Raw genomic sequence first — 271,340 nt, 5'->3', positions numbered from 1 at the left:
AAACTCAGCTAATCTGCTTCATCAGGACTGTGTGTGTGTGTGTGTGTGTGTGTGTGGTTTGATTAGATTTGATTGACAGTGAACAAATACCCAAATGTCATCAGATTTTGATTCAAATGTTTTACTAAATGCTAAATGCTGATTGGTGCAGAGTCCCATCCTTGTCAGAACCAGCAAGAGGAACACAGAAAAAAAGCACAACTCTTTTATGGCGCATTCATGCCACCTAGGAATAACAGGGACCGCCCTCGTGATTACTGGACGGAGACCAGTGAAGGATATTAGAAGCACTTTTCCAGTGATGGCTGAGCGTTACTGCGCAGTCTCCAACTGAGAGAGACGACGTAAATGTGATGTGAGGAATCTGTCTGAAAGTTTTAAGTCTTCTGGTAGCTGTGCCAAGAGAAATCTCAATCATTCCCAATCTTACAGAGACAGAGAGTGTAGGTATATGTAAGGAGATAACATGGGCACAGGCTAATTATTGCTAACTAAAATGCTAGTTAACATTAGTAATTCAACTTAAACAGCTAATGTAAGTCGAAACTGCCTGCAAGCTTCTCCTGTACTATACGGTAATTTCTCTACTGTGCGACAGTAAGTCACTTGGTTATGACACAATCTTTAGCCTATTTTTACAAAAATGCCTGCTATGGAGCCATAACGTGAGATACAAGATAATGGAGCCTTTTATACATTGTCGTGTTTCTTTAGAAATAAACAATGGACAAATAGAGTCTTTAAACGCTTCAGATGTAAAGTTATTCTCTGTCAAAGTGACGCCAAAATGAATGGCAGTCAATGGAATGCTAACGGGAGGTGATGGCTTGTTAGCATCAAAATGGCGCCATAGGAGCTACGTGTTCCGGGCATGGATGTATTAATGGTGCGTTCTTTTTATCTTGTAATCGCGACTAGTAGCTCGAGTGTGACGTCACATCCGTGTCGAAAAACAAGAAACGAACTCAGGGTCCTCTGTGTTCAGACGACTTGACGAGTCGTATATACGACCCCGGGGGCGTTCTTTTTGCAACTTCCGGTTCGTAACTCCGAAAAATGACTCGTAGATCGACTTCGGTGGACAAAAAGAACGCACCATAAGAGAGGCTTACCCCCTTGGTCGGGATGCGTGTTCTTCTTCTTATGTTATATTGGCGTTTGGCATAACAACTTGTTGCATGACTGCCACCAACGGTCGGCCGTAGCCTAGAGCATCAGGTGTGTGAAAACATGGAGGCCACAATAACAAAAGATTTGCTGCTGTTTTCTTATGCGAGCATCCAAACAGCACATCGCCAGGTGTTTGTGTTATCTGCAGGACAACGAACGGGAAAGGACACGGATAAGGTGTTGTTTTTTTATACATAGGCCTATTTATGAATAATTTGAAACATGTTATGTCTGTGTATGTTTCTTGGCAGAGGCGTTTGATCACAATAAACAGTTTATTGTCATTGAAATATTTTCAGTGAACCAAAGTCTACAAGCCTACATCAAACGTCAGTTGTCAACAACGCGTCACCAACTGGGAAACTCGCAAAACTAGCAAAATCTAGCCCGAGTTTCCCCACCTCTGATTCGATATCCATGAACGCACGGTTATTTTCTGGTGTCTGGTGATGTCATATTTCCCTGCTGATGACTCTGTGAAGCCCAGGAGGACATTAACCTTTAACTTATCAAAAGTAAAAGTGCTTAAAAATTTAAACAGGATTTTTGTTACTAATAATGTTTTAATACGCAAGAAGCATATTACTGTAGTTGGTGAGAGCCGTTTGAACTTTGTACTTTATATACTGTTGGGTAGTAACATTTAAAACAATGAATTATGGATGTAAAATCTTTCTATACAAAGTAAATAGTAACTACATATAACTCAAAGAAAACACTAAATACTCTAAAGTATCAAAACTGTATCAGAATTATACTTGGGTACAATAAGTACAGAATAAATGTACTTGAATTCTATCACCGCCTGTAGAATCTTAATATCTTAAATGTGCTCTAAGCGATGTCACAGGTTTTTTTAGGCTAAATTTTTTGTTACATACAGCAAACATCTCCTCACTATCTGCTAGCTGCCTGTCCCCTGAACACACTGTAAAAAAACGCGGTCTCTGTAGACAGCCCAGGCTCCACAAACGGCAACAAAAACAAACTGCGCCAACCTGCACCACCAAACATAACAAACGGTATTCCAGCGTTCCAGCCAATAACCGACAAGAAGGATTTGGGGGGTTAGTGCGCGGAAGCAGGGAAGGGAGGGGGATGGGACGGGAAGAGGAGGAGGGAAGGGTGAGCTAGCCTCGTTTTGTTTGACAATACTTCGAACGTCAACAAGAAGTGACGTCACCCAACATCACTTAGAGCACCTTTAAAGCCAAGCAGTTGAAAACATCCTAAAATAAAGAAGAACAAGGGTCAATAAAACCTGGGTTTCATTATTTCTGTTAGACTTATCTGCCGAGATGATGGAGAGATAAACACTGTTGGTCTTTATGTTTTATGTCTTTATTTATATAAATAAAGACTTTATGGACAAAAGTTGTAAGAAATAATTTGATGTGGCTGTCAAAACAACTGCGACGCAGATCTCTGTGGCTGAGCTGGCAGAAGTGATATATGAGTTTTGACGCAGCTGTGTCGTGAAGACAGGCAGTCTGTGATTACAACAATGAACAAAGACATGAGTCATACTCAATTACACATTGTCTCCTTAACAGAAAAGTAAAGAGTCATCACACACACACACACACACACACACACAGTTGTCAGTACCAGATATCAGAAAACATGAACTAAAACGAGTTTTAGAGATTTAGACTTTTTTCAAGAAGACTAAAATGGAGGCAGGAATAATAAAATACTGTTTGGTGTAATGGTAAATCAAAATAAGTAACAATCAGTCAGCTAATATGCGTTTTGTATATGCGTGCGACTGTTGACAACATATGAAGGTGCTGGTTTAGCTATTGAATCAGCAGTGATAAGAAAAGGCTGAATTACAGTTATCAAGTCAAAGCCACTTCATCTTATGTACACAGTCACACTGGAAGGCTTAAACAAACATAATCATTTACAAATTACATCAATCATATCACACCACACACATAAATAGGTCCGGTTTACATATAAAAATGTCTTCATACGGTAGTAAAAAAAACTTTTAAAAAGGACAGTGGCAGTTCAATACCTTTAACTTAAAGGTTTACAGAAAACAAACATTTCATAAGGTTTTAGTCAATTGCAGAAAGTAGTTACTTTGTGCAAACTCTAACATGTTAATATGTAGTAGACGATAAAAAGCTCCACTGATATACAAGGTGGAGAAAACATAACGTTACTGCTTCATGAATAAAGAAGTAACTAAATCACCACTGCCAATGTGTGGGTCACATTGGATCAGTATGCAGTATTAGTGCATAGCCTTATTAGTTTACTACTTTGTCAGTGTAGCTTTCTGTGTTTGGCATATACTGTATGTATATGCCAAACATGCCATATTCATGTCATGAATTTCAAAAGGATTCCCATTGACCTATCAAATACATTTGTGATTGGCACTCCTGCATTTTTAGCACACATTATTCAATATTTCAAAAGCTCTGTTTCCATCTTTTGTTGCTTTAAAAATGCCTAAAATATACAGTAATAAAAATGAAACTGATGAAGCTGAAAAATGTTGTTACATGGCATTGAACCAAACATTTGGATTAAGATTAAGTTACTTAAAGAAATGTGAATAGACTTTGTTAGCCACATGGGGCCTGTAGAAGATGTAAACACACTTGTATAAACAAAATTTAAAAAAACAAACAGTTATCACTTTATAAAGTTGTAATGGCGAACATTTTAGCAAACACTTTAGATATGCAGCAGATACAGAGCAACATTAGTATTCATTTGGAGTTGTGTTTGTGTGCACCTGATGAATATTAGTCCAATATTCACTCTCCTTTTAGCTTCGTTTAGCTGTTTTAGCTCTGTTGTAGTTTCTTGAAACAACTCCTGAGGGAAATATCTGGCTTTTTATGGCTGCTAAACACTACATTAGCCACCAGCTAGTTGCTAACTGTGTCAGTCTGCTGTTTGGTGCTGAAAAGGTAGAGTACAGTGGCTTTTTAAGAGCTTTTAATATTATTATATACTAAAAAACAGATGCCTGCTGATGCTGTAAACAGGGTTGAGAGCGGTGAAAGTGAATCAAAACAGTAAATGCGCAGCGTGCAAACCTCAAACGATGAGTTCAAAAACACTACGCGGCTCTGTAGAGTTGAGCAAAACTGCAGAGTCACTACAATTGACACCTTTCGCCTTACTGATCCATTGTCAATATACCCAGACCAGGTCAAACCTAGCATGTGACTCGATCATGTAACGGCCAATGTGGTAAATTGCGGCCAAAGTGTTATACAGATAGTCAGTGGTAGTGTCTATAATGTGAATCCTGGCTATTAAATGTTAATCTGCAAATGTCTGTAGTGCCGCAGTAATATTTGTTCTTAAAGTGACTGAAGTAGCATATCATATGATATGGTTAAGCTACGTTTGAGTCAATAATTGAGAAGTTTGCGCCTATTCGCAACGGCCAATGTGGAACTCCAACACTCGACCGATCGATAATGCAACTTCATCACTCACTCAGTACGTCAGTGACAAACTATTGCGTTTATAAAGCTGGCCTAACTTTGGCTTAATGCAGCTTTAGGAGTCCTTTTCCAGGAGGTGCTTACATTATTTTGTCACATACACATCATATCAACATTTGATAATGTTGGCTACTACTACGAGCTTTAGTTAACATTTAAAATCTCTTTGCAAATGCCGTCTGAATTAGTTAGCTTTAGTCCCTGAATATGTTGCTGAATGTCACAGTGTGTGTATTGTCATTCAGCTGAAGCTACAGTATGTTCTTTACAATAATGCTGTTGTCATATACCTCCTTTACTACAACTGTGCTTATTTAAAGCAGATATCTCATCAAGTGGAAATGAATGCACTCTTTGTACTGGAAGCGTAAAGCGTATAGGGATGAGGGGAGACGAAGAGTGTCCTGCTGGGAGGGACAGTCCAGGACATTGACCCAGTCACCATTAGTTCAGTGTTAGTCCAGCTGATGACAGTTCAACAGTAATGACTTCATCATTCATTGAACATCATCGTAGCAGGCAGGAACCCTAGTGACAGTCGCCATAGAAAAAGTGTGTCTGTTGTCCATTTCTGTGCTGATTCAGCTTTCCTTCACGGTCAGTTGCATATGTTTGATGTTGCATATAGTCATTTCTATCATCTTTCATCAGCTGACGTGCGGCTCCTCCATGCTCAGTCTGTGGGGCTTTCAGTCCATCAGACGATGAGGGAGTCCCGGCTGAGAAGAGTGCTCTGGTGAGGATAAAAAAAAAGTTTAAGTGATGAACACAATAGTAGCTTACACTAAAATACTCACATACGTTTAAAGTAGAATGCGGGAGTAAAGGATAGTGAACATTAGCCAAACAGGGTTATTATGGTGAACCTGGGACAAACTGCATTTCAACCTTTTTTCAAATTATTTAAAGATTTGATCGAAGCTCCTGAGAGCTGGTTCTGTCGAATGAATTTATCTTGTACAAGAATTCTTTGACGTTGAATACCTTTTTGACCCAGGTTTATCGGGGAGGAGACAACCAGTTATGATTGTTATGGAGAGTAGTTGGATACAGAGAGTATTCTACCTAGTTTTCATTGTAGTAGCATCTGAACCTGACCTGTCAAAGGTACAACAACAACAACAGCCTTAGAGCTGGGACCCCGTGTGGGGAAGACAACATAATGATAGGAGTTTAAAATATATAATCTTTTCTGCATATAGTTCCTAAACCCTCATAAAATTCTACCCCTGACACTGGGTCTTTTTTCCCAAAAGAACTATCGTACAGGAACTTAATGTTCGGACGAAACGCAGATTTTGGCCCCTGTGGAAACTAGAGGTGTGAATCTTCACTGATCTCCCGATTTGATTACGATAATAATGTCAGCGATTCAATTCGATATCTTGATGCATCACGATGTGTCAAGCAATTTTTCTATTAAAGCCATGTAGGATATTTAATTCATAGCTTTTCAAGCTTCAAAAACAAAACATTCTGCAGTGCTCTAATACTAAATAAATTGGATACATAAAACTACAGCACTGAGCACATGGCACTTCCTGAATGTCCAAAACATAACAGAATATGTAAACAGAAATGTTGTTAGGCCTACATTAAATTGTAAACTGAAATAATCGATTATGGCTCAGCCGATTACCGATGCAGCATCGTCCATGTCCACAATTCGATGCATCGATTATTTGACTAATTTCAACACCTCTAGTGGAAACGCCCTAGTAAACTCCCTTCAAAGCAGTGAAATCCAACATTGAGTGTTAAACACTTTGCTGTTAGCCTAGTGTTAAACTTTTTTTTTGTATCAATTACACATCAATAACTCGTTTTCAATTAACTAGAAAATATGCTACATGAGTTCTACTCGCTGCTGTTGATCTGCAGATTAGCGTTACGGGCACACGATGCTACCAATAGTTGATAGGCTTAGATGTTACTCACCACTTTGCGGGTCTTGTCTCTGGGCTCCTCTCTGCGACCGGCCAGGGAATGGCCAGGAGGTTGAGAGCCGCTAGTGTTTGCTGGGAGCGGCCGTGGAGATGGCCTGTCCGTCCTGCTTCGCTCTGTGTCTGAGCAGGGAGGAAGTGAATCCGCCTCAGGCCTGTTGCTGGGCGACCGGCTGCAGTGCCGACTCGATTCCCCGCTGCTTTTTTTCGAGCTGCCCTTAGAGGTTGTGTCTGAATCGCCCTCCCCCCGGGCCCCACTCTTCCCCTGGCTGACCCCTCGTAACTTGGCCTTGCGCTCCAGCAGGCTGGTCAGGAACGTGCCGTCGTAGTCCTTCTCTTGAGAAGAAGTCGACGGCGGACTGACCCTGGGGGGAGGTGGGGCAGGTCGCTCGCCGTCCCAAGTGCCCCTTCTCTTTTCGGGTGACTGAAGCGGGCCCATGTAATGTCCGTTATTCTTGTTTCTTCTGAGACGATCTTCGCGGTCGCTGTTGTCGCCGAGCTCATTTTCGTCATTGTGATAATGCTGAGGTGGACCATTGCGGTATGAAGGATACCGACTGAACTCCAGACGCTCCATCTCGTAGTCTCCCCTGTCCTCTTCCCTTTTCTCTTCCCCTCTGTCTCCTCTCTGCTTGTAAGAAGCAGCAAACTCCTCCAGCTCTTCTAGTGAGCCGGTTCGTCCGGCAGTGCGGTACGTCTTTCTCCGCAGATGTTCTGAACGAGGGTTCCACCTGCGGAACGCAACACAATGCCAAGAGGAGACAGACAGGGAGAGGGAGGGAGGGGACAAGGGAACAGGATGCAACAGAGAAGGTCAGGAGGATTGTGAGTATTGTGTATATTTATATATGCAGATATACAGAATCTGTTTGCATTCACAAGTCGCTGAGTTTACATGTGCTTAAGTAAATGAGTTACTGGCTTTCTCCAGTAAGCTGATTGGTCAAGGCGCTGACACACCAACACGATTATGGACCGTCGGACAGTCTGGCGAGGTCGGTGACTCGAGTCTGTTTGGTGTGTTCCGTGCAGTCGTCAGTCGGAGGAGCTGTCGGCGTTCATTTGGGCCGATTAGATTTGTTGAATCGGACTCAATGACCAATCTGATTGGTGGAGTGCTAACCCGGAAATGACGAGCGGGATGAGCGAGACGAACGCCTCTCAAAATCTGACAAAATTTTTTTAAACTGACCTTTGTCGATCTGAAATGAAGACAGATTCAGCAACTGTATGGCCTATTTCTCCCTTGAAAATGTTTTCAGAAACACGTTTCGGTGAACTATTTTCGTAAAATACGAGATCGTATTCCAAACGAGCCGCCATTATGGTCAGTTTGTTTTGAAATTCGGGAGAAGCCAGACCCATGTGACACGTTCGTCCAATCAGCTGCCGGTTTAAATATTTTGAGCGACAATACAGATTAGCGCCACCTGATGTTATGGAGACGTATTACGTCTCGCACATGCGCAGAACGTACGGGGAGGCAGTCAGTCCGACTGCCTTTTCTGCCGATGGTAGGCCGTCTTCTATAGCAGTTAAATTAGTAAGCCATGCTTCTAAAATAAAGTAAGAACCCAGGTCACATTAGTGCATGTAAACGCAAACAGACAGAGAGTACCTTTTGTGGTTGTCCTCGTCGCTGTGATTCTGCTGCCGTTGATTTCGGCCGGACCTGCGCAACTGGGACGAGGACGGAGGGTCATCGCTGTACCGCCGCGGAGGAAGGGGCTCATCCTGGCAGCGGCGAGGCTCTGAGTCGCGGTCATCGTGGTATCGTTGGGGTGAAGGGGGATTGTCACGGTAACGCTGCGGCTCTGGGCTGCGGTTGTCACGGTAGCGTTGGGGCTCAGGCTGAGGGTCATGGTCAGGGATGGCGGGCAGAGCTTTCCTCTGGACATTTCGGTATGTTTGGCGGAAGCTGGTTTCTCCCTCGTGGAGGGAGCTCAGCTCGGACAGGCTACAGGCTGGACAGGTCAAAATGAAGGAATGGATAAATGAATGAATGAATGAAAGAATGAATAAACTGAACATTTCTCTTTAAAATGCTCATATTATGCTTTTTGGCTTTTTCCCCTTTCCGTTATTGTGTTATATATATTTTTTTGTGCATGTTATAGGTTTACGAAGTGAAAAAGCCCAAAGTCGACCCCAAAGGGACTTACCATCTCCTACAGAAAACAGTGTTCACAAACTGCTCCAAACAGCTCTATTGTCGTCCAGCCTTTACTTCCGTAACGAACGTGCGTCACTTTGTAACACCCGTTATAATGCTCGCCTAGCTGGTAGCGGGGCACGCCCTACTCTGCTTTTAGTAGTCCTTACCTAGCTACTGCACATGTGCGACTCCCAACAAAGATGAGGAAATAGAAGTGCAATGCCTCACTCTGTAGCTAAAACAGAGAGCTCAACACACAGGGTGAAAAGAGGAGCTGTAGCAATGTGCAGTACAACAAAAATATGGTGTTTTTTGAAAATTAAACCATGTAAACCTATTCTGGTATAACCTCTAAATACAATTATGAACCTGAAGATGAGCATAATATGAGCACTTTAAGGTAGCAGAGTATTTAAGAGAAACAGTTATAAGAAAGACTGCAGAAGAAGAAAGTCAGAGTCGATGTCTGTAAGCAATTACATTAATTGTTGGAGAGAGAATCGTAAAAACACATTCTTTCAGGTGAGTAGGCATGCACAGCTGCTACTATGCACATCTGAACTACAGGGAATTCAATACGCAGAATGCTTGTGCAGAGAGGCAAGCCAAGACACACTCAAAAGGATAAAAAGCCCGAATAGAAACTACCAACAGTATAGATAGTGCGGCATGCATTGTCTGTTGAGGGCATCAACATGCAATAGAAGATGTGGACAGCATTTTCAGAGAGTAAACCCACAGGATGAGTTTATGGAGCTTACACTGGTGGCTGATTGACCTGGCAGGGTTGAAGTGAGCCAGTTGTTTCTCTACAAACTGGAGCACCCTGAGAGAGTCCTGATCCTGAGATGAAGGAGCGCGGTAGGGAACCCCTACAGCATGCATTGGCACTGTGGATACACACTTGACCCATCAGCATGGAAACGTTTTGTCTTTGTGTGTTTGCTCATTGTGGATCGAGGACCATTAGTAGTGCATTTTCTCATTTTCTATTTTCACTACCTTATTGTGTTACTATTGTTTCTTGCCAAAATTGCAGAATTAAATAGTTGCGCTTGCATTCACGTGAGAACACACACATCAATTTACAGCATTCCCAAAATAAAATAACCGACAGAAACAATTACATTTCTCACAGAACTTTTTTGAATGTTGTACTTAAATATCTGACACAAAGGCACGATTTTCAAAAGAAGCTTATCTTGTAGATTATTCAACGCCCAGCAAATGCAATATTAAAAAATTTAAAAATATTTTTTGCAAAAGCAGAATAAACTCTGGGGATGAGTATATATATATATATATATATATATAAAAACACAACAACAACACTGATATGGTCAGTAATTCTAAAAACACAGATTCACTTGCTTGAAAAAGAGTAAGACCTCACCTGCTGTGAGTATGCTGCCATCTGAAGGGGGGAGGGAAGACATCTTGTCCACCAGAGATGGGGGTGCGATGGGAACCATCGTCGGAACACCAGTGACAAAGTATGGAGGGTAGGCAGGTGTCTGAGGGGTGGAGGTGCCCGTCTTTATACCCTTACCTGCCTCATAAACTACAAAAGCAACACACAATCCAATTCCAACTTTCCAGAAAAACACATTTTCAATAGTCAGTCAGTGTTCTGAGCAATAACTTTTGTTGCGTGTGTGTGTGTGTGTGTGTGTGTGTGTGTGTGTGTTCATACTCACGGTGTCTCGGGCAGCAGCATGTGTCGGGACAGCACCAGCAGCTGATGTAGCAGCAGCAGGAGTGAGGACAACACTGACACCAACAAACCCCGACCAACAGCAGGAATAAGACACTGCCCAGTGCCACCGCCGACACAAACACCCACTCTGAAAGTACACACAGCACCAAATCCTGCATTTAGATAAGTACCAACGCATAAATGATTAAGTTAGAGAGAAACCGTTTGATTTGATCAGATCACTGTGTACTCTACTATACTAAAATGGTTGTTTTCTCATCAAACAATGGTGCAGCAGAACCAGAGATATCGTCTTTTTGTCTTGCTTGGCTTCTACATGACCCACGATGCAACTCTACCGCTGACAGTTTGGTCAGAGATTTATGTGTCATGCTAATAGCAGCCAATGTAGCCTCGAGCTGAACTGAAGAAACGGCTACAGAGGACGGGTAAGGTCACTTCTTTCTAACTCCACTCGTAGTCTTCAGCTGACTCAAGTGACATCACTTGAGGCAATTTATCAGATTTCACACAGCTCCCTCTGGAGCAACAAAAGGCTTTACTACTTTTTCACATATGCAGTAGTACTCCTCAAGAACTCTAAATGGTTTATAATCAGTGGTTTCACTTTAAATCTGTATTTTAGAAGTATTTTACCGCTTTCCCTCTGTACAGTATGCCTCCATGTGTACACTGACTGTAACCCAATACTGTAAACTATTTTAACCTTATTTTGAGAATGTCCCATGTTTAAATTTAATGTAAACTTAAAAATGCCAAAATGTATACTAAAATTGTTGGATTTTTGAGTACCCTGTTGATGAACTCAATGGCCCCAAAATACATTGTTGAACACAAATGAAGAACCAATTCATAGTTACAAAAATGGGCATAAAGGTAGTAGTAGTTGCAAATAATTAGTCAATAAAAAAATTATATATACACTAGGGATTAGTTAATTGATTAAAAAGTGACTTAATTAAAATTTAGACAACCAATGAACTGTTGAAGGGCTGTGGATTTGTAGAATATAAGAGCAACTGGTAATTAGGAAGTAAAAATGTTTGATTGAATGTTTTGATTTTCCTTTTGTTGTGAGAACCTTAAATGTATTTAATGTCAACAGAAACATGTATTCTTAAGCAACCTTTTTACAATCTCTCAAACTTCACTATTTAGCATGGGAGCTACACACTATTTAACATGTCATTACGTGTTACATTAAGTTTATACCAAGAGAGAAATCCCCAAACCCCCGGCTGACAGTGTGACCAGTTTATTAATAACTGTAATAACCAGAGATGATAACCAAGACATTAACCAAGATTGTATCCAAATAAAAAGAAGAAATATTTGAACATATGTTTTCATGCGTGCATGTAATCTGCTTGAAGCACTGATTAAATGGTTTAATTTCTTCCTTAATGTGATGTATTGGATGTTGGGATGGGACATACCACAGTGAGAAATGATTCCTGTAGAACTATGAAACATCAGCTAAGAGAGAGAAGGCTGAATTGTTAAAAAAAACATGTCTTCTATCGACTTTTTAATTTTAATCTTTTAGTTTTCCAGAGAGTGAATGTTTTTCTTGGGACGTAACAAATCCGAACAAATTCAATCTTAACCAGAATGAGTCAGAACTAAAGAAATAAGATGGTTTAACACTGAGTATTTGTGCTCAAGTGAGTGATACAGCAAGTACAACAGATAAACAACATGTATCTGTCTACAGGGACAAAGCAAAGCAAAGCAAAGGCAAGGAGAGGGCAGATAAGGAAATCTTAACAATGTAAAACCAAGGACGGTGTCTCTCTAAAAACACACACAGGAAACCAGACTTTGCTACAGGAAGGAAATGGACAGTTTACGCTGCTCTGTACGACACACACACACACACACACACACACACACACACACACACACACACACACACACACACACACACACACACACACACACACACACACACACACACACACACACACACACACACACAGGTTTGTAGCACTATCTTTGTGGGGACCCATCATTGACATAATGCATTCCCTAGCCCCTTACTCTAACCTTAACCATCACAACTAAATGCCTAACTTTAACCCTTACACTAACCAACCATAACCATAACCTAATTTTATCCCTAATCCTAAAACCAAGTCTTAACCCTCAAACAGCCCTTTAAAGTTGTGAGATCCAGTATTTTGGCCCCACAAAGCTGTCAGGACCTCACAAGTATACTGGACTCCCGGTTTTTGGACCCCACGAATATAGTTATACAAGAACACACACACACACACACACACACACACACACACACACACGACTGAAGCTAACACAGTGCATTTTAGACATTTCAGAGCACAGTGGGAGTTGATGTGGATAACAACACATACTAATAACACCAGAGATAAGCCTGCAGTAACCATACTAGCTGAGTGATTCATACCATGTCATTTTGGGAGCTACATCCACAGAATTCATCTATTCATTCATCACCTCCCCACAAACCCTGTGATAATTAACTGTGTATTACAGGAATTTGATGTGACATAAACAAACTCACTCCCTCTGGATCACTGTGTTTTTTTACTGGGTAGTGTCCAAATGATGAGGGACGACATGCTAACCACAACCATAAATAACTGTAATGACCATAATAGCTGGGTTTTTTTTTCAGCACAGCTCATCGTAGTGGGAGTGAGATCTTATCTAAAGGGCTGTGGGATAAAAACGCCTCTCAACCGGTTGCATTATTTACTCATCCCATCTCAAGGAATTCTCCCTGCCACCTTCCAAATGGTTCCCACATCCATTGTTAGAGCGGTGAGTAGGGTTAGTATGAATGGAAGGAACCAGGTGAGGGGGAGGTCACATTATGCCCCTACCTGGCATAATCTTCATATCAAAGTCTGGCAGGAGATCTTCAGGCACACCTGAGAAACCTGCAGAGAGACAGAGCAGAGGTGACAACAAGGCGCGGAGAAGAGGAGAGGAGAGGGAATGGGGTTGATATAAAGGATTGATTCAAAGAAAGTTGTTGCAGCGGCAGCAGCAGCAGCATGCATGATGAGAGAAGCAGGACAGAACAGACAGAGAGCGATACAGGGAAAAAAAAAAAAAGAGTGCCAGCTCAACAGCAGCATGCACCAAAGGACAATCTGGTCTTGTTCCTAAAAGTCTCCATATCACAGCAACTGATAAGCAGGTTGATCATCTGATTGCTGATATCAAAAGCTGTGAGGTCATCGGTCTGGTAAGAAGACAGACTGGAACGTGGATCATTCTCATGACATACAGTATAGGCAGAAGCTGTGAGTAATGTCACATGCAAAAATCACAGGTAGGAACATTCTTCACGTCCAGAGCCAGGAAAACAGACTGCAGAGAAACATTTTGTTTCTGAAACAGTTTATTTGTCTTTGTCTCTCTGTTATCTATCCAGTGAAGAGAGTAAGTGGCCCAGGGATGAGCCCTGGAGCTCCATAAGTCCATTACTTCTCTTGATAATAAGCTCTCTCCAATTTAACAAAAATCATCCTGCTGAATAATTCAGGAAAAGTTGCTGTAGACACCTGAAGTTGCACGCCACCTCCGTGTAGTTAAATGTGTTCTTTCCTCATGCTGAAACACGTTCCTGCGCTTTTCCGTCGATATTCTGAAATTATACATGTTGCTACTCTTTACAGAAACGTCGGTGGAGGGAAAGATAGATTACTTCCACACATACATATGTTTCAGGGAAAGAAAGGAGAAACGTGAACACCAGATATAAAACCCAAGTCCTTAAAAACCATCACCACCTGTCAATTGTTGATCCTGGTATTTTGCTAGTGTTATGTCTTTCTCTTAAAAATGTTCTATTTAAAAACAGCTCTAAGGGACTCCACACAAGGTCAGCAGATGTCTGAATGAAACATTTACATGATAGATGCAGTAAGGGGGGGGCGAGTGTAACAAGTGTGTTTTGTTTGGGTTGAAGCTTTGTGAAAAGTGAAAAAGCCAGTATAGGTGAGTGTGATGTGAGCTGAGCAGATGCTGGGGTTTTACTGTTGATAGTGTGATTATGGCAGAGAGGAGGAGTGTTGAGCACCCGAAAGAAGGACTGGAGAAACATATCTTGGCCTGACTCCGGCTGACATACCTCACTTTGTATCTTTCTGGAAGGCTAAACGTGTTCTTTGCTGAATTTGAAAACAGAAAGAACCCTGTTAAGTTCATCGAGAAGCCGCTGAATCACCACATTAATTCAAAAACAACTAGGTGCTGGAATTTGCATTGTGTGCATTTAAGGCTCCTCTAATTTTGTTAAATTTGTTGTTGTTATGAAGCTCAGCGCAGATTCTTTCAGGAAGACTTCTAATTACTGCAATCACCGCTATCTCTCCCTAAATCTTTTCAGCTGTTAAGAGGTGTTCACTCTTCAGTAAACCAATCAGAATTGGCCACAAATTCATGATCCAATCCCAGCGTGACATCCTGCTTGAAATGTCTCTCTCCTTGCTATCAGCTGGCTTCTCAGGCAAACGTGCAACCCTCCTCCTCCCCCCCTTCCACCTCCGGGCGTTATCATCCACTTCAACCTGAGTCCCTTTCCGGCGGACGGGTCCTTTCGTTCGGCCTCCTGGTTCCCTCTCCGCCATCACCAGTGTTTAAGCTCCATCGGGGGGGGAGAATATGTTTCTCTACCCCTTTAAATATTTTAATAATGGAGTCTAATCCCCAAAGACTTTGTACATTTCATGTACATTTCATATTATGCCTATCTACAATAAATATTTGCATATCTGCAACAAAGTCTCTCCTGATTGAAATGTGTTTTTTCTCCATTCTGCTCAAACAAGTAAGGCAGCTTACTTGCGGAGTTCCCACTCACACGTGAATTTGCCTGCAGGCCGGTGATTCACCGGAGATTTACTTTCAAATATTTTGGGTTTGCTGGTTTTTCTCTATATGGTTACACAGGCGGGTGGTATTTGTACACTGCCACGCATACTCCTGCTATGGAAATTAATTGTAAAGAGACGGTCAGCCTATATGTTGGTAGTGCTCTACAGAGAGGGCGTATACTCAAAAAATAAAACACACACACACACAGATTAAAACCATACCAAGGGAGAACAGAGGGAAGCAGAATTCTTCAGCTGAACTGAATTCTCAGTCGACCAGTCGAGTGTTTCACATGGTGTCATCACCCCTCCATCTTTTGTATCATTGTGCTCTGCTGTCCCTCCTACACATCATTAAATCTTCCCTCCCTTCTTTGCTGTGAAGTCATTTACACAAAAAGACAAACCCCCCCCAGCCTCATCCATTCACAGAGGCCCTAACTGTTGTTATGGAAACACAAGTGCCTCACATGCCATATTAGCTACACGCAGACCAGAAAATACAACTTTTTTCACTGTTGTAGATTTAGGGTCTCTTATACCAGGTTACAGACTGCAAAGGGCAACTCATGCAGGAAAATCATGCCATCTTCTGCCATCATCATTTGCCTGTAGCATTATATATATATACACACACACATATACTGCATATTATCGTACCAGGGCCGTACCCACATTTAACCGGATTCAGTATTCACTCAAGTCTTTGCAAACTGTAAAAGCGTATTGCCCATTAATTCTGTGTGTATGTGCGTGTCTTTTGTGCATACGCATAAGTCTCTGAGTGCCAGCCAAACAAAAGTTCAGCCTCAGAGTGAATTAGAGCACCAAGAGCCACAGAGCTTCTCAGCAGTTGCTATGGTAACATTTGTAACTGATCACGGACAAGTACACTGTCACTGTAAAGACACAACACACTGCAGATAATTAAACAACATGGGACACGCAGATTCTAAGCGCACACACACACGCACGCTCACACACACACACACACACACACACTTAAGTGGCATTTCATTTCTGCAGCAACTAAGTTTCAAAACCTTGTAGTAATAGAGCTACAGTATGAGTTAATGCAGTTGCTTTGGTTACAGATTAGGCAAAACTGGAGAAGTGCCACTGCTAGTTGTAAATCAGCTCATTAATGAGCTTGTATTGTGCTGCCTGTATAGGTCAGCTTATACAGTAAAGGCCGTGTTATGTAACAGCAGCTCGTAGAAAAATTCTATTTATTTTTGTGTCTACGAGTACCGTAATTACATATGACTGCTCAGAGATACTGCAGCGTGTGGTCTGCCAGTCTAATCACATCTAAGAAACAAGGTGATGGGACACTAGAATAGAAAATAGAATCTATGACTCAATAAGCCATTGTTTCAAAGGGTAGACCATGTAAGTTTGCAGGTTTAAAGTTCCACAATGATGAACACATTGTTGAATTTGAAAGCCGTTGAACTTTAATGGATGTCAATGAGACATACAGTAGAGGCGATATTCACAGAGAAGGTTGTGTGTGATCAAGCTTAGGCTTATATTTTTAATTTCAAAACTAGAATCCTTTACAATAGACATGTTAGGAAAGTAATGGCAGCTTACCAAGAACCAGCAGCTCCACAGAGGCTTCGTTCTGTCCTTCTAAATCATCAGCTATAACCACTTTACAGATGTAAACTCCACTGTCTCCCCATTGGACCTCTCCTATGCGCAGGTCTGCCTCTGCATGAGAAAAAGGGAAGAGGTTAAAAATGACAAAATACTCCTAAATCATTTAAAAACATTTTAAATGTCTGAGCATCTTTGGCAAAAAAAAAATAAAAACAAAAAAAATGTCTTTGAGGATGAACTAAGTTTACTCATATTCAGATTGTAACAACTTTTAAAAGTTGAAAATGTAACATGCATAGGTTAACTAAAAGATTTGAAAGTATTTAGATTAAATAGGAAAACCCTGTTTAAACATGTAGGCTATGCATTTGTGAAGCACAATGCCTCACTGTCCTTTGTTAGGTCCTAAGTACGTCTTACGCGTAATGTATGTTTAATGTTAAATTTATTTTAAATGTAAAATAACATTTGTACCCATTGATTTTCCTCTGTTATCCTAAAAATAATAATGCCTCACTGTTTCAAGCTGCTGGGGGTGAAAATAAATGAAGGTCATCATGATTTCAATTAATTAATTATTATGCTGCCAGCACAGCCGCCACTCTTCTGGGAAGATTTTCCACAAGGTTTTGGAACCTGGCCGCAGGGATTTATTCCCTTTCAGGAACTAGAACACTTGTGAGGTCCAACTCTGACATTGGGCGATAAGGTCCCCGGAGTTTCTATTCATTACATTACATTACATGTCATTTAGCTGACGCTTTTATCCAAAGCGACTTACAATTGCTATATACTGTATGTCAGAGCTTGCACGCCTCTGGATCAACTAGTGGTTAAGTGTCTTGCTCAGGGACACATTGGTTGATGTAACGCAGTGGGAATCGAATCCTGGTCTCCCACACCAAAGGCATGTGTCATATCCACTGCGCCATATCCACTGATCCATCACCACCCATCCTATTCCTCCCAAAGGTGTTAGATGGGAGTGAGGATAGGGATCTGTGTAGACCAGTCAAGTTCTTCCACCACAAACTCAGAAAAACTAAGGAGGCTAAGGTCCTTCAAGGAGGATGTTTTATGAGTCTGTGGTGGCTAGGGCTCTCCTGTATGCTGTTGCATGCTGGGGCAGCAGGCGGAGAGTGGCTGACACCAACAGACTCAACAAACTAATACAGAAGGCCAGTGATGTTGTTGGTATGGACCTAATCTGACTTGTAACATAATCTCACTTACTTCTACTTAATGTTTTTATTTATGTCTGTAAATCCTTAACATTTTTTAAGTTTTTATTTATGTCTTATTGTAGATATGTTACTGTATACACTTATTGACTTGCTTTTTTCTTACTCTTATTTTACCTTAAATGTGACTGTGAGCAACTGGAACTATATAATTTCCCTGAGGGATCAATAAAATATTCTGATTGTGATTCTGAAAATGTATTATGTACATGTATGATAGCTCAAGATAATGCATATAGCATTTATATATTTAAAAAAAAATGTTTTTCTAATCATGGAAGCAAAGATTCCAACAAAGTGCTATTTCATAAGACTGAATAGGCCATAAAAACAATTCCAATATAGTTTGGCCCAAGAATCCAACACACAAGACAATACTGGGCCATACTGACTTATTGTAAGGGGGTCAGACATGTAAATACAGCACACAGGAAACAGGGTTGAATAATTCACTTCCTTTTCCTGTCAGCCAAGGGAGGGGGAGGGGAGACAGGCTGACCAGACCACACCAGTGTGACCGGTCTCTCCTTTAACACAGTAACACCTCCACTCATTCAACATACAATGTTAAAGTGTTTATTTCACACACTGCAACCACATGCAAGGCAGATGGACTGCCACCTTTTAAAAGGACCAGAAGTGCAGGTCAGTGTGTTGGTTTGTCTGTGTTAGCCATGTGATTAACAGAACAGCCCCTGTCCAGTGCATGCTGGGACAGACTCCAGCCTTGCTGTGACCCTGAATAGGATTACATGAGTCTGGATCACTGGGCGTCTCTAAAGGCAACATTGTTAAACTTTTTACTTTTCTGTCCATTTACAACATTGCTGCGCTGACCTGTTTCAGGACAGGAGGCGGAGTGGGACAGAAAAAGAGAAATGACAAAGTGAAGGAAAAAAAAGCCCTACACTGAGAGAAATGAGTGTGTGGATGGTGGGATGTGGAGAGATCTAGAGAGTGAAAATAAAAGTGGGACATTGATGTACATCAGAGGGACGGAGTGAGAGGTCAGGATGAATGAGAGCACAGCATGAAAACCATTTCTTTTGTCTGTGTTTCTGGCTGGTGAAGAGAAGGTCGATTCTTCAACCAGAGTTAGAGCTCAATAAATCTGAGGCCTGCAAACAGGGCTACCTCTCTGTCTTCACCAAGCGCACGCACGCACGCACGCACGCACGCACGCACGCACGCACGCACGCACACACACAGATGACATAATGGTTAATTTGTTGTAAACTAGTGCACTATTTTTTTAAACCACTGCCTTTAATAGCATGAGACATTTGCTTTCAGTTACTTGAGCTAATAGTCAGATTATTTTACATCATCAATGCTTAAAACTCATGCACAATCATGCATGACTGCAGGAAACACCCACTAATATTCAGAACATTGTTATTCCTGAGGCTGCATGAGAGGTGGGGCTCTGGTAACTACATGGAAACAGACCAAATTATGCCTGTTTCTTGTAAAGTAGCATTACAGAAGGCTGTAGCCTTGCGCTGAAGTCCTGTGGGAATTCAGTTGTAGCAGGAAAAGGTAAACAGCAGTGTGCAGATCGGAGCGTAGTGTGTGAAGAGTGAAGAGCGGAGGTGTTCACAAGGGAAGAAGCTTGGGGTAACGTAACTATGGAGCTAGAGCTAGCCTTCAGTAACGCTATTATACTGTACAAGAAACAGGCATCATTTGGTCTGTTTCCATGTAGTTACCAGAGCCCCTAGTACCTATTTTTGAGGGGGGAATAAACTTCAAAATTTCGCTGCGAAAGCATGAACTGTCCTCTGGAGGACCTCCACCAGACCAGCGGGCGCCTGTGGATTGTTGTCGGCGCGGCAGGCGAGGGAGGCGGGGAGGAAGTAGAAGCTGGATGCCGGTCAGGGCTGCTAGCCTGGCTATGGGAACTACCACACAATTCGCCACTGCAGAGACTCATATTCACCAACAACAGCACACAAAATGGATATATATGCTACAAATACACATGGAACTGCTGCGTGATGATTATTACCGGAGCTTGGCTGAACACACTCATCCCAGACGGCAGCTAGCAGCTAAGAGGTTAGGTGAATTTAAACAATAGCTAAGTTGCTAAATGCATCTTGTTGTCATGTAAGGGCCCTGTTCATGTTGCATAGACATTTTAATTGCATTTTCTGTCTGTTAAGAGGCACAAAGGTACTCTTTATCTTAGTAAAGAGTGGGAGCTCTCAGCATTAGCTGCAGCAGCTCCGTGTTGCTAGCTCCGATTCGGCTCGTTTTTTTTTGCTATCGGCAGTACTCATATACATATAGCAATCAAGATTAACGGAAAACTTGCCCGGAGTTCTCCTTTGACTCAATATCTTGATCAAAGAAATTGTAAGCATTTACCAATGTGCTCTAAGCAATGTCACGCGTTTTTTAGGCTACAACATTTTTTGTCATATACAGCAACATGTTCTCGCTATATGCTAGCTGCCTGACCCCTGAACACACTGTCAAAAAAACACAGTCTCAGTAGACAGCCCAGGCTCCACAAACGGCAACAAAAACAAACTGGCCAACCTGCACCACGAAACTTAACAGAGTTCCATCCAATAACCGACAAGAAGGATTTGGGGGTGGGGGTTGTGGGATTAGTGCATTCATGAAGCACGGAAGGAAGGAGGGAGGGGCGAGCTAGCCTCCGTTTTGTTTGACAATACTTCGAACGTCAACAAGAAAAGACGTCACCCAAAATCGCTTAGAGCACCTTTAATATATTCATGGCCATGTGGGGGATAGGGCTGCACAATTAATCGCAATTGTATCGAAATCGCAATATGGACTAGTGCAATATCCAAATCGCATAGGGGCGCAATATTTGTTAATGGCAAAATATGTGTCAAACCATTCTGAATGAAGTATTGTGGTGCTGCAGAGATGTCCCGGCCTACAAATCGTATCCTACACACTAAAGAAAAAAATCTTTGTTTGGTACAGATCCTCGCAAAAAAAAAAAAAAAAAAAAAAAATCACACTATAATCATTTTAATTTCTTATTAAACTTTAACTTCTTTATTTTTCAATGAAAATGAGAATGATACAAAAACGATAATTCCCTCCAATATCGTGAATCATATGGCAATCGCAATATGTGTCAAAATAATCGCAATTTGATATTTTCATCATATCATGCAGCCCTAGAGGAGGAGCGCCCCTATCTGCTGACCCAGGAAACAGAGTGCTGCCAATACTTTCTGAAGCCAATAATGATATTGTCATAGGACAGTTTGAAAAATGTGAATTCTGCATTTGAAAAATAAACTTGTTATTGCTAACTGGTAGGCAAAACATGTAATGGTGACACCGTTTTTAAAATGACTTCAAACATATTATCAGGTGTTTTTTTTCAGTGTTACATATCAGCCAACATATGTGTCAATACCAGTATATCTGAGATGGTACAATGTCAGAAAATCTTATATATAAAACATATTTACAAACTTCAGTTTTATAATCTACAGTACATTCTTAAATTATGTCTGAATGCGTAACTCCATTTTATGATTATCGAGATAAATTTGGCAATGCCTTTACTGTGCAATGAGCATTTGGGCATTTTCTACTTCTAACACGTTCCAGGCTTCACACACGCGGTTGATTAGTGATTTCTGACTGGATGGATGGTGAGTTTTGCCTTCTTTTTTCTCTGAGGATCAAACTCCCCTTCTCTAACATCTAACACCTAGCTATTGTCTTTTCATGCCAAACTGTAGAACTAGAAAACAACTGTTAGTAGTGGGTATGTACTTGTTATTTTTGTGTTATGTAACCTGATTGTTCTGAAAAAGTTTAAAAGGTTTCAGTAAAGCTGCCTCCGTCTCTCACCCTTCTCTACATGTGTGCAGAATCTCTGACTTCACGTTGGGCATTTAATCAGGAATCTGTGTGAAGGATGGGCCAATGCTCTGATATATGGCTTTTGATCAAACTTGCCAGGCTTGGCTGTAGAAGAAATAAGAACATTAGTTTGGATCAATATGTTACAAAATAACCAGAAAGGCTGCCATTTTCTTTAAAGTAAACTGGACACTAAAAAAAACCAGAACCAAAAAAATGCTTTGAGTTGCTTCCATAGTGCTGCTCTACTGTATATGGGTCAAAGACATGGCATGTCAATTATGGTGTCCAAAGCATATTCATAATGCAAAAGAAAAATATACATTTTAAAAAACTACATTATACTACTCAACTCTCCCCTCTTTACTCACTTTTATAGGTATTTATTGCAAACAAATAAAATTCAAAGAGCGATTGAGCTCAGAAGTACAAAACTGTCCCTCCTGGGTAACATCCGGGCTTAAAATCTAAGTATAAAAATGTGACAAAAATGTCAAAAATAATAGGCGCATTATCTACTTTGGCATAATTGTGTTGATGTTTGCAGTGATACCTACAAATATAGTAACAATCCTACCCATATTTAAAATGTTACTCAAGAAATACTTTTGTCTTTACTTTTGGATTTCCCTAATGTCCTGGGTAACAGACCTTAAAAATCCATAAATTACCCATAATGCAATTGCATAGTCATGAAATTACATCATAAAGGAGATTTGAGGACCCCAAAACATCTGGAGTTTAGGAATTCTCTCTTAAAAAAGTTTTTATTTTGCTTTTTTAGGTCACTGGTGCACTATGTCCAAAAGTTATGTGTCCTTCTGGATAACGCTAATAAACATATTTGATGTTTTGATATTTAAAAAATGCCTATTTAATGTGAAATATGTCATTAATGTTTTAAAGGCTAAGATATATTTTAGCTGAGTATGCAATGTTTGACAGAGTTTTGGTGGGAAAATCATGTTTCTGTCCTTCCTGGATAACGAAGATCTTCTGTTACCCAGTGTCAGGGAATGACCAGGAGACCGACTGCAGTAGTGAAGCAGATCTTTATTAACTATGATCCAACAGAGAGCAGGAAGCACCAGGCAGGAATCCGGTAGCTGAGTAGGCAGGTTTAGAGCAGCAGCAGACAACAGGATACAAGGTACTGGTAAGCTAACTTGGATAGACTAGGCATAACGTGTGTGAGTCAGAGCGTCAAGCAGAAACGAGACTAGACAAGGTGTATGTGTGTCTGTGTTGCTTATGTAGGTGGTTGATGATTAGCTGCAGGTGGTGAACTGAGGATGTGGCTTGATGAGGTGCAGGTGTGTGTAATTAGGACTGAGGGGACTGGGAGCGTCTGATCTGCGTGAGTGACGAGGAGTATGAATCAGTGGGAGGAGTGTGTGCTGGAGAGTGAGAGAGAGAGGAGTGAGTGCTGGTGACGGTGGGACCCTGACACCCAGGACATGTCCTCTGTTATCCAGATTGGACATGTTAATGAAACTAGTTTTTTATTAGTATTTATCACTTTTCAAGCATAGTGTTGATAATGTTAGATTATATGAATACAATAATATGTATTTCTTTAATCTTTTATGCCATTTTTGCATTATGTCATTCCTTGCTAACGGTATGTCATCCTGAGTAACAATGACACAGTCAAGTAATTTAACACAGATTTTCATGGTATTTCACAGTCATGTTTTCCTTTTTGTTGAGTATACAATAAAAATCTGATAACCTTTATTGTAAAGCATTTTAAGAAATCTTTCATAATTTTTCTGTTTTTGGCATGGAATATTGTTTGACCAAAATCCAACGACGAGCCCATTTAATTATAAATACCCAAATATATCATATAAATTGTGTTACAAATGTAGTTTCTTTGAACAGTGCATGTTTGGTTAGCTGTAACTATGGATATGCCTAAACATTTATATGCTAAAAAGGTAGACATTTAAATATTTTTTTAAATCCATTCCCGTTACCCAGGAAGGACATTTTTCATGGAATAAATCACAATTCATCACAAAAAAATTAAACTGCATTTCTAAATTAAATTCCTGTTGTTGAGATGTATATAGAACACTCCAATAAAAATAGAAAGTGCTTCAGTTGGCATTTTTTGACACTTTCATTTATTTTCAAATTTGAAATCCTTATTTGTCTTTGACCCATATTTATATTTTTTATGTCTTTAATAACTTGTGTCTTTGCTGTTTTTATCTATTGTGTATTTTACTACATTATTCTGCTCTTATGAAGCACATTGTGATACACTGAATGAAAAACTGATCATATCTGTCTGGCTGTTTAAGCCATCACATGTCTACAGTATTTAGCTTCAATAATTCTCCACCACAACTTTTAAACTGCAAGCAGATGAACTGAAAATCAATCTAAAGCTGGGGAGGTAAAATTCATCCTATAGCACAAATAATGTGACAGCTGAACACAGCTGAATAACAAAAACAAAGAAAGACTTAAGATCGTTTTCAGCATGGGCATCAGAGAAACTAGGGCTGGGCGATATGGAGAAAATCAGATATCACAATATTTTTGACCAAATACCTCAATATCGATATTGCAGTGATATTCTAGGGTTGACAATTGGTGCTTTAACAAAATATCTTCACACTTAGATTTTTTTTTTAGATTTTATGATTTAATGTGGACATAGTGTCTAAGTGGGGAAAAGGCAAATAACAGAACAGCTAGAACAGTCTGGTAAGTTCAGAAAAGTATATCACTTTTCAAAAAGTAATGTTCCTGGTTTTTGAAAACCAGGAAAAGACAAAACTTATGTCCTATTACGATATCACAATATCCAAAATCTAAGACGATTTCTATTCTCATATCACGATATCGATATAATATCGATATATTGCCCAGCCCTAAGAGAAACTGAACCAGAGGTGCAAGCAGCACTACATAAGACTTACTGTTGATGATGGAGATGTCTCTGCTCTTGTAGTACTCTGACAGTGTGATTGAGGAACCAGACATGGAGGCCACAGTTCGGACCGTCCGGCTGCTGTCAGAGCAGTCAAGGTAGCTCGCTGTCATCCCCGTCTCATACCCTCCACCGGCTCCTCTGGTTCCACCCGTTAGCCCACCTCCTCCCTGGCCTCCGCTCATGCTGTCTGGGAAGTTGAACGAATCCCGCGTGCGGTCCTGACAGTACGACTTGTAGACCCATTGCACCACGGGGACCTGGGTGGACACGCTGTTGTACTGACACGGCAGAACCACCGACTGGAACAGCACAGCATACCTCTTCTCATCTCTCACAAACACATGAACCCCCGAGCAGCGGGGAAGGAGGACATCTGTGGGAGAGTAAGGAGGTAATGAAGGATCAATCAAGTGTGAAGGAAGAAAGGGTTATAACAAGTATGTCTGGATAATCATTGCATTCATTATGTTCTATCTGCGTCAATAATCACTCTCCTTCGCAGAGTCATGAGCCAGATCTGAATATACAGACATCTTAGATGTCTATTGCAAAAAAGTCCATAAATCTGATTAGATATACTAAAAAAAACAATAAAAAAAAACATTTCTTATAACTCCAGAACTTGCCTGTGAATTATCACATTTTTAAGTTTTTTTTCAGTATCAATGTACTCCAGTAATAGTTGTCTGCACATCCACGGCGTATCCAACATACTTGTAATGGTGTCAATTTGTGGGGCTTATACAAACACAACACAGATCTGGCAGCCACACCAGATTTGAATAATAACTGGGTATGTGTAATAAAGGGGATTTAAGGACTACCACAGCAGACAGCAACACACAATGATTCAGATGCTGAGTCGAGGTTTAAGGAGAGACCTATTCCTGTTGGCTCACCCTAAAAATACCTGACAAATCACACACTACCGTCATTGCGTCACGGAAAGCTTGCCCTCTCTTTTCGTAAACGAGATTCAGTAGAGTAGAAGTATGTCAGGATAAACACTACCTAGAAATACTTGCATGTTATTATTTTACTTTTGGTGGGAATGAAATTAATCGTCGTGCAGTTTGGCATGATAAGTGTAAGAAAACAAGGCTGTGTGTTGTTGAGACTGTTTGAGTCGCATCTGCTCGGTGAAATCTGACCGTGAGCTGAGTTGACTCTGGGTCACATGATGACCAGGAGCTCAAAGCTCGGCGGTTCAACAGCAACACCCGCTAGAGAGATGACCATGTGAGAAAAACACAGACCCAGCCAGAAAACATCTGTGCATGCTGCTACTGCTGCTGCTGCTGCTGCTGTGTGCGTGTGTGTGTGTGTGTGTGTGTGTGTGTGTGTGTGTGTGTGTGTGTGTGTGTGTGTGTGTGTGTGTGTGTGTGTGTGTGTGTGTGTGTGTGTGTGTGTGTGTGTGTGTGTGTGTGTGTGTTTCTCAGGCTAAGCAGTGGGAGGTGTGACTGAACTGGACCACTGAACAGGGATGAGGTGATGGATTAGAGGGGGGCCGGCCTGTTGAAAGAGTTTTGTTTTCTTTCTGTTACTAAGAGTGAACCTAGCCAAACACCCACGCCTCGTTCCAAAGAACTGATACATTTCATCAAACATACTAACAAGCTACATTAAGCACAGGGATATGTTTACCAAGAGTATTAGTTCTTGGCTGTTTACAGACCTTGACAAGGATGTACCAGGGTTCATATGCATTTGTAATACTTTTCCATGACTTTTTCATGACTTTTCCATGTCTTTTTGGCAAATTTCCATTACTATGTAGGCTATTCCTGAAAATGTCAGTTGACATTAGACAATAAGAATAAAAATCAGTGTTAAAGTTTACCCTCAAAGGTTTAACAATAAAATGAATAACAATTTATGTGTTAGTGGGATACGTAATATCACGCCCCGAATAGAACGTTGAGGTTAAGACGACATGAAATACATTTATTAATCACATATTATTATACTGTGATAAAAATAAATTCCATGACTTTTCCAAAACTTTCTGTGTCTTTTTATGTTTGCAAAACCTTTCCAGGCCTGGAATTTGCATTTTTCAAATTCCATAACTTTTCCAGTTTTTTTCAAAACGTATGAACCCTGATGTACATGCTGACAATTTTTCTAATAAAAAAAACATCCAAGGCCTAAACGTAGTTACTAACTGGTGCTGAAACAATTTGTCAGTTGATCAACAGAATGTTAATCAACAACAACCTCTTTGAACAACCAATTGATTGATTGTTAAAGTAATTTATCAAGCAAAAATGCCAAACATTAGCTGGTTCTACCTTATCAGATGTAAGGATACGCTACTTTCCTCGGTTTTCTTTAGTTGTTTATTTGACTTTTGCTCTTGGTCAGACAAAACCAGCAATTTGAAGGGCTTTTTTTCAATATTTTAGATTTTAGATAATTTAGATAATTTATTGATTATTATTAGAAATTATATTGTACACCCTAATTCAATAATGAAAATAGTCATTAGTTGTAGCCAGGCAGCCCTATAACTAACGGAATTACTGGTACAGTTGAACCCAAACTGTAAGATCAAAAACCAAACATTTCTGAACTCTCTTTACACGTAACCTCCATGTGATCATAAACAAAGCAATCCATGTCATAACTAAACATGATGAACGCACAGTTCAACTGATAAAACATCAAAACAGTGAATCAGATGGACCATGAATGTCCCCCTCAAGTTGTTAGCTGATTCAGTAGGCTACTGTGAGGTCAGCTTACAATGTGTAAATTTCAAAAATCAAACTAAACTGTCAAATGTGATGGTTTTCGTTTTAAACCTTTGGACACTATTGTTCACATTCATTTCATCAAGTATGTATTCTGTAAGTGTGCCATTAAAGGCTTCTGTGAGTCATCTGAAGCCAATTTGGTTTTAAAGTTTGGCTGGAGTGGTGTACGTTTTTTTTTTGGGGGGTGAGCAATTCAGACCAAGACGAATCAAGCTGTCTTAAAACACAAATTCCTCAGGGAGAATATTTCTCTGACTTCTGAGAACTAGAACAAAAAAAAGCCAGGAGGTTGGTCTTCCTGGGATCACAGGCGGAGGGCGATCCAGGCTTTATTAGTTTTCTGAGGAAGCCACCTCTAGAGCAGAAAATGAAAGTAGCAGGAGGAGAAGGGCAAAGACAGTTACTGTTAAAATATTGGACACAGGAGCCTTTTGAGTGTAGTATTATCGTATTATCGTATTTGTCTGCTTTAACGTGGGGAGAATCATTTCCTAAATCCTTTACAGATAAAAATCTGTATGCATGCTGTTTCACTTTTTTGTCATTACATTGGCTTTTGCTTTGAATAGAGATAGACATGTTATCTGCCTTTAATAAAGCATTTTTGTTCAATCCTCTCGTTGCTCCTTGCCGCTTTGATATTGGCAAATGAGCTGCTTTCTTCTGTTGGAAAAGTTTAGACCCACAATTGCTGCCTGCGGTCATATTTTATATTGTTTCTTCATTAGCTTTAGGCTATTTGATTATAGTAATAATAAGCTGGGGCCAGTAAATGCTAGCCATTTTTGCATTAAAAATACTTAAATTAATTATCATAAACAAAAGTGTCGCAGATTCCTTGTTTGTTGATCAAACTAATTGATTATTCAAAGAAATCACACATTCATTGATTCACACTGTTTTGTGGTAATGTACAGTGGTACAATGTATACTGGTGTGTGTGTGTGTGTGTGTATATATATATATATATATATATATATATATATATATATATATATATATATATATATATATATATATAATTATTTTTTTTAGGTATTCTGTAAAACTAACTAAATAAAGTGGTAAACTGTCATTTCTGTCAGAAGTTAGCTAGACCTCCTAATCCACAACCCCTAAAGCCTCTGGTCGGATCATTCACACATGACTCGACTGCAGCACTGCTGGCATACCAGACCACCACAGAGCACCAAGTACTTTAATACTTTTCTGTGTAAAATATTGAAGCTTTGGCAGAATAGAAAGGACCTTAATGTGCTAAGGAAGAATAACTAACGCTCGGTTTATATAACTTCATAAAGTTTGAATCCAAATGCTCAATTCAACTGTAAAAGGTTTAATCATTAAAATGTTAGCTTAGTTAAAGGGACGATAGCATTAATGTTAACGTTACTTACAAACTTAAATCTGAGTTAAACAACCCATGGTTACACCACATAGTTGACTCCATCTGTTCCCCTGTTCATCTTACCTGTCAAACAAACGATTAAAATCCACCATTTCGGCAGCAAAAGCATTTTCCAAGTCCTGCAGGTGAAGTTCATAAAAGTTTTCTGATGAACGTCTAACGTTACTTGTTTTCCCTTTAGTCTCATCCCTGGACGATGTTCCAGGCTCACACACGGACAGTTACTAACTGAAAGATAACGGGACCAGCGTCAAGCTTGTCAAAATAAAACTCAGGATTTCCGGCAAAGGCTTTCAGAATAAAAGCTTTGTTGACACAAGCATTAAATGAGAACATTTGTGTGTGAAGTTATGTATTCAAGTAACGAAGTGTAGGTTTTGATATAGCCCTACTAATATAATTTTACCTATACACACAAGTCAAAATGTTACTGTTAGTGCAACAAAACATGCAAATAGTAATAAACAAAAACAATAAAAAATGAAATAAAAAACAAATAATAGTGAGAATAATAACAATAAATAAAATAGGCCACCTGCGAAATTATTTTAATTTTGTTTAAGTTTTTTTAGCGTTACACTATCATTGCACTCGCCAGGAGGTGCAGACTGACATATCTGTGTGACACAATAGCCTACTGGAAGCCACATAGAGGAAGACTCAGTGATAGTCTAGTTGGAATATCCCGGTGCTGCTGTACTAAATGCTTGCAGCATATGTTTTGATAAGGCTTGCCGATTAAATAAGTGGGGAAGTGTACGTTTTCTCAGTCTGAATGGGGAAACAAATGCATTGCAAGTTACTTTTTAGTAGCCTACTGTATTCATCTGATGGCTGTGAATACTAGGCTACTTAAGCTATAGCGCGCTTTGGAGGAAGGTCTGGCAAAGCGAGACTACTTAGGCTATAATGTGACGAATGTAGCATGTATGCCTATGACTAAAGTAAAATGTCAAACCTTCGCCATCACAGAAAATAAAGCACAGGTGGTATCGTCCTATCGTTCTTTATGTTTAAAAATGTTACAATTTTATTTTGAGGTCTGAAATGATCCCATGTTAGACAATGTAACTGCATTGTGTAACTTCACGCAGCAGGGAGGCGCAGAAACACTTTTTCCAGACAATGGATGGTGGCGGTGATGGAGGGAAGGACCTTTTTAACGACTAAATTTATGACGAAAATAATCCAACAAATGACAATAATTAATACTGGTACCAATAGTAAAAATGTATTTCTTTACCCCTCATGTATCAATTTCATGTGTTTATATGAGAACAGCGGTTTTGCAGGTGTAATGTTGCCATCTAGTGTTCAGAATTCAATTTGCAAAAAGCTGTTTTGTTAATTTTATTTCAGCTTTATTTTTACAGTATATTTCATGATATAGAATGCATGTTTCACAACACAAATCCCAATGTAACCCTGGTAACATTACCATTGCGGAGATAAAATAATACCATTTGTAATGTACATTGTCTAATTTAATTGCATTTTATCATAAATCTCTTTATAAAATAATTCAAGATAAAACTGAGATTATTTACATTCCAAATTTAGACATTTATTTATTCATTTAAAAATAGATCCGTGGTGAAATTATTAATCCCAACAATCAGAAGAAAAACAAATGCACCAAATAGGACATTAAAACTGGTTAAATATCCATTTCTATAAAAGGATAGACATTACCTAACTCAAACAGAAATAATCCTATTAAGCGTAAAAAAAAAAAAAAAAAAAAAAAAAAAAGACAAAAAATGAAAGCCCTTTTAAGTGTGGAGGTAGCTTCCTAAAAAACCCAACTACCACTAGATACACCCAACAGCAGAGTAACTCAAATCAAAACAGACTTGCATTCTTATGTAACAAAGCAAACATTGTGAGTTTTAAAAAAAGGTAAAATACCACCTAATTTCTGTATCACACAGCTCTCTAAAACAAACTAATCTTTCCTCAAAATGGTTCAACCTCTCGGACGGACTATGCTTCCCCTTAATTCTAGTATATTTGTGGTGTTTCAGCCAATTATTTCAAAACAAGAGCCATGGAGGCAAAAATGTTTGAGCCAACCAGGCCACACCTTGAGTGCGATTTATCTGGCTGCTATTGGAGTAAAGTCAATGGAGAAGACAGAAGATGGCCGATACAGGTTGGAGGCTTTAGTCGTCGTAGTTCCTCCTCGGTGGCTTATTGGCTGGCACAGCTGGTCTGTCACGATTGCGCTCATCATAGCGGTCGTCATCATTAATACGACGGTCTCTGCGGTCATTGTAGCGGCGATCGTCGTCATAGCGCTCATTGCGGTCACTGTACCTTTCACGGCGGTCATCGTAGTCGCTGCGGCGGTCGTCGTAGTCGCTGCGGCGGTCGTCGTAGTCGCTGCGGCGGTCGTCGTAGTCGCTGCGGCGGTCGTCGTAGTCGCTGCGGCGGTCGTCAAGATCCTTGCGGTTCTTGTAGTCGCGTTCACTTAGTTCAACAGGGTTCCTCACACTGGAGTCAGAGCCCCGGGCGTCCTCCTGCCCATCGGCACTGGGACTCACACCGTTTCTAACCGGCTCTTTGAAAGTTGCCCTCTCCTCCTCCTCGTCCTCACGAACTCTGGAAAGTAAACATAACAGTCGTGCTTGTTGTTTTTGTGTGAAGGGTTTTCATTTGATTGGGTTTCCTTGGCAGAGTTCACCTGGAACAAAGCTTCCACCATTGTTGCCTAGAAACCGCCTCAGCTGTGTTGTTTTGGTTGGTAATCTTCCCAATTCTTGCTAAAGAAACGTGGCAACAGGCGACGTTTGTCTACAGCTGTGATATTTTACACTCTGCACTCCATCAATGCATGTAATCCTGTCAACAAATATGACTCTGTGACATAAATGGGATAATTGGGACATGTTCACATCACAAATGCTCAGGCTGCTTGTGTGAAGAGCGCAAACTGTTGCATTTTTTTTTTTACTGGAGATACAAAAAAATCTTTGACTCAGTAAAAAAAAAAAAAAGTGTGTTCATGTATAATGTTGACTTGCAGCTACTTTGTTTGCTCATAATTTCTGTTGATAGGCCTATAGGATTTTTGGAGGCGTTTATCTTAGTGATTAACAAATTTGACTGTGCCTATGAAGGCAGTAGGTCTATTTGACTTCTTCAATTTTACTGCAACAATAAAAGATTTTCTTGTAAATAAAATGTGCAGTATAAATAACATTTTGGCATTTAATATTTGGTATCTTGATTGACAGGTTATTGTTGATTTCTGTGTCTATATGTTCAAACACCTGCCTCGATCGGTTCGTAATTAGTTTACGTTGTGGGACATTGGTGTTTTAAAAGGTTTAAGTATGAAGAAAAACTGATCCAGGCAACGTTACCAGCATCTCACATGTTCTGTGAGGTAAAAATGTTTTGGTCACATCATGTCTGGTGACTTTGACTAGAGCATAGATAACAGCTTCAGTCCCTCCCGCGTAAACTTCAACAGGTCTGTCTGACGGCAAGGTAAAGCAGTGACAATATTCCAAATATAGCGTACACACATTCATTTTTTTAGGTGAACCATTAAGAGGCTTAAATACGTCGCTGCTGCCATCATCCACAGCCAGACATTGCTTAGCTTCCGTGCTTGACCTCCTGTCTGCTTTTCTACTGTAGGCATGCCGACCGCCATCTACTGTAATACACTAACTATGGATAAGTACCTCATAACCCACTTCAAAAAATCTGAGCTATCCTTTAAGCATTGTAAATGGGCCATATCAGATGTTCACATCACAGCATCTTGTTCATCAGTCAGCGCGAGTGTGTCTTTAAGGGATTAAAGACACACTCAAGAAATTTTTTTTACCCCATGGCGTATTCCTCGTCCTTTTTCTTCTTCCGACAGCAGCAGCAGTAGATGACGATGATGAGCACAATCAACGCAGCGATTACTCCACCAATGATTCCTGCAGTGGAGGCAATGTTCATGGAAGCTAGAAGGAAGACAAGTTGATAGAAGAGGAAGAAGAAAAGGATGCATATTATAATGCAGTGTTGTAAAGATGTGTTTGGTGGGAATACTAAGTTCCCAGACAGTTATGGAAAAGCTGCTTAAAGAAGGTTTCTCTCACGCGGCATTACTGCGAGGGTGAGGTTGTAGGAAGCAGAGCCGATCTTGTTTGTTGAGGTGCAGATGAAGAATCCTGATGTATCTTTGGAGATATTGTATAGAGACAGGATGCCTCCCTCTGAAAGACAGAGAGGCAGTCATACACACATCTCTTCTATAAGGAGGTCATTATTTTATATAGGACTACAAATTCTTGAGCTACTGCTCATAAAAAAATAAATAAATCCAAGAACGCTCAATCAATAATCAGTACTGTTTGCATTTTTCTTTTGATATCCAGCACCACTATGCAGTGTCACACCAACCCTTATTACAGTTTAAAAATTGTTTCAAACAACACTTTAGCACCCCAGGAAACTGTGGTTCCTGAAAGTATCATTGTATTTTAGCTTATCACAGATATTTGGTTATCGGCCTAGATGTTGGCTAATAAACAACTTGCAATACAGAAATGCCATATACAGTATATGTTTGAGGTCATTTCAAAAATAGTGTTCCCATTTTCATGAAATGTTTTTGTCCACAAGAGAGGACTGAGATGATTGTTTGACAGTAGTCACATTTCTTTAATAACCAAATCCAAGGGTTAGGGACTGCTAGGTGTTCTACTGTAAATCCCCAAATTTGCTTCCAACTCTTTGTTGGTGTTCAGAAAATCAACAGTGAACTGTGTCGACACTCAAAACATCATCACCATTTTAAATGTCTTGATTTGTGAGCGCTACACACCACCATGTGGTTCACCTTTGAACATCAAGCTGAGATTTGACTTAGAAGTCCGCGTGACAGAAGTTAAACTTACAGCTAGTATACCATGGTCGGTCTTTTGCAGAGGTAGGCTAAGTAAACCTTCATAGATTAAAAGTTGACCAATTTATTCTCCAGGATCGATAGTCCTGACAAAAAAAACGATACATACGGGCAGTGGCTCTGGGGGGTAGAGCACGAGGGTTGTTCATCGCATCTAGAGTTTGCCACGTATAAATGGGTGGCGGAGAGCCTTCTGCTGACAAACAGGTCAGGTTGATGTTCTGGCCATACTCGGCCTTTCCCTGGATCGTACAGATGGGCGTAGTTGGAGCCACTAGAAAGAAAACAAGGTGTAATTTGTCCTTAAAAATTACAATAAAACATGTCTAATGTAACTCAGTCAATCTAGATATTATAAAAAGTATAAATGCCTAAAGAATACAACACATACAAAATTTTCTTTTTAGAATGTCAATATAGAGAATGAGTGTTGTAACATGTCTATGCCACCTGGTAACAGTAGAGGCAAAATGGTTAAAACAGGAAGAGACCTTCCACATGCCTTTTTTTGCACTTCATTGCTAAAAGCATGATGTATTGCAATAGCTTACATTAGAAAACATTTAAATGCTTAACACAGTGGTTCCCAACAGGGGGGGCGGCAAGGTTCACAGCTTTTCTTAGACATGAGTAGGGGTGGCGCCAAGGAAAAAAGGTTGGGAACCACTGGCTTAACATGATACAAACAGAGCTGTACACAGGAAAATTCTTACAGTAGGCCTATATACACTACCTGCTATTATGCTGAATGGAAAGCCAGAATCATGGAACACACAACTCTTTCCACCCACTTTTAAACTATTAAATAGAATATTTTTTTTAAAACAAATTAAATGTTACCTAGAACCACCAGACGTGTAGTGGCGGTTGGTGTGCCCTTAAGGTCACTTGGAATCCGGGCATGGCACTTAAACAACCTGTTGTCATCTAGTGTGGTGGAGGATAGTTTCAGGTTGGCATTTGCCGTGGCAGCATCTACATCCAGGGACACCCGGCCTTCATACAGCGTACCAATGTCAGTACTTTGATCAGTAGAATAATAAGTGAGGACATCATCCTGTTACCGAACGAGAGCATCAGTTAAACATTAGAAACCGAAGATAAAGTTCTCCTAGCTGATAGATAATAGAGAATCACACAAACACATTGTAGTACTTTGGTCTGACCTCTTGAGCGCCTGGTGTGTCAGCCACAGCAGACCATGTGACGATGACTTGTTTGGGGGTACCAGTACCTTGGAATTTAATGCTGCAGGGCAGTGTGACACTCTTACCCCTGGCAACCTCATATACCACTTGCGGGATGGTCACAAGGATGGCACCAACACCTGACAGCACTGTCACAGTTTGAAAGAGAATAATAAAAGTAATGTTAATCTGACTGCATGACAACCTGTGTGTAAAATGTGCCTTTACTGTGAAGGATTCACCAGCTCGACACACACACACACACACACACACACACACACACACACACACACACACACACACACACACACACACACACACACACACACACACACACACACACACACACACACACACACACACACACACACACACACACACACACACACACACACACACACACACACACACACACACACACACACACACACCTTGTGCCACTTTCTACTTCACTACATTTCAGAGAGAAATATTGTACTTTTTACTCCACTTCATTCAGGGGCAGGGCACATAATTCTGGGCCCTGTAGAAAGGAATTCTCCATGGGCCCCTCCCTGAATCCACAGCTATGCATTCTAGCATCTTTTGGGCCCTCCTCACATGGGGGCCCTGGGTACTCAGTCCCATTTCCACTCCCAGTCCGACATCCCTGACTGCATGCATCTCACAGCTTTAGTTACTTTAAAATGCAAGTCAAATGTCTGCACACAAAGCACATGTTGCTTCTAAAATACAATGTTTAATTATAAGTTGAACTACCCAACAGTACAATTGAGCTGAATGATTGGCAGGTTACCCAGGAACGGTTTGGATTGTTTCTAAAATGTGAAGATATTTCTGCATTGAGTAGCCTACTTCTACTATATGTAACCTACATTTTCCCTGATGATACATACTTTTAATTGAAGGGGTGATAGAATGCAAAACCGATTTTACCTTGTCTTAGTTGAATAACGACAGTTTAGAGGGTAAATAGTACATACATAGAACCTCAAAATCCCATTGACACCTCTTTCCTCTGCAGATCTCAATTTGAAACTGCCTCTGAAAATGGGCGAATCTCAACCTCATTTGGCTCTAGTGTCAATCTTTGTCACGCCCAAACATTAACATAGGCTACACAACTGACCTGAGGTCAGGTAGTCTTCTGAATAGGTCACGCAGATCTCAGAAATTGTATACATTGTTCATCTGCTATTTTACCACTAAATTCACTTCTGAGACTTTTTTTTATGCGAGAAATCAAATATGTAGTGGTCAAATATGGACCGTTTTAAAATAAGGTGTTAATACAAAGTACCTATAAAAACAAGATTAATGGATTATACAATACAAATACAATTCCACTAAATTGTGAAAGGAATGTATTGTTGGAGTTTACAAGAATACAACATTAATAATTCCAGACAATGATTTATTTCAGTGGACACCTCTGACTACACCCATATTTAAAATCAAGCAATTCAACAGTATACATTTATAGATTTTATGAAGTAAAAGTCCCACATTCTAGGGTAAAATGATGTCAAATCTGAAATTTAAGGTGCTATAAAAGACTTTGCTCCATAGTTCCAGGCAATAACTGATATATTTGAGTACAGGGAATCACTTACTACACCCATACTGAAAATCAAACAATTTTACTGTTTAAATATCTAATGACTAAAGTATGGGACTTTGCTTCCAAAAATCTCCATATTTATACAGTAAAATTGTTTGATTTTCATTTTGAGTAAGTGATGCCGTGTACACAAATATCATCATTGCCTGGAACTATGGACCAAAGTCTTTCTACTGCACTTCCTGTTTCATAGGTTTAGTCATTTAAAAGCAGAAGTATGGGACTTTGCTTCAAAAATATCTCCATATTTATACAGTAAAATATTTGGATTTTCAGTATGGGTGTAGTAAATGATGCCATGTACTCAAATATATCAGTCATTGCCTGAAACTATGGAGCAAAGTCTTTTTAAAGCTCCTCCAGTTTCAGATTTCAAGTCATTTTACCGTAGAAATTAGGGGTGGGAATCACCAGAGGGCTCACGATACGATATCATCACGATACGATATTATTGCGATTCTAAACATACTGCAATATTTGGCGATATATTGCAATGTATTACCTTTTTTCCCCAACTTCAAAATTTTTCCCAATTTCAAATTATGTCCCCAAAGGAAAATGTTGTCAACATCTGTTTTATCTAAAAAGATACTTTTCTCTGTTTGTTCATCTCACTTCAATTTTATTGCTGCAAAATGGGATTGTCAAGCAGATAGACTGACCAAAACATTTATCATAAAAGATCGATACTTGGCGTCTGTGTATCAAAACGGTATTGCCACGAAAAATATCGTGATACTAGGCTACTGTATCGATTTTTTCCCCCCACCCCTAGTAGTAGTAGAAATGTGGGACTTTACCGCAGTCGACTGCGGTCAAGCCAGCCGAGATTTGACTTGTCTGTGCTGATCAGCACAGACAACTCAAATCTGCTATGCTTAGAACGGAAACAATTAATCGTCGGGGTTTGATGGTGTCAGTGTTGTCCTCACTCCTGCTGTTGCCCAAGACACCGTGAGTATGAACACACACAAATGACACATTTATCATCGTTATTGGTAGAAAAGAATTGTGGCCCACCTTCATTCTGATTCTGAGCAGAGGTCTAATCAGCCAGAATAACTCCAAACACCTGTGTGGGTGATCAGAGCCTTCTACGGAAATAAACGGATTATCGTTGGATATCTTTACATTTTGTACCGTCTGTCGAACAAAGCAAGACATTTTAAGATGTCACATTGAGCTTTGGAAGCATGTAGTGGCCATTTTTATAGACCAAATGCTTTAAATAATCAAGACAATAAGTGAAAATAATAGTTAATTGAAACCCTACTTGTGTTATTGTAAGCCTTTTATGATGATATAACCCTCAATTTTAAAGCAAGTCTCATTTGCTTATTTTAGAAACCAAACCATTAGATAGGGTTGCGTAAAGGAAAACAATAAAAGGTCGAGTCAAAAGCAATTTCGCTGATGTTGATTTCAAGAGATTCCATGGCTTCTAAATTCTAGTTTGCTTAAATTCTTTTGAATAAAGGGTAACTTTTCCATTAACCTGCATAAACAAGTTGTCTAGGCCTGTTCAGTTTCGGTCTGGTAGGCTACCTGATGTGTAAACGGGTGTGGCACTTAAGGTGCAAAAAGAAAGAAGCGAATGTCATTTCTCGCAGGAATAGGTCTACTCACCCAGAGACAGCACAGTCAAGGTAGCAATCCTCCTCTCCATGGTCAACACTTGTATTTCCTTAAACTAAATCACTGACTCTTCTGTGTCTGAGTTTTCTTTCAGATGAAACAGGGAACCAGCCGCCTGGTGCGAGTTTGCGCCGAAACCCTAGCGACTTGTAAATTGCGACCGATGGGTGGCCCGCCGAGTCTGGATGACTGACAGCGCTCCCAGCCAATCACTGCAGCTCCTGCGGTTCCCAAAAACATTCTTCATCCGCCCACCTGGCGTGTGACAGCTTGTCCTCTTTCCTGAGTTTTAAGTTTTTTACAGATCCTCCTTGCCTGAGACATTGGAACGCTGTTTCCAAATCTAACAAAAATGTGTCACAATCTGACATTTTAATTTCGAGCTCTATAGTTCAGATCGTCACCAAACCATAACAGAAGTGCCATTTAGTGTATATTCTCATTATGTATTATCTTTTTACAATACGCTTAATGTTGCAAAAGAGAGGGTGTTTAGGGATTGAAAAAACCAAACAGTTGACAGTGTGTGAATGGTGCAGCAAAAAAAAAAAAGGATCTGTGCTGTTGGAACAAGTGAACCGTTTAGTCCTGTCAGACTGGTTTGACGAGGAGTGGAGTTACCACCTAGAGGCAAACACACACACACACACACACACACACACACACACACACAAACAAAACAGAAAGAGAGAAACAACAGAGCTTAGGTTTCAGGAACTAAGCATCCTTCAAGATTAGTGTTTAAAATATTTAATTTTGATTATGACACTGCCATAACTTTGAACCTTATGGTTTGTGTTGTGTTCTACTACAGCACTGCTCAGTGGAGGTGAATGACTGTACATCTTTCTGCACACAAATGGGACAAGCCTAAAATTACATGCCCCCTAACTTTAATAACTTTCAAAATAAAAAAATAAAATTAAAAATATGCCCTCTGTCAGGGGTAGAATGTAGCAGAAATTCCAGCAACTCCTGGTGAATAAAGGAATAGTTTGACATTTGACAATACGCTTATTAAATTGGTTTTCTGGTGGGGAGTTAGATGAGAAGATCAATGCCAGGTTAGCTTAGCTTAGCACAAAGACTGGAAACATGGGGAAACAGCTTGCCTGGTTCTGTCCAAAGGTAAAATTCTAAACTTAAAGATGCCATAGGTAGGATTGTGAAGATCCAGGGCTTAGCCCAAAGATTTGAACATCGACAACTTCTCAGTCCATCCCCCCCTTTCCGCTAAAGCCCAAACTGGTCTCTAAGCCCCTCCCCCCACAAGGGAGAATGAATGTGTGTGCATTCATTCCCTGGCCCTGATTGGTGCATCTGAACAGGGAGCTTTGGATTTTTGCAAATCACATGTAGTTCTACTGGAACATAGGGTCAGTTTCAGCAAATATGACAGACAATTAGTTTTATAAGGCTTACCTACTGCCCCTTTAACACATTATCTCATTTGTTCAATCATACAAAATATAAATTTGGTTACCAGGACCATCTCATAACTCTATTATTAAAAGATGCAAAAATTAAACGCTGACACACTGACCACGCCCTAGTTGTCTCCATGGAAATTTTTCAGACATTCAGATTAACTAAAGATGTTTTGCATGATAGTTTGTGTATTTGTCTGCCCTATTACTAAAGATGGGAAGTAACTAAGTACAAATGCTTCGTTAGCCTCCTGTACTCATGTAGATTGCAGATATTTTTACTTTACTATTTATTTTGTGCCGACTTTTTACTTTTACTCCTTACATTTTTAACACAAATATTGGCTTTCTACTTCCTTACATTTTACAAAATTGGCTCGTTACTTTAGTTTCAAATAATTTCAGTGGAGTTACTGTCAAGGTTGGGGACAGAAGAACTCAGAAGAAAAAAACTAAAGGTACATACGTAACAGTAGGCCTACCAAAGATAGTGTGACTAGTCCTGCCTCCCTCCAGCATCATGTGGCAAGTTTTCTTCATTACATTGGATGTTTGCATCATCTCTAAATACAAAGGAATGTGGTGTTTCCATTGCTTTCACCTCCATTAGTTTCTGAAAAACAGTAAGAACACAGTTTTACTTTTGTAAAGATATAGTGTTTTTCACTTTTTTATAGCTGTGTATGTAACCTCAGATATCTTACCTGGACATGTTGGTATCTTTGCTTTTTTACCTGTTTCTTTCAAACGGTACCGTGTATAACTGTTTCATTCTTATTTGGTGTTTATATACAAAAAAAGGCTTTCTGAGCTTCCTCTGTATAAATACCATATATGTTCACTAACTAGTCTAAAACAAGACACCTGCTTAGACTTTCAGCTAAAATTGCAATCAGCAGTGTTTGATAGGCACCAGACTGAAATCTATTCTGTTTTGAATGTGTGGTTAACAGTTATGACAGCAGTGTTAGCATTTGAACAATGTGCTGTAAATCTACAGTGTTGTGCACGTTGTGGTTAACGTCATGGGATACGTGTGTAGAGTTTTGAAAACTGTGTTCAAGCAATGAAAAATGAACTAGAGTTTGGTCCACATGAACTCCTGCTGTGCGGACTGTAGTTAGAGTTTTGCACATGTGAAAAAACATTAACATTAACTAATGTTAAGGGGAAGATTAAAAAAGAGAAACTGGATCTGTGAATTCTCACATAATCACAATTGAATTAATATCTTGCTACTCAGTCAGAATCTTATTAACCTGGAGTCCCAGTCTCTGTCACAATAATCCTATATGTGATGGTTTAGGCCTATTGGCAGATATCCATTTAAAATGTAAGCAATGGCATATATATAATGAGCCTTTTTTCCATGTCCACTGAAGTTTCTCAGCTTGCACTCTAGTAACATTTGTTCAGAGTATTTTTAACACAAGTATCTGTACTTCTACTTGAGTATGGGAAGTGAGTAATTTTGCCATCTCTGCATATTAAAGGGGTAGTTCAGAAGTTTGGACATAGGACCTCATTTCCAAGTTAGCCAGTGTGTTATTTATCAATGGAGACCATTTGTTTGCCCATGCAAAGTTCTGGTAAAAGTTTGTGGTTTGACTTCCTGTAACAGTTTCAGTATAGAAACAAAAAAAAAAAAAAAAAATGTTTGCAGATTGCAGAGGTAAAAGCTAATTTACGACACAAAGTGTGATATTAAATATGACTAACTTTTTCAAATTAGCTTCTTTTTTTGTAACTTGCTGCCTCGATGGTCTGTTAAATTAATATAAAATATATAGATAAGAAATTATTGTATATCCTGCAGAATAATGTGCAACTTTGTGCAAGTGGTTCAATGTGGGGTGCCTGGGTAGCTCTCCAGGTAGAGCGTGCGCCTATATAGAGAGGCTTAGTCCTTGACGCAGCGGTCATGGGTTCAATTCCGATCTACGGCCCTTTGCTGCATGTTGTTCCCCCTCTCTCTCCCCTTTCATGTCTAAAGCTGTCCTATCTAATAAAGGCATGAAATTTCACCAAAAATCTTTAAAAAAAGAGGTTCAATATGGCATTTTGTGACACACCACATTACAGTCAGGGCACTGTCACAAAAGATAGTTGAACTGTGAACATCTGCTGAAAGATCAGGCAGCAAGTGTCTGATCATAGTGAGAGCGTCCTTTAATCTTTTGCTTGATATTTACATGACATTTTGTGTTTCAAGGGTAACCTTTCCTTAATAAATAATGATGAGTTGTGCTTTTTCTACCCATGCACAGGTGTATGTGTGTATATATACAGTATTGTTGTAAATATATATATATATATATATATATATATATATATATATATTGTTGTAAATATGTTGTGTGTATACACTTTGTATTTTACCCAGCCCACCTTTTCACCTCCAGGTTTCTTTTTCTGTTTCTCATCCCCTCCTTCTCCACTACGTACTGTTACACTTAAACCAATTTTTGTCTCTTGTGCTCCTGGCAGTCTTATCTTGCCTCTACATAATGACTCCGGACCCCACAACACCTTTTATTTCTTATCTCATACAATTCAAGCATGTAAAATGGCCTGGCATCTCTTGACAAAGCACAGAGATAAACAGGGATTAAGGATGTTCTCTCACTGTGGCATATTACACCCTGCTGGATACTGGTCATCATTGTTTCTCTGGTTGTATCTGTTTTGTATCTTTGTTGAAGTAAATTGGATAACCTGTAAGGAGTCTTTCATGGATCATTTCTCGGCTTGAGTGCCTGCTGATGGCCTGTCAGCCCTTTTCTGTATCTGGTACCTGTGAAGAGTTGTATTATCCTGAGGCAGCTGAGGATCCATTGAGACATCACTTTCTACAGGAACCCGCTGGGTAATTGCAGGATGTGGCCCAAGCAGGAGGTCAGGTAAATTCAACCAGTCAGCCTGTGAAAACACCACATCTCATAGAGCTTACAGGAGCACAGCATGACTCGCTATCTGGTTAATGCTTTTAATCATTTTTGGACTACATGGGTCATAGTTTTAAATTACTGGATCTGAACTGAGCACAGATTCTTAGCATGCAGTTTTAAAAGATGTAAGAGCACAATCAGCACTGGCCAAGGGACAAAGGCCTCATCAAATAGGTTAAACCAGCAGTCGCCCAAAACCTTTAAGGAATCTAAATGATTAATTTGGCTAACTTAATTTACAGCAAAGCTGTGGTGGCTCTGTGGATGGCAGTGCCAGTAGATCGATCCACCACTTTGCTCCAGACCAAAATATTTCAACATCTACTGGATGGATTGGCACAAAATATTCTACAGACATTTATGATCCCCAGAGGATAAAGCCTAATGACTTTAACCTTTGACTTTGGATGGATGCTTCACACATTCACGTCCCCCTCAGGATGAATTTTAATAACTTTGGTGATCCCTTAACTTGTAATCTCATCTTCTGATCAAAATTATAAATTGTCCAAGATTTTGCTTCACCGTGCCTGCATTTCCATCAGCCTCAGCTGTACTTTGTGTTTAGTGCTAATTTGCAAATGTTAGCATGCTAAACTAAGATGCTCAGCACACTTAACATTACCTGTTAAACATCAACACTGTGAGCATGTTAGCATACTAACAATTCAGCATTCAGCTCAAAGCACCGCCGTACCTCAGCTTACAGAGCATGGCTTGGCATGGCTATAGGCTCTTAGTATTGTCTCGAAATCAATTTTGGTAACAGCAGTCAATTTGATGAATACATTTTCTAAACCCCTCTATCCTGTTAAGGGTGGCAGTGGGCTGCAGTCTATTGCAACCCACATTGGGTGAGAGGCGAGGTATGCTCTGATCAAGTTGTCAGTCTGTAATAAAGCTTCAATTCTTTTCAATTAAAAAAATATTTATCCCTACCAGGATCAAATCTACCAGCTTACAATATTAATCTGCATGTAGCCGACTCTGCCCGTGCTGCTAGCCCGTGCAGTGGTTGAAACGGGGGCAGCAGCAACAAGAACAACAACATCCACTGTGTAGCCTATTGAGGAAGTTAATCAGCTGATTGATGTGCAATAGTGGAGGTAAAAGCCTGTGTCACGCTATTTCAGTTCGAAGGGTAATGGGCAATGGGGAAATAAAAAAAAAGACAATGTTGTGCACATCCATGTAGTTGCTGGTGCAGGACAAAAAAGTAAATGTTCAAATAAGGTAAAGTTAAATCAGGCAAACAACGTTTCGGCCCTCACACCTGAGGAAGGCCACATTTTGGGCCGAAAACAAAACATTGTGTGCCTGATTCTGCACTATTAAATATTTTTTCAGAGCATTTAACTGTCTTTACCTTATTTGAACAATGGGGAAATACCAACCCTGACGTCATCACACTCATTCCGCCAAATGGTGACAGAGTGACACCACACAAAACAGTGGATATAAATAAAGAAGCTATACAGAAGGATAGCAGAGTAAATAAAACAGATGGAATAATGATTACTTTTGACAGCAGGTAAAGCATAACAATGTTCTGATTCACTCTGTGTGTGTTTTGATAGACTCAATATGCTCATCAATTTTCTCACGTAAGAAGTCTTTCTTTTTCACTCCAACAATCTCCAGACATATTTTCACAGCACTTTCTCCCAACGTTTCTGTCTTTCAGGGCCATGCTGTGCATCCAACATAAAAGCTAAGAGGTCAAATGACTCAACAACAGATAAACCACTAACAATAACTTCACTGCAATTACATTTTAGAAGTGCACTCCCGCGCTTGGCAATCATCTCTGTGTTTACATGCCATGGTAACTGATTGTCAAACAATGTTTGAATGTCAACTCTCTTAACGTCAATGACATTGTCTTAGTCAAATATCATATGAATGGGAACATTTTTGGTTTTAGATACATTAAATTCCAAGATTATAAGATATAGCACTGCCATGATCCTGTTCTTGACCCTGACAAAAAATGCACTTTAGGAGCTTGGTGGGGATTTGAGACAGTGGCCCTGTAATTCAAAATTACCTTATTTGCATGTAATTCCCTATCATTCTGCCCTTATTTCCTCTCGGCTCTCTACTAACATATTTAAGGGGAACCAGAGGACATGGAAGAGCCAAAGAAAGGCAAAGGCACATGAAAATATCAAAAAATTAGAGACCATGTCCTAAGTATGACAGAGGCTGGTCAGAGCTACGGCATATTTTCATTTTTCTTGCACATATTGTACAGTAGTGCCTGATAAATTTGCTGTTGTATAACTTGTTTTCTGTACAAGCTTTCTTTATGTATTTGCGTTTGGCTGGTGTGTACATACAATGATAAATTAATGTTTTGTTGAAAGTATAGTGTGTACCATGTCTGATATAAATACTATTCAGCTGCCTAAATATAATATTACATAGTGGGTAACTATCACTTTTTCAGAGTACGTATGTCTTTGCATGTTGATTGTCTTGGTCCAAGCAATGATAAAGGAACCTTTTGATTTCATGACCACGATTTATTCATTGATGGATTTATTTACATTTGAAAAATGAGTTAATTCTTTTTGATTGACTTTTTGCAGATCACATAATGTGTTGTGCTGAATGTACCATGAACGTGATGTGAGGATTGTAGGCTACTTAATACTAGATTGTACTAGTACTTTGACAATTACACCCCACTATAGCGGACCCCCACTTTCAAACGCAGAGGATTGGACGTACACTCAAATCTAAAGTTGGACATAAAATTGTCAACACTGCATTTTTTTCTGAAACCCCAAAGAACCTGTCTGTAGGCTGTATCAGAGTTTGAAACATCTCTTGAGCGGTCAGTTGATGTAACGATGGAAGAGATTGACCATCTGTACCCAAACGCGTCGCGCAGCGTCACTGCTCTCCAAGGCACGGCACGGACGATGTGGTTCACCGGCGTGGTCATCGCTTCAATTTACGGTGTAATAAGCGTTTTGGGGCTAATCGGCAACATCACGCTCATCAAGACGTTTTGCTCTGCCAAATCCATCCGCAATGTGCCCAATCTCTTCATGTCGAGTCTTGCGCTCGGGGATGTTTTACTGCTGGTGACCTGCGCTCCGGTGGATGCCAGCCGCTATCTGTCAAAGGAGTGGCTCTTCGGGAGAGTGGGCTGTAAAGTCATCCCCTTCATTCAGCTCACCTCGGTTGGGGTGTCTGTGTTCACTCTCACGGCCCTTTCTGCTGACAGGTAGGCTACGGTTTCTAAATATCTTTTTTATTTTATAATCACTTTAAAACGGCCACACGGCAGCCAAATTATGCAAATGCCCTCTTGTTTTTGTCGTTACAGGCCATATGTACAAACTAAATGTTTTATTATTATAATAAAAATCAAATATATAACCGTGTATTGATGTGGAGAGTATTGCGCACAACAGAGCTGCTTCTGTTTAAGGCTGCTGACCAGTGTACCAACCCGCGTATACGGTAGCCTAATCAATTGCTAAAGAAATCAATATACTGCTGCCAATTTTGTGATTTCAAACGTTTGAAAAGATGACTTTTGCTTGTTTTTGCTTGTGTCTTCTTATCTTAATCTCAGCAAGAATAACTGTACTTCCCAAAATATTGAACTATTCCTTTAATGTTCAGTTTACTCGTCAACTTATGAAACCCTGAGTTCAGGTGCCAATAACTCACCAACCAACAAATAAGAAACTAAAACACAGGAAATACAGTCACTTGATGCAAATCCCATTTCTTTGCATTTCACATTGCAGCCCTTTGTCATATTTTGGAATTATAGTGGGTTGCAGTATTTGTTGGATGGTTTGCGATCAGACATTTCTCCAAAATTAACCCCATAGGAGTAACGAGTGCTGAGGTCACAGAATGGACTAATTTTACTATAAATGCAAACAACAGCTCTCTTTATCCTTATGTGCCATAATGAATCCCTGGCCCTCATTTTCAGTTACAGGTTGGAATAAGAACTCATTAAAAACAAATGAGTGATCATGAGCAAACACTTGCTTTTAAGGTTAGTCGTTACAGACACTCATCCAAAGAAAGAAATCTTGCTATTGTCATATGTTTGCCACAGTATTTGTCACCTAAAAGTAGCTAAATTTTGTAAAATAAAAAATAATGAGAGCAGGTACAAAGGAAATCAGATACAGGGCTCAGCGGGTTTAACTTCACATTCGGTTGGACAAGCTCCTCTGTGTATCGTTGGTGTTCAATAATTCTAATTGTATGCTGCAGCAACAGGGAGATGCTGGACATGGCTGCTAGAGAGGTGAGCGTTGATGTGTCTTCACACTCACATTTAATTAAACCCCTGTGTCTGTCAGTTCTGCTCCCGCTCCAAACTTTCCCCATTCCGACAAAGTACAGTGAATTGACTGTGCTTTCTCATTTGGCAGCACACTGCGCAGTATCATGGATATGGTTCATATTTTGTACATACCTAATCTTTGTTTGGGGAGTTTTGGGATACCTGACATGAATTAATTGATGGTTATTACATATATTTTGTGTGTAAAACCACAGGAAGTTACTGTAGATTGACTGATTTGGCCTGCTTATTACCACGGTCAGCACACATTTAAATTGGGTGTGACTTACACTTTCCGACCATGTCATCATCTTTGATATCCATCGCAGATAAACGTCTATAGATTTGCAAAGAGGAGCATGATCAGGGGCGTAGCACAAGACCCTGGGCCCTATGCATAGGCAGTCCTGATGGGCCCCTATGTTCCTCCCCCCCTCACAAAAAATACACAATACACAATACACATGAATCTCTAGGCCTAGATGTTTACAGGGTAATAACTATTAACTGTAATGCTTAGAGTATAGCCTGGTAACACACATTTCAAACCTCCTTTCTTAACATTCTCTAGCCTACTTTACTGTGGTTACTACTACATTTTGTTTGTTTTCTCTGTACCTTTACTTACCAGCCTGCGTACTATGGTGACTATGGGGGTTCTTGTGCTACGTGTTAAGTGTTAAAAGGGGACCAATGTATATGGTACTTTTTTAACATTTGCTGCCCACTAAGGGGTGTAAGAGTCAATGGGGCTTCTCACAGTAAGATGCATAACCTACTGATAATCAATCATCTATCTATCTATCTATCAGGTACAGGGCCATCGTGAAGCCTCTGGACATACAAACATCAAGCACCACTACCAGCATTGTCCTGCGGGCGGCGCTCATCTGGCTCTTCTCCCTGATCCTGGCTATCCCCGAGGCTGTATTCTCTGACCTCCATACCTTCAACGTTACCTCCACTAATGAGAGCTTTGTCACCTGCGCCCCTTATCCCACATCTGGGGAACTGCACCCTAAGATCCACTCAATGGCCTCCTTCCTCATTTTCTACGTCATTCCACTGCTGGTCATATCCGTGTACTACACCTTCATCGCCCGCAGCCTGATGAGGAGCGCCTCAAACCTGCCTGTGGAGGGGAACGTGCATGCAAGACGACAGGCCAGTGTTCAAGCTAAAGTCAAATTATCAGGGCCCTAGCCAGATTTGGGACATACTCAGATCATGAGGTCATTGTTTTATTGCTACATTTACTTAAAGTTACTATATGTAACTTTTTAAGGTTTCTGAAACTGTGTACTTTTTCATCTAATGATCATAAATGACCTGTAACAGCAAACAAGACTAACATTGAAAAGAACGCTATTTCTATATAGTTTTAGTAAAGCCTTTGCCCGGGTCCAATTTTTCCCACAAAGTCACATTACGATTTACGGCAGGTAGATGGTGCTACACACATTCTGATGTCTCCCAGATGCATTATTATGGATCCCACGTAACTTCCAGGCAAGTCCCGCCCTATGAAACAGCTCAATTGGTTGGGGTTATTCATTGACCTCGAGTAAGGTTAGGATAGCCTAACCTTACTCGTTGGTTGCTACAACAAACTGTTAATGCTTTGGCTTGTGACACAGTGACAGTGATACCCGGTTTAGCTCACGATACATCCAGGCTAAGTTACCGTATGCAACACTGGAAATGCAAGAATGCATCTGTAAAGTATTCTCTTATTGTAAATGAAGGATTTTCTGTCTGAGCAAAACATTAATCGCAAACTATATGACCTCCCGGTAACGCTAATTCATTAATCTACAGTGGTCAGTAAAGCACTGTAAAGAAAAGACTTTTACGACAGCGGGTGTGGTAAAAACACTACCGCTTTTGTCCAAAGCGGCTGCTAGAATCAACACTAACTGAAAGTTACAAATAGCCACTTTAAGTTAAATATTTGAATACATCTTCTACTGTACCATTGGCAAAAATAAACTGAAATATTTTTTTTTAAATGTGTATCAAACACTAATATTTATATAATGGTTTTGAAAAAACATTTTCTACACCCAACAGGTTGAATCAAGGAAGCGATTGGCCAAAACAGTGCTGGTGTTTGTTGGTCTCTTTGCGGTATGCTGGCTTCCCTGTCACGTCATCTACTTATACCGCTCCTATCACTACTCACAGGTACACAAACACTTCTCCAAATTTCCAATATGTTTATTTATTTCCATCTGTAACACACAATTACTATCTGTATTCGTTTATTTCACAAAAAATATTTGTTTTTTAATCTTTATTCATAGTTATATAGTACTGGAAGTGGGCTGTGCTACACTGTACTGGAATTTGTTTGACAAAACAGGTTACTGTATATAATTGTTTTCCGCTGCCATTTGTATTTCTTTTATGTATATGGGTAAGTTTGGCTGCCTAAAATATAAAAACAACAACATTTGTAACATATTTTAACCATGTAACCAAATTAATTTAACAATTACAATTATTAGTTAATAGTCAAGTTGGAAATGGATAGTCCAATGGGAGGCTTTATTAGGGAGAAATACATAATTTCACTCGGCCATATTGCATGATTTTTTCTTTAAAAACTTGATGTAGTGTGTTCGTGTAATGGAAGCAAGGCTACATGAGTTTAAAGTTGGTTTTGAGTGTCTGATACAAAATTTGAGAGCCAGTGACAAAAAAACAACCATAATAGCTCATTGGGACAGAAATTCAGATTCTGTTTGTATCTGTTCAGAGCGCATAGCCAAATGATTAATTTGTATTTGATTACATCCCTGCTATAGTATAGGCACACCTCTAATGTCTGTATGTCCATCTTATAAACCATTTTTCCCAAACCTGTCTCTCCCCCTCCAGGTGGACACTTCCCTTGTTCACTTTGTGTGCAGCGTCGTAGCTCGTATCCTGGCCTTCACCAACTCCTGTCTCAACCCCTTCGCCCTTTACCTGTTGAGCGAGAACTTCCAGAAGCAGTTCAACCAGCAGCTGAGTTGTTGCTGTCGTGTGATCCTCAAATGCTCAACGCAGAGCCCGACTCATTTTAACACGCATGTGACGTCTGTCCGCAGCACACATCACTCTATGGCGAGTCTAAGCATTATCAATGGCAGACGGATCTATCAGGAGGATTGTGTGTAAACTTATTTATATAATTTAATAGTGGTTTGTAAAATATCTTAAGTAATATTTGATTATTTATTTTACAAGCTGTGTGAACATTATTTAAAAAAAAAACTCAGTGCATCCTTTGTTGTTTTTGCTTTTGAGTCAGTGACTCGTACTTCATGTTTCCACAAAACATTTTATTCATAGGAGCCTTGCATAAAGATATACTGTATAGTTGAATGATTGTACCTGAAGGAGTACTCCATCATTTGAATATTGCAATTCTATGAATTCTTCTTGTCTCGTCCCTACGACTTTAGGCAAACTAAATATTTTTCCCTTCGAAACCTAATTGAGAATGCAGTTTTGTTGTATGGGAATGTAATTTTTAAGGGACATGGTGGACTTTTCCTATAATGCAATATGACAGAATCTCTTTGCTATACCCTCTGTACCTGGTAAATGACCACGCCTTTCAATCTCAACACCTCCAGTTTGTATCACAGGCTGTTATAACTGTTAAGTCTCTACGCCCAAGCTGAGATAAACCTGACGACATCATCAGTGGTATTTTGTTAGACTTGGTAAAGCTCCTTCAGAGCCACAGAAGACATTAACTATTTTCACAAGCTGAGTTGTACTCCCCAGGATGACTTAACAGAACACCATGAGTCAAATTTGTGAACAATTATCATCATCTCTAATGAAGCTCCATGTACAGTATTTACAGAAGTGAAAAGACACATTTTGCAACAACAAATTAGAAAGCAGTATATGTCTTTAGAAATGGCAGAATAAGTCGAATGACCCCTTTAGTACCAAAGTACCTTTAATTAATTAAAATAACCTGAATCACAATCAGTGGCACTTTTTATTATAATAAATAAGATTCTTTTGCTAAAATCTTGCCAAAAGATAAATGTCAGCTCAGTGTGCTCTATCTAGTATGTGGTATCTTTTTATATTCTGGGATATTATTTTACAGTATTATGCCTGCACCCTGTTGCTGTATTTTATATTTCTAAATGTCTTATGCTGTGATAATAACTGTGAAATCGTAAGTGTACCTTCCGAGATGTATTTTAAATGTTAGTCACAAATGTTTATTGAGCTGTAACTCGAGGTGAACACGGTGTGAAAATTAACAGTGAATGTAAATGCATGTGTTAGAAATCCCATTTGGTATTGGATTACGCTATGTGTGTTTACATTTTTGTGGTTGTGTGTGTTAACGCAATTTACACTCAGTTCTTAAGGAAATTAAATTGACAGACGGTCTGTGTTTAGCTTAAAAATATTGGTACTGTGCATTTCTCTTTCCAGTGGAAGAAAATAATATAAATCAATACAAATTGGAGTCATATTAGTATGCACTTTGTCTCTTTCTACATATTGAAAGTGGATCCACATGTGCGTCTTTGTAATTTGGTTATGTTTAGTCCTGTTGACTGTGTATACACCACATAGTTTTTGCACCACTGTGTTCACTGGACGTGATTATTCTGCACTGTCACATGCTAAATTTACAGTCACCATGTCACAGTGCAATGTCCTAATTTGGTGTTTCACAGAGGCAGAGGATCATGCCCAGGTTGTGATGAGTGGGTGTATAATTCAGTCTGGATAGCGTTTGTTTGATTGTGGTTTAAGCGCCTTGCCAAATTTCTGTCCTGCATGGTCTCAACCATCTACAGTACTTACATGTCATCTTTATAGTCAGGTTCATTCAGTGGGAATTCTGGAATGCAAATATGGATTAGTTATTATATGTTTAATTTAAGGAATGAAAGAAACTCAAAGCAATACAAATAAAAGCACATTAGCACATGTTTAAAAATCAATTTCAAAGAGTCTTACAGGAATTCTGCAGAGAAATGCAAATGTCACTTCTTAATCCTTTAAAAGTCTGCAGGAGAATGCAGGACCTTTTAGGAATTCTGCAAGGCCACCTGTCATACTTGCATCTACAGCAAATATGTCTAATTAGTATAATAACGTAATCAGCCAAGTTGATTAATTGTTTAAAGTTTACCCTCCAGACATGTTTTAAGACATACAAATCTACTCTGCTTTGAATAATATTTTGTGTTTGATACATAAATAGTGTTAGGACCACCTTGTGCCAAACTGTGCACATTCTTCAAAGTGAAGGGCAAACATCCAAGGGAAGGAGAGGGACTTCACAATATATCTTTGATTAGTATTAGATTATATTTTTATTTTAAAGTTCAATGTATTGTGCAGGCAGTAATTTAAGAAAGGGGCTGTACTCAACATTCCAAACATTGATATAGCAGCAATAAACATATTTGCTGTGTAAAGATATGGTGGAGTAATGGCATCTTGAACAGAGAATAAAGTCACAATCCCTCTGTGTGAGGTGTAATCCGAGTTCTCAGTTTTTTGTATTGATAGGCGGTCCGCTGCATGTTAGTGCAAGTGGCCGTGAAAAAAAGGTACTTCATGTATTGGGCAACGGTCTGTGAGAGCTGTGTGGAGGCAATTCCAGCCCGCTGTTTTATTATTATTATTTAGGTTTTAGAGTAAAGTGCCTTTAAAGTCCCAACATTTAAAATTACAAGATAATTACAAAACTACATTAAAATTAAATGTTGTGTAATGTAATAACAAAACAAAATCCAAATCCCAATAGTTCTAAATCAATTTGTTAATATTTCTAATTCATGTTTTTTAAGTCACACATAAAAGAGTAATAATAGATGTCCTCTTCAAGATTTTTTCTGTCTCAATAGTTTCATTATAACAAAAACCCAAAACAGATTTAAAAAAAGGTGCAGTTTACATTCATCATTCATTTTGTTTCTAAGTGTAGCTTTAAAACATTATTAGATCAAATAAAAACATATCACCATATTTTTAAAGCAATAAAACAGCAAATCTGTTATTTACGTATGCGTGACTACATATGTTTTTCTTTTCTCGCTCTCCTTTTTTAATAAATCACTACAGGGATATGAAGCCTATTGTAAGGTGAGATTCGCTCTTATTGATGATGTGAATCTCCTTTAGATGCTTCAGTCCCATCCTTGAAACACCCTCAAAAGTTTTCCTCTTAAGCATCTTTGTATGGAAAGGGCCTTCAGGCGGAAAGAAATTAAAAGACACTTCCAGCCCTCCCGAACTTCTCTGTTATTCTAAAGGTCAGTGTTGTGTGTAGGTGTTTTATCTGGTCACTTAGCAGTGTATTGATCCATATGAAGTTGCTGCTCATCATGTTCAACCAAAGTGTCAGAACTGTCAAAGGACGTCAGAGGACTGAAATGTCATCATGTTAATTCCACAGTTGATGTCAATGTTGCCCCCATTCCTCATGCAGAATCTATAATTGGTGCACCACGCACCTAAATAACAGAAGAGGTCGATTTCCAATGACTCTCAAAATGACATATATAAGCGTTTTATATAACACTGTGATACTATAGACATAGTATAGTCATGTGATGGATGTATAATAATAACGTAATAATATATAATAATAATAATAATAATAATAATAATAATAATAATAATAATAATAATAATACGTGATACGGTCGCACAGTGGCCATTTTGTGGTGTAACACGGGACCACAATGGCAGTTTTCATCACGTGACATCTATTTAAGCTCACACTTTTAAGCATGTAGTTAACGTTGTGAAACGGAACTAGTTAACTTTAGGCAACAAGAATACTTAGTTAGGAAAAATATTGTCTATAACTAAAGATAGTGCATTTCACGGTACTCCAAACGGTACACTTCCAGTCTCCTAAGTGGGCGCGGCATTGTTTGTAGTGTCATGAACATCATGTGCAATAAATAATGCTAATTTAATTTTTTATTGCAATACCGTGAGTGGCCACTGAAAAATAATGGCTGCAAGGCTGAGTGCGATTCCTGGGGACCTGGTTCTAAACCGTCTCTGGTTAGGTTTATTAAAACATCAGGGATTGGCATGTAATTAATCATGTAAAACTACTAAAATGAGGATGTATCATGACATCACAGACGTCATTGCAACTCAGACTAAGGTCCGTAAAACTCAGTTAATAAAAAATAAAGTCACAGTTAACTTCTGGTTTCCCATGGGACACGAACCCCAGAGTAATGGCCCTGTGTTTGTTACTACAACCACGAGAGGTCGCCGCTTAACAACAAACATAAATATGAGTCATGAGCAGCTTGCACAATCGCCCTATACGGCTGTTTTCTGGATGAGGACGGTCATAATTGGGGCCTATTTATAGCACCTTGTTTCGTAACACAGGCAATAACAAAGCAAGTCATATTTCTTTGCATCAGACTTTTACAATTGCAAGTTAATTTTGTCTGGTGACAAACAAATAAAAATTTAGAGCAACAGATAAAACAACAGATAATAAATAAATAAATATATATATACACATATACATACAGTACAGGCCAAGTTTGGACACACCTTCTCATTCAATGCGTTTCTTTATTTTCATGACTATTTACATTGTAGATTCTCACTAAAGGCATCAAAACTATTAATGGAATTATGTACTTAACAAAAAAGTGTGAAATAACAGAAAACATGTCTATATTTTAGATTCCTCAAAGTAGCCACCCTTTGCTTTTGAGATAACTCTGCAAACCCTTGGTGTTCTCTCAATGAGCTTCATGAGGTAGTCACCTGGAATGGTTTTCACTTCACAGGTGTGCCTTGTCAGGGTTAATTAGTGGAATTTTTCCCTTATTAATAAAAAAGCAAAGGGTGGCTACTTTGAAGAATCTAAAATATAAGACATGTTTTCAGTTATTTCACACTTTTTTGTTAAGTACATAATTCCATATGTGTTCATTCATAGTTTTGATGCCTTCAGTGAGAATCTACAATGTAAATAGTCATGAAAATAAAAAGGAAACACATTAAATGAGAAAGTGTGTCCAAACTTTTGGCCTGTACTGTGTATATATATATATATATATATATATATATATATATATATACACTATTATGTGGTATAGTTGCAAAGTAGCAAACATGAGATGGTCACATTAAGGATAAAGACTGTTGAAAAAGACGTCCGTCCGAGACGTCTCGTCATGGTTGAAAAATAGTTCCAAAATGAAAGTTGAACCGACGTCTTTGACGTCACTTGGCTGTGAATTCCACGTCTTTTCTGGCCGTGAATTCCACGTCTTTTCTGCGCGTCCCTGGACGCCAGAATTAGTCTTCTTCTGGATGTTTATAAGGTGTGTTTCTGCATAAATGTAGGCTATAAGCCTACATATTAAACAATCATACACCCATTGTGTTAAATCGTGAACGGCGATCTTGACGTTTACACATCTAAACTTGACAAAGGTTCTAAAAAGGTCCAAAATCGGTCCAGTCATACCTGAACGTCTATAACACGTTATAATCACGTGTAGATCAAACAACACTTTACTTATACATTTAAGTTCTTAATATAATTAATTGCATCTGAATATAGGGTTAAGGTTTGTTGCATGTAATTATGCATAATTTATGTATGTGTAACAAGGACACTGTAAAAAAATATCTCCCTTTGTGTAGCAACTTTTTGCAACATCATTTACACCAGGAAAGTTATTTGTTATAACCCCACACTCTTCCTGGAGCATGTTTCAAGTGTTCCACCATAGCCGCATCAATATCTGATTCAGTTGAATTTGGGCTCCACCTCTTCACAGCATCTGAGGGAAGAGAATATTACAATAATAAACAACACAAACAGTAGGAAAAAAATTACATTGAATTATTGTCTAAATGTTTTTATGGTCCTATAACTAAATTAAAAAAATTAAATGAAACAAGATTTTGCACCAGTTTCATGAATGAAACTGAGTTAGAAAAAGCTAAAATCAATATATATATATATATCCCTAACCCATTCTATGAAAAAAAATGTAGGATTACTTCACCTTAGAAAAAATAACCAAATAAGGTAAAAAAAAAATCACAATTAACAGTACAGTGCAGCGTAGCAATTGCATGCAATGTTAAAACATACACTTTCACACCTTTGACTGTAACATTAAACATACTTTATACTATGGTATACCGTTGTATAAGTTCAAATTAACTTTTAGCCTACTAACGTTTGCTATCTAGCTAATTTTAGCCAAACTCAGTACATTTCAGTTGACAATGTGGGCATCATTTCTTTCGGTTCATTCATGTCAAACAAGTAAAACTCAAGCACGTTAATCTAATAATACAAAATGTACTTACCCAACAGTAGATTTTTAATAATATTATCGATACAACTCAATTCCCCCTCTCCTCGTGGTTGTTCAACGTTCAAGTTACTGGCTCCGGAGTCTATGGGGAGAACGCGTTAACATATCGCGAGATAATCTATCCTATCGCGGGATGTTGTAATATCGCGAGATATTTTGTTACTACATCTTGGCAGCAGTTTCCCTGTCAATGGCAATTACATTTTATATATGTCAATGATTACATTCAACTCCGACATAAATGGTGACCGGATATATTTATGTTTTACATGTATGCATACATTCATTTAAAAACAAAAAACAAAGAATACATCAGGTACAACAGGTTGAAATAAAATGCAGTGGCTTTGCAATCACTTAACCACACTGGGCACTGTGTAATTATAATTTATTTAAACAACATAAAGTAAATGTAGTTTGTATACAAATCGTGTTTCTTTTTCTGTTTTGCTTGACTAGACGTGTAAAAGACGTCAGTGGACGACTATCCACAGCCTTGACTATAGACGTGTAAAGGACGTCAGTGGACGTCTTCACAACCTTTTAAAAACTTGCCGAATTAAATTAATTATTGCATTATTATCCATGCAAGGGTTTAGTGCAGCTTTATCACAATTGATTTCATAGAGGGGCATGATCATAGACAGTATATAATGGACCAATAGACCCCGTTGCTCTGGACGGAGACCAGTGAAGGCTATTAGAAGCACTTTTCCGGTGATGGCCAGCTTTACTGCGCAGCCTCCAACTGAGAGAATGTGACGTGAGCAACGTGTCTGAAAGTTGTAAGTCTTCTGGTAGCTGTGCCAAGAGAAATCTCAATCATTCCCAATCTTACAGATACGGAGACTGTAGGTGTATGTAAGGAGATAACATGGGCACAGGCTAATTATTGATCACTAACATGCTAATTAACATTAGTAATTAAACCTAAACATCTCATGTAAGTCGAAACTGCCTGTGAGCTTCTCCTGTACTATACGGTAATTCATCTACTATGCGACAGTAAGTCACTTGTTTATGACACAATCGTTAGCCTATTTTTACAAAAACGTCTGCTACGGAGCCATAACGTGAGGTACAAGGTAATGGAGCCTTTTATACATTGTCGTGTTTCTTTGGAACTAAACAACGGACAAATAGAGTCTTTAAACGCTTCAGATGTAAAGTTATTCGCAGTCAAGTGACGTAAAAAAAAAATGGCGGTCAGCGGAATGCTAACAGGAGGTGATGGCCAGTTAGCAACAAAATGGCGCCATGATGGCTCGAGTTCTGAAGCGAAGCTTACCCCCTTGGGCATGATGGACCATAAATGCACGTGTAAAGGACGTCACTTAGTGGACGTCCACTTACAACTGATTCACAACATGGTACAGTGGGGGAAATAAGTATTTGACCCCTTGCTGATTTTGCAGGTTTGCCCACTTACAAAGAATGCAAAAATCTACAATTTTAATCATATGTACATTCTAACAGTGAAAGACAGAATCCCAAAGAAAATTCCACAAAATCACATCATATGAATTTATTAAAATTGATAACCATCTGATGAGGAAAAACAAGTATTTGACCCCCTGGACAAACAGCAAGTATTCTGGCTCCTACAAGCCAGTTAGTCTTTCTTTAAGACACAGCCCCAATCCGAACCAATTATCTACATCAAATACACCTGCCTCACCTCATTACCTGTATAAAAGACACCTGTCAACACCCAAACAACCAGCATCCAACATCACCACCATGGGCAAGACCAAAGAGCTTTCTACGGACATCAGGGACAAGATTGTTGATCTGCACAAGGCTGGGATGGGCTACAAGAGAATCGGAAAGCAACTTTCCGAGAGAAAAGATCAACTGTCGGTGCAGTTATCAGGAAATGGAAGAAGCACCACACCACCGCCAACCTCCCTCGGTCTGGGCCTCCACACAAGATCTTGCCTCGTGGGGTGTCCCTGATCATGCGAACGGTGAGGAATCATCCCAAAACCACAAGGGGGGAACTGATGAATCAACTGAAGGCAGCTGGGACCACAGTTACAAAAGAAACGCTTGGTAACACACTACGTCGTCATGGATTGAAATCCTGCAGCGCACGCAAGGTCCCCCTGCTCAAGAAGAAACATGTACAGGCCCGCATGAAGTTCGCCATTCACCACCTGGACGACTCAGAGAGGCCTGGAAGAAGGTGATGTGGTCAGATGAGACCAAAATAGAACTTTTTGGCCTCAACTCAACTCGTCGTGTTTGGAGGGCAAAGAACACCGAGTACAACCCAAAGAACACCATCCCCACCGTCAAGCATGGTGGTGGCAACATCATGCTTTGGGGGTGCTTTTCAGCCAAGGGGACGGGACAACTCCATCGTATTGAGGGGAGGATGGACGGGGCCATGTATCGTGGAATTCTGGACCGACATCTCCTTCCCTCAGTGAGAGAGCTGAAGATGGGTCGAGGATGGGTGTTTCAGCACGACAACGACCCTAAGCACATCGCCAAAGCAACAAAAGAGTGGCTGAAGAAGAAGCACATCAAGGTTCTGGAGTGGCCTAGCCAGTCTCCAGACCTGAACCGATTGAAAATCTTTGGAGGGAGCTTAAAATTGAGTTGCCAGGCGACAACCTCGGAACCTGAATGATTTGGAGGCTGTCTGCAGGGAGGAGTGGGCCAACATCCCTGCCGAAATGTGCACAAACCTTGTCACCAACTATAAAAACCGTTTGACATCTGTGCTGGCCAATAATGGCTTTTCTACAAAATATTAACATGCTGTTTGTCCAGGGGGTCAAATACTTGTTTTTCCTCATCAGATGGTTATCAATTTTAATAAATTCATATGATGTGATTTTCTGGAATTTTCTTTGGGATTCTGTCTTTCACTGTTAGAATGTACATATGATTAAAAATGTAGATTTTTGCATTCTTTGTAAGTGGGCAAACCTGCAAAATCAGCAAGGGGTCAAATACTTATTTCCCCCACTGTATATGTTGAAGTACACGTAGCTAAAAGTAAAAATAACAATTATACATGCAACCCCACAGAACTGTTGACATGTACAAATGTATCTGAATGCATTTTTAGGAAATGTTCTGTGTAACATCTTTTTACCGATTTATGCCGTCCTACCGCAACTATTTTTGGCCAGGGACACAACGTTGCCGTCGGACCAATGTTTGCTGGGTTTTTACCAATTTATGCCGTCCTACCGTGACTATTTTTGGCCAGGGACACAACGTTGCTGTTGGACCAATGTTTGCTGGGTATGCTCTCCCTGTAAAATCAACTTTCAGGGCGAGATTAAGGCTGACCGTAGGGAAGTTGTGGACGCTAAAGACAGACCAGTCTGTTTTTATTGTAAAAACAATATTTTTTATCTTTTATATATCTTTTTATATATGTTGCATCCTCCATTCCCTTTTGAGCCTTTGTTTGTTCCTTTTAATGGAGGCCGTAACAGTGACCTACAGTAGTAATCTTTTCTACAATTTGCCAATCTGCCGACTTAATAGGTCTTTTGCTTTTGGTTGAAATTGAGATTTGAATTGCTTGCTCTTCCAGCATTTTCTTTAATGGGTTTCCTGTGTAAAATGTGTATAAGTACTATTTCATGATGAAGCAATCATTTTCTTTTCACCCCTTGTGCTGCATTGGGGTAGTTACATACCAAAGAAGACTGCAAGTTAATAAACATAGATGTAAACAATACAGGAGTTTTAAAAATGTCTGCAAATGTTTTATGGGAAATGAAATGATTTCAACATGATTGTTAGACCTCAAGGACACACAGAATGTGTTTTCGTGAGTCAATGTAAAAATAACGGTTTACAAAAATTGCATTAAGTAGGGACGTTAATCTTTGGCGTTTGGGAAACAAATGGATAAATATGCATAACATTTTTATGCAAGTACACAAACAATTCAGCAAGGGGGAGACAAAACTCTTTGTAACTTCAGGCCTGTTTAGTATTTTGTGTCATCACATAATCCGGTATATGCAGCGCTAAAATACTATTAACAGTTTTTGTATGAAATTTGGTATTATATTTTATTTATTGTGGGCAGGGCAGGATCAGTGGATGAGTGAAATATGTTATCCATGTAATGCCAAGTGGTGTCATTTCTGGATGACACTTTCATTCTGAGTTTGGTAACAGCTTGTATGGCTCCTAAAGCCAGGGTGGGACTGTCACAGAGCAGCACGGATACTGTTTAATGGTAGAGTAAGCACTCACAGGAAAGCTTGTCACAGTCACAAACACCTTTATTAACGTGTCCACCAGAGTGCTGAGACACAAGGACATTAAAGTGCTCATATTATGGTCATTTTCAGGTTCATAATTGTATTTAGAGGTTATGGGTTTAATTTTCCAAAAACACTATATATTTGTTGTACTGCACATTGCTACAGCTCCTCTTTTCACCCTGTGTGTTGAGCTCTCTGTTTTAGCTACAGAGTGAGACATCACACTTCTGTACCATCTTTGTTGAGAGTCGCACATGCGCAGTAGCTAAGTCAGCACTGCTAATCAGTCAGTTGCAGAGTTTGAGGGCGTGCCACGCTAGCATAGGCGAGCATTATAACGTGTTACAAAGTGACGCACGTTTGTCATGGAAGTGAGTCATGGAAGGCTGGACTACAATAGAGCTGTTTGTGAACAGTGTTTTCTGTTGGAGATGGTAAGTCCCTTTGGGGTGGACTTTGGGCTTTTTCACTTTGTAAACCTATAACATGCACATAAAAGATATATAACACAAAGGAAAGGGGAAAAAGCCAAAAACCATAATATGAGCACTTTAAAGCATTTTGGTATCTAGTCATTTTATGATGGGTGCAAAATCAATTCTGATGCTAACGAAAGGAGGGAGGACAAATACTGTACGATTTAATGTTTGCATTTTCAGAAGCACTGCCGGACGAGGAAATAGGAATACAACACTGGACATCAATACATTCACCAAGCAACAACTGTAAATGAGGCACATTGTACAAATGACGCACCGGTTTTATGAGAAGCAGTACTTACAGTCCATTCCATCTTCAATAAAGCTGATGCAGGTCTTCAAGCACTATTGCAACAGATGGAGTTTCCCCTGGAAGCTCAAATACTCAACACATTTCAAATACAAGACTTAAGGAGAGATAGATAGCTTCTCTGCCACCATCTGGCTAACAAAGAAAATGTCAGATATTGAATAGAAAGCAATGCAGCAGATCTCATCAGCAAACAGCTGCTTGTACAGTGTCTAGAGTAGAGTTTTATTGTCTTACATTATTTAATAAAAGTTGATTTAATGAGGCTTTTTGACAATGATCAACAGGGGGAAATTATTTGTCTTACTGAAAACCAATTACTACAAAGTGATTTAAATTACAGGTGTATTTATACTATATTCTCTTGAAAGCCCTTGACTACTCACAGGTGATCTTAATTTAATTATGTGACTTATTAAACAAATTGACTGCAGCAGTGAGGATTTAGTGTCCTAAATCTTAGGTTTTACCTTTAAAATGAATTGAATCACTTTGTAGAAATCCGTTTTTACTTTACTTTCTATCTTTTTCGGTTGAATCAAAATCACAAAAAACACATGAAAGCCACTGTAATTCAATGTTGTAAAGAGAAAAAAACTTCTAAAGAGTGAATATTTTTTTAATAGACTGTATGAAGATAAAATCCAAGGAACAAGATTTTCAGGTTACAATACCCTTATCGTCCTCATGAAGTAACACTTATTAAAGGCAGGGTTGGTAATGTTGAAAAAAAAATGATTTGATACTATAAATAAAATTGAATTGAATTGAAATTGAAAAGCTAGCAAGATTTGAAAGTAGCATCTCCTCAGGGCTCCGCCTAGCCCATAGACAGTATATAATGGACCAACAGATCCCGTTGCTCTGGACGGAGACCAGTGAAGGCTATTAGAAGCACTTTTCCGGTGATGGCCAGCTTTACTGCGCAGCCTCCAACTGAGAGAGAGCAACGTGTCTGAAAGTTGAAAGTCTTCTGGTAGCTGTGCCAAGAGAAATCTCAATCATTCCCAATCTTACAGAGAAGGAGAGTGTAGGTATATGTAAGGAGATAACATGGACGCTAATTATTGCTAACTAAAATGCTAGTTAACATTAGTAATTAATCCTAAACAGCTCATGTAAATCGAAACTGCCTGCAAGCTTATCCTGTACTATATGGTAATTCCTCTACTATGTGACACAATCGTTGGCCTATTTTTACAAAAACATCTGTTATGGAGCCATAACGTGAGGTACAAGTTAATGGAGCCTTTTATACATTGTCGTGTTTCTTTAGAACTAAACAATGGACAAATAGAGTCTTTAAATGCTTCAGATGTAAAGTTATTCGCTGTCAAGTGGCACCAAAATGAATGCTAGTCAGTGTAATGCTAACGGGAGGTGATGGCAAGGTAGCAACAAAATGGCGCCATAGATGCACAGATGCACAAGCACTGCTACGTCGCCGCTTCAGAGCAGAGCGGAGAAAGGACGGCAATTTTACTTCATGTCTCAAACCCCGGTAAGCAAACGCCTTACATTATCATACTGAATGTTTAAAACAAACCTGACTACTGTTAGCAATGCGGCGACAACGTGCATTGAGCTCCGGCTCGTACGTGAGAGGGGTAGAGTACGCGCAGCGGCGCAAGGAGGCATTTCATTAGTTCTTTCCAAGCGGAACGCGAGGCAGTTCTGTAACAGAATTCAGCAGCCGCGGTGCCCATGAAGTGTGCAACAAGTTTTAAAACTTTTCCAAAGTTGTGTTTTGCACCCTTTAAGGCAAATTTCTTTTGAATAACAGCAGCCAATGATTAAATGGAGATTAACATGTAGTGGAATATTCCATCAGAAATTAAGCAATAATCCATAAATTAATCACAGATTAAAATTATAAAAATAATCTTTTAATATAAACTACATATTTGGTGTACAATGAACAATGTACAAATCATAAACTTTACATATTGATTGAAACATAAGGTAAGCATGTTAAAAAGAAATCTGTTAACATGGTCATGTGAGTTAATATCATATTAATTAGTTAAAGTGATCGCCATAAATAGGACTGTAAATAAATTATGAGCCTTTTTTCTCTGCCTCCAAACATCCTTGGCAAGCAGGTTGTCGTCAGTTATTTCCTCAGAGTCCTAGTTGGGCCATTTGCATCTGTGAATAAAAGTAAAAGGTATCATTTAGAAATATAAAATATGCATGATAGAGCTCAGAAAGCCTGGATTAACCTGAACTCTGCAGGAGTTTTAGAAACTGATTACTTTGTTTATTCATCCTGCATGTCTGAGTAGTTGCTGGAAATACACTTTCATTTACCTTAAACTGGATCCTTTTATGTTTTATACTCACTTTTTTCATACTGTTTAGATATTTCAATTCCATGCCAAATAACTTTATTTAGCATCTTTCAAACATAAAATGCAGCTCAAAGTGCTACAGTATGGCATTAAAAACAAAACAATAGAAAAAAGGCAACATACAAAAGATAAATGAGTTCATACAAATAAAATAAAAGACACAATCAAACAAAAAGGCAGGGAAATAAATAAAATGACAGTAGAAAAATAATACTAATCAAAGTAATAGATAGAAGTAATCAATGAAACATTCAAATATTAAAATATACACAATGATTATCAGACACACTGATATACATTACTAGATCAGTGACAGTGATTCCTCTGGAAATAACTAGATCCAGAGTGTTACGGCAGTTATGGGTGGGGCCAGAAACATGATGATTAAGTTACAGTATGTCCAAGATATTCAGGGATTTTGAGGCTTTATAATACGATAAATTATTTATGTGGATATTAAAATCACCATTTATAATTATTCTATCAGACTTGGTGACAAAAGTTCTGAAAACTCACAAAAATAACCTGTCCATAGTATAGGAGTGTGGTATACTTAAGTATGAGTACCACTGGCTCAGCCTTTTAAAGTAAACACAATGTACTCAAATGTGGAGAAATCACCAAAACTTACCCTATTGCCACTAAATGTGTTTGAGAAAGTAGTGGCAATTCCACACCCTCTTTTATTCTGCCTGAGTGAAAAAAACTGGAGTTGAGTGGGCAGGTTTCAATAAGGACAGCAGCACCATCCGAGCCGAGCCATGTCCTTACAAGAAATAAGAAGTCTTATTGCTTATCAGAGATCAAATCATTGATTGTAAAGGACTTTCTGAAGAGTGATCCTACATTGAGTAAGGCCATGTTAGTTACAGATAGAACTGATCAGATTTAAAGGAACACGCCGACTTATTGTGAATTTAGCTTATTCACCGTAACCCCCAGAGTTAGACAAGTCGATACATATCCTTCTCATCTCCGTGCGTGCTGTAATGCTGTCTGACGGCTCTAGCGGCATCAGGCCAGCACAGAACATGCAGGTGAATGGTTCCAGCAATCCTACTGCTCCGAATAAGTGACAAAATAACGCCAACATGTTCCTATTTACATGTTGTGATTTTTAGAGTCACAGGGTGTACAAAAAACAACGTAACATGAGACACAGCCGTCTTCTAACTGTAAACAAACCGGGAACTATATTCTCAGGTGGAAGAATATAGTACTTGGGCGGAGTGATATGCTCGCAGCAAGCCTGTCTGAGAATATAGTTCCCGGTTTGTTTACTGTTAGAAAACGGCTGTGTCTCATGTTACGTTGTTTTTGTACACGCCAGACTATACAAATCACAACACGTAAATAGGAACATGTTGGTGTTATTTTGTCACTTTTGTCACAATTCGGAGCAGTAGGCTAGTTGGAACCAGTTACCTGCAGGATCTGTGCTAGGCTAAGCTAATGCTGGAACCGTCAGGCAGCGTTACAGCACGCACGGAGATGAGAAGGGTATGTATTGACTTGTCTAACTCTGGGGGTTACGGTGAATAAGCTAAATTCCCAATAAGTCGGCGTGTTCCTTTAAATTCAGTGAGGTACATCTGTATTATCAATTGGATTTCTGAGATTATTCTGTTTAGAAACATTGTCCTATGCTTTGATCTTTGACTAATAATTGGATTATGGGCATTGAGAGTATATAGGCACAAGGTTGAGCTAGTGATTTTATGTCTGGATGGGATGATGGCAGTGGTGTCTGCTGGCAAGAGACCAGAAGTGGTCGGTCAAGCCTCGGTTGTCAGAAGTAGGGTATAGTTTTGTATGTCTAGTATAACTTTTGAGGACAGACTAGCGCAGGGGGTCTTCAGTGTTTTTAAAGCCAAGGACCCCTTAACTGAAAGAGAGATGGAGCAGGGACCCCCCTACTACATACATTGTATAACATGAAGTTGCATAATAAGCTGGGCCTACAATAATGTGTAGGGCGGCCTTAAGCCTTCATACATACCTTTTTTGCATAGAATACTAAGCTACTAAAATAGCCTAATAATTGTTTTCATGATTTTATAATCACGTTTTAATGTTAAACATACATGTGGAACAGTGAATCTTTAGGATTAACTCTATCTGTGGATGGCTTTAGTGACTACCTTACCTACAGGCCAGTGAGCAGTGTGGATTTATATTTGGTAATATTATGTTTGATTCATGTTAAGACTTTTAAATTTTTGAAAAAGATTATGTGCCCCCCTGCATTGACTCTGAGGACCCCCTAGGGGTCCCGGACCCCTTGTTGAAGATCCCTAGAGTAGAGCATTTAAAGAAAGTGTCCCCAGTAAAGAAACAGAAAATTATATGAAAGCCTCCCTCTGGTCTACCTGCAGGAGGCTTGATCAAAACGTTGATGCCTGTGGGCACAGATGGAGGAATTGAGTTGACAGCGTTGGATCGGTCTTGGTTCCAGCATTGGCCCAGGTCTCGGAAGACAGTCACAGCGCTCGACGTCTATCTCACAGTCGGGCATCCATGAACTAAGTGGAAACTCTAAGCAGGAGGTAATAATGTTCAAAGACATTATAAGTACAATACCTTGTTAGCTGAATCTTCGTATTAAATCAGTTTGGTCATACTTTCATAATGAACTTACTTTAATGTTCATGCCAAATCATAAACTAATGTGAAAAACATTTTCTAGATATGATATACCTGGGTTTGGAGTACAATAGGGTTAGTATTGGGCTTGTTTTTGAGTTTACTGCTAACGTCGGCATGCTAACGAAGACTAGACTTAAAGGACAACTAAAGGATTATTGGAATTCTATTTGTTTTATTCATAAACCAGAAGTAATTAGGACACATTGTTAAGAAACTACGAATGTCTGTTCACAATGTGGTGCCAATCCATCCAGCAGTTGTTACGATACACACACACACACACACACACACACACACACACACACACACACACACACACACACACACACACACACACACACACACACACACACACACACACACACACACACACACACACACACACACACACACACACACACACACACACACACACCTGGTGTACTGGAAGGGTAAGGTATGCATCGGTCAGTTGAACAATCCCAAATGAACCCACTGGCACAAAGTCTTTTGGAGTCCTGTGCCTCTGACAGCTGGCCCATCGGAGAGCAGCTGCCAATGAACCAGATGGGTTAGAAGAAGAAAAAAAAAAAATCCTCATACCAAATTCAGTTGAGAAATAAGACTCACCCACTGCTCCTGTGAGGCTGAGCATTACGTCGTATTATGGCGGGCTCCATGCACCTGCACTCTGTATGATTAGCTACTTTTATTAGCACTGGCTCTGGTACAAAGTTAAATGGAATGACACTAAGGACCTGGAAACACACACACACACACACACACACACACACACACACACACACACACACACACACACACACACACACACACACACACAGACAGACACACACACACACACACACACACACACATTATGTTTTGACCAGTGAGAACTGTGGTTGCAATAGACCCTTAAAAATGTGTTAAATAAAAAGGTCTAATGGATATCCGCCAATCATCACAGGTTTGGTCACTCACAGTTTTATTCACATATACTGTCGTCGTGTTTCTGCAGGTGACACCCTCTTGATTGCAGCAGCCACTACACCTGTTCAGTAGGAAAACAAATTAGCATATGGGCAAAGGGATGTGTATGGAAAAAATGACTTACAGTACATTGTTGTAGTTGACTGAGGAGTTGGGGCTTTTAATGTTTATGGGATTTTTTTTATCTGTGAAATGTAAAAGATCATATGGTCAGAAGTCAAATTGAATATATATGGATACAGAAATAAAGCACCTCTGCAGACCTGTAGAAGTCAAATATGGACATTGTTTTAACATTTGATTCCATGTCAGCATCTATTCAATAAAACTAAAAACGTGTTGATGTAATGTGAATGACTGCTGAGAAGTTTCGTCAGCTTGGATGCAGGGACGGTGCAGCTCACAGCATTGAGCTTGATGTTAAAGTTCTGGATCTGGTTTAATGTCAAACAAACCTGTGGATGGAGACACAAGGTGGCTTGAAGAACATTGAGGGGTCGGTGCCCAGCTCCTTGGCCACGTCGACACACGTTTCCCTTGGCATGCACTGAGTCCGCTGCCATTCTTCATCTATGGCTAAATGGGAGACACACAATGTTTAGAACCACATCAGCACACATACACAGACTTGCCCGTAACATGTAGTATACGTTTTATCTGACCTTTAAGAATCTCCAGGCTGTAAGATTCGGCAGCGTAGCGTGTAGAGCGGTGCGAGCCAACTGAAGGTGGAGAAGAGAGGGTCTCTGGCTGCTGCAGTCTCAGACGACACTTCCACAACTTCCAATCAGGAAAGTCTGCGAGCATCAGCAGCTCATCTAAGCTGGAGGCTGACCGCACCTTCCTCTCCCACTGCTTCATTACCTGCAGGGATCCCAGTCATCCTTTAATGCAGGGGTGGCCAACCAGTTCAGCATTAAGAGCCACAGAAAAACACGTACCATAGCAAAAAGCCACACAACACATGCAGGTCCACATTACAACAGGTTTTTTTTCTTACTTAGATTGTCTCAGTGGGAAACCTGACAGTCTTTGTTATCCACAATCCTTTTTAGATTTTGATGTAAGTTGTGGCCACTCGAAGCGACTTCGACTTTTCACTCACTTGTCACTAGAGGGGCTTTCAAACAATCTGATTCAGCCGTGAAAGGGTTAATGAGGAAGGTGATCTTTCCTCAAGTTGCAGGATCTGTCCATAAAAAACTATTTTAAAATAATTGGCAAATGTATTGGCAGATGCATTCAAATGCTTCTTTTTTTAAACTTATGTGAAATGTTTCAAAAAGTAAATAAAAATCCACCAATAAAACAGCCCCCAGCCACACAGTAAGAGCCTCAAAGGAGCAAGCAAAGAGCCGCATAAGCCTCAAGAGCCACAGGTTTGCCACCCCTGCTTTAATGTTTCACATTAACATAAAAAAAAAACTGGGATGTTAAAATTTCATCTGTAGCGGTCCCAGTATTTGTTTGTTGTGTACTGAAGTATATGAAGCACATCACATGACATGGTTAAGTTATATTTGAGGACTGCTTTAATGTAAAGGAGACCTTTTATATACTGTTATCAGGTTCAGACTTGTATGTTTCTACTACAGGTTTACATGATTTAATGTTAAAAAAAACAACAACCACTTAATTCTTTTAATACTGCCCATGGCTGCTGCACTCTGTTTGAGACGCTCTGTTGGAACACGTGTCTCTTTAAGCCCTCCTCTCGAAAAAGTCCAGTCTGATAGGTCAGCTGTTCCAGGTCTCCGGAGTCTCCGCATCTGTGCCCATTCTTATAAAATTACATCCATAATCTGTGCTCAGCTCTTGCGGTTTATACCTAAAATGCACCAATAAAGGCTTCCAAACCAAAAACTACACAATGACATGTTCCAGCAGAAATGTGATTAACAACATCTGCAACCAAGATTACAGGTGATTTCAGACACCCTTGGTAAATATCTCATGCTAAGCATTAGTATATTACTGTAGCATTCTGGTGTTTGCATTTAGCTCAAAACTCTACTGTGCCTAGGTACAGCCTTACAGAGACTGCAGACTCATTAGTTGTATAAAGAAAGAAATGATTAAATATGGATTTAAAATTGAATTTAGTCAAATTAAATGCATTTATAGATACATTACTCTATGTGCATTATTTTCTGCTAAAGTGCCTTACACTGGGGCTGAGTTGATATGTTTGCTGGAGTTTTTACTTGGAGCACTCGGCTTGATGTCACACACATTAGTCAGAGTGTGATTATCAACAGCTGCTGCAGAAAATGTGTGTGTCTGCTCCGGTCTGCCTCTGAACGCTACTCATTCTCAAGTCTCATAACCGCTACCAAAGAGTATACATTCATATTCACTGGAATGATGATATGCAGCTGGATATAAACCCGGGACATCTGACAAAAATGGGCCTCAGCCAACCAAACCACTATCATGCACTTTGAGAGGAGGCAGCATTGGTGGGAGAAAACCATAAAACCACCTGTCAGGCTACATGAAAAGTGCAAAGTTTCCATGATGACATAAAGCAGAACAAAATGGAAGCTGAACAAATCAGATAAGTAAGGTTTAGATAAGATGTGTTATGAAAAACAGCATCCATTACTTAAGTTTATTGTTATCTTTTACTTTTTGTTTTAACTTAGCATTTGAACAGACTTTACATATGGATGAATGTGATCTTTCTGATGAGGAGAGGGGAGAGAAGAGGCTAATTTTTTAGGCGGGAAAGCCAAGCCTGATACCGGATGGTTGGTCTACAAACGTCACAGAGACAGTCATGGGATATTGCACTTGTCTACACACAAGTCTATTTGCTTCATTTCCTCTGGACAACTGTAACAATCTGTGTCCTCTGATGTGTTCAATGTGTTGCAGAACAGAGGGTGGGGCAGGTTGGCTGGCTAACTGCTTCCACTCAGAAACAACAACAGAAAATAGGGAGGTTTCCCCTCTGCAATTTCGACCAGGGGATAGACCCACTAATGAGAAACAGAGAGGGAGAGCGCCTGAGAGAGAGGGATGACAAGAATTGAAAGGGAGGTAAAGATGGGGGGAATTTGAATAGAGAGCGAGTGGGAATACAAGACAATGAAAATGAATGGAAATGAATGACAGCTAGATAAAAGAAAATTAAGAGTGAAGTGGTTCAATAACCCCTGTGACGCAGATACAATTATGGCGTGCATTTCCTCTTTAAACCACAAGCAAGCGCACACATTTTGGTTTCGTGGACAGAACACGGTGAGCACATGTGAGCGTACTGCACTGGCAGCAACTGGTCAAGTGTGAGGTTTATGAGAGAATGAGTGAAAGGAGGAAAGAGGCTACACAACACTGCACAAGCGAGTGAAATCAACCCCTGAATGCATCAAGAATATAAAAGCAAGGATGTGTTTTGAATTACAGTATGTTCTCCGGACAAAGTTAGATTATGAATTGAAGTTGTTTGTAGTACAAAGGGGAACAAAATCTGTCGTTATACATCATCTACAAACATCAGTGAATTGCAAGAAGCCTCTTACGTTGCTGCTTTGATGCATATAACATGCACTTGAAGACACAAGGCTTCACGCCACACTTACCCTGCTTCCTCCCTCTCTGTGCATGCTGTGGCCCACGTTTATCCAACTCAGCTCCACCACCAGAGTCACCAAGCAGGAGATTCTGCACAGAGTCCGTTTCATCTTCATCATTATGCCTTGGCTATGCTTGCGGTCTCTCAGAAGCAGTCAGCAGTATGAACGTATCTCCTTTTCCTTCTGGCAGAAAGCACTTAGAGCTGGCTGCCTCTCCGACTCGGTTTCCCAGAACAGCTGAGTCCCTCAGACCACACACACTCCTCTCAGTGCAGGTATGTGCAACACAAACTCTTGATCCTCCAGCTGCACAGTAAAGAGTGTGAGTGTGTGTGTGTGTGTGTATAAGCCAGATGTAACCTGTCACAGCAACCCAGATGCCCACGAGCCAAATGAAGAAGGTTAAAGATGCTTTAAAACAGACACCTCTTACAGCAGAAGCTTTGATGCAGAACCGGAGGTGTCCCGTTAAGTAACGAAGCTACTAGGAGTCAGAAGCTGAAAGTTACCTCAGAAAAAGTCAAGATTCCCTTGAGGACTTATCAGCACATTCTCTTACGTCAGAATGGATTGAAGGCCTGTGGAATATTGCAGCTAGATGATCTGAACAAATTACTCAGTTTCTTCTTTATATACCCACCTCCTTAAAAAAATGCTGCTGCCTGCTTCCCTTAATTTTAGTGGTGACAATATCTGTATGTTAAACTTCCCTTCGGTCAGTCCTCAGTTCTCCAGATCCTACTGTGGTTTGTCCGTGTAAAAAGGCCCTGAGGTGCAAAAGCAGCCACACAATTCCTTCCACTAAGATGTGGGCTAAATCTGAAGAAGCTATGACAAACTAGTATGTCTGACTGGCTTCTGCCTTTATGTCTCTCCCACTAGTCTTGCTGCCTCAAAGCACGCCTTTTTAGTTGCTTTTTTGTTCCAGTCTTTTTTTTTTTTTTAAATGTCAATTTCTTAAGTGATCACATCCAGTTGCCAAACTGCACACAGCCAAAAAGCATTAACATGTGTTTTAAATGTGCTCCAGACTTCCGTAACATGTGAGCGGAAATCAGATGCCAGCACCACCCCTGTCCCACCAACACCCCACCCACTCGCCCATTCAGGCCTGTTTGACTCAGGGTGTAATCTGCCAGGAGCGATGCTTATAATAATTATGAAACATGCAAAAAAAAAAAAAGTGGTCTGTGCAAGTTTTGGGAGCAGGATAAATTATGTTAATGTGGTGCATAAGTGTGTCATCAAACATTAAAACGTTTTGTAAAACCTTTATACTTAATAGTTTATAATAACAACGCAAGAATGTCCTAACAGCTCTGCTACTGTGTTATTTCAAACAGCAGAAGGAAAATGTAAAAGCTTAAATTTAACAAGGTGAGTGGAGAGCAGTTAGAAACACTTTTTCCCTAAAATCTATATTTTACAAGGTAGAAGGGGTTAACTACTACTGGGCAAACAACGGGACATGTAACAAGTTAACATAGGTGCTGGAAAGTAGTTACTGTGCGATAGACAAGTACGGAACATTTCATGGGGGGAAAAATACCCATGTTTCAAAACAGCAAAACAAATATCTCTTTAAATATGCTTCTATAGCATTAAACAACTAAGGCTAACATTTCTACCAAGGTGTAGTGTTCAGAAAGAGTTGCTGATTTTTGATTTCCAGTTTTTTGCCCTTTCAAAGCCATTTCTGCCAGTCTGGTAGTCCCTGATAGCCTGTCCGATCTCTTCCTCTGTGGTCATTACAAACGGACCTGAAGGGCACACACAACATTGGAAAGTATTACATTACAGTTCTTGATTAAGTTTGCGACTTCTTAAACCCATCTAAGCATTTCTTATGTGCAGTGACTTGTTTTGTATTCATCTCGGAGGGAATAACACCAATGACGTACCGTGCTGTACCACAGGCTCTTTGATTGGTTTTCCAGCGATCAGCACAAAATGGGAAACTTCAGAGCCCTGAGGAGGAAATACGAAGCAGTGCTTTCATCTTTGTCTGTATGTGAAGTGGTCGGACTTTCATTTGTAATTTCAAAATTACTGGTTCCCAACCTAGGGATCGGGACCCCCCCGTTAGGTCCCAAGATAAATCGGTGGGGTCAAAGAAGAATCACATATTAAACAATCTGAGAAGGAAATCCTTAAAACAAAGAGGTCTGGATCAAATCAGTGTTGCATAAAAACCAGCTGAATTAAAAGTTGAATAAATCGGATTAATTTGGGAACGTCAAACAAACAAGAGTGCTCTGACTATTAAGATTTAACCCTTGTGTTGACTTAGGGTCAAATTGACCCGTTTTCAATTTTTGTTTTATATCAGAATATATGGGACATAGAAATAAGCGCTGAAAATGTAAAGAAGAAAAATTTTACAATTTAAAATGTTGGAAAAAGCAAAAACAAACTGTGAAAAAAAGGCGTCAAAAACGTCTTGTTTTTTTTCCAAGGTTGACAGGAAGACAACACAAGGGTTAAGTTAGAAAGATTTTTTCAGAAAGTTATACCAAATGTGAAGTGGAAGAAAAGATAGACAGGTAATGCTCATCAAACAAAATTAGTGAAAGCCCAGGCTGTGTTTCCCAACTCCATGACACTGAGAAGTCCATGACTAAAAACAAAGATCCTCCTTTAAAAGATAATGTACGGTTCTGAATGTTGGCCAGAAACCAAAGCTGATATGAAAAGGATCAAGGGAATCCACAGTGGCTACCTGAGAAGGACATATGGCTTCTTTAAAATCTTGGAACAGAGGAGGGAACCTCAGCATGTTGCAAAGAATAAGAAACAATAGAGGAAACTCATTGTGTTCCACATGGGAAGAAGAGTAAGTAACTCATCAAACAAACTGATCAGTAAAATACTAAATTTGAAGAACGGCGTGAAATATTTTGACATTATGGAAACTGCTCTTGATCCAAAGAACTTAAGTTCCTCACCTCGTTTTTAACTTTGACGCAGTCTCCATCTCCAAACACCACAGTGTGATGAGGCTCCACCTTCTGCTGCTCCTCATCTGGGCCTTGAAAATTAGAAAAAGTTCAGTATTGTCCTTCAAGCAAAGCTGGAACCCTTCACGTCCCATGATTTTCTAACGATACAGGGATGTCTTTTTTCATCTTTCCTTCATAGTGACATTAAAGATGCCGTAGGTAGGATTGCGAAGATCCAGGACTTAGCCAAAAGATTTGAAGATCGACAATTTCTCAAACCCTCCCCCCTTTCTGCTAAAGCCCCAAACGCTCTCCTAAGCCCCTCCCCCCACAAGGGAGAATGAATGCGTGCGCATGAGCAGTAATTGACACACAGTAAGACACTCTCCCTGGCCTTGATTGGTGCATCTGAACAGGGAGCTGTGCATTTTTGCAAATTGCACTACAGGCTGTAGGTGGTGCCAGAGAAGCTGGATTTTTTTTAATTACCTGCTTCATGTAGTTCTACTGGAACATAGGGTCAGTTTCAGCAAAAATGACAGAAAGTTAGTTTTATAAGTAGGGTTGGGTACCGAAACTCGGTGCCAATAGGGAACCGGTGCCGACGTAAACGGTAGTAACGAGACCAAATAAGAACGAAAGTTTCGGTGCCTGACTTTACACTACACCTGACAGCATGTAACGTTAGCCTACCTTTAGCTAGCAGCTGGATTAATCACGGTTAAAATGCTGACAGCTAACGTTAAACAGTGTAAAGTGTGACTGTATTTCACTGTGGAGGACTTCAACAGTGGGATGTAACAGTCTGCTCTGCAGCGCAGCAGCTGCCGTTGTCGCAATTCATAGATATACAGTATGTTTATATGTTCGGAATTAAACAACACAGACGGTGCGTTCACTTGCAGCTGCCATTGTCGGAATTAAACAACACAGATTCACTTAAAACTGGTAGCCTCGTGGTGCATTGACAGTAATTGTAAAATACCCTTTTCCCATCTGGGGTTCAACAGCAATTTACTGGTAAAATAAGTTATTGTTATAGTTATTACGTTATTATGAAATCTTTAATTTTGACCATGGCCTTAGCAATAAACAAGTCACTGACTGTTGTTTACTACCCTTTTTTTTTTTTTTTTTTTTTTTTTTACTTTATTGCAAAGTACCGGTTCAGGCACCGGCACCGTTTTAAAAGTATCGATTTAGCACCGGAATCGAAAAAAAACCAAACGAGACCCAACCTTATTTATAAGGCTTATTTACTGCATCTTTAAAGAAGAAAGTGTAAACCCACCACTTCAATTCAATCATGCGTGATTACTGCACATTATTACTGTTAATTCTAATGACAGTGAAATGTTTAGCTGGGACAGTTTTTCACATTCAATTCTAAGTCATGTTGGGAAAAAGACACAAAATAAATTAGGAGGATTAATGACGTGTGTGGTCTCTGAGCTCTTTTTGAAGTATTTCTGAAAACTATCTATGTTAATCTTATGTATAACTGAATCTATGACTTCTGGGAGTAGTAGTGCCTCATTGGGGAAAACAAAAAAAACTTTAGTCTTGATGGTAAATTAAGAGGAACATGAGGTTAACCTGTTGTGCATCATAGTAATAGTTTTTTACAAATTATTTTAGGTTACCACAAGTGCGGCATAACACTGCGAATTAAAGAGAAATACAGGCACCTGCATGTTTCAGACATTTTGACCGGTTTACTGTACTTACACACTGACACTAAACGCTAAGAGAGCCAGACACTTCACTTGCGGTCGATGCATTCATCGAAGCCAGCTGGTCCTGATTGGGCCAGACTCCATGTAGAGTTGGAGACTAGAGATTCAAATAACTTCTTTAATCTTTGCAGCCAATTTCATCCTCTCGTGTCATCAAAACATCTGCCAGCATTTACAACCAGTCTGAGAGATCCTGCAGTGTAACAATGTAGAGTAATCAAATCACATTGGAATGTGATGAAATTAAATATTTAAAAAGGGGAATTTGGACTGAAAACAACAGGTTTCAACAAACCAAGAAAGCCTCTGAAAATGAGTTCACTGTCTGAAAGGGTTTGTTCTCATGCAATGGGAATTCCCTGATCACACAAGTTTGTCCATTAAACAGGAAATACAGCATTTCACAGTATAATGTCAAGCAACACTGTTACAACAGGGCAACGTGTGGGCTAGGGGGTTGATATGGAGCCAAACTCTAAGATGGTCATATTTTATACACAGTTGCACAATGAGGTTGGTTCTTTGTTGCGACTGGATTGAGATCACACACATATTTGTAACGTAGATTTGGCAGCAGGAAGGTAAGTTAGGTTGTGATTAAACACACTGAAGCGCGCACATATCCAACTAAAGAATGTTAATATCACCCCGTTTATTAGCGATTTATCCTTCTCCTTATATACTCAGCAAAAAAAGAAACGTCCTCTCACTTTCAACTGCTTTTATTTTCAGCCAACTTAACATGCGTAAAACTTTGTATGACCATAACAAAATTCAACTACTAAGAACTAAACTGAACAACGTTTCACAGACATGTGACTAACAGAAATGGAAAAATGTGTCCCTGAACAAAGGATGGTCAAAATCAAAAGTTGCAGAACGTTACAGGGAAGACATCCTCCTCCCTCATGTTCCTGCAGGCTCATCCTGACACGACCCTCCAGCATGATAATGCCACCAGCCATTTCCTGAGCCCGGATCTCAATCCCATTGAGCACGTCTGGGACCTGTTGGATCGGAGGGTAAGGGTGAGAACCATGCCCCTCAGAAATGTTCAGGAACTTGCAGGTGCCTTGGTGGAAGAGTGGGGTAACATCTCACAACAAGAACTGGCAAACCTGGTGCAGTCCACGAGGAGGAGATGCACTGCAGTACTTAATGCAGCTGGTGGCCACACCAGATTCTGACTGTGACTTTTGATTTTGACCATCCTTTGTTCAGGGACACGTTTTTCCATTTCTGTTAGTCACATGTCTGTGAAACATTCTTCAGTTTAGTTCTTAGTAGTTGAATTTTTTTTATGTTCATACAAAGTTTTACGCATGTTAAGTTGGCTGAAAATAAAAGCAGTGTGAAAGTGAGAGGACATTTCTTTTTTTGCTGAGTTTATTTAACTGAAGTGTTGGACAACATGAGACAGGTAATGTACTATATGTATTCATAGGGGAAATAAAGTTCAAATAAAGAGTGTACAGTGGGTCTTTCTTTTAGTAAAACATTAACCAGACAAAACTCACCAACATGAATGGATCCTGAGAGTGTGTAGATGAATGTAGTCCATCCTGTCAAACACAGAAATATTATTTATTAGGTATTTGTGTAAATAGTGTAGTTGGTGAACCATTTCTCTGCTCTTAAACCAGGAATAAATAAATGTTGGCCACTTGCGGACGGCAGAAACAAGTTGTGAACACAATAACTGATAGCATCACCTTATTTACACACCCAGTAGTTACGGAGAAACATTACCATAGCTCTGTGGTACCGTCCACCAGACATGAAAGTGGTATCAATCTAACTCATCTAATTGAGTCCAATTTATACTTTTTGCATCTGGGTGGCCACAAGTGTGCATGATGTAAATGTTGTCATCTGCCCAAAATGTATGTCTCTGCAAACCGTACACAGCAACAAACGCACAAACATGTCCCTGTTTGCAAACACCCAATGTAGTATGAAACAGAATATTGGTGTGTGGTCATCATTTTAAACATTTGAACAAGATGAGAACAGTCTCTTGTTCTCTCTCTGATAAAATTCTGTACACATTTCTCTTAGTGCAAACCATAGTGTGAACCTTATACTGACCTAGATCCTTCTGAATGGAACCTGTTAAATGCACAATACAGTACTCTTACTATTAATAGTGTTGCAAAATATGATTGCACTGTGTCTCTAAATTTTATGAACACCGGCACTGTGACAATTACAGGATAATGGTAAATACTGAAATGTAAGCACACGTTAGAATGAGGGTAGCTATCTTAAAGGTACATTGTGGAGTTTTTGGTAAGTAACACCAAATGTAAACTTAACTGAAACTTTGTTTACAAGAAGAAAAGTGCACTTTTTGCTAACATTTGCTAACTTTAGCCACCAAAAGCTATTGCTCATACCAGACAAAGCAAGGCTGTAGCAGCAAAACCCCCGAGTATGTTGAATTTAACAAGGGTTTGCTTTATTAATTATAAATTAAACGTTTCATTTGCAAAGAGAAGATAGTGTGATTTCTATTTAGTCTTGCTTTAATTCATAATTTCTTTTGTTTTGTTTTGTTACGTTCCCAAGATTCAGTCAGTTTCGTTTCCTGCCACAAGAGGACAGGGACGTCTTATGGCATGGACACTTCAGAGTACATCTGTGTACTTCCTGGAAGTACACAGAAAAAAATGAGAAGGGATGGCTGAAGAGCAGACTAATGGAACTAGGATATACCTTTGTGTAAGCATCCTTACAGACCATTAACAGGCACTTTTGCTATTAAAAAAACAATTACAGACACACTATGGTGCATCTAGAAAAGCTGTTCTCCTACCTGAGGGGACTGGCTGCACATGCAGGGCGCCTGTCTGCAGCCTGAAGTCCAGGTACAAGGTCGGTGTCCTTGTGTAGACTTTAGACTATAGGGAAAAAAAAGACACACAGCACACACGCATGCACGCCCGCACACACACACACACACACACACACACACACACACACACACACAGGATAAAAAAGAAAACACATTAATGCAAACTTTGAAATAGTGACAATTGTGTACAACTTCAGGACCATCTGCACTGCCGTTCCCTGCAAATGGGTTGTGAACAATAAATGATAGCTGCATTGTTTTGTTGCTACCCACATCGTCTTGACCACCTACTAATAATCTCATGGTTTGTCAGATATTCAAAGTCAGAACTTATTAGAAGTTCCATGGTATACACTTCTTGCACTAAACAGCTTAGTGTATCATTGTTTGTGCGTTTTTATTTATATATTTATTTTATATCATGACCGATGATGATGATGACAAAAAAGAAACGCTCAGCAATGTGGCTTTGCAAATAGGAAACGTGCGTGAGAAAGTGAGCAAAGTTAAGGAAATGAAAGCACCTATGCTTTTCTTTTGAGTTCTTAGTTCTTGTTTTGTGCAGCAACTATTATTGTCTAATGTCAACTATTATTATTTGTTAAAACAATACATACAGGGAGGGCATTATTTTCAGGACTTATCTGCACAACTGTAGGACAAGTAACTTGAAATGTAATCAATTAGCCACATTAGTTACATATTGAAAAGTAATTACACTTTACTACTATACTAATTACTTACCAGCAAAAGTAACAAGTTACATTACTTTTGCATTCCTTGGGTTAATGGCCCAGCTCTGTTTTGTGTGACTTTACATAACTTCAAAGCTTCACATGTAGAAATAGAAAACAAGACATTGTGGTAATCCTTTGAACAACTCATTACTAATCACACAGCTGTGGCGACAGATTACTAGTAATCACATTTTAACTTAAAGCTCAACGCTATGTCAAGTTTCTTTGTTCTGATTGGTTTCCAGTTCTATCCAATTGCATCCAGCATTTTGGTCTATGGTTGTTGATAATGCCCCTTGGCTATCAAAAATGAACTGAGTGGTTTGAGACCAATTATGTCAATGTCAGGCTACATAAAATCAGGGTTAAATTGAGTTTAAACCATTATCAATAAGAAACCCAAATTATGAGCCTTATACAGAATGAAAATGCAGTAGAAGAATCCAAATTAAAAGTTTTGTTGTTTTTACTTTTAGAGGAGGAGGAGGCTACTTGAGTTCAATGACCCAGAGGTTTAAATGCCAGACCACAACTTGGGAGTGTCTCATCATGCCCTGCAGTAACTCCGCGCACGCACGCACGTCAATACTTGTCAGTTTTTTAAGCATCCAGAAATTGAGCAATCACCATGAGATCAACAGCTAGCAGGATGGTAAACATACAGTTTCAAAGTGATCTTCGGTCTGTGGCTTGATTTAATGATGCTACAGTGACATCACAACCTTGTGGGTGAATTATGAACACACACACACACACACACACACACACACACACACACACACACACACACACACACACACACACACACACACACACACACACACACACACACACACACACACACACACACACACACACACACACACACACACACACACACACACACACACACACACACACACACACACACACACACACCTTTGCTCCTAAAGCTTCTCCAGATATCACAGCAACTGTAACTCCTCCCTGGCTGGGTTTGGGGATCTCTGAGCCTTTAAGCTCCTGGTACGCCGGTTCCACCATCTTGTCTTGTCTCGGCAGGTTCACCCACAGCTGTAAGCCCACCACGGGCTCCTCTGACACAGGCATCTCAGCATGGACCACCCCCTGTCCTGCAGTCATCCACTGGTGGACAATGAGACATATTTCAATTATACCAAAGACACAATCACAAATGGCCCACATGTGCTGAGGTTGTTAACACTATTTGTTGAGTCCATAACACTGTATTTGTTTTTTGTATTAAATAAACAGAGGTGGGGAGGGATTTGTTAACCACTCATGTGGCGCCGCACGAGGAATGGCACTGTGGATCAGCTGGCATGGTCCAGATTGTAGCTTTATATTTTGTGTACACTTATGTGATAAATAAATAAATAATTAAATGAATAATGAAATATAACTACAGTTGGCTGCTGAACAGCACCCTTTTCAATGCAAGCAGCTGCCACATCCTTCTTACCACACTTGTTTGCCTATTTGTATCTTACAGGTTTAATCTTCAGACAGAATCATTATGTGTTGTATGTTAAATGTAAAGCTGTATTCTTCAACACTGAGATTACAGTCTAGAAGCAGTTACATGCACCGCACGTCAGCAGAACACTTGAAAATGAATAAACTGCAGGTCAGTTTTCAGAAGATGGTGAAATAAATGCAAACCACTTAATCATCCTTTGAAAAATGTCCAGCAGTAGTATACCGCAGGGACGATTTGTAGGGCTGCTATAATGCAAAAACAAGAGAGATAAAAGATGATTTTCAGAAAAATATAGACACGTTTTGATAGGCTTCTGAATATAATAATATAATAAATACGTTCTAAAACGTAGAGCTGGTTTCAGGTAGTGATTCGAAAACAAACTGGATGAATGAAATTAAGTTTAGTTGAACAGCTTCTGCTTCATCTTTAGTTGAGCTGGAAATTTCCGCTCTCAAGCTAAGGTTTAATGAAACTGGCTGCTGATCACTCATCCGTGACTGTTCATCATGCTGCTTCTTTTATTGTTGTGTGCTGGGAGGATATCTAGAAACCAAGGAAATAGAGGCAGTACAGATCTGTGTGGTGTTTGAAATTAGATTAATCAGTGGTTCAAATAAAATCTTAAACATCTCATGGTGTCCTGATAAAAGATGGACATTGTGTATTAAAATATGAAGATATGCATTCATTTCAAACTTTGAGACAGCTTGTTATATAAGTATGCTTATACCAAGTGCATTATGGGTAACTTTTTAAGCAACAGTTGTTTCTTTCAGCTACGTTTCTTTGCACAGAAAATCTGTCATTTTAAAATATTGATGTAAAACAAATGTAGTAAGTCAGATTTGTTTCTTTTCTAAAGTGGATGTATACAGATCTGGAAATAAGTCAAACATTAGCTAAAAATTATTCTTGAACATTTTCATTGCCATCTTCACTGCTTCCTTAACTGCTTTAATCTGAGACAGTGCGTGAGCTTTCCCTGAAGGAGAGGCAGGCGGCTTTTTGAGCATCTGCAGCTCTAACGTGACGTCCAAGCCTACAGAGGGTGCACATGGTGGGTTACAGCAAATTCAGCTGAACTGACTGAACCTCTGCTGCAGTTAGAAGCTCTGAGTCAGCAGCCTGTGTGTGTGTGTGTGTGTGTTGTGTGTCTTTACTACTTTAAAAACACAGGAAACAACCCACAGGGCATGATATCCAATTAGTGTGAGTGCAAAACATTATAATGCATATGCAAGGCCTTAAGCCTCGTTCTGCTCTTATAGTTTCATTTACGTCAATAAAAAGTGAACTGAAAGCTTCTGATTCAAGGTCATGACCGGCTTCAAATCTACCACATTTACTATTGGAGCATTAGACTGACAGATCACAGAGAAGATAGATTCCACTCTCATGTCTATGCGGTAAATATGAAGCTCCAGTCAGCAACTGGTTAGCTTAGCTTAGCATAAAGACTGGAAACAGGGAGAAACGTATAGCTCACCAATTAATATGTTATATCTCCAAACCAAAGTATGACCCGTTGTGGTTTTATGGGCCGGAATATTTTTTTTTTTGCCGTGCACAGTCAACCTCCAGGAGTCTTGTCGTCACCAAGACGTTGCTTGGCAATTTAGCGCCCTACTGTCATGAGAAGAGAATCTACAGCCAGCAGGAGGTTATCTTAGCATTAGCTTAGCTTAGTATTAAGGTCGGAAACACAGGGACAGCTAGCCTGGCTCTGTTGAAAAGGCATATAACCACATGTCAAATGGCAAATTGTTGTTTTTATACTCTACTTACCATTTTTGTACAAATTAAACAAACAAGACATCATTCGTAAGTTGTAGAGGTGCTGGTGCGCAGATTTTGTTACCTTTGGACAGAGTCAGGTTAGCCGGTTGCCCCTGTTTCCAGTCTTTGAGCTAAGCTAAGATAACCGACCATCCATCCATCTTCAACCGCTTATCCGGGGTCGGGTCGCAGGGGCAGCAGCTCCAGCAGGGGACCCCAAACTTCCCTAGCTAGCTAACTGTTTGTAGCTTTACATTTAATGTACAAACAAGAGAGCGGTTTCAATATTTTCATCTAACTCTAAGCAAATATGCATCACTCAACCCAAAATGTCGAACTATTCCTTTAAAAAGTTTTCAAAAAAGAAAGTTTTGCAGTACTTGCAGATCTCCAGCTTTCAGTCGTCCTGAATGGCCACAGAAGTCTTCATGGGCCGTGACGCCTTCTAAAACATATGTAACCTGTTTGAGGAAAGATGCAAACATATCATTAGGAGCCTCATATTACCTCATACTAATGAATCAAAAAGAAATAATGTAAAGAATGTGGGCATTTTTTACATTTATTTAATTTTATTTAACCCTTAGATGCTTATTTGACACAAAGTAATGACCTTTCTTTGCATTAAGTGAGTTATATAGTTCCAGGTTTCACTAACTCAGGCCAGGAGCTTATAAACGAGTGCTGCTTTGACACTAAAAGCACCTGTGCTCAGACTGGACAGGAAGAGAAGTAGGCTACTGAGCGATGGGTCACCGGTTCAAAGCGGAACATCTGTGTATGGGAGGAAATCTCCTACCCCTGCAGTGAGCTGCCTGTGATCTGTCGCCACAGCTGTGTGATTTCAAAAGTCATGCGAGTGTGAGCAAACACACCTGTTGAAAGGCATGCTGGGTGTAGCCTAGGCCTGGCCATCCGCACCGGGAGATTTAAGTTGCATCTGCCAACTCAAATATACTTGGAAGAATGTCTGGCCATCTAAGGACATATGTGGGTTTTTTAAAGTTTGATACAACCTGCCACATTACTGCTAATGCATAGTACAAAGTTTAACCGTAATTACAAATTCCTTGTTTAATTATTTATTTATTAGCGCTGCCACCTCTTAGTTGATTAGTCGACTAATCGGTCGTTTTGGTCTTAGTCGACTAAGATTTTTTATGCTTATTCATGCTTAATTACTCATTTCCAAGAAACTTATGAGCACATTTATGGTAAACACAAGATGTAAATTGGTGCTTTTGCAGGATTAATTGTGGAGAAACTCAGTTTTACAGATGGTTAATTAACTACATTTATATTGTGCTTTTCTAGTCTTAACCACCTCTCAAAGCGCACAGCTCTGTCAATTAAATCAACTAATCGATTAGTCGACAATATTGTACAAGTGTTAGTCGACTAACAATTTCTTTAGTTGAGGAAAGCCCTATTTATTTATTTATTTATTTATTTATAGCAGCTTTAAAGTAAAGATGATCTTAATAAATAAGTTACAACCAGCTTTCAAACATTGTGTATATTGCAAGGGTGTGAAAAATCTAGCTGCAGCTGTATCGGCACACATATTTAGAAGCTGTTTATTTGATGAAAAGGTTCTTTCCATTATCATTCTTGTCGTCAGTTACATCTCTGTCAATTAAATAATTAATTACTCATTTTCAGTACTACACTAAAGTCAAATATGAAATAAAGATAGCAAACAAACGACAAACTGCAGGGAAGGAAAGGAGGGAAATTGGAAGCTGTGGGTTCTGAACTGCATTACTAGGTTTTAAATATGTAATTAAACACTGAAGCCATGCCTACTTTATTAAATTGTCATGAAACGTAGAGAAAGCTGTGGCAATAATAGCAGAGAGTTGTAGAAGAGATTTTGTGTTGGTATATGAGGAGCATTTTTTGCTATTGCATGAGTATTGGACCTCTCAGTTCTCAGAAAACAGGGACAGACAACTTTGGTGGAGACAGAATACATTCATTTCAAATACCAAGAAGATTAAAACCCCACAAAACCAAGGACGGTTCAACAAAAACACATCAAAGAAAATTCCTCTCTTTCAAAATAGGGAAATTTTGTTGTTGTCATATTAAACTTTTTCAACCGAAAGCTTTCTGGGCTTAATATAAGCTCAGGCGGACTTAACAGAACCAGTAGATGTTATATCTCTGAAATCTCTGGCTTGTGTGTTTTTTTAATCTATAAACCTAAATCAACATTTGTGGAAGGCAAAGTAGTACAGTAACTTTCTGGGCACTGGCCAGCTGTCGCCACCTTGTGGTCAAAGTAGGAAGTTCAGCCCTCAGTGAGCCTGTTGATCCTGGGCATTGTCCTGGGCTTCTACTATTTCAACCAGTAATAATACTAAAATAAAAATATTATAATGTTATAACATTATAATATATAATAGAGGCCGCCAATTTATTGTTAACTACTTTTTTGAATGTTTTCTTCCCCCAAAATAAAAAAATGTCTAAAATTATACAGTCCATTAACATGACACCAAAAAGTATTAGCAAAGATTTAAATCGGCATATTCGTGAAAAAACAACAACTTCATTGATGATAAGCCTACAGGAAAGGTATCCACTATGGTAGCCATCCACAGATACAGTTAAGCTTCTGGATTCACTGTGCCTTCCACATGATGATATATGAATATGTAAATAGAAGCTTAGTAATGTAGGGCACCATAAAAAGGAATGTGTATAGGTTTTAGGCCACCCTACATGTTATTGTAGGCCCAGTTTATTATGCAACTAAATTTTATACAATATAAATGTAGTAGGGGGGTCCCTGCTCGTCTCTATTTCAGGTTAGGGGTCCTTGGCCTAAAAACGGTTGAGCATACGACACCCGCTATCCTTGGACCCTCGATTCAGAAGGAAAAACTCCCCAAAAAACCTCTTTAACAGGGAAAAAAATGGATTATAAACGAATTACAATTAATCAATTATTATATTTTTTTCTGTAAATAGATTAATTGACTAATTGTTTCATCTGTAGTTAAACATTTTGTATTTATACTAATTTAAATTGATCTTGTACATTTCTGGATCATTTAAAATTGAATGTGGTATTTCGTAAAAGGTGTTTGTAATGATGATGTTGTTTATATGCTAAATACCGCTACATACTGATACGTACGTGCGTATACTTTACAGGGCTAATCAGTGGACTGTATGTAAGGACACCAGAAACAACCTCAGACACCCTGAAGAAGGCCAGACAGCTGAAATTGTTTGGCAGGGTGAAAACAAACTTGTCCTGGAGGAAAGAGGAACATTTGCTATAAGGCAACAAAAAATAATTTGTGTTCCTCCCATGTTGCTGGCTTCAACCCTTTGCATTTAACTTTCTCTAGCTCCTATTTGGTGCCACACTAAATAGTTTGGAAAGGCTAAAATGAAAGTCAAATATTCTTACTGTCTCAAATCCCCGGTGAGGATGGTCTGGAAAACCTGCTGGCTTGCTCACTCTGAACTCATCCAACATCAGGAAAGGATCCAGGTTTCTTAGCTGGGAAATGTACAGTGTTAAATTACAGTGGCGGTGGTTATGTTGAGTTCTTAGTAAGTAGGTTTGACAGTCAAACAACATTAACACGTTGAGAAACTTACCTCTTTTCTACCGATGCTCCTGCGGACACGAGCACCGACTCCCTCCGACTGTTCCACACTCAGAACTGTCTTTTCCACCCTCCTCACAATCATTGTGCCGGGAAAGGATTCACTAGTCACTGCAAAAACTTTAAATATACTTTAATGTCAATAAAAGAACAATGGTTTGTTTTCAGGCAACATATCCAGTGTTCTTTTTTTCAAATCAAATGTCTTTAAAACAGCTTGAACACTAGAGGAAATGTCATGTCTTTTGATATTAATGATTCTGACAAGTTTGTCATACATAGCAGAATTAATACAGGTGATCCACTATGGGTCATATATAGGCTACATCACATTAAATGTCCTTCTCACTCACCGACTCTTATTCAGTGCAACCTACAGGTTCCCAGCATGCAGTGGGTAAAAGGCAGAGAAAGATTCACATGTGCCCAGTTACATAAAACTTCTCTTTATTATTTCCTAAATATCTCAAATCGAAGTAGGCTACACGTTATTGGTTTCAAAAGCAAAATTGTATCTTTATTGCAATTCAAACTGCCACAGTTGTTTTAACCGTTTCTTTATAAAAGTAGCCTATATCTTGTAAAAGATTGATAAAAAAAAAAAAAAGAAAAGAAAATGACAAAAACTGGACTAAGGAAGAGAAACCTGTTGGAAGCAAGGCCGGATTTACCACCGGGCCGATTGGGCCGGTGCCCGGGGTCCTCCGACCTCTAGGGGGCCTCCAAGACCCCACTAACTGTGTGGCCTCATCCTTTTTTTTTTTTCATTTATTTAAAATTAAATTAAATTAAAATTAATTAATCAGTGTGTGTTTGTGTGTATGTGTGTTAACAATAATTTAGTTGCACACAAAAATGTATTATGATCAGTTTTTTGCTGTCGGCTGTCTGATTACTACGAGTCAGGTTACCGCGGAAACGGTTGATAGCGGCAAGCCAGGCGGTGGAGGATAGAGTGAAAGAGAGGATAGGACATCAACAAAACAAACAACATGGATAAAAAACGGTGGAGCCACAAAACGGAAAGCTAAAAGGGAGAAGGTAGCAGAGAGGATTTAATTAGGAGTAATATTCCAACCATCTCAACTTTTTTCGTAAGTCGGCTCGACGCTAATAAAGAACCTGGCGACGCCTGCGGTGATGCTAGCGATGAGGAGTTTAGCATCATAACATCCAGCCTGGCTATTTCAGATGAACAATTAGAACAACATCAGCACCCTGAGCATCAGCAGCGGGACATGACAGAGAACCACAGCCCGGCTGGAGTGACAGATGGATGTGTGAGGAGGGTGACAGAGGAGGGTGACAGAGTGCAGTTATAGATGGTGAAGCATCCTGATGGTGTAGATGTGTGAGGAGGGAGACAGAGTGCAGTTATAGATGGTGAAGCAAAAGTTGTGCAATGTTTTGAAGAGGAATTTGGGACCGATGATGATCGTGTCAATTTGTCACAGTTAAGTTTGAGAAAGTTGGTTTGCATCCATGATTTAATTTCACTGAGGCCAATGGTCAAAGTGGAGTGAGTTGCCGTGGTGATGGATTTGGTGGAGATGTAGAGCTGAACATCAGCAATGGCGTTATTGTCAGGTGTCATTACATGTCAGGAAATTATGACAGAATAAAACAGTTGCCATACATTAAGTTGTGCAACTTAAATTTGAGAACTACATTTCACGCTGAGAGTGAGCTGTATAGGCCTATACGTATATAAGTTATACTCAACCTATTTTCATTCATATATTTGATTACAATGTGACAAACACAGCTCTGTTACCATTAGGCTAGCAGATTGTTGACCATCTGTTTCTCCATGAAGGGGAGAGACAGTGAGAGAGAGAGTAAAACAGGTGCTCAACAATCAGCTGTTTTTCCAAAGTCAGCTCTTTAGATCAAATTGTGGTCACCACTACGTTTTTTTCTTGCCTTTGTTTTTGGTGTGATTTACTAGTGTTGGGTTGGCTCAGTGGAAGAGACGAGTAGACTGGATGTTTTCTGTTGAGATTAGCATTGATGTTGTGCTATTGTGGGAAGCTAGACTGTACAGACATGACTGTAGTTATTCTTAGTTATGTTATTAGGCTGTATTTTCATTTTCATTTCATTTTCATTGTTGTAGTTTCCATTTTGTCCTTTGTTTTATAGAGTCACAATTAACATCACAAGAAATGGAGTTGGACAGCTTACTTTCACTGTTTATAAAAGTGTAGATGCTGTGTGAGTTTGGGCCACGAGTTCTGAGAGGGGGGGCCTCCAAGATTTTGTGCCCAGGGGCCTCTGCTTTCTGGTTGGAAGGATAGTCCCAACATCAAATAATGCAAAGTAACATTATGATGATAAAATAACCGAAAAAGGTCACGCAATCAGTGGTTTCTCGGTATCAAAATACTCTTCCTGATAAATCAGCTGAGCGGATCAGCTGCTCGTCAGCTGATGTCAGGGCTGCTCATGACGGCTTTCTCGATATTCATTTAAAAAAAAAAGACTTGTTCATATCCGTCCCAAACGCTCCCCGCTCTGTGTGCAGGAATCCATCTGTTCACTTCACCTCGATCTGGCCTCTGATATCAGATCATACAGTCGTCTAGGCTACCTCCTCATTATGTTGTGGAGTGTGTAGCCTAGCCTACTATGTCCACACTATTCAAAATGAAGGCTTTAGGTACACTCCTGCACGGGGACAATTTAATATCTGCCTGTTTTATTAGGCTATGTTTTCATTGTGATAGCTGCAGCCTGACACGAACACTTTATCACGTTTTAACATCCCCGCCAACGTTGAACATTGTAAAACACACTCACCTACCTGAAAGTATTTAAGAGAACAAGTCCCGATACTGTTCTGGTTGTTTTGACTGTTTTAATACCGATATCTGAAAGACTTTCGTTCTCAAGCGTATGGTTTGTTGTTGTGACTACAGCCCTCTTCACCACACGTAGCCTAGCTACAATGCGGAAGTCAGTTAGGAGGCGTGGCTAAAGATATTTCCACAGTGTGAGCGACAGGTGAGTAGCTGGAAATAATTGAGCATGCGTACAAATATGTTTTTACAAGTTAAGTTTCCCATCCCCCAAATGATACATTTGCGGGTACTTGTGGACCAACTCATCTCTGACAGATTGGTGAGGGGAGTGATAGTATTAGACTTAGACTTCTCTTTATTGATCCCTTTGGGATTACTCCCGCAAGGAAATTAGATTTCCAGCAGCAGATTTTAGCATCTTACAAAACACTCTTTAAATAGAAAAAAATACAGTATAAGAATAACAATAAACTTTTATCTAAATATTTTTACAAAAATAAACAAACAGTAAAACAACAATAAAACTACAGATAAATAAAGATAGATATATAGGACTGTGTATGGTCATGTAATATTGATTTATTTAAAATGTATTATTATTATTATTGTGAAATTAGTGTTCATAAACGAGTATGGTCTTTCAACAAGTGTCATGTGGTGCCACCCCCCTCCTCCCCCCCACTGGTTGTGAATGGTTGGTGGCCCAAGTGCCCTTATGGATAATCTGGGCATGGTTTTAAGGATAATATTCATATAATAATATTAACTCTCGAGTATACACTTTTTTAATGCCATACAATATTTGCTTACATGATATAAACACTGATATCCAAGTGTTATGTAATTTCATATTTGTGAATATAGACCTACCTTAATAAAAACGACTGATTGGGATGAACATGTGTTTATTTAAAATACAATTGCTGTTACCCTCCAAAAAAGTGAGTTTTACAGGTTTCACTGCAGTTATTTAAGTGCAATCCATTTCATCAAGGCCACATAGTACAACAAGAATATTAGACTGCTCACACACGTGCATCTCAGTTCTTCGGGCTATATTGTAAAGTTAAAGCCATAAAAGGCCTTGCATCTGTTTAATATATTCTTCAGTTTTAGATTTCTCCCCACTCAGTTCAGAAGCCTCTGCATTGTCCTGTTGCTGACGCCGTATGATGTCTTTGGCGATTCGCATGCTGGCAGCCTGTCCGCCGGCCAGGTTGACTGCATGAGGTCCAACCTGTGTGTGGGGAAAATAATGGTACAGATTGTTGTTGAGACCTATATTTTTGTAACCTAAATACCCCAAATAATACCTACCTGAAGAGCAGTGTACTGCCCCATCAGGTAGAGCGGGCACCCTTCTGCCCACTGTAAGCTTTCTGATATGCACGGCCAACCGTCTATCACCTTCATGGAGGGACAAGCCGGACACATTTTATGCACATATTATCTATTAGTGTCGCCTTTTTCAGGTTACATCATGAAAAATTAATACATTTGCATATCCAACCCACCTGAATGGGGAATTCCTTCATCACCTCAGAAAGCAACGGGTCCTGTTTGACATCAAGTTTGCAGCCGGTGGCGAGCCAGATCATATCTCCAGTCCAGTGGTCCCCTGTGCTGAGGGAGAGACTCCACGCCTGGCCCCTGTAGCACCAGCTTGCCTCACTCACCTGGACAGTTGCATGCATTCAGATAAAAAAAACAAAAAACATTCACGTACCTCACCACATCTCATCTCAATCACTAAACCCTCAACCTTACACCCTGTGGGATGCACATGCGCCATTACCTGACAGTATGTCTTCACGTCCACCTGTCCAGTCAGGATGAAAGGCTGTAAGTGGATGTAGGCCTCCGGGGTGACGGCACCTCCTTTCCTCGCCTGGCGAATCATAGCCAGTCGTTTGTGGAGACTCCGTTCATTATAGAACTGCCGCAGGTAAGCTTGGCCATCCATCTTGATGCCGTGCTCCACGTGGGAGTAACGACCCACCAGGCTCTCCACGTCGCCCACATCAAACTGCTTTAACTGCAGAAGAAACCACGAGGACTGATTGTTTGGTTGGAGGCAGACAGACAGGTATGTCGACAGTCATGGTTGGTCTACATGCAGTTTCACACTGTCACTAGACCTGGAGGTGCTTCCTCATGACCCATGTCACCTGGCTGGCACCTTGCTGCAGGGCAATTGAGACCACATGAGCGCTGGTCAGACCTCCACCAACTACCATTACTCTCTGCCCTGTTTCACACACTACACACAATTCTACACACACATACGCATACAGTACAGTACTTGTAAAAGAACGTTTTGCAGTGAGGATGGGGGTCAAATAGCCTCTGAAGTCTGCAGAAGCACGGAAGGTGAAAGCAAAGTATTATTGAATATTCTGACAAAAACACTGGCAACGGCACATGACATTTTATACCAATTATCCTCCTGGACAAATGCTTAAACATTGTTTTCCTGCAAAGCTTTTCTGTATTATTGAGATATTACATAAGCCTTATAGGAAATCTGACTCACCTTGAGTGGGAAAAGTCTCTTTCTGTCGCTGATTATCTGTGTCTTTGAGTTTTTGCTGAGCAGTTGGGAGGTTGTGCATGAGGTGCACTGTGTGTTGCAAACGCTCCTCTGGGTAACGCTCTGCAATGCTTTTCACCCACTGAGGGATGTTTGCCATCTGGGCACGGGTTGGACCTGTCGCCATAATGACCTGGCAGGCTTTTAGGATGACGCCATCTTGAAGTTGGACTTGAAAATACTTCACTTTCTTCCTTTCAGTCCCTCTCATGGCCTCACCCTCTTTTATCCAGTCAGCCTCTTCTTTCACCTCTCCCTTGTCCTCAATCACAGGCGTGATGTGCTCCACTGTTCCCTTCACCAGCACCTTGTCCAAGTTGCATCTCTTGACCTGCTTGTTCAGAATCATTAAATCAGGAAATAGCAATGCTCAGAATGAGGTGCTCGTGCTGCTTGAAGGACAATGTTGGCATTAGTTCATGTTTTCCAGTTTAGACCGAAACCAACAATGTGTTTGTCCATCCCTCAATACTTTCCCTGCCCTGTGTGCGGTACTGAGCCAATATCCCCTTCGTTTCTACTGAATACATAAATCTTTACAAAAGAGTCACAGATATATAGTTTTTTTATGTCATTTTGGAGGCAATATAAAGCCATTGTTTAATATATTGTTTAATACAAGCATGTAATTATATGTTCTTTCTATATTTTTAAATATTCAACTCCAAAGTTAGTTAAACTACAACATGGGTTATTTAGATGCAGATTTGCATGCTTTTGGGTACCTCTTTATTCAGTTAAGTAACATTGTAACATCAGTGTAACATTAAACATACAATGCGGAACAGACACACCCATACACACACTTATATACGGTGTCCTACCTGATCTTTAAAGAAATCCACACTAAGTTTGGTTCCTGGCAGACTGAAGGATAAACTCTTCTTGAGTGTTGAGGTGATGTTGAGACGTTTTTTCTCCTTCCTGCCGAGCCTCGTGTCATTGAAAAAAGCATTTTTGTCCAGAATATAAACCTGGTCTGGAAGACTGTAAAGCTCCGCTGAACGACCAGACTTTAAAACAAACTCCTGCAGCGCTTTCTGACAAAGAAAACACACACGCACGTGCTTATTTACGATCACATTGTAAAAGCACTTCCCTTGCTTCTACTTCAGGAGAGGAAATTGTGTGTGTTTACCTTATTGAGAGGGTCTGTGTGCACCAGTGTGTGTGAGCGCAGATGAGGGATGTTCAGAGCTGTGAACTGGCTCTCCCACAGAGTGGTCCACTCACCATAGGAATCTACCACTCGGAGATTCAGCAGTGGGCAATTGATCCTCTCTGATATCGTTGACTTTGCTAGTCGATCCTCCAGTGTCAGGCCTGCAGAGACTACACACAAACCACATAAAAACTGACCTGTAAGGCCACATACTGTAGGGAGCAACAAAGGTTTGTTTGCGGTTTGTCATATGTCAAAATGAAGAAGTAGGCTACTAACAAGACAAGGGCCATTTAGTTTGTGTTTCATTCGGTTTTATTGTTAGCTTGGTTCCTGGTTTCAGAGCTCTAGTTCACCGCCTCCATCTCAGACTGCAATTCAAATTTAATGAATGAAAGAAGTATATATAAATAGAATTTACACTTTATTAATCCTGCAAGGGAAATTACAATGTTTCATTCAGTCTAACTATACCTAATGCTAATGCTAAGCATTTCATACAAAATCAAAATTAGGCCTACATTAGAAATTTATAAGAAAATTAAATTATTATTATTAGTATTAAGGCATTAAAAAAGTGGTGAAAAAAACCCAACCCTCTCAAAAGTTAAAACTCAAGTTAACTTTATACGCAACCCGACGTGGACGTACCGGAGATCAGACAAAACACAATGAAGACGCAAATGGGCCATTTACAGTAGGTATGTGACGCTAATCGCCGCAACGACTGATTTTGTGTGAATGCAGCTTAAGACTTATTAAGTTAAAATGATTTGAGACAAAGTCTAAATAATGAGAAAGACTTACTAAGTTATCAATTTTGTGACTAAATCATAATTTTAATTATAATTTATATTATTCAGCATCCTTTTACACACACACACACACACACACACACACACACACACACACACACACACACACACACACAAGCAGCAGCAGATTGTAGGATATAACGTAACAAAGAGACAACATTGCTCATTACTAATAAAATACAATAAATTAATAGTTCTGCAGACCAAATACAGAAATAAAAAGGCAGCAGACCTGTATTGCTACTATTTATTTAATATATGTTTAGCCACTGGGACAAAGCTGTTTCTGTATTGCTTAGTTGTACTTTCTACCTGATGGTAGGAGCTGAAATTCACTATGTAAAATGTGGAAGTGGTCTTTCAAAATAGTAAAGCTATCCTTTGTAACTGTTTAGAATACAGGGATTCTGGGTTGAGCGGTGGCTTTCCCATCAGCTTACTGGACCACTTCACAATTTGATTCAGACGGTTCCTATTTTTAAGATTTTTAAGTTCCCAAACCATAACACCTGGCAAAAACACAAAACTGATTCAATAAAAGCATGATGAAATAGGCTCATCAAGGTTCTGTCAATGTGGAGGGTGGACAGTTTTTTCAGGCAAAACAATCGCTGGTTTCCCTTTTTATACACAGCGTCACAGTTTGCCTCAAAAGTCAGTTTGCTGTCAATGATCGTTCCAAAATATTAGTAGGCTTGAATTTTGAGTTGAGTTGTGAGAAACTAATAAGAAACGATGACTTACTACTTCAAGATATGAAATATATGAGATAATAATTGACTTCAATTGACTCGGTTTATGAGATAATAACTAGAAATTATGACTTTTTTTATAGGAGATACTAATTTAAAAATAGGGCTTCACCTAACGATTGTTTTCATTATCGATTAATCTGTCAATTACATAATTAATAGTTTGGCCAATAAAGACGTGTCAAAAAACACAAACAAATATTTATCAGAATCTTCCAGAACCCAAATTAACATCTTCGAAAAAGCTTGTTTTGTCCGATCAACAATCTAAAACCCCAAAATACTGTAAATTTACTGTAACGTCATTGTAGCTTTGCCATTTTAGCCTTTGGAAGCTCCTCCCTCAGTCTGTCAGGTCTGCTGAATCTCTGGACAGTTTTTTTTTTTTAACATTCTTTATTTAAAATTATGCATATAAAAACAAAGCAAAACAATACTTTTAGGACAAAATAATCTCTGGACTGTTTTAAACGTTTTTTAAAAACCCACCTTTAGACATTATCCTTTGTGTGAAGGGTTACTTACTTAGAGAAGAGCAGTGAATCCTCACAATTTAGAAACTATGTTTGACAATTTTTGTCACAATGTATGATAATCAGTCAAAATGATCAAATTGTATCTCATAATTATGATTTAGTGAATAAAATCAAGCACACGGTACCAGCTGTCGCCCTCCTCTTCTTGCCACTGCGGCGTTTGTTGTTGGATGTTTCTGGGTTTGTCTGAGGCCTTGGAGGGTCCGAGAGGGAGCGGGGCAAGTCATGTCCGGGTTCTGAATTTGGATCAGGGTCAGGGTTTGATAGCAAGCTAGCTAGGGTCAAGGCATGAGGGCCAGCCCCTATTATTAACACATCCAGTATCACCATCTGAAACACACACACACACAAAGACAATTCTGACAGGACAGTGTTGTGTAGAAACAGTTAGAAACCAGCATGGGAAACTTAGTAGTACTTTCAAAGCCTGTTTACTTACTTAAACTGTAACATGTCACTCTCACTAAATGGTGGTTTACTTTTATAGATCAGCAGATAGTTAAAAGATGGTTTACAATGACAAGAGCTTGCATCTGATCTTGGCCAGCTGTCATTTTGCCAGATTTTGTGCCATCTGCAGGGATTCGAACTGGCTACTAGTTCGCTTCTCTAATTTCTGGGCTCCTCTCTATAAGTTGTTCCTAAGACTCAAAACTATAGATTTCAATTTCAAACAACACAGTGTGACCAAGCTCCATCTGATAAGTTGAACTGACTTGAACTTTTAACTGTTTATCATCCAATGCCCACACCAGTGTTAAAACAAGTGGACTGCACAGCAGAGGTCAACATTACTCAACACCTTCTTCAGCTGCTACAATGATTAATTTTTTTCTCAGCAGTCAGACACACACATCATGCAGAATATACAGTACAGTGGATGTTCAGTGCATTACAGTACCTGGTTGAGTTTGGATTGTCAACTTGTGCCAGTTTCTGAGACGGTGGAAATAGTGCTGCAGTGCAGTCGTAGACCTGAAAGTTTACGACCTGAAGGTTTGCGACAGTGGCGTGTGCTTCTCATGTAACTCAATCCACCTCAGCGTCTACAGATTTAGCTGACTTCACTGGCTCGACAGGGAACGCTGGAAATAGCTTCAGTGTGTGTGTGTGTGTGTGTGTGTGTGTGTGTGTGCTTGTATAAGTTTAGTAAAACAACTGGTCCCAATATGAAAACATGAATTGTTGCAGCACATAGACTACTGTAACAAAACCTATTTTCTTTCTCTTGTTTTCCTTTATTTAACCAGGTAAAAGTCTCATTGAGATAAAAAAAAATATCTTAAAAAACAACACAAACAACGAGGCAACTGTGATATGCTAGAAAGGAGTTGAAATAACGTCTAGTTAACGGAAAAGTTTGACATTTTGGGCAATACTCGTTTGAACTCTTTCTACTTTCTCTTTTTTTCTCAGTTTTTTTCTGAGAATTTGATGAGAAGATCAATAACACTCTCATACAGTATCCGTCCTGCAGCTACATCTACCAACTTACCATGACAACAACCAACAACAACAACAACCAAGACTCAGTCAAGCCAAGAAATAGTCCAGCTCATAACCCCCCCGAAAAAACAATTCAGTTTTTGTATGCATTAAACAAACAAAGTATACATGTTCATTAGTTAGCTGGTAGAGGTCATCAGAGGTGCTGAAAGCCAGATTTGTGTTATCTTTGGGCAGACCCAGGCTAGTTGTCTCCCCCTGTTTACAGTCTTAGTGCTAAGCTAAGCTAACTAGCTGCTGGCTGGAGCTCTCCTGGCTGTGTAATGTGTCAATGTTTCAGTGGGAGGAGGCAGCACAATTTTCTTTTTACAAATGTGATTTGTGACTTGTTTTGTTTGTATCGTGCACATGCAAGCATGCAGAAAAAAATCTCCACTGAGATGGACAATAAAGTAAATCAAATCGAATTTAACGCATGCAGCGTGATTCACATACTGATGCATTGCTGTAGGTTATACAGTATATAATTAGTTACAATTAGCACAACCTGAAACATCTACAGCAGTAAAATGCAACATACACATTAATGCAGCAGGAATATTAATCTGTAAACATAATATATAATATAAAACACTGACAGGGAACATTTTACTCCACAGTGAGTACTTTTACTTTTGATAGTTGCGGACATATTTTTATTTAAGTAAGGTTTTGAAAGCAGGACTTTTACCTGTAGTGGAGTATTTTCACATTGTGGTATTAGAACTTTTACTTCCACCACTAAGTGTAAAAACAAAAGCTGTACAAGCATTTTTTGTTTGGTATATTTACCTTTTAAAATATAAATAAAATACCACCCTGACAAAATGTGACAGTGACCATTATGAAGAGCAGTTAATTATCACTTCCGTTTCTAGTCGGATAGTTCATTATTGAACCACACATGGTACACATTTGTATCCACTGCGGAGCAATTGACTGTTACAGAGGAAGTCATTTTCTTCCATTAGTTCCCATGTCAAATGTGACAGGCTGTAAAACAGCTGGTTGCCATTTCCTTTTCTCTCTGTTTAGGGTTTTATGTTTGACAGTTACTGTATTATAGCTGTAAGGGTATTGTTATTGTTAACAAATTAAGGAAGTAAACATCCATAATGATGAAATAAAATGTGTGAACTCAGGAACTTTCACATCTCTCTCCTCAAGTTCTGTTTTCTAAATAAATCCTACCCAGTGTCCCCTTTTGCATTTAAGATTTACTAATCTTCATTCACTTCCTCTTCTGACATCAGTTCCACATCCACTGCTGTGTCATTTGACATTCAGTCCCACTTCCCCTTGTGATCATGCAAAAGCTGAAGCACAAACCCACTGAAGATTATTAAAGACCGGCACTGCCACTGATTGTCAGTCTTTGGCATTATCAGCATCAGACACTGTTAGCACCATGGATCTGAAGGTGGGTTACAAAATCTTTAAACATTTAACACCGCTAATATGTGAGATACATTTTTAAAAGACACAATTATGTATATTGGTTGATGTTAAGTCTGTTTATTTATTCCTAAACATCAGGACTCTCTGGTTAAGGGAAGCGTGTTGATCGTCCACCAGCTCCATGAAGGAAAGCACCAGTATGATGTGAAAAATGTGATGAAGTACAAACGAGGGGGTGGAGGAAAAGCATTTGTCAGGTATAAATCAGACAGTGTTTAGCAGAAGAAAAAAAAAGAAATACACACGTTTAATGGGAAATAGCCAAAACTGTTCCAACTTTGGCAGAAAACTATGTATTAACATAGGACCCCATTATTCATATTAAGAAACTGATAGAGAAAATAAGTTTTCAGGGGCTTTATTTAACGTAACTTTCTAACTATTTTAATGTATTTCTCACTTTCTAAGAGGTCATTAATTCAGCAGTTTTAAAGATGTAAAAAAAAAAATAATAATATCCAGATGCTCTGCAGCTCTCTTCTAGAAGTAGGCAAACTGTACATTATGTTGGTTTTCCTGACTTTTAATGAAACTGGATTGACGAAAGACAAGTCTTAGAAAATAATATATGGGACGTAGAGTGGTAGTAGCATGTTCAGTAGCAACAGTTTGTTTATTTTTCATGCTAAAATTGGAAACAAACAAAACAAAACCTTTTTGACAGCAAACACAGAAAAGCCTGTTTTACTACATGAGGAGACACCAGTCAAATGGATGGATTTTCCCCATTATTGGCTCGTTACACATTTTGGTATCATTAATATAGTCATTAGTTATAGTTATAGTCATAAACCCTTAATGGAGTATATGCCTTATATACGTTTCTGTTTTTTCTCAGGAGAGGAGACAAACTGATGCAGATAAACGGCATGGACCTGCAGGATCTCACACCTGAGGAGTTGGCACAATTGTTAGCTAAAGATAATCCAATGCTGGTGAGTTCATGGGCTTCCAGTCTTGCACCAAACGCCTTCAAGAGAGAGTTTCTATTTCAGACTCTATTCTATTTCAGTCTTTCAGTCGGAGAAGGCTGAAATTGTTGCATTAAATAATTCTGTTGTTGCTCATTATTTTAAAGGGAACATATCATAAAAAATACATTTGGGTAGCTGGAGTGCAAACCAACTCACACACTGTGAAATAAGACAACCCAGTCAGTTTTTTTTTTTGTTCAGAAAACAAGGGATTCAACAAGCCATTCAGATTTTGCGCCCCTTCATCACATCAGAGGTGTCAAAAGTATTCACATTCATTACTCAAGTAGAAGTACAGATACTAGGGTTTGAAAAGACTTTTGTAGAAGTTGAAGTATCAACTCAAGCTTTTTACTTAAGTAAAAGTGTAAAAGTACTGGTTTCAAAACTACTTAAAGTATAAAAGTAAAAGTAATGTAAGGCAGAGATCTTCAACCAGGGGTCCTCAGAGTCATTGCAGGGGGGCCTCCAAATTATTGTACATTTTGAGTCTTTAAAAAAAATAAAAATAAAATGCCTTAACATAATTCCAACATATTATTAGCAAATATAAATTCCCACTGATTATATGCTTACTGGCCTATAGGTAAGGTAGTCACTAAGATATCAGCCCACAGATACAGTTAATCCTAGATTTACTATGCCACATACAGTATGTCACATACAGTATGTAACATTAAAATATGATTTGTAAAATCATGCCAACAATTCATATTTTAATAGCTTATGAAAAAAGGTATGTAAGAAGGCTTTAGGTTACCCTAACAGTTATTGTAGGCCCAGTTTAATATGCAACATAATTTCATACAATATGTAGGGGGTCCCTGCTACATCTCACTTTAAGTTAAGGGGTCCTTGGATTAAAAAACGTTCAAGACCCCTGATGTAAGGGGGGGAAATGCCATTAAGGACAACAGCTTAACTCTAAAACGCGGGGACAAAATCATATGACTATAATAATGTTACAGTATATTAAAATCATACCTGCAAACTCAGAAGGGCTGAAAAAGGTGACACGTAGGCTACATCTCTTCTATGTTTTTCAGATAACGGCAGCTACAGTCTGGTGTCAGACTCCTCTCCAATGAAATATAGACACACTTTTACACCGTTTAGCGCTCAGCATTTTATCATGTTTACTCCATCTTCTAGCTAACGCTAGGCTAACCTGCTTCCAACTCTAGTGTTGACTAGCGTCCCGTGCGGCGATGTTCAGTTCCCTCTAATGTCCATTTTCGGAGCATCGCACAGGCACCTAAGGCACCGAAATCCGTGTTGCTATTCGGTCCGGTAGATAACGGTCGTTAAGGCACCGGTGGCGTATTAGCACCGGGTCTGTGCAGGTGTTATGGATCGCGTACAAACCAATAGGGTGTCGGAATAGCTATGTTTATACTTCTCATCCAACCACAATCAAATTCACTCTCTCCGGATGGAGCGATTTGGATAGTTTTTTTTGTGTGTGTTTTTTTGAACGATGACTGACGAGCTGGAATGAAAACAAGCCGAACTGAAATATGAGTAACGAGGCTATTTTTAAAATGTAAGGAGTAGAAAGTACAGATAATTGCTTGAAAATGTAAGGAGTAGAAGTAAAAAGTATGCTGTAAAATAATTACTCCAGTAAAGTATAGATACCCAAAATTTCTACTTAAGTAAGGTAACGAAGTATTTGTACCTCGTTACTTGACACCTCTGCATCACATGCTGGCTCATTAGAATACCGCCCCCAATCTGCATATCTCTTCTTGAGTATTTTGATTTGATTGAAAACTACCTTTGCAAAGGTGCGTTTTTCTCACAAGACAATCAGAGCAGACTGGGCTTTTCAGGAGGGGGGCTAAAATAAGAGAGGGTGGATACAAGTAAGACAACATGAGAAAAATAATGTTTGTTCTAACAGAAACCCAAAATACAAGTATGAACCTGAAAATGGGCATGATGTGTCTCCTTTAACCGAATAATCCACCGTGCCAAACTGTCCTATTGTTATATATTATAAGCCATTTTCTCCAATATACATGTTTGGCTGTCAGAATACATATAAAAAAAAATCCACTTTGAGTCTTTAAACAATAGTTTTTGTTTTATCCTGCTAGTAATTCGGATGGATGAAAATAAAACTAGGTGTACTTTGCTGGCAGGACATTAACTGTTGTTTAAATTACACCAAAGACTTGACCTGTAAAACTATTTTTTATATAACATCACATTGGAGGAAGGAAGGTCAGTCAATTTTCTGTAGAAAAATTACTCAGGGTCTTTTGAATGAACAAAGATTTATTATTGCACCATCCGGTCTCCCTGAAGATTCTTTGAATCGACAATTCTAAGAAAATCCACAAGACACTGTTCCATTTCAGGAAGGACACACACATTGCAACTTTGACACTAGCTGGATGTTTAGGTGTTTTGAGGTGGAATTCTCACACAACCAACAACAGACACATGTTCAATACTCAATCTGACCCCACATTTTTTTTTATTCCCCCTCTTTAGACGGTGCACAAGGCCAGCAGGATGAAGGAGCACACTGAGCAGTCCTTCCCAGCTGAGGACACTTTACATCCCTTCTCCAAAGAATCCACAATACTCAGCTTCAGCATGGAGATGAGGAGGGAGACAGAATTGGAGAATGAAGTGGGTCAGGAGGGAGAAGTAAAGGAGGACGTGGGTATAGAGGAGGACATTTGCCAAGCGGAAAATGAGGTGAATAGGGAGAGGGGGGACCTGCTCATTGTTTCCATGAAGAAAACCAGCATCTCTGTGGTGACAGGGAGGGGCTGCGACAGTGGGAGCCCCTGTAAGGGATGTTGTGGGACAGGATGTACCTTAAATGATGTTGTCTTGGTGGCTGAATCCAGCAAGGTGGTGCTTGGTAAGTAAGTTTGGTTTTACTCTCCAAACTTCTGTTTTAATTGTGTAATTTATTCTGCATTCTCATATATATTTATACAGATAGTCTTACTGAGATATCTTTTTTAAGAAAAAAAACCAAAACATAATACAGTCCAGTGACAACCATGGATCTCCAAATACTCTCATTTGAAATTTAGAAAAACTGAAGCATTTTCTGAATGGGTTTAGTGCTACTTCTTAAAAAAACTATACATTAATAAAGCCAGCATTGTAACAGTGCTGAAAACAGCACTCTTTCTTATCTTGCAAAAAGTTGAACCTTGGTAGTACATGTCTTAGAAGGATCAAGAAAACATGCATTATGTATTAAAATTAGATTAGAGAGCAGAGATATAGATCACTATGTGTAGTACATCTCCATTCTTTTTGTAAAACCTATAAAATAGCAAGGAATCTATCATGCTTGTCCTGTTTCTTTATTACAAACAGGGTATTAATTATAAACTACATGCTGTTTGTGTGATTGTTCCTTGTCACTTTCAGTTCCAAGAGGAGGTGACAGTATCAAACAGCAAAAGTCGCTGCAGAGTCCAATCCAACATTTGGTCTCTCACTATTACCTGAGAGGTCTCTGTTCGCAAAGCACCGTCTATGCTTCACCCAACCCAGGTTTGTCATTCAGAGCAGCACGCAGCGACGTTCATTTACAGCAATCACAGATGAGTTTTGGCTTTTAGTTTTCAATTGATTTGTGAAATTGTTTGTTTTCATTTATTTTGTGTTCAGAGGAGATGACCATCTACATGTACAAGACGAACACTTCCTTTAGAGGAATGCCAGTGGTCCTAAACTTTAGCAACTCCAACTGCTTCCTCAGGTGCTGCAAGGAAGGGGAGAGGGTGTTCCTACAAGTGGAGGTAATAACTGTTACTGAGTGAGTCAGTTCATGTACACATAGTCAAAGAATGACCTGCTCCCACCTCTGAAACATATGCAGTGGATGCACGGCGGTTTAAGCTAAATGCTAACATCAGCAGTTAGCATGCTAACTTGCTCAGAGTGGCAATGCTAACATGCTGATGTTTACCAGGTATACTGTTTAAAGTGCCCATATTATGAAAAAAACACTTTCTGGAATTTGGGATGTTATGTTGTGTCTCTGGTGCTTCCACACACATACAAACTTTGAAAAAAATCCATCCATGCTGTTTTGAGTGAGATACGGTTTCTGAATGTGTCCTGCCTTCAGTCTCCGAGTTGTTCACGTGACGTCACAGTCCGAAATGAGCTGGCTAACCACAACCGTTAGCTCGTAGTGTTAGCGTTAGCATGCTATTGCTAGCGTTAACATGCTAACGCTAGCATGCTACATCGTTCTCAATAGCAAAGCACTGCTACAACACACACAAGTTCACCATAATCTACAAAAGAACTACTTACATGTGCGCCCTCATTTAGAAGTCTCCCAGCTAATCCTGCCTTGTAATTGACCGAAGTTGGAGAAACAGGTTCTCTTTTACTGTCTCTAGAGTTAGCTAGCTGACATGATCTACATCTGAGCTACTGCACATGTGCGAGTGCAATCAAAGATAGTACAGAAGAAGAAGATGAAAAGAGGTCTCACTCTGTAGCTAAAACAGAAACCAGGTGAAAAGAGGATCTGCAGCAGTGAGAGAGAGCTCACTGAACAAAAATATGGGTTTTTTTGAAAATTAAACCATGTAAACCTATTCTGGTACAACCTTAAAATACAGTTATGAACCTGAAAATGAGCATAATATGGGCACTTTAATATATTCACCATCTTAGCTTAGTGTGTTACCATGCTAACATTTGCTAATTATTTGCTAATAAGCTAATTAGTTCTGCAGGTATTTGGCATAGACTGTATATTAAGAGGTATTTATGGACAAATTAAATTTTTGACCTGATTATGGCGCTAGAGATTGTTAATTCATTGGGAGTTTAATAAGTTGATTATGATAATTGTTATACTCGCATGCAAAGTAATCATCAGTCACTGCCAGGATGTTGAACAGCCACCTGTTCTCTCTGTGATGGATATCCACGTTTGTTGTTGTAGTCATGCGAGAAGCAGAGGCTGAAGACGATCTCCATGAGTGACGAAAGCACCCTTTCCTTCGTCTTCTACATGAAGGCCGACCGGACGAGACTGCGGAAGTTTGAGTCAGCGCTGCACGGCGGCTGGTTCATCCAAATAGACAACCGTTTCGAGTCAGTGGATATGGCAACCCTGGATGGGGGGACGGGAGATGAATCGTTCCTCTTCCTCATTCAGACGTGATGGCTGGTCAGTTTCATCAGGCGTATTCTCAGTTCTCAGTCAAGTTTACCTTTTAAAATGACCTGTGGATTTCTATTGTGATTTAATATTAAACAAAAGAAAAACTTTTGTGTGACCCACCTGGTCCAGTGACAGAGACCCACGTCACTGTGTCTAATTCTGCTATTGCAGAAGTGCGTAGATATGTATCATACAACCATATCTAATTAGAAATATGTTTTGGGTGTGTGTATAATAAGATTTGTTGTTTATGAATGACTATTTTGTGTTCAGGGGATGTAACTTTCATTAAAAAAAGCATATACTCAAAATAAGGGTGATGTTATAATACATTTATTTAAATAATGTTCTAATATAGATTATAAAGAGATATTGTGAGCAAAATTACACATAGTATAAACTATAAACATGAGTTCCACGTATTTCCACAAGCATTAATCGAGTTCTGAATGACTAGTTATAATGTTATATGTAGGCTACTGTATACATGTGTACTGTATACCGATAAAGTTTGGAAAATCCCTTTGATTACATTTCCCAGACTTGCTTGGAATTATATCATATTATAATGTCAACACATATAGATGTATGTACTGTATATTAAATGTATTACGCTTCTTTTAGCATATGGTGATCTTTGGAATGCATTGGTGGTAAACTGTGTATTTTGTGTATTTTACAGTTAGTAAAAGTGTGAAATCCATTATCACATCATTTTGAAAATTCAACATTTAACTAATATACATGAGGCATACAGTATATTTAAAATAAACTTGTCAATATGCAGTAATTGAGTACTTTCTTTTGCATGATTTCATTTTTATATGCACCTGTTTGCCATAATAACATTTAGTTTTATATTTTAAAACAAGCAAAAGTATCAAATAGTATTACACAAATGTCTGTCCAGCAAAGCCTTTTATAGAACATTACATATTAAAAAGTAATATGGACAAACAATTATTTTTCTTTTAATCAACTATCCTGAATTTGAGCTGCATAATACAATTTAGTTTTGGAATTATATGAATATAACAAAACACTATCTGAAAGCAACATTGGGCAAAGGCTGCACCTTCTGAAAGAACCTGCGCTGCCTGTGTTATTAAAACATTTTTTGTACGTAAAATAATATTTTGACTGTACTCATTTTACACTAACTGTGCTACTTCTGACATACTGATTTTGTACTAACGATGTATAAGAAGTACAACTTAAAATACTATTGACTACACTTAAGTGTAACTGAAACAGTACTTTTTTACCACGTTATGATAATTGTATTTGCATATACTTTTTTGTACTTTTTTGTTTTGTTTGTTTTGTTTTCTGTTACATATTTGAACTATAACTTGAATTTACTTAAATGAATATTTCAGGTATCACGTTTAAATTTGAAATTATGTTATAGTTAAAATTTACATTTGCAGTTTATTAAACCCTCCTGTTATCCTTGGGGTCAATTTGACCACATTCAATGTTTAACATCTCTAAAAAAGTGCTTGACATCATTTTTTTTGCTTCATATTGAATGACTTTTCCTAATTTAATGGGGACAACTGGGTAAACATAAAATTAACATGATGATATATTTTCATATCATGTCCTTTTCTGCATTTTGTACGCATCGGTGTTCCTTGGGGTCAATTTGACACCAGGCTGTTTTAGCTGTAAAAAACATAGAAAATATGAACATTTTACACAAATTTGCTGAGATTGTTTTGGCTGATATTGAGGTCATTTTCTCATGCAGGTTGTTGCAATTTCACAATCTTAAATTCCCCTCCCCCCACCCCACACATGCACACACGCACCCACCCTCTGTGAGGGAGGAAAAATATTGTTCCCGCACTCTGACAGAGGGAAAATATTGTTCCTGCACTCTGATGGAGGGAAGATATTGTTCCCGCACTCTGAGGGAGGGTAAATATGGTTCTCGCAGGGATGGTTTGTATCACATGATACACAGGGGAGAGGCAAACATATAAAAGCTCACACGCAGGCACCGCTGCCTTCTAAACCATTTCTCTTGGTGCGCGATGTGCTCTCTCTGTACACTCACTTTCATTTGAAAATGGCCTGCAATAAAAGGTTTTCTGTCAGCAAAGTTTTGTCACAGCTCTTTGACACTGAAAGTGACATAGAGGAGAATGTGTCAGAGACTGAGGATAATGTTGAGGAGGACCCTGATTATGAGGCATCCTCCTCTGAAGACAATGAGACTCTTGGGGTTGACCCTTCTGTTGTCTCTCAACCACCAGCAGACAAGTTACCTTCCAAAAACGGGAAATTATTATTGTCCCTCTCCCCACTTGAACGACAGGGTAGACTTAGTGCTGCTATGTGATAAAAATGATTCCAGGCCCCACCAGATATGATTTCAGCCATGTCCACGTCATATTACATGACACCATCAGTTGAAAAAGATATACTTGAGATGACAAATTTAGAGGGAAGTCGTGTGTATGTAGACAGTTGGACAGATGTGGATGTGACAGACCTCCATGCCTCCATTGGGTTGCTCATTTTGGCAGGAGTATACAAGTCAAAAAGTGAAGCAACAGCAAGCCTTTGGAATGCTGTCAACATTTTCTAGTTGCCAGTTTAGACTATCAACATAAACATTTGGTAAAAGTTTTTGAATTACCAACATTTTCTGGAGGTTTAAAATCCTGGGGTCAAATTGACCCCAAGGATAACAGATGTTAGTAAATTTGAGGATAACAGGAGGGTTAATGTATATTGATATTTGTTCACAACATACAAGGTAAACATTAAAACAAAAACATACTTACATACTTAATTACAACTTAATGGCATCTAAAATAGCACAGTAAATGGAACTCAAGTGTATAAGTTGTACTACTTATATATTGTTAATACACTAAGTATAATATTAGTGTCTAAAAATAGCACACTTTTGAGTACATTCAAATGGAATTATATTAAGTATACTACAATTAACTGAAATTATGTATACTTTTATATACTTTAAATAACTCTATAAACTAAAACTTTCACACATAAACACATTATGCAATTATTGGATGTTTGACAAGAGGCAAGCATAGAGGACACCTTCTCTCTTCTTCAGTGGACTCAGAATCCAGTTTGTTCATCGTCACTGACCTCAAAGGCTTTGTTAGTTTTTCCATCGATGTTTGTATCGTACGGATTCTCCATGCTGCCTTTCTTTGCAGATTTCCTACAAACAAACATGAAACACAACATGTCTCACAGTTATGGAAGCCAATTTCTCCAACACGGTAGAAATAGGTCACACTCTCAAGTCCAAAAACACTCACTTCTTGCGCTCTTTGACACCAGAGATGACAAGGTAGACGCCTGCTAGCACCACGACTCCCATGACAACCCCAAACACCACCAGCCACACCGTCACCGGCTGCTCCACGGGAGGGGCCAGTGTTGCTGGGATACCCACAAACTCCAACGTCTTGTCATCCAATTTGAAGGCCTGGTTGATTCGGCCTCGACTTAACCTGGGATCAATATCGAAATGGATTTATTATTGTTCACACCTATTTACTGTCTCTATAGGGAAAGGTCACACAGAGTTGATTATAACAATTATAACAGGAAGCAATTTAAATGGAATTCTTATGTTAGAAATTATATAAAGGCTAGACTACAGCTCTGTGAGGCTTTCAATGGGACCTATTGTGCTCATTGTCGGGTTTATAATTGTATTTTAGGTTTCTACTAGAACATGTTTACATGCTTTAATGTAAAGAAAAAATATTCACTTTATTTTTCTCATACTGCCCATGGCTGCCGCACCTCTGTCTTAGAATCTCTGTTGTAGCCCCTGTCTATTAACAGTAAGCCCACCTCCCAAAAAAGCACAGCCTGCTCTGATTGAGAGCTACTTGTAGCAGTGTATGTAATGTAAACACTACAGTAATGTGCCTGTAGCAAATGACCATATAAAGAAATCTGACACGGTTGACGTGAGTTTGAGCTGAGAGTAGAAAAAACTGTTGAAAGCGGAGAGTACAGAACAGTGTGAAATCTGAGGTTTTTGCTCACAGGGATTACTTTTACAAATGTTCATCTCATTAAGCCAAAGTAGTGAAAAGACACACCAACATCACAATTCCCAGAAACGTCATTTAAAATCATTCAAAATAAATTGTATTAGCTCAACTAGTAGAGCTCCTCAGTCGGTGACACATTTACGGTAACACAAAACCTGTATATTGCACTTAGTGTTTTAGAAATATACTCTATGTAATCAAAATACCCATGTGTGTTGATTAAATAAAGCTAGTGCCTCACCGTATGGCAGCCTCCACATCATCCTTTGGGATATATACGGTTGGATTTGCTGGGTTGGTGGCCACAATGTAGAAGGAGATTCTGGGAGTCTCTTCATACACAAGGACGTCCTCTGATCTGCAGGTACAAACCAAGAAAAGCTCTCAAACAAATGTAAAAAAAGATATTAAGAAGGAAAACAAAGCTCCATATTTTGTGGTCCCAATGGTGATACTGACGTGAACTGAAGGGTCTTGTTCTTTTGGCTGTAGTACTGCCTCAAAGCGTACGCAATGTTGGCTTTGAACAGGTACAGCTCATTGGCATCCCAGGAATACTGAAACACATTAATATTGGCCATGATGATAATCAAACAGACTGAAGTTCACTTTAAAGGTGGAAAATTAACTTTACGTTTAGTCAGATATTATAACTCTAATACTGTAATAACTTCTAATAATAATAATAATACATTTATTTTATATAGCACTTTAAAAGGTAGCGAAAAAAACACAATAACAATAACTGGGGCCCGTTTCAGGAAGGAGGTTTAAAAAAATCTGAGTCTAACCCTGAACTCTGAACTCTGAGTTGATTTACCCGGAGATGGGGAACTCAGAGTTTTCGGTTTCAGAACAGCTGAGTTGGTTCAATGAACTCAGAGTAGGTTGACTCAAAGTTAAGCGCGTGCACCACCACAATGAAAAGGAATGATGCTACGACTCACCATGGCGATAACCACAGACAAATCTGTCGGCACACTTTACCCCTCTGAAATTGGAACTACTCATGCACACATACAGCAAGTTTGAACATATACACACATATATATATATATGTATATATTTTAAAAGCAACACGGCTGCTGCTGCAAAATAGCAAATTGAAATTGAAATAGAAAATTGCTGCTGGAGTCAATGTGTAAACTCTAATATAGTGTATTAATTTCATATTTAATCATAGGTAGCCTATAATATTACTGGTGAACACTGGAATGGTATTACACCCTATAATTTCATTTAGGTGCAATCCTGTGGGCGAAAAAATAACCTACTACTAATCCCATTCTGAGGTTGCTGCACCATGTCATTAACAGAATTCTAATTTATAATAATTTATTTCTTTTTAAAGGCTCTCACTGGTTTGTGTCCAGGGAACACTAAAAAAACGTTTAAAAAACGTTTCAGAGCAAGGCACCCTTTTTGCCATTTGCAAAAAACATAATGCAACACATAGAATCTGCTGTGATGTAAAAGCATGTCCACGATGGGTGACGTTAGTGATATGAGGACGGATAAGGTATCTACATATCTGATCAACTGTGGAGAAAAACGATACCTGTCAAATAGGTAGGCTAGTATCTGGAAATGAAAATGCATCTATAGTCGGGGCCTCAATATCATCTCCCGACGTATGTTTAACTCCCTGTGAAGTAATACAGCTTCTTCATCAACGGGATCGTCGACAAAAGGATATGCTATGTTCAAGAAAAACATTTTTTATAGTCTGCCTAACAGTTAATAAACCAACACATTTTTGTATTCATGCAGAGGACAACACTGCTCTAAAATGTACCTGATACAGACTGAATGAATGAATGAATGAATGAATGAATGAATGAATGAATGAATGAGGAAATGAAAGAGCGCTGCATTAGAGGTAAGAGACTGAAAGAAACTCAAGGTTTATTGAAGAAAACCTGCTCCCGACCAGGTTAGGTTCACTGACTCTGAGGTTAAGGATACCTCTCTTTCTGAAATGGGCTGGAGTAACCCCTCCTTCTCAGTTTTAAATAACCTCCCTTTCTGAAATGGAAACCCAGAGTTTCCCTCATCTCAGGTTTAACAAACTCAGAGTTTTCACTAAACCTGCTTTCTGAAACAGGCCCCAGATCGGTAACAGGATCAGTTTAACAACAACAACAACAACAATGATAATGATTAATATAACTCACAGCGTTATCGCCCATGGCAGCCTTCAAACTTATCCTTACTTTAATGGCATACGATGAATCTGTAAAATAAAAAAAAATTAGTATAGTTTGATGAATTAGGATTTTTTTTTTTAAACACATTTCTCCCTTCTTATTCTCAATATTTCATCAAATCTTCACAAAACATGGCATATAACACATTTGGCTGACCGTGAACACAAGCCATGCATTTGTCTTTGGTTATCACCATAAACTGTATATTAACGGACAGATCATGTGTGACGTCATCCATTGGTTTGTGGAGATCTGCTATGAGTCGTCGAGTTTGCCGTTACGGGCGCAGCCATCCTGGTTGCGGACGATTTTAGACAAGAGGGAGGAGCCACGTTACGTTACACACTTTCACTGTCAATCACATCATAGCTACGCCCTAAAACATCCCCTGCTTTATCGGCAATTTTAAAATCAACGAGACCATAATTAAAAAAAATGAACATCATTCTGTGTTGCGGAAGACTTAAAACTAGCGATTGAGACCATAAACTCATTATGAAAATGTTTACTGAGGTAATAAATCAAGTGAGAAGTGGGTCACTTTCTCATAGACTTCTACAGAAACCGACCTCCTTTTTGCAACCGCACGTGTCACCCATTGACATATAATGGACCAATAGACCCCGTTGCTCTGGACGGAGACCAGTGAAGGCTATTAGAAGCACTTTTCCGGTGATCTCTTGCTTTACTGCGCAGCCTCCAACTGACAGAGACAACGTAAATGTGACGTGAGCAACGTGTCTGAAAGTTGTAAGTCTTCTGGTAGCTGTGCCAAGAGAAATCTCAATCATTCCCAGTCTTACAGAGACGGAGAGTGTAGGTATATGTAAGGAGATAACATAAGCACAGGCTAATTATTGCTAACTAACATGCTAGTTAACATTAGTAATTAAAACTAAACAGCTAATGTAGCTTCTCCTGTACTATACGGTAATTCCTCTACTGTGCGACAGTAAGTCACTTGGTTATGACACAATCGTTAGCCTATTTTTATAAAAGCGTCTGCTACGGAGCTATAACGTGAGCTACAAGGTAATGGAGCCTCTTATACATTGTCGTGTTTCTTTAGAAATAAACAACGGACAAATATAGTCTTTAAACGCTTCAGATGTAAAGTTATTCGCTGTCAAGTGACGTAAAAAAAAATGGCGGTCAGTGGAATGCTAACAGGAGGTGATCGCTTTGTAGCAACAAAATGGCGCCATCGGAGGTTTGAGTTCTGAAGCGAAGCTTACCCCCTTGGTGTCGCCCCCCTGCTGGAATTCAGGTAGAATACAGGTTTAAGGCACTTCCGCATTTGCAGCACTTCGCCGAACCGGATGCTTTGTCCATTAATATTAACAGCCTATGGATATCACCAATCTTTTGTCTAGAATTGGTTCACAAAATGTTGTTAATGTTATTGCCATAACATCATCCAATAGCAACCAATTTCTGGATAACCCGTACCGTCAGGGACAGTGAACAGATCTCTGCAATTTAATGCAATAGAAGGAGCAATAGTAAAATTATCAATTGAATATGTTTTAGTTCTTTCAAATGTTGTAAGCCTGTGCCTCCTGGACATGAGTTTTATAAAGCACTTTTGGGGCTTATAAAATTTACAAATCATGGTGTACAGCACATGTGTCAAACTCAAGGCCCGCGGGCCAAATCCGGCTAATTCTAATCCGGCCCGCATATCAATCTAGGTTCCCAATATATTTTGGCCCACCTAGAAAACAAATTTGCTGACTTTGAGACTCAGAAATTCCCACAGAATCAGAGAGTTTGCATATTTAGGCTGTGAAACAGGTTGTTGTGAGTCAGCTGTGTGGTAGCCTACTTAGAAAATGTAATCATTGTTTTGCTTGATTTGCTAAATTCTAGGATGGCTTTGGAACATTTCTGCTCACTTTTTTAGGGCTTTATGTGGACCAAATTGTAAGTGAGATGACTATATGAGACATGCAATAATTGAGTCAAAGATATTTTACTTTTTCGATGAAATAAAAGCATGTCAATAAACTATACATGTCTGGCCCTTGATGTGTTTCTCTTTTTCCACTGTGGCCCTTAGTGAAATTGAGTTTGACACCCCTGGTGTACAGAATAAAATTTCAAGAAAATTGCAATCACACTAATCTTCAGGAAATACACATTCTAGTAAGTAAGGTCTGTGGTTTGGTCATGCACATATTTGTCATGAAAACAGCAGTGACTTAAAACTGTGTTTTTTCTACTTCCTTAAAAATGTCCTCAGGGATTTTTCCCTTTTGTAAACTAGCAAGCAAATGTTTCACCAGACATAACATCAAATTCTTTGTTGTCACAATTTATTAAGTAATGATTAGAGAGTTGTTTGTCCACTCATACGGTTTATATGGCTCTGGCACAGCTTTTCAATTGTTTAATTAACTGTTTGGTGTTACTACATGAACACAATATGGCAGTATGAACCCAGACAGCATCCACCCAGATTAGTTTGCTGTGCAGGAAACAAAGCAAAACTCACTTACTGACAGATTAAACGTTCTTTGAACGTACAAAAACCAAAGTGTAAAAAAAACACATTGTGGTTTTAGGTAATGTGCTGGACTATGGTTGCCTGGCAACTTTGTGGAGACGACAAGACGTTGGTGAATTACTGGGCAAGACATAGTCCGGTATATAACCTCCCACGAAACCACAATGTGTGCTGGTACAGAGCCAGGCTAGCTGTTTCCCCCTGTTCCCAGTCTCTAATAAGTGCTGGCAGTAGCATCATATTTACCATCACTCTCAGAAAGGAAATAACATAATACCCAAAATGGCGATAATAATTAGAAAATGATATTTTAGTGGTAATGCTCTTCAATATGAGTACCTTTTGTACTTACATGGATCTATTCCTGTCTTCCAGCCTACAGTCCTGTTGTGTTTCTTGTTCTCGGCCTTCAGCCAGTCATGGAGTGGTTGGAAATAGTCCAACAGGGGGCGGGCTTCCATCTTAAAATCACCGGATATCGTATGCAAAGCCCTGGTCCAGGACTTGGACCTGCCAAGCTCTAACATATTCCTAACAGAAAACATTGATGATGAGGATGAGGATGAGGATGAGGATGAGGATGAGGATGAGGATGAGGATGAGGATGGTGGTGATGATGATGATGATGATGATGATGATGATGATTATGATGATGATAATGCATTTATACATGTGTACCACAATATTGTAATATAGAATGTGCTATAGCAAAACAGGAATGAGACATTATTTCCCTTTTGAGTTCAAATGGTTAGATGGGTTATCCAAAGAGAAAATATATAAGTCGTTCATAGAGATAACCAAAACAACTGCGTCTGATTCTGTGACAGCCTTTAAAGAGGAACAGAAAGTCGTCCGTACCTTAGTTTGGTTCCTGCTACTGTAGAATTGGTAATGTCACATGTAGATAAGGCACCAGGATGATTAGCTGCATCACAGAGAGCTTTTTGGAACTGAAACTGGTAGATGGTTCTCGTGAAGTACCTGTTCTTACAACCAGCGACAAACATAGACACATTGGTGATGGCTTATAGCAAAGCTGGGGCTATCTTTAATCATCTGTCTTTAATCACCTCTCTCACAGCTTTACTACTCAGCTACTCCATCTTCCTTGCAAGGGTGTGTGATTCTTAATGTCGGCCTTATGCAGCCAACAGGCACAACCAAGAGTAAAGCTCAAATACATCCAAAGCATCACCACGTCTTTTTTCTTAGTCAAAGACGTAAATGTTTTAGCGCTTCTTGTTCACTCCCTGCCCTCTAGCTTTGGTTGCTTGTGCAGTGTGAGCTGGCAGGTCATGAATACTCTAAAAATGAAATGTCATTGTCATGTGTACATGTAATTACATGGTTTAATCTGTTTAACGTGGTGTTTGACATGTTAACAACAGGCAGGTTTCACTGTAGCTCTCTTTTGGGCAGAATAAATCACTATAATAGAAAACTAGCATGCAAAAAACATTTATTTTAACAGATGAATGTGAAAAGTGAAAAGAAAACAGTGAGTGGAGTAGTTCATCAGAAAATAGCAAAACATTAAAAAAATGTTTAATTGAAATATGTTAAAAAAAAGTTTGATTAACCATGACAGAACTAAAAACATACAGTAACCCTCTTGGCAAAACTGATTTTGAGAAAATACAGGTGTTATGCTGATGTTATGCTTTTATTTGCTTGAAGTGCAGCTTTACAGCAGGAGTGTTACCTGATGAAAGAATAGTCTCCAGATACATGGAACAGAGCAGGCGGGTCACAGTAGGTCTCGTCTCTCGGCACTGGCTCCACCACCCCCACCAGCTCCCTCCTGTTATGGCAACAGAGAGTCAGCACTGATGCACGCCGATGCTGAACCACAAAGACTTGCAGTAAAGCAGCCACTGAGGTAACGCAACATGAAAAGCAACGATACTTGGCCTGCAGTATGTCCACTTTTGATGTGACTTGTTTACAGTGATATTGGACAGTATATATTTTTTTACAGACTGCATAAATTACATTGATTATTAACAGAAGCTTCATATAGGTATCTGCTTACTTCATCTCCCACCAGCGCTTCATCCAATTATCCTTGGTGATGTTCCCTGCAAACACCTGCCACCTCCATTCCTCCAGCATGTAGGTGAACGGCAGCGTAGCCACGATGGTGAGCGCTTGTTTCATCAGGAAGTTAATCTCTGTTTCTGCAAGGCAAAAAAAAAAACAGAAAATAGTTTATGCTATCAAAAGTTACAAGTTTCAGGTGGCTGCCTGTTACTGGTCTAAACATCGTTTTTAGAAAGGTTTAGAAAGGACGATGAAACACAACACAATTTCTACAGATTAATATTGTTGTTTTTCGGGACACTTCAGCAGAACCCAGAAGTGTTTAGCACTCTGTGTTTGATATGCTATTCATAACACCTATATCAGACGACGTAGATGACAGTTTGTATAACAGCAAGCTGAAGGCCCAAGGTCATGTTATGCTTGGTTATGTGGTTTCACCCGAGTAATCAGGTGAATTCAGCTGTGATGGGTCTGTCTTGTTGCTCCAACAGTGCTGAAGATATTTTTAACGTACATGCCGTTCGAGGGCAAGCAACCCAGAGACACATTACTCATACCTGCACTGGTTTGTTCAGAACTTTATATATATATATATACACACACACATATACATATATATATACACAGTACAGGCCAAAAGTTTGGACACTTTTTATTTTCATGACTTTTTACATTGTAGATTCTCACTGAAGGCATCAAAACTATGAATGAACACATATGGAATTATGTACTTAACAAAAAAGTGTGAAATAACTGAAAACATGTCTTATATTTTAGATTCTTTAAAGTAGCCACTCTTTGCTTTTTTATTAATAAGGGAAAAAATTCCACTAATTAACCCTGACAAAGCACACCTGTGAAGTGAAAACCATTTCAGGTGACTACCTCATGAAGCTCATTGAGAGAACACCAAGGGTTTGAAGTGCTATCAAAAAAAGTAAAGGGTGGCTACTTTGAGGAATCTAAAATATAAGACATGTTTTCAGTTATTTCACACTTTTTTGTTAAGTACATAATTCCATAGGTGTTCATTCATAGTTTTGATGCCTTCAGTGAGAATCTACAATATAAATAGTCATGAAAATAAAGAAACACATTGAATGAAAAGGTGTGTCCAAACTTTTGGCCTGTACTGTATATATATATATATATATATATATATATATATATATATATATATATATATGTGTGTGTCCAGTTTGGTGATTTATATTGGTTTAGGCCAGGCAAATAAAATTGCATTGTCTTAAATGGGTTAAGAGAAAATGTATCAAAAGTTAAACCTGCAATAACCATTGGCCATTTGGGGGCAGTGTTAGCTTGGCACTGACATATTATCTAAGTTTATACTGTATGGCAAATGTAGTTGCTAGCAAACAGCTGGCTTATTTACACATCCAGCAGATGTGGAGAAACCTAAGCAGACATTTGAAGTCAAGTCTGGCAACTTGATGAATGGAAGCCCAATATCCACTCGCGCATAAGCAATCTTTGCTCCTGTATCTACGTCAATAAGCAGGCTGTGGAAATATATGAACTCATTGTATGACTCTCTTAATAAATAATATCTGCTTTGTCCTTGTGACAACGGCAGCTAAAATGAGCTGTTATTCTGTCTTGTTTAAGCAACAAGGAAAAACAGCTGCATACAAACAAAATACAAGGTGCACTGAGCTGCTGTAACATTTATCTGATCCACAGTCATCAGTTCAACCACGGAAACATCTGTGTGGGTGAGGGAGCGGCGTAAATGAGAGCCTGTGGAGACAATTAAACTTTTGTCTCTGCTTATAGTTCATTAATATGATTCATTGATGTATTTGTATTGGGTTATGGATAGCTGTAAGCTAAATCTAGTTAGACTGTTATTGTAACTGAACTGCATAAATGCACAGCTTATTCTTCCTCTTCTTCATTTTTGGAAGTTACCAAACAGCTTCAGGTGCATTAGCACTTCCTTTTGGACTGTAGGAGGGCCGACCTTGAATTACATGTAGACGCATGAACAGCATGTGTAAATCAAAGTGTCTTAAATCTCATCTGAATTTTATCCATATACGACACACTCAAAATGACAAAAGTAAATGGGGCCACGGTCATTTCATCCATTGTAAATATAAAACTATTGATTATAGCATGTTTAAAGTTTGGGAGAGACAATATTTCTTTGGTTTAATAATTGTCAGTGTTATCTACATCAATAGTACCCCTATCATAATTGAAGTCAGGAGCCAGGAGATTGAGGCTCTGCAGGTGTTTGGGCGTTGCGGCAGAGAGGGACATGATTTCTCCGACAGCCTCGTGGAAACCCTCGTTGGCTCCGTCCCTCAGGAGGTAGGACAGGTTACGGTAAGCCATCTGGTACTGATTGTGACCCATCTCATGGTGCACTGTGAGGAAGTCGTCCATGTTGACCTTAGTGCACATTTTGATCCTGGAGACATCACAGGAGAAGTGTTAATGTCAGCAAGTATATTGTGTGATGCAGACATAGCATGATACCATATCAGAAATATTATACCAATAAAAATGCGCAATAACATGTTTCTGATGAGTCAGATATAAACACTTGAGTCCAATGCGTGAATGCGAAAGTCTAATGAATACAGTTTAATTGAGCCAAATTGGCATTGGTGAGCCATGAAGCCTGCCTTTTGGAAAGAGTTAAGTTTTGCATTTGGAAAAACTTTGTTGCTATAAATGGTCAAACCTCTAAAACCTCTTAAGCAACTACGTGGTTTAATATTTTACAAAATAAAGACTTGTGTTATCTTTATCAGCTGGAAAGAATGACTCAGAGATTAATCAACATCATTGTTCCATCAAGTTCATAATTATGACTCTCATGTACTGATCTACAGTAAGATTTCTCAGAACACTGCACAAAACCCCTTCTAAATTGTTTTTTAAAAGAGCTGCATATGCGAGTTGAGTCACCTGTCCCAAATGTAGGCTTTTTAAATACCAATATATACAGTGTATGCTCTTAATTAATAGCTCTGTACATATTAGAGGTTGGTTGAAGCTGCTCATTCATAAGCTTTTTGGAGATCACTGTATTCTGTTTAAGAGTCAGCAACTATCAGAGGAACATGGATAGATTTAGCAGTTTTTCTGATACTTGTTTCAGTGTGGCTGCATATGTTTGCACGTGTAAATATGTGCATGTCTGTTGATATATCATACCTAAAGTCCTCTCTGTTTCCCATGTCCCAGGCTGTGGGGTGACAGACCACCTTGCGTCCATCATCAGGCTTCACCAGCATGGAGTTATTCCAGAAGTTTGGGAACATCTCGTACAGGCCCACAGACATGAAGAACTTCTCTGCTTCTTTGAAAAGCCTTTCCTCACTCCAGCCCTGGAATTCAAATTGACATGGAATAGACAGTTTCAGTTGCAATAGAGGATTTTATTATCTTGGTTGTTTAATTTCGTTACCACTGAATGCATTATGTTTCAAAACTTGTTTTTAATACCACAAAATAAATTTCAACAAAATTGTACTGCACCTGGTCCACCATAGCATTGCTGACATCAATATCTTCTTTATTAGGGTAAGGGATTGATAGAGGATAAAGGTTGGTCCAGAATCTTCCCCACATGTCACCTGAACAATCAACACTAAAGGTAATTACTTTCTACTCCACGTACTCCAAGTACACAGAGATGTTCTTTCAGAGGCTGCACCAATTTGTTTCAGCTAAACACCGCTTATACATTTAAATTACATCTGTTGCATTTCTTTTTCCGTATTCTTGTATTGTTACATTTAAACAATCAAACAAATCCCTACATTTTTTTTTTCTGAAGGTCAGATTTATGTCTTTTTCAATATCTCAACAACACAAGCAATTTAAAGCTTCAAAATACATTATGTAAAACTCATTTTGCAAGCAGTCACTCTGCCTTTTCCATCCTCTTCAATCAAATATAAACAAAGTGGCAGTGGTAGTCACACCTAGACAACAGATGAAGCCGTACACAAGTCATGGACTGGGACTTAAAAATTACATGAAGGTGTATTCTTTAAATTGTGACATTTAATGTAAGATCATTCTGTAATTTTGGCTGATATTATTCTATATTTGCATACCTGAGTTACAGTACAGATTTGCTGTTACATGTTGGAGTTTACAATTTGCTCTACTGCTGAATAACGGACTCCTTTTATATAATTTTCCTTGTATGCTTGTTTTGTTTTTTGGCAAAGAAAGACAAATCATACCCAGGAGGTGGGCTGGCAGAGGCCCTTCTGAATCAATGTGTCCTGGGTAGACTTCCATAAGCCTGGCTCTTACATAGGCATGCAGCTCCTTGTATAAGGGCAGGATCTGTGAAAAAATAAATAAAATAATGTTAATTTCTTTGCAAAATCAATAACAAACTGTACATTCCTACCCTCGGGTAATGTAGACGTTCGGAATCACAAGACATACGATCCATTAATATTAGACGTGCCTCCTTGTATATAGAGCGGACATCTTCCATCAGCTCATCTCTGGTGTACTTGTACTGAACTTCATCCTCAATGGTCTCATAGTTATATCTCCAGTAAGCTCCATAGTCTTCAAAACCTGTAGGAGTGTGTGTCAGAGAGGAACAGATCGAGAGAGATAGAAAGCAGACACATTTCAGTTTAGAAAAAATTTCACGACCACAGGCTTTTTTTCTTTTTTGAATTTAGCTGACTCTGTTTGGCATGGTGAAGTAAGCCATGGTGCTGCTTGAGTTACACGAGTTGCTCGGCCAAACTCAGCTGTTTAACTGTGTTACAAGAAAATCGTCACGTATGATCACTGAACACCATCAGCTCTGTGTTCGTCCTATCCACATCCTATCCTCAGCATCAGCTTATGTCGGTGCAGTTCCTTGATAAGTTTATAGTCTTCTAGTCAAAGTATTTCCACTGTGTAGTAATTATTTAAGCTACATTAAGTTTCCACCCAGAATTAACAAGAACATGTCATTCACATATTAAAAACATTATACATCCTGGGGCGTCCTGGTAGCTCACCTGGTTGAGCGTGCGACCCGTGTACTAAGGCTCAGTCCTTACTGCAGCGGCCCGGGTTCAAGTCCGAACCGCAGCCCTTTTCTGCACGTCGTTCCCCTGTCTCTCTACCCTCTTTCCTGTCTTAATCTGTCCTATCAATAAAGGCCAAAAAGCTCACAAAATAATCTATAATCTACAAAATAAAACATTATACATCCTCACAAGTAAACATTTACATCTAGTTGAATATTTTCTTTGAGATGTATCACCGTTTAGTTTGGCAGCTTCATTCTTCAGATCCACATAGTCTTCGTACAGAGGCCTCATCCTCTTCCCCACCACTCTCCTCCAGCCCTCCCACACATGCAGACGCTCAGAGTAGTCTGTGCTGTTGGCCATTACATGTTCCAGGCCTGTAAACAGAAGAGCATGCAAGTCAGTGACAGAGTATATTGATCAAATGAATAAATGTTTTACTTTGTATCTAATCTGAAAAAAAAGTTTGCACTAAAACAAGTATGATGTGGGATATCAGAACTGTACTGTACTGTACTATTTTATTATAATTGATACTTCTATTCCACTACATTTTGGGGGGAAAGAGTGTACATTTTATTCTACTACATTTATCACACAGCTATATGCTGAATGTTAAGCACATGAACAGTTTATAAAATATGCTTCCCAACAGTTTTTACTGTTCTTGAAATGAGCTCCACCTTGACATCAGTAAAATGTTGCTCATATCAATGATAGTATTCCAATAATATATATGATAAATATAACACGTTGAATGAAGCCATTTGGCAGTATATTTTGGTACCAATACTTTTACTTAAGCAATATTTTGCATGCAGGACTTTTACTTGTAATGGAGTATTTTTCTATTGTGGTATTTAATGCAGGAATGAATGCATCATCAGAACTTCCTCCACCACTGTTTGATACTGGTCTGTAAAGGTACCTAAATAACATTTTAAAAATACTCTATTACAAGTAAGATCATCAAAATTCCTCCTGAAGTAAATGTACAAAAGGTGAAAATCTGAAAAATGTAATGAAAGTATCAAAAGTAAAAGTATTTGTTCTACAGAAATATGGCCTGTGCCTGATATATTACTACATATTACAGTATTAGATTGTTAATACTGATGTATGTACCATGTAGTTTCCTCTTGGTCGATGTGCACCTAGTTCTAATACAAATCTAAATTACTTTTTTGGACTTGTCTGTAGTCTTTGCTGGTTTTGTGAAATATTTGATAATATAACCTCCTTGGCCTCAAACAGTTAATTGAACTTAAACCATCAGAAAAGTTTAAAATGGAAATCTGGTATTTCGTTGGCGGAACTGCTAACAACGCACAGACATCAGAACTGTGACAAGGAGTCCTAACCAGACACTGATTCTGCGTAACGGGTCAAAAGCCAAAAAGACTGGGATACAGTTAGTTAATCTTTAACAACTGCATTTTCTAAGCTAGGTGCATGGTTTTTTTAAATTCAAAATCTTAAACTGAAAGTCACTAGTAACTATAGCTGTCAGATAAATATACTGTAATAGAGTGAAAAGTACAATAGTTCACTCTAAAATGTAGAAGTTTAAAGTAGCATCATACGGAAACCCTCAAGTAAAGTACCTCAAAAATTCATTTGGGTAAGTGCAACCTTCCACCACTGGAAACATGCAGGTGTGATCCTGTTTTTAAATGTATTTGTGGTTCAAAATGAAAGCACTAAACAGTATAAAAACAACACAGTTAACCACAATGGATTACAGTATCTTGGTAAAATCTCTGTTAAAAAAACGTAAAACTTATTTTCTCAGTGACTGTGTTCATTATAAACGGATTTTTCTGACTTTGGCTGACAGTAGCAGGCAGCCACGTCGCCATAACCTTTAACAACAGAGTCGTACCTGGCTCCAAAGTCTGGCAGTTGAAGGGGTCGTCGTTGAGACACACTGTCGCTGTGCTGTAGATTGTACTCATCTCACTCATGACCTTACTGAGCTGAACAAGTTAATACATTTAAAAAAAGAAAACACAAGGATAAAATGTTAAGGTTGATGAAGCACTTTGAAAGCTTTCTAGAAGATGTGTCTTTGGGGCTTTTACAAGCAAAGAACATATTTTAAGACCTATCTAATCACATATAACAGAATGAAATATAACAATTGTCTTACATGTGCAGCTTTATCCGGGGATAGGGCACCAGAGCCTTTGTCTTGTAGCAAAATGAGCTGTAATTTGATTTCTGGATCCTTGATCTGGTTGATGGGGAATTTCAACGACTCTTCTGACATCTGGGTGTAAAATTTGCCCCAAATTTCCCCCTGTTGTGTCTGGGGAGGATGTAAACAGACACATCAAAATACCGTCTGGAGCAATCTAGAGCACCTATGATCTGTATTTTAAAGGTCTCCAAAAGCTTACCAGTTTATCGGAGTTCTCCTTTGAGATGTCGGTGTTGTAGGCCCATGATGCCAGCGAGTACTGGTACATACGCCGAGTGGCCTCCTCATCAAACTTCTGCAGGAACTCATTCGCCTTGTTCTCCACATCTGACTGAGCAGAAACAGCGCAGGACACAGCCAGCAACGCTACAAGAACCCGAGCAGACATCTTGGCTACTTCAGCTCCATCCACACACACAAACTAACTCTGAGAAGGAGGGACACTGTACTCTCTTATACAGTTTCAATCACCTTCTGTGCTGCCTTGACCTTTGGACAGCAGAGCCATAACTTAGGGTGTATCTGAGTTTTCATTTACAGATAGGATGTTTCAGAGGAACAGTGAATGTCACTGCACGAGTCTGTGTTATATTTGATACATTATCAGTTACAAAATAGACACATCTTTATATATTTATATTTGTGTAGTAAGAAAATATTTTCATGATAACATACATCTAAATCTCTTGGCATAAAATGAAAAGCCTGTTACGAGCAATGTCTACATAACCATCAATAAAAAAAATATGATATATATACATATATATATATATATATATATATATATATATATATATATGTATATATATGTATATATATAGAACTACAATAATAAATGATAAGCAAACCGTGAAATAAATTGTTTCCATTGACTGTTCCTTTGGAATAAAAGACAATAACTTATTTTTAATGTCATGGCTTTTTCTCACCTGATACATTTTGTTGTAATTGTTTAATTATTTGATGCTGTTTAATCTTTTGGAATGTTTTGACTTTGTTTTCCTTGTTTTTTTTAAAGATTCAATATAAATAAATGTACTATTATCACTATCATTATGAAAATGTGAAAAAAAAGTGTTTGCTCATGTGCACTTGGGTAAGGGTTCCTCTTTTTTTAGTGTCTTTCTTAAACAAACATGACTTTGAAGGGAAACGTCAAGATAACAGGAAACAACAGCATTATATGAGCCTCCAACCTTCTTATCTGGTGGTGGATTTCCCAGCACCAGATAAAATGCAAGTCATGCACTGTTAGGCCTTAAATGCTGATAAGAAATCATCAGCCACGGGGGCAAGGTTTTTTATTTTTATTTATTAACAACACCAACATATTATTTAATACTTTCTTTCTCTGCTACAAATCAATCAATAACATACTAAGACATAAATGAAATAAAGACATTCAAATTAATCAGAATTGTTTTTGTATCCAAAGAATCTCTCAGTCTGGCCTCAGGCTACCATTTTATTTCTAAGCTTGACACTTATTGCTCAGATTCTGGCTTGTTTTTGTATGTATCCATTTATTTATTTTGGAGTGCCATTATCCTGATTGATCATGTTTCTATCAGAGCAGCAGATACACTCAAAGGCAGTGGACCTGTTTTACATCCCTGGGAACATCCACTTGGTGCAACATCGCCATCCTGTGGACATAGTCTGTATCATCATGTTCATTTACAGTTTTTCAAAATCGCTATGACCATTTTTTCAATACTTTTAACAACTTTCCTAAACTCTTAACGCACCAACACACCTACAACACACGATTGGCAAAACAGTTAATTTCATGCTCAAAATCATACTTTGTAAACTAAACTCCAACACCGATTTTCAAAATACAATAATTCACTATCACAATACACTATGTCTTCCAAAACCATGCAATCATGTCTCAAAATCAAATAATTCTTCCAAAACACTAACACATGTTCTCTCCCAACAGGAACATTTAGTCAATCATAGAACAATGTCATACAAAACACTAACATCCCATGGAATTACAGAAACTGCATTATTTTATATCTGTCAGGTCTTCCCTTATACAACAGACAATAGTGATTGTATTGATCATACATTGTGTTTCGCACTGCAGTTTCTCTTGAAGCCTCAACATTTTTTTTGTTGGGTTTAGTAAATACATGCATTTTTTTTTAAAGATTATTTTTTGGGCTTTTCCGCCTTTACGGAATTTGACAGGACAGGTAGTTGAGAAAGGGGAGAGATCGTTTACTGTAGTTTCTTTTGCTGCAGAAATTCAATACAAAAAAATGAATGACCCATCTCAGAGTAGCTTTATAGAATGTACGGTTTAGGAAAAAAAGAGACAGAATTGTCCTGGTACTCCTCTTCCTCTCCCTCATGAAGGCATTTTTCTTATTTTCTGTGTTCATCTACAGTATATTGTTTAAGTAGGTCCTCTTTTACTGTACTACCATATGATCATGCGATTGAAAGAATCTCAACACCTGAGTGTGTTTCCTAGAAGGGAATCAGCTGTGATCGATCTATTTACATAACTTCAATCAGCTGTTTCTCAATAAATGCATGTATAAAACACAATCAATTTATAATATGATCAGCTGTTCACTTTGACTTTAGCCTATAAGTTAGGTTTAGAACATGATGTTATCTGTTCTGAGATATACAGTGTGAAAGCATTTGTAAATTTGGCAGTAAAGATCCATTGTTTAATAAAAAAAACGGTTTAATAAAAAAAAAAAAACATATTTTTGTTGTAGTGCACATTGCTGCAGCTCCTCTTTTCACCCTATGTGTTGAGCTCTCTGTTTTAGCTATAGAGTGAGGCATCTCACTTCTGTTCCATCTTTGTTGGGAGTCGCACATGCGCAGTCGCTAGGTAAGGACTACTAGCCAGTCAGAAGCAGTTTATGAGGGAGTGCCACGCTAGCAGCTAGGCGAGCATTATAACGTGTTACAAAGTGACCCACTTTCGTCTCTGAAGTAAAGGCTGGACTACATCAGAGCTGTTTGGAGCAGTTTGTGAACAGTGTTTTCTGTTGGAGATGGTAAGTCACTTTGGGGTGGACTTTGGGCTTTTTCACTTTGTAAACCTATAACATGCACACAAAATTATATATAACACAATAAAGGAAAGGGGAAAAGCCAAAAAGCATAATATGAGCACTTTAAAGTATAAGCAGCATTTTAATATTGTAGCTGTTCTACATAGAGCAAATTCTAACAATGTATTAGACTGTGGAAGTTTTATCAATAATAAATATTGCATCACATTTTAGAAAGTGATCATACATTTTGTATATAAAATGTATATTTTGTATCAAAATGTTGCACAGACATCGGTCAACCCACAAAGGTGTTTTGACTTATGTTGTTGGGGGTTTGGTGTATTTATAGTTCTTTTTCACAGCAGACACTTGTCACTTGTTAGTAAAAGCACAGGTGCCACTAATAACATGGCTCGGTTCTATTCAAGTGTCCCAGTAAATCGTGACAGTGTGACAGTGTGACAGTGTGACGGTGAGTCAGCATGCACGATACCAGGACCCTGAAACTGAGGCAGCTAAATGGAATTATTCATTTTTTGATTCACACTGGTGCTTTTCCTACTCTGAGATGTCAAAAATACCTATAAGGGTGGGAACGCCTACACAACCTGGTTCATCACTCTACTACTAGAGGTCTAATCAGCGAGAGTGATTAAAAACACATATATGTGGCCGTGCGGCGCCTTTAGTTTGCAGATGTAAGCAATTACAATAATTAGATCTGGAGGAAGTAGCCTCATTAGATCTAAAATGCTTAATTTATAGAATTTAAAGCAATGGTCACCATGTGTCATATTCCAAATAAAGCAGACAAATGGTGGATATGTTCAAGTTGAGAAAAATGTAAAGGCATGAAGAATTTCACACTGTCTATTCAAACAACCAACATTATTGTTTGTTTCCCATTAACATCAGTGTCCCTTAGCTCGTTATCAATAATTACTGTATGGTTTATTGTTTGCTGGGATGCAAACGTTGACCATTTTACAATTTGTAGTCCCACTTTTGGCAGCTCGGAGTGAAGCGCATGACAGGTTACTGTCAATCTGTGCTGCCTCAAATTTGCTGCAACAGCAAGTTTACTGCGGGCATGTCTATATACAGACTGAGCCAGAGGCTATAGGATAATCACTGTGAATGAAAGACAACAGCCAGGCTTAGCAACCTGGAAACTCACAATCAGCAAAAAAAAATCTGTTCACTGGACATTGTTCAGCTAACGTTACAGTATAGGCTCCTGCTGTAGGTGAACTTATCTGAAAGTTTAAAGTCTAGAGCAGCAGGATAAACACTGGTCAGGGAAGTGTGCACTAGATTGCATTCCACTGGTTTATGTGTTGCACTATTAGTAGGCTATGTTTAAAAAAATATGATTTTATTTTATTTTATTAATTGTGTATTTTATTTTTTTTGCTGAGTGATTGCATATTTTGTGGTTTATTTTAATATAAATGTAGCCTGGTTGACACCAGACCCTTCTCAGTTGTAACTGATACCCTGTTTACACGTACATGGCTATTTTGAAAAATGGACACATTTCCCTTCGTATGTGCCCTTCGTCTATACGCAAACGGAGAATTCGGCTCTGAAAACGATTCTTTCTCAAACCTCCGGCCAGAGTGGAGATTTTGGAAAACTTTGTTTGCACGTTTGCATGTAAACTGAAACAAACAGAGGTTTAGGCAGCCGAGAGAGAGAAAGAGGAAGTGATTTGTTGCTGTTGTTGCTATTTTCGGGATTCTGATTGGCCAACGTGGGCTTGAGCTTCTCGTTACACTGCCACCTACAGGTTTGGCGTGCTCTTGACGGCATCGACGGCATATATACACGGGTACATGTAAACGAACACTTTTCTGAAAACTGACAGCTGTGCACAATGTTATTTTTGAAAACAGAGAAGTTGAAATGTCCGTTTATGAAAATAGCCAGCCACGTGTAAACGTAGCATGAGAGTGGGTCTGGGAAAGCTTCATCCACAGCCCATTTCCAAAGGGGCGTCACCAACGGACGCCGCTCAAATGCCTCTGGGCGCAATTGGATAGTCCTTCAACCAATCAGACCAACGATCCGGGTGACATAGCAGCGACAGCGGCATCAACGGTGGCCGTCATGTCCAATGTAAACAAAAAGCTGCTTGCCGTCGCTGCGCTATCGTCATCGTGTAAAGCCCGCCTCAACGGTTGGGATTGGTGCCTCGATCTTGGCCAGACTCACTTGCAGAGCAAATCTCAAATTTGCCGGAAGTTCGTCAGGGTTTTCCCAGGTTATTATAAATGACTTTTTATTAAATAAATATATTTGGGAGCAATTTAGAGTGTCCAATTAGCCTAAAGTGCTTTTTTTGTTTGGATTGTGGGCAAAACCCTGGGCACCAGGAGAAAAGCTATACAGAAATATGACTGAACTTTAATTGTTTGTTTGATTGTATTTAAAGCTATAGTGCGTAGTTTCTGTTTGAGGAATTCTTAGTAATGACAACAACACTGTTGGCGCGTCCACATGATACAAGCCTTCCGTGATCGCGCACAGCCCCCGCACTCCTCCTCCACGCAGTAGCTAGTAGCCAAGGAGGACACGGAGGATTAATAAAACATGATGGACTCTTCAGAATAGGTAATTATCTTCACTCGAGTTTCTGCGCGGGAAAGTTGCCTGACGACACAATCTTCTGAACACAGCCATACTGAGAAATACAGAGAGAGTTGTGTGGAGCTGATAGTCTTAATTAGCTTTGTAGCAACTCATTTGGCAATGGCTTGAATGTAATGGACATTCAATAATTTCAAAAAAGTTACGCACTAAAGCTTTAATTGATTGAAGTAGATCACGTGTCAAACTCAAGGCCCGCGGACCAAATCCGGCCCATTGCAGATTTATGAATAGAGCAGAATATGGCAGATTTGCAGACTCTGAGATCAGAAATCAGAAATTCCCCCAGAAGCAGAGAGAGAGTTTTCATATTCAGGCTGAGAAAAAGGCTGTTTTGCTTGATTTGCTAAATACTCTGATGGCTAAGGAACTCTTTTGATGACTTTTGTAGGGCTTCATGTCAACAAAAATGCGACAAAAAGTGCACAAAAATGTCGGAAAAAGCAACAAATTTATAAAAAGGTGACAAATGTCTGAACAAAAACAACAAAAAATGAGGAAAAAAGCTACCAAAATGTAGTAACAAAAAGCTGTAGTCTGGCCCTTGGTGGGATTCTCTTTTTCCAGTGTGGCCCTCTGGGAAAATGAGTTTGACACCCCTGAAGTAGATCATTTAGAGTTTCCAATAACTTAAAGTGCATATCTTTGGATTTTAGATTGTGGGAGGGAACGTGAGGACCAGGATTCTTCGTCTTCTTATTATCCGTCTTCTCTTTCTTTTCTTTCTCAGCCTTCTCCTCCTTTGCTTTGTTTTTCATTTCTGCCTCCTCTTGTCCTGTCTCTTTCATCTCTTCCTATTTTGCTTTCTTATTCATCTCCTTATACATTTTGCTTTTCATTTTCCAGCTTTCCAGCTCTGTTGTTTCTTGGCCAGCTCCTTGTTCTTGTTCTTCATCTGTTTTTCTTTTGTCTCCATCTGTTTTTCTTCCGTCTACCATCTCTGCTCTTTCTCGGACAGATCTTTCCTTAACTTCTCCTCCAGAACGTTGTATATATCGCCTGCCAAGCTTTCTGACTCTGGATGAATACAGCTTCTTTCCTCAAGAGCTCTGAGACTTCTGTGTTCTCTTTGTCCAACAATGTTGCCATGATTCCTAACTCCTGGCCGTTCATGGACGCTGGACGCACCTGCACTGAAAGACATTTGAGACGTTTTTTGAGCCGACTTATTTCTAGTTGGGTTACCTTTCTAGGGGCGATAGATGTCCTGCCGAGCACCATGAGGGGCATTCTGACGAGGTGGTGGACGGCCCTGAGGACCTCCAACAAATCTTCTCCCATTTCTTGGGTTGTTTCATCTATCCATGGCACTGTATAGCAGACCTTGGTTGTCTGTACTAAAGACTGAGACTGACATTGACTTAGGTTTTGAGATGTCGCTGTTCATAATGATGAGTTGGTTTATCAAAGATGCTAGCAAAAGCAACACAGTACATAAAATAGGCACAGCAGAAATGTCAGAATAGGTTGAAACGTTACAGTTACGGCTGAAAATTACAACAAAAATGTGAAAAAATTTGCTGATTTCACATATCTCCGCAATTCAAATCAACGGGCAGTTGTCTATCCGACAAAGTCATTCACAGACACAGAAATGTACAGTATTTCATCCTACATAGTGACATTACAAACTGTATATTTGAGGTTAAATTGGTCTCACCTCTTATGAACAAACTGTTACAAAACTACAAATCCAATGGGGTCTTTAAAAAAACAAACAGAATGGGATAATTTTCTAGAGTGGACTTTTTAAAGATGTTATTGGTTCAAAAATCATTTTTAAAAGCAGTTCTCATAAAATTATGAAAAGTCATCAAGTATTAAGGTGAATAAATAATGTTAAGTATGTTTTTTTTGATTAAATGCTGATAACAAGTTAATTAGGTTAACTAGGTTTTGTCATATAGGCCTAGTGGACATTTCATTATTAATTACCTTCATTTCATACATTGAAGTTGAGCTTGGTTGTCTGCTCTTATGAGCAAATTATATCCATAGATCAACTATTGTGTACAGTTCTGAACCCTCATCGATCCACGTTGTCATCATGTACAAAGGTTTGATAATGAAAAAGATAATGAACATTTGTCTTATACATTAAGTCCAGTGTTACCGGATCACCCACAGGATAAAATAGCAGAGTCTGAATTAACTCAGATCTTCTTATAAAATTCTGCTCTGTCAGTGTGTCCTGTCACGATGAGAAGCTTGTAGATTTTGATTTGATTTTGATTTTGATTTTCCTGACCGCTCCCTGTCCACACACATCCACATCTCCGGGTTTTACCTCAGTCTTCTCTATCATCCTCTCAGCCTGCACGCGGTTCAGGCCACAGAGACAGGCTGCATCAATTCTCGGAAAAGTAACCGCAATAAGACCGGAACAGCGAGGACAGACCTCAAAAAATAAAAGCTTAAGGTGTGCAGACTGAGAATGAAACAATATTTGTGTACTAAAAAGACGGGTCTTTATCAAGATATTCTGTATTTTGTTGTTTTATGTTTCATCAACGCCTATGTTTTTGTTTTTATTTTCTATCAACTTTTCAGCCCTCCCCAGTCTCCTCCATCATTGTTTATAATTCTACTTGACTCGTGTTCTTATTTTGAAAGTTTTAAACGGTGTTTCCTTTTCAATCTGGCTGGTTTGACGCTGCACGTAGGCAACCCATGATTGCAGACTCAACACGCATCCTCACACCACTGACCTGGGCTTAGCCGTGTCCTGCATGTGTGTGCATGTGTGTGTGTGCGTGCGTGAGCGGGAGTGTGAGTGATCCCCAGAAACCAGCAGCAGGATGGAGGATCTCAAGGAGAATCTGGGAACTTTGGATTGACGCCCGGGGATAACGCACGGTTGGCCTGAACCTCGTCGGGTTTCTCTTGGATTTATATATTTGGATGTTGTCTGTTTCCCCCTTTTCCCTTTTTCTTCTAGGCACTGGGGATTTACACTTGGCTTATTATTTTTGGCGTGCAAAATGCCATTCGCCAAAAGGATTGTGGAGCCGCAGCTTCTGTGCAGGCACCAGATCCCCAACGATGAAGCTCTGCTTTTCGAGGACCTGTGTGCCATCAGTAACGTGGTTCTGTCCCGGACCTTGCGACAGCTGTCCGACCTGGCCCGGCACGCCTGCTCCTTATTTCAGGAGCTGGAAAACGACATCATTAGCACCAACCAGCGGGTCTGGGTCCTCCAGAACAAAATAGGCCAGATACAGCAGACTGCCAGTGCCCTAGACCCTAAAAAGGAGGCAGTGCGTAAGTAGATCACCAAGTATAGGCTATTTGAAGAAAAAGAAAAAAATCAGCTCATGATTTACACCTAAACAATGTGTGATTTTATTCATTCATATCTTACATGTGTGCCTTCATGCTTCGAAGGGCGCCCACCTCAAAATATTTTTACCCAGCTGCACGCACGCCCGCCGCGGCCGCGCTCTCATCCCCCCACATTGAAATGTGTCACACGGTTGCGTTTGCACATTTGACCATCCAGTAAGATCGAGATGCATTTTCACAGTGTAGGATGTGTTGACCGCTCATTCATTTGGCGGTCCAGACGCGGATTCGTGTGTTCGTCGACGATGAGGGGATTGGTGTGTGTGTGTGTGTGTGTGTGTGTGTGTGTGTGTGTGTGTGTGTGTGTGTGTGTGTGTGTGTGTGTGTGTGTCTGTTCACAGGCAAGCAGCGCGGAACGGAGCGGAGGGGCGTGTGTTGCCGCTGCATTGGCTCAGCATCGCAGTCTCGTTACTGCGGGTTGCGCACACCTGAAGCATGTTCTGGCGGTGTTTTGGGGGACAAAAAATGCCTCGTTCAGTCAAGATGTAAATACATGAAGTTCAGAGTCTAGAATCTGTTATAAGGGTTTTGAGGTGTGTGTGTGTGTGTGTGTGTGTGTGTGTGTGTGTGTGTGTGTGTGTGTGTGTGTGTGTGTGTGTGTGTGTGTGTTGGGGTTTTCAGAGGCGACTCCCCGCGCGCTAAACCCACCCTTTCCACATGCAGGCACCAACACGGCATCAATAATGAACCCAGATGTCCATGTTACAGGGTAAACATGAACTGTTCATGACTAGATATTCAGGTTTTCAGCTGTTGATGGATCACATATAGCCTTAAAAAAGCCTGATTGGCATCAATGAGAGACTCTGCAATTCAATGTAACAGCGTGTTCTGTACAGCAGCTTATTTATGTCCTCTGCAGTCCCTTCAGTAAGCTATAAGGCTTTTGATTTTAGACGATCTGTTCATTGGTTTGACTCCAATCCTGTGCAGTGGGATTCATCACTGTAGGTTATCATAATCTGGGACAACCAAAGAGCATTTTGGGGCCTAAAGCTACTGTAGGCTCATGAACTCCCTCTTTAGATTTACCCCCCCTTCCACCAACTCTTAACACACACACACACACACACACACACACACACACACACACACACACACACACATCAGAGCATATGTGTCAGTGAGTATGTCTTTATTACATAAAACAGTCTTATTGTGTTGATCTGTTTACTGTTGTTTGACATTTGAATTTCTATGCTGAAGTTCTTGTACTGTACAACGCTACCAAAAGTCTCAAACACACAACACTACACTCACATCTCTCTATTCTAAACTCCTTAAACCTGCTAGCAACGCTAAACTCAGAAACCTGTCTGTCTGTTTCACCTGTTGTGCTCTGAAATATTGATTTGTTGAGTGGATTGTGCTTCTGTATCCCTGCAGCCAGCCAAGACATACACGATAAGTATTACTTAGCACATGCTTTTCCAAGAGTTTTGTGACTCTCAAATCCAAGAATGCCACGCAGCTCATGCAATCAATTTAGAGTCCTTTTGATTGAGCGCTTTACTCTAGACCAGTGGTTCTCAAACTGTGAGTTAGGACCCTTACAAGAGCGTGTGAGATCATTTTAGTGGGTTTCCCAGATAGGAAATTAGAAAATAAAATACATTTCTTATACATAAAATTATGTCTATTCTTCAGAATTTTTCTCTACTTGTTACTTCTTTTTTTGTGAAATGCTGCAGTGTTTCCCCTTCAGGCCTCTAAATATTATTCCTTTGGCACAATCAAAGTTTAAAAAAATTACCCTTTACACTACAATTTTGGGCTGTCCTAGACAAAAGTTGACAAACCTTGAGAGACCTTTGTCAGTCAAAAAAGTGGTCTTAGATCATACCGTTATTCACAGCCACTATTGGCCAATTTAAAGCTTTGTTGACTCAAAAGCTAACCCAAAACCCGGGCAGTGTCAGAAATTAGAACTCACAATGTGACCGCTGCTATGAAAGATATTTACAAACACACCAATCAGAATAAAGCTTAAAATTATGCAGAACACACTGGCGAACTAGAATAATGCTACTGCTGAACATTTAGCATAAACTCCCTTTGAAAAACAGCAATTATGGAATATGTTGCCCTCTTCTGCCTTACTGCAACTGGCTTAACAATCTCCCCCCTCTACCTCTTTGGAGTTTTTGATGCATAGAGGTGCCAGCGCTATATGGCATTCTTTTTTCTTCTATTCCATCCTTCCATAACACAATCCAACATTTCTCCAAATTGTAAAGTCTTACACAGATTGTGACCGAGACTTTATTCAATTCATCTCACACAGTGTGATAGCCTATCCTGAACACAGTCTACACCTTCATAGAGATGCTGCCATTGTTTAGATGTGTCGTGTTTTACAGTGAATCTTGACACTTCAACATGGCAAGTTGGCAAGTCAACATATCGGATCTTTATTCATCCTTCATCTCTATTTTGGTCATTAGATATTTCATTCAACATATTTTGGAGTAAAAATGAGATAACTGAGAAAATACTCTTTGACTGTCTGTTTACAGGCAGAGTTTGAGTCCTCTGTAGATCAATGCTCATACTTGGATGTCCACCAAAGTTTTGCTATTTTTATTCCATTTTCAAAAAGGGCTATTATCTTCCCTCTTCCTCTCAAATGGCAGCAATAACCCAGAGGAGCTGAATATCTTTGCGTGTACACAATGATATTGAATGTCAGTGACAACAGAGTTTCCTCACTTCATTGTAGAGTGTACAAAGATTCAAGGCAGTCAATATGTTGCTAACTTGGAATGATCCTGATCGTGGCAGTGTTCAGATCGTGTTAAGACAGTTTGTGTCTGTCACATTCATGGAAAACAATGTGTTGTGTAGGACATATACTGTATGAATGTATCAAAAGTGGTTTAAACAGTCTAGTAGTCCTCTTTTGACAACTATCAAAAAGTCAACTATAGTACAACTTTCTGCTTTTTTTTCATGATTTGTTTTAAACATTTCCTGCTCTGTAATTTTACTATGTCTGTTTTGAATGACAATGAATGAAATACTGATATAAGTCCCAAACTGTATTTCAGCCGTGCAGAGAAATACAGTATATATAATTATCATTTATTTTAGGACATTTTGGACCTAATACTTAGGGGTAAACCAAACAACTAGGCAGTTAATGGAGAGTCGGGTGATGTCATTCTTATCTGTGATGAAACCATGCACACACCAGTCCAACTGAGACAAGGGTAAAATGTGATTTAGTTTAGGTGTTAACCATCCAAATTAGATACTATGACTGAGGTCTCTCTTCATTAAACGTTGCACCTGAAGACCCTAAAAAGACCACAGCCGACCACTGGCATGTACATACGCTGGTGTACTTCAAACATACTGTATATGGCAGAGATATGAACAAAAACAAATTATACAACCCATTTCATAAAAATTGAAACTATGTCTATGGATAAATACGGCTGGGTCATGTATCATGCGTATAAATACAATATAATGTCTGAAGAGAAAGCAGCCAAACACAGTAAAAACATACTGTACATGGAGACACACAGGAACTGGATTATGTTATTGCAGTTGCGACGACCCTGCTGTGTCACAGAATTTTGTCAAGTGAAAGAATCAGTCTGAGAAAAATAAGGGCTGGTTGTAAAGGGAAACTCTTCCATCTTTTGTGCCCTGAATTGAGCCCTCCTTCCTGGCTGTATGCTCACCTACAACGACTAAAAAAAAGTAGCTTCAAATCTTTAATGCTCCACAAATCTAGATGTTTTACATTAACAATGAATCAAATGACTATGTGTAATTTGAGGGGGGTCGCTCGCAGCTTACATAAACCCACAGATAATTATCAGCCCAGCTCTAAGCAGCTTTTTTAGCCTCTTTTAGCTCACTGTTTCAATTCTACTGTCTGAAGAAATGACTGTATGGTTAAGTCTTACTGCTGTCAATCAATTTCCAGCAGCAGCAGCAAAATGCTCTGATAAATCCCCTCTGTATACAAGTTGTTGGTCAAACGTGACTCATATGGGGCCAATAAAACCAACAGCTGTTTGTTTTGTGTGCGTCCTCCAGACAGCGGTCAAAACTTTTAATCTTACTGCTGGTCTTGGTATCATGAAAGAGGATGTAAGGTTTCAAACAGCCCTTAAGGTGTGTTCAGACTGAACAGGAAAGCATATTTTAGCCTTGTGCTACTCACCCAAGTCCACGTTTATTTGTTCCAAACAGCCAATATACAGATTGTACAGACATTAGCCAGCAACTTCTGATATGCTGCAGTCACTGGACCCAGCTGTTAGTCAGATCCAAAAAGCCATCTTCTCCTTAAAACCAGAGAGACTTGTTTGATATTTCTTTATGTGTTACTGTAAGTACACAAGTCACAGATGTGATCCTCATGACTTTACCTCTAGCGCCACCATAAGGGGGACATTACTGTTTTTTATTCATACATTCATGTCCCCCAGAGGTAGTCTGGCTATCACCAGACCAAGCTCAATCTTTAAGATTGAACATTAGTCTGGGGAGTCTGCTATGTATTTTCTACTGCACAAGAGGCGTGATCAACGGGCATAGTTCAAATAACTCTGTACGCAATTGGATAGTCCTTCAACCAATCAGCGCGACCAATGGTGACACGACTGCAACAACGGGGTTTGAGCTGAGCTCCATTCTTTTGGCCACCAGCAGGGCTAGCTGGTAAATTAGACTTTTACCGAAGCCGGTCGGTAGTAAGGCAAACACATCCTTCTTTTGTAGGAATTGTTCCAGGGCAAGTTTCTGTTCTGTTTTCAGCAAAAAACTTGCCTTTGAAATCTTTTAAAACAGCAGCGACAGCAGTATTAACGGGTTGCTGCCATGGATGTATTAAGTTGCTGCGCTTCGGTGGCCGCCATGTTGAATATAAACAAAAAGCTGCTTGCCGTCGCTTCTCTATCGTCAACGCGTTAAATCCGCCAATAGTGTGGGTAATAGGTGGGCAAGCCAGTTTGTGATTGGTCCCCGCAGATTTGTAATGGAAGCAGGATAGATAAACGTACAGGTTTCCACCCTGAGTTGCAGGGGGAAATCAAATCGCCGGCAGATCGGGCTGGGTATACCCAGCCTACCCCAGAATTGTACAAACTTTTGAACCGCACCTAGCATCATTATCAGGTCAAATTTTCAAAACTAATTTGGCAGTGTTTAAATTAGCAAATGGTATTTCACACCTATCGTTCATTTGCTCTGGTCCAAATCAGTTAATGAGTTTTGTAAACATGGAGCATTTTCCCCTTGATTCGTTTTCGTTTCACCCACAGACACATCCAACCGTACCAAAATGCAACACTACCAGCGCTTATTGGTCTGATGTGTCTGGGGCGGGAGCAAGAAAGTAAATACAGGAAGAAGATCCTGTATTCTGGACTAGTGCATATTTCTTGCATCTCCATGGTCAAACCAGTTCATTTTATTTAACTCAATGACAGAAGGTTTTTACGTAGCAACCATTAGTTTTAGTAAGTGGTTATTTATTGTTATCATTAATGATGAATGTGAACATATTGGTCTGTAGCAAATATATTGTACTGGCAACACTGTTTTTTTCCTAGTATGCTATTAAAGCAAATTTTACTTTGAATTTGAGAGAGTATGGCCCGTGGCAGCGGGGGGGACTGCTCCATCTTGCTAGTCTGCATAGTAACAGGAGAGAAAGAGTGAAGCCTGCTTTAACCTTTCAGCTGAGTCAATCTCTCTCTCTCTCTTTCTCTCTCTCTCTTGCTGGTCATACCATTTTACTATGTCTTGTAGTAAAACTAGCATCAGTTCTGTCGCACCGATCATATTGTTGAAACAGTTTGTTATGGACAAAATGAGAAGGATAGAGAGAGAGACCTAACAACACCGTGTGTGAGCTTTAGTGGTCTGGAAGTAAATGTGTTTAGTTTCTGTCTCTCACTCGCAGACACACACAAAAATCTCTACAGTAAAAGCAGAGATAGAGACATATTTATCCACATCATATTGTGCAACTGGCCGACAGCCTTAATCTGTTCAGTGTGTGTTTTTGTGTGTGGTTTAGGGATCTGATTTCAACCACACGAGGCAGGTTAGAATACACTCTGCTCTGTCCAGGCACGCCTTGTCTGTCTCAAACCTAACCACACAACACGCACATGCACACGCACACGCACACACACACACACACACACACACACACACACACACACACACACACACACACACACACACACAAGGAGCATCAATTCAGATGTTTTCCAAATCCAATACTGTATGTGTGATAATTTATGTGCTCTTCTGTCTCTCTCACGGAGGTTTTCTTTAGTGTCTCTTTCACCATCTGTGTGTCCCTCCATCTTTGCATATCTGTGTCCATTCTCCTCCTCCTCCTCTCCATCCATACCTCTTCCCTCACTGCCCTACTTTCCCTGTCATCATCAGCATGGAGAGACTTCTGCCTCTTGACAGCATATTTAATGTTTAATGCACTTTGATTTCCACCCAGACACATACAAGCCTGAGAGGAGAGGAGAGGAGAGGAGAGGAGAGGAGAGGAGAGGAGAGGAGAGGAGAGGAGAGGAGAGGAGAGGGGAGGAGAGGAGAGGAGAGAGTTTAATAACGGAGTGAAAAGGTGAGAGAAAAGATAAAGACAGAAAGTACAGCTAAGCCTATGGATTTGTACAGAGACCTAACTATTGGACAAATTGAAATGTTGACCTGATGGTGGCGCTAGAAAAACTACAGGTTACAAATTACAAACTACAGGGTATGGACAGCCACAGACTGCGGATGTATAATCTCCCACTTACTTGAAAGAAAATTGCTCGTCCAGTGAATGAGCCAAAAATGTTTTCCCATTTACAGATTTTCTTCCATGTTGACTTCACATGCACATGAGTGTTTCTCTCCATGGCCCTGCCCAATGGGCCCATAGACTTCACATTGGGATGATTTCATGCACACAAAAAAAGATGTATGTGCCCTGAAATTATTTTTACAAATATAATGTCCTCAAGGTTTAGTACAGACATCTCTTTTATAATGTTGGCCAAATGCTTTTTTGGAGGATGGGTATTTTTTTGTTATACCGTGTGTGAACAATAGGACAAATTGGCAGCAAGGCTGAGTGACGGTACTCTATCCAACTTTCTTAATACATCCATACCACAGACACACAAAAAATGTTTATAGAGGATACAAGCCCTTAGGAACAGCATTTATCTGTGGATCAACTTTGATAAAGTGGCCAACTTCTAAACTGCAGGGTCATGTGATGTGCACATTCAAAACATGCTCTTGAAGTGTTCACAATTAGAACCATTAAGCCAAATATATATCTAAAAGAGACCATTCATTCATGTGGGCAGTCAGCCAATCAGTGCCAACGAAAAACACTGATCTGTGTGTGAGTGTGTGCAATGGGTTAGCAGCTAAATGAACAGGCCACTTCATTTAATGTTTAATGTATTCATGGGAGAATTCAAGTGAAAATGGCTCATCCTCCGGTGAGAATGAATGTCCTCAATTCATCCTCATGTCCTCATTAGTTTTGATAATTTTGTGTACAAGGAGAAATATTAAGACAAAACACCCACACTGACATTTCCATCATCAATGTGACGATAGAAGTTCAGTAAAGAGGGTGAAGGCAGAAGTGGAAAGGCTCAGGGAAAAGAAGACTTTAATCATAGATCATATTTTAAATTATTACATTTTGATCAAGAACAATAGAGTTGAGTCTTTCTCCTGTATTGCGTCTCTTTTTGTTTTGTTGTTTGTGTATGACAGAGTAAAAAAGAAAGTAAGAGATCCACACAAACTACCACAACTAAATCAAAACATATGGTCAGCATATGTCCACTTACGTTAACTGCAGAAACATGTGGGCATGACATGTGGGGAGGTCAGCAGAGAGGGTTTGCGATGGCATTGCGTGCGCATGGATGTAAACTTACACTGTAACACACTTTGTTATTATTATGTGCACAAGAAAACTGAGCACCCAGCTGCAGCTCTGCTTGACACACACACACACACACACACACACACACCATTGACATGCTTTCAGATCAGTCTGCCTTCCCACACCAGCAGTTAAAAGCTCACACACCTTACACAAACATAAACACATAAAAATACACACACACACACACACACACGCACATGCACACGCACACGCACACACACACACACACAAAGACACACACACACACACACACACACACACACAAAACCCCGCTGAACTCTTCTTTCTGTCTCTCATGTTATCATTTGAAATTCCGCTTTAAGTGCCCCTGTCTCTGTTGCTGTTGCAGCCTGCAATAAAACATGCATGCACAACCTCTTGGTCTCAACATCACAGCACTCGGCTGGCTGGATGGATTGCTGGCAAGCTCGCTTTTTGGAGACGATTCCTCGTCTGTGCTAAACTGGCCTCTGGCTTTTTCATGTTGTTGTAGTTCTGCTATAGCAGAGCAGTTATGCCAAAAAATAAACAAAACTTGAATAATACAAACTGTTTCTTTGGCTAAAATAATCAAGGAGAGAATATTGGCTTTATAAAGCACTGATAGCTGTAACGTGTGTGGTAAAATACACATGTAAACATAGGTAGTAACAAAAAAATGTGTCTCTGTATTCATGTTCTACAGTGTGAATACTTTTTAATGCAGGTTAATATTGAGTAATAATAGTTCTATTTTAATGAAACAAGTTCATGGCCCTTTAAGACAGATTGTCGATTTTATGGTGCTTAAGGATCATGTTAAGGTAGTGAGTTGCTTTTACAGAGTGCAGTTTTTCACTGTGTTTTGGACTTTAAGAATATACAGAAAAAGGGCAGCATTGGAATATGTTTTCATTTTTATCAAGTTTATTTTGTATGAGTGACAACTACATGCTTTCCTCTACATGAGGAGTTGTGTGTACATAGGATAAGAAACACAAGTCAACTTGTTTACGTTTACTTTTTGTCAAGTTTACACCTAACGAGTTCCTTTAAGCTTTACTCTTTACTTTGGTGAGATGGAGACATGTTGCAAATTCAAACATGACTTTGTAATAGAGCACCTGATATAACATACAGGGACTTTCAGGGGAACTGAAAACACAACACTTCATTGCATGATTATGTTAAGTATTAGCCTAAATCACATAATCAATATAGATAGTGATGACAAATGTTCTTTAAAATGACAGAATCCAAGATTACAAACAACCTGTGTACACAACAGATACACAACAAATAGTGACAACCTTGTTGCATTAAAGTTCTGTCTCCTAGTTAAACTTGACACTGTAGCTCAGTGTGATGTGTGTCCTTTGTGTGTGTGTGTGTGTGGCTGTGGCTGTGTGTGTATCCAACATGTCTGTCCATGCATAAATGCCTTTCTGATGTGTGTGTGCAAACATTTGTGTGTCAGCCTCTTGTGACATGCTAAACTGAACTGTCCTGAACTGCTGTCATCTGTGTCTGGAGACCCCATCATCATCACCATTCCCCCAAAAACTTTTGACAGATGGCTGGGGACCAAAAAAATGCACATACTCAGCAATCTCTCTGGGTCAGTGTTTGTTTTGTGTTTTTGTGTGTGTGTGTGTGTGTGTGTGTGTGTGTGTGTGTGTGTGACGCGTGCGTGTGTGTGTGTATGTGTGTCTGTCAGTGTCTGCACACTGAGTGGACATCTCTGTTATGTAGTGACTTCAGCATATAGCAGTGTGTTTAGTGCTGTAATTCCATGAGCACCACTGAGTAACCTTTTTCCTTTTCTGAAGCAAAGAAGCTATCAGACTGGTAAAGCTGTTACATTAACAGATTCGCTAATTGTTTGCAACAACAAGTGACAGTGGACAGGAAACATGTAGGATGTAGTGTGTAAACAATGTAAATAGGTCCTTTAAAGGTCCCATGGCATGAAAATGTCACTTTATGAGGTTTTTAATATGCGTTCCCCCAGCCTGCCTATGGTCCCCCAGTGGCTAGAAATGGCGATAGGTGTAAACAGAGCCCTGGGTATCCTGCTCTGCCTTTGGAATCTTGCTCCTTACGAGGTCATAAGGAGCAAGGTTACCTCCCCTTTCTCTGCTTTGCCCGCCCAGAGAATTTGGCTCACCCATGAGAGAGAGAGAGAGAGAGAGAGAGACATCATGGCATTCAAACAAGCAAAGTGGCAGTTGGTCAAGGCCACACTCTCCACCCCCTCTCTCCTCCTCAATAGCTACGGACACAGAAATGGCACATACTAAGGAAAGCTCATTGTGGGACTGGCTCTAGTGGCTTTAATTCTGCACCAAGGATGAATTTCGGCAAAGAGACTTCAGATACAGTATTAGGGGACCACTAAGGTCTATAAAAGAGCATCCAAAGAGCAGCATGTCATGGGACCTTTAATGGCTGCACACTTTTTTTCCATGTTGGCAAACTTAAGTTGCCAATTTGAAGTATAGCTTAACGAGAACTGTAGCAAGGCTACAGCAGTAGTAGTAGTAGTAGAGCTGACAGCAGAAAATTAATCTGCAACTATTTTGGTAATCAAATATTTATTTTAAGTCAGTTTTATCATTGTAAACGGAACATCTTTTGGGTTTTGGACTGATTGAAGACCTTGGTCTCTATGAACATGTGCTGGGAATTTGCTGACATTTTATACGTTAAAATCAAGAGTTACACATGTACCTACGGTTCTATGAATTATAGGTGACTGTCAGATATTATATCTAGGCTTTAAAAGAAGGAGACAAATAGAGAAACAGTGGAGGTGGGGTTGTCAGCAACCATTGGGTACTGGGGTTCAGGATGCTGAGAGCGTGTTCGACCTAAAACGGGATGTTATGTTCCTTTTTAACTCTTAATAAATAAGGATTACAAACCTATTTAGACGGACTGTGTGTACACAAAGTAACAGTTTGTTGTTGGTTTGGCTTTAAACTCTAACTCCATACAGCAGAAAGATGATACATCATGTTTGAATTGAGGTTTATTTACAGTATTTCTAAGGGCCAAACAGTTACGTTTGAAATAAGTGTGAGTAACTGTTTCTACTGTATACAGTAGAAACAGTTACTCACACTTATTTCTCTCTATCCCTCATTCCTTCACTCACTCAGTGGTTTCCTATCAGCATTACAAGAAAGTCCCACGCAGGGGCTCTTGCAGACGGATGTTTTTGTACTACGCAGGGGTGCTGTTGGCAAAGAGTAGTTATGTTAACACAGACAGAGATGAGAGAGAGATGCAGAAGAGACTGAAGAAAATAAGAATGGGTGGGAAAGTGGAGTTAATGATGAGTGCACACAAAACAACATAAGGCGCACTCATTTCACAAAGCGCACTCATTTCACAAAGATTTATGATCAGAATCTTTTTGTCACTTTTAACCACTCCTTTAATTTAAGCCTGATTATCTTTGTTTCTTTATGCCAGATTAGTCACATTCACATATAGTGGAACCTGCAGGTTTTGGAGACATGGTTCTGGCTCACTTAGTTTAGCAGGGTTGTTAATACTACCCTATAATTGCTGGAAAGACCAGGACTGTCAGTTGTTGTAGCCTGGTATTAGCAGATGACAAAAATAGGATGGGAAGCCAATTATATTAACAATGTTGTGACCATGTGCTTGAGCAGGGTTCAGAATATGGACAGCAGAGATTATGAGTATCTACTGGGCATGGACAGTTGAGATGACCTTGATGGACTTAGTAAACTATCAGCACAAGATTGAAACAGATACTCCATCTGTCAAAAGAAAAAAGCTTAGGAGATGTTGTCTGCTGCTTGGTTTAAGGACTGAGCTTAAGGAGTCTTAAGGAGTTCCTAAGAAACAGATTGTCTTTGTAAGAACCTTAGAATGCTGTTAAGAAGAACCAACCTAATTGGACTACTAGCAAAAAGTCAACATGCTCACCATACTGTGTAGGCATGTGTGTGTATGTGTGTGTGTTTTTGTGTGTGTGTGTGTGTGTGTGTGTGTGTGTGTGTGTGTGTGTGTGTGAGAAAGAGTACTGCAGTACAGTTTTTCAACCACATTAAACTGTGAACACACATTATAGATTAAACCACATTTTTAACACATTTCTTTCCAAATTTGCAACAAATCTGTCCTTGTTAAAAAAACTTGCTATTGGTTGAAATCCACAGCTGATACAGTGTATTAAGGCGAGGTAAATTAATCCAATTTCACAGCGGGCTGGTGAGAGGTGAGGACAGCAAAGCCAAGGCTGCACTAATTAGCCATATATCTGTCACTACCAATTGTATCAGGGAGCCTACCAAAGCCAACCACTTTCTTCTGCATCAAACACATGCATATGAATATATGTACACACACACACACACACACAGACACACAACTGGTTTTTCTTCACAAACAGGCACTCCCTTTTTTTTAGGAACCTCTGATATCAGGATTTCCATACTTTAGCCACACAAACGGTGCACAGTGAGGAGTGACACTGTGAGCATAATAGTGTGAGTATGTATTGTATGTAGGCTTTGCATGTGAGTTCTATGAACTGTGTCCGGCTTGATGAGTGTGCTAATGTACCTCTGGATGACAGGCCAGAGACGTGTTATCTAAACGCTGCAGGCAACCACAGCTGTTAGGAGAGGAGAGGAGAGGAGAGTATATAAGAGGGAAAAATGATAGACTGAAAGAAATTGTTGAGCTGTACAGTAACAAGACGATTAGTCTACAGACATGCTAGCAGCTCTGTGAGGTTGTATTTGGGCACAGTGGTGCTTTGAGCTTAATGCTAGCAGGTATACTGTTTACCATGTTCACCATCTTAGTTTAGTAGGCTAACATTTGCTAATTAGCACTAAACACACAAAGTACAGCTGAGGGAATGGTACTAATTTGCAGCTATGAAAAGTTAAGAAATCACCAAAAGTTCATCAACCAATCAAGAGACAGAGTTTGTGGTGTAGCCACGGGTATGCCAGGGTGTGTACGAAACCATAAAATCGAGTGCAGAATGAATTTTTAGTTATAGACTTACCAAAATGTTACTAAGGCTATTATGGTTTATTATAATTGTTAATTCAGTGCGTGAGGGGGAGAGAGAAAGTTAAGGAACACATCCACAGTGCCTAGAGCACCTTGGACAACGCCTAGGTACAAGCTGATAAATCTGAACAAAACTGTCATCACAAAACAAAGCATTATTTATTTACATTTATTAATCAGAATATTCACAATAACCACTCAAAATCAGCAGGGCAAGCATAGAAACAGCCGGTCACGTCTGTTTGCAGCTCTATCTCTCTCTCTCTCCCTTTCTCTCTCTCCTTCACGGGATGCGTGAAGGCGTTCAGGGTGCTCCTGCAAAACCGTAAGGGGCATTGTGCGGAAAATCGCGAGGCACATGAGCGGAAGCCAAGCAACACAAAAGCAGCAAGCAAAAATCTTCATTGTCATTGAAAACAATTAGGCTTACAAAAATGCTGTTTGTAGATTGCCCCGTTTCAGTACTACGGACAGCTCCACTCCTACACAAGCACCACCTAATTTAGCCATAGCCTACTGAATGACTTTATGTTACAGTTATCATATGCCAAAAAATGTATACACAAAAAAGCTTGAAATCACTTGCCAGCATACAGTACATCTACCAGTTTATGTTAAGTTGTAACGTTAGAAATAATAGGTTGTGGCACACCCAGTTTTTCTGATGCACACCCAGAGTTTATTTTCTGGCTACACTAATAGTGAGACTGAATGCTTACATCCGAGGTGAGGAGAGGAGGGAAAAAGAGTTGTTTATCCAATATTACACAGTATTAATACTCCAGATACAACATGTGTAAAATAATTACAGTATCCTGACAGATTCTACTCCCATTCTATGATCTAGTAATTATCACCACACAGTCGAATAATTACAGTAGCAAGAAATTACAATTAACCAATTGTGTGACTTACTGGGGACTCCCAAGCACTATTATACTATAGTGTGTGTGTGTGTGTGTGTGTGTGTGTGTGTGTGTGTGTGTGTGTGTGTGTGTGTGTGTGTGTGTGTGTGTGTGTGTGTGTGTGTGTGTGTGTTTTACCCAGCAGATTACTCCACTGAGGCCAACTCCCTACAGATGACATGTGATAGCAGATTAATAGCCTAACATATTAAAATAACAATCCCTATTATTTCCCCTGTATCAGTGTTTAATCAGTTAATATCTCACAGCTGAGGACTTCTTTACCACTCAGCGCTCCTCTGCGTCACCTACAGCATAATCTAAAATTAATCACAGTAAATTGGCATATGGTTAATTTTTTTATGTACAGTTGTTTTCCAGTTAAGGGCATTATGTGAGAGGTGCTGTAAAACCTTAATTATTAAGGCAAGTTCATTTGGATAGCACACTTCATACATTTGTAAGACTAGAAATGTTCATCATCCTAATTAAAAAGGCTGTTTGACATATTTATTTAAAAAAAAAATGACAGATTTAACCTAAGTGTCCATGTCAGGGCAAACCAGACCTTTAATCCATGCGTGTTAAAGTGAAGCAGAGCCATATGGTTCTGCAGTGCATCAGAAGCACTGATCCTGAGGATGATACGGCCCCAGCTGAACCTTTGTGCGGTGCATTTACACCATCTGATGTTTATCGTTGCAGCGTGGTCACAGCCCTGATAGCACTGATCCCACACAATCACATCCCTCATTATCACATTTGGTAACCGGCTTATGCATGTTAATGTAGCTTTGGCATTTTGGTGTCTGCAACGTGCACCGTACTGAGGGAAATTTGAAAACCTTTCGGTATCAAGAAAACAAAAACGATGTCTAAACAAGGTTAGCTCATCTAATCTCCCTTCTGCTGTCTGGAGTCTTGTGTTTCACAAGGTGATAGCTCTCACAAGTGGAGGCCAGATGCTTTTTTCTCTGCACACAGATGTATAACAGATACAAATACAGTATACACTATAGGCATGCAGGTACACCCAATCACTTGTCAACACACTCAGACAAAAACACACAAATGCACAAATCCATGACCAACACATGGACGTCCCACAGAAACTAGCCCTCCTCTCATCCTCGGGATAAAAGGGGAGATAATGCATTATACATCTTCTCCTCTCTTCAACTGCTCATTATAGTGCACTCAGAACCTCTGCCTAAAAACAGGTCACTTCTAATGAGACAAAGCTTGCTACATAACCCCATTGTTTTTACTCAAGTGTAACTCTGAAATAATTTTCTGGATGTGTTATCGCCTTCTTGTCTCATCTTATACAGATGTTGATGATGTTCACTCACATTGACCGAGTGGTTTATTGCAGTTGTTTGCAGCGCATCTTGTTCCCATGAATTTTCCTTCTGTAGTTTCTGTAGCTTTGATAAAAACTTGATTGAGACTTTTACTTGTAACAGAATATGTCCACACTGTAGTATTGCTACTTTTACTTAAAGTGCTCATATTATGCTCATTTTCAAGTTCATAATTGTATTTAGAGGTTGTACCAGAATGGCTTTATGTGGTTTCATTTTCAGAAAACACCATATTTTTGCTGTACTGCACATTGCTGCAGCTCCTCTTTTCACCCTGTGTGTTGAGCTCTCTGTTTTAGCTACAGAGTGAGACATCTCACTACATTCCATCTTTGTTGGGAGTTGCACATGCGCAGTACATATAGGTCAGCACTGCTAGCCAGTCAGAAGCAGAGTATGAGGGCGTGCCATGCTAGGAGCTAGGCGAGCATTATAACATGTGTTACAAAGTGACGCACGTTCATCACGGAAGTAAAGGCTGGACTACAATAGAGCTGTTTGGAGCAGTTTGTGAACAGTGTTTTCTGTTGGAGATGGTAAGTCCCTTTGGGGTGGACGTTGGGCTTTTTCACTTTGTAAACCTATAACATGCACAAAAAGATATATAACACAATAAAGGAAAGGGGAAAAGCCAAAAAGCATAATATGAGCACTTAAGTAAAGTAAAATATCCAAGTTCTTTTTCCATCGTTGTTTTTACAAAAAGTCACCCAAAATCCCCCTCATTGATTATCCTTGTCATCATGGAGGATGTCCCTACAAAATCTTTTCACGATTCATGGTAACAGGCAGTTATTGTTAATTACTGTGATGAGTAAGTAAGTCTGTATAAAAATTCAATAAAAATATTTGAAAATAAACAGGGAGTTATTAGCAGACATCTTGATCCATTGCGCTTCAGTTATACATGTGGTTTTCATTATTCCTAATCATATTGTCCCTTCAAAGACGATGACGAAATCATGCCAACGTGGTCAAGGGGTCAACTCATGTCATGGTTGATAAATGGAGCTAAGGTGCAGAGAGAGTCTGACTATTGGCACATCTGTCAACTGTCAGTCTCCACTGTTGATTGGTATGTTTGATGGTTTCGAAGATTATGTTTGACATCAACTTTTGCAACTTGTAGACTGTTAGAACGACACAGTTAATACACGTCTCTTATGATAGTCCACTGCATTATACAGCTGCTAGCGTGACACATTTCAAGGTTGAAATAGGAAGTGGCTTAAGAAATGCAAACATATACTGAAAATTCATTTTTCTGGGCATGTTAAAATTGAAAACTGCAGTATTTCTATTGATTATAACTCTTTATCATGACTTGCTTTTCTTTACTCTCATGTTATTCCATAGTAGGCCCTCATTTATGCAGTTTAGTAAAAGAAGCATCTTGGCTGTCCGTGCGTTGCACTAAAATCATAGACTCCATTTGGTTGGACTACCCTGAGTATGTTTTTAAAGCCACGGTCATATGCAAGCAGGGCCGTGGAATCAAAGCCTTTGAAAAGATTTAGACAGTAAATACCTTGCTTAACTCCACAGTAAACAGATAGATTGAATAGGGCTCACACTGATCTCATTATGGTGTGTTCTTTTGTAGGAGAAGCAGGATTGAGAGCTTGAGTTCAGAGCTCATTAATAGAGCTGCATGAAAGCCTACTGCGGGAGGTCGTACATTTTTCCTTTTTCTTTACCATTTGAGTCATAGCACAACATAGTTTTTATTGAAACTAGTGGTCATTTCCCTTTGATAGTATTTATGTTTGTTGTAACTCAGGTCTTAGAAGGTGCAGAGGTGTATGGTATTATTTGCACACTACCAGCTGTTGAGGCCTATTCAATAAATGGCACTGTCTGTGAATGACGCGGACCATTTAAACATCTTAAGTTTCTGTTTTAAGGGAATATATTCAAATATCATTCTTAAGCACACAAACAGTTTATTCAATGCACCCTTTTTATTTGTGATAACTATAAAATCCAGCAGTGCTGTACAAACTTTTCTTTTTCAATTCTTGCAACAATGAAGTTCAATTCCAGTTTATGCCTGTTAGAGAAATAAGCACTGCATTTAATATCTATGGAGCACGTAGTAATGGTTATATAACCTGTAACATCACAACTTTGACCCTTACCTTCATGTGTTAGTTTCTGATCTCAAAAAATCAAAATGTAAATGCATGCAAGAGCCATTTGAAATCAAGACACGTTTGCAATCTGGAGGTGGTTTGAGATACATTCTGGCTGATGTTAAAAGAGTGTAAATGCATCCGTCTCTCCAAGATGCATAAGTAATCTTTAACTCCTCCCACAGTGTAACTACGTCAGTAAGCAGTCTGTGGAAATACCCACTCGCTGTCTGATCCTTTTGACAAGCTAAAGTTACACCAGAGTTGCACTTAAATTGTCTCAAAGCAGATAAAGAGGGTTAGAAATTAAGGGGTTTCACAGTGAAAACACAGGATGAACAAATAATTAAACGTATGCAGTAAAGGGGTATATTCTCACTTTTTCTAACTTTTGAACTCCTAAAGGTTATGCTGACCTCAGCTGCCCTTGTGCCTGATGCTTTTTTATGCCTTTATCGCTATTGTTACCTTAGTCAAACCGTACATTTTCAAGTAATTGACTTGAATATTTTTTAGATTGAGAAGAAGTTTATTCTTGCCCTTGGAATCAGTAGTTTATTAAACAAGCTCACCACAAGGTCCATTTAGTAGCTGTTCTGGAAATTGTATCACATGATGTTGCTCAGCAGATGGAGTATATGTAGGTGTAAAAAAGTGACTATATGTAACTTTTTAATGTTTCTGAAGCTCTGTCATTTTCCACACAATGATCTTAAATGACCTGCAAGCAAACAAGACTAACATTGAAAAGAACTACTTTTATATAGTTTTCAGTAAAGCCTCTGCTCGGGTCCAATTTTTCCCGCAAAGTCACATGATTTACAGTAGGTAGACAGCGCTACAGTAACACATTCTGATGGGTCACAGATTTCTTTGTAACACCGGAAAAGCCTGTGTTATTCTTTCTTTATATAGGCCTTATTGTATTTTAATGTTATTTTGGAAGTTATCTGTTGTAGTTATGGCTGATACTGGGGCAGGACCATCACAGGAAAAAATAAATTAAACAAAGTACTAAAAGCTAAAAGGTTAAGGGAAAGTGACAACGGGTAAAAAAGCGAGTCAAATTCGGTCGGGCTTTTAACAGATGGAGAAAATTATGGGATTGACAAAGGTTCAAAACCCACCCAGAAATGGCCCTCGGGTATGTAATGTGACAATGCGTGATGTTGTTGTACGTCAGAAGCCTACATTAAATCCCACCCCCATTCCATTTAGCTTGGACGGTTTATTCCTTTCAGTCCGTGTTTGTGTTGGCCTACTATTTTCTTTTCCCTTGTAACGTTACTTGTGTAAAGTGTCTGTGGCTTTCATGAAATGCGCTGTATGAATCTAAGTTGTTATTACGTTGGTTGCTACAACAAACTCTTAATGCTTTGGCTCATGACACAGTGACAGTGATGACATTACCCGGAATAGCTCACGATACATACAGGCTAAGTTACGACATGCAAACACTGGAAATGCAACAATGCAATGCAATTTGTAACCTATTCTTTTATTGTAAAGGAATGATTTTCTGTCTGAGCAAAACGCATCGCAACTATATAACTTCCCCGTAATGCTTACTTGATTATACAGTGGACAAATAGTACCATAAAAAAATAGACCTTTACGCTAGAATCAACACTAACTGAAAGATACATATGGCCACTTTAAATTTCAGGATTTGTTTTTGCATTTTATGGATATATCCTCTCTGTTGCCTAAAACTTTAAGACCAAAAGTTGAATGATTCTTTAGTTGAAACTGAAGTTCATTCTTGACCTAGGAAGCAATTCTTCCTTGCCAAAACCTGGCACCATTACCCACAAGAAATATATCAGACTTCACGCAGCTCCCTCTTGAGCCACAAAAGCCTTTATGCAACTTTTATCACATATGCAGTAATACTTCCCAAGACCTGTGACTAGTGTAAAATCATTCCAGTTCCCCTAGTTCAAGCCAACATGGACAAGAAATCATCAGAAAAACTGAAATCTACAATTCAATGACAACTGGGCTGCTGAGGATCAAAACTACTAAATGGTCCTTGTAGTGAGATTTCTTTGTCAAACACTTGAAGACTTTCAGAGCTGTCGTTACCCTTCGCAGACTGATACACACACACACACACACACACACACACACACTTTACTCCACTGAAATTTACTTGAACTCTGAGGGGATTAAATGCAAGTGAAATCCCCTGGTGGGGTTTAAAAGTGGGCTTTAAAGTCTGTGACTCTTTCAAAGCTGTCAGAAAGCCCTCACAGGGGTTGTGGTGTCATTTTTATGATACAAAACCTTTCAAAATTTCATTCAGTAGAATTTGAAATGGATGAGACATTGATGGCACATTCAAAAGGTGAAGATTACAGTTTTTTTCCAACTGCTTACACACATTTTCAACAAAACTATGTCTCCTTTTTTCAAAACTCTACACACAATTCCCAAAACTGCACACACAAAATGCAAAATGCCTCCCATCTCCTTCAAAATTAAACACTGCATTCAAAATGCCATAAACACATCTCAAAATGAAGCATTTGCATTGGTAACACTGTACTTGAAGGTATCTACATAAGAGTGACATGACATGACAGTATCATGAACAAATGACACAGTCATGACACATGAACCTTAACCCTAACTTGTCATGACAAAAACCGAATGACACAAAAGAAGTGTTATGTCATAAACATTTATGACTTGTTTATAATGTTTATGACACGTTCATGACAGTGTCATGTCACTCTTATGTGGAAGTAAAGTTTAACCTTTGCATCAAATGGCAAACACTTTTTTCATAATAGTATATTTTTGGATATACCATGTACACACTGTTGTTCTAAATCTAAAGCTCTTTTGTCTTTCATAGACTTATATCTACATTTACAATGTTCTAGAGTGAAAGTAATCTGCTGAGAGGGGTTGAAAAGTGCACTGTAAAAAACAATGTAATGTTACAATAAAACAGAAAATATTTATTGGGGAAAACATTGCGTTTGTAAGAGTAGCACAGTGTTGTACATACAGTAGCATGAAACAAGAAAGCAAAACTACAAACATATGTAAACCAAAGGTATCATTTTAATGTGTGTGTGTGTGTGTGTGTGTGTGTTCTCGTTTAACTACATTCGTAGGGTCCAAAAACCGGGAATACACTATACTTGTGGGGTCCCGACAGCTTTGTGGGGCCAAGATGCTGGACCCTCCAAGGTTAAAGGGCTGTTTGAGGTTTAAGACTTGGTTTTAGGATTAGGGATAGAATTAGGTTATGGTTAGGGTGAGGGTAAGGGTTAAGGTTAGGCAGTTAGTTGTGATGGTTAAGGTTAGGGTAAGAGGCAAGGGAATGCATTATGTCAATGAAGGGTTCTCACAAAGATAGTGAAACGCATGTATGTGTGTGTGTGTGTGTGTGTGTGTGTGTGTGTGTGTGTGTGTGTGTGTGTGTGTGTGTGTGTGTGTGTGTGTGTGTGTGTGTGTGTGTGTGTGCGTGTGTGTAAGTGTATCATTTTGATTGGTTGTGTTTGGAAAAGGAAAGCAAGTTAGGTTAGATGTTAGATGTTTGTGTTAGTTAGTGTTAGGTAAAGAATTGTGTGTAGTGTTTTGAAAAAATGTGTTTTATGCAATTGAAAACTGAGTGAAAGGCTGATAAATAGCTTATGGTTCTGGAGATTTGGTGTGTAGTTTTGCACTTTGAGTGAGAGGTTTCAAAAATCGTGTGACATGAAAAGATTTTGTGTATAAGCAGTTGGAAAAAACTGTAATATGCTTTTTGTTAAATGCACCAAACACTATATTATCCACTGTTCCATGTGCTTGCTCAACTTCTTCTGTTTCTCTTGTCTTATAGTTTACTAGCCAGCCAGCTAAGTTTGCTAAAAAAGCTAGTTAACTCTGTGGCTAGCAACAGTGTCGGAAAAGACATGTGCTAATGCTGTTACTATGTCTCTGTAACCCACTTAACTGGACCTTAATCTTGACTGACACATCAACAAACATATAATGCATTATCACAGCTAGTTGCTTGGAGAACAGCTAATATAAGCTTAACAATGTTAAGGACAAATAGATATATTAAAGGGTTGGTTCACCACAATATACTGTATTTTTACATTTTGTGGTGAAGGGAAGTAGTGTGTGTGTGTGTGTGTGTGTGTGTGTGTGTGTGTGTGTGTGTGTGTGTGTGATACAGAGTATGTTATGTGTGTGAGGGGGCAGCGTGTAAAAGCAGAGCAATAAGGCCAGGGTTCTTCGAGGAGACTCACTCTCACTGTCACATCGATCAGACTACAGCATCACACACACTCATGCAAGGCTGTTAATTTAATAGATTGTTTTCAGAATAGTTCAACATTTTTGGAAATACATTTGCAGAGAGTTAGATGAGAAGGCCAAAGCCATTGGTATCAAGCTTCTCATCTAACTCTCAGCAAGAAAGGAAATTAGCGTATTTTCCAAAATGACAAACTATTCCTTCAAGACTAAATCATTTGGCCAACCTTGTTCCTCTTCCCACTGAAGCCCTTAAAGCCTGAAACGTCTGCTGCAGCTTGCAACTCTTAATAATAGACCAAGTAAGAAATTCAGAAATAACAGCATCAAAGTTAAAGATTCACACAGGTACACAGGCTTATGCAAAAAAAAAAGCTGCTGAAGTGCAGATGCTATTTTTAATGCAAAGACAATATGGGTACAGAATATATAATGGTTATTTTCTTTGTTCTGCATCAGCTCCTGGGAGGAGATTTAAAAAGGGGGCAGGGTAGATGTAAAATAAAGGTGGCTGGAATTTTCAGTTGAAAGGAAATGTGTTATCTTTCAAACATGTGCATACAATTTATAAATAATCAAAAAACTTAACATACACATTCATTTTATAAGCACTGACACACACACACACACACACACACACACACACACAGGGTGTGCCCAGCATCAGCGAGAATACGCTCTGCCTGCTCTTTTCCTCCTGGTACCCTTATTGGTTCCTGCCCAATCCGACCATCCTATCACATCAGGCAGAGCAAGTCTGTGCATAGACTTGCAAATAAACTGCAGTTTTACAATAACACCACCACCATTATTTTTGTTTCTTTCAATGTTCGTATCTCACTCTGTTACCTTCCAAAGAGTGATGAATATATATATATATATATATATATATATATATATATATATATATATATATATTCATCGTATATATAGCCTACCTTACATAGAGCACATTCTATATTATATTTTTACATTATTCTATTTATGTGGCTTTGCAAAATGCATCTGTAAAAACTGTTGTTGTTTTCCTGAGCCTGTCATTTAGTAGAGTAGAGGCTTATAAAGCTGTAGTGAATTATTAAGCAGGGTGAATTATGGGGCTAGAGCGAGTAAGCGAGAGAGGGAGACAGAAAGAGAGAGAGAGAGAGGTCTGGACAAAAATAGGTCAACCTAGCAGTCGCAACCCAGGGAAGTAGAAATGATTCCCTCTCTGAGGAGGAGCTTGGTTTGCGTGTGTGTGTGTGTGTGTGTGTGTGTGTGTGTGTGTGTGTCAGGGGAGGCTGCGTATTTGTCAGTAGCTCACTGTGTAATGCTAATTCATATCCTACAACAAGCAATAAGAAGAAAGGATCCCCCTTAAGCCATGAATGAGAGCTAAATGTCAATACAAAAGTAGATCTTGTCCGAAAAATAAATATACTCTAAAGACATCAGCACACACAAATAATTTGAGGTGCGACACAGTTTGCATTAATATAGTAATGATTATTTTTTGTTAGTTTTTACAACTTTTACTAACCCCAAGTGGTGGAAAGTAACCAAGTACATTTATTCAAGTACTTTACTTAAGTAGAAATTTGAAGTACTTGCATTTGACTTAAGTATTTCTATTTTATACTAATTTAAGTATAAGTATATTTACTTAACTACATTTCAGCTGGAATTATTGTACTTATTTAACTCCACTACATTTATTTGACAGCTATAGTTACTATTCAGATCCAAATTTTACATTTTAAAAAATATGAACATCTTAAAATAAAACACATCTTTAAAGATTAAACCACCGGTTGCCAGTCTTTGTGACTTGTGACCCCTCTCAAAAATTCAGTATCTAGTTGGAGGCTACTTTCACAGTTCAGATATCTGTGAGTTGTTAGCAGTTCCACCAAAGCGACATTTCCCTTCTAAACTTCTCAGATGGTTTAATTTAAATAATTGTTAAAGGCCAAAAGAAGTTAAAGGGTTATTAGTTAATAGGGGAACTATTATATAGCATTTTCAGGATAATACTTGCATTTGGTGTTTGTACTAGAACATGTTTACACGCTTTAATGATAAAAAAAAACTTTATTTTTCTCATACTGCCCATGGCAACTGCACCTGTATTCACCCTCTGTATGAGATGCTCTATAGGAGCGCCTGTCTCTTTAAGCCCCCCCTCCCGACAAAGCCCAGTCTTCTCTGATTGGCCAGTGTATTTCCTGGAATCTGCGCTCTGCAGCCACCACTGTTGTTTCACTAGCTAGTAAGTTACTGGAGCTACTGCAACAGAGTATATAGCAGTATAAAATCATCAATAAAGGCCCATACCAAATACTACACAACCGGACATGACCCGAAATTGGGGAGAAATTACCAGCATTGGCCGCCAAGATTAGAGCCATCTTGCGTTAGCATGCAGCTACTTAATATTTAGCAATAGGCTAACGTTAGATTGTAATGGAACAAAGCAGCACTTTCTACCGTCAAAAATTGCATATAATGGCTTCTGAACCAAACACTACCCAATCGGACATGTTTCAGCAGTAGTGTGACCCAGAGAGAATTTAACAAATTGGCAGCCAAGATGACACTGTTTACTGCCGCTAGCATGTAGCTACTATAGTTAGCAGTGGACACTAATAGAATGTATCAGTCACAGGGGCTTTTTTCTATGGAACAAGCACTTTTACTTTGGAAATATATTTTAACTGTATCCATAACTTTATAAGATAATAAGAACCATAAAGAGCACTGCAAAGAGAAGTCAAATAAGAGTTTAAACATTCTGTTACCTCTGCTGCTAACAGCAGCTAACATTCATGTTGAACTTTAAGTGTTCATGTTTGAACCTGTTGATGAATTTAACAATGTAAAAATAAATGTATCTCTTTTGAATCCATACAGAACCGCAGTGCAAAATACTTAATGGCAGTTTTAGAAAGTATTTTCCCTGAAGCAACAGTTTATGCCGTTAATGTAGGATTTTGTGACATTCATCACATCAAGATAAGAAGGAAGAGTACAAGGAAGGAAACAGAAAGAAAGAGAGAGGGTGTATGACATATGAGGGTGTCTTAAGCACGTGGCGAACGGGTTGTAGTATGGTTAAACGTTTTAGGTTGTTTTAAACTTTTTAGATACTATATATATATATATATATATATATATATATATATATATAAGCATATCAAATATCATTGTATGCAGTAGCATTAGGGGCCTAGCCCTAACCATTGAAAACAGTCCCAGACTCAAAGTACACAAACATATGTGGCCATACTTTTGGATATAGATACACTTTTTATTATAAAAAAAAAGAAATATATATATATATATATATATATATATATATATATATATATATATATATATATATATATATATATAATGATCATAACAAAGGGATATAACATTTATATAAAATAGAACTTAACAGTTACATGGATAGATAAAATGTGAAATTGTACAATTCTTTTAAATACTCAAAAATATTAGAGTTTGGTTGGTAGATCAAAAATGTATCAGGTGGGTGGGGTTGTGCTGCAGAAATTTAGACTCATGACCTCAGTTATCCTGGCTACGGCCCTGCTCATCCATGTACCAGTATTTAATAAAAATACATACATTTCTTGAAAACAACGTACGTACATTGCATTATTTTCCAAATCCAGTCAGACTGCTCAATTCAGGTCTCTGATTTATCGTCTATGTATAATCTTCTGCGGGCTCTTATGGCTGCTGTTTACATCATAATCCTGCTTGTGCTATACTGCAGCACAGACAGAAGCAGTTCAACGAGAGTTGAGAAGCAGACAGCAGTGTTTTTTTTGTTTCATACTGTGATTTTAGTCTTTTTTTTTTTTTAATCATGAATTGTAATATTGGCTGCAGAGGAAGAATCACAATATTTTATGAGCCATCCGTCCTGTTGGGAACAGTTCCACCAGTTGTTACCAAACAGCTAAGGGTGTTAGCACCGAGCAGAGCAGAGTGTCACCCCACCCTGTGTGAGACCGAGTGTGTGTGGAGGGATGAATTCTGTGTGTTTGCATGTGTATTTGTAATAATACACTTTTGTGTGTCTGTGGCTATGGGTGTGTGTACCTATGCGATGATGTGATCTGTTTTCTGTGTGTGTGTGTGTGTGTGTGTGTTTGTGTGTGTGTGTGTGTATAAGGGGGTGAGGAGGTTTATATGTAGGTCTGTAAAAGTGAGAGAGAGAAGCATGACCTACATTTGGCAAAGCTCATCGTATAAGCATGAAACTGCCTAACATCACCCCAGAGCTCCTCAGCACAGAGCCACACGATTGGCTGCTTTCAGCTTCAGCCTGACAACAGCACTGGCATCACCCAGGGGGAGGGGGGGGGGGAGAGAGAGAGAGAGAGAGAGAGAGAGAGAGAGAGAGAGAGAGAGAGAGAGAGAGAGAGAGAGAGAGAGGAGGAAGGAGGCACATACATTAAATCCAAAAAAAAAGATGCAAATAGATGATTGGATGGAAAAGAGAAAAGAGACAGAGAGTGTGAGAGTGAAGTAAAGGATCCAATTAGAGACAGTGATGCTGAGTGTGTGTGTGTGTGTGTGTGTGTGTGTGTGTGTGTGTGCGTGTGTGTGTGTGTGTGTATATATACTTGTATTACTCACATTTTGGGGTCAAAAATAGGTTTTACTCAATCACGTATGTTTTGTCGCCACCCGTTTGGGGGACAAGAAGGGGGTTAAGACTTGTTTTTGTATCTAGGGATGGCAATGTCAGTCGGTCGGCCTGTCTGTCTGTCTGTCTGTCTGTCTGTCGGTTGTCTGTTGGGCCACCACTTTGGTCCAGACTGAAATATCTCAACAACTATTTGAAGGATTGCCATGGCATTTTGAACAGACATTTATGCTCCCTAGAGGATGAATCTTAATGACTTTGGTAATCCTTTGACTTTTCCACTAGCGCTACACTGAGGTTCAAATTTGTGGTTTTGAGTGAAATGTTGTGAAACTGTTATAAGGATGCCATGAAATTTGGTGCACACATCCATGCTCCCCTGGAGGATGAATTTTACTTACTGGTGAACCCTTCACTTTTTATCTAGCTCAGTGTGTTCAGATCTTTATGACCAAACACTGCAAAAATAATGACAGTCCTATCAGCCTCAGCTGTACTTTGTGTTTATTGCTGAATAGCAAATGTTAGCATGCTAACACGCTAAACTAAGACGGTGAACATGGTAACCATTATACCTGCTAAACATCAGCATGTTAGCATTGTCACTGTAAGCTTGCTAGCATGGCTGTTTGGTTAAGGTTAGGTTTTGGTTCATGTTAGGCTAAAGGCTAAGGGTGTGCATGAAGTTTCCAGGAATCCCCCTAAGTGACAAAAACAAGTTTCTGTGTGCACATGCTATATTTGTGTTTGTGCAAAGATGCTGACTTTGGTGTCTTTGGTCATGTGAGCTGTCACAATAGAGTGGGGATTTGTAGCACGGCACATCTAGAGCTGACACACACACACACACACACACACACACACACACACACACACACACACACACACACACACACACACACACACACACACACACACACACACTCCCTCTTCTGCTCTCTCTCTCTCTCTCTCTCTCTCTCTCTCTCTCTCTCTCCCTGAGATCCCCAGGCACAAGGCATTATGGGAATCACTCTGGCATGGCTCTCGCTCTCACAGCTTTAATCTTTTAGTTGTTTCCATAGAAACGACTTTGTTCACTCAGTTGATAACTGTTGGATGGTTTCTAAAGCTATAGAAGAATGTCCTTACCCAACATAAACCTCCCCCACAACCTGATAACAGTCAGTATGTCTTAGTCACTGTAGACTCATTTATTCGATAATTATAAATAATAAAACGTCAGTATTGATGATGCCAGGCACGAAGGGCCACAAGACAACTGCATCCAGTTGATTTTTTTTTATTCCTGGATTGAGAATGATCTACCGTTCACTACAAATCACATTATTGTGTCACCACCACAGCAAAATGGTACCTAAGTCACAGAAGACATGCTTCTAGGAGGCAAGGCAGGTCAGCTTTGTTAGGTGATGTGTTTAGTGAACTCACAGCCCAGAATGGGTCATTTCAAGTTGAGGTTAGCAGTAGCAGACCGCCTTCTGTTGTCAGGTACAGCATGTTGGTGTTTCCTCAGTTGCCTCAGAAGCCCTTACCCCTCCCTTCTCTCCCTGTTTCTCTCTCTCTCTCTCGCTCTTTATATAAATAAATAAATATCTCAGGCTCTCAGATGTGACATGTACACACACACACACACACACACACACACACACACACACACACACACACACACACACACACGTGCTTTTAATTTGAAAGGCTGGATTAAAAAATAAACAAATAGTCTCACAAACAGATGTGCATGTACCTGTACACCCACAATCACACTATGACCAGCGGTAGGAGTCTTCCTCAACACATACACAGCAGGAGATAGCCTGCTCCCTGCATGTGCCGGTTTCCATGGAGACACACAGTTAAAAATAACATGGGCGATGGCTTGTCTCGTGCCATTCCACCAACATGCATGAAGCATTTACACACACACACACACACACACACACACACACACACACACACACACACACACACACACACACACACACACACACACATACACACACTTACAGACACACACTCGCACACAGACACACATACTCTGCCATCATCATTGCTGGCATGATAGTGGCGTTTATTCCTGCCTTCCTGCCGCTGGTCTAAACAGAGATGATGTCAGAGGTTATGTTATGAGATGAAAACAAGACGCCTTCTGTAGTGTTGTATAGTAAACTCCTAATGACTACTTCAAGTTGAGCTAGTTGAGAACTATGCTGTTTGTGGGCTTTAAGGATAACACTGGCAATGTTATGTATTTTTCTTATTGAAAGCAAAGACCAAAACCAACAATGTGTAATGCAAGGTTCAGACTACACAGTATTTTTGTCTGTTCAAATAGTCACTGGGTCAGATTAGGCGATTATAGAGTCCTACATTCTTGCTTTGACTTGGCCACATGACAGACTATAAATTGGCCTCTGACCAATCTTAGCTTACGATCTTTCACAACCTGCAAAAACTCTTCACTCACTAGTCTTTTTGTCGGAATGTCATGAGGCGTCCTAAATGCGGTGTCAGAAGTTGTCTACCATGACTCACTGCTCAGGGTTATTTATTTGGACAACAATGGAGCTCTACAGCACATGGATAAACTATCAGACTTTGGCTATAAATACAATACTTGTTAGTAGGATCAATTCATTGTTGGTTTTGGTCTTTTCATGGTTTTAATGACAAAATAGGAAACATGTAGAATATCACCTGACTAATCCTTTAACCGAAGCTCTGCAGGTCAAAGTCTGTTATCTGGGATGAAGATAATTCTACTTGTCTGAAGACAATGTTGGGCAGGAAAAGAAAACCTATTGCGACCATGCAATTACTACGCCTCACTTGTCAGATTTTGTATGTCCTTACAATTATTCAATAGTTTTTTGCTTCTTGACCTCCTCAAATAAAAATAAAAAAAGGAAAGATCGCATGGTTGATCTGTTCCCCACTCTGCCCCATGAAGGCTGTAACACAGGTATTGCGCCATTATGAGGTTTTGAGAAAATGAATCTCTGATTCAGAGTAGTGTCCCGTATCAAACTTGAAAAAGAAACAGAAAGCTGAGTAATTAATTCATACTTTAGTAGGCTAACCACGATGACGGGAGGTAGTTTTGAAGATGATACGGCAGAAGGGGATTTTGAAGATCTGGTGCGAGAATCCGATGCTCGTGGCTACCTGTACGAGCTGCAATACAGAGGCGGCCGGAGCAGCTGCTGCAGTAGAATATGAAATGTTTGTCTGGCAAAGACTTTTTCAGCAGCAACCTTGTAATTATGTGCATTCAAACTACCGCACACGTGTACCACCAGGATACATTGGTACAGATCGGAGAATATGCAGGAAAGTTTATTACAGACGGAATACTCGACACACTACGCGACGCAGACCAGAACCTTAGCCTGCGGTGTGGGAGAAGGGGAAGGAGACATTGAAAGCGGTGTGCGAGAAAGCGGAAACGCAGAACGAGGGCAGGAGTTCGAGCTAGGTGGAAAGCTAATGCTAGCTGGCTACCTGTCCCATCCATCCTGCTTGCAAATGTCCGCTCATTAGACAACAAACTGGACTACATCCAACGAAACTCCCAACGCAAGTTCGGAGACTGCTGTGTTTTTGTAGTGTACCGGACTCCACTATCCATCTACCAGGCCTGGTAGCCTTCTCAGCAGATAGAGATGCTGCTCTGTTGCCGGGTAAGACTCGTGGAGGTGGGCTGTGTTAACACGACTAGACTGGTGCAGAAATGGGGTGCTTGTATCCAACGACTGCTCACCGCTGGTGGAGTTTGTGACTGTTAAATGCCGACCATTCTACATTTCCACGCAAATTCACGGCTGTGTTTATACTCTGTGTTTACTTCCCACCAAGCGCTAATGCTACCAATACGTGAGCTGAATTTTACGGAGCTATCAGTGAGCTCCAGTGAGTTGTCTGTTGTCTGTCCTGTCCCTTGTCTGTCTTAAATTTAATTAGTAATTGCACTTTATGTATAGTCTATAATGTGTGTGCACTAAAAGTTTCATATGTCATTTTTATGTAATGTTGTTTTTATATAATGTTTTTATAGCAGGTTGTTTTTATACATTTTAAATGTGTAACACCACTTGAGCCACAGTGAAATGTTTTGTTTCACTATATTCAGTGTATATGGTTGAAATTACAATAAAACCCACTTGACTTGACTGCCCTCTGTAACCGTTAGGCATGGCTTGGGAGTGGCCTCGTTGGGAAGCGAAGCAAGTGCATTCTGGGAGTTGTTGTCTTTCATCCACATGAGCCAAAAATACATTTTCTGGCTTTTCTCGGTCTAGAAGACACCAACTTCTAAGAAAATGTCACATTTCTACTACATAAATTACCCAATTTAAATACATATTCATCTTTCCGGCGCTGAAATATCCCTTTAACCCAAACCCAAAGACCCCTTGCAACACCTCTGGTACCTCAGGCACTGTTTGACACCGTGTGTGTGAGTGTTTGTGTGTCTGTGGGGTGTGGGTGTGCTTAAATTCATGGGGCCCCTGTGTGGGCTGAGGGAATTTAATAGAAATGAGGGAACATAGGGCTGAGGGAACACAGGACACAGGACCTAATTTGGGGGAAACCCTTGAGTGAACATAGGGCCTTAATATGGATGGGGGAACATTTCATGAGGGAACATAGGGCTGAGGGAATTTAATAGAAATGAGGGAACATAGAGAGCCGAAGTCACGCCTTTCTGCTTCCGGTCCATGGGACCTATCTTTCGAAAAAATATGAACGGTAGTGAATGGGGAGAGGCAAATTATTTTTTGATCCCGTTTGAAATGAGCCATGGATAGGGCTGGGCGATATGGTTGAAAACTGTATCACGATATAAGTTTTTCATATCGGTCGATATCGATAATTATTGATATTTTTTATGACCTATTTAAAATAAGGACCAGGAGAAAAATATATTAAATTTAAACATTTTTATTTTAAACTTAACCCTGCTCTGATTATAATCCCCTCAGTTATAAAAGCAGAAATGTCAACACAATCATGGAAAACACTCAAATAATTCAAATGTAAACAGGTCTAAAATTACAATGAACACTTAACAATTATCTCTTAACATTAAGGTGCAAAATTAAAGAATAAGTAAGAAATGCTTAATAAAGTGTCATAAAATAGTGCAAAGTAAATATAAGAAACCTGAGAAACTATTTTCTGCAGGTTTAGTGCTAGGTTGGTAACCAGGCTTCTGGACAGTGCTCAGCATGTCTGCCTCCGTTATTTCTTTGTAGCGTTTAGTAAGGCGCTGACTCTCCATGGTGGTCTGCTGCTTGTGCCGTGTTGCAGCTGCAGATGTTGTTGGACGTTGATGGCGAATACGGCTGTGCTCCAAAGTGTGAGCGCGGCTAAAGTGGTAAAACAAGTTTGTGGTCGTACCAGTGTTGGTGGGGACGACGGTCTGACGACATTGGTCTGACTACGGTCAGACTTATAAAATCCCCAAAACTGCCATACTGACTTTTCCTGTTTTATACTGTCTATGGTTTTATCAACGATTTCCTCGCTCGCTGCGGCACTCACTTTCCACTCCACGCCGGTTCTGTTATTGAAGAACACGAGACAGCGATGTGGCGCAACCAAACTTGATACTGTTACATGATTGGCTGTTAGAGTGTCACTCCCCACGTTGCTAGGTTGCCAGAGAGTGAGGGCCTTTGTTCATGCAACCAAACTTGATTCACAACCTCTGGTTTCTTTAGATGAAGAAAAACAAGTTATCGAACGTTTTATCAACCGCATTTTCTATTGATATTGATTATGTGTCTATCGCGATACATATCGTTATCGTTTTATCGCCCAGCCCTAGCCATGGATTACAAATATGATGTTTGTCAGTTTAAAAGATAATTTTCACACAATTTACGTCACCTAGCTTGATGCTCAACTTGCTCACTAGCTAGCTAGCTTAGCTCTGTTCCACCTGATGTGTTTTATCCAGTAAAGTGTTTTCAGCAGATAAGCAAAAGAACAAGCGAGATCCGCTGCTGATTTGAGTAACGTCACATCCCCGGTACGATACACACAGGCATCGTAGCTTCAGCTAGACGTCATCTGTGCGACTATGAAGTGTGTAGTCTTTCTAATTACGTATTTTCACAGTCTTATACTTCAACAGTTTAAGAATAAACTGCGACTTTCTTGACTCTATCTATTAAACTAATGAACATCATATGTGTAATTCATGGCTCAATTCAGATGGGATCAAAAAATAATTTGTCTTTCCCCATTCCCCCGTTCATATTTTTTCCAAGTTAAGGTCCCATGGCGGTCAACCGGAAGGGGAGGGACTTTGCCTCTCTATAGAGCTGAGGGAACACAGGACAAAAGGTCTAGTTTTGGGGAAACCCTTAAGGGAACATAGGGCTGACCGCATATCAGGCAAATTTGTCTGCATGTTTTCAAACTAATACAATGTTCAGAAAAAAGATAAAGGAATTACTACTGACCAATTAAAATAGAATATAATTTTTTTTCAGGCTACTCTATTATTCTCTCCATGTTTCCTTCCCTGATTACTGCCTCTTTAGGAACAATGCTGCAATATTGATGAGAAAATAGAGAAGCATCACAAACGTTTGAGCAAGGAGAGGCCCTACAACAACATGAAATAATAAAACATTGATCTCCTGCTGCTGCTTTTCTCCACTGACAGAAATGTAATGTTGGATTTTGATTTGTTCTGTTAATGTTTTTATAAGACTGGAGGCAGGGGGGAGAGCCTGTCTCAGTCCAAAGTTAAACAAATGAGATACAACGTATTGATTAGTGAGCTTTAAAAATATGTTAGTACATGACACAAGAGACATGAGAGTGATCTTATCTCTCTAACTAGCCTAAGTAAAGAAAGCATGTTAGTGCATTTATAAAAATGTGAAACTATTTCTTTAACAGAAAATAGAGAATGGATGATTTCCAGCCACTACATTCCACAGAGTAATGACCTTATTTTCTCCATTAAGATGTTTACAACAGTATGCACACATTCGGTTGGCTTGTTTTTCAGTTGGATCATCACTTCTTTCAGTCTTAATATATAGACACAATGTGATGAACATATGGCAGCAATCACAAATCCACCGAGCACTTTCAGTACACACACACACACACATTCAGCATCGTCTCTGACTTTGTGTATTGCTCATGCTGCGCCACTGAGGGGCAGCACAGGAGCACTACATATTTTACCATACACTGAGACGTGGTGGGTGCTATAAGAAAGACTTTTGTATTTATTGTCAGACGTTGTGACTCACCTCTGCTAGCCATTGCAGAAATGCTTTAAACCATTATAAAAACAAACAGTCTCTCTCTCTCTCTCTCTCTCTCTCACACACACACACACACACACACACACACACTTGTTATTAACATGAATGTTGTGCCAGTCAGAGGGACAGAACAGAGGGATTGAGGAGGGAGGCTGAACAATAGAGCAGGTGTGCAGCTGGGAAAGAGGGATGGGAGAAGGGAATGGGGGTAGTATGATTTATTCATTTAGTGTGAAAGGGGGACACAGACACAAATCTAGAGACAAATCTAGAGAAAAACAGAGGGGGCAGGAATAGAGGTATTTTATACAAATCTAAAAAAGTATTGAGCGGGATTCCTTCATAAAAACAAGTCTGTAAAAATGTGTTTTAAGTGACTTAAAAGATGATACTGATTGAGTGATTCGGCCTAAGCTCCCCAGGCAGGACAAGCCATTATCGAAGAGGCTACGATGCAGCACATATGCGGTTGAAAGGTCTGTGATCCGGCCAGGCGCGTAGTCCACTTTACTCACTGGCCCGTCCAGCCAAGTTTGACCAAAATGAATTTTGTTATGAAAAATATTGAAATGTATGTTAAAAAAAGGAATAGTAACAGAACTAGTTGTGTGTCTTTAATGTATCTTCTCTTCTGATTAAAACGAAACTGTTTAAACCAAAGAATAAGGATCAAACACTTAGGAAGCCTTTGGAATGTAGTTGGTTGCTATGGTAACAACAGGCAGACTCTCTGGGCTGCCTTCAGCAGCTAATGTTAGCTAGCTGGCTTTTTAGACAATGCACCATGGATGTGTTAAGCAATGTACTGTTAAAAGTTACCGCAACAACAATGGCTTCTCTTTAAAGTGGTATGGACAGTTTTCTTGGATGGAATCCAGTGTAAATATGGACAAGCTTTTCTGCAGCATGTGCAGCCATTTCCCCAGCGGAGCTGACAGCCCATCAGCGAGAGAGGAGTGCTGGCCCTCACAGAGGTAACATTAAGTAAAAGGTGTTTCATGCTTCTTGCGTTATTATTTAAAGTGCTCATTTTATGCTTTTTTTGCTTTTTCCCTTTCCTTTATTGTGTTATTTATCTTTTTGGTGCATGTAATAGGTTTACAAAGTGAAACATCCACCCCAAAGGGACTTACCATCTCCAACAGAAAACTCCAAACAGCTCTATTGTAGTCCAGTCTTTACTTCCGTGACTAACGTGCGTCACTTTGTAACACACGCTATAATGCTAGCCTAGCTGCTAGCATGGCACGCCCTCATGCTCTGCAACTGACTAGCTAGCAGTACTTACTGGGCATGTGCGACTCCCAACAAAGATGGAACAGAAGTGTGATGTCTCACTCTGTAGCTAAAACAGAGAGCTCAACACACGGTACAACAAAAATATGGGGTTTTCTGAAAATTAAACCATGTAAACCTATTCTGGTACAATCTCAAAATATAATTATGAACCTGAAAATGAGCATAATATGAGCACTTTAAGTAATAGCCTTCCTATTTAGTAAGAAATCGTGAACACTGATGATGGCTTCTAGCTAAATTGCGTTTGTGTTTTGCCCACATTAAATAAGAAGATAACTTATCTGTGAGTAACGTAGTTATTAGTTTTCTTTGATCCTGTCACTGCCGTGGACTCAATACACTGTCTAAGATTTGGCGCTTTGCTGGCCACGTTTCATTATATCGTTCATAATTCAAACAATGCTTTGCTGGAAGTTTTCATTCTTTGATTTTCTTTTACTGCTGGTAGCGCATTTGCTGCTCTTGATATGACCAAAGTCCTGAAGCACCAATGCTGTTGTGAATGCACAAAGGATATGTTACATGTGCCATTTCTGTCTGATGTAGGCTATTCTATGTCATGCAGTATGTAAACGCCTTCTCTGCTGTTTGGGTTCACGTTTAGTTGCCAGTTCTGCCAGTGAAAATATATTTTAGCCTGAATAGGTTAAAATTGACAGGTTTTTGTCTATATTGTTGTGTACAAACCTTTTAGACTGAGCTTTGTTGGTTGAGCATGTTGTAGACAGTACTGCTATTGCCGTTGTAATGCAGTATGTTGGAAGGTAAAATTGTTGCTGTTTTTTTCAGTTTGTCCTTTTTGCTACTTCTACATCTTTTTGAAAATGGCCCAATCACTTTTGTACAATACTATTTCTGCCTACGCCGCTGGATCCAACCCTGAGGTTTCATAGATCACTCAATACCACGACTGACCCCAGGGACGACAAGCTGTTTAAGGCCTCCCACAAGTCTGGTTTAGAGAAACTGCTGCAAATAAGCCAGAAGGAACGTCTGTACATTGACATGTAATAATCACAGCGAGTTCTCCTCCGTTTGTCCTGATGTTTAACACTGCAGTGAAACGCGTGTAGACACGTGGTGGGTTTGCGTGTGCGTGTGCGTGCAGATATTTTCGATGTGTCTGTGTCGTTCCCGGCCACAGCGGGAGGCTAAAAGCTCCTCGAGCAGATTGCCGGCTACGCCAGCTCTACTCCAAAATCAGTGAACTGCCAGAGCTCCAGATTACAGCAGATTACCGGGCAGGGTGCTCGTACACTCTCTCTCTCTATGTGTGTGTGTGTGTGTGTGTGTGAGAGATGCTGTATATTTTGCAACCGCATGGGGATGTTGACGCCTCATAAACAGTGTAGACGACATTTTCTTGATGAGGAAACTGCATGATAGAGAATAATTTGCTTCCAGCTTTTCAAATTATCCAAAATGTCCAATTTCTGCGTCATTGTTTGAAGGTTTGACTATTTGACTGTAAAAATATAACATAAAGTCAGGTGTTCTCACACTCGCACACAGTCGAAGTGTATGTGTCACACAGTCATCATTCTTTGGTGGCAGCAATAGAAGGATTGAACATGTGATACATATTCCCAGCATGTGGTGGATTAATACATTAATACTTTGTGGCTGAACCCCTCCTGCCCTCCCTTAACATATTACTGCATCATAAAGAGATTATGGTCAGGGACAGGCCACGCCGTGGCAGGATTCTACCATCTGACACCCGCGGACGGGGGTGACTCATAGACACAACAGAGACAGGACAGAGAAGTGTTTGACTTTGTGATGAAGCATAGGTGCATCATACCTTGTTTGATGTAGCTCTTGGCCTGGCAAAAGTTAAACATTCACATGACATATTGAAAAAGGAGAAACATTTGTGTTGAGTGACATGTTGGGTCAGCTGAAGGGAGGAGAAAGCAGGGACAGCAGGTGGGTGGGTGAGGAGGTGTAGGGGGAGGGTCTGTGTCTGCAGATGTTGCTTGTCTGGATGTTTGAGATGCACAGAAATGTTTCGAAAGGTCTGCAGGAGTAAATAAGGGGGCGTTATTGAGAGACCGATGACAAGGGGTCTGCAGGAGAAAGGGAGGAGCGACAGGGAAAGACAACAAGGAGGAAAAGAAGAAGAGAGAGTAGACAGCTGCTGACCATGGCTTTGGCTTGTCTGGGTCTAGGCTGCGCCCCTGTGAGATCCAAAGGTACCGTCTGGAGCATCAGTGTATTCCTTAAAACCTGTCATTACCTGTTTAGCTCCTGTTATCATTGTTTATACTGTGAAATTACTTTTAATCAAGATAGGAATGTGATGATAGTGTCACTCTGGTGATGGCACTCCTGTGGCAATGTTATGGGTTATGTTATGTCTGGGTCTGCCGAGGTTTCTTCCTAAAAGGGAGTTTTTTCTTGCCACTGTCGCAATAGCCACTGCTAATGCTTGCTCTTGAGGGAATTACTGTAATTGTTGGGGTTTTGGAATTTATAGAGTGTGGTCTAGACCTACTCTGTCTGTAAAGTGTCTCGAGATAACTTTTGTTATGATTTGATACTATAAATAAAATTGAATTGAATTGAATTGAATTATAAGCTCACTGTCGTCTACCAACAACAATAGTTATTATTCTGTCTGTGTTATGCTGTGCTTAACTTAGTCACCCTAACCCAACAGTCAATGCATTTTCAAAGATGCTATTTTAGCTAATTAATCACCTTTACGTCACTTTCTGTACACACTGCAGTGTTGTGGGCATGAGGTTGTTTAATTATCAACTTAAATTATGTGTGATGAAGAAAAGTCCCAATACCATGTCAGGCTAAATTTCTTTTTTCTTCTAGAATATTTTCATTGATGGAACGGTGTATTCATAAAAAAAAAGTCTTGAGATGTAATATTTCACTAATAGTTTGAATACTTCATTTCACAGTGTACACATCTAGAGCTAAAATGATTAGTCAATGAATCACTTAATGTATGCATAGAAAGTTAATCTGCAAAAATTGACTAGCTACAACACCCTTGAGAATATTTCCCGGTTTTCTTAGTCTTCAGTGAAGAGTTAACATGGTGATGCATTATAAACACAAGAAGACACTGTTAGACAGTGTGGAATAAGATCCTTTTAACAACCTTAAATCTGCTTACGGGGGAAAATGTAAGTTAAACGGTTAAAGTGCATGCGGATGTTGAGCTTTGATTACGTATTTTGTTGAATTCCACTATGCTCAGCCAGTGGGAAGTTAATGTAAAACTATTATTCCTGAAAATGTAAGTGCTGTTCGTGCAAAAGTTGCAACAGTTTGAACAATGTTTCTGCTAGATTGAACTGCTTATATCAATCTTGAAAATGAATATTATTAGTGTTGATGAGATGAGGTGGTGCGTGGTTTGACTGCTGAGCCGTTAAAGGCAGTGCACAGTTTTTCCTCTGCAGAACTGACCAGCTAGTGTTCCTTATATAACAGCTGTCTACTATGACAAGATTCTGCAGCTACTGCCATAGGGAGTGTGCTGCCTGACCCAGATACACCCTAATACATTCTCCACTAATGACTTACATTCACTCACGTCTGGACCAGAGAAAGACACACAGAGAGAGAGACACAGAGAGAGACACACACAGAGAGAGACAGAGAGAGAGAGACACAGAGAGAGAGAGAGACACACACACACAGAGAGACACAGAGAGAGAGACAGAGAGAGAGAGAGAGACACACACACACACACACACACACACACACACACACACACACACACACACACACAAAGAGAGAGAGGGATACAGAGAGAGGGACACAGAGAGAGAGACAGAGAGAGAGAGAAAGAGACACACAGAGAGTAAGAGTGAGGGATACACAATCATATAGCTGTGCCAGAAAGAGAAAGAGCAATATTAAAGCAGTGACATGTGGAGAGTCAGTGTTCTCATTGCAAATGTGATAGATGACTGTGCCTGGTTGTGATAGTTTTTTTTTTTTATAGTTTGTTGGCACTGTTTTTTATACTACAGTGTGTCCTCTGTGCATAACAAAAGAGCTGGAGCGGTTTACTGGCTTGCTGTGTTCCGAAACTGACCCTCATACCATAATTTTATTTTAGAATAGCTCTTGTTCTCTGTCTCCTTGTTTATTTCTCTTCTTCTTCCCCTACACGTTGGTGTACCTCAGAAACCATAAAAGCCTACATCAGCCAAGGATTCCAGATAAAACTCATGCATCACTCAGGTAATAAAAATCAGACCCATTAGCCAGATGAGGCTGGAGTTGGGCCATTTTACATTTTAGCCAATAACTCACCAACTGTACATCACACGCTTAAAACGTTTGCGTGGACACTGACAGTTGTTAGTTGAGATGGCTCTCCTTACACCACACCACATACAAGTTCACAAATTTTCGGCCAATGTGGCTTTCTTGATTTTGCAGTGCTTCAGCAGAAAAATACTTAGTAACTTCTTGTTAGTTTGTAAGTTTATATGAAGTCCCTTTGTTGCAAATAAGATTTAGCTATATGTTTTCCCATACTATGATATGTTATCAGTGAATTTCCTAGGTCAGGTTGATTAACATAAACGCCTGTCCACTATCACCAAACCGAATTTCAGCGGCTCATAAAGGCAGGAGTATATGGTAAACACATAGCACTGGAGGACCAGGTTTACACCTGAAGTCTTGGGCTGATGTAGGCTGAGAATCAGCTTCTGTTAGCAGCAAATACGGGAAAAATGTGTACAATTTCAGATTGTCTCTCCTGGAAGACACCCATAGTGTTGCACACAGTTGTTCATATGAAATAATTGTGTATCGTTTGGGTATTCAGTGTTTCCCACAGATTAGGAAGCAACTTGTGGCGGTGGGTGGGTGTCGCCCCGTGTCGGGTCGGGGGGGCAGTTCTCTAAACCAGACTTGTGGGAGGCCTTAAACAACTTGTCGTCCCTGGGGTCAGTCGTGGTATTGAGTGATCTATGAAACCTCAGGGTTGGATCCAGCGGCGTAGGCAGAAATAGTATTTTGGGCGGGCCAGTACAAAAGTGATTGGACCATTTTCATGGTTGGATGTCCTCATCTCCTACTTCAATGCCTAACGAATCTATGTCTTTCTCTCCCCTGTCTTTCACTGGTTGAAGCCTGAAAATACTGTAAAACAAATTAATAACAGAACTAATTACACTGGTCGGACTGTTCAGCTCTGTTCAGGCTGATACCTCCGGTTCAGGCTGGTCCTCATCCTCAACACAGGCCTTTTTTTTGATTGAAGCAGCAAACATTCAGTGTAAGAGTAAAAAATGACATAACATTATTTATAATACGTTTATTTGATTCACAGCTGCTACATATAGTGTTTGACCTCGACAACCCAACTGCATTTTACCGCAAATTTGCCACTAGTTAACTTTCTAAATCGGGCACAATTGCTTGTTTGCTAAGAGTCAGGTCGGTGATTGCGAATGTGTGATTGTGTAAAGGTGTTCACGAGATAGATACCAACCTTTCATGAACTTGTGAATTTCGCCAGCCGTCTTCTCTCCTTGATGGAGACAGACGCTGTGTGCACAGTGGGATCGATGGTGTTTTAAGCTTCCAACGTCGCCTTACAGGCACTAACCCTCAACGTAACCGTAAACATAACCATTGCCACGGTGCCTGGAAGGTGACGTTGGGGGCTTTAAATAAACCAACACCGCACGGTGGGAGGAGTTGTACGTGTGTATGTGAGCAAGAAACAAGTGACAGAGAGACGGAGGCGAGCAGGGAAAGAAAATGCAGAAGAACGTATTTTAAATAGCGTTTAAAAAAATTATAATAATAACGAAACACAATGTGCGATATTGCGTTGATAGTGAGGCAGACCGCCACACAATAGCCTATGTGTGGGAAACACTGGTATTTTACAATTACTTTGAATGCACCACGAGGCTTACTAGTTTCAAGTGAATGCACCACATCTGTGTTGTTTTTCCGACAACGGCAACTGCACACTGCTTAACGTCCTGCTGTTGGAATCCTCTACAGTAAAATACAGACACCCTTTACACCGTTTGGCTGTCAGCATTTTAACCGTGTTTAATCCAGCTGCTGGCTAACAGTAGGCTAACGTTACCTGCTGTCAGGTGTAGTGTTAACTAGGGTCACGTGCAGCGATGCTCCTGTTGCATGCACGAAATGAGGCACCGAAATCTGCATTGCAATTCGGTCCGGTATATACCGGTCGTTTAGGCACCGGTGCTGTATTAGCACCGGTTTTCGGTACCCAACCCTAGTAAAAAAGGAAAGAGATCTTAAGAGAGAAGTTCAAACGCCGCCTACTTTCTCACGTCCACACACCTGGTAAATCATGGTGTGTAGTTGGCATGAATGTTGAACGTTGAAGTGTGGATGGTGGGGGTTTAAAACACTGTTTACCAACCAGCAAACATTTCAGTTGGAGCACATTAGCGCCTTTAGATTCCTCACCATGAGTATCTGCCTTTATACCATGGTCTGGGTGAATACTCAATTCTGATTGGCTGCAGGGTGTCCATTAAAAATGTTATAGGACACCTACTAAAGGAGTTCTGGTGAAACTGACTGTTAACCATTCTAAATGAATGCGCTACATTAAAGGAAAAAGAACATGTGATTTATTTCCAACGCTGTGTGGTGCTTCAGTGCCTCGTCCTCTGAACACCACATGATGCCGCTAACACACAAGCTGCAAGAAATGCTTCTTGCACCTCTGAACTGACTTTGTTTCACAGCGAATAACGTTAGGTCACATCCTGATCACTGTTCAGATTGCTACTTCAGGCTGCGGCCGACAGTATACTGCAATGTATATTGTTCATGAAAATCTTTATATTGTTTTGGAGACAATGTCATGGCTGAAGAGCTAGCTTGTCTTGCTGTTAACCATACTGTCAAATTATATTTATTGATTGCCAACTGTACACAATTTGATGGACTTTGAATCTTGCTAGCGTAGCGTTAGCTTTCTGGTTCGTAGCTGTCTGAGCTAAAGGTTTCTATGAGCTGAGCAGACTATATAAATATCTCCTGTTGCTAAGGGTGGCAAGTCGTATCTAAGGTACGTCCTATTTACTGGAGCAGTAAACAACGTTGCATTGCATAAGAACCTTATGGGATTGTTCCAGGTATTAGTCAAACCCTCAGGCGTAACCAGGGAAACACAGTTATTGTTAGGAAAAACTTCTGATTTTGATTGTACGAATTCAAATATAAATTAATTATTTAAAAAATGTTATATGACAAGTGACCATGGTATAAGCGGGTTAGGGTTAGTTCAACTTTGACTTACTTAAACTTTGATGTTGATTCACAGGTGGCACTACAACATAGTAGATTCTAGCTTGTTGATATATAATAAAACTGTTTAATTTCCTCATCCATCCCTTTGTTTCTCACCATCTCTCCTCTCATCCATATTGTTCAACAATTCTGTTGCTATCTCTTTTCTCTCTCTTGATCTATGTACAACTATTTATCATAACATTTAATTTGACCCTCTTAGACATCTTTTTGTTTTGCTAAAGATGGAGACAGAATTCTATCATTCCTAGTGTAGTATGTGAAGCTTAATAGTGCCTTTCTCTTAATAGATCCTTTATCTAACATTTCTTAGCACAAAATACAAATTGTATCAAAGTTCATACAGAACGTAACCATACATTTGCATTGCTTCGGTTTAATCTTTGAAACACTAGAGTGTCGGCCCCTGTAAACTGCTGCATTACTCTCTTTTGTGTATTGCACTGCATTTCTTTGTTACATAGTGTTTTCTACCTTCTTTTTTTGCTGTACCTCCTCTCCTCCCCTCTCTCGGTGCTGTTGGCATGCAAGTCCTGATGATGACACTGCAAGTTGCTGACACTGCACCTGCAGATTTCAGGATGAGGGGAAGCAGAGATGGAGGGATACAGTAAGGAGGAGAGTGATGATGGGTGAAAGACAGAAAGAGAGCGAGACAGACAGAGTGTCCGTTAGAGGAGTGTGTACGTGTGCTCACTGATGTCTTGTCCTGGACAGTAGCGATGGGTAACTCCCAGCAAAAGCTTCATTACAATCGAATGCAGATGAGAAGGAAAAGATGCAGGACAGCAAGAGCGAGGCGGGACAATGCAGGTACGAAAAAGAGGTGAAACTCTAGAAGATGCTGAATACAAACATTTAGATTTTGTCACATGCTGCTGAGCATTATATTTTGGGATATGATTTGTGTTCCTTTTGGATTCTCTGTATAATTAACTTTGAACTGAGGACTGCATTGTTTATGTTTTAGTATTTTTAGAGCTTTGTGAGTTGCTGCCAGAGGAAAGGCTTGCAAGGTACTGGACCGAGTGGTCAAGAGGGGAAACATCCTGTGTGGAACAGTCAGATGTTTTTTTTGTTTTTTTTACATTTGTTTAGCGAAGTTGATGCTGCAGCCTGGCAACAGACTGTAAAGCTACATCTTATGGAACTTTGTATTCTACCATATCTCTAAGTCTTACCTCCACTCAAAAACATTGCTACTTCACTTGGATGTTTTTTTTTTAATCTCACTGTGCAAAATGATGTAGGTGCAGAGTTTGACACGAGAAGTGTGTTTTCACATCAATCTGCTGAAGGAGGAAAGTTTCTTTGTGCTGCTCACCTTAAATCTGAAATCATGATTTTTTGACGTCACAACTCTTTTGGAGGCAACTTAAACATGTCTAGAGAGGATCTTGAAGTAAATAATCTTTTTTGATGACACAGAATGAAGCAGCAGGGAACATTTGGAATAATGCAGTTTTAGCACTACAAGTTGATGATAATGGTGAGGATTCTACAGTTAAGATGAATGTTTTTACCCAAGTTTAACTTTTTGTTTTTTAGGTTATCAGTTCTTCCGCTCCTGGATTATTTTAAGAGAGCTCATGCTTTAATATCTAAATTTGTTTGGGCCGGACAACAAGGGAGGATTAGTTTGACCACTTTACAACGGCCTAAATTAGATGCTGGTTTGGCTCTACCTAATTTGAAGCTTTATTTTTGGGCCTTTCAGCTTAGCTCTTTTCGGGTATGGTTTCATCATCATTCTGAAATACCACGGAAACAAATTAAAGCCTGCAGTGTAGCTACATGCAGGCTTCAGGATCTGGCATTAGGGGGCTCAGCGCTGAGATCCTCCGCAGACCATTTACGTACAGTCGCCCAGGCTGCAGTTACGTAAATAAACATGTAATCACAAAAATTATAATAATGAGGAGTTAGCAGCAGCAAGACAGTAAGAAAACAAGAGTATAAAAGAGGAAGTAAAGAAAGGGACGATAAGAAGAAAGATCAGGGAAACAAGTGGGCTGGTAGGTAGTATAGCCCAGTGGCGGATCTAGAAAATTTTACATGGGGGGGGGCAAAGGGGTAGCGAGAGATCTTGGTAGGGTGGCAGGGGAAGACGGTACATGGGAACCCCCATACGTAAACTGCTATGCCCTAAACTGCTACAACTATTATTTCTAGTCATAGTTCCATTATCTTTTTTGTTACTATAATTACCATTATTATGAATCATAATTCTTTATATCTGTATATCTGTATCCATCTGTATCTAACCGGCAGCGGCCACCAAGACCCTGGATCTGTCTGATGTTTCTGCCCAAAAGGAAGTTTTTCCTCGCCACTGTTGCACCAAATGCTTGCTCTTTGGAGAATTGTTGGGTCTTTGTAACTTAAAGAGTGTGGTCTAGACCTACTCTATCTGTAAAATGTCTTGAGAAGAGTGAACTGTTGTATATGTAAATATTTACATATCTAACCCTATAACATATACAACAGAAATGGAAATAGCCAAAAACTGAAAAGACGTCATGTCACGACATGTTATGTTACTGTACTGCATATATATATATATATATATATATATATATATATATATTATATTTAAGGAGAATATAAACCAACCATATGGTCCAGGGGTAACTGCAGCCTCCTCTTCCTCTCTGTCATCTTCATCTGCCTCCTCCTGATCACTCTCTGCCTCTGTCCCTCTCTCTGAACCTGTAGCCTCCTCTTCATCCCTCACAGTCAATTCTTCCTTTCCCTCTTCTCTTTCACTCATTTCTGCATCTCCTTCTGTGGTCTTCTCCTGCTCTGACCTGCCTGGTCTCTCCAGTTTCCTGTCTTCTCCTTCTTCATTTCCCTCCATCTCTTCCTCCTGTGCACATCTTAGAATTGTCTTGGCTGGCAATATCCCCACTTTTAGGCTTCAGCTAATATCTCCAGCTACTCTGGCCTGCAAAAGTCAAGATGTGAAAAGCTCTTGTTATTCTTGTATTACATTAGACTGTAGGGCCCTGTAGCTAATAAGTAGCCTAAAAAACATAAAATCAGAAGAGATTTATTACATGCACACATCAGTTATGTTTAGACTAGCCTTCTTAATCCCGTTGTATTTGTTGTTTTCCCAGTTTGACAGTAAAGGATGTTGCCTGGTTTAATTTGTGCAGCCATACTGCCATGATATGTGAAAGGAAGTGGATTTTGTAGTACTCCTTAACTAATCATATACAAATGATAAGTCTCAGCAAGTACTGTGTAGTGTGTTTTAACGTAACGCCACCGAAACGGCGACCCTCTGTAAACGTTATGAATTCAAACATTCCAGTTTGTAATATTTTGTATTATGTTCTTCTTGTCTTTACTGAAATCAAACTAATCAAACAGCAGAATGCGCTTACAAACCAGGAGGGAGCAATTTGACTTTTGGCAAACGTAATGGACGCGCTGTTGTTGATGCTGACTCGCCTTTAGCAGACATTACATTTATTACAAATTTTACTTTACATGAAACGTGTGTTTTAACTTGGGGAAACTGACTTCACCTTCAGAGGCTCGGGGGGGCAGCTCGGTCGCTGCGGTCTTTGCCGGGATGCAGGGTCACCACACCGCAGCAGACTCACTGTGTGTGCGAATGTGCAGAATGTGTGAACGCCGCTTTGCACGTTTGATGCAGGGACGTAGCTAAGTATTTGAGGGCAGGGGGCTAAGATTACATCTACAATTATTATTTATTATGAATTAATATAAATTAATTGTTTGTTTCAATGTTTTTACAAGCAAAGTTTTTTGAACACCAAAGTTAGGGGGTAGCTGGGGGGGGCAAGGCCCTACAGTGGGGGATCAGCTGCCCCCCCTTACCCCCCTGTAGATCCGCCCCTGGTATAGCCACAGTATCAAATCCACTAATTTAACAACCATGAACAGACTAGCTCTATGCAACCAACACAAGGATCTCACCGAATTTTCTTAAACTTCCCAGAATTTCAAAGCAAAATAATTCCCAAATTGACATACGCCGTTTCTAGGGCTGGGACAATATGCTTTGTCCCGATTTTCCTTCACTTTACATGGGTGCCAATTTGATTAGTATTGCGATTTTCATTTATTGCGATTCTAGAAGTATTGCGATGCAATAGTATTGAGTATTGTGATTTTCTTTTTCTTCTTTAACAAAAACAAAAGTTGAAAAATACACTTCTAGAGACAATATATTATGAGATATTTCTAAAAACTAATTGTTTTCTAACATTTATTTCATTTGTAAAGAAGTAACATACATGTATTTTCTGTATTTTCTGCTTTCAGCCTAAAATATTTAGATGAATGATTGTTAAAAATTCTAAAGAAAAATAATCTATTTAAAAAATCATCTAAGAAAAACAATCTATTTAAAAAAATCATATGATTTTTCACCCTTAGCCATTATGGTGAAATCCATCTTAAATGTATTTCAATTGTCTTTAGATTTCAGATACTGTTCAGATACTACAATTCATACAATTACATCAGCCAACTGTGTTTGTAAAGATGCAGTCTTTGAAGTTGTGTTTTATAATCATTAAAGACACAAGGTTTGGTGAGCAAAACAGACAATAACTTTATCTGTATGTGACAATCACAGAACGCTGTGTAATTGTTTATCTAATGTCAATAAGCTGGCCCTTTGTGCTTCTTTAACCGTGTAGTTTAAATCAGCCGGATGCTGCTGATGTGAGCTCGCTGATTTAATTGCAATGTGAGCCTTGATGAGCAATGAAAGGTTGCCTGGCTACTGATGTACAGTGTGGCTTTCAAGGGCACAATTGCATTATGCATGCTGAGGTAAAAGAGGGGAAACAGATTTAATAATAAAAGCTAAAGGTGCTATAAGAGCAGATAAGAGCAATGGATAATCTCACTCCTCTCTCTCCTCATCTGTAAATCAACCGTTTTAATCTTTGGAAATGAAAGTTAGAGACTCTCAGGTGTACATCATTCATGACAGTAGGGCTTTTTGTGTTTTCTGATATTAAATTGTTGTGGCAATCAACATGGATGACTGTAAGAAATGTACAGTGGCATGCTGGTGTATGCAGAGTTGCAGTGAGTGGTGTTTAGCTGCCATCTACTGGCGTGTTTCGGCCTTGTCTCATGTTTGAATTTAAAATATAGAAAGAGGATTGTGATACAGTATGTCATCAAAATTTCTAAATATTTTTTTGTGTAACAACTTATAATATCATTGTCCTTATTTCCCTTTGTTTTGTGTATTTTCATGTGTTTACTGGCTTTTGTGTGAGGCCTCTGCCTGTAGGTAGTACATTGTAAAACCTGGCCTGGATCAGAGCTTATTCAGTGTTTCCTTTATTGTTGTTTTCTTTCAGATGCTGGTGGAACAGACATGATGTTGGCATACAAATTAAAGCAACGTGAACTCATATAGCCTAATTGTCTAAACTCAAGGCCCTGTCACATAGAGGGGTCCTAAAAATATATAGTTTTGAGACCGTTAATAGTTTATTTGATAATGTAATTGTATTCTGCACATTCCTAAATACATGTGTTTAAAATCTAAATACCTCAGACTAATTGAAATTCATCTTACCTGGCAACAGGTAGTGTTCCAACAAAGAAGTACAGGTTGGTTTGTGGGACTGTAGACAACCTTTTAGTTTTTGCAATTGTAGTCTGCTGTGTGCTCCATACTTGTAGAGTTCTTGAGGGTAACAGACTAGTTATAGGATGCAAAGAGAGCAGGAATATTAGGGGTTCAGCTCAGGCCCACAGCTCATTTCTCCCCCAGGCCTGCTAGTTGGTCATATGGCCATGGGTGTATAAGGTTAAGAGATACGTTATAATGTTTCTATGATTGGATAAAATCACACAAAGGTGAAACACTGCCTAAAAAAACAGAACCAACCAGACCAGTTGAGATTTATTTTTTTATACGAGTCATCATAGAAATTCCCTTTAAAATGTTCTGTCTGTGTCCTCTCTCAGCGGTGTCAAACCTGGATATAGAGAGCAAGCTGTCGCTTCACTATCAGGCTCCATGGCACCAGCAACACAACGTATTTCATCCTTGTACCCGACCACCATGCCTGGAGGAGCTGCACAGAAGCGCTCAGCTCAGTCTCAGAGCCCTGCACAGAGGTGAGAGAGGCTGATCCGGTCCGCACAGATGCATTATGTTGTGTACAAATTACACGGATTGTGAGTTCTCATGTTTGTGCGTTTGGTTTTCACAGACGAACAACAGCACCACCGGTCCACGAGTCGGGAGAGAAACAGGGTGACCATCTCTATCTCAGTGGCGCCCCCTATGCCCACCTTCCCCTCACCACACAGCATCCGCCGACAACAGAGAAGTCGCCTGGCACGAGCAGTAAGGGTGACACATATCTCACAATCAAACAATAAGAGGGAGGTTATCCAGAAATTGTTTACTTTAAAAGGTGCCCTGCCACACATACAATTACTTGCATTTTTTGAAATATGTCAGGTCCATGTGTGTTTGTGTTATGTTGTAAATGTGAAAATGAACTGCTACCTCCTTTGGCAGCTCTAGCCACTGAAAAGAAATAAGCAGAGAAATCAGACCAATTACAAAAGCTGGTCAGTCTGACATCATATTGCCTGAGCTCATTGCTATAAAATTAGCTCGCCCAGTTGGGCTGGGTAAAGGATTCTGACAGCCAGCCTCTCATTGGCTAGTTGTTAGCCAATCAGATTAAAACAGCTTAGCTTGTTGAATATTGATGAGAACTGACAGAAATCCAGCTGAGTCTTCCTGTAGGCTTTTTATACCAAACTAGAATGGCTTGAAACATGGTAACCAAGGCATTTGTTCCACAAAAAATGTTACAGAGTCCATGGTAGAACTTCAGACATTACCACAAAGTAATGAAATATGTGTGGCAGGGCACCTTTAAATGGCAGTAACTATATTATGCGATTGTATTTTTTAATCAAGCAGTTCAGGCGTTTCACTCACTAAGAATTTACATAGTTGAATCAGAATTGTCATGTCTTGCCTATCGTCGAATCATGTGAAGGGGTTCGGTCACGGATCATGGAAAGTGAAATTTAAATCTGTCACGGGTGTTGGATTTATTCACGCACTTTAAAAAGATTTATTAAAAGTTTCTTTCTTTTAACATTTTTATTTACAGCAATATGTTGATATGTATATCATAATAGGGTGTATATTAACTTATTGGTAGTTCTATGTAAAATTTAGTCATTCAGCACCCCCATATAGCCAAAATGGCATGATCCTTGTTTCATAGCTATATAGATAAAATTATCCATAATACATTTTAGTTCTATGTTACGAACTGTCATAGTGGAAATGGCGGAGATTCGGACAGAGAATGGCTGAAACTTCAACGAGCGCCCGCGAGCAATTTAATGTGGTCAAGCGAGCTAGAGAGTGACTTAAAAGAGCAAGTGGCTTAACAGCAAAGCTGTGAATCAGAGAAATAAAACGTTTTGGTCGTTTCATCACTAGAAATGCAACTGTAGCATGCATCACACTATCACTAACGTTATCCACATTCATATTTAGACGCAACAAATGACATATCCAGCTACAAAAAAGCCTCAAGTCGAAAGTTAGAACAGAAGAACGAGTCGTTCCTATGAAGATGATACATCGTCTCGTTTTGTCCCATTGGTGTAAACTGGCAGGTTTCAGAACATTTTCAAACAAGTAAACAAAATGAACCACTTAACAACTGGACAGTTTGTCTTGTACATTTTGAGTGAGGTATGGAATAGTGAAGAGGAAATTAAGTGGAAAATGTCCCTTTTTCTTATATTATTTGTGCTTATTAACACCTTATTAAATATGTGTTACAATAAACTGACACAATATCTCATTCTGATGTTGCCATGCAGCAAGAGAGAGCAGAGAGGGAGCGCGAGTTAGACTATCAACCCAGGAAGGTAAAACAGAAATGTGTCTGTGTTCATGTCTGTTAATGTCTAACACGTAGACGCCTGCTATAAGATTTGTGTGTATGCACCTGTGTACAGCCACTGCTGTGTGTCTGGCGTTTCATGTAACATGCACAGCACTAAATTTGATTCCAGTATAAAAATGTTTTTCTCTGTTATTATGTGATTGTATTGGTACCAGTTTACCATAGCATATATATGTTGGTATACATTATAGGTAAGTTATGTTTGGAACTTTTTTTTAAATACACTAATTTAACCTTCATTTCTTTCTGTCTGAATCTGTTGAAGGAGAGGACAGTGAGAGAAACAGAGATCCAGACCATACAGAGAAAAGTAAGGAAATTATCTGACACAGTAAGAAAACATTTCTAATTGTATTAGTGAAGGACTTCACCGATTTGACCTGCACTCAGCAATAATTGTTTGTATAAATGTGTGTGTGTGTGTGTGTGTGTGTGTGTGTGTGTGTGTGTGTGTGTGTGTGTGTGTGTGTTCCTGCTGCGACAGGAGAGGCCAGGGAGGGAAGCAGATATTCAGACGATCCAAAGAAAGGTAAGAGAGAGGTTTATCAATCAACTACACCAGACTTATACTGCCTTTAATTATTTCAGGTTTTTCTTAATGTCGACAGGATACACAGGATTTTAACCAAATGGAGATTATTTTAAGTTAGCAAGAGGAAACTGGAAAAACTGTCTGTCGCATTCATCCTTCACCTTTTGACATTCCTTTAAATCTTATAATTTATAATGATTTAATCTTTTGGATTACTCATGTCATCTGTTCTTTTGTTTTCCTTTTGTCTTTTCTTTACTTTGTGTTCATAGTTTGAGTGCTTTTACTCACTTCCCCCTTTTGAAGGTTGCATCTTTATTCCATGGAATAGAAAGGTATCAAGCATTTGTGTTGTTTTAACTTTCCGTTTATCGTTAATCACATTTTGTTATTTCTTGATAGCTTCACTCTGCACTACATTTGGTATTGTTTTTGCCATTAATAGGGGTATGACGAGACACTCAGCTCACGAGATGAGACAGTACACAATATTAGGTTCACAAGAACGAGATTTTAACACTATTTTTAAAAAGACTTCAATGTTGAAATATGACTGGAAAATAGTATTTTATTTAATCGAAAGTCACAAAATGAAAAACAAGCAATGTTAAAGGTTCAACTCGTCACAGCCATTTGATATCTTCTGCTGTTATAGGAATGGTAAACTAGTGGCTATTTCATGCCACGCATCACCATTGTAAACAATTATTTTTAGTTTATCCAACTACATAACTTATGTATCAAACTTTTGGACTTTATCAGTACCTAACAAGTATATAATGTTGCTCCTGTCCATCTATTCCCTTCAGGCTACTTCAACAGGAGAAGGTGAAGGTGGTGAGGTCCTGGTAGGCCACAGACCCAAGGCCTCAGCCCCCAATGCCCCTTCGACCCAGGATAAACAGACAAACTGGTCCAAGCAAAACCTCCCACCATCAGATCAGAAGTCAACTGCCGATTCTCACTCCATCTCCTCCTGCATCATCCCCATCAACGTCACAGGTAAGACAAGGAAGAACAATAGGAAAATCAAGAGTAAGGTTGGACCTAGTGAGGATCAATCAGGGACTTTTTTTATTGTGAGGCAACAGTGCTCAATCAGGAATCAAACCCAGACTGCCTGCATGACCAGGAATCCAATTGAATATATTACATTTTATTTTTTTTATATGGCTTATGGCTTCTGTGTTGTTATTGCAGGAGTTGGGTTTGACAGGGAAGCAAGTGCTCGTTGCTCTCTAGTCCATTCCCAGTCGGTTCTTCAGAGGAGAAGGAAGCTGAGGAGGAGGAAGACTATCACAGGAATACCCAAAAGAGTACAACAGGACATGGGTATGTTATAGAGCACACCTAGAAATTTTAAGGTTATTATACTGTATTGGTCTTAATCTTGTAGGTGTGGCAAATTGCTATTGGTTTTAACAATATTTTTTCCAATTGAATTGCTGAGATCTGGGAATGAAGTGACCTTGCTAATACAGCCATGAGTTCATGAGAGCAAGCTAAAGGAGCAGCAACAACCACATGCAAACAAAATACTAGGCAGTCTATTAAAACTGTTACCCAAACTGTACTAGCTACTTGTGAGCTACTACATGGTTTAGCTTTGACCTATTATCTGTAGTTATGCATGCATGCAGTTTCATAATGCCTGGACATTTTAGATGCTCTTACCTTTGTTTTTGCATCCAAATAATGTGGTTTTCAGAAAGTGACATAGCTGGGGATTTGTTTACAATCTAAACATGAATAACGGAGGTCCTCATTCTCAGCAATAAAGCTAGCCTGTAAAATGTTACCATTACCTCTAGGACAAACACTCAACATGCTTTGTCTCTTTACTTTCAGACTCCGATGAATCACCCGTAGCAAGAGAGCGCACTGTGATTGTCCATGCCAACTCGCACCAACTTTCTCTCTGTCAGGAAGACCTCTTAATCAGCGGTCACCTCCATCACACTCGCGACTCTGGCTGCCAGACAGATGATTTCCTTATACCATGTAAGTTTCTGAGAATGGACAAGTATCTTTAGATCTTTATTTTGGTTTCCATATTTGTGCTACGGACTAGGTTGAGGAGTTTGCTGAAATCATTCCTGCTATAAATTATATTACAAAATGCTTGACTTTGAGTTATAGCTGTGATGATAACTCAGCTCAGATAGCAGCCATTGCTACATTTGAACTGGACAACCATCTGAAGGCTGCAAAATATCAGACTAGTATACTTTCATCTTCAAACTAGATCCATCAAACTAGAATTCAAATTACGTAGGACTATGGTAACTTGGAATGGTTTGGTCAACATTCATGACATTAAGAAATTTCTCCCTCTGTTCCGCTCTCTCTCTTCTGTCTTTTCCTCGTCAGGTACAGCTGCTCCCTCCAGAAGGCGCATCAGAGCCCAACGTGGCCATCAGGGAATCCCTGCCTCTCTTTCCCATTCAACAGGCAACATTTCTTCCCTGGGTGACCAGTCAGATTCCACATACACCAGTGCTGCAGGCCATGGTGGGCGCTTGCGTTCTCGTAGCCTTCCTCGAGAGGGTGGACGTCTGATGGACAGTGACGAGGATGACGATGACAATTATGATGATGACGATGAAGATGAGGATTTGTCACCATATGAAGCAGAGGACTTTATTCCACCTGGCCCTAGTCCAAGAATGAAGATGATGATGATGAAGGATGAAGAAGAGAGCACAGATGACCAGGCAGCCCCTGAGCCACTGCAACTTGGAAGCCTAAAAAGGTTGCAGCGATCTGGGGATAGAGACAGAGGAGGTGGAGGAGGGAACCCAGAGCACAGCTGGATGGAGAGGGGTCGTTCTCGCATGCCCCGCAAGGCTGATATGGGCAGCTGTGAGATCTCATCGAGTTCAGATACTTTCAGCAGCCCTATTCACTCTGTTTCTACAACAGGAGTCCTAGGCAGCCATGTGGACCACAAGGAGGACCACCAGTCGTCAAGTGGGAACTGGAGTGGTTCCAGCTCCACCTGCCCCTCTCAGACATCTGAAACCATCCCCCCGCCTTCTTCTCCACCACTGACAGGCTCATCCCACTGCGACTCGGAGCTGTCACTCAACACTGTGCCCAATGCCATTGATGAGGGATTCTCTCTGGATCCCTCATACCACTCAGACCTTAGACCTCAGGGCCAGGGCCACAGGTCAAGCTCGTTCACATCCTCAGCAACAGACCAGCTGGACGATGCAGGGGTCAGTACGGCCAGTGAGGGGGAGTGGACATACCCTCCAGATCAAGACCAGACTGATCCAGATCAAGACCCTGACCAAACCCAAAATCTAAACCAGAGCCATGGGTTAGCTCAGGAGTACAACTCCAAACAAGGTCTACAAGACCAACCGTGTTTCGGTGACAAGACCAGCAACACTGAAAAAGAGTCTAGCTCTTATTACCTATCTAATACAGGGGTTTCAGAGGGTTTCTATTCATCTTCTCTGCATTTTGGAGAGTGTAATCAGAGTTACAGAGGATACATGTATAACTATGCAGACCCAGGGCATGACTATGGCCAATCCAACACTGTGGCAGCACCACTATCACATGGAGTTTACTCCCAGCCCTCAGCTGACTTCAGAGCAGGTACTATGACCCTGGGAAGGACCTGTCGTCCGCTAAGGAAACCAAAAGTCAAACCTCCACCACCCAAACGGACCTCCTCACTGAAAAACACCTGTAGTGGAGTTGATGTTGGAACAGACACACAGGCAGATCAGGATAAACCAAAGATGGTTAGTGAACAAGAGCTTACCTTGTCTTCCACAGATATGAAGCTGGAACTGGAGCTAGAGCTTGGAGGTGCTCCAGAACCACTACAGACATCCTGTCTAGTGGCAGAACCATTGGGAACTTGGGGAAGGGGACTGGGTGAAACCGTGGACATAGTAGAGCCCATGTCCTTCAGCTCTGCAGATACACACTCATTTAAGGATGAGGGCGCTGTGCAATCTGACTATGCAGACCTGTGGCTTCACAACACTGACCTTAAGTCCAACAATGGTGAGTACATGTCCATGTCCAACTCAAGCACAGCTACAGGCACTACCGTCATGGAGTGTATCAAGTCACCAGACAGCTCTTCCTCCTCCTCAGAAACACAAAACCAGGCCCTTGTCCAGGCTTCAGAGACCAGGGCAACTAGTCCACCTCTCCCACCTGGAGACTTCAAACTTGGGTCACCTGAAAAGCTGGCTGGCCTGGCCTCCCCATCAAGTGGCTATTCCAGCCAATCAGAGACTCCAACATCAACCTTGCCCTCATCTTCGGCAGCGTTCTTCCCAGGACCACTGTCTCCCTCAACTGGCAAGAGAAAGCCCAAAGTGCCCGAGAGGAAGTCTTCTCTCTCTTCCTTGCAGCACTTCCCTAGAGATGGAGCTTCCATTTCCGCTGGCTATAAAAGAGACCCAGACTTCCCACCTCCACCTTCTCAACTTGATCTCAATGTTCTTCATGGTAGTTATGTCAGACACACGCTATCCCACCGAACACACCACATGCACACGCTCCACCACAGCAAACACAGAGTTGCAAATGTTTTAGCCACTGGAACAAAGTTGTTGGCCCCTGAAGCATCAAATGCCAACCCACCTCCAAGCTCAAACTCTGCTCTAACAATTCCCAGCTCCAATCTATTGGTGATAACTCCATCTGCTCTTCGTTCAGTGCAGCTCCATCCTATTAGCCAATCTACAGACAGTGCTACCACTGCAGACCAGGAAACAGCAAGTTGTGGAGAGACCGCTACAAGACCCAAATGTCCTCCTAGTGGTTCTACTCTGGCTCCACCACCTATTAACACAAGGCCTCTCCCTCCTCGCAGACCACCTCCAAGACCCCCAGTTCATGACCACACCTCCTCCCCTGAACACTTGCCACCACCTCCCCCTGGCCGCCATCCTGATGGGCCTCCATCCTATGAAAGCCTGCTACTCAGACAGGATCGCTATGGACTTGGAACTTTCTGGGCTATGACAGCTTTTAGGACCCGAGTGGACCAATCATCAGAACTCTTAGAGGACAGCTCACCCCTGCATCGGCCCGTGCCACGTGCCCCCCACCCTTCGCCTGTGGATCTGCACACACATATCCACTCGCACACAGAGTTCAGAGGGCTCACACATTCTGCTCATGCCCACCCTGAGTTTAGGGTTTTGGGGGAGCGCTCGTTCTCCCAGGATGATGATGATGATGATGATGATGAAGACGATGAGGAGGAAGAGGAAGAGCAGTTGAAAGAGCCACAGAGGGCTGCATGTTCCAGAGGAGGCATGCGATCGGACCACCCTCCTCCTCCAGCGTATGAATTTGCTGCGGGATCCCACTCAGACTCAGGGCCCTGGGCTAGTCCAGTCAAAGTGCCTGGTACCACAATGGAGACATCGCATCCTTACCTAATCAGCGATGCAAGGAGAGGAGGATATGAAGAGCAGGAAGAAGAGGAGGAAGTGACATCAGGTGCTACCAGAAGTGCCCATCAGCAGCAGCCACAGGAGAGCAAAGATGACTCCACCACTCCCGACACTGAGGATTACTTCAGTAAAGGTAAGCTAAATTCTTCTGGCAGATGAGTACAATTTTGTAAAGATCACAGAAAACACTGAAACATTCCACTATTAATTTATGTAAAAAAGAACCAACAGCTGCTACAACAGCTGATTAATCATGTAGTAGCCTGTAATATAAACAGACAGAAGGGTTAAAAGGATGGTTATTTCACCAATTGTATACTAAATGATCAGACAACCAGATGACATGTGATAGGGATGTTTTGTGCTGCAGATTCCACGCCCAGTGACAATTCGCTCTCCCCTCTGATGGATGACACCAAAGTGGATGATGACATTATTATCACATCACCCAACAAGACCCGTACAACTGAGGACCTGTTTGCCATGATACACAGGTGCTGTAAATTTTGCATTGGTGGTCAATCTATTTGACTCCCTGTTAACAGTGTATATACTGCATGAACTGTATATTTATTTGTCATGTGATTTTGTCTATCCTTGTTAAGCCACTGTCTAAATCTTAATTAGGACTGTCCTGTGATTTCCTCATTCAGATCCAAGAGAAAGGTCCTGGGCCGTAAAGATTCAGGAGACTTAAACGCAAAGTCTCGTCTCTGCCCTGCAGCACCAGTGACCCCTGTCTCCACTGTTATTATCCCGCCAGCTCCTCCTCTCAACATCCCAGCCACCTTAGCCACTGCTGCCGGGTCACAACGAGCCCCTGTGCCAATCTACCGCAGCGCCAAGAAATCCAGTACGTCCAACGAGGAGTTTAAACTCCTGTTGCTGAAGAAAGGTAGCAGGTCTGATTCCAGCTACCGCATGTCAGCTACAGAGATTCTGAAGAGCCCTATCACCCCTAAAACCCCAGGGGACCCCCTTCAGGAAGGGGCCATTAGACAGGCTGAGGAGCTATCCTCTACACTCCAAGATCCCCACATTTCTGGCCTGGACCCAATCCAGATACCAGGCCTTTTCCCGAGAGCCAACTCTGAGAGTTTCACCCCCAAAACCATGCCTATGTCAGCTGCGTCTCGACAGGGACGTTCTCGGATCCCCCCTGTAGCCAACAGCAGTCGCTACAGTACACGCAGCCGCCTCTATACAGCCCCCATGCAAGCCATTTCTGAAGGGGAGACAGAGAACTCAGATGGGAGCCCCCATGATGATAGATCATCATAAAACCACCTGATGAGAGATAGCTGTGTCATACATTTGAAATGGTCTCTTCTACTTTTCTAATCGTGGATAGGTGTGCCATCAAGGCCAATAGTGTAGTTCTTGTGACATACAAAATCTGACTGTTGCTAAAATGCACCCAGTTTTGGATCTACTATTCTATTTAAGGGTGTCAGATAGTGTTGTGAGATACTGAATGATAAAGGGATTGTGAAAACATTGAGGATATACCTAAATACTGTATTATCAAAAGAATAGCTCACTCATAGTTAAAAGAGCCAGACTTAAGACCTATTTTGATCAATATGTCTTTTTTTAAATTAAAAATAAAAAAAGGCCCAAATGTTTGGTAAATTATGATAAGAAAATACATTTTGTGGAGTATAGCGTGTGCATGAACGAGTCATGCAACATCCAATGATATTTATACTTCTTGTGTTTGAATGGTGTGGGTGTGTGTGTGTGTGTCGCTGAGGAATTGATTTCTTATTAAAACAAAAAATTCTTATGAAATTTAATATTCTTTCAACTTTTGGTGCCCAAAGCATTGGCCAGACTTCCCAGAGTCCATCCTCAATATTCCTGCCAACATGCAAGGCTTGTTTCCTTGTGGAAGTTACTAACAACACAGCACCAATTTATCTACTATATTTCCATTTGCAGACCTGGCATAGAGAGTATTACACACAGAGCCAATCATATATTTCTTCACATTAATTATATCCAAAAAGATAACATGATGCATGTATTTTTGTAAAAATGCGCCTCAGAACATGATGAAGTTTCACCATGTTGCATGACCCTATATGGAAACATCCCCTGGATCCTGGTTTCTGTCGACATGTCTGTGGTTCCTTTGTATCATAAGAATATTTAATCTTTCACTGTGAAAGGTTTTAGTGACATTTGTATTACATTGCCAGTGATCTAAATTGATTTGTCTCGGATTTGAGTGTCTAACAAGAAGGAGCAAGGGCTTGCACCTAGATGGGGCCCATTTGTTAAAGATACAGGCTAATTTTGGACAATCGCACAGTGGCCTTTCTCTACTAGAGGTGGTTATAAGCAAGGCATTTATAAGAAACTGCACATATACATGGACCTGCACCATGTTCGCAAGAATTCAATCACATAGTTACTTAAACCCAACCTTGAAATCTAGTATGTTTAGACTGATTACAGCTTTTCCAGTGGCTGGCCAGTCTTGCTGTGCTGACTTGAAGTGGAAAAGGTGCATTTCAAAGCAGTTTTAAAGATACCATTAAGTGCAGACGGTAAAAATGCTTTAGAAGGTCCTCAATCGGTTTGACTAGAGGTGAATTTGGAAAGCTTTCCAAGAACCAACCTCACTTTTGCACTTCATGATTCTTCAAGAATATTCCTTGAAAAGAAAATATATCTTATAATGAAATTGCATATGTATATTTGTACTGAATATTAAAAAGTAATATCTATATAAAACAACAAGCAGACATTTTATAGGGAATCAACCTGAGTGTAGCATAGAAGAACAGGTCTCACTGACAACATCACACATCAATCTTAACAATGTACACTGTTCTCCTCTCCTTGTTGCCTCTCCTTCATTTGCACTGACCCAGTAGCATTAGACAGGTGAAAGCTCAACCCAGTGGCTGCTGTACACAATTTTGTCTTACCCTCCAATCTTCATATCACAAAATCTGAAAGATAGGTGACAAGAAGGGCAAAGGACTACATACTGTACAACCAATCTTAAAAGCAATGCATCCATTGCATTGCTGCAGCCTTTTTCTAACCAACAATGGGTTTGGAGTTAAAAAATCTTTCGCAACTTTCCAATAAATGTTACACATGTAGAGCATCCAGTGTGTTACAAAAGCAAACTATCATCAGTGGAAAGTCTGACTCTCACCTGCCTCTCACAGCAAACACAACACATACTTCTTACATTCAGATACCGTACTTCAGTAGAAACCATTCACTGTATTCTGTGAATACCTCAGCAAGCATATTACTGTTTTATTGTAAATGCTACAGATAGATAGATAGATAGATAGATAGATAGATAGATAGATAGACAGATAGATAGATATACACTCAGCGAATCTGAATTGCAGAACTGACACTGTGTAAGATGGAGAGGATAAAAAGCTGTGAAATGATTACTAGAATTTTACATTCATCATACCCATATTGCTGAAGCGCACTTGTTCCTGTTCATTGTTTTATTTGTTGTGTTTTCTATCGCATGCAATAAGTAAAGATAAAAAAAGAAGAAAAGGACACAACCATATCATTATTTTTATCTGAGAGATGTCTCCTTACCACGAGAAAAGATTTTGTATTTTCCGTTCAAATGTTAAAGTTCAATAATGTGTTCGATAGATGTACAAACTGTCTGGCTAATTCTGTTCTGTATAGTCGTGATCACAAACAGGGGTTTATCTTGTACTGTATATCTACTCACTGGACAATCATACGTATAAGAGACTGTAAAGAAAATGACAGAATCTGTCTGGATGGAGAATATGAACACTTTTGGCACTGAGTTGCTGGAGTTGTGGAAGTTGGGAGTGAGAAATATTTCCCAGGAGAAAGTGCATATCTGGAAAAGCCGCTTTGGATAAAAATGTACAAATAAAAATCATAGAAATGGAACAACCATTTATAAACCCAAAAACTAATTTAATTAGATCAAAAAATGTGTCTTTACTTTTGACTCATTGCTGAATTTTTTGATTCCAACAAAACATTTTTACTGATAGTTAAAATAAACATCAGTAAGCTTGATATAGTATTACATCAAAAATGCAATGTGACTGCAATGCTATTTAAAAGTTTAAAAAGAAAAATACTCAAAAGTATTTGACAATTTGTTAAGTGTGATTTTTCCGTACTGTACCTGGCACCGATGCTATAGAGGTATTTTAAGCCTGTTTACTTTATTTGTAAAAGCAGTGGATAGATGATTGACTGACACAATTTGATTAGAAAGACAAACTGTGAGGTTGCCATGCAGACTCTTGTTCATTTAGCCGTCTCAAACCTCAGTCCTCAATAGCCTGGGAACAAAACAAGAATCTATAACTTTTATAGATTCTTGGTCCCAACTTGTTTTCAAATGTCTGCACGCATTTTTGCCCTAACGGGAAGTGTGACAACAACCATTGGATGTTTTTTTTTTTCCTTAAAAAGGTGTACAGTATGGAATAACACTAAACAGAAATAGAAATATTTGACAGAGAACTGAAAAAAATACGTTGAAGACACAGTGTAACTATCTATTTAAAAGAGGCTTCGTGTTTAAAACTAGCTAGGACTTAACAGATTTAAAATCACTTTTGTATTTTTGTATAAACCTGTAAATAAGTTTTTAAAGAAAAAAAAATGTTTCAAATTCTTTCTTTTGTAAAATAAATCAATAAAATAAAAATAAAAACGTTTTTTTTTCTAAGTTTACATGATTATTTCCAAGCCTTTGTATATTTTGGAGCTGTGCAACACCTTCAGTCTTGTATTTATTTTTTTGGGAGGGGGGGGTTACAACATTGTGAAAATTCCATTATTCTATATCTAATTCATTTTAACAGCTCATCAGGCTGCTTAGTAACTGTGCATAGAAAAAAAAAGCCAATAAATGTGATTGCGTTAAAACGGAAGGCCTTTTGTGTGACACTTCATTTCCTCCCCATCAGAACAAAGTGCACTCTGAGAATCTCTCCACTAGATGGCAGAGGTTTAATGTTGTCTAGTTTGAGTCTCAACTGCAGTATTTCTCCTTAAACTGAAGCTATTGGTCAGATTCTGTATATAAAGGATCCATAATTTGAAAAAAAATCCAACTCAGATTCATTCTGGTTGAATTGACAGTATTTGCCAATGGAAAAAAAAACAATGCTTTCCCAAAAAGAAAAGAAAAAAGAATTAAGGTTGTGTCATAATTATGACTTCTAAACAAGGCAGCTTGAGTCAAGAGTTGACTCAAGCTGCCTTGTTAAGAAGACTGTCAGACTAAATGAAGAGCTGAGACTGGACTTGACACTTGACTGTCCTGAGACTTAAAGGTACAATATGTAACATTTCTGCTTTAAAATGTCTAAAAATGACCATACCTATGTTATATATTTTTATGAGTTGTGTTCTTACACTATCCTAAATGTTTCCACCAAATGTCAAACCCAGAGAAATCTTTTATTTTATTTTCAGACACGGCACGTTTCCTTTAGTCGCCCGTCAGTGGCGTCATATAACCTTTTACCCACCAGTTACTCTAACTTCCGTCAGAACACTGGCACCAAGATGATACGTTCAGGAGTAATTGTAAATCATACAATGTCACAGAAAAAAAATACTTGTAACCGTAATACTGCTTTTTTTTGCCATACAGCATCATTTTGTGATTAATTATATCCCACTTTTTTATCACAGTAATACAACAGAGACCTTATCTATTTTGAAAGTTCAATATCGATACCAGCTTGACGTTACTACAATGTGCTAACGTTGATGCTAAAGCTTTGTGGGTAAAATTGAGGTTACAACATCGTTCAACACGCTAATAGTTATTTTTAGTATGACTGTTTCGACCACAGCTAACAGGACTGAGCTAACCCACGAATAACTTCACTAGTAACGTTAACGTTAGCTGTATAGATAGACGATTAATCTAATGCTAATTTAGCCAAAGTAGACAGCCCCGGGACATAAAGCTAGCTAGTTACCGTTAGCCCCCAGTCAGCTATCAGCCAGCTACTTCCATTACAGCAACCCCCGGCCAGAACTTATCTCCAGTGCCTGGTGCTTACGACGCTAACAGCAGTTTAATTAAACGTCGGGAAACAGACTATCAGACCCAGCACCGAGTCACAACAGCGGCCATCCATAGCAATAGCTAGCTACATCTCCGTAGCGCTACAGGTGTATGTGTATTTCTCCCCCCTTCGCGTTTAGCTGTCTTTACGGTTAGCTAAATTAACCCAAAAAAAGTTGGGTTAAGCACCAAAACGAAAAGTTAAGATTACTGAAAAGTGAAGGGGAGATAATTCCGGGCAGCTGGGAGATGTTCTGCTGCTGCACAACAGGCATTGAACGTCCTGGCTTGCTATCGCGGAGATTTCTCCGACAATCCCCACCCACACCCGTCTCTCAGCCTCGTTTAGTAGCTTGCTAGTGTTACAACAAACCCCGTCCGCCCCAGTGTTGAAACCATCCAAAAGGTGACATTGATATGTGAAATATTTTGTGTTTTAGCTGCTGGCTACTGTTAGCTTGCTGGCTCACTAGCTAACTGGTCAGCTACAAATAAAAATCTAATCAAGAAAAACGTAATTATGTTGGGGAAACTGCAGCTATTTTAATAGAATAACATGAATAAACGTAACGTGAATAAACTTGAATGGGTAACCTCATCCGTGAACTGATGCATTCTGATTCTAACCGGCAGCGAAGGTGTTTAACACTAAAAATTCCCATAATTCCACGCAACTTCACAACTTCATCAAAAGTCCAGTTTTACCGTCCATTGTTTTGGTTGAGAGACCCCTAGCGGCAAAAAGTTACATATTGTACGTTTAACTTACTGACACATGACTTTAAAATGACCGGAGAGCAAAAAGAAAAATCAGATCTCAAGTTTTGAAAAAAAAAAAAAAACAATATTCTATTTGGCAGGCTTTGGACAACCACACATTGTTTGCATTAAACTGACTTGGTCTCAGTCTCAAATGCGAAAAACTCAGCTTTGAAAGGTAAGCCTTAAACTTGTCCTTAAAAGGGACCCGAGACCTGAGTTGAGATAAGACTTAACCTTGCCCCAAACGCTTCAAAACTGTACTTTGACAAACACAAATCTTACCTCAAGGTCCATTTCCTAGCTAGTTTTTGTAACTGCATCTTGCGCTCTTCCTTTGCTAACTGATCTCGTTGACGTTATTAAGCCAACTCCCCCCAGGAAAATTATAGTTGTTTTTAAGAAAATAGAAAGAGAGGAAAACATAAATAAATAGTTAATCTACTGTTGAAGTTAAAAAGTTAAAACCCGGCTTATGTTTTGAAAACACTGTACTTGCTAGATCTAATCAAATAACTACACTGATTAGCATTGGTCTGGCTCACACCGTCTGTAGCTTCTAAAGAATTGATTAGGTCATTGCTGATTTAGCATAAATGTAAAAGCGCTAGAAAGACTTATTGTTTAAACAACTTTGAGAGCCATTGCCAGTTGACCCAGACGTGATTAAGACAAAGAACGAGTATTGCTGTAGTTTGGAAACAATTGACACCGTCTCAGTAAGATCCTGTGACCGGGTGTAGCCTCAGGAACATACAACTTTTCTTTTGAGAGACATCTGACTAATAGGGGAAGATTTCATTTGAGAAACCACCCAGATGTAGGGGAATAAATGTATGATCCGGGGAATGTCTCAGTACTGTTCTTCTGTAACTCCGCAAGGAGAAGCATGAGATCAGTCCGCTGTCAGCTGCAGTGTAACATTTGTGTTTTGACTGTTGTTTTCATCGTGATGTTTTATTAAACCTTTTAGTTAACTTTCAATTCGACCTCAGCCTCTCCTCCTTCCTCCAGAAATCAGAACAAACACGTATTTTAGATATTCTTAACACTACACACACCTGTGCATACTTAGCTATATCGTAACCATTAGCAGCTGTCTCCTAGCAACACAAGTCATCAGCTGACTAGCTAGCTAGCTAGTTTAACATGATTTAACCTGGATTTAACTGCCCATAGATAACTAGCTACCTATCTAACAAACTTAGATAACTAACTTGTGTCCATGTTTAAGAGTTGTTGTGTGTAAGTTAGACCAGAGACTATTTTTGGTTAGACTTACTCTGGTAGTAGCCTACAACTTGAGGATGAGGACCGATGTCTTCTCACCGCTCTCTCCGTTTATTTATGTGAGCAGTGAGCACGCCGAAACGCTAGCCTTTAGCCCATGCGTTAGCCTCATAATGCCATAGATAAAAGATTGCCTAAAACTCCAGGTGCCCCTCTTTAACAAACTCGACTGTAACATCAACTAATGACATACGTTCAGTGAGCAGATTGTCATAATTAACTTAACAACATTAAGATATTATCAGAATGATATGATACCAGCAGTGATCAAAAGTAACTAAGTACATTTACTCAAGTACTGTGCTTAAGAGTATTTCCATTTTCTGCTCCTGTATGCTTTTACATTATTTGATAACTTGCGAATTCAAATTAACAACAATATATAAGTATACAAAGAAGTTAGCCTGACTCAGCCAGCTGCCATATTGGTTCTGAGTTTACACTTAATTTAAACCAGACAGGACCAATCAGACTAACATCTCAACGAAAGATACTCATTCACAGGGACTTAGTCCACAAAGTCATCATTACATATATTTTCATTTAATTTGCTCTCTTAGAGCTCTATATATTACCGGAAATAAAAAAGTTATTGAGGTTGTCCCAGAGCCTCATGGCAAGGAGATGGTTTCCTTAAAGCTACACATACTATGTGTTTAATGTTGTTTATCACATAAATAATTGTAAGCATGTGGTGCAGTAATTGTGCTTAACCAGGAAACAACATATACCATTCCTAAAGAGTCTGCAACATGAATCATAATTACCCTGTTTATTCTGAGCGCTGCTGATGAGCTATTTGAACTGTGATTCCTATTGGACTGTCACTTTCCTTAAGTAAGACATCTTTGGTCCTTTTGACACACACACACACACACACACACACACACACACACACACACACACACACACACACACACACACAAAGGAAATTGACCTCTGCCAGTGCTCTTTAATGTTTTTTCTTTTGCATGTATGTATTATTTCTTTTATCCCTTATTCCCCTTTTTCTCTTCTTGTCCCCAATCTTTTCACTGTGGGAATCAATTCAACTGACAAGGCCAGAAGTTCACAACCTAGGGGCCTGGGACCCCCTGAGGGGCTACAAGAAAAAAACAGGGAGGCTCTTGAGATGATTCCCAAGATAAGAGAGCAAAACAAATACTTTTATACTACAAAAAAATGATATTACTATTTTTCAGATGTTCTAAATTTTGGAACTCCTGATTACTGGCTACTGTTTTCCTATTTAGGCCTCTAAAATACAACAAGTAATGAAAACCTCTTTGGTCAATTTGGTCATAACTCATAAACATATGCAAGTAATGATGATGGGTTGCAAGTAGACATTCTCAAAAGTCTAAAAGGTTGAGAACCACTGGACTAGGCTATTAAATAAAAAAACATGTGTTAGTAGCTACCATGGTGGCCTTGTGCTGGGGTCTCAATAATTTAGATGATGTAAACAAATGTTTAATGTGTGAATGCATATCAAACATAATCAACAAACATTTTTTGTTGAACTTACAGTAAAAAGTTGTGTATATATACATATGAAAGGCTACGGAGTGATAGATGACAAGGCATAAAAACATACATAGTTATTGTGCAGTCCCTTTATGTCATAGTAATGGACACAACATGCTAATGATGTAAAACATCTTCTACAAAACAACTCTAAAACCTGAGTTTTACATTAAAGCAAGATGGTTTCAAGTATCAACTTGTTACCACTACAGGAGAGCAACAGTGAGAATGCAGCTACAACACACATGATTTAGTTAGAAAATGCTTCTGAAATGTTCAGAAAATTAGTATTTCTGCCATCAAAAAACAGATAAAACTTTGAGACATGTAAATAATTACTCAGACACAGAATTGTCCTGTAGGTAGTTATTTCATGATGCACACAAAAACTATTTCAGGCAGAAAAAAACTTTGATTACACTTACGCTCAGGTTCATACACTTTGTTACAGTACAAAATGATATATAAAAAAAACCTTTTGGCTTGACTTTATACAAAACAGTTTCCCCATCATGTACTCTCTCAGGAGCACTTTAACGTTCTGTACAACACTCAAACTAGACAGTCAATGGCCTTGTCAGCATTTATTCCAGTCATTTTAAGTGTATATCTCGTGTGTGTGTGTGTGTGTGTGTGTGTTTGATAGTGTGACTGTCAAAGCATAATACAATCATGTAAAATGTTTTAAAAGTGTTTGAGGACAGGAATCATTCATGCAATGATTGACTTCAGTAAACAAAATGATTTCTCCAACATCTTGGAATGAAACTCTATCTGTTAATAATAATGCTCACAACGTCATACATTCAATGCCTTGCATAAACTAAATGTAACAGCCTGTAACAGACGCAGTCATTCACAAAACTTTATTGCATTGTTAGAAATGATGCAGCGAGAGACGTTCACTGCCAGTACCTGAACTAACTTTTCCAATCTGGAGAGGAGAGTGTCCATCCTGAAATTCTAACCAAAAAACTCTAACAGCCGGATATCCAAAGAGATAAAGCTGCAAATCCTACAGAATGGCTGGTAAATAAAAAGATTGATAAATTATGGCCTCCAGTTGTTCATAATGAAGCAAAAACACACTAACATAAACAAATGCTGAGATATCTGATACCAATTACACTAATGCAAATAATGAATGTACTATGTATCTGTTTGAATGTAAAAGTAAATTGTGATCTGTGATTTCACATCAGAGTCATAGCCAGGAGTTTAGCAATACTGAGGCCATAAGTCCCCTGATGTACACCACACCACCCTCAAAATAATTTGACTGGAAATGAAAAATCTCAAATGTGTTTCATTACATGGATATTCTGGTTAGTCAGTTAACTGTTAATTTTGTTTCACAGCATGATGGTCTAAATGTTGTTTCAAAACCTAAAAAATATTGATTTATTTATTTGTTGGCCAAAAAGTAGTCAGATTTAAACTGCTTTATTAAAAAAAATACTGGGATCAGTTCATAAAATGACCATTGTGTGTAAGTTTGTACTTGCAAGCTCCCTGCAACCTCCAACTACACACACAGAAAAAGAATGCAGAGGGCTTGACCTCAGTGTCCTCAATGCTAGCTATGACCCTGGTTCAGGTGGCTTTACACTGCACTACATCCCTGTAGAAAAGTACGTGTATGTGTATGTGTGTGTGTGTGTGTGTGTGTGTGTGTGTGTGTGTTAAGTTGCCAGTGAGAAAAGAGAGTGCCTTCATCCTCTATTGTTTGGTCTGTTTCAGCTTCTCAATGTGATGACAGAGTTTGAGCGCCGGGCCCAGCTTCAGTCCCATGTACTTCATAATGACATCACTGCGCAGCAGCATCAGAGCTTTGCCATCAATCTCCTGCGGAGAGAGGAGCACGCTGTCAGCAGGGGTGCATTGAAAACGCAAACGCGTCCTCTCAGAACAATTCCATCAAAATGACGATGACTTGATTAAGGCATCGAATGGTGGAAATTCCAGTTAGATATGCTTTGAGCATGGAGACTAAAACCTCAGTTTTTTTGTTTTGTTTAATATTTAAACGGGACAGAAGACAGCTCATACAATTAAAAATACTCACATGTTTCCTGAACAGTTCGACGTGCGGGCCGAGAGTTTGGGGGTCAGCCTCTAGGACAAACCGCATGACATCATCAACTGACCAGGTGGAGGCGTCGTTCCCTGAACCCTCCTTGTCCTGTTTCATGTGGTCTGGGCCTGTTGTTGAGCTAGCTGCTGTAAAGTGTGAGTGCGAGCCAAAAAAAGGAAAACCAAATCAAACCTTTATCAAATAATATACCTTCTGCCTATAATTTTATTTAGGGTGAGGCTATTTGCAACCCTGGTATAATTAGCAGTGTATGCTATTCGTACCCTGGTGCAATTAGAAATGAATGCTATTTTTACCCCGCCGGTGCACACAGCAATGTGTTCTATTAATACCCCGTCTGGTACAAATATCAATGTATGCTATTTGCACCCCTGTGCATTTACAGTACCTTGGCATATATTTACACACAGTTATCCATACTACTCATGTATTACACCTTTTTGGAATATTATCGCCCTGACATTCTTACCCTAACCATAACCAATCCCACTCCTCTTGCCTAAACCTAACCAACCCAACCAGAGCAGGCATATTCATGAGTCTTCCCCTACCACCCTGCAAAAATTGTTTTGCGTTTGCGGACCCTGACTCGCGCAATTGCATGCAAATTATCCAATCCAAAATGAAAAAAATAAGATCTCCACACTGGGGAATCGAACTCCAGACTACCAGACCAAGGCTCAACATTCTAACCACTCACCTAGCAGTGTACAACTGTTTACCACTTGGTGTCTTCAAGCCTCGGTTGCTAGGTAACCATACTGTATACAAAAAATAGGTACTAACTAACAAACTAATGGTTGTATCCATTTTCCGCTAGAAATTCAATTTAGAGACAAAACTTTCCTAATATGCCAGTTTCTGCAGTCATGGAAGATTGTTATGTCACAGGGGTGTGAATAGCTCAGCTGTGTGACCAGGGGTGCAAATAGATACTCCGTTTTATCAGTGTTATGGTCAGACGCTAATGACGCTTTGAATTCTATAAAAATGTCAGCCAAATTAAAATGAATGGAGGGGAAATCTCATGTTAATTAAGAAAAGCTTTTGCTGCTGAAACACGGTCAACTGGAGGGAGATGGACTGTTAGGGGACAGAATCACGATCCTCTTCTTGAATGTCCATAGTTCTGGGCAGAGGGGCATTGTTTAAAATAGTACAATCTTGGGATACAAACTTAAGAATATTTGCCAGTGTAAAATTATTTTATAGTTAATCAATAAAATGTCAAGAATTAGATCTGTGTGTGTGTGTGTGTGTGTGTGTATTTAACCTTACCCTCCACTCGTCTGGGTGGACACATCTGGCCAAGTTCGGTTGGGTTGGAGCTGACCCGTCTTAGGGGTGGCGGCGTGTGTGTGTGTCCAGGGTAATATGGCCGCTCCTTCTTTGTTGCTCTGTAGTCCGATGCGGTGTGAGGGGGGCGGGTGCTGGGAGCGGGATCCTTTGTGGAATCGTCATTGGACAGGCTGTTCTCAGGTTGGGACAGTGGTTCTGTTTTAAGGAAGGGTGAGAGAGATAGCGTTAGTGCCGTGTGAAAATAGAAAACCCAAAGATGTTGAACTGTACTGGACTATGCACAAAGCCATAACGTGACTGACTTATGTAGGAAGACTCAGGGGGAGATTTACTCTGAAGGAAATGTCTGATGTTCATGAATGATGGAGGTAAAAGGCTTCAAGTAAAAAGCACTTTGAGCACATACCTCTGGTTAGGTCGCACAATTCTTGTTATCTTATTAACAGGAAATGTTTACTCTTTTATCTGTATTAAGACCTAAATCAAAATACACCAGTTCATGAGCAAGTAGGGGAAAATCCCCCCCCCATCTAGCAATTCAAAAAAAAACAACAACATTTAATTCTTAAATTCATTAATCAATTTAGATCGGCACAAAAAGAACTACTTTATCCTGGGAACATGATCTAACTTTCTACCAACTTCTGTCTTTGACATAAACTTTCATGAGAGCTTTCTTTGTTAAATGCTATATATATATATTTATTTATCTTTTGTGCTTTTCAGACTGATAAAAGAACATCAATATAAAACAGGCTAGAGGAACAGAGGTGGGACAAAAGTTAAGCCTTCAAAGTTTTAAAATAGTTCATATGTTACAACCTCAGTGACAATTTATTGTTTTTTTGGTCGCCAGTGAGCTCATTTAAGTTAAGTTTTCTGCTCATAGTAAGTGAGCCAACAGCTAAACCCTCTAACCATCCCCTTTTTTAATATATTTGCTCTTCACATCCTACCGTTGCAGTAACTCCATCCACACAATTGCCCACCTGACTTGGTCCTGTTGTAGAAGCGCGAGTTGTTGCTGAAGGGGCTAAAGGGCTGCGAGCTGAAGAGACTGTCACTCTCCAGATGTTGGCACATGTTCTCCAGAAACCGCAGCACCGAAGATGTACTGGAGGCGGAGGGCAGCTTCACGTAGCGGATACCATGCTCTGACCGCACTTGGGGGGGGGCACAACACAAACAGCTGTTAGTCTGTGTGCTGTATGTGGAGTACGCACGCACGCACGCAGATTGGAAAAGTTATTTCAGGTACTGGCAGTGAAAGTCTCTCGCTGCTCGCTGCATCATTTCTAATAAAGTTTTGTGAATGACTGCGTCTGTTACAGGCTGTTACATTTAGTTTAGGCAAGGCATTGAATGTATGACGTTGTGAGCATTATTATTAACAGATAGAGTTTCATTCCAAGATGTTGGAGAAATCATTTTGTTTCCTGAAGTCAATCATTGCATGAATGATTCCTGTCCTCAAACACTTTTAAAACATTTATTTTTACAAAGATAATAAATTAACTCTTATTTTAGTCTTATTTTGGAAGAAAACCCTAAAAATCTGTGACTAAAGAGACACACACACACACACACACACACACACACACACACACACACACACACACACACACACACACACACACACACACACACACTATGTATTCACAGCTTTGGAAAAACAGCAGATGGTTTAGGGTTACCACCCTCCCTTTATAAGCACAAACCCATCTTTTTTACCCCATCACTGCACTGCACACACCCCCTCCCACCCAAGCCAAGCCTGCACAAATCCACAAATTAAACCCCTCCTGCCCCCCAAGGGAGACCCAATCCCAGCATCCCAAACCAGGTTAGACGCACATGTCATTTCTGATTACCGACACAGTGCTCACATCAGCTGCTGCCACAGGCACTGTCTTTTACTCCTCCTCTCCTCTCCTCTCCTCTACTCTCCACACACACACACACACACACACACACACACACACACTGAACTGAAGTGTAATTGACAATTCAGACTATTTCTTGGCCAGGACCAGTTGCCAGGAAACCAACAGAGGCTTCAGGAAGTTTCGGCTCACTGACAAGAACTAGTCAGACACTTAACCCACTGTAATACGGCAAATTGTCATTTTAACGCTTATTATAAGAATAAAAGAAACAAGATGTAACATGTGGATTGATGAGCTGAAGAGGTGCTGGTAGGTGGATTTTGTTACCTCTGGACAGAGCAGGACAAGCTGTTTCCCCCTGTTTCCAAGCTTGCTATGCTAAGCTAAGCTAAGCTAAGCTAAGCTAACTGGCTGCTGGCTATAGCTTCATATTTACCATGCAGGCATGAGTGGATGATGAGCGGTATCAACCTTCTCGTATAACTCTTGGCAAGAAAGCAAATATGTACATTTCCCAAAACAGTATGTATGCGCTCTAACTTCCACAGTTTCGTCGATGGACAAATCAACAGTTAATAAACATTTTTTGCGAAAACTTTCAATTTGCTTCGAGCTTCTCAAATGTGAAGATTTGCTACTTTTATCTGTTTTTATATCATTTCATATTGTTAGTTTTGCACTGTTTGTTGGACAAAACAAGCAATTTAAAGACGTTACCACTGTTTGCTAACAGTTTCTTTCAGAGGGTATATCCTGTGATATTTATATATGATACATTTATTTATATGTGATATTCACTGCATTTACCTCTGATGACCTCTCCTCCTGTGTGGGACTGGCTCTGTAGGAATGACAGCATCACAGAGGGCTGATACGTGCAGTCCACGCAGGCCTGAACAGCCTGCTGAAGCACTGCGTTTACTGGAGCTGGACCAAAGTGGTCCGGGAGCTGCTGCACTAGTTTTCTGTCCAGATGCGGGCCATAGTTACCGTGCTTGTTCACATAGACACACACTGGAATGACAAAGAGAGGGTTAACATTGGTTAAACCAACTTGCATTCTTTCCATTCTGTTATTTGTCGCTTAAACTGACCATAAAAATCTGAGTACACATTCAGACTTCAGACTCAGTTGTATCCATTTACCAATTTACCTGTGCAAACTACATTTGAGCTGTTGCTATGGTTGTTGTCTGCTGAGACGTGTCCGGAGCTCAGTCTGGTCTCTGGAGGTGGAACTGTAACTGCTGGTGCACCCTGGGATTGCACCAGCCGAGGCTTCTTCTGGGGCAAAAAACAAACACACCCTTTCTAATTAACTCTGTAACCTACAAAGGCTGTTAGTTAATGATTTGTTAAAGGTGTATTTTAACTCTTTCGCTGCTACACATGAACTGCACTGTAGCACATACAACAGTTTCGAAAGCAAAGCTGTTCTCCTCATTTATCAAGAATAAACATCCGCAAAAACTCTTCCCTCTCTTTAAACAGTTCCTCTCCGACCTTGTCTCCTCTTGATCAAAACCATTTCTGCCTTAATACATATAAACATGAAATGACAGGGTCACTGGAGCACAGCATGACAGATTACAACTCTTGTGACATCTCACCTTGCTCTTAGGCTTTGGCCCTCTCTTCTTGTGTGGTCTGGGGGCCAATTGAGCCTCAGAGATCGTTCTGGCAGGGCTCTGTGATGCTCCATTTACTGCTGCTGCCGCCGCAGCCTCAGCCGCTGCCTTCAACAAAGCAATAGTCTGGGATTTGGGACGTCGACCTCGGACACCCTTGCGCACAGGGAGGGGTGGCAAGGGATTGGGCAGTCGGTATGAAGTCTGCATGGAGGAGGAGGGGTTGGAAGAGGAGCGACGTGTAGTGAGGGAGGCTGAGGTGGAAGAAACAGGAGCGAGAAGTGCACCAGGGAGGGTAACTGGGGAAAAAATGAAAAAGAAAATGATAAAAATATATTCTTCCTTTTTTTCTATTCCTCATGTTAGATTACTCAGTACTTAAGATGAGCAGAGAGGATGAATACATGACATTCATTTGGACGTTTTAAAGTAAATAAATTCTAAATCTGTAGCACAAAATGTCATTTTGCAAGCACACACAATTAGATTTACCCTCTATCCACTCGCAGAGGTTTCAAACAAAGACATGTGCAGGGAATCAACTTGCAGTATGTCCTTGAGGCAAGGCATGGCTTGCATTATTAGAAATGTCACATTTACACCCTAATGATTCACAGCGTTTGCCCAGTTTTTCCATAAAGGAAGAAGAAAGACCAAAGACAGAGGGAAAAAAATGAATAACTGAGTGGTCCTGCAGAGGAGATTTGTTTTGATTTTTCAGTCCTCTGAGATTGGCAGGTCTTTTGTGTTTAGCCCCTCCCTACACTGAAATCAGAGTCAAAAGTCACGAACCCCCAGAGACCCGCCTCCTAGACGATTCCTTAAACCTCCTGCTTCTAGCAACACAACAAATATATTGATTATGGTGATAACATTTTAACTCTTTTCCATACAGGGCACTAGATACTGGATTGAGGCCAATGTTAGGAGTTTAAAAATCTGATACAAATAGATCAGCTTGCTTTTTTTTTTTTAACAAAAACGCATACCATACCATACCATAATATCTTCATAAGGATCATTTGAATTTGTTGTTATTGTTACAAATTGTTATTGGTATTGTTGTTATTAAAGAACTGTGACCAAGATGTGTAGTGCACGATTTATTTAATTTAATTATAATGTATTCAATTAATGAGAAGGAATACAATAAAATATATTTAAATTCAGATAGGGAACATAACACTCAAACTTAAAAATGCAAACACTTAGATAAAACAATGATACAATATACTGACATATAATAAACATTAAAGGAAGTACTGTGTGGTTTTAGCAAGCCTGTATTATGAATGAATTGTTGATGGCTGAAATAGCATGTTACTGCAGAGAGACAGACAGATATATAAACACCTGTCAGAGTACCCAAATCTGTTTCTATGGTAGGCTAGTTCACGCTACAGTAGGTGTCTCCAGGACCGCATTTTGCTATGATAACACACACACACACACACACACACAGACTCAAAAGGTGAAAACAAAACCAACGTAAAATCTTGTAGGCTCTCTATGGCTCACAGAAACATCCAACTTAAAAGTCTTACTTCAAGAAAAAAAGAAAATTACAAATTGCCAATCAGCGTAGGTGTTGAAATAGAAGGAAAGTGATAATAAAGTGAGAAAAAAGAAAATAGCTTTTGCTAGAAAAAAAAAAAACACAACAAAAAACAAGCAGTGGCACCACCACCTCCTTCTGTCTTCATTAGCCCTGAGCGGGACTCTATGATATGATCACATAATCATCATAGTGGATGTGCGCAAAGAAAGAGAGCACAAATGAGAAAGAGAGAGAGAAAGAACGAAAGAATGCAAGAAAGGGAGGATAAGCATCTCCTATTTCAATACAAACGTATTGCTTGGTGAGAAGAGGGGCCTGAGAGTGCATGTGGAGGCTCTCATGAGACCGAGGCTTTCATTAGAGCCTCCTTGACTGAGGCGATATGGAGAGACTATGGAAGGTTTACAGTATTCTCTGAGGGGCCAGCAAGGGAACCCTGAAAGCTGCGTAATTGGGAAATGAGTGAAAATGGGCGTAGAATAGAGCAGTGTTTTGTTTCAGAGGGCGAGGTCTCACTCGCTCACCAGGAGCGGTCACACAAAGCGTGCTCAGAGGAACAGCAGTACCAACCTGCACGCACAGTGGCATGCTTATTCATACCCAGCTAGAAGCCATAAGCCCTACAAAGGAAGATCAAAATTAGTTTGCAGGGTACCAATCAGTATCAGCGGGTTATTATTCCGTAGGAAATCTGAGTTGGGGGGCTTCTCTGATCTTTCCCTGTTGCAAAAAAGAAAACCTAATCCATTCACATTATGTGACAGCCACCAAAGCAACATGTGCCATGACACTGGAGATTAATTTCACATTCTACCGTATATTACTTTATCATCACATGCATTTAAAAAAGACTAATCACCTCTGACATTTTTTACTACAACTTCAAAAAACAAAATCGGCTTATAAATGCATTTCATTCCACACTATCTGACAGTATCATATATATTCTGCATCCGCTTGTTCAAGCTCTTCATCGAAGCAATTTGATATTTACAGTACATTGAGAGAAATACTCAAACCCAAGACTGTGTCTTTTGGCAGCACCATTTAATCAGCTGGATATAGCTTCTTAAAGGTGCTCTAAGTGATGTGACGCGTTTTTTAGGCTACAACATTTTTAGTCACATACAGCAAACATCTCCTCACTATTCGCTAGCTGCCTGTCCCCTGAACACGAACCATAACAAACAGTGTTCCAGCCAATAACGGACAAGAAGGAGCTGGTTGAGCCATCCCTGCAGCAGCGTTAGCACGTAGGCTACATCCACAATGCGTATTCATGACTCAACCAGCTCATTCTTGTCGGTTATTGGCTGGAACTCTGTTTGTTATGGTTGGTTGTGCAGGTTGGGGCAGTTTGTTTTTGTTGCCGTTTGTGGAGCCTGGGCTGTCTACAGAGACCGCGTTTTTTTACAGTGTGTTCAGGGGACAGGCAGCTAGCAGATAGTGAGGAGATGTTTGCTGTATGTGACAAAAAATGTTGTAGCCTAAAAAACACGTCACATCACTTAGAGCACCTTTAACTGAAGGTCATGTATATCTGACACTTTTGCAGACCGTTTTCAAATGCATATTAGTGCTGCAACTAAGCCCAAACTTTTCAGATTGCTTTTTTTTCCTGACCAGCAGGTAAAATATTTAATCAAAAAGCAGCACATCTTCACATTAAAGAGCAAATGTCTGGTATTGTTGCTTAACATAATGACTAAGCAATGAATTAATCATCAAAATTGTATCAAATTAATTTTCAATTGACTCATCATTTAAGAAATCAATAGTGTCAGCTCTTTATGCTATACAGTTTTGTATATATATTTTCCCTCATGTTACGGGCAGCCATTGGTTTTCATTCATTTCTGTTATGTATGCAAAGCAATAGTAAGCTAGCTGCCTGGGGTGGTGCAACCTATGCAAAATTAAATTTCTAAAACACAGCAGTATTGTTTGCACAATCGTTAGATGTGATGGAAAATGTGATTTGTAGTAAACCTGGCAAAAATATGCATAACCATTAAGTTAAACAAGTGTATGACATTATACAAATCCAAATCTGCAACATTCAAAGTACTAAAAAAAGTATTATTATACCTCACAAAAAGCTACTAAAGATTTTGAGCATGGCATCCCTAATGCATACAGTGCAAGAACACAGACATATGGTACTGATCATGATCATATAATTCCCACCCGACCAGTTGACCTGTGTATGCCACAACCCAAGGAAATGTGCGAGTGTATGCAAGAGTGTGTGAGTGTACGTGCACGCATGAGAACAGGGTCGCTGAGAAGTGTGTCTGCTGTCTGGGGGGTGGGGGGAGGGGCTCCACAGAGTTGCCTCTCATCTAATTACAACCACCCCTCTCCACCCTCACAGCAAACAGTCCGTTCAGACACACACACACACACACACACACACACACACGTTCTAGTGAATCTGAAGCAGAAGAAACTATAAACTGCAGATTCAGGTGTGTGTGACTGTGTGCACACAGCATGAGAGAGGGAAGTAACTAAAATAGCTTCAGGGCACAACCTATCTATGCTATACACACAATGTTTTCCTGCACAAACTCTTCAGCAAGACACACCAGCTTTTAAGCAATAATTCAATCCCTACTGTTGTACTGTGATTTGAGTTGGATGCTCACCTCTGAACTGATAGTTTAAGTTCACTAATAAAGTAATAAAAATAAAGTAATAAAAAAGACGAATGCATAAAAGTGTGAAAAGAGTGTACTGAAAATATTTGATATTCACGAATCCTCGCCTGAGCCTTTTGCAAACGAATTCCTGATGCTTTACACACAAAAACACATGATCAAAAACACATGGAGCACCAAACATAATTACAGCTAACAATACTGTAAGATCTGCAGACTTTGAGTATTATTATTATTATTATTATTATTATTATATTTAGGACTAGCAAAAGCCACAAGTCTCTTACAATGAATTTGACTGAATGCAAATCATTCCAAAAGTCTCCATGCTTAACAAAGAAAACAGTGTCAAACTGCAGCTTTAATCATTAACAGGAGGCTGCTACACATGTGAAATGACATGCAACTTTCATGTGAACACCAGATTTAGCTTTCACTTCCCTCTTTTATGTTTTAACAAGACAATAACATGAAAGCAAGTATGAGCTTCTTTTTAGTAAATGATCTTTTCTTCTAGCTATTCAGGGACAGAATGATCAAATATAAACAAGTAATCGTTTCCAAGACACAACTACTACTTCCTGAATTGAGTGGATCATTGACTGACTTATTTTGAATGTGTGCAGAGTTCATAGATGTTGATTTGTTACATTTTAGGGAAGTTTTAGTGGAATAAAATCTGACATATTATAAAAAAAATATATAACAGATACTTCCAAAGAAAATATAGTCTTGTGAAACATGTTAGTGCTACATAAATGTGCCTGCACTTCACTTCAACTTACTGCATCTAGGAGTACACAAGTTGTGACGTTTTTTTCCTTTCAGTTATGAAAAAGAGCAAAAATAAACCAAAAGACTGAAATATAAACATATCAAACTCACCAGGAAATCCCCACCAAAAATGCAGAACTTCACTGCTACAGTTGGGGTTTTCGTAGTAGTAGTAGTGGTAGCAGTTATAGTAGAAGCGGAGGTAACGGTAGTGATAGTAGAAGTAATGTCCTCAACAATACTAGTCACTCAGTACAGTGGCTTCCTGGTTCTCTCTTAGATCAACACCAGCTAAAAGAGAAATAGTTCCTTCTGTTTACCCTCTCTGACTATTTTTTTCCTCTTCCTAACTTCCTCTAAAATACACTCCTCATCTACTTCATTGTCTAATTTCTGTCTCACTATCAGCTGCTTTCTCAGTTGTCTCCGTGTGTCTCTCCCCTCTCTTTTCTCCCAGCAGTAGTCCACAACAAAGCCCACGCTGCTGCTGCTTCTGGTTGAAGCCGCTGCAAAGCTTCCCTCCCAATGAATGAGCCGGAGGAAGAGGGGAGGGGGGTGTTTAGATTTGCATAGGGGCTGGGGAGGGGTAGAGTGACGGAGGGAGGAATGGGTGGGTTTAAGGGTGGTGGTGGTGGTGGGAGGGGGGGGCTGGCTGAGCCCTTTATTCATGTTATCTGTAGGCCATGTCGACAGTCTACATCAGTCACCTGCTTCTCAGCAAGCCTCTGGGGGAGGGGGAGAGGACAGGGGAGAGGGGTTAACGGTGGGGCTCCAAGAACGGATGGGGGATGGGGGGTAAAAGGTTAAACTGGATCAGGAGAGTCCTGATTGAAACGGGTGAAAAAGGGCAAACTCCAGGAGTTGGTGCACACATAAGCAAGCTTTCCCTCAACGTGCACACATACACTCTCACAGCCCAGAAGGAGGTGCCCCCTCAATGTAACCCTAGCCTATTCAGACATGCCCTGAAAGATGGCCAGGTCCAGCATCAGGAAACAGTTGGCCAGTCGGATATCACCCGGGCTCTGGAACAATGTGGAGCAGAGCAGTCAGAGGAAGCCTGCATGGGAAAAAGTTCCTTCAGCCAAAGATATCTTGTTTCTGAACAGACAAACGAGATCACTAATGGTGCAGATTGAAGAAAGAAATGGTTTGATATGAGTATATATATATATACATATAATTATTCTATATTTTTCAGATCACCCAAAGGAGAATTTGATGTGTTTAGTCTAAAACTATGATTTGTGACTGTTTGATGATTTCAAAATTAAGAAGAGCTAGAAAGTAATACCAAAAGGCAGCAATAAATCTGTACAAAAGAATGCACTGATATCATACTTTTTGTATTTTTAATACCAATACCTGAGTCAAATTGTGTAAAAATGCCTTCCTAACCACCTTTTCCATTTATTATTATGCCATTAACTAAATATTAAGAACATTAAAAGCATGTCTACAAGGTAATTCTTGCCCAAATATAAAACATAAGGTAACAAAAGGTAATATTATTTTGCCTTAAATATAGACAAAAACAACCATGTGTCTGTATCTGCTAAACAATAGAGATGCTCTATTATCCTATGCATTATTCAGAGGGCACTATTCTGCATTCTGACCCAGTTTAATACCAACAAGCAAAGACAAAGACCTATCACACAAAATGTAAAAACCAAACAAAACAATTATGCATGATTATGTGCTGTACAAAAAAAGGGAAAATAATTAGACACCCACTCTTGGCATCCTCTGTAACTTCTTACAAAATGTGTAGCAGGGTCACAACAGGACAATTCTGATGAAAGCAAATTTTAAATTTTAAATGTAGTAGTAATTACAGTCACTCCTTCTCTCACATGTACAGCTAATTATCAGCTCATTAACACCTCAACCAAGCCCTACTTATTCACTTACTCCCATACAAACATAGCTGTCTGGTGATTAACATGATCCTGTTTTTTTTCCTCCTCCAAACTCACACACAAAGAGTAAAAAAAATAAGATCGTTTTGGTACGTGTGGACGTGGCCTAAATCTGTGTTAAAGTTGCAAGTTGCAAGTCTGCAAGAACATACCAGGGGCTGGCTTCACAAAGATAGACTTGGACAATGGCTTCAATCAAACCAATGGTCAGACTTCAGATAGACGTTTAAATTCATCTAGTTCTTCTTAGTTCTTAGTTCTTCTTAAATTAGTCCTACCTCTAGCAGAGGCGAGCTGCTGTGGCTTCTTAATGTGACAGGACGCAGCACTTGTTAACTCATCTTTCAGATTTAGGATAGTTTCTAAAAACATCTTACTGTGCTCTCTAAATACTTCATTATCACTCCGGCACAACTTTGTTAGACAACCAGGTGTCACTGGTTGTTACCATGGCAACATAAGTCTGACTGGGGATAGGGTAGCTAACTTTTTAGGCTAGAAATAAGTCGGCCTGTACTTTTCTGAAACCGTCATTAGACTAATCTAAGAGCAAAATTGATGCTTGCCTAACACTACGGACCAGTCTAAAATATCTTTGTGAAACTGGCTCCTGGGGAGCTCTAAAAGGCAGATATAAGGGTTTCACATCATGACAGCTCCCTTTACACACAATAAGTATTTCGTCAGCCAGGCCGTCTTGTATGGAACTACATCTGAAGCAGACATTAACTTCTTTGGTGTATCGATACATAAACACTGGATGGAGGCTGCAAACTTGACTGCCTCATTGCCCGAGGACTGGGAACATGTAACTGCTGCCATCCATCAACAAAGTGGAGGAAACCCAAACACACACACAAACACACACACACACACACACACACACACACACACACACACACACACACACACACACACACACACACACACACACACATTTCCCATTAGAATGTTGTTGGTCTAGTGTTATTTAACGCCACATGTTTCCTGACCAGGGGACACCAATAACAGGGCAAAGGGGAGGAAATTGTTGGATGGGGGATGATGTAACGTAACAGCAAACATGAGGGGATGATTGATATTTACTGCCCCAACGGAACTTCTTCGGAATAAACACATTTACTCCAGAGACATTTGTCAAAGTGATTTAGATGGATGACAAACGTCTAAATATCAATGAAACTAAAGAGCCAAACCTTGAACATTAAGCTTCAGCATTAGTACAAATCACATGGTGATATACTCTGGTAACCATTGAGCGTAATTACCATGTAATTACATGCTGATTGATAATTAATAGTTCAGTACTGCCTTCACACTTCAAAAACAAAAGCTCTAATTTGCGCAGACACATACAGGGAATGTTTTGAGGTTCAGGGGTCCCGCATGGGGTCAATGGAAAAAAAAAAATATATATATATATATATATATATATATATATATATATATAAAGTATATATATAATGAGTATATAAAAACATACAGAAGAAAGTGGTTAAATGTTTTTTGTTATCTGAAGGGGCCTCAGACAAATCTGAACATACAGTATGAAACATTCTAATGGTTTGAGATCCTAAGTATCGTCATCTGTTTTTAGTATTGTTATTGTTTTTAGTATTGTTATTGTTTTTTCTGCCACCCGTTATGCTGCCATCTTGGCCAGTGTCCCTTGCAAAAGAGATTTCCAAACTCAGTAGGGCCTACCTGGTAAAATAAAGATAAATGAAAATAAAAAAAATAGTATACAGAATACATGGGTAATATAGGCTATAACGATTATAGACCATTTTTCTGGAAGCCTTTAAGGAATTAAAATTTTAAAAATTTTATATTGATTTCAGCATTTCAAAATGGTAATTTAGATGTGAACATATTGACAAAACATCACAGAATTTTTGAAAATGGATCAGTTGAACGACCTAAATGTGCATGTAAATTATTCGTTGGTGATAATTGATAAAGGATATAGTATTAATCTGACAAGCATCTGAGGTTTCAAACTGTTTATGTTTCACAAGCTGTTAATTAGCTGCATGTCCAAAAGAAAAAAGAAGCAAAGATGCAGATTCATTATTAATGTATGATTGTTGTTTTGCTCCAACTGCCAAACTGCTTTGCCACATCTTTCAAACAGGCAAAATGGAGCCAAAAACAGCCCGAACAATCACGCGTTTAAAAAAACAGCCTGTGGTTATGTTAAGCAATGGATTAACATATGAGAAAAAGATCAGAAACCGGCAGAATCTTTAGGGACTCAATGTGGAGGTCAGAGCAAAGAGAACCAACTCAACATACAGCAGAGGAAAACAAAATCTGACTTCAACATTCCCAAACTGATTTTATTCCTAACTTCTACATTTTTTAACCAATTTGTTTCAGTGGAAAGCAGTGCCTTCCTGGACAACAAAACAAACACAGCCAAATGTCTAAGAAGCTTAAAGGCTTCAATAAATTCTGTATCTTCTACTATGTTACCGCTTGGTACTCACTGAAATGCATAACTACCTAATAGATGTCAAACAATGGTACTATCTTCAAGTATTTATCCTATTATAAGAATAAAAGACTCTTTACTAGGCACTTTACTAGGCAATTACACCACCCATTATGACATTACTTTATGATACTATGCATGTAATTGCTTTTAATAATTACTAAGCGGGCGCCCTGATAGCTCAGTTGATAGAGCGGGCGCCCATATATAGAGGTTTACTCCTCGACGCAGCGGGCCCGGGTTTGACTCCGACCTGCGGCCCTTTGCTGCATGTCATTCGCCCCCTCTATACCACAGCACTGAGACAGCTCTTGTTAAAGTCTTTAATGACATCCACTTAAACACAGATAGTGGCAAAATTTCAGTCTTAGTATTACTTGATCTCAGTGCTGCATTTGATACGGTAGACCATGACATATTGCTTGACCGATTGGAAAACTGGGTTGGTCTTTCTGGCTCAGTACTAAAGTGGTTTGAATCCTATTTAAAGAATAGGGACTACTTTGTGTCTATAGGTAATTATACATCTGAGCATACAAATATGACGTGCGGAGTTCCCCAAGGCTCAGTTCTGGGGCCTCTTCTGTTCAACATCTACATGCTTCCGCTGTCTCAGATTATGGAAAACAACAAAATAAGTTACCATAGTTATGCGGATGACACACAAATTTACATAACCTTATCGCCAGGGAACTATAGCCCAATACAACAATTAAATATGTGCATTGAACAGATTAATGATTGGATGTGCCAGAACTTTCTTAAATTAAATGAAGAAAAAACGGAGGTGGTTGTTTTTGGAGCAAAAGAGGAACGATTGAAAGTCAGCGCTCAGCTTCAAACGACAATGTTAAAAACAACAGACAAAGCAAGAAATCTTGGTGTAGTCATGGACTCAGACCTAAATTTTAAAAGCCACATTAACATAATTAAAAAATCAGCCTATTATCACCTTAAAAATATATCAAGGGTTAAAGGGCTTATGTCTCAGCAGGATCTGGAAAAACTTGTCCATGCTTTTATCTTCAGTAGACTTGACTACTGTAACGTTGTCCTTACAGGTCTCCCTAAAAAATCAATCAGACAGCTGCAGCTGATTCAAAATGCTGCTGCTCGAGTCCTCACTAAAACCAAGAAAGTGGATCACATCACTCCAGTGCTGAAGTCTCTACACTGGCTTCCAGTGCCTCAAAGAATTGATTTCAAAATACTTTTACTGGTTTATAAATCACTAAACGGTTTAGGGCCAAAATACATTTCTGATCTGTTACTACATTATGACCCACCCAGACCTCTCAGGTGGTCTGGGACAGGTCTACTTGTTGTCCCCAGAGTCAGAACTAAACAGGGGGAAGCAGCGTTCAGTTTTTATGCTCCACATATCTGGAACAAACTCCCAGAAACCTGTAGGTCCGCTGCAACTCTCAGTTCTTTTAAATCTAAGCTAAAGACCTATCTTTTTGATGTTGCTTTTCTTTAAATAATCTATTTTATTAACTTTAATTTCTTATACTGCACTGTAACTTTTATTCTTATACTGCACTATCAATTTTATTCTTGTCTTTTAATGTTTTTAATTTGTTTATTATTGTTTTTGAATTGTTTTCTAACTGCTCTTTAATGTTTTATGTAAAGCACTTTGAATTGCCCTGTTGCTGAAATGTGCTATATAAATAAAGCTGCCTTGCCTCTATCCCCTTTCATGTCTTCTGCTGTCCTATCAAGATAGGCTGAAAATGGCCAAAAAATAATCTTAAAATAAATAATTACTAACCAATTAATGTACCTAAAAATAAATCCATGAAATTAACCAAATGCATTTTCTTTCTTTTGTAAGATTTCAAAACTATGTAAACCTATTGATTACAATTATCAATCACAATGTTCTAAATATTTTTCATGACCTTTGTTTCACTGATATATTGTTTTATTGCAATACTCCCTATTCTGCTCATCATTCTGCTGTTTTCTATATAAATAAGGCTAACTTTTAGGTTGTGTAGACATATCAACTGCATCAATAGTTATAATCCAACAATATAATCCATATCCAATTCTGAAACGGGCCATTCTGCATAATGAGTACTTCTACTTTTGGTACTTTAAGGATGTAAGTAGATGATAATACTTCAGTGAAAATTTGAATGCAGGACTAGTACCTGTAGTATTTTTACACTGTGGGATTGCTACTTTAATTTCAGTAAAACATCTGAATACTTATTCCACCACTGGTCAGTTTGCCACAGATTTAGTCAAATATTAGCAGGGAAGCAAAGTCTGAGCAACTGTTCAGCAACATCTAGTCAGACTCAGACTCCAAACAAAGCCTCTCTGTCTTCATAATGGCTCCAGTCTGCAGCCGACTGCTCGTCACAGCTGAGTGGAAATATGACACCCAGTATTAGGGATGATTTAGCACAAAACAATCAAGATACATTGTTTTGCTCTAAAGTTAACTCTACAGGTATGCTGAGCTGTCCATTACAGAGTTGCCACAACTCAGTTCTCAGCCTCTAATGATGAAGCGGATGCATCAGATTTTGTTCTGTGCTACTCACTAGTGGTGAAAATTGGAAGAGATAAAATACCTTACTATCCAAAACAAGAACAACCAAATAAGTCTTACTATTGGCCTGAATGTCCTACATGAGTATCTTCTGACTGTTAGGATAATAACCTTGAAGCTATCTGTGGGCGTAAACAACCATATTCTGAAACTTATATGAATCTCAGTCAATAGGCATTTGAGCAGTAATGTTCTTTTCTAATCATCATGATAATTAAGTGTAACTATTTTTAGCTATTCAGACCATCAATTTGGTTTTCGCATAACACACAGGTGCAATTAAAATGTCTGTAAAAATACATCTTAAAGCTTTATGGAATTATAGCTTGAAGAAAGATCCAAACTATAATCATATGATCTACTTAATAAGGGAAACCGTGACCACTGTGGTGATAGAACTTGCACTGTGATCAGTGCATAATGAATATAAAATGTCCAGATGGCACATACTACACGGCAATGAAAACACTAACAATCAAAGCAGCACTTACAGAAATTTCCAGGCGGCTGTAAGCTGTGTTTTGTCAGGGCACACCAGCCGACGGGGAAGATGTCTCTGGAGTCGAAGGGGCACCAATAGTCAAAGGCGCCTCGCCAGCCGTCAAACATGACGAAAATCTCCTGACCTCTGACCTCTCCCACTGTGGCGGGACAAATCAGGTAGGGGTTCTTCCTGTCCACCGCCTCCAGCTTCATACCAGGCTGGAAGTAGTTTTTAACCGGGCTGGCTGGTTCCTAAACACACATACACAAGTACGTACACATAAACAGGCAAATTAATACTGTACAGTCACATACTCTCTGTTTGTATCTTGCAAGTATTTGAACATGCTTTCTAATAAATAAACAGAGTTTCAATTATGTTTTATTGAAACAAAACACAGCTTTCTCCACTTTGTGCTGTAATAAATACTGTATATATTTACTGGCATGCTGCTGCGTCTGATCCACTGTAAATTACAAATGAGTGGCTCCCCCTTGTGTCTGTGCTGAATACTGCAATAAAAACAGTAGGAAAAGTTGAAACTACACTATAACATTTCATATTTTTCTAATCAAGATTTATAGTTGTATTAATTACAATCCCAATCATAGAGACAACAATCTGCTTTGCATATTTTATTACTAGATTTAAATGTCATAATGTATAATGTGTTTTTTGTTTCAAATGTTTTATTCACTTTATAGCAGGAATGGAGCTCAACATTTCCTTAACATTGACTGTGAGAGGATTAGGACACCTAGAAAGTTAGTCATTTAAGGTCAACACGTAATGTTGTTTCACTCTTTTCATGAAACCATGAGAAAAGATCTGTCAATTCATTTCTGACAACTTCAAAGTTTGAGCAGCTTCAGTGCCACAGAAGTAATATCAGTACTGGCCTTCAGTCACTTCTTCCAGTTGTCATTACCTTTTTAAAAGCAGAGGCGGGGGCCATTTCTGCTCCACTCAGCGTCCGCAGGAGGAACATGGGCCACGAGGAGGCATTCATCCTGAAACCTGAACACAACGTCAGATTTATTAAAATGCTGACAGGGGTGGGCAATATGATCATGTATACTGGTAGTGTGTGATGATATAAATGTGTTAACTGTCAGATTTTGCCATACTGTTTATACTGATGTACCTGTCAAAGAGCAGTTTTCACTTCTTTATGCCAATACTGGATTTATATACAGTACAGGCCAAAAGTTTGGACACACCTTCTCATTCAATGCGTTTCCTTTTTATTTTCATGACTATTTACATTGTAGATTCTCATTGAAGGCATCAAAACTATGAATGAAGACATATGGAATTATGTACTTAACAAAAAGTGTGAAATAACTGAAAACATGTCTTATATTTTAGATTCTTCAAAGTAGCCACCCTTTGCTTTTGTATTAATAAGGGAAAAAATTCCACTAATTAACCCTGACAAAGCACACCTGTGAAGTGAAAACCATTTCAGGTGACTACCTCATGAAGCTCATTGAGAGAACACCAAGGGTTTGCAGAGTTATCAAAAAAAGCAAAGGGTGGCTACTTTGAAGAATCTAAAATATAAGACATGTTTTCAGTTATTTCACACTTTTTTGTTAAGTACATAATTCCGTATGTGTTCATTCATAGTTTTGATGCCTTCAGTGAGAATCTACGATGCAAATAGTCATGAAAATAAAGGAAACGCATTGAATGAGAAGGTGTGTCCAAACTTTTGGCCTGTACTGTATGATTTTTAAGTACTTTGATTTATTGTTGTTGTTGTAAGTATTTGTTGAGTATTCTTCCTCCAAAGCTAAATGGTCAACTTTTTCTCCAAACTGGGAAAACAGCTGCCAATGAGCAACACCGAAACATTATTATGAATTGCTGACCAAATCAGAGATGATCAAAGGTCTGGAACCAAATCCGCTCTACTCAGGTTGAAATTGGGCCTCACCATGCTGAGAACGACATAATGCCGTGTACTAATTCAAATGATAAAGGTGTAAGGTTTCCCACCACTACAGACAAAACATACCGGGAGACTCGGGGAGATAGACCATTTTCATAGCAGACATTTTGACTTGTCATAGAAGGAAAATCACAGGTGTTACTAACAACATTAACGATGAAGATAGTTCCGAAAAATGTGGTCCATGTTCACTATACAACCCACTTCACATCTATCACATTTTGAGTAAAATATTTGTTTGAGACATTGTTAATTTTCCAAGTATTTAAATATTTTACTTGACAAAACTTACTCAAGTCATGTAAATATCAACATATATCTTATAGACAACTACCAGTTTAAAGACACTCACCCAGCGGTGGCTGCAGCATGTCTCCGTTCCTCTCACAGGTTCCTATTGGTTGGATGTCTAACGAGTCGACCAGTCTCCAGAAGTCATTGGTGTTGTCGCTTCCATCCAGACGCAGGCGTAGACGAGTACCCATCATGCCCATCACCGTTGCAATGCACACAGAGTTAGAGTTGCGAGGGTCCCGTGCCTCAAGTTTCATACCTGCTTTAAAGTCATTGGAGGGGGGGACTCTGGACTGCAGAGGGACACACAGTGACCTTCAATCACTGTCATGTATTGTAAGGACACTTACATCTGGATGACCAATCAAAATGTACTCCAATATGGTCAATTATTGAAGGAGACAACACAGTAAACACCTTATACTGGTCTTGGTCATCACTGTGTCAGATCAGAGGGATGATCTGACAGGTTAGAGTAGGCTGTTGTGCACACTGGGACTTCAAATATATGTACAGTAAATTTAGAATAAAGCTGGCGATATTCTTTATCTGTTGTACTCCATTTGTTCCTACTGAAGACATTCATCTTTTAAAATGGGTCCAAATATAAACTTTCATTAAAAAAATTATCTCCTAAAAAAGCTGGGTTCAGACAGGAGTAAATAGACTCTTTGTTTGGGACTATTTTCAGCCATGGCTTTACAGCACCACTTTATTGTACTTTATTTAAAAATAAACTTCCATGCCCATGTTCGTCATAATGAAGAAACATGTCACTCAATGGTGTGACTCATTGATGTTTTTTTTTGACAACAATGGATGACACAGAGGAATACTCAGACTTTAGCTCGACAGACAACACTTGTTAGTTGGATATTTAATGTTGCTTTTGGTCTTTGTTGACAATAAGAAAAATATAGAATATAACCAAACCTATCCTTTAACAACACCTTTTAACCACTATTTACAAAACCTTCAGAAAAGACATGCTTGCCCTGAGTCGTGACAGACTGTATTTAACAATATTAAAAATACAAACATTTAAAGAAAACCATATATAGGCTAAGGGGAATGAATGAAAAGGGACCTAAAAAAGACACCTTTTTATTCACCTAACGTTACCTGTTTGAAGCAAGTAGGCGACGCTGCAGTAGAGGAAGTTTCTCTCAGATAGTCTTCCCACCTGAACGGTTCTAGCAACAAAAACAACAGAAACAAACCAACTAATCAATGATTGTTAAAGGAAAGTGTGAGAAAGTACTGTTACTGATTTTTTTTGGCTACTTGAGGGCAGCGGAAAAAACAGCGAACACAACACACGTCATTAGCTTTTAAGTTGATATGGTGAACTTGCTAGCAAATAGTTTCAGCCATAGATATATGGTTACAGCAGTTAGGCCTAGTTATGGACGTTGTACACGAGAGAGAGCACCCCTGGTAAATGTAAATCCAATATTCACTATGTTTTTGTGTCTCTACTGTGGCCTACTTATGGAAATATTTGGCCTTGTAGCTTAAAAATGCTCCACTAGCCAGCTAGTCACTAACTGTACCGTGGTAAAGTTAGGATATTTGACAGATATTTCCTCCGGAACCAGCGGCGTTTTATTCTTCAGTTTCACCTGGTGTTGGCAGTTGGAGGACGGTTAGCTCAAGCTCACAACCCACCGCCAGTCTATGTTACACTTCTTATTATACAACCGTGATATTAACCGCTGGGGTTGTTAGGGTCATCAATAAATTACTGTTTTAATGACACAATACCAATGTTTTTTTTCAACACTTTCATACTGACTTGCCTATATTAGTGAATTGTTATATAATAGGCTAAGGTTACACACAATTGGTCATTTGTTTGTTAATGCCATTCATTCATTTACAAAAATATTTTAATAAAAAATAATGGCAATGTCAATAGCTTCCATGTATTGTTACTGACTCCAAATCAATACCACACTGGCTACTTGAAGGAAAAAGTATAATATTTCCCTTTGTGCCTTATAATTGCCCCTCAAGGACAAATATAGTTATTTGAATAGAAATTGAATTGAATTGATATGAAGTGGAGTAGAAGTTTAAAGTAGCCTATAAAATGAAAACATTAAAGTAAAGTACAAGTAGGCGAAATTGTACTTAAGTACATTAAATGTACTTAGTTGCATTCCACCACTGCTGGACACACATAATAAACACCTTGTCATGTTGGATTTAAGTGCTAGTACTAGTTAATATCAATATATATTTTTAATAGAAATTTGTTTTTCCAATAGCTTCCATGTGTGACCCAGTTACTCCAAATCAATACCAAAGAATATTACAACACTGGGCACATGGACATGGAAGCTAAAAGAATAGCTTAATCAGTAATTTATTAAAATCTCAGCATTTTACTACACTCAAACTTATTAAAGTAAATCAGTCCTAAATTAATTGTTCAGATTTCCAATGGATTGCAGCTTGAGAGAAAAATGCCAATTTGATGCTTGTTTATACCACATTTGCTAAAACGACTAAGTTAAGAAGAAAACAATAAAAATAAATGATGAGACGAAGGTAATCTTGGTAAACTCTGGGGGAACTGCTCATCCAGAACTTACTAAAAACCTGTAATTTATGAGTGCTTTTATTAACCCACCCCAAAAAATACTGAAAAAAAGACTAAATAGGTTGATCACTGTGAATGCAATTACTCTATCTAAGACCGTTAATGAAAGGATCAACAATTAAGAGAAAAAAAAGGCAGACATCAGAGTTTCCAACCATTAGATTTGTCGAGGGGAGATCCTGCTGTGATGCTGCTTCGTCTCTCTTTCTCCTCTTTTTGATCTGAAATCAAAAGATGATTGAACTGCTCATCAGAATGTGGGAGCTACTGATATACAGACTGTAATTACTGTGAGAATGAAGGCATAAAACCTGCGATTGGAATAGTTCTGAAGGAAAAAGGAACACCAAAAATTCTAATTATGTGTTCGGTGTGTGTCGGGGAGCATCTTTCTGTGTTTATTTTGTGATCAAATTGGTGTTGAAGTCTATTAGTACAACCGAGAATAAGTCGTTGTACAACAGTGACGGTACAACCATAAAAACAGCACTCTGAAGGCCTACCTCTGTGTGGTGTCCGGCCCATGATGATCAAAGTTAAACGTGCAGCTGCAGAGGAGCTGAAGTCAGACAGGCTGTTCCCTACACAGACACTGCAGAGGAGACAGATACCGTCCAAAAACTTCAGGATACCAGAAATCAAAGACCCACTGTGATGTATGCTGTGGGATACGAGTCCCCTTTCTAGGGGGTTTCATGTGATATTTCACAGCATTACAAGTAAAATAATGACAAGGTTAGTGTTGGAATCATCTTTGATACACACCCCCATCAAAGATATAAACTTGCATGCAAAATCCATTCTGCTTCTTTTGCACCAGATCCCTGTGTGTCAAAGAATTGATTTTAAAATACTTTTGATTTATAAAGCACTGAATTGTTTTGAGCTAAAAATACATTTCTCATCTTCTGCAGACTTCTCCGATGGTCTGGGACAGGTCAGCATCTGCCTACAGTCCCCAGAGTCAAAACTAAACAGAAAAGTTGTTATGCACCACATAAGAAACTCCCACAAAACTAGAGATCTGCTCAAACTCAGTTCTTTTAAATCTAAGGCTTAAGACTTTTTGTTTGCCACTGCATTTTATCAAATTCAATTTGGGGCCATTTATTCATAGCTTGCATTTCACTGAAGTTTAGGCTATATTCTCCTGTTTAGTCCGTCTTGTTCTATTTTAGCTTATTTCATTTTACTCTTTCAAATAATTTTATATTGTCTTGTGTTTCTTTTAAATGTTGTTTTAATGCCTTTTATGTCTTATGTAAAGCACTTTGAGTTGCTTTTTTGTTTAAAAGTGCTATACAAATACACTTGCCTTGCCTTTTTTGAACAGTGGTAGTACTGTATATGTCGTGTGTTTTAAAAGGCTAAGTCTAGAGATATTTTTCTTATTGTCAACAAATCCAATTCACAGATTAACAACAACAATTACTTGATGGCCAAAGCCATTGCTGTTGTCCAAAAGCTATTAAAAACACAATCAGCTACACTCTTGCACTGGGTGCCATCTTCTTTCCTTCCTTCCTCCTTCACACTGTACTTTATTTTTAATCAATCCTACTACCTAAATATTCACTAGAGCACCAAATCTGTATTAATGCATGGCTAAAAATAGTCCCCAACTGCACTATACACTCCAGTTTGAGTAACATTTACTAAAACCTACAGTGCCAGGCTGCACATTTTTGAAGAAAAATGTGTCTGCAGTAGGAACAAATGGGTTTCTGGCACAGTGCTGCAGGGTAGGAAAGTCAGAAAATATTGAGAGGTGGACTAACATATTGTGGTTTTGTTTTTTTCATTGGATTTGTTGCCAGTAAGAAAAACAAGATAATCTCACAATCATAGCCAATCTTCCATCTAAATACTTTGTTTTGCTGCAGGTTTCTGTAGTTGTCATAGGTAATGGTTATTAATATTGTTTCTGATTGCATTAAATCCCAATAAAAACATATAATCCAATTAATTGTGCTTGATAAATAATTATCTCACAGCATAAACACAACTGCATGTGCACTCGTGCTGATTTGGAGATTTGAAATAAAAGTGTCCAAAACAGAGTTTACAAGCCCATGAGTTAGCAGCTTTGCTGCACGACTACTTTTACTCCTGATGCACTGTGCAAATTAATAATAAAATAAAATAGTTACCACACTGTTTACGCTGAAACTCTGGCCCAAACATCCAGGAGCATAGTCCCACTCCCTTGCAAAGTCCGTACATAGTGCGATAGTTTAAACATGAAACAAAAAAATAATCCAAGGTACCAGAGCACCAAAAGAAAAGTAGTAGCCTACACTCCAAGTAAAATCCAAAGATTCATCGGTTAAAATCCCTCCAGAAGCCAGACAATGTCACCTTTTCCTTGCGTTTAAAAATCTTCGCATCTGCAATGTATTGTGGCTGTCCCTGCCTCTGAAGAGCCCCCTGTGTCTGCGGTGAATCCCATTGAGACAGAAGAAGCCATAAAGATTCCAAGCTGCCATAAAAAGCCATTAAGACGTGTGGATGCGGAACGTCTGCTGGGTGACATGAAAAGGATTCCAGCTCTGCTCCTGCTCAGCTGCAGACTGGTCTGCCTGTCTATAGCTCAAGAGGGTCAGACAAAAAAAACTCCTGGCAGACCAGGAAGCACTTAACTTTTACAACCTCCATTTGCAATAAGGCACCCACTTATCTGGGATTAGTGTAATGTTCACAGTGAAGATCTGAAAAATGACCCGAGACCTAGTTTCAGCAGAGGTTGTAACTTTTTCTTGACAGGAGGAGCTGTCAAAGTGTTACTGATAGTAGTTTTATATAAATTTAAAAAAATATTTGGGTAAAACGTTATACTTTACTGAGATGATTTGTTATAATGATGCCAAATATGAAAACAATACTGAAATGCATAGACTGCATTATGATGCATTTTACTTTTTTTGATATTTGATGCTTACAAAAAAATGTCACGTGTTACTTTACAAGTGTAATATGAAGTTCAACTGAAGTTACATGAAAGACAATGTCACAGGTCATTTCTGAGAATAATACTCCATTCTAAATCAATAATCAGTTGATTACTTTTGCTTTTTTTTTACTTTTATTTCATTCTTTTATCGTGTGTGTAAAATGCTGATCACAAGTTCCCAGAGCAAGGTGACAGCTTTAAAGTCCTTGTCTTGTACGACAAACCACCCAAAATGTCCAAAATATTAACTGTAATCATTTACAGTAAAATAAAACTTTAACAAATTTTTTGATTTGAGAGGCTATAAGGAAATTAAGATGCCAATTTTCATTATGGAGAATAAACACCCGCAATTTAATTTTAATGGATGTTTTTGTACACTTAAAGAAAGATTATTGACCTACATTTATGGCAAGGAGTCAAAATACCCAAAATAAGTTTAGTTTGTTTAGATGTCTCCAAAGTGCAACAAGTTCAAAACATAAAGATAGTCACAGTCAATCACATAAGACAAAGAAAAGCAGCAAATAGGGCTGAAACAATCAGTTGATTAACTGATAGTCGATCAACAGAAAATTATCGGTAATTGATAACTATTTTGCAAGTGCCACATATTTGCTGGTTCTAGCCTCTTCCATTTTTTTTTTTTTTTTGCTGCATTTCTTTGTTTTATGTGACCTGGATATGAATATGCCACTTTTGGCTTTGGGAAATTGTGAAGACATTTTATAGACAAAAATATGAATTGATTCAATGAGAAAATAATTGCCATATTAATCAATAACAACTGAGAACATGGAACTAGCCTAATATTTGACATTCTTGCTTTAAAAATGACGAAAGATGTGGCCGGGTTGGTTCAGTGGGTAGAGCAGGCGCACTTAAGTTTAGAGGTTTATGCCTCGACTCAGAGGTCCAGGGTTCGACTCCGGCCTGTGACGATGTCCTGCATGTCTTCCCTATTCTCACCTGTCCTGTCCAATAAAGGTGAAAAAGCCCCAAAAGAAATCTTTGAAAGAAAGATGAATCGATTATCACATTCACGATGATATAAAACAGAGGAAAGCAGAAATGCTCATGTGTGAGCGGCATATTTGCTTAATAAATAGGCTTAACTTAAATGATAATCGATTGTCAAAATTGATAGGCTAAATCAACCAATCGTTTCAGCTCTAAGTAATATAGCGTAGGCTACACTATACATTTCCAATTCATTTCAATCATAATACTTAGAAAAAGGTTGACAAAGTAAGTGTAGGGTTCACCCTGCAGCACATAGCCTACTTCTTTTTGTATTTGACAAAAATGCAAGTATCCTCGCAGCCTGGCCTGGTGGTTTCTCTGTCCGGCGGGTCAGTTTGGAGACAGCAGGGTAAAATGATCACATTACTGCCGGGAGGCTGAGGGGTGTGAGCCGCTGCAGGGCGTCACCTCCACGGTGGTAACCCAAAAAAAAAAAAAGTCATTAAAAAATATTTTTCATCTAAACAGTTTTCTTGATATCGACATTTAGGTTACACGTAAAGGCCTATATGTGTTGCACGTGTGGTTGATAAATCATTTCTTTGTTACATCATTTCTTTCATTTGCAGGATTTAGGTTCGGAGGGGAAACCCTAAATCAGCAGAAGACGAAATTAAATGTGAAGAAAAGTCTGTGACGCATTTTCATTTGCGTTATAATAGTCTCAGTTTGTGGGCGGGACAGTGGTCATTATACGGGCTAAACACCGCTAACGTTACGTTACATTACAACAACGGGCGTGATACTATATAGCCTACAAGGCTGCAGGATCATAAACGTGTTCTCATAGTTGCAGTGTGGTCCTCTGCAGGAATCCAGTAAACAGAAAGCAAAGGCACATCTGCAGAGTTCAATGTAGCTACTGTACGCACCAGGCTCTCCGCCTGCACAGAATACACGCTCTGCTATCTACCGCTGCGGAGACAAACAGCAGGAAAGTTGGCCATTTTTTATCGCAAACGAGAGAGAAACCCATCACCGGCAGCATATGAGAGTAATAATGAGACAGAAGCTGTACCAACCGTTTAAACTGGGTATTTTGATGGGAGATTCCTCACTTTCTATCAGATGCATGCCGCCATATTCGCTGCAACTCCGCGCATGTCCACCACGCAGTGCTGTAATTCATATTTTTCCACTGGAGGTTAAAAAAAAAAAAAAACAGGAGTGGGAAATTATTAATAAGTCGCCTTATTGAGACGGATATTGTATCTTGTTGGGTTGTGATAATAAACTGCATGTCATGTGGAAACGAAAACATGAACACTGAATGTGTTGTTTTCTGTTTTTCATGCAGGAGAAGGTGATGACACACAGATGAGATATTCCTGCAGACAAAAGGTCAGGTTCATGTGAGTGGCTGCTAAGAAAGAAAAAAATTTCACTAAATGAAAAAAATGATAGACAGACCATTTGCAAAACATATTCGTGGATTCAATCAAAATTTGGACACATTTAAAGGAGAATATTGCTGGATTGTTTATTAATGCTGAAAGAAGTACCCAAATACATTTGTTATCCTTTTAAAAGCCCTAACCCCACAGTGTAAAATACATACATTACAAAAGTCCTGCATTCAATAGGCCTATTACTTAAGTACACAACTTATAGTACACAAGTATTATCAACAAATTGTACTTGTATCAGACTCATTATGCAGAATGATTATTACTTTATTAGATTATTCATTAACACATATCCAAAGCAGCTGGTGGAGGTGGAGTAACCTATAGGCTGCTTTATATTCTGTTGCATAGTTTGATCTGTAACAATGTGTCCAATTTCATTCATTAGTTTGGATTGTATAGCTAACTTACGCCAATATGTCACATTATTTAATGGTAACGTGTACTATTTTGTGCATATTTACAATCTTTATTATCTAAAGTACATCTACTTTTAGGTAACATCGTTAAACATCAGACACAAAATTATCCTTTATAGGCTAACTCTGGCTCATTTGCGTTTTTTTCTCAGTTGATCAGTAAGCACTGTCCCTATCAAATAAGAAATACTAATAAATAAAATGAAGCTAATTTCCTTGGGATCAGTAAAGTTGATCTTGTTAAACTGATAATAGTTTGTGTGTCTCATACAGTCTATGGTGTGTCTATAACATCTTAATCTGCAGTAACCTGTAGTGTTATATAGAGGAGTAAAGAATGCAATATATTCCTCTGAAATGTAGTGAAGTAGTATCATAATAGAAATATGTAAAGTAAGTAAAGTATATGAGTAGCTCAAAAAACATTGTTGAAAAAAAAGTATATGAGTAGCTCAAATTTGTGTTAAGTATAGTACATGTACTTAACACAGCTGCTAATTATTGTTAAAAGAAAGTGTTGCGATAGGAAAACATTTACATGCTCCAAAGGTCCATATATAAGGCATAAAATGAAGAACCTTTTCCATTTGTGAAACTGCATTTGCCTGACAAAATGTGAAATACTTTTTTTTCAAATCTTGATTTCTATTCAATTTTTCTCTCAAATAACAAATGTTGCACAAATGTAGGTGAGAAAGTTTTTCTTTGGCGAAGGACTTTGACCAAATGTTCCACATTTTATGAGTTTTGCACTACGACTGTGGAATTAAATGTAAAATGTGAATCTGACAATAATACCTACATGAGTCAGGCCACACTAACTCTCACATCCTATAGGCCAATGGTGAAAACATAATGGTTACTTAATTACAAACTTATCTTACTTAACTTGAATATTTTATGTTGCTTTTTACTTTATCAGCTACTTACTTAATATTTTAAAATACAATAAATAATAATCTTACAAAATGATGATGCATTCTTAAAGGTCAATCTATAGTTGGATACAGCTGCTTAATGTATCAGTAATACAATCATTTAATAACACAAAAAGGGTCATTATGCATAATGAGTTGTTTTTTTAAAGAGCATTTCTCTCATTATGTACTTTTATTGTTCATTTTGTAGTTATATTGAGGCTCATAATAAGCCTATACTTGTAATGGAGTATGTATTAATATTTTAGAAATGGTCATCCACCACTATAGCTGTTGCATAGAGAAAACAAAAAATAAGTATGTATCTTCTGAATACATTTAATGTTTTTGTCATAGTATAAAACTGCTCTAAATCACATCTGCTTAAAACCATAATCATCATTATGACACTGTGTTTTTTTTTACAACTGTACCATAAAGTTGTTGCAGTGAGAACAATGAGCCTAAAGGATGATGTGGAGGTCAAACAGAGAACACATGGTCTTTTTTTTTGTCTTTGCAGCATTTGATGTACAACATAGCTACACCTGCTCATTATGAAACCGACTGACCCAGTGTCTGTGAATCCAGTAAATTCACATTGATTTCAACAATCAGTGCTGTGATGAAGGGAAGGTGTAGGTGGGAGAGAGTGGAGACGAGCTGTAGGAAGATGTTTAATCAGTGACACAACATGGATTGACCAAAAGGGGGTATGCAACATCAGTGTCAGACACTGACAGTGTGAACTATATATATATATATATATATATATATATATATATATATATATATATATATATATATATATATATATTACTAGAGGGAGATTCATATCAGGCATTATAATTAAATTATAAGCGGGATTGCATTTCCATCCCAAAGTTTTTGTTTTTTTTATATCACAGCTACTGGATGCAAAACCACTGCTGGAACGCGCAGACGTCCGCGTTTCTATTGGCTGTCCGCAGCGTCTCTCAGAGGAATGACGATTTTGCTGCTATAACCAGCTGATGCTGAGGCTATGAACACGGAGGCTCTGAAGAACTGTTGACGGTACATGGATACCCCGTCGTCGGCGTTGTGCCAGCGGATTCGGTCTCGTCTCCATCCAGAGATTGAGTGAGTAGGATATTTGATCGTGTCACGACGCACAGGGCCGGGATTTTCACCCCCATGTCGCTCCACATGATGTTTCCTCGTCTTTCCCACATCATCATTACCATAAGCATGATCATGTGTGCTTTACAGATTGAGCTTTCTCACCTCACACAGGCGACACATCACATCTGCAGGTAATAAGGGGTTCATTGGTCTAATGATGCGATGGTTTATTTTTGTAGGTTTTAAAATGATGTATAATTATAGGTGAATGGTTGAACGCTATTTGCGGATTTTTTTTTTGTGCAACACTGTCGTGAACATGGTCCGTGAACTATACGTTATAGCCTAATGTTGCTGTGTAGGCTGAGAAACGCGTGGACAACGACGGAATGGTGGTGCGCTCCGCAACGCAGCGATGAGAGAGACGCAGTTTCAATGCAGAGAGCAGCATTAGCCTACTATCCTCTCTCTTTCACTCACTCTCTCACCTCATATATACACACACACACACACACACACACACACACACACACACACACACACACAAAACATATTATCGTGCATGCGGACGCACGCACCAGCCTATTCAATTCAGACTCCCAAACTCATTTTTGATTTTTGATTTTCTTTGCATGCAGACACCAACAGGCGTTTGTTGCCATATTAATGCTTCAGTCCATTCTATCAATATTTTCTGGACTTTACTGACGTTTCCACCTTATTTCCATTTACCAGCTGTCTGCCTGATGGCTGCACAGAGAAGCAGCAGATTATCAATAAACAGACTGTGCTGAACCCATTTTTTAAAAACATTTTTTTTCTCTAGAAAGAATGCTTTCGGCTGCTCCAGTTGCAGGCTTTTATGCTACATTTGTCCGTTCGGACAAGATACAGTATGGATGTAATCACTCCCCAGTGGCAGCACCATATCCTTAAATGACTAGCCATGGATGGCCTCAATGTCCACCTTATCACTTCCCCTGGAAAGACTTTGCTGTGCGGAGTGTACACTGCATAGGAAAACGCCTACACAGGCACATGAGCCAAATCATTATTAAAGTGTTTTTGCACTGCTGAATAAATCAAATGTTAAACACATGAAGTTGGACTGATATTGTGAGTAGCTTTGATGGTTCCATTCCAACAACATTACAAAACAGGCATTTTATAAATCGCAGTTACTTTTTGGATGTGTGACAGGAGAAGATCTAAGCCGTTGGAGGAAATTTGTTCCGTGCATTTTGCTTCCTTCCTTCTTCTTTTCTTCCTTAAACCTACATTGTGTAATTTTTCAGTTGATTCTTAGCAAAAACCCCTTTGTTCTTTCACAAATATGTACTCATGCATATGTAATTACTTCCACCAACTAATCAAACTATTCTTGTAATTGTAGAATCTGACATTCAGAATCATTCAGAATACATACAAACGACTCGCTCGAATGACGGCAGCCATCTTTAAAATACATTAGCCAAAGAGGGACATACCTCCACATTTCGCCCTCTTACACCTATGGGCACCGTGACGAATGCCAGGGGGAGATTACTTGCCAGGGAAGTGAAAAAGAGAATTAATACGACAACGCAACAGGCAAAGCAACAAGACCAAAATTGATATTGTAGTGGCTACAACGGCTGCGTGTAAACGATGGAGAGAGCTAATTTCGGGTTCGGCCACCGTAGGAGGAAGGGCTGGAAAGTAATATTCAGTTGATTGTCACATACAATTTCACCGCTAGATGGGAGAAATTCTTACACAATGTAGCTTTAAACAAATGACTTTATTGTTGAGTGTGTATACATGTAGAATATGCTCTTGAAAACATCATCACACATTTCAGCCCATTCAGTTCAACATCTTGCATGTAACATTTCACTACAAACCACAAAAGTCAACCTGATTATGAGAGGAAATGTCAGAGGATCACCAAAATCACTAGGATACGTCATCTAGGAACCATGAATGTTTGTGCCAAAAAATATGCCAACCCAGCTTGTAGATGTTGAGGTATTTTACTGGATAAGTGTCTGTACCAAATTTGATCACAATACATCCAATAGCTGTCGAGACAGTTTACTAATAAACAAAAATGGCAATCTCATGGTTAGGGCTGCCACCTCTTAGTCGATTAGTCGACTAATCGGTCATTTTGGTCTTAGTCGACTAAGATTTCTTTAGTCGATTAGTCATTTTTTATGCTTATTCATGCTTAATTACTTATTTCCAAGAAACTTCTGAGCACATTTATGGTAAACACAAGATTTAAAGTGGTGCTTTTGCAGGATTAATTGTGGAGAAACTCAGTTTTACAGATGGTTAATTAACTACATTTATATTGTGCTTTTCTAGTCTTAATCACCTCTCAAAGCGCACAGCTCTGTCAGTTAAATCAACTAATCGATTAGTCGACAAAATTGTATAAGTGTTAGTCGACTAAGAATTTCTTTAGTCGAGGACAGCCCTACTCATGGTGCCGCTTGAGGAAAAAGTCAGGGGATCTGGGGTGGTAGTTCAACTGACTAACAGTGAACTACAAAGTAAGACCTGTGCAAAGCAGTCCTTCCGGTCATCATACATTATACATTCACTCAAGACTGTCACCCTTGCAGCATCCTCCAGATTGAATGTGTGGCTGATGGGAAAGAATGTGTGTGGAAGTCATGCCTAAGTCATCTATGATTTAAATGTGTCCTCAAGGAAATGCTGCCTTTCTGTACATGCACATGCCCTAGTTAGACACCATCTGTGCCAGGAACACCACCAGCATGCTACTGCCTGTGCAAGGCATGATGGGAAGTTGGACCTTGGAGTGACCCTCCGACAGCTTGTTTTAACAAATTGCCTTTCTGTTTTGTCTCTGTCTCCTAAAGGTACAACTGTGTGGAGATTTGGAAATAGACCTTAGCACGAGACAGACAACCTGGATATGGAACAAAGGGAATTCGGAGACAACTGAAACTACTTGAGTCAGATCCATAAATTAATGTAAAAAGACATTTTACAAAAACACGTAAGGCTAGAAGAGAGCTGTAGAGTGAGGAAGAGAGAAGCAGAAGAGGTTTGTGAAGATGGGTTGTGGTCAGACAACGTTTCTCCTGGACTCTACAGTCAGCCGCCGGTCAAAGCAGGAGTCCCCTCGCTAAAACCCAGAGCTGCTTAATTCACCTGCTGGAGGAGACCCCACCCTCGGTGATGTGATGAATAAGTTTGAAGTCCTTGGCATTGTAGGAGAAGGTGGGTGGTTTTTACACAGCAGGTTTTACTGCATTTGTTTTGTAAAACTTGAGGACTGTACATACTGTACTTGTTGTTAACTTACAACCATGAGCCTGGTGAGCAGATGTGGTCATATCCACTGTGTGTTTTTATGGGAATTTGGGTGTTTTGCAGCCAAGGTGCAGTTTACATTGTACAGCTGAAACCTGCATATCACAGTTGTCAGGTCTTGTATCTCCAACATGTATGTATCTTTTTTACACAATACAGAGGGATTTTCAAGGAGTTTCTGAGCCTGAGAGATTGCAGAAGTTTCTCATAGAGTAGCATGCAATCCTTCAAGACTGTCCTCACGAGGAAAACGACAGCATTAGTCATTTGTTTATCATATTTCTTAAATAGTTTCCAGAGCCTTTATTTACCTTGACTGCCAAGAGAACAAGGCCTTTATCTGAAACAGGCTTATATTAGAGGTCTTTATTCCTATATTTCCCTGTTTAATATCTTAGCAGATTTTAGTAAGAAGCCTCCCTGTTTCCTGAATAACTTGCTGTTGATGCAAAATGTTTACCTTGTTGTCTTGATGGTGTACGTTTCCACAGCACTAATTTCATCAGTGCACCATCAGAGTCATGTCATACTCACCTCGCTGCTGCTCTGAGTTTCTCTGCTCTAACATAAATAGTTATTGTTCTCTAATTATTACCAGTTGCTTCCATTTTGACACGGTTAAGTTACCCTCTGTGAAATTCCAACACTTCCTAGTCAACACTTGCTGGATTGGTGTTTCACATTAAAAGCCTACCAGCAGCTCAAAAGGCGTGATCCATCCTCTTCCTGGTAGGTTTTTCATTCTCCAGGAAGCGTTGAGTTTCATGGACTGTAACTAAACCACACTGTGAAAGAACAGGAGAAGATAAGTAACTGGGGTAAATCAGTGAATTAAAACAGTATTTGTGTTAAAAAAAGAGAAAACCAGAGCAGAGACATGACTCTGTAGTGCTGATTAGTGCAATTACAATATAGTAAATTTACCATCAACCCAACATTAACCAAGCGTTGGGTTGATGTAACCCAATGTTGGGCGGGTCCGTTTCTGACTCAGCGTTGGGTTACCAAAAGGGTTATTTTTAACCCAGCATTTTAAAGTGTGCGTTGAATACCCTACTGTGTGCCCAAGCGCACTGCCTTTTTATTATCACGTGTTTACATACCCGTCGCTACTGATTGGGTAACACCTCTGACACACCCACCAAACGAGAGAAAACATACTTTGAAACAAGTCCTTCAACCCGGAAACTGCGGCAAAACGGTCGACACCGTTTGTAAGACTGAGCGTTCCCTTAGGTAATTTCATACCCCTAAATGCTTGATACCATTAATTTGACATGTTGCAAGACCATTGGCTAACATTACAGTTTTTTCCAACTGCTTACACACGTTTTCAAAACTATGTCTCCTTTTTTCAAAACTCTACACACAATTCCTAAAACTGCTCACACAAAATGCAAAATGCCTCACATCTCCTTCAAAATGAAACACTGCATTCAAAATACCATAAAATCATCTCAAAATGAAGTATTTGCATCAAATGGCAAACACTTTTTAGTACATTTTTGGATATACCATGTACACACTGTTGTTCTAAATCTAAAGCTCTTTTGTCTTTCATAGGCTTATAGCTACATTTACAATGTTCTAGAGGGAAAGTAATCTGCTGAAAGTGGTTGAAAAGTGCACCTGTAAAAAACAATGTAATGTTACAATGAAACAGAAAATATTGATTGGGCAAAACATTACGTTTGTAAGAGTAGCACCATGTTGTTTACAGTAGCATGAAACAAGAAAACAATAGTACAAACATATGTAAACCAAAGGTATCATTTTTAGAATAAAGAATATGTGTATGTGTGTGTGTGTGTGTGTGTGTGTGTGTGTGTGTGTGTGTGTGTGTGTGTGTGTGTGTGTGTGTGTGTGTGTGTGTGTGTGTGTGTGTGTGTGCGTGTGTGTGTTGTGAGTGTTTTTGCATGCTTGTGTGTCGGGGCGGGGGGGGGGTGTGTGTGTGTGGGGGGACAGAATTGTATGCACTTTGTGCAAAACAAAGTCTGATTGATTTGTAATGCTGAAATAGTCATTAGATAGTTGCATGCAGTATGGACGCCACTATAAAGCTACTCAAGATGGGCTTCTCTCCCTGATCTCATCAGAGATGGCTCTCCTTCTTACTCTTCTTCCCTCCTCCTCCTCGTTGTTATCCCTTGTCTCTTCCTCCTCCTCCCCTTGCTCTCTGTCTATTGTTGGCATCCATTGTTCAAAACTGGTAATCTGACCTTTGACCTATGTATAGGTATAATACTAAAGCAATGATTGGTTAGTGTTCAGTTATGACATAATGTGTTTGCAAATGTGAGAAGTGTGTGTGTGCCCTGGTAAATAAGTGTAGCATTTTGATTGGTTGTGTTTAGAACTGGATAGCAAGCTACTTCCTGTTAGATTTTTGTGTTTTAGGTAGAGAATTGTGTGTAATGTTTTGAAAAAAGGGTTTTATGCGATTTGAAAACTGAGTGAAAGGCTGAGAAATAGCTTATGGTTTTGGAGATTTGCTGGGTAGTTTTGCACTTTGAGTGAGAGGTTTCAAAAATCGTGTGACATGAAAAGATTTTGTGTGTAAGCAGTTGGAAATAACTGTATTTCAATACTGGCTTTTCTTTGAGAATTTACAATAAAAGACAAAAAAACAAGCTTTGTTCATGTTTGCCTGACAAAGACCTCTAGTGAGTGGCCGTGTGAATTATGACTCTTGTCTGTCAGGAGCAAAGCTGGATGTGGTTTGACGTTGATATAGCACTGCAAACTTTGTAGAGAGGAGGTCAAGGTGGATGGTTGGGTCAAAAAAAGCATGTGACTTTAACACAGGCTGACGCTGTCAACGATTTTTCCCTTACCATAACCAAATATTTCTGCCTAAATGTAACTACAAATTAACCCATATAGGTGGCAGTTTAAAGGTTGTTTTGATAGCAAGTCTTCCAACCCATACACGGTTGTTTGTTTCTACCCTCTCGTATGACCTAAAGGAGCATTTCTTAAATTAGCATCCATACCTAATTGTAATGTTCGCAGTGTTAAACACATGGTTAACACTGCCGTTTTTTCAGACTCTCTACGTATCTTTAGAATGCTCTAAAGCCATCGACAAGTTTAACAAACCAGAATTGTATTCCTCTCACAGTGAAACTTTTATGCTTTCAGAAAATATATGTCACAGTGTTTCCTTTAGGATTTTTTATAGCAGTGGGGCAGGTCCGAACCCCCCACATGAAGCGGAACTGACACTTCGCTGCAACACAGACAAATATATTTATTCACCTCTATTCACACACACAGTGAGGCATATTTTCTGTTGTGATTGAACTGTATTTTTTTAGTTACTATATAGGCCAACTTTGATCTTGACATATAGGCTAAGCATTCTGTAGCAAATAACAATTAACCCACTATTAATTACATTATCTTAATGCAGTGTATCTACTTCAGCATGTAAATAATGCACCTAAAATACAAACGTGAGCAGTCGCTATTATATTGAATCAACAGCCACGTGCAATTTAGCTCGCAGGTGAAGAATACAAACAACAAAAATCACCAGTTAACTTAATTTAAATTTGCAAAGCGTGTGTGAAGTGCGTGTGACGCGCGTGTCCGCGCTATTTTCCGACATGCACTCTAACAACGCAGCCCTATTTCTGATACCGTGGGGGGGCAGAAATGTTGCAGAGGGGGGGCCGCCACGGTCAAATCCACAGAGTAAACACTGTATTATGAGCATAAGCCTTGATTGTATGCATCAGTATGTGTCTTTGCTTTTGTGTGTTTTGCAGAAGACAAAAGAATCCTGGCCAACTCTTGCCGCAGTGACAACATTGATGGCTGGTCAGAAAATGAAATAAATTAGATTAAGTTTTTGTTCAAACATCAAACCAGGCAGGAATTATTTCTTTCAGTCAACAGCGTAATTTTTAGCTCATTTTAGTGACTTAGACTGACATGTACGCCTGGCTTCACTCTAATGTGAGAAGACAGAGTAACTGACTATTTATCGTTCTGTTGATAATTCTCACTAACTGTGATCTACATTGGTGCTTGTCAGGATACATAAATCAAAGGTTAGACACATGAGAACTACCATTAAATGATGAGAGATCTAAAGCCACAGCAAAAAAAAAGCTTAAAGCCACTATGTTTATCTTTCAAATAATTCTGATGGCACAAGTTAAAGGCAATTTTTACCATTGTAAATACACATTTGAATGTTTTCTTTTAATGTTATGCCAATCAAAATACAAGTCTTCTTGATAATGTAACTGTTACTTTTATTCATGTGGGACGTTTTGTTTGTTCTTGCCTTGTTCCCTGGTTGAATTAAACATTTAAACTGGAACATTACAGTTTTTTTACAATCACTTTTGCACTAATTACAGAACAGTGACGTCATTTTTCAAAACTCTAGACACAAAACTCACAACTAATAATCAAAATGCACATTTTTCAAAACTCTAACACTTTTTACAATTGCTTTGATACAATACACATAAACCAAAGATCATTTGTTCATTTAACAAAGATCACTTGTTCAATATGACACAACTTAACATCAAAGTACTACTATTTCAAAAAGCAATTCACACATTACATTTCAGATAATTGTCTGTTCATTTCATTACAATCAACTAACTATCAATCGATACAACTACTCAAAATGATAAGTAACTGTGGCATTACTCTTAATGCATAGTTGTATGGAAACAGACAAACAATATTCCATGTTTAGATCATGAAAGTTTCAAGATAACGAGATTCATTGTCACCAATTAGCGTGGAGCATGAACCAATTAGAATACAGTATCTATGGATGTAATATTTCATCATCCTTCTTTACTGTAATGTACTACTGTTTACCAGACCCTGTTTCAATGGTCCCATGTACCAACTTTTCAGACTATTTACAGTATTGACAGTATTGCACTGTATGGATTCAGGCCTTTTGAATTGCTTGGCCAATTCTTCCAACTCGTAACTGATGATTGAGATACATAATTTACAGTCATGTGAAAAAATTAGGACACCCATGCTAAAGTTGACTAAAAAGATTAAACAAATGAGGAATAATCTAATCTTTAAGGACACCAATTTTCTTTGTGAATGAATAAGGTATCGTAAATAAATAAATGTTCTTCCTTAAAATAGGGGGCATAAATAAATACACCCCTATGTTAAATTCCCATAGAGGCAGGCAGATGTTTATTTTTAAAGGCCAGTTATTTCATGGATCCAGGATACTATGCATGCTGATAAAGTTCCCTTGGCCTTTGGAATTAAAATAGCCCCACATCATCACATACCCTTCACCATACCTAGAGATTGGCATGGGGTACTTTCCATAAAATCATCTCTCAATGCAAATGAAACCAGCTATTAGGCTAACTGAATTAAAACCATGCCAATCTCTAGGTATGGTGAAGGGTATGTGATGATGTGGGGGGGCTATTTTAATTCAAAAGGCCAAGGGAACTTTATCAGGATAGTATCCTGGATCCATGAAATAACTGACCTTTATAATAAACATCTGCCTGCCTCTATGGGAATTTACCGTAACATAGGGGTGGACTGACTTATGCCCCCTGTATTTTAAGGAAGAACATTTATTTATTTCCGATACATTATTCATTCACAAACAAAATTGGTGTCCATAAAGGTTGGATTTTTCCTCATTCGTTTAATTATGGCATTACTGTAAGATCAATTTCCAAAAGATGATTTTTTTGTTCCTATTTTAGTCAACTTTAGCATGGGTGTCCTAATTTTTTTTTTTTTCACATGAATGTATATATACTTTATTTATAGAGTACTGTATATATATATATATATATATATATATATACAGGTTGTCGTTGCAAATGAGAATTTGTTCTCAATCGACTTAGGTTAGGTTAGGTTAAAATACTTATACTTCTACCACATTGGTCTGTAGTATTCTCTCTACTACTGCAGTACTTTTACAGGGATGTATTTACTTGTAGTACCATAATGAAACATGTATCACCTATTTTATACTACAATATTTAATGATTGTACGAACGATGACCCAGTGAAACTATGGGTAGCTTGTGTGTGGGTGATCTAATGTAACGTTTCAATGGTATTTCACAATATATTATATTTTTGAACCAATGATTGTGCAAGTGCAATATTCTTTAAAGATATGAATGCACAATGCAATGTTTTGAACACTGGATAGCCTGTGTTACAAGTTTTGACCGTTTTGAGTTTTGTGTCTAGAGTTTTGAAAAATGACATCAAGGTTCTGAAATTAGTAGCAAAGTGATTGTAAAAAACTGTATTTCATCATCCTTCTCTACTGTAATGTACTACTGTAGTACAGTTTTTTAGAATCCCTTTCCTACTAATTTCAGAACCACCCACACACAAGCTACCAATAGTTTCACTATCATATACTACATATGGTACTACATATAAATACATCCCTGTAAAAGTACTGCAGTAGTAGAGAGAATACTACAGGCCAATGTGGTATGAGTATATATATTATATATATATATATATATATATATATATATATATATATATAAATAAAGGTTCAATGAACCTTTATTTATCCAGGTAAGTCGATTGAGAACAAATTCTCATTTGCAATGACAACCTGTCACATTCACACAGTTCCACATTCATACCTGGAAGCTGCCCAGTACAACCACAGTCTGATCTGTTGGCCACTGAACAGTATATAGCAGTATGTATATATATATATATATATATATATATATATATATATACATACATACAGTACTTTATATATAGTATATATAAATTATATATCTAAATCATCAGTAACGAGTTGGCAGAATTGGACAAGCAATTCCAAGGGCCTGCATCCATACAGTGCAGTACTGTCAAACATGAAAATAGTCTGAAAGGTGGTACATGGGACCATAGAAACAGTGTCTGATAAACAGTAGTATATTACAGTAGAGAAGGATGATGAAATATTACATCCATAGATAATGTAGTCTAATTGGTTTGAATGCTCCACGCTAACTGGTAACAATGAATCTCGTTATCTTGAAACTTTCATGATCTAAACATGGAATATTGTTTGTCTGTTTCCATACAACTATTCATTAAGAGTAATGCAACAGTTACTTATAATTTTGAGCAGTTATATCAATTGATAGTTAAATTGTTGTAATGAAATGAATAGACAATCATCTGAAATGTAATGTGTGAATTGCCTTTTGAAATAGTAGTACTTTGATGTTAAGTTGTGTCATAATGAACAGGTGATCTTTGTTGAATGAACAAATGATCTTAGGTTTATGTGTATTGTATCCAAGCAATTGAAAAAATGTTAGAGTTTTGAAAAAAGGCAGTTGGCATCCATTGTTCAAAACTGGTAATCTGACCTTGGACCTTTGTATAGGCCTATACTAAAGCAATGATTGGTTAGTGTTCAGTTATGACATAATGTGTTTGCAAATGTGAGAAGTGTGTGTGTGTCCTGGTAAATAAGTATAGCATTTTGATTGGCTGTGTTTAGAAATGGATAGCAAGTCACTTCCTGTTAGATTTTTGTGTCTTAGAATTGTGTGTAATGTTTTGAAAAAAGTATTTTATGCAATTGAAAGATGAGTGAAAGGCTGAGAAATAGCTTATGGTTTTGGAGATTTGCTGGGTAGTTTTGCACTTTGAGTGAGAGGTTTCAAAAATCGTGTGACATGAAAAGATTTTGTGTGTAAGCAGTTGGAAAAAACTGTAACTTCAACCAATGCTAGTCTGGCTAAAAAACAGTACAGACGTAGACCTGACTTCTAAAATATGGATCATCAACCGCGAACATGGGGTGCTTAGCAAAAGCAGAATGCTACAGGGACAGTGTGTGTGTATGTGTGTGTGTCTGTGTGCCAGTGTGGGCCTGTGTGTGTGTGTCTCTGTGTGCCAGTGTGGGCCTGTGTGTGTGTGTGTGTGTGTGGTGCCTGTGTGTGTGTGTGTGTGTGTGTGTGTGTGTGTGTGTGTGTGTGTGTGTGTGTGTGTGTGTGTGTGTGTGTGTGTGTGTGTGTGTGTGTGTGTGTGTGTGTGTGTGTGTGTGTGTGTGTGGAGTGTGTGGGAGAGTATGTATGCCTCCCTCTCACCTATACTGTTGTTTCTCTGATGGTTCTCACCTGCTGCACTTGTTTTCTATGAACATGTTTGTTTGAGGTTTAAGAGGCCAAAACATTAATTAAGATGTTAAAACTGTATTGATCTTTTGTGTCTTTCTCTATATTTCTCTGTCCAGGAGCGTATGGAGTGGTGCTTAAGTGCAGGCATAAGGTAAGACAGCATTTCTCATTTCTGTAGTTCTAACTGTAGGTAATCTGTCATTTGTATGAACATATTTATGGTTTGCATTATTGTGTCTTTGTGCTGCAATGCATTTTGAGATGTTAAAATCAGACATTGATAAAGACTCAAATTTAGAAAAAGAAGCTGAAGCTGCAATGATAAGTGGATTAATAGATGAATCAATTGAAAGAACTATTTTGATAATTGATTAATCATACTTTTTCAAGCAAAAATGCAGAATACCTCCCAGTTCCAGTTTCTTATCTATGAGGATTTGCTGTGTGTTTTTGTACAAGCAACTTAAGGGCATTACTTTGTGCTTTGGTAATTCGTCATGGCCATATTCCACTACTTTATGTAACATAAACCATCTATTAATTGAAAAAATAATTGCCAGAATAATCAATAATGAAAATAAGTTTTTTTACAACCCTAATTAAAACAGAACTAAGTAGAGCATTTTGATTTCATTGGACTTAGTTAATATAAAAAGTAAGTACAAGTAGGTACTTTATGTCTCGGAAACACAAAATTTGCATCAACTAACTGAGATTTTAGATAACCTCTTTCCTTCTTTACTGTCACTAGCAGATTTTAATTGATGGTTAATGTTATCAACAATGGTAATTTCTACTGTAATTATAGGGATAAATACAAAGTTGACGCACAATTGTTGGCTGGCTATAACTCAAAAATTGCATTCAAAGATCTTTAATACAAGCTGGGAAATACTGTCTAGCATACCCTAATGTCACCAGTTGCACGTGGTGTGCAAACGTCAGTCACATTGTACTGAACTACTCTCTCACATGCTTTATTTATGTCACATTGTATGCATGAATCTGAACGCTGAAAGTCTGGTTTAGAATGACTTCAACTGTGGCTCTTCAAAAAAGTATTCAAATTTATGCCATCAATGTGCTTGGTATGCATGAAAGTGAGGCCTGGTTGTGTGACTCATCCAGCATTGCCTACCATACGTGAATGCGTGGTTCCCAGCTCATGTATTGCTGTTGTATCTTTCTCTACTTGCTGTTTTTCTGCAGTGTGTTTATCAAGCAAAGGCAATGTTTTCAACCTGTGTGTTATGAGTTGCAAATCTTAAATCCTCAAGTGATTTTTTTTAAAAACTTAAAGGGATACTGTAAAGATGAATATATATATTCAAATTGGGTCATTTATGTAGTAGAAATGTGAAATAATTTTAGAAGTTGGTGCCTTCTAGACTGAGAAAAGCCAGAAAATGTATTTTTGGCTCACGTGGATGAAAGACAACAACTCCCAGAATGCACTTGCTTCGCTTCCCTACGAGGCCACTCCCAAGCCACGCCTACTGGTTACAGAGGGCAGTCAAGCCAAGTCAAGTGGGTTTTATTGTCATTTCAACCATGTTTATTGGTGTTTTTTGCCCCAAACGGCTCCGTCCAGGCAGCGCTGCCTGAAAGGCACTAGGATTAGGCACTGGTTATGGTTAGGGTTAGGGTTAATGTTAGGGTTAGGTGCCTTGGAGGCAGCGGTCGCAGCACTGCCTTGAAGGAGCCATTGGGGGCAAAAACATTTCACCGTGGCTCAAGTGGTGTTACACATTTAAAATATATTAAAACAACATTTTATAAAAACGACATTATATAAAAAACATTTTATAAAAACGACATTATATAAAAATGACATAGTGCACACACATTATAGACTATACATAAAGTGCAATTACTACTTAAAGTAGAGCATTTAAGACAGACAAGGGATAGGACAGACAACAGACAAAAAAAGACAGGACATAGGTAGACTTGTAACAGAGCACTAATGTTTTAAGTTAAGTTCACCACGAGGTGAAGGTAGAATATACGAACTTTCTTGAGATTTGCGTGGTTATAATCACCAGCAACAATAAATAGTCCATCCTGATGTGCACTTTGGAGCTCACTGATAGCTCCATAAAGTTCAGCTCACGCATTGGTAGCATTAGCGCTTGGTGGGAAGTAAACACAGAGTATAAACACAGCTGTGAATTTGCGTGGAAATGTAGAATGGTCGGCATTTAACAGTCACAAACTCCACCAGCGGTGAGCAGTAGTTGGATACAAGTATCGCATTTCTGCACCAGTCCGTGTTAACATATATGCACAGCCCACCTGCACGAGTCTTACACGACAGAGCAGCATCTCTATCTGCTTGGAAGGCTACCAGGCTTGGTAGCTGGATAGCGGAGTCCGGTACACTTGTTCGGCCATGTTTCCACAAAAACAAAAACACAGCAGTCTCTGAACTCGCATTGGGAGTTTTGTTAAAGTTGGATGTTGTCCAGTTTGTTGTCTAATGAGCGGACATTTGCAAGCAGGATGGGTGGGACAGGTGGCCAGCTAGCTTTAGCTCTCCACCTAGCTCGAACTCCTGCCCAAAATGATGAAAACTACGCAAAATGACGATTTTTACGTCATCAGAGGGTTTTTTCCAGACACACAATACAGAGATCTATCGTCTCAGGGGGACAGGAGGGAGGGAAGCACGGTCATTCGAAAATACTACCGGGTTTCTGTTGATACCAAGCTTAATGCTAATCGGTGAAGTATCCCTTTGTTGTGTTCATGTAATACATAGAGTATACATATATACAGCTCTAGTTATGTTATTCAGGACGACTGTTTTACGTCGCACATTGTTAGTTCTATTATTCAGCAGGCCTGGGCACTTTGAGGACTTTGTTGCCACCTTTCACGTCTGAACATTCGGAGGGGGGGGGGAAATGTTGTGTTCATGTAATACATAGAGTATACATATATACAGCTCTAGTTATGTTATTCAGGATGACTGTTTTACGTCGCACATTGTTAGTTCTATTATTCAGCATGCCTGTGTCACGTTGCACATTTTTGACACTGAGAGGCCACTGTAGGTGTTCGCTGTTTTTTGTGCCTTCGTGTTCCCGGAAATAAAGGAAGAGAGTTGTTGCATTACAAGTTGAGACCAGTCGTTATTTTAGCAACATAACACCCTTTAACTCTGAGAAAAGCTAAAAGAAAATAGCTCTTATTTGCTTCTGTTTTTCTCTTCTCTTCTTCAACTTTTATCATCATCTAATATGAAAGCCTACCTTGGACAAAAAACTAATCACGGGTAACTTAGTAATGCAGCATTACTTGGATTAGTAACTGTCTTATGAAAACTGTTTTGGAAATTGTAATCCCTTACACTACTCATTACTGGAAAGTAATAATATAGGAATATATCCAGGAATCTAGGAATACAGGTATCTATCAAACCAGAGCATGTGAGCAGAGAGCGAGCGAGAGGATTTTTTGCTGGCCGAGCTCCGGGCATGAAGGGAGGATGGGCACCGTTCATCTGATAAATACAATGCACTTTTTTTGGAGCGAGTGGTGAGCAATTTGAAGAAAGAGGGGTCGATGGGGAGTAGAGCTCACATGCTCTGATTGAGACAGTTTGAAATAAAATATAAAAATAAGAAAATAAGATCATAGAACATTAAGCATGTAAACATGTGAACCTGAAAATGAGCATCATATGGGACCTTTAAAAACATAAAAAAAAAAAAAACTAGGAATGCTGTGTAAACCCCTGGTTTGTAAAATAAATGTTTAGATTTTCTTTATAGATAGATAATTGTTGTATTTGCATCTTAACAAAAGAATTGTCTAGTTCAGTCCTAGCGATTTTTCTGAAAGCAAGGGGAACGTGCCAGTAATTTATATCATTAACAATGATATTGCACTCTGTATTAAAAAAGTTTAAAAGTATTCTTGCACAGCATTGAGTTTATCCTACAAATACACCCACAGTGAATCTCTTCACTTATTTATAGATTTTTCCTATATACCTAAAAATAGAGTTCTCACTTGTGGAAATACTTTAACTCTACTTAAGTGAATCAAATGGAGCCACATGAGCCACAGTAAGCTTCATTAATCAAAAATGTTCCGTAGTAAAGATCTGTGTGGATAAAGCAACAGGTTCTGCTTTGACTGAATTGACTGAACTGAAGAATTACATATTTTTATATTTTTAGTCTAATTTTGTACATTTGCACAGTTACGAACATAATATATTTGTGAAAAACACCTCACTCCACACTTAGAGCGAGAGAGGACTATTGTGGGAGGAGTGACAGTCACAGCAGAGTCAACAAGAGAGAAGAAAGGCATTTTTTAAATGTTTAATACTGCTGCTATTTTAATGTGGTAAGAAAGAATAAATGTTATTTCATTTTTGTCGTCATTATAGTTTCCTGCACTTAATTTTAGGTGAAAATTAAGTATGTGTAGAACTAAGTTCAAAGAAGTGCCTGATTGCAAACAAATGTAGGTTGTTACTGCAGACATTGTATGAAAGATGAAGGGGACATTAAAATAAACTGGGTTCATTCATTATGGAGTACTCTGAGTGCTTGGTGTTTGCCCTGTGGTCCCTTATGTGCCATGTTGTGCATGTTTCTTTAATTTTAGACCCAACACTTGACCACATTTTCTCAACGCTACACTTCATGAAAATTTTAAATGAGCCATGAATTAAATACATTGAGTGACACTCTAAATAAACGCTTGCATTCTGGAGACAGGAACAAAATGACATGGTAAGCAGAACATGATGGTTAGAGTGGAAGTTGCAACCAGCGGCAGATAAAAGATAAACTATAATGGACAATCTGCATTATCGGACGAGTCAAAATGCAGAATGCAACTGACTGTGAATGTGGAAATGTGGAATGTGTCACATTTTTCTGCTCATCTTCCAAAGATGTCCGTCTTTTATGTAGAGAACGCTTAAGTAGTTGTGTTCTGATAAATTTGTTTAAAATTAAAAGCTGCATTTGTGAGTCTATATCACAATAGTTTAGAAAGGGGGGAAAAAAAAGTATATATACTGTATATATATAAAAATGACTTGGTTTGCTGATTATTATTTGTATGCAGTATCTAACAGGTTATTGTTATGAGTGAGAGAGAGCGGGTCAGACAGAAGTTTCTAGTTATTGATAATGACTTCTATCTGTGTCATGAAGCACGGGGAAATGGGTCATATTGTTCAACTACTACGTGAAAAATGAAAGCAAAGAGTTTGGGAAACAAAACCAATTACTCATTTGTCATTTGTGTACCACACAAAATATACTGCGGCCGAACCACAATAGGTTTTCATGCTTGCATCATACAAATATACCAAAGCCAATAACATTAATTCATAATTGTTCCATCTCAATCTCCTTTTTGATTTTAGATTTTATTGGACGGGTCGACGGGACCACGAATTTGGTTCCCAGCGAATCACCGTTTCATAAAAATGTAGATGCCAGCTGTCATAGTGTGGTTATGATAAATCCTTTCTGTTGCATTAAGTTACTAAAAACATGATGAGACAAGTTTCCCATTTATATAACAGTAGTAGGGGATTCATTTTCACATGTAGAGCCAGAGACCATGCCAATAAAAGCTTTTTAGCTTTGCAGCGAGAGAGCAGTTATTTTTACTTTTCTCAGCTGGAAGCAGGGCAAAAGAGAAAAGGGTGGCAGAGGGAGTGAGAGTGTGAGAGTGTGAGAGTGTGTGTGCGAGCGAGAGATGCAGAGGGAGGTTCTGAATATGGAGACTATGCTGATAGTAAATGGGTCACCCTGTTAGGAGTCGACAACATACCTGTATATGGTTGAGGGAATCATAAGCAACAGGCTAAAACCCAACCAGGTGACTCAGAAGAGACTGCACTAGAAAAAAATAAATGCATTATAAATGTGTGTCCCTGTACAAATTATGTATACTTTACAGTACAGTATGTTTTGATGGGACATTTAATTAGCCGAGTGAATGTGTGCTGGCGTTTGTGCAATGTTCTGCCACTTTATGGAAGTGTTGTATTAGCGTATGTGGGTGTGTGTATGTGGAGGTTTATGTGTTATCTTGAATTTGTGTGTTGGGAGTGACAATAGCTCAACCTACCCGCTAGCCAGTGTTTCCTGGTGCCTATACACTATCTCTATGTTGTATTGTAGTGCTTAAGTGATGTTAATTAATTGCCGGTGGTTGATCAATAGGAAATTCATCAGTAGTATATATTTTTGGGATTTTGTTTTAGAAGTTTTAAAATTTTAAATCTTTTTGTAAGCAGAATACTTGTGTGGTTTGTAACTGTTGCTGAAACAATGCAAGCAATTTCAGGACATCAACAAGTTACCTTTGATCGACATGTACTGGATTATTATCAAATAATAATTAGATAGATAGAAGATATTAGTCAGTGATGAAAATAATTGTTAGTTGCTTCTGTTTTAAATGAGTTTATCTTGACTTTGAAGAGCATAAGGTCAGCGGTGTGGTCGATATAGTAAATGTTCTGGAAAAGTAAGTTGACCTTGAGTTAATAATGTGAGAAACTGAGAAATTGAGAAACTGTTAATGGATATTCATTATTATTACATGTCATTTAGCTGACACTTTTATCCAAAACAACTTACAATTGCTGTTTATGTCAGAGGCCGCACGCCTCTGGAGCAACTATGGGTTAAGTGTCTTGCTCAGGGACACATTGGTTGATGTATCAAAGTGGGAATTGAACCCAGATCTCCCACCCCAAAGGCATGTGTCAGATCCATTGCACCACCTGTTTTTGTCTTATCCAGTGAATTGAATGCCTGGCAAATCAAGAAAAATGCGAAAACCATACTTGAATCCAAAATTGCCAAATGCATCTGTATATGTCGTCATATTCATATCATATCATAGTGGGGGGTCTGGGTGTCCTCCCCCAAGGAAGTTTGAGCATCAAAGACTTCTTTTCCTGTATTCAGATACACTTTTATGCACCACTTTACGGTGGACATACCTTTATTTAGCCTGTGTGAAGAAGAAAATAACAGATGACAATTCAAAATCCATCATAAATATGATGGAAAGTATGTTGTTGCATGTCATTGAGCATTTAGAAGTGGGTATATGGAAATCCTGGAGCTTTCCTAGTGGGTATACTGCGTATACCTGCATATCACGTAGACACCACTTGGGGAGACTGAGATGACTAAAGTAGGATTAGAGTAAAAGAAAGGCCAATTGTAATTTGTCCGTCAAGATATAAAAGCACTAAATAAGTGCAGTTCATTTACCATTCACAAAAAAAAGGAGTCAGTCCTATTGGCTCCTCAATGGGGCCCATCAATAATTACCACTTTTCACATTTAGCATAATAATGATGACCTCTTTCTAACAGACATGAATTCATATGAAAAGATAAGTGCAGCAACATCACCACTATTATGGCACTGTGTATGGTAGTCTGTTTATTTATTATTTTATTATTAGTCATACCATGGTATTCATGGCTGACATGAAATGGTCAAGCTTTACTTTTTTGTATAATGTGACAATCGGGAGCTGATGCCATCAGCAGAAAATTAGCACGCCTGAGGCTATTTTTAGGTGTGCTGACTTAACAGTGGCTCAAAAGGTAAATCAGTTGAGGTCAGAGACGCCACACATGAGCACAGGCATCATCAGCACATTGCAAGGTGCTGCCACAGAGCTTGGAATGTCACATGTGCTGTATGTGTGTTGTTGTGTACTTATTATGCCTAGTTAACACAGTAAATCTCCCAGTTTGCTATTCGGATGTAATTCCCTTCACTGGAAACTGTAACTTTACTCTCTGGATTAAGTGTAAATCAGAGCTGTAAATCCATTTTGTTTCATTTCCTTCAATCACTCGTGTGAAACTCTAAAGAGGCAACTTTGAATAAAAAAAAGCGTGTTCGGTTTAAACAATTGGCTTGTGTGAACAGGAGCGCTGGCAGCGACGTGCAGCTCCTCAGCGCGTGGCCTCTTCTCGTCACTGAGGCCGACTCTGTTGTCTGACCCTCCGAAAACAAAAGGACAATAGAGAAACATGATAGTGTCAGAGGAGAGAGGGAGACTGGCCTGCATGTTGTAAATCCCTCTGGACCGCTGTCGTCACCAACTACAGCCTCAGGGTCCAACATTAAGATTGAATAGAAAGGTTTCCCATTTAATCAAGGATGTGGGCAATGTCTATTTCCCAGAATTTAGAAATTAACACACACATTTGTTGTTATGAATGTGTTTTATCTGAAAAACCATAACATGATGCATTTATCTGCAGTCTCCCTCTTCATTTGTCAAGGTTTACATATAGCCTCACAAACATTTGCACTATTCATAAAAAAGCCCCATAAAAACATCTTACCTTAAACCAGATATTTTGTCCTTACCAGTTTTTTGGCAAAACCCATCAAAGTCCGGGGCTCTGACCAGACTGCTATGTACTCTAAGACACAGTATTAAAATGTTGACCTCCATCAGTTATAAACGTGTAGCTCAAACCCCTCAGTTGCGTTATAGTTTTGAGAATATTTTGCTTTTTGCTTAAGCTTCTCACTGAGCTTAAACACAGTCCAGTGGGGTAATCATTTAGGTTATTAATCTTATTTTTAGTAATAAGGAGCTCATGGCCTGATATTTCTCTATGTATTCCACTGAAAAAGAAAAGGGTGATGAAAGCCTGATTTCTGTTTGTGTTCAACGTATGTTGCCTAATTTCCTGACTGCATTTCCAGCATGGATGTAGCGAGTAGAAACAGATCCAGTAAAACCTGATGAAGATTATATGAAGACTTGCGATTAGTGTCCTGTATTGAAGCCAAAAAATGATCATTTTGACCTGTGAAAAGCTGCAATAAAACCTACCCTTTTGTTGTTCTCCAGTAAAACTGTACAATAAATACTTGATGTCTAAAGCTGCAGCACAGCCTTTGAATCAAAGCTACATAAATCTCAGAATCTGCAACCACATCAGTTTGTAAAATTCAGCAAGGTTAATCAGCAACCTGCCAAAAGCTGAAGGAGACCCTACGATGCATATCAACTATGCCAAGGTTGTGCTGTTTTTTCTGCGCAAATGCCCTGTGGTAAAACATTTAAATTGGGAGCACACAGAATGCTCTTGTGTTGGCACTGCCGGCAACTTGGACACCCTTTTTCTCTTGTTCATGTTACAAGTGGGCAATTTAAGTATCCTTATTCTCTTATTTGACCTTTCTTTCGACAAATACTTTCTGTTTATCACGTTTGATGAATCTTTGTATCTGTCTATCTTAGAAAGTCGCTTGGCCTTTGTTCAACCCAGTAAGTTGTTTTCTTTCTTCTTAACACAAACCAGGAAACCAATGAGCTGGTGGCCATTAAGAAGTTCAAAGACAGCGAAGGTGAGTGAAGGAGCAAGGGAGGGAGAGAAGGAGGGAGAGAAGGAGGGAGAGAAGGAGGACCAGCGGCATCATTTGTGTCTCTTTAATTTCCGCACAGAAAATGAGGAGGTCAAGGAGACGACGCTTCGGGAGCTGAAGATGCTTCGGACACTGAAGCAGGACAACATCGTTGAGCTGAAAGAAGCTTTCCGCCGGAGAGGGAAACTCTACCTTGTCTTTGAATATGTCGAGAGGGTCAGCTTCACACTATCATTATTATTTCATGCTATGCACACATTCATTCTTACATCTTACATATTTCCACCCTGCTACTGTATCTAGTCCAAGTTTCAGGATGTTGAGACTGCTCAGTTAACCATAAAAAAGCATCACCATGGCAACATATGAACTATGCTGTTGGTGAATAATGGTATTCCCCACTGTGTTGCCAGGGTAGCCAGCCAAGTGTTTATTACATGACAGGTTTTATTTTCATACTGTACTCCAGTCACTTTAGCATGGTGTCCCCTCTCGCTGCCCTGGTGAGGGTTTAAAAAGAAAAGACCAGGAAGAGGATCGCCCACTGTAACAATGATCCAGGACAAAGATCAACAACTTTCATATTGTTAAGCACTTTTTTACCCAAAACCTGCAGCCACTCATCCTAGATTTTCCTTGTGGTTTGCAGAACATGCTGGAGCTATTAGAGGAACTGCCCAACGGTGCACCGCCTGATAAAGTCCGCAGCTACATCTACCAGCTCATCAAAGCCATCAACTGGTGTCACACGAATGAGATTGTACACAGAGGTGTGGAGTTTATCTTTATTTATTTATGTCTCTACATCAATGTCACTTAGCCTGCTGTTAAGTCTCAGACTTTCAAAATCACATACAAAAATTGGGTTGTTGTGTATTTACGTTATGTTTCATAACAGTGGATTGGCTTTTGTCTGCCTCTCCGTTCCAGATATCAAGCCGGAGAACCTCCTCATAAGCTCGGAGGATGTTCTCAAACTCTGTGACTTTGGTGAGTCTTTGGTCTTCTCCTTCTGTTTCGTTACAGCAGCCATATTGTCCCGTTGAGTTGCTGAGATTTACATGTGCCATGCAGTAAAACCGTACAGTCTCTTGCATGTTTGCCTTGTCAAATAAACGTAATTGCTCGTAAAAATCTATGTATTTGTTTAAGAGACTGAATCAGCTTTAACTGGTGATTTATTAGACATTCTGCTGTATGTGGAGATTCATCCAAATGCTGTCAAATTTATGTGATTTTTTTGCAGTTAATCTGTGATTTCAGTTTTGCCAGTTCGGTTTCTGTGAAAAATCCCACCATTGATGTGTCACCTTGTAAATTGTAAGGATCAATTCTGCCACTGGGAAGCAGCCAACCAGCTCTAGAAAACGTACTCCGGGGGTTGTTATCACAATTTATCTGCTAGAGTTACATTTGAAGAAAGTCAGGTTAATGTTAGGCACCTGTTTCCCCTGTAAAGTAGGAATACATTGTATTGATATAGCATAGTTCTGTCATTTTATAGTTTCCCAGGTATATACTACATTTGTGTATTTGCAAAGTCACACAGTCACTTAGCTCTGCATAATTGGCTGAAGCAATCCTACAGAGTCAGCTGGGGTGAGATTTGTTTGTTATTCACTGTTGGAGTTGGCATTCTGTTTATTGTGATTTTTCAAGCTTAAAATGGACTCTCGGTACACCAGTTCTAAAGCCCCGTCTCAGCCCGCCTGCAGTGACATAACTAATTAGAGTCTGGTCACATGGGATGATGGCCATGTCGTTACTGTAGCTGTCCAAACAATTTGAGTGTTGATTGCACATTGTTCTTACTAATGAGCCATTTATCACAGAGTACTGCATGTCTAAAATACTGTATCACTATCTATGGGATTTATTAATTTTCATGTCTGGCTCAGGTTTTGCTCGTAACCTGTCTGAAGGGACAGATGCCAATTACACTGAGTATGTGGCTACAAGGTGGTACCGCTCGCCTGAGCTGCTGCTGGGGTGAGTCTGTGTGTGTGTCTTTGTGTGTGTGTGTGTGTGTGTGTGTGTGTGTGTGTGTGTGTGTGTGTGTGTGTGTGTGTGTGTGTGTGTGTGTGTGTGTGTGTGTGTTTGTTAAGTGTGTGTAGGAGATGTAGTGAGAAAGAGAAAGGGGCACATTCTGTTAGGGTTACAAATCAAGTCACAAATGATTCTCTGCATTTATGTTTTTATCTTATCATAGCACCAGTTTTTATGTAAGATTGTATCAGACAGGGACACAGTGATTCATCACTTTCACTCCCAATACCGTTTCCAATACCTAAATTCAGGATATCAGTAGAATACCGATCCAATACCAGTGCTTTCATTTCCCAAATTCTAAATTTGTCAAACTCACTGCGAAGAAGTCATTAGAATAATTATTATGTAAGGTAGCATAGCTGTGGAACTAAAAACTTTAATTGAGTCAATGGCCTACCATGACTGAATGAAAGTAAGCGATAGAGAAAACATTGAGGAATTAAATTAATACCAAATAAACTGTCACTAAAGCGACCCACTAGTGTGTCAGTCATTACAAACTGAGACCAAAGACCAAAGCATTTTTTTAAGTTAAATAAATGCACGATGTTTCCAAAGTTAATGAGTAATTATGTTAAATAATTGTGATTATGACTTTTGCCATAATCGAGCAGCCCTTATAGAGGAACACTTAAAACGTCAGTTAATCTAAAAAATTCAAAGTCACCATTAATTAAATATCAAAATAGCTTCCAATTAATTCATAAGAGTTTCAGCCTCAATAAAATTACACAACATGAAAGATATACTGTATTTTATTAAATTGATCTCTTAAAATGGATCCACTGTATTTGGAGGGTTGTTGATATGAAAAGGATCACAAAGTCTATTGGACCCCAAACAACGTGTAAGTTAAGTCAATGTAATATTGTATTTCTATTATTTTGTTAATTTTGTTTTATTTATTATAATTATCATTATTATTATTATTATTATTATTTAAAAGCTATATTATTTTTGTGCGGCTTTGTGCACAAGGTTCCAGTCCCATAAACCATTTTGTATAATAATTGGGTGAGGCTATTTGCACCCCTGGTACAATTAGCAGTGTATGCTATTTGTATCCTGGTGCAATTAGAAGTGTTATTCGTACCCTGGTGAAATGCTATTTTTACCCCGCCAGTGCACACAGCAATGTGTTCTATTAATACCCCGTCTGGTACAAATATCAATGTATGCTATTTGCACCCCTGTGCATTTACAGTACCTTGGCATATATTTACACACAGTTATCCATACTACTCATGTAATCACCTTTTTGGAATATTATCACCCTGACATTCTTACCCTAACCATAACCAATCCCACTCCTCTTGCCTAAACCTAACCAACCCAACCAGAGCAGGCATATTCATGAGTCTTCCCCTACCACCCTGCAAAAAAATGTTGCGTCCGCGGGCCCTGACTTGCGCAATTGCATGCAAATTATCCAATCCAAAATGGAAAAAACAAGATCACCTCACCAGGGAATCAAACTCCAGTCTCCCAGACCAAAGGTCAGTGTTCTAACCACTCACCTAGCAATCCTTACTGAATGTTATACAACTGTTTACCACTTGGTGTCTTCAAGCCTCGGTGTCTAGGTAACCATACTGTATACAAAAAATAGGTACTACCTAACAAACTAACGGTTGTATGCTTTCACTGAAGACAGAAAGCGCAACTGTAGTAGGCCTATCCATTTTCCGCTAGAAATTAAATTGTTATAAACTTTAGAGACAAAACTTTCCTAATATGCCAGTTTCTGCGGTCATGGAAGATGAACATCCGCCATGATTTCGGTGCACGCGAGCAACGTGTTTTTGTTGTTATGTCACAGGGTGTGAATAGCTCAGCTGTGTGGTCGAGGCTATTCATACCGGGGGTGCAAATAGACACTCCGATAATAATTTCCATGTTCACCTTTTTTATCAGATTACAGGGGAAGCACTTGTTACTCTTTTCCCCAAAAAGAGTGCTTCCACAATATGGACACATTTTATTACACATTAGCACACACCGAACCACGAGACCAAATTTCTGTTTCGCAGTTGTTTTTGATTCTCATGTTGTTCTTGATGCTTTTTGCTGCATAGAATGTCCATTGTAGCTTTGGAGACAGCTGAACGTCATCTAGCCTCACTGCTGTAGCCTGATTTAGTAAATGCCCTGGAACATTTATTGAGACGGCGTTTGAATGCCGCCCACTCAAATACTCTCTCCCTCCAACACCACAACTCCTCTGCTTCTCTGCTGCCAGATCTCTCACCATTTCTCACCATACTCCTCAGCTCCGTTCCCTCAGAAATGACCATCTTCTTTATGAGCGTCTCCATCAGAAACACAGCATTTATTCTTTTGTTTCTCTGCACCACCACCACTTAAAACATCATCCTAAGCACCATCATCACCTCATCTCTAAATAATATTTGGTCTCTTTTTCCATCTCAGGGCTCCCTATGGAAAGGCCGTGGACATGTGGTCGGTGGGGTGTATCCTCGGGGAGCTGAGTGACGGACAGCCCTTGTTTCCAGGGGAAAGTGAGATAGATCAGGTTGGTGATGAAACAAGTAGTCCATTAGTCAGTAGGCTGAAAATAAATCAACGATCAAACGCAAGTATGTGTAGATCCTAGCTTCTCCACTGAGAATTTGTAGCTTTTCTTTATCTCATATCTTTGGTAGGGAGTTTAACTGTTGTTCAAATAAAATAAATACATTCGTTTGTAACTAAAGAAGAGCCAATTTGACATTGAAACATTTTCTTTCTAATGTAATAAAATAGACATTTTAGTTTTGTGAATAATCCTGGACAGGAAAGGTGTGTAAGTCGCAACATAATGGAGCATTTAGCAGCTAAAGGGACAATTATATCTCCTTTAGGATTTGGTGGAGGGCAAAACAGAGCTAAAAGGAGAATAAATATTAGACTTGCATTCATCATATAATCATAATAATAGAGTCTTGTTGGTGAACGAATGAAATCTACTGTCACACTATTAACTGTGATGCTGTTTCATTGTATTTACCGCCAGCTCTTCACCATTCAAAAGGTTTTGGGGACACTTCCTGCAGAGCAGATGAAACTTTTCTACAACAACCCTCGCTTTCATGGAATCAGAGTAGGAAATATTTCTCTTTCATCCTTTCTATTCTCTTCTTTGCTTCTTTTTTCTCCTCCTCCTCTCTGTTTTTACCTCCTCTCCCCATCCAGCTCTCTCTCTCTCTCTCTCTCTCTCTCTCTCTCTCTCTCTCTCTCTCTCTCTCTCTCTCTGTTGTGGCAGTATTCCCAGTACCATGACTGAGTGGATTGCTATGACTCATGAGATTCAGTTTAGCAGCAAGAGAAAATGTCCCAGAAGGCCAAAGCAGGACTGTGTGTGTGTGTGTGTGTGTGTGTGTGTGTGTGTGTGTGTGTGTGTGTGTGTGTGTGCAAGCGTGCGTTTCAAGAGAGCGAAATTTGGTAGTTTGTTTAGTGTGATCCAGTGATAGATTTCTGTGTGATTTGAACTGAGATAAAGTTTTTACTGTCAGGAACATCTCTCTCTCTCTCTCTCTCTCTCTCTCTCTCTCTCTTGTGGCAGTGTTCCCAGTACAATGACTGAGTGGATTGCTATGACTCATGATATTTAGTTTAATTCAGAGATTCAGATAAAGTTTTTACTGTCAGGAACATCTACTGTATGTTGGAAATCTTAATAGTAATTTTCAATGCACACAAAAGTTCCGTTTTGATACGGATTTGATGTGTGTGTGTGTGTGTGTGTGTGTGTGTGTGTGTGTGTGTGTGTGTGTGTGTGTGTGTGTGTGTGTGTGTGTCAGTTTCCCTCAGTTACTCATCCTCAGACTTTGGAGAGAAGGTACCAAGGCATCTTGAGTGGTTTGATGTTGGATCTGATGAAGGTAAAAATACTCAAAATCTATATCAAGGAATTTACATGGACATGATGTCTTATCCATCCTTAATCTATCTCTTATATTACTATTAACCTTTGTCAATAGTTAATATTTGTATTGATAAACATATGCACATCTTTTCCCCTCAGAACCTGTTGCTGTTAAACCCGACTGAGCGTTATCTGACAGAGCAGAGTTTGAACCATCCGGCCTTCCAGCCTCTGAGGCAGGCAGAGAGAGAGAGGCCTTCTCCGGCATCTCCCAACCCACCGCGCTCCTCCAAGAGGAAAACACACCATCATGGAGAGAACACAGTTCCCACAAGGTCAGACTCCTTTCATTTTACTTTCTGTCATAGCTTCTACATGCAGTCATCATATCACCCAACCCAAGCTGGGACCCTAATTCACCGGCTAGAGCATCCACAGAGAGCTGTAGTTCTGAGAGGAACAACTTAAATGCAAGCAATAGTGACAGTGAGTGAAATCTGCATCTGTGTTTTTTTGCATAAATTATTACCGTCCATGCGTGGGGAACTGATTCTCTGTGGGGGGAATAATCTGTTTTTTACAAAGACTTGCTCCTCCTTTAAATATATCTTTCATTATTACATTTAGAATATTTAGAAGATATGCCATCAGGATTTTTTGTAAAAACACAACATGACTTTTAGGTGGCACTTGATTCAAAGCAGTTCACACTTTTTGTCCTGACTATTCTCTGTTTTGAAGTGAATAAATCATAGCAATTTGCTATAATGGCTGCAATCATGGCTTCTTGACACAAGCATTGTTTCCTGAGAGAAGATGTTCCATCCAATGATTTATTTTAATTTAAGAGAGTTTTTTAGAGACTGAACAGTTCAAGCAGTAGTGGGATTGTTGGAAAGAGAACTGAGGAAATAATTTTTAGTGCAAGTTTGTGCAACATTCCCAAAGATTAGGACTTTAAGATGAAGCCTAATATAATGAAAGTGTCATCTGTCCCTCCAGAAGTCACACTAAAAGCACGAGCCGCCGCTCCAACAGCAAAGAATGTTCCAGCCTCCCTCGCCATGGTGACCTCCATCACCTTGGCAACAAGAGTTTCCTCAACGGTAACAAACCGTCCCCAACCAGTTTAAGTCCTACGCTCCACCCCAAGGCCCAGTACATGTCCCAGACCCTCAATCGTTCTGTCTCATCCAACAAAGACCTGGCTAACAACAACTTGCCACACCTCCTCAGTCCCAAAGAAGCCAAAGGCAAGACAGAGTTTGATTTCAGCTTGGGACCCTCCCCAAAGCTGCAGGACCAGGGACACGGGGCGAAGTACGGCCACAGCAAACCCAACTCCTCTCGCTCTCAGCAGCAGCAGCAGCAGCAGCAGCAGCAGCAACAGCAGCAGCAGCAACAGCAGCAGGCCGGCCGCCACACCTTCCTAGAAGGCAAGACCAACACACTGCAGTCTGGAGCAGAGAAGCAACATGGCCGACATACCCACAGTATGGCCGACTCCGCCCACGGATCCATGTCCTCCTCTTCTAAGAGTTCAGCCTCTTATCTCAGCCTGTCCAAGAGCCACAGCGGGCTGAGTGATGCAAAATCTGTAGGGAACCTCAGCGACGGTCGAATCCATCAAGATGACCCAAACTCTAACACGACAGCAGGGGTGGGACCCGGGGCCCGGTTCTTCCCTGCCAGCTGTTTGGACCTCAATGCCCCTTCAGGCAGCCCCTCAACTCGACACAGTGACCGTTCCGGGCACAGCCCCGCCTCTCGTAGCAGCGGCAACGTCCGCATGGAGAGCAGCACACTGGACTCCTCATCCAGACACAAATCCAGACATAAACCTTTAGCACCAGGTAGGTTTAAGAGTCAAATTTGTATTCAACAAACTTCAACTTCATTGTCCACTGAACTAAGAATGGAAATTTGACTTTGGTTTTAGGCTTCAACCAGCCTCTTTTTCAATATTATTCAAGGTCTTTCAAAGTATTTAAATCCAGTACATCACGCACTAGATCTCCCCACCCACTGTTGAACTTATCACCAGAGACAGTTCTATCCAGCAATTGTATAGCTAGTTTAAAAGAAGGCAAACAAACACATTTCCAGTCTTTTGGCTGGGAACCATACAAAATCATAAGAGTTTTCTGTAACAGGGCATCTTCAGGAACTAGTTCTAATCTACATTGTCATAAATAATGTCGTCAGCGTTATGATGTGTTATCACAGTTCCAAATGTGTTATCTGTTAGTGTAATTGTTACAGTAATTATACTGGCTGTCATTTAACAAATGACAACTTACTACTGACATGTAGTGCTGACATTATTTGCTGTTTAATAGATGAGTCAATCTACAGAAACATATTTGACAACAATATGATGATTGATTAATCATGGAAGTAAATTTGTCTTTTTCTGTTTTATATGTCTGTAAATTAAATACTTTAGGTTTTTGACTTTTGGTTGAAAAAAAGAAAGTATTTGAAGATGTCACACTGGTCATGGGCATTTTTTACACAGTTTATAGATTGAACAATTGATCAAACAAAATAGCAGATTAATCAATAATGAAAATAATCATTACCTGAAGCTCTAATGACTTTGATCTTTTCGCTGTTCTTCAGAGGAGGCTGGTGCTCCGGAGCTCTTAGACCCGGGAGGAGCAGGGATGCCCTCCACTCACACTCTGCCTTCCCCACATGAGTCTTATCATTACGGCCTGGGCTACACCTCACCCTTCTCATCTCAGCAACGGCCTCAACGCCACTCCATGTACGTGAGGAGGGAGCGTCATCGACCACACGGGATCGAGGGTGGCATGGCCGGCTTGCCTCCACCGGGGAACGCGATACCGACACGTGCCAGTAGCCTGCAGCTCCTCTCCCCCCAACTGCAGCACCGGACCACCCTCACCGGACACTCAGTGAGCTCTTCGAGAGAGGACTGCACTGATGACATGACGAGGGTTAGTGGCAGACAGTCCAGTGAGTGTGGTGGTAGTTAAAGGAAACATTCACCCTAATATACTGACACTAAAACTGTAAAAAAAAAAAAAAAAAAAAAAAAAGGGTCAATTATATCATATGATGATGATTATTTTTCAACAAAAAGCCAAATGTAGACAATTCATGACTACCAGGGCTACAATTTTGGGCCAATATAGTGTTGTTCTTAAAAAACATTTTAGTCAGGATACATACAGTATACACCTAAGACAAAAATACAAAAATGCAACACAGCTCATCCTTAAAGTGCCCATATTATGAAAAAAACACTTTTTTCTGGGATTTGGGGTGTTCTTTTGTGTCTCTGGTGCTTCCACACACATACCAACTTTGAAAAAAATCCATCCATGCTGTTTTGAGTGAGAAACTATTTCTGAATGTGTCCTGCCTTCAGTCTCCTGGTAAGCTGTTCAAAATCGGCTCGGACTGTGACGTCACAGTCCGAAATGAGCTGGCTAACCACAACAGCAACTACAATAACAGCAACTAGCTAATGCTAACGCTTGCATGCTACGTCGTTCTCAATAGCAAAGCACTGCTACAACACACACAAGTTCACCATAATCTACAAAAGAACTACTTACATGTGCGCCCTCATTTAGAAGTCTCCCAGCTAATCCTGCCTTGTAACTGACCAAAGTTGGAGAAACAGGTTCTCTTTTACTGTCTCTAGAGTTAGCTAGCTGACATGATCTACATCTGAGCTACTGCACATGTGTGAGTGCAATCAAAGATAGTACAGAAGAAGAAGATGAAAAGAGGTCTCACTCTGTAGCTAAAACAGAAACCTATTAAAAAGAGGATCTGCACCAGTGAGAGAGAGCTGTGCAGTACAACAAAAATATGGTGTTTTTTGAAAATTAAACCATGTAAACCTATTCTGGTACAACCTTAAAATACAGTTATGAACCTGAAAATGAGCACAATATGGGCGCTTTAAAAAAACACATGATGTCTTACACTGAAAACTCTTGAGGTCTGATGTTTTCAGTAATTTAAAGACATCAAGTGTCTGTTTAAGAATGATTATGATGGAATTTAGACTGAATATACTATAATATACAGAACACTTTTTTTATAACTATTTTTAAGGCAAAAAATACATAAAGTATTTAGTCCTGTAGATTTAGTATTCAGATTTAGTATTCTCTGCCAAAATTACATATCTGTCATTGTAGAGATGGTTTTAAACCAACATTAAAATGTACAGGGGGAAAAAATACATATTTTTAAATAAGAAAATATGGGTAAATGGTCATGCACCATCATATGTTAAAGAGTACCATATTGCCCCAATAGAACACTGTGCTCCAAGAATGTAAAGTTACTTGTGTTTCCTAGAGTCTCCAAAAGTAGAATGGGAGCCAGAGCCTTCAACTACCAAGCTCCTCTCCTGTGGAACCAGCTTCAAGTTTTGGTTGGAAGGCAGGTACCGTCTCCACATTTAAAGGTCCCACGGCATGAAGATTTCACTTTATGAGTTTTTTTTAACATTAATATGCATTCCCCCAGTCTGCCTATGGTCCCCCAGTGGCTAGAAATGGCGATAGGTGTAAACCGAGCCCTGGGTATCTTGCTCTGCCTTTGAGAAAATGAAAGCTCAGATGGGCCGATTTGGAATCTTGCTCCTTATGAGGTCATAAGGCTGAATTTCGGGAAAGAGACTTCAGATACAGTATTAGGGGACCACTAAGGTCTATATAAAAGCATCCAAAGAGCACAATGTCATGGGACTTTTAAGAGTAAGCATAAAACTGTACTCTTTGATAAAGCTTATAAAACCAGCCCTTATAGTTATGCTGCTATAGGTTGACTGCTGAAGGACTTTCTACGACACACTGAGCTTCTCTCTCCTCCTCTCTCTCTCCCATTAATGCATGGTACTAACCTAGCGTCCTTCCCGGAGTCCTTGTGCTTTCTCGCCTCCCAGATTTCTTTGGATCGTGATGGCACTGGTATCGTGGCGGCAGCTGGCGTGGTCCTGCTCAAAGCCCACCACTACTACTAGTATTATTATTATTAGCCATAATTGCCACTGTACGTCATGTCATTCCATTGTACCCACTGCTAATTATTATGAGTCATATTTCTATAATTATTATAGTTAGGCATTATTGTAGTTGCTGTGCATCTCTCTCTCTCTCTCTCTCTCTCTCTCTCTCTCTCTCTCTCTCTCTTTGCCCCCCCCAAACGGTCGAGGCAAATAGTCGCCCACCAAGTGCCAGGTTCGGAGGTTTCTCCCTGTTTTTCCTCGCCGCTGTCACACCAAATGCATGTTCTTGGGGGAAATGTTGGATCTCTGTAAATTATAGAGTGTGGTCCAGACCTACTCCATCTGGAAAGTGTCCTAAGATAACGTCTGTTATAATTTGACGCTATAAATAAGACAGAGAGACACATGACATGTGAAACGGAATCTACTACCATATTAACACTAACACATGAGCTAACACATATTCCAAGAGGACATTAGTGTAGTTCAGGATCAGGACCCACAAAGTTAGAAAGGAAAACTATGTAAATACTACTGATCGATTGATTAAAGGCCAATTGCAAGTAATGGACCTAAGAACAAGACAAGAGGCATAAATACACAGCTGACATTGTGGCCCGCAGGAGTTCGGCGCCAATTGTTACTTTTTTTCACTATAACCTGCCATTTTAACTCAGTCTCTTCACCAACAGTACAGTGTGTGACAAAGTAATGCCGTTTACTTTAGAAATTATTGAAAGTAAATCTGAGAAATGTTGGAAATTACTGAAGCAGGAGAAAAATTGGGTGCATACACAAAAATAAATACCACGTTGCGCCCTGGTAGCTCACCTGGTTGAGCGTGTGCCCCAAGTACCAAGGCAACTAGGGACCCTCTGCTGCATGTCTTCCCCCACTCTCTCCCTCCTTTCCTGTCTACAGCTGTCCTATCAATTAAAGCCCCAAAAATAATCTTAAAAAATGAATAAATACCACATTTCCTGACATGTATGAGTGTCTAAGGGTGAATCTTTTCTTTAACACATGTATTGAAAATGTGTGGGTATTTCAGGACTTAATGCGTGTGTGCAGGGACTGTCACTGTCTCACATTATCATTGCCACTGCTTCATACTGCTTGCCCAGTCTGCTTTGACCTGCGCCTGTCCGTCTTCTCAACAGAGCGAGCAGTCCCCTAATGACATGAGCCACCCTTGTGTCCCCATCAAAGACTCTACGAGGGACAACACTCCTGCTTTTCATACACAGCGCTCAAAAAACGAGGTCCGACCCCCTGACTCCTCACTTCCTCCAACCAGTTCAAGGAACACAGACAGTAGCTCTTCTGACCGCTGGTTTCCATAGCTTTTTCTGTTTCTACAGCTTCACCGCACGTTGTCGCTGGTATAAATGTAACCTCACTGAAAAGCTCTAAGATTGTCCCGATTGTCTTGTGATGTGAGCCAGCAAAACATGTGATAGCTAACGATAAGAAATTAAGTGATATTATATGAGATTATCAATCACAAATATGACGATACTGAGGAACTTTGTATGGTCCTGTGCCCATGTGTGTATTTGTGCGTCTGCATGATGTGTGTGTTTCTTAGGTTGCCATGTATCATGACCCTCATGGCGAGGATGGAGGTTCCTCCAAGGAGAACCGGATGATCTTCACTGAGTCCATGCCTCGGAGAGTAGGCAGCTTCTACCGAGGTAAGGAACAGTAATCACTAAGCGACAAACTGTGTGTAGTGTGGCATCAGAAAAGGAAATTATTTAGGCAAGGCACATTTATTTGTATAGCGATTCAAAATGATTTACATGATTAGACAATAACACAAGATGTAAAAGAAATACAAGGCAACATAAAAATACACATAAATATTATTTAAAAAAAATATAATAAAATATGCTGTATATGTATTGTGTATATATTTACACATATATATATATATATATATATATATATATATATATATATATATATATATATATGAAGAATATATGTGTATGTATATGCTTGTACATCTATTGTTATTTTTTACCCTGGGGACAGTAAGCAGCCATGTATAAACCAATGAGTCTTATAAACCAAGACGGGAAAAAAAACGAACCAAAAAGGACAGGTTTAAAGCAGAGATCTTCAACCCCTAGGGGGTCCTCAGAGTCAATGCAGGGGGGCCTCTAAATTAATCTTTATTTATTTTTTTTTTTCAAAAATGTAAATGTCTTAACATGAATCTAACATATTATTAGCAAATATAAATTCCCACTGATGATAGGCTTACTGGCCTATAGGTAAGGTGTCACTTAGGCCATCCACAAATACAGTGTATCCTAAGGATTCACTGTGCCACATGTATGATTTATAAAATCATGCCACAATTATTAGGCTATTTTAATAGCTTAGTATTCTATGCAAAAAAGCCTAATAATTGTGGCATGATTTTATAAATAATAACGTCGAGGGCGGCCTTAAGCCTTTATTGTAGGCCCAGTTTAATAACTGCAACTTCATTTTATACAATATACAATATACTCCATCTCTCTTTCAGTTAAGGGGTCCTTGGCTTAAAAAACTTCGAAGACCCCTGGTTTAAAGCATTTCTGGGCTTCTTTATTTATTTAGTGGTGTATTTACCTATATGGATAACTTTCATTTGACACAAAATGTTGGGGTTTCTGACAGATGAATTGAAAATATCTGGTTTTAGAATCAAGGAACAAGTGTATCTTTCTACACTTGCCATTTTACATTGTGTTTAACAATTATACAGGGAGAACTACGTAATTAAAAGAGGCGTAGATATCAACTTGGGCTTTAATATACAAGACAGACATCACAGATTAATAACATCCAAGGCAGATTGTCTTTAAAAAAACACACCTAAGTAAAATCTGCAGAGATATACCCTTTTAATAATTGTCTCTCACCCCTGTGTCTCCTCAGTCCCTTCCCCCAGACCAGACAACTCCTCCTCTTTCCATGACGGCGTTGGGCAGGGTCGAGGGCCCGTCATACCTGTTGTACCCGGAGACCCTGTTGCCATGGTCAACCACTCCAAACGCCAGACGGCTTTTGACTGGTGAGAATTTAGTTTTTGAACAGGAATGGCATTTTCCTTGATGGTGACTTCAGGCAGCATTACAATACAATACATTTCATCCTGGTATCACCAAATAGTGTATCAATAACAATTCACCCCAATTTCTCAAGTGTGTTATAACAAAGTTTTTTTTCTTCTTTTTCCCGTGTCATTTCATATACCATTTAATCTCTACTAACTAAATTATGACGTGGCTTAAAGAGCAACAAAGTCCGCTAGGGAGGAGGATGCTGTTCGTGTCCCATGTGAAACCAAAAATCAATGTTGACTTTTTTTTAGCTTGACTACCTAACTTATGTACATAACTAAATGTACGTAACAAACATACTTATTTTAAGCCAAACCATGATCTTTTCCTAAACCTAACCAAATGGTTTTGTTTGATTTCACAGCCTTAACCACGTGTTTAAAACTGACGCGATGGAAATGAGAATGGGGCGTTAAATGACATGCAAAAAGCTTAAAATGCATAGTCATGACACGCAAAATGTCCTTAAAAGTGCCGTGCTATTTATACGCCTTCCCATGAGATCAGGTTGTAGATGTACATTCAAGGTTGTTTAAAGGAAACTAGAGTTTGATGTGTCCACATTTATAGTTGTAAAACTTTACAGGTCTTCCCAGCACAGATGCTTTTCTAAACTGTTTGGAACTGAGCTTCTATGCAACGTGCTTTGACCTTAGAAGTAGTATGTAATGATGAAGATTAGTGTCTCTAAAACTACCTCACCAATTTTCCTCTCTGCACTGTCACACAAGGTCTGTCACAACACTAGTTAAGATCTATTAGATTGTACAAGGTGAAAGTAAACAACAAAATCATGTTGTCAAGTATGTAACATTGTCATTTAATTGAAAAAAAAATTCCTTTCTTTTGATGAACCATAACAGTGCACATCTAATATTAAGTGAACAAGAAACAATTACTTTGGTGTTTCTTTACACAATCTATGATTTTAAAACCTCAGTGTGCTGTGATTTTAATTTCTTTGTATTTACTAACATAAGTCATATCAACAATTTTTCCACTTTTGCCACGTAGGAACGCTGCAGAAGCAATGGTCATGAATCCTCCAGAGCCTGCCAAAGAGAAGGAAAAACAAGGCTTCTTCAGAGCCATTAAAAAGAAAAAAAAGAAGACACAAATAGTAAGATCATTTAAGTCATTTCATCCATATATATCCTTTGGTTCAATGTGTTGTTTCCTTGTTTATAAAGTTTATTCTAATGTGGAGTAAATCAGAAGGTTTTTCATTTGAAAATAATTATCTGTAGCATCAGTTTCTTCTGGCCTGACTTACTGTGTAAATACACAAAGGTTATGTATTATAACCCTAGTTCTATAAGCACAGGCCTCTAATGGATTGTATAGGTAATACTCCTGTCCAATCCCGAGCATGCGTTCTAGATAGGAACGTCCAATAGAGTCCAGTAGAGGGCAGAGCCTGTGTATTATTAACCACCAAGTGTGTTAAAGGTCCAATGTGTAGGAATTTCTCCCATCTAGCGTTGAGATCATATATATCGCAATCAACTCTCTCGCGCCACGCAGTTCAAAGTACGTATTACAGCTACGTTAGCCTTCACGCTTCAAAAAGCCGGTCTCTTGCTCTTTTCAATATCCTTTTTCATTTTCTGGGCGAAGAAGAAAACTCCTGTGCCTGAAATTAGGATTATGAATATGTGTGGTCCTCCATGTTTCCTTCTTCAAACTTGCCGGGAAGCTACATTAGCAGCATTAGCAGCACCTGTGAGTTTATCATGTGACAGTGAAAACTGGCTAACGTATTTCAAGATGGCGCATGAATCTACCGTCTACCCCAGTTCATGCGAATGCAAATATAAAATTTCAAGTCAAAATGAATACTTGGAATTGATGGTGATGGTAAATATTCATGAAAAAGGACAATTTTGTGAACAGGCAACACAGATTTTGATAATGAACAACTAAACACGTTACACACTGGACCTTTAAAGGGTAATTCTGGTTTGTGGGTCCAGTTTTCATAGTTTCTGCTATCATTCCTGTTGGTAATAATAACATTGCACTCATCAAGTTAACTACTAAATTCTGGAAACATGGCGACACATGAAGTGTGATGGGCCAAGAAGCATGAGCAGTCAGACGATCAGACAGATTGTAAACTAGTTCAAAGCCTTGTATACTGTATGGCTGGACCATGTATGGTCTACGTGCTTAATTGTGGCCAAATTGTTACAGGGCTAGATAGTGGTGGTGTCTATAATGTGAATATAGATATTAAATTTTCATTTGAAGTGGTCCCAGTAATATTTGTTTGCCGTGTACTGAAGTAGCATATCACATGACATGGTAAAGATACATTCAAGACAAATAATTGAGGACTATTTTTCAATGTAATCATGCTGTTATCAACAAGTTATTGTTCTGATAACTCATCTAAAGTGTTATTGTGTAATTAATGTTACTTTGTTAAACAGACCACACTGAGGTTTTACCCCATGACAATTATAAACCACAGCCTCAATTGTTGGTATTGAAGATCTGCAGCATTTATTCATGGACAAACTAAAAACCTACACTACATTTACTACCACCTCGCAGATTTACTGTTATTTCTTCTCTGCTCTCATCGGTCCACCGTTAATATCTCCTCTGGAAACTAATAGTGAAGTTCCACTGGGATCATTTCCTTGCGCTACTTTTAGATGGTTCTATTTCCCTTTCTTCATGAGCAGGCCTACTACTTTTTCTTGTATAAGTATCTTTAACTGCACACCTGATGAGAAGCATCGCCCGCTTCCTTTCGGCGTCCATGTTTAGCCATTGTGATGTTCATACAGCACACACTGTGCCACAGAGCTCCACGAGCCATCTGCGAATCCTGCAAGAAAACGCACTGATAATCTATTATAAACCATAGAGAAGACATTATATATGATATAAATGATCTGATTCTGATAAATAATCAAATATGCATTCCTTGCTAGCCAACACTTTTGATTTTCCTTTCTATCGCCTACTGTTCTCCTGGAGTTTCTATTCCCCTGTTTTTTACATAATGACTATGATAATGATAATGATAAAATATAAAAACTTGCCGATCCATTATATTTATGTAGATATAACCGAGTGTCACTGCGGTTTGTGATTGTTTTTTTTTTTCTTCTAAATTACAAAGGACTACTTATTCCACACATTCATTTGTGTCTGAAGGGAGAGCGACAGAGAGGAGCAGGCAGGCAGGCAGGCATACACACACACACACACACACACACACACACACACACACACACACACACACACATTGTAGTGTGCTGTTCATCTGCCTGTGCTTTAAAACGGTTAACACAAGTGGCGGCAGCAACACCAACCTTGTATTAAGGAAGCTAATCAACTGATTGATGGGCAATAGCAGAGGTAAAAGCCTTTGCCAATACATTTTGAAAGGGCAATGGCCAATGGCCAACACTCACGTCATCACATTCACTCTGACCAATGATGGAACTTCATCACTCAGTGACAGAGTGACAGAGTTTTGAGGTCCTAGGGCTAGTCGTTGCGAACATGATCTGTAAAATTATTTCCAAAACTGTAGAAAAATGTCACAGTTTACAGACCAGCTTCCTACCTCAACATTGACCTGCTATACTAAACTAAGTTGTGCACCTTCACATGACAAGTTTTCATCTAAATGAAGCGAAGAGTTTAACAAAACTGATATCTGGGAAATATCTGGAAATGAGATGGAGACTGAACAAATGCTGAGTACAATGAATTCAGACTAATGCAGCTTTATTCACAACAAACAAACATACTTTCATGAAAGAGAGAACAGTTGACATGCACCAAATGTATATGCCAAGGTTTCTCCTAGAAAGGAAGATAACCATGTGTACACCCTCCTAAGAGCATGTACCCATAGTGTCTCCACGAACATCAGAATAACTCCTCCTTTATACTTTTTTTGTCCTCACACGCTTCAAGCTATCTATTTCAGTGCAACAGTTTACTCTTAAACTACACCTTTTATGGCACGTGCTCCTAATAGATTCCCACATTCCTGGCTCCAATTCCTCTCTGTGAAAGTTGTACCCAAACTCATAATAGATTCTACACATTCCTGTGGGTAAAGGTTGTCCCCAGACTAACCTTCTTGTGTAGTACCCTACATACAACATATAAAATACATTTGAAACATGTAGGCAGAAATATCCAAACTATCAAAAACTTTCTGATAAAATGGCCATGCAAAGTAGTTTAGACAGATAACCTGGCAACAAATGTTGGTTGTTTACAACCTGTCGGATCATGTCGTGATGCCGCTATGTCAATTACTTTGAATAGCACAATGTTATTATAACAGATAAAAATTATTTCCAAAATTACAAAAATAAGACACAAGTAATAAATCAGATCTCAGGTCCAGGTCAGAATTTCCACTCTCTCTGTTTTCTCTTTTATCTTAACAATCAAATTGTTGCTATTGTTGATTCGTCTTTCTGTATCTATTGTTAAGTTGTATTTATTGAGATAGTTGAAGATCAGGTGCTGTTGTTTTTTTCTGTTTGCTGTCAGAAATTTTGTGTTGAGAGTTGTGGCTGTGCGTCTTCTGCTCCACAGACGGACATGGAGGACGGGAGGAACCCCAGCATCAAGAAAAGTCTTTTCCCCCTCTTTAGCTCTAAGAATAGCTTAAAGCACAACTCAGCTGTCAAAGTCCTACCTGTAGTCGCCTCGCCTATGGTACAACACCAGCCTCCCGCGCCCTACCCTGCCTCACCAGTAATCTAACCCCAACACTACGGCTGCATGTTAACTCGCATTGCACTCACCAGAATGACCTGGTTTGAAATCTTCTCAAGCACTTCATGATTGATGATTGATTGACTGAGAAATATTCCAAATTGAAAGGATTTCAAATGCATTTTGAGTCTAATACTGCACAGTGTCTGTGCACATCCATTATCTCCGTGCTATAATGTGTGTCAAATGCTGTCACCTTGTATTCACGTTGCATTGGGGGACATGTGTGCTGTTTGTTTTGAGGCCAACACTTCTGCACGTCGAGACTCATTCTTTTCAAATAAAACATCAGTGTATCATGTGAGGGTCATGAACATATTCAACACATGCATAAGCACATTTCCCCACCTATCCAAACTCATGCTGCAGACGTTTATGGACTCCGTACTGTGCTGAAGAAAGAAATTGTTTGACATTTTGGGAAATGTGCTTCATCGCTTACTTGCCGAGGGTTTGATGAGAAGGTTGATGACAGTCTCATGTCGGATCATTAAATATGAAGCTACAGACAGTTAGCTTAGCTTAGCTTAGCTTAGCCTAGCACAAAGAGGGGAAACGGGGTAAAAGCTAGCCTGGTTCTGTCCATAGGTAACAAAATCCATCTGGACCCGCCCCTCTAGAGCACTTCTTCTTATCTAACTACTTGATAATTGAATAATCGTTTAAGTCAATTATCAATTAAAAAGCCAAATATTATATATAATATAATAATATAAGAGAATTTGCTGTTTTGTTGTTGTTTTATATTGTAAATGTAATTTTATTTTTTAACTGTTGATCAGACAAAACAAGACATTTGAATACTTCAACTTGACTTCTGGGATATTGTGATGTCCATGAATTATTTAACGATTAATCTATTAATAAAAAATCAGCAGATTAATTGATATTGAAAAATAATCCTTAGATGCAGCCGTACTGTATATTATAGTTTGTGAAAAACACACTCAGACACAAACCTTTTGTATGAAGTCATCATTAATCACCATCACCACCTCCTTGTGCTTTGTCTGGTACTGCCAGAGGGGTGCATGAACCTACCGGGATTTGACATGTGATTTGAGTGAGAAGTGTTGTGTTGTGAATATGAGTGTGGTAACCCCGCCGTGAAGAGAATAAACATTTACATGAAGTAAATATTTTGATTAACTACTAATAATGTCGCTGTATTTTTGTTTCTGAAACGTCAGGTTCCTGGTAATGGACAAGAACACCTGTCCCTGCAGCGGAGCTCCAAGTCATCCTCTCACCATGGAAGCCGGAGGAAAAACCGCGAGCGATCCCGAGACCGGGAGCGGGAACAGAGCCGGGACCGAGACCGAGAGAGAGAGAGAGAACGGGAGAGAGAGAGAGAAAGGGAAAGAGAGAGGGAAAGAGGGAGGGAGAGAGAGAGAGTGAGTGACTGGCCTCCAGACAAACCAGTGGACTCCCACTCTCAGGTATGTAGTCTACATACTGGAGACTTTAGTTTGGATTTGTTTTACGATCATCACAAAAATTACCTTATTTTAATGCCATGTTGTTTTCTAACCCAAACAGCCCCTTAGTGTCATTAAAGAAAATGTATTACGACATACATTTTGTGTCATGTTATTTAAGTCTCATAAAAGCTATTTGTGGGTGAGGTCATACAAAGTGGTTTTGCATCTAACACTTCAAGTGCAAATATAATATCCTATGACATGTTAAAAATCTTTGCACACAGAGGTTTTATATTCAGAAATACAGGGGTTGTCGCCAGGAAGTGTGGCAAAGAAGGTATTTTTCAATGAAAACCACAACACTGTATGCATACTATGATATGTGAATGTCCACAAATATATTATTTGCATACAAATAGTTGTGTGCACAACTTATATTTATTGCATGGTAATAGTTTTAATCTGATTGATTCTTGAATAGAGTCAAATGAAATGAAATCAAATAAATAATAATAAAGAAGGTGGGTGGGATGTTAAGGCCCATCCAAATCCATTACAGCTCCTTATAGCCCCCAACTGGAATTGGCCTTGTAGACACACCTTCACGTCATGCTCATGATGTATACTATGCCTGCAATAATTATTTCTACATTTATGTCTTCAGTAGGAATGAACACAAACAGGGTAGGAAAGTATTGAGTAATGAGAGACAAACAAACACACAGTTGGGTTTGGTCTTTTCATGACACAAAAATATAGAAGCCTTCTACTTTAAGATCCCTCATCAACTGTATCTCTTTCTCTCCTAACAGAGTCAACCACTTAAGTCACTCCGCAGGCTCCTTCACCTCTCCCCTTCTTCCTCAAATCAAGGACAGCCTCCTCCTCCTCCTCCTCCAGACCTGCGCTTCCAAGCCCCACTCCCCAACCCCCCCCAGCCCTCCTCAAAAGCAGGCTACTCCGAGGGTCGAGGGCACGGCGAAAGCAGGGGGCACCCCGGGGTGAGCAGCTCCGCCCAGGCTAAGAGCCGCAAAGCCAGCTACCCCCTCCCCGGACAGATCGAGTCCAGCTGGCACGTGTCCGCTTTACAGCGCGCGGAGGGCGCTCAGTTCACCCCCGAACAGCTGGGCATCAAACCGGGGCAGAACGGACCCACCTTTACCCGAGCCTCCCGCACCAGGATGCCAAACCTCAACGACCTGAAGGAGACCGCGCTGTAACCCCCCCCTACCCTCACACCACACCACCTCCAATATGACTCCATTCCTGGAAGCATCTGCCAGACGCAGACATCATGGTACTGTAGTAGAAGTTTATATGAAAGCCTATTTCACTGGATCGAGTCCTCATTCAGAAAGGTACTTATTTGTTGATGATCACGTCTCTGATAAATTGATAAAGACTAGACGTTGAAAGGCTT

At 39.3% G+C, this 271,340-nt stretch overlaps 11 protein-coding genes across 17 annotated transcripts; 4 read left to right on the top strand and 7 right to left on the bottom strand.

Moving 5' to 3' along the window:
* Positions 1-2,493: 2,493 nt before the first annotated feature.
* On the bottom strand, positions 2,494-29,381 carry LOC114556634 (immunoglobulin-like domain-containing receptor 2). 2 transcript variants are annotated; one of them, XM_028579641.1, is made up of 10 exons: positions 29,211-29,381; positions 24,970-25,356; positions 16,926-17,045; positions 13,329-13,385; positions 10,445-10,591; positions 10,141-10,308; positions 9,509-9,637; positions 8,211-8,556; positions 6,588-7,323; positions 2,494-5,382 (listed from the first exon to the last, which is right to left on the bottom strand). In XM_028579641.1, the coding sequence occupies exons 1-10, from the start codon at positions 29,332-29,334 to the stop codon at positions 5,347-5,349; spliced, it is 2,250 nt and encodes a 749-aa protein (XP_028435442.1). In that variant the 5' UTR covers positions 29,335-29,381; the 3' UTR covers positions 2,494-5,346. The 2 variants fall into 2 exon arrangements, with proteins under 2 accessions (XP_028435442.1, XP_028435448.1); XM_028579647.1 differs by lacking the exon at positions 13,329-13,385.
* A 1,103-nt stretch (positions 29,382-30,484) lies between these two features.
* On the bottom strand, positions 30,485-38,696 carry LOC114556247 (cell surface A33 antigen-like). Its single transcript, XM_028579162.1, has 7 exons — positions 38,494-38,696; positions 35,226-35,395; positions 34,900-35,116; positions 34,169-34,333; positions 33,251-33,367; positions 32,986-33,112; positions 30,485-31,748 (listed from the first exon to the last, which is right to left on the bottom strand). The coding sequence occupies exons 1-7, from the start codon at positions 38,531-38,533 to the stop codon at positions 31,310-31,312; spliced, it is 1,275 nt and encodes a 424-aa protein (XP_028434963.1). The 5' UTR covers positions 38,534-38,696; the 3' UTR covers positions 30,485-31,309.
* Positions 38,697-45,732: 7,036 nt separating this feature from the next.
* On the top strand, positions 45,733-51,128 carry LOC114573537 (gastrin-releasing peptide receptor). Its single transcript, XM_028606100.1, has 4 exons — positions 45,733-46,112; positions 48,014-48,365; positions 49,272-49,385; positions 50,082-51,128. The coding sequence occupies exons 1-4, from the start codon at positions 45,733-45,735 to the stop codon at positions 50,361-50,363; spliced, it is 1,128 nt and encodes a 375-aa protein (XP_028461901.1). The 3' UTR covers positions 50,364-51,128.
* Positions 51,129-63,508: 12,380 nt separating this feature from the next.
* vegfd (vascular endothelial growth factor D) lies at positions 63,509-72,188 on the bottom strand. 2 transcript variants are annotated; one of them, XM_028582870.1, is made up of 9 exons: positions 71,141-72,188; positions 68,219-68,420; positions 68,012-68,132; positions 67,548-67,617; positions 67,197-67,324; positions 67,003-67,118; positions 66,311-66,476; positions 64,573-64,707; positions 63,509-63,738 (listed from the first exon to the last, which is right to left on the bottom strand). In XM_028582870.1, the coding sequence occupies exons 1-9, from the start codon at positions 71,249-71,251 to the stop codon at positions 63,720-63,722; spliced, it is 1,068 nt and encodes a 355-aa protein (XP_028438671.1). In that variant the 5' UTR covers positions 71,252-72,188; the 3' UTR covers positions 63,509-63,719. The 2 variants fall into 2 exon arrangements, with proteins under 2 accessions (XP_028438671.1, XP_028438678.1); XM_028582877.1 differs by lacking the exon at positions 64,573-64,707.
* Positions 72,189-72,389: 201 nt separating this feature from the next.
* Positions 72,390-89,276, bottom strand: pir (pirin). 2 transcript variants are annotated; one of them, XM_028582899.1, is made up of 10 exons: positions 89,085-89,276; positions 86,278-86,405; positions 86,084-86,176; positions 83,040-83,120; positions 80,319-80,525; positions 78,625-78,709; positions 77,327-77,371; positions 74,080-74,162; positions 73,036-73,102; positions 72,390-72,894 (listed from the first exon to the last, which is right to left on the bottom strand). In XM_028582899.1, exons 2-10 carry the CDS (start codon positions 86,368-86,370, stop codon positions 72,776-72,778), a joined length of 873 nt encoding a protein of 290 aa, XP_028438700.1. In that variant the 5' UTR covers positions 86,371-86,405; positions 89,085-89,276; the 3' UTR covers positions 72,390-72,775. The 2 variants fall into 2 exon arrangements, with proteins under 2 accessions (XP_028438700.1, XP_028438690.1); XM_028582889.1 differs by having other exon boundaries at positions 89,089-89,276.
* A 722-nt stretch (positions 89,277-89,998) lies between these two features.
* On the bottom strand, positions 89,999-95,949 carry LOC114560524 (uncharacterized). Of its 2 annotated transcripts, none has more exons than XM_028585962.1 (10): positions 95,843-95,949; positions 95,067-95,300; positions 92,815-93,008; positions 92,501-92,716; positions 91,620-92,007; positions 91,225-91,358; positions 90,882-91,121; positions 90,601-90,762; positions 90,404-90,493; positions 89,999-90,323 (listed from the first exon to the last, which is right to left on the bottom strand). In XM_028585962.1, the coding sequence occupies exons 2-10, from the start codon at positions 95,269-95,271 to the stop codon at positions 90,153-90,155; spliced, it is 1,800 nt and encodes a 599-aa protein (XP_028441763.1). In that variant the 5' UTR covers positions 95,272-95,300; positions 95,843-95,949; the 3' UTR covers positions 89,999-90,152. The 2 variants fall into 2 exon arrangements, with proteins under 2 accessions (XP_028441763.1, XP_028441773.1); XM_028585972.1 differs by having other exon boundaries at positions 90,000-90,323; positions 95,067-95,271.
* Positions 95,950-97,747: 1,798 nt separating this feature from the next.
* Positions 97,748-105,274, top strand: LOC114560538 (uncharacterized). The gene is made up of 7 exons (XM_028585980.1): positions 97,748-97,846; positions 97,963-98,081; positions 98,723-98,819; positions 101,358-101,736; positions 102,261-102,386; positions 102,504-102,634; positions 103,801-105,274. The coding sequence occupies exons 1-7, from the start codon at positions 97,835-97,837 to the stop codon at positions 104,020-104,022; spliced, it is 1,086 nt and encodes a 361-aa protein (XP_028441781.1). The 5' UTR covers positions 97,748-97,834; the 3' UTR covers positions 104,023-105,274.
* A 1,830-nt stretch (positions 105,275-107,104) lies between these two features.
* On the bottom strand, positions 107,105-122,454 carry ace2 (angiotensin I converting enzyme 2). The gene is made up of 19 exons (XM_028585562.1): positions 122,266-122,454; positions 122,016-122,174; positions 121,749-121,842; positions 120,100-120,243; positions 119,296-119,411; positions 119,063-119,168; positions 118,347-118,444; positions 118,023-118,195; positions 117,044-117,270; positions 114,826-114,970; positions 114,496-114,594; positions 113,652-113,774; positions 113,130-113,321; positions 110,631-110,653; positions 110,252-110,310; positions 108,537-108,634; positions 108,319-108,435; positions 107,328-107,522; positions 107,105-107,227 (listed from the first exon to the last, which is right to left on the bottom strand). Exons 1-19 carry the CDS (start codon positions 122,452-122,454, stop codon positions 107,122-107,124), a joined length of 2,463 nt encoding a protein of 820 aa, XP_028441363.1. The 3' UTR covers positions 107,105-107,121.
* An 8,271-nt stretch (positions 122,455-130,725) lies between these two features.
* On the top strand, positions 130,726-188,634 carry nhsb (Nance-Horan syndrome b (congenital cataracts and dental anomalies)). Its single transcript, XM_028604972.1, has 9 exons — positions 130,726-131,005; positions 179,229-179,381; positions 179,477-179,613; positions 182,555-182,747; positions 182,946-183,077; positions 183,594-183,746; positions 184,116-187,313; positions 187,551-187,674; positions 187,834-188,634. The coding sequence occupies exons 1-9, from the start codon at positions 130,726-130,728 to the stop codon at positions 188,459-188,461; spliced, it is 4,998 nt and encodes a 1,665-aa protein (XP_028460773.1). The 3' UTR covers positions 188,462-188,634.
* Positions 188,635-196,756: 8,122 nt separating this feature from the next.
* On the bottom strand, positions 196,757-226,128 carry scml2 (Scm polycomb group protein like 2). 3 transcript variants are annotated; one of them, XM_028586551.1, is made up of 15 exons: positions 226,041-226,112; positions 225,280-225,426; positions 221,549-221,637; positions 221,201-221,266; positions 219,563-219,633; positions 218,499-218,733; positions 217,121-217,209; positions 216,200-216,443; positions 203,717-204,033; positions 203,261-203,390; positions 202,914-203,120; positions 201,210-201,383; positions 200,200-200,415; positions 198,892-199,046; positions 196,757-198,671 (listed from the first exon to the last, which is right to left on the bottom strand). In XM_028586551.1, the coding sequence occupies exons 3-15, from the start codon at positions 221,568-221,570 to the stop codon at positions 198,546-198,548; spliced, it is 2,052 nt and encodes a 683-aa protein (XP_028442352.1). In that variant the 5' UTR covers positions 221,571-221,637; positions 225,280-225,426; positions 226,041-226,112; the 3' UTR covers positions 196,757-198,545. The 3 variants fall into 3 exon arrangements, with proteins under 3 accessions (XP_028442352.1, XP_028442344.1, XP_028442362.1); XM_028586543.1 differs by lacking the exon at positions 225,280-225,426 and having other exon boundaries at positions 226,041-226,128; XM_028586561.1 differs by lacking the exon at positions 225,280-225,426 and having other exon boundaries at positions 203,261-203,387; positions 226,041-226,128.
* Positions 226,129-231,810: 5,682 nt separating this feature from the next.
* Positions 231,811-271,140, top strand: cdkl5 (cyclin dependent kinase like 5). Its single transcript, XM_028582857.1, has 19 exons — positions 231,811-232,098; positions 240,434-240,468; positions 249,652-249,697; positions 249,795-249,931; positions 250,365-250,485; positions 250,646-250,705; positions 251,614-251,704; positions 254,195-254,297; positions 254,778-254,864; positions 255,565-255,645; positions 255,789-255,964; positions 256,632-257,482; positions 258,252-258,592; positions 261,786-261,887; positions 262,214-262,319; positions 263,557-263,692; positions 264,756-264,861; positions 269,690-269,893; positions 270,733-271,140. Exons 1-19 carry the CDS (start codon positions 232,062-232,064, stop codon positions 271,138-271,140), a joined length of 3,228 nt encoding a protein of 1,075 aa, XP_028438658.1. The 5' UTR covers positions 231,811-232,061.
* Positions 271,141-271,340: the final 200 nt, after the last annotated feature.

The sequence above is a fragment of the Perca flavescens genome, chromosome 1 (assembly GCF_004354835.1).
Source record: "Perca flavescens isolate YP-PL-M2 chromosome 1, PFLA_1.0, whole genome shotgun sequence".
Taxonomy (NCBI): Eukaryota; Metazoa; Chordata; class Actinopteri; order Perciformes; family Percidae; genus Perca; species Perca flavescens.
This window is presented reverse-complemented; position numbering and strand designations above follow the sequence as displayed.

What these genes read in the sequence shown, in the direction of transcription:
- ace2 (XM_028585562.1), bottom strand. Translation starts at nt 122,454, where the DNA reads ATGTCTGCTCGGGTTCTTGTAGCGTTGCTGGCTGTGTCCTGCGCTGTT. An exon ending in TCTGCCAGCCCACCTCCTGG is followed by an intron (nt 118,445 to 119,062) that starts GTATGATTTGTC and finishes TTGATTGTTCAG; the next exon opens with GTGACATGTGGGGAAGATTC. An exon ending in GGAAACAGAGAGGACTTTAG is followed by an intron (nt 117,271 to 118,022) that starts GTATGATATATC and finishes TGATGTCTCCAG; the next exon opens with GATCAAAATGTGCACTAAGG.
- nhsb (XM_028604972.1), top strand. Translation starts at nt 130,726, where the DNA reads ATGCCATTCGCCAAAAGGATTGTGGAGCCGCAGCTTCTGTGCAGGCAC. An exon ending in AGATGATTTCCTTATACCAT is followed by an intron (nt 183,747 to 184,115) that starts GTAAGTTTCTGA and finishes TTTCCTCGTCAG; the next exon opens with GTACAGCTGCTCCCTCCAGA. An exon ending in CTGTTTGCCATGATACACAG is followed by an intron (nt 187,675 to 187,833) that starts GTGCTGTAAATT and finishes TTCCTCATTCAG; the next exon opens with ATCCAAGAGAAAGGTCCTGG.
- pir (XM_028582899.1), bottom strand. Translation starts at nt 86,370, where the DNA reads ATGATTGTGAGGAGGGTGGAAAAGACAGTTCTGAGTGTGGAACAGTCG. An exon ending in CTCACCGGGGATTTGAGACA is followed by an intron (nt 83,121 to 86,083) that starts GTAAGAATATTT and finishes TTCCTCAAACAG; the next exon opens with GTTACATATGTTTTAGAAGG. An exon ending in TGAAAGCTGGAGATCTGCAA is followed by an intron (nt 80,526 to 83,039) that starts GTACTGCAAAAC and finishes ATTGTCCACCAG; the next exon opens with TGGATGACTGCAGGACAGGG.
- LOC114556247 (XM_028579162.1), bottom strand. Translation starts at nt 38,533, where the DNA reads ATGGAGAGGAGGATTGCTACCTTGACTGTGCTGTCTCTGG. An exon ending in ACACACCAGGCGCTCAAGAG is followed by an intron (nt 35,117 to 35,225) that starts GTCAGACCAAAG and finishes GTTCGGTAACAG; the next exon opens with GATGATGTCCTCACTTATTA. An exon ending in ACCCCCCAGAGCCACTGCCC is followed by an intron (nt 33,368 to 34,168) that starts GTATGTATCGTT and finishes TCTGTCTTTCAG; the next exon opens with AGGGAGGCATCCTGTCTCTA.
- vegfd (XM_028582870.1), bottom strand. Translation starts at nt 71,251, where the DNA reads ATGATGAAGATGAAACGGACTCTGTGCAGAATCTCCTGCTTGGTGACT. An exon ending in CAGTATATGTGAATAAAACT is followed by an intron (nt 67,325 to 67,547) that starts GTGAGTGACCAA and finishes GTGTGTTTCCAG; the next exon opens with GTCCTTAGTGTCATTCCATT. An exon ending in TTACCCTTCCAGTACACCAG is followed by an intron (nt 66,477 to 67,002) that starts GTGTGTGTGTGT and finishes CCTCCTGCTTAG; the next exon opens with AGTTTCCACTTAGTTCATGG.
- LOC114573537 (XM_028606100.1), top strand. Translation starts at nt 45,733, where the DNA reads ATGGAAGAGATTGACCATCTGTACCCAAACGCGTCGCGCAGCGTCACT. An exon ending in ACGGCCCTTTCTGCTGACAG is followed by an intron (nt 46,113 to 48,013) that starts GTAGGCTACGGT and finishes TCTATCTATCAG; the next exon opens with GTACAGGGCCATCGTGAAGC. An exon ending in ACGTGCATGCAAGACGACAG is followed by an intron (nt 48,366 to 49,271) that starts GCCAGTGTTCAA and finishes TACACCCAACAG; the next exon opens with GTTGAATCAAGGAAGCGATT.
- LOC114556634 (XM_028579641.1), bottom strand. Translation starts at nt 29,334, where the DNA reads ATGAGACTAAAGGGAAAACAAGTAACGTTAGACGTTCATCAGAAAACT. An exon ending in TGATATGAAGATTATGCCAG is followed by an intron (nt 10,592 to 13,328) that starts GTAGGGGCATAA and finishes GTGTACTTTCAG; the next exon opens with AGTGGGTGTTTGTGTCGGCG. An exon ending in CAGGTCAATCAGCCACCAGT is followed by an intron (nt 8,557 to 9,508) that starts GTAAGCTCCATA and finishes TGACCTGTCCAG; the next exon opens with CCTGTAGCCTGTCCGAGCTG.
- LOC114560538 (XM_028585980.1), top strand. An exon ending in GGAGGAAAAGCATTTGTCAG is followed by an intron (nt 98,082 to 98,722) that starts GTATAAATCAGA and finishes GTTTTTTCTCAG; the next exon opens with GAGAGGAGACAAACTGATGC. An exon ending in CTAAAGATAATCCAATGCTG is followed by an intron (nt 98,820 to 101,357) that starts GTGAGTTCATGG and finishes CCCCCTCTTTAG; the next exon opens with ACGGTGCACAAGGCCAGCAG.
- cdkl5 (XM_028582857.1), top strand. Translation starts at nt 232,062, where the DNA reads ATGAATAAGTTTGAAGTCCTTGGCATTGTAGGAGAAG. An exon ending in GAATGAGATTGTACACAGAG is followed by an intron (nt 250,486 to 250,645) that starts GTGTGGAGTTTA and finishes TCTCCGTTCCAG; the next exon opens with ATATCAAGCCGGAGAACCTC. An exon ending in AGTAGGCAGCTTCTACCGAG is followed by an intron (nt 262,320 to 263,556) that starts GTAAGGAACAGT and finishes GTGTCTCCTCAG; the next exon opens with TCCCTTCCCCCAGACCAGAC.
- LOC114560524 (XM_028585962.1), bottom strand. Translation starts at nt 95,271, where the DNA reads ATGGTGATACTGGATGTGTTAATAATAGGGGCTGGCCCTCATGCCTTG. An exon ending in GAAGAGGAGGGCGACAGCTG is followed by an intron (nt 93,009 to 95,066) that starts GTACCGTGTGCT and finishes GTTTGTGTGTAG; the next exon opens with TCTCTGCAGGCCTGACACTG. An exon ending in ACACAGACCCTCTCAATAAG is followed by an intron (nt 92,717 to 92,814) that starts GTAAACACACAC and finishes TTTCTTTGTCAG; the next exon opens with AAAGCGCTGCAGGAGTTTGT.
- scml2 (XM_028586543.1), bottom strand. Translation starts at nt 221,570, where the DNA reads ATGGGCCGGACACCACACAGAG. An exon ending in CATGCTGCAGCCACCGCTGG is followed by an intron (nt 217,210 to 218,498) that starts GTGAGTGTCTTT and finishes CGTTGTGTTCAG; the next exon opens with GTTTCAGGATGAATGCCTCC. An exon ending in CCGCCTCTGCTTTTAAAAAG is followed by an intron (nt 216,444 to 217,120) that starts GTAATGACAACT and finishes ATGTGTGTTTAG; the next exon opens with GAACCAGCCAGCCCGGTTAA.